This window comes from Stomoxys calcitrans, chromosome 5 (genome assembly GCF_963082655.1).
Source record: "Stomoxys calcitrans chromosome 5, idStoCalc2.1, whole genome shotgun sequence".
Lineage (NCBI taxonomy): Eukaryota > Metazoa > Arthropoda > Insecta > Diptera > Muscidae > Stomoxys > Stomoxys calcitrans.
The window spans coordinates 48,666,812-48,955,169 of record NC_081556.1 but is presented as its reverse complement, the minus strand read 5'-3'; the positions used below and the strand labels follow the sequence as shown (position 1 = coordinate 48,955,169).

Below are 288,358 nucleotides of genomic sequence, written 5' to 3'. Positions count from 1 at the left end.
CAGTAGGGTATCCAACTCTATTCCGAACATCGTCGGAATGAGGGTAGTGTTGTATTGCTCTATCGTTATTTTCATGGCGTGGATGTTCACCAGGAATACAAGACTTGCCAGGAACTCACACCTGTTTGTAAATGATTGGCCAGTCGACCGAACCATGCATTACCGAGAAAATTCATTTTTCGCCCGAACCATTCGTATGTGGAATCGACTTCCAACATTGACATTCAGAAATTAATAAACACTACTCCCTCATTCCCCCCTCCAACCCTTAACTTTCCTAATTGCCAACGCAATGCACTGCATATATAGGGGACATCCCCTGCGTGTTGGTTACGTGGAAAAAAAGAAAAAGCGACGATCGACTCAGAATCACTTTCTGATTCGATTTAGCTATGCCCGTTTTTCTGTCCGTCTGTCCATGTTAATTTGTGTACAAAGTACAAATCGCAGTTTTCATGCGATTGTCTTCAAATTTGGTACAGGCATGTTTTTCGGTCTTGAGACGAAGCCCATTGAAATTTGTAAAAATCGGTTCAGATTTAAATATAACTCCCATATATATATGTTCGTCCGATTTTCAGTAACAATGCAATAAAATTGTCATTTCTTAACCGATTCTCTCGAAGTTTGGAAACAAGGATTTTATCTTGACACTCCACATTACTCTTGAATTTCATGGAAACCTGTTCAGATATAGATATAGCTCTCATATATATATGGCCTGATTTTAACTTCTATAGTCACAGCAAGCGCATTTAATAACCAATCTTGCCAAAATGTTACACAATGCTTTCTTCGACGACTACCACAATATCTGAGATGTTTGCTCGAAATCGGTTTAGATTTAGAAAACAGGTTTAACAAATCGAATTTTTTGTGTCAAAAAGTTTTTCTGCCAAATGTCTATTGTTGCTTAAATTGTTTAACTTGGCTCCTAGTATTACAATCAATTAAAATTTTTTGGGTAAAGTCTTATTCTACTACGAAAAGGTGTGTAGACTTATCGGTACCACTGTATGTTCGTCCGATTTTGAGAAATATTGCAATAAAGTGCTTATTTGTTAATCGATTCTCTCGTAATTTGGCAGGAAAGATTGACTTTGGACATAACTGATGAATTTCATAGAAATCGGTTCAGATTTATATATAGCTGTCATTTTTGGATTTATTTCACAAAAATTATTTCCTGTTCCACGAATGAATGATCTTTTATCTATTAAACACTAAAATAAAACTTATTATATTAAAATATCTCTTCAAATACTCTTTCGAATTAAATTTTTGTGAAATTTTTTAAATCATTTTGTGCGCGAGGTTTTATCTGGGAATCATCTGATTTTATATAATCTTATAATCTGATTTTATAATTTATATAATCTTAAATAAAAATTCATCAAAATATGATACATGGATATGAGGTTGTAAAAAGTCATCACTTTGTCCTTTGGGCCTGATCCTGATGACTTAGCTTACGTGTCGCTAGAGGCATACCCATAGATCCCATTCCCATGGAATGTGTAAGGTAGTTCCTAGTTTGGCAAGCTGGCTTGTTTTACAATGCCCAGAACAGCTGAAACTTAAGCTGTTCAGCAATCTCGTTGAGAGATATGCGACAGTCGACGGCGGTTTTTGAATTCAGAAATACGTTCAGAATACGTTTTAATGGCTGTCTGAGAAGACATTTATGCCAATCGCCGATATGAAATTATATTTTAGCCATAGTGAGGGAGAATAACAATAATAACAATTTTTTAACATTGCCATTTCTTTAATTGCAAGGATCTCCGCTTGATACACCCTGCAGTGGTCAGACAACCTTCTCGATATGACCAGTTCTAGTTTTTCAGAGTACACCCCACAACCCACCTGGTCGTCTAGTTTGAAACCATCCGTGTTGATGTCTATGATACTTCTATTACCACGGATATTGTAGTTCTAAGCCGTTTTATTAGGAATAGTGGTACCAATACTACTAAAATTCCACCGAACATTCCATTCAGGACAGGGGATACTTCTTGTAGCGAAGTTTCAACATGGCAGAATACCTCACAAATGTAGCCAGCATTAATCAGGTGATAACCACCGCTGAACATTTTACTAATGTTCACACCGAGGTTTTAACCCAGGCGTTTGTCCTGCGGAGGTAGACAAAGTTGGCGTCATATGTGGACATGCCTACATCTGCGCCACGTAGCTTCCAGGACAGTCCTTTTTATCAAATAGAGGATCAGGCAATGAACTTTTGCCAATGGCTCTCTTGCAGGTGTATAGAGCATAGAAAGAAAATCTTTCGCCTTGCTGATGCATGCAGATTATATCTCTCCGCAAGGATATCAGAGTATACAGTTGACAGTCCATTGCCTATTCCACTCCAATTACTCCCAGGTATGCAGCCCTGTTCTTCTCCCTTATCCACAACTACCCCATGCCCAAAAGGTGAACGAAGACTTTTTGCTGACTGCAGCGCCGTTTCCAAATAAAGACGGACACCAACGTAGCGCAGAGGTTAGCTTGTCCGCCTATGACGCTGAACGCCTGGGTTCGAATCCTGGTTATCCCCTCCTAATGCTGGCGACATTTGTGAGGTACTATGCCGTGTTAAAACTTCTCACCAAAAAAGGTATTGCACTGTTTTACGATGTTCGGACTCGGCTATAAAAAGGAGGTCCTTATCATTGATCTTAAAATTTAAATCGGACAGCACTCAGTGTGTGAAGTTTACCCCAGTTCCTTAGTGGAATGTTCATTGGCAAATTTGCATTTGCAGACTTTGGGGTAACCAGTGCAGTGAATGTCCGAGCCCAATTAAAGGAGCCTTTCTCTTTATCGGTGAGAGTTGTATGATCATCCGCACCAAGCCTCTCAATAAACCTGAAAGCTATGCGCTTCTTATTATTCTAACCTCTTAAAGAGCATATTGGTTTGCCAGAGAAGAAATAGAATAGAAAATAGTTAAGCTCTATTCCTCTAGACTCGAATCCATGTGTCTTCGTTAAAAGCCCCTGCTAACCAGTTGTTTGTCGACTAGTGGAGACTAGTGCAGCCGCTGTTCTATGATAACCAGCTGTTTAGTTAAAATAAATAGCAAAAGAGAGTAAAGGCTATTCTTACTCTCCTGTAAATTTGTATTGTAAAAGTTCGCGAACAGACCTAATGTACAATTGATATTTAAGGCCAGTGTAATGTTAACGATCCACTGAGATACCATTTTTTCGATATTAAGCCTAGTACTGACTTCAAATTTTCGTCCGAACAACCGTCAAAACGCGTTAAAAAAGAAGTAAAAACATGTTAAGTTCGTATTAATCATCCCATTTTATTAAAACTCCACTCCAAATAACTCACTGTTTCAAATTTCAGCGAAATCGGATAACAAATGCAGCTTTTATGGGGCTCAGACCCTTTATCGGCAGATCGGTCCATATGGCAGCTATATCCAAATATAGTCCGATCTGAACCACATTTGAGTCAAATTCAAATTTCAGCGAAATCGGATAAAGAATCGGCTGTGCTAAGATCTCACTACTAAAATTCTGAAGAAGAAAAATAGCTCCCCGCTTTCAAGTACTCTGGGAAAACCAAGCCAGCCAACCTACAATGGAGACTCCAGACAGTGTCCTGCGGAAGTAGACAAAATCGGAACTGGAACGAAGGAAGCGCGCACAGCCCCTGAGTCAGCCTAACGATGGACCCGACGATGGAACCATTACCGACTTTATAAATATTCGGAAGACTAGGATAGGCAAAGAACCTTATACGATGACATCAGGCACTGAAGTGACAGAAAGTAGAGGAAGAAGACGATGAGATCATCACCTACTCCAAAGATGCCCATCTACTGGAGGACCAATGATTGAGGTAATCCAGGTAAACTCCACCGGAGCTAGACTGCTACACACTCCCTGATGGAGAAAATCAGCAAGGGCATGATGCATATTGCATTAATTCAGGAGCAATGGACGACTCGGAACAAAGTTTCTGGACCGAACCATATCAACTACCAATTATTCTATGCTAACACTGAAACTCGGCCGAAGACCTGCGTTATTTGTCATAAAAATTTGAAATACAAACAGCATGCCTATGTCAAGGGAAGGTCGGTGGAGACTGCCCTTCACGAGGTAGTGCATAAAATAAAAGAATCCTTCGATGCCAAAACGTACACACTGGCGATATGCATTGCCATCGAGGGGGCTTTTAACAATGTGCGGATCGAAACATTGATCCAATCCTTAGACTAGTACCCGGTCCTTAGAGATTGGATAAACCATATGCTAAGGAACAGGTGAATAAATTGTGTGTCCCATGATATAAATATAAGAAAGAAAGTAGCACAAGGCACGCCACAGGGGGCATTTTATCGACACTTCTATGGGTTTCCACCACAAATGACCTATTGCGGATACTGATTGAGGAGGGATTTGAGCCCTTCTGCTACGCAGACAATCTTATAATACTTCTAAGGGGTTAGGATCCGAACCAGCTATGCAGAAGGTCCGAAAGGGTCTTGCATATGGCATATAACTGGGCTAGACCCAGAGGTTTCAATGTTAACCCAGAGAAGACTGAAATATTCCTTTTCATGAGAAAGGCGAAGGTGGAACAATTAAAGGCACCACGTTTCCTTAATAAGATTTCGATATCTGACAATGTCAAATACTTAGGTGTGATCTTGGACAGGAAACTGAATTGAATGTATCACTTTCAGGAACGTACCGAGAAGGCTCACAGATTTTGGGCATTATGTAGGCGTGGGCTCGAAATGGGGCCTGAATCCTAGGATAGTCCACTGGCTCTATAGGAGCGTGATTAGACCAATACTTACTTACGCCTCAGTAGTTTGGTGGACTGCTGCTGTGGAGAAAAAGTGCAACATAGGGACCATACAACAGGTTCAGAGAACATATTGTCTTGGCATAGGAGTAGCGATGAGGACCACGCCCACTAGGGCACTGGAGACTATTCTAGATATCCGACCCATTCACATACAGATTAGGAGTGAGGCAGCCACTGCGGCTATGAGACATAAGGCAATGGGAGAATGGATTGAGAATGGGAGCAGCTCATACCATCGTGGTGTAATCGAGGAAGGGAAGAGGTTTCCGATCGGATACCTGAGATGAACCTGGAAGTCGAGTGCGATGCACTGCTGCCATCGGAACAGTCTTGGATTGACGGAACCCTAATATTGCTATCTGGAAGATCATATTACACGGATGGATCAAAGCTAAAGGACAGAGTGGGTCTACATTGAGAACCCAGGGACTAAGATCTGTTTTAGTCTGCCTGACCATAATACGGTCCTGCAGGCAGAAATCCGGGGGATCACGGAATGCGTGAAGTGGTGTGGTGCTAACGCAAGGACGCCGAGCGTCAACATCTTTACCGACAGTAAAATTGCCATAAGGGCAATAACAACCAGGGCGGTAAGGTCACGAACAGTCTTGCAATGTAAGAAGGAGATTAACGCCTTCTCTGAGGATCGCATCATTTGGGTGCCGGGCCATAACGCAGTAAGGGGGAATGAAAGGGCAGATGATTTGGCGGTGAAGGTCAGAGGACTGCAGTCAATAAACTTAGTTAACCCGAAGCCTTAAGGACGTGGGCCACGAATGCAACCCTGTGGAACAGCGAAACGGTCGGTAGGACGGCGAAAATCGTATGCGGTGATCCAGATCGTGAGAAGACGAGGCTATTACTGAAAGGTAGTAAGGAGGTCAGTATAGCTATTGGTATCATGACGGGACACATAGGGCTACGAGCTCACTTATGTAAAATCGGTGCAGCAAGTGATAGCATGTGTAGGGTATGCGGGGAAGATGATCAGACGTTGGAGCCTTACCGTTTAATAAAATCGCACTTTCACTATTGGCGGTTAAAAGAATAATTTGTATAAAAAATTGGGAAGAAATTTACCTTTATTTGGTTTTTGGCAGAAACATCCAATTCACACTCAAACGATTGGCAGGTAAATCAAAACTGCCGTATTATGTTTTCATTGAGAATTTTGTAGTGCTTCAATCGCAAAAAATACATGGATTTTCTACTGTAAATAAAGAACATAGGACCGGCCTAAACTCTTACACCGGCATTCAAAAAACTTAATGTAGATTTGAAATAGGCTTCTTTGAAAGATCACCTTTGTAGAACTGTCAAATAAACCTAATTTAAGGTTGCATTAAGTTTTTTGAATACAACCGTTAAACTTTCAATAACACTTGATTTTCCTAGAAATTTTCTACTCGGATCGAATTACATTGTTAATTTGGTGGAGGTGCAGAGCTTAAAAATTTACATTTACCTACACATACATACCTACAAACAATATGTACACATATCTCATATCAATTTCAAGATAAATAAAACGTCATCGCCTACTCTTCCAATCGTACTATGCAGAGCCCCAAGTATATTTTTAATTAAGTATGTACGACCATATGCTGGAGAGGGTATGTAAAACGTTACTCATATAATCTCCATAAAAATTAACCCTGACCTTGCCTAAATAAAGTCTCTGACCACAAAATCCCCTCCCTGCTTTAATGAAAATCTATGAAAATCCAAAACCAAAAGTCGAAAGAGCAGAACTCGCAGGCTGTCGTCTCACTGCCCCCACTCCTTTCTTTATTTCTTTCTCTCTCTTTCAATAAGAATAATCCGATAATCTTAAACAAGAATCCAAGAAGAATTTCAAAACAATTCTTAAATCTTCCAATCTTGACGAAGATCACTCGATAACTCAAAAGAAAAAAAAACGTGACAAAGCAACACAGAAACAAAATAAGAATTTTCATAATCAAAATAAACTAAAAACCCAAAGAAAATGTAAGAAAACTACAAAAAAAGACACATAGAAAAAGTAACAAAGATAAAATACCCCCCTCCTATTACTTTTGCAGTAACCATAAAACACAACTAACCCCCTGATAAACTGAACACACTACACCAACAAAACAAGAGAAGATACGATGAAAGCAGAGCCCGACAACGATGTGCACGAGTAAAAACTTACGACTCGAATCCATGAACACCACGTACGATGAGATCTAGAGGCTTGTTTGTGAACTCACCAAACTAACATCATGCATGAAAAGTACAGCAGGGACAAAACAAAAACTCAGACAAACATGAAGGGAGAAGCAATGTCAAATGTATGGCAATGATGATAGAAAATAAAATCGCGGCTAGGAAAATTCAATGAATGCCAGAGAAATAAGAATTTTAAACAAAATTTATTGAAATAAAAATAGAAAATGTGCGGCCATGCCTTTTTCTTAGTAGTAACATATACATACATAAGTGATATAAAGAGAAAATGAGATGTTATTTTAGTGAGGTCCTAACAACATTTTCATTAACAGTGGGACAAATCGAAAAATGTGAACATTATAAGTTTTTTTTTTATAAAATTATTCTCCTTTGCAGAAACTGCTATTAGTTTACAATATTTTAGAAAAAAGATGTTCCATATTTTATGCTAAGGAACCTAGAATTGGATTCTTCTATCCTCTATGCTCTAAACCTAATAACTTCTTATTGGATTAGCATCTCCTATTGAAAACTTCCATTTCCAATTGCACTCAGCCTTGAAAAAATATCAGCATCATGCTTAAATTTGTTTAGTCCTGTTATTTGAGCCCCTTATTACCGTAGTAGGCAAACATGGCTTGTTTGAAGGGAGTTGAGTGGGCGGACCTTGAAATAATATCACCATCGTACTAGAGCACGATTTTGTTTGAACCCCATAATGTCAATCATTTCCTTATATCAACATTAGATTCGAACTCTACTGTCATAGACCGTTCTTTTCCTATGTATATTTCCTATATATTGTGTGTACCAGATTCTTAGTCAACTCCCAAAAACCTTTAACCCATTTTGGACATTCATGCCCGTTTTGGGGCTGGGGAGGACTCGTAGACACCTTAGATCATATTCGTGTACAGATGTGTACTCATCGTCCAAACACCTATGATATTACACCCATATTATCCTAATCGGTAAATATGTCCCGTGGGGAATTTTGGGGGGGTGGGAAAGCCCTTTAGAAACCTAGGAATATTTTTTGTCAGATTTGTACTCTACTTTTAAATACCGTTCATTTGATACCCATAATGCCCAAAGTGGTAAATGTGTCCTGTTGGACGGTGTTTTTGGGGGTGTATATTAACAAAACACGTTTTAACTTTAATAATATTGTAGCTACCTTTTGTTAATTTAATTGTGGTTTGATGGTAGATTTCTAACCGTTGCACATAGAAGCCATTTTTTTTTTGGAGAGGAAAAGAACATCTATAGGAGTCTACTGTCTATGGTCTACATCTATTTTAAGAATGACATCTTGTTGAAAAATCATTTAAATATATGTCTATGGCATCTGTGCCAAATTCGTTGCGGATTGCTCTATTCGTGTGAAAGCTATAATGATTTCGACAGATATAGAGCGGACAAGATCAAACTTTAAAATGATCAACAAATTTGTTTTTTGATCATTAGTTCCTTTATTGTTCCACTGTTTGTCAAAACGACATTTAACTAACTCATTACTACCAAAAATAAACAACCATGCCTTACAAAGCCAACCGGCAAACCAAAAAAACCTACTCCATTCATACAAGCGTGAATTCAAATTGGTCTAATGTTGTACGGTGGTATTGCTATTGAATAACTATATTGAGCATATCTTGTTTGTTTACCTGGTATTTTTTTTTTTCTTATTCCTATTGTCTTAAAATCACTCAAACCCAAGGCTCCAACGCTGTGTGTATACTTTGCTATGTATTAAGAACCTCCCTTGTGTGTTGCGCTGCGAATACCGATTACTTTGATGAAATTTTTATTTACTCACCCATGTTTGTTGTTATTGTTTTCGAAGCACTCTCGCTCTTGCTTTTGTGCTGCTCTCTATTTGGGGATGAAAGAAGAGTGTTTTTGTATTTTTGATTTCTTTGCTGCTTCGTCCGAACTGAAGTCTTGCGTTCATGCATTTTGGTCATTTAGTAAAGAGAAACTATTCACAGAGTTAACATCGGTAAACTGGTAGACTCTTGCGCATTTTGGATTTTTGTTTAATAAATAAATAAATAACCAATAACGAAATGAATTGAATTTTATATAAATTACTTAATTAACGCTTTTGTGAGATACAATATAAGAATAAATTGAAGCAAAAGAAACACAAACAACAACAATTACAGTGTTGAGAAATTGTTTTTCCTGCAAGGTAAAAACAATTTCAGTGACAAGTGGGAGATAGAGAGAAGAAAGCTATTGAATATGAGAGAATATAAACAGAAAGCTAAAGCTTTTTGAAAGGTGCATATAAAAGAAAAAAATTAGAAAAACAAAGACAAAAGTTGATAAAGAAAAATAAAATATATTTTTGTATCAAAACGAAAACAATTTGTTTATAAAAATAAATCAGTGTTGCTGCTTAACTTTATACAAAAAAAAGGCTGCTGCACTTTATTTGTGTGTCAATTGCATGCAAAGCAGCCACACTTACCGAACTACTTTGGCACTTTGCCCGAAGTGCGTTTGTTTGGAGCAAAGACTGTACGCGTCGTAAGGTGGAGCAAAGCTCTTTTGCTCTTTCTCTCTCGTAGTGTTTGCTTCACTTGCCTAAGTGTTGGGGCAAAATTGTCAGTGATTTTGGCGCCAAAATTTGACAGTTCCAGCAAAACGCAAAGCAAAAACGTAAAAACATCATAAAAATAATAGAAACGATATACGAACCTAATAGATGAGCCACAACCAAACCCAACCAAGTGCAACAATTGAAAGTTAATTGAGGCAAAAGCCATATAATCATCTAGCCCCAAGGTTGAAACAATAAGAAATATACAAAAATGTCGGCCGCTCGTGTACTAAATCCTATGATTTGTAAAATCAGCAACAGTCCAGCAGCAGTTATACGCAGCAATATGACATGTGGACGCCAATTGAATCGCATCAAAAGGGACCTCTTTGGTCCAGCAAATCCCATTGAGACTAATAAGTAAGTACATGTACCTGCGGTGAAAGATGCACAAAAAGAAAACCAAGGGTGTAACCAATTTTTTGCTAACCCTTTGTCCTTTTTGTTTACTTTTTTCCTCCCCCCTACGTAGACTCTTCAATGAAGAATTGGAAAAGTGTCATGAACGTGCCTCCCGCAAATGGGGCTTTGATTTTCGTTCTGGCTCTCCTTTGTCCGCCAATAGCCAGTACATATGGGAACGTGTCTCCTCACAGGAGAGTCATATAGCACCCGAAATGTACACATTGACCCGCGCTGCCCATGTACGCCCTACCCCTGCACCCAAGACCAGCTTGGAAATGTTAATGGATGAGCGTGCTGAACGTGAAAATTTGAGTTTATCCCAAAACTCGGTGACCGACACAGATTCCTGCGATGACAGTCAGGATGAATCAATGGTCGAATTCAAAGTCCCCGCCGGTCCCAATAATGTTGAGGCCTGTGTGCTGGTACCCCGCAAGACACATTTGCGCAAGAGACAGCCCAAAATAACAGGTAAATATGAAAAATATTTAGAAAAATAGGAACACTTTGGGCTAGTTTGGTGTTAGAAGTTATGAAAGAAATAATTTTCAGGATTGATTGGCAGACAACTGGCCTAAAGCTACAATTTGAAGAAAATTTTAAAACTTTGAAGGGAAATAAACTTAGGATGTTTCATGGGGTCCCTTGTTTTGTATAGATGAAGGGGCCACGTTGATACATTGATCTATTTTACGGTATGTCTGGAGAATATAAAAAGGCAAAAAATATGTTTTTTCCCTTACTCATTTTGTTGTTGTTGTAGCAGTGTGTTGTACACTGAGGCGGCAGTACTTGCCGATGAAGGACTCAATCCGGTACGTACAACTGCCTGCCTTGGATTGTCCCTTACTAATCCTAGGAGACATTTGTTAATGTGTAAGCCTTGTATATTGTTTCTGCAAAAGGTTTATTTTGAAATTTTTAAACCTTTTCACCTTGTGTTCGCAATTTAATGTTTAAATTGATTTCCTTCAACATAGCCTTTAGACTAAACTCTCTAAAGACCTTTATTCCTTTTTAAGTTTTCCTCCGTTCTTTACTATTAAGAATTCCTTTTTTTTCTACTGCCGCAACTTCCTTCAAAACATTTCCCACACATTGTCCTTGTCAATCAGGCTTGAAATGTTCAGTATAAAAGCCAATTTCCTTTTTGTATTTCAAAGGTCCGAATAAACACCTTCAATTAAACAAGGATATTGAATAATGTTTCCCTTTTGTTATTCACAAAAGTGTGGGAAATAAAACGCACGTTACATTTCTCATTGATTGGTGGTCAATGGTGTATTTAGTTGAGGAGAGGGTGGTAGGTTAAAGTTTCCCATACAATGGCATACATTTTTCCGATAATGTTCAATACTTTAAGCAACCAATCTCCCTTCGGGTCATAGCCAAGTTTTGTTTTTAGTAACGGTCAAATTTAAACAAACCTGATATGCTTTAGAAAGCAGGGGTGTTTTGTTCTTAGGTTATGGTGTAGGCGTTAAGCCTGCTGTAAGGTTTCATTGTTTTTTTTTTTAAGAACGCCTTTATTTTTCCTTTCTGTCCTTTGTGGTTTTTGATTTAATAGCTTTTGAATTTGTTCCATTTCCGCCGACTACGGATAATTGAAGGGTTTGGCATTTTTGTGTCTACCAATTCCTGTTTGGTTTCAATCACATCATGATCACATATTCAACGCAGAGGGGGTTGTTTTACAGATTTTGTATGTCCAATATCTAAATCTAAAGCACAAGTGATTTTTTCTTTTTTTTAAATCAACCCAGCTGTGTGTGTTTTTTTTTGGAATAAAATGAACCCCCATAAATGTAAATTCCAGGTCTTCTCTTTACCTTTGCCTGTTATACATTTTATTCCTAGATATTTTACCCTCTTCCCCTCTTCGGTTTAAATCGCATGTCATGCCACATTAAAGTTTTGCGTGAGCCAGTCTTTAGTAAGGAAATCATCCCCATATTCAAAGGTTCAGGTTTTTATAGTTCATGTGCATTTTGTTTGCCTGGTTGTTTGTAAGGCTAGATAGATGTGGTGATGGATGGATATTTGAGGTAATGATCTTGTTGGAAGAACTTTTCCAAATATCAGAATTTTGAACAGATGTTTGTTGGATATGGTTTTCCTCCCTACACATGATGTTTTGAAAAGCTGGGAAACTGTCATCATGCTCACAGCCCTTATCATGTGCAAGTATAGGAAAATCTGTATACAATTTTTGTAACATATGCAAAGATCATTGAGATAGAACATGTCAAGAGGTGTAAAAGAAAATCTTTTGCAGACTTATTTTTTCTGTTTGTCAGTAAAGAACGATTCTAGATATTAAGCCTAAAATTCAGTTTGCGATTGAATATAAAAAGAAATATTTTTTCTTATTTTTTTATTAAACAAGAACGGTTTGAGATATTAATCCTCAGAAATAATTTTTTACTTTTAAAATTAGTATACAAATTCTTGTATAGAATTAAAAAAAAACTAGCCATCAAATCATACCAAGTAATTTTTATTCAACAAAATTCAAAAACAGAAGTCACTAACAAAAATATTTACATATCATGTAGTTATGTTACACAAAGTTGTAATTTTTTTCAAACTGTTTCTTACTGTTTCTCAAATCACATTTAAACACGTTTTTATATATTTTCCTCTCAGTGCACCTAGTTATTACTTCGGGCTACTAAATTGTCTTTTTCTTTATAATTTTAATTTATGGCTGCTAAATTGGCTTTTTCGTGTAGTTGAGTCTCCCCCCAAAAATAACTATTTGTTTCAAATTGACCCGTATCCATTAGGTTTTATTGTTATGATTCTCAAAATAAGATTTGTTTTATTATTGTCGTATAATTGCCCGCATTTTGTGAATGAAAGAAGGTTTTCCATATTTGCAAGTACTATTGTAAATGATGCCATGAGCAAAGACCGAACAGCAGATTTTTTTGCTTTTGTTATATAAAATGTGTACTTACCAGAGACTTTGACAGTATTGGAGATTCACTTTTATTAGATCAGTGAACATTTCTTTGTTTTGAAGGGGAAATATAATAACCACATCCCAGCTTATTATTAGCCAATAGTATAACCATTGAATATAAGGATAATCTTTAAAGTTTAAAAATATGTATATTAGGCAATAGTAAACTTTGGCCAACGTATCGCAGAGTTTAGCACGTCGACCTGTGACGCTGAACGCATGGGTCCAAAGCCTGGCGAGAAAAACAGACATTTGTGATGTACTATTCCAAAGAGGGGTCGCACTGCTACTACTAGTCATACTAAGCATACATATAACTTCCGTAAACGAACATAATGTTTACTATTTCAAGTGCATATTTCCCTATGAGCATTCCATTAAGCAACAGGGACAAACATCTCACTATTTTATTTTTCAATATTTTTATTTTTCTATATTTTTACTTTTCTTATATTTTTATTTTTTTATATTTTTATTTTTCTTTATTTTTATTTTTCTTATATTTTTATTTATTTATATTTTTATTTTCTTTTGTTTTTTTTTTTATTATTTATCTATTTAATTTTTTGCTTACTTTGTTTTTTGTATTTATTTATTTATATATTTTGTTTAATTTTTTTATTTTTATTATTTATTTACTTTTTTTATTTTTTGTTTAATTTTTTTTTTATTTATTAATTTTATTTTATCTATTTTTTTTTTTTTTTTTTTTTTTTTTTTTTTTTTTTATTATTATTCTTAAGTCTATAGATTATAATCCTTACAGACTAAATTATATGCTAAATATTTACGAATATATACATATTTTAGATTCAAAATAAATAAAACTATGTGTTTAAGTGAAGTATTAATTTTCTTTTAACAGAATCACGTTTTTCAGAGAGATCGATGAGGCTATAAAATTTATTAAATTCAACAAAGAGGCGGCGTAAAGGGTCGTTGTTTGCATAGTTTGATGTGAAATAATTTATTTGAAATAGCTGATAGTTTCGGGATGGCCTTAAGGGAACATTTATGTAAATTCTATTCAGAATAAAATCGGAGATTATTTTGCCTTGCATTATATTGATAAGGAAAGTAACATTCAGCATTATTCGTCGGCTTTTTAATGTTGGTAATTTTATTAAGTTTAATCTGTATTCGTACGATGGTAGAGCCCGAGGGTCCCAGCCACGCCCCTTAAGGCAAAATAAAAGAAATTGTTTCTGAACTGACTCAATCGCATTCGAATGAATGGAATAGGCTGGATCCCATATAATGGACCCATATTCCAAAGTAGAACGTACAAAAGAAATATATAATTGTTTCGTTACTAAGGGATCTGAAAATTCTTTACTCCAACGCTTGATAAATCCCAAACTTCTATAAGCTTTGTTCGTAATTAAGGAAATATGTTTTCTAAAATCCAACCTGTGGTCCAACAGAATCCCCAAATCATGAATAGAGTCCACATACTCCACCATACAATCATTCAAATAGTAACTCGTATCAATTCTTCTCAGCCGAAAGAAAGACATATGTTTACATTTTAAAGTGTTTAGTTCTAGCAAGTTAGCATTGCACCATTTATAAAACTCATTAAGATCGGATTGCAGTATACACTGGTTTGCTTCCTCATTAAAAGAGTAGAAAATTTTAACATCATCTGCATACATTAGAACCTTTGATCGATGTATCACGCTGGGCAGGTCATTTATAAACAATGTAAATAAGACCGGTCCAAGATGACTTCCTTGAGGAACACCGGATGTCACAATTATCTTGTCAGAAATAGCATTTCCTACTTTCACCATCTGAGCTCTGCCCATTAGATATGATCTTATCCACTTCAATAACGCATTGGAGAAACCCATAAGATGCAACTTCAACAACAGTAATTCGTGATTGACCTTATCAAAAGCCTTACTAAAGTCTGTATAAATACAGTCAGTTTGATATCGTCTTCTAAATCCTTCATTTACAATCGTAGTTAACTCTAAAAGATTCGTCACTGTAGACCGATGCTTCCGGAAGCCATGTTGAAATTTACAAAAAACAGATGAGACCTGAAAGGATAATATCTCAGTCACAATTTTTTCAAATAATTTAGGAATTGTATTCAGTTTAGCGATTCCTCTATAGTTCGATGCATCAATTCTACTACCCGATTTAAATAAAGGTACAATAAACGATTCTTTCCATATTGGTGGTAAATAGCCAGTATCCAGGGACTTATTGAACATTATAGAGAGAGGAAGAGCAAAATTCTCTGCACAGTATTTAAGAATGCATGAAGGGATTCCATCGGGACCTGGGACCGTTGTGTCCTTTAGACTCTTTAAATTGGCCAACACCGTTGTAATATCCAATAATGGAATAGTAACGGTTGAGAATTCCTCAATATAGTAGGGATATTGGAAAGTGGAATCATATACATTATCAGAGTAGGTAGTTTTAAAAAATGATGCAAATATATTGGAAGTTCCAGTATCATCATCTGCAACATCAGATCCAAAATGTAAGCTCTTTGGACAATCATTAGATCGACGCTTAGACTTTATGAATCCATAAAAAGATTTCGGGTTGGATACCAATTCATTCTTCATTCTCGATATATAGCCCTGATACAGTCTTCTATTTAAGATGGTGTATTCCGATCTTGTGACTGAATAATTTACAAAGTCCAAAGAAGAACCACTTTTTTTAAACTTTTTATAATGCTTATTCTTTCTATTCTTTAATCCTGATAAAGCAGCCGAATTCCACGGAGGACCAGTATTCCCACATTTAATCATCTTCGGAACAGCTATAGACAATCCATCTTTCAAAATAGAATAAAACATTTCAATCATCTCATCCAGTGAGTTTAGTGATTTAAGTACAGACCAATCAATCGATCTTAAAAATGAATTCATCTGATTATAGTTTGTTTTGGAGAAACAATATCTTGTCTCCTCTAAATAAGAATTAGCAGAGTCACTAGAGCATAACAATAAGGGAACTTGAATTTTTATGGTGGGATGATATCTATCCTCAGGGTGGACTAAAGGATCCCATGGACAAACAAAAATGTCGTGAGGTTGACTTACGAATACAAGGTCAAGAAGTTTACCAAAAACGTTGTGAATATTATTAATTTGTGACAAGCCGGAACCAAATAATGGACCAATACATTGGTTAGTACTCTCACTGATTGCAGTAGGCAAAAGATCATTACTATCTTGACTAAAAGTCCAATTAATACTTGGTAAATTAAAGTCTCCGAGAACAATTAAAATATCGTTTGGTTTTGCTGACTCAAATGCACTTAAAATAGACGACGTGTGGTTGGTATAAATATCAACGCTCGAACTAGGTGGTACATACGAACATGTTACAAAAAGTGTTAAGTTTTTCTTGTTTATTCTTATTTTTTTATTATTTTTTTTTATTTATTTCTTATATATTTTTTATCTTTACTTTTTTATTTTCTTAGTTTTTTCATTTTTCTTTATTTTTTATATTTATTGTTTTTTATTGGTTTTTTATTTATTTATTTTTTATTTCTTGTATATTATTAATTTTTTATTTATTTCATTATCTATTTTTTTTTTAATTTTTTAATTATTTGTTATGTTTGCTTTTTTTTATTTGTTGTTTGTTTTTTTTTTAATTGTGTTTTTGTTTTAGGTATTTATTTTGTTGCATTTTTTGGTATAATATATTTTGTTTAATTTTATTTTTGTTTTATTTCATTTTTGTTTTATTTCATTTTTGTTTTATTTCATTTTTGTTTTATTTTTTTTTTGTTTTATATTTATTTTTTTTGTTGTTTTATTTTTTTAATTTATTTTGCTTATTATTTTTATTTCATTTTTGTTTTATTTTTTTTTTTGTTTTATTTTAATTTATTTTGTTTATTTTGTCATAATTTTGTTTTTTGCAACAAATTCAAAACGTTTTGTTTTTATAAACATATTTATATATTTTTTATACAATCGTATGTAGTCCAGCTGTAGACCAAAGGGTGATCTGTTTCTATAACAGATAGAAAAGCAAAATCCTTTTATAGTTAGGCAGAAAATGTGTTTTTGCTTTTTAATAGCATTTGACTGGTTTTCTAGATCGCGATTTCCCAAACTCATCACTAGGAGTTGTCAAAAATTTCTATTATTTTTATCTAATTTTGTTTTATTTTTTATATTTCATGAAATTTCGAACAACAATATCGTGAAATTTAATTTTATATATTTTATTTATTATTATTTTTTATGAATATTACGAAGGTAGTTGTTTTTAACAAAAAACCAAAAAAGCAATTTGTTGCTTAGACTTAGAAGTCTACACAATTTATTTTAAAGCTGAGTCGGAAAAAGTCTTTTTCATCCAAACCGTCTTAATTTAAAAGATCGATCATCAAATAGCCAGAACTATGTGATCTGTTAGTTTTTATTTGTTTTTTCTTAGTTTCCCTTAAATTGTCACCCCATGATCTTGAGCTCTATCTGTCTTGTATGAAGTTTGCTCTCTACTCAAAATGTCCTTCCTCTCTCTCTCTCTCTTCTATTAATTTTCTGGTCCTTCTGCGTGCTAAACACGTGCCATCATCTAGCGCCACTAAACAGTGAATACCCTGTTAACTTAAGACCCAACATCACCTTTTTTCTTCATTGTAGGTTGGAAAATCATTTGCCAAAAATTTATGTTTTGGTCCCTTTTTCTAAAAAGGGGGATGCAGCAACGTAGAGGGTTGAAAACAGGATCGCAAATAAACGAAAAAAGTATACGAATTGATCGAAATGAATGGAAGGGCAAACACATGACATGGATAATTTATATGAAAAATGACAATGTTTTCATTTATTCATCCAAGGGATGGGAATAACAACGATACGGGGTGACAAACATATGTAGAGTGCAGGAACATTTGGGGGAGTAAGGATAGGAGTGGGGTGTATGTCATATTTTAATATTTTTAAGGTATACAAAACCCGTTTAAAAAAATTTTTGTGAGATCTTTTCAAAAACAAACTCCGGAGTTCAGAAAATAAATCTGAATAATAAATGACTTAAAAGGGGTAATACTTCTTTTATAGCACTTTTTTATCCTATAAGTACCACACCTCCTTATTCTTACTGCATTTTGCCTAATTCTTACTGCATGTACCATTATTCTTATTGCCATTTCTATAAACCACCTTCGAGGGTTATGTTTCTTGGTCTTTAGTAGCTGATTGGCTCTTTTTGCCTTTTCTTTCGCCCTTTCCTTTCCTTTCTTTGGTATGAGTCATGTCATGTGTTATTGATTTTTTAATGCTAAAGTGGTGAAGTGTGTTGTGTCCTGTTGTTGTTTTAGTGTAGCAGCTTGGCAGGAGGTCACTCACTTGTGATTGCTAATTGGATTTTAAAATTTTTTCCTTTGGGTTTTAGTTCATATTCGATTATAAAACGTGACATTGCAGGAGGTCCTTATTGGATTTGAATGTAGTATTATCATATCCCACCAACACATGTTAGCTTTCCTTTGTTTTGAGATATAAACATTAAACTAATGCCCTACTTTTTATTGTCTTTATTTCTTTTTAGAATACATGAAGGAACGCAAGCGTTTGGCTCAAACCCCCAAAAAAATCTCCCCCGCCAAGCGTATGCGCACCTCATCGGGCTCCTCATCATCTGTGCAGCATCATGTCAACAATCCCAATAGCATAACAGCGCATTTCTCACTAAGAACGCGTCAGCATTAATCACATCAAAAGGCCTTTTGAAAAAAAAGCCAAAGCTGCTGGCCTAGCATATTCTTAGTTTATTTAAGAAAATTACACAAACATGATTGCAATTTCCATAATTAATTTCTTCAGATATAGATGGCATAGTCTATATATAGTTTATAAGTTCTATATACACAAATGTATATATATACACAAAATTTAGTGCTAACAAAAGTTTCGTGATAATCCATACCTACCCTAACACAAAACTTTTCCCAATGTCGTTTTTCCTAAAGGCTTGTGTGGAAAAAAAGTTTTATTTTTTTCTGCGCCAAGCAAAATTCTAGAAGATCTTGCGGGAAAAACTTCAAAAGAATCCTATTTAAACTTTACTAAATGCCATAAACTAAGTTCTATATTTTGTAGTTATTAAATAATTTACTAGTCTTAAGTAAATTTCTTTAGAAGTAAGTCGATTACCCATCCTTTCCTTAGCCCCTGTGCTATTTTATGCTTGATAACTGATAAGGCATTTTTGAACAAAAACTCCTGCTTTTTTAAGTTTTTATCGCCTTAACTCTCATTGCCGAAAAATTTTGAAGTTGTAATGCAAACCATATGCTTGAAATGAATGAATTTTGATAAGAGACCAAATTTAAGTTGAGCATTGTTTACACAAAATTCCTTTCTTTTTTTCCGAAAGCAAAAGCTTTGGTCAAAATATTTCTCTTTTTTTATAAAATAAAGGAAAATTCTGTATCTTTTCCTTTTATTTTTTGGAGAAATATTAATCAGATCTTTTAACTACTTTCCCTTGCCTCTTTTTGGCCGTCCTTATTAGGAAAATTGCAAAATTTTTAGCTTGATTTTCCAGAGACTTTTTGTTTATTTTTTCTTTGCCTTTGCTATTTATCAACTATGATGAAATGTCCAATGCAAAGAAATTAACTTTGGAAAAGCAAAAGTCAAAAATTCTTCCAATTTTCCTTTAAATCAAATCAAAGATTAATTAGCTCGGCATTTTTCTTAAACCTTTTCATTTGCTTTTTTTTTATCAACAATCAGCTGTTTTATTTCTATAGAATCAGCTGATTTTGACAAGCCTTTGTTTGAGCTATTTTCAGTCCTAACCTCCTTTTAAGCTTTATTTCCATCTAAACAAGAAAAATATCATCTTTAAAAACTATCTAAAAAATTTTAAAATTTTTTTATTGACTAACATCCACACTCGCCAAATTTGTGTCATTCGAGCAAAAAGTTTCCTTCGTTTAATTCATTCGAACAGCTGTTTTTTAACTTTGAAAACCACCTGGAAATGTGGGTATACCCCAGCAAAAGAAAAAAAATATTTTTCATAAAGAAAATTTGAACTGTTTTCAGGAATTTTTTTTAATATTTAAAATATAAAAAAAAATATATAATAAAAACAATTCAAATACAAACATTGAATTTTTTTCATGTTTATATTTCTATTGTTTTTTTTTTGTGTAAAAACCAAATAATTTTTAATATTTTTCTAAAAATATTACTAATTTTAAAAAAGCAGACTTCCAACAATCATGTTAACTTACATGTATTTTTGTTTACATTTTTTTTTTACATTTAAATCAAGTTTTGCAAAAATTTAAATTTTTTGAGGTATTTTATTTTAAATTTCCAAACATTTTTTTCTGCTTTCCCTTCTTAACAAAATAAAACATCTTCGTTTACAAGTCTTTCAAAAGACTTGCAAATAGACAATGTTTTCTGTAAAATAAACTCCCCGCCCCACTATCTCCTTCTCTTACCTCCCTCAACACATATTTTGTAAATTGTATAATTTTTTTTTTGTAGGCAGAGCCTTTTATTTTCCTTAATTTATATGTTTATCTATTTTATAGTTTGATTACTTTTTTATTAATTCGAAAAAAAAAGAATATTACATTAAATATATACATATAAAAACAAAAAAATACAAATAATTCAATGCATTAAGGCTGCTATAAATGCCTTTGGAGATGAGATTCTTTGCATTAAGTCCGCACTAATTTTTTAATGCATTTGTTGTTAGAAATTTCAGTAAAACAAAAACCACCGGCAAACAGAACAAATTTTGTATTTAATAGGAATAGCTTTGGGTTATGGGCTGCCAATAACACATACTGCAAAATGAAGTTATTTTGATTTTTTTTTTTTTTTTTTTTGAAAAAATATAAAAGTTTAAAAAAAATTTTACAACTTTAAAAAAAAGTTGAAATTTTTGAAGTATTTTTTTCAAGGCTTTGTCAATTTTTGCACGAAAATAAAATACAAATAAATGCCAGCTGTCTAATTTATCGATGATTTAAAACAAAAATAAGTTCTTTTTCTTAGAATCCAGGAAATTACTCATTTTGGTTAATAATTGCCCTATTTATTTCAAACTAAATCAACAAATCCCAAAATCCCAATTCGAAAAAACCTTCAATATAGTTCCCAAAACGTCCTTATAAGTATAACCGCCAAACTAAATAAAATATTTTTACTAATTGTACACCATAATTAAACACCCCTTTTTGTATGTAAAGTTATAAATAAGTTAACAAGCGAAAAAAAAAAACAAAAAATCCAAATGAAAATAAGAAACAAAAACCTTCTTTAAAAAAAAAACTTATTTAGATTTTTTTATTCTATTGTCCATGCACAAAATGGAGGTAAGAAGGCATTCTTTGTTGTTGGGGGCAGGAGAGTCTTAACACTGTTTCCATATTTTCTACACTTTTTAGAAGGAAGTGGCTTTAAATTTTAATTAAGAGTAAATTTAAAAATTTTAAATAAAAATAACACCAATAAAATTTTTATAGTTTTAAAATATTTTTTTTTTGTTAAGGACAAGATGAAATCTCACAAAAATGTTTCTTTAACCGCTTATCGCAAAGAAGTTGGGGTTTACAATATTCCATGAAAATTCAAAAATCTGCTTTGCTATAAGTTTTGTTTCAGTACTATATGCGAAATGAAATATACCAAGCATATATGTGTGGCTTTGCCACCGCACCGGGATTGAAAAGAACAGTGGACTCTGGTTCTGTTCGGTTTGTCAGAACCGCCGTCAACAGCGATTAGATGTTGTTGTTGTAGCAGTTTGTTGTGTTCTATCTTTCGTCTGCTTGATTATGTTGTTGTCTAGATCCAGAAACTCTACGACTAAGATGGGGTGCGTCCCGAGAAATCTGGATCTGAGTTGAGTGGGTCTGGCTGGGCAGTTAAACAGGTGACGTGTATCATGTGGTCCCTGGTCGCAATCGGGACATACATCTTCCACGTCGGCATCCACCCTTGCTCTGCAGGAATTGAGGCGGCTTCATCTGTCAGAACTTTGGTAGGCCACCGTAGCGCAGAGGTTAACATGTCCGCCTAAGACGCTGAACGCGTTAAGGAGGACCCTTATCGTTGAGCTTAAACTTGAATCGGACTGCACTTATTGATATGTGAGAAGTTTGCCCCTGTTCCTTAGTGGAATGTTCATGGTCAAAATTTGCATTTGCAATTTGCTTCTCTTCAGGTGCAAATGGTAACGTGATTAACAAGGTTTCTTTGTCTGCACCCCAAGTGCTGCCAGCAAGTGACTTGAGGACCTTGTTTCTACTTTGGACTTTATCGCAAATTGCTGTGGCGTGTGAGGAAAATGTGTAAGAGCTGTCAAATGTGACGCCAAGTATTTTGAAACATCGCAGTCGGCTCGTCATTCACCTCACACGTATTCGTAGTGAACAATGTGGCGAAAGATTTGGTGGCAGATTTCTTGCAGCGAAATATGAGGCAAGTTCTGTGAGGTAGAAGTTTAACCTATCGCAGATGTCAACAATGGGTAGGGGCCTGAAGACATGATCGTACAATCGTCCGCATACGATGCGATCTCTATGCCGTCTGGAGGCCACCGTAGCGCAGAGGTTAGCATGTCCGCCTATGACGTTGCATGCCTGGTTCGAATCCAGGCGAGACCATCAGAAAACATTTTCAGCGGGGTGTTTCTCCCCTTCTAATGCTGGCAACATTTGTGAGGTACTATGCCATGTAAAAACTTCTCTCCAAAAAGGTCTGGCACTGCGGCACGCCGTTCGGACTCGGCTTAAAAAATGGGGTCCCTTATCATTGAACTTAAATCTTGAATCGGACTGCACTAATTCATATGTGGGAAGTTTGCCCCTGTTCCTTAGTGGAATGTTCATGGGTAAAATTTGTATTTTGTATGCCGTCTGGAGGTGAGGTGTTGCTGTTGAAGCAGTGTGTTGTACACTGAGGCGGCATCCCTTGCCAATGAAGGACCCCATCGGGTCAATCCGGTACGTACAATCGGCTGCCATGGGATTGCCAGGAAGTACATCGTTCTTGCAATTGAATTTCAACGGACTCCGAGGCAAAATCGACGAGATAGTAGCATTTATTTGTCGGAAAAACACATTGGTTGCAGCGGTCCAATAAACAAAGCTGATCAACACTTGCAGCCTGCATAGTTGTCACGGATACAATGTGCTAGATAAGGATCGCTTTAGGAGTGGAGGTGGGGGATTGGCATTCGTGATACACCATTCCGTGCAGTATAGGCCCATCTCGCCTGTACCTATCGCTAGTGATAGCAGTTAAGTCCGGTACTGCCGCGATGGAGCTATATAACGTGTACATACCGCCAGTTGGCAGTTGTGTCTAATTTATGGCCAAGTGTACAGGCGCGACATTAGTGGTCTATTGTTTGGCCATAATCGCTTGATTCTAGGGGACTTTAATGCGCATCACACTTCATGGCATACTCCCCTAAGCGACAACCAGCGGGGAATAGCTTAGGCAGAGTAAATTGAAGGCTCCACGTTCTGGACGGTGAATGAGGAAGTTCCTACTAGGAGGTGCAGTAGCTCGCAGACATTTCCATTGCTTCCCCGGATCTTCTGATCACGAAATTGCAGTGGAAAGAAGGCCGATTGGGGTGGCTTCAGGGAGTACTAGAGGTGGTAAACATCATCGATAGTTTAATTTTTGCGTCAATATCGATAGTTTGTAACACGATCGCTACTATCGGTACAATAAAATTTTTGTTGTAATGTACCCTTTTTTGATTAAAATTATTGGATTCACCAACACTTACACAACTATTTTCACAGCATGCCTAGGACTTGCATATACTTCGAAAGTCTGGCAGGACGCAAGGGTGGTGCTTAAACCCAAGCCCGGCAAGGCAAGTTATACGACAGCAAAGGCCTACAGCCTATAAGCCTTACGTCCTTTCTACCCAAAACCATGGAACGCATACAAACAGCATGCCTATGTCAAGGGAAGGTCGCTGGAGACTGCTCTGCACGAGGTTGTGCACAAAATAGAAGACACATTGATCCAAGCCTTAGACCAGTATCGGGTGGACCGGGTCCTTAGAGACTGGATAAACCATATGCTACGGAATAGGTGGATAATTGCGAGTACCATGACACAAATATAAGGAAAAAGTGTCACAGGTCACGCCACAGGGGGGCATATTATCGCCACTCCTTTGGATGACAACCATAAATAATTTATTACGGATGATGACTGAGGAGGGATTTGAACCCGTCTGCTCTGCAGACGATGTTATAATACTTCTTAGGGGTCGGAATCTGAACCAGTTATGCAGAAGGGCCGAAAGAGTCTTGCATATGGCATATGACTGGGCTAGACCCAGGGGTCTCAATGTTAACCCAGAGAAGACAGAAATATGCCTGTTCACGAGGAAGATGAAGGTGAGCTAATTTGACGCTCCACATTTCCTCAATAAAACGATTTCGAGATTTGACAAGGTCAAATACTTAAGAGTGATTGGAAGTGTCTCATTCAGGAGCGTACTGAGAAGGCTCATAGATTTTCGGAACTATGTAGTTTAGTTGACTGCTATGGAGAAAAAGTGCAATGTTAGGACCATACAACAAGTTCAGAGAACATGTTGTCTTGGCATAGGCGGAGCGATGAGGACCACGCCCACTAAGGGACTGGAGACTATTCTAAATATCCGACCCATTGACATGCAGATTTAATGTGAGGCAGCCACTGCGGCTATGAGACTAAAGGCGATGGGAAAATTGATTGAGGATGGGTTGCCGATCGGATACCTGAGACGACACTTGAGGTCGAGTGCAAGGCACTGCTGCCAGCAGCACAGTCTTGGACTGACGGAACCCTAGTATTGCCGTCTAGAAGATCATGTTACATGGATGGATCAAAGCTAGGGGAAAGAATAGGCGTGGGAGTCTACATTGAGAATTCAGGAACTGCCTGATGTTTTAGACTGCCTGACCATAATTCGGTCCTTCAGGCAAAGATCCGGGCTATCACGGAATGCGTGAGGTGGTGTGGTTACTGACAGTAAAATGGCCATAACAGCAATAACAACCGGGACGGTAAGGTCACGAACAGTTTTGGAGTGTAAGATGGAGATTACTGCCTTCTCTGAGGATGACACAATCCGCATTGTTTGGGTGCCGAGCCATAACGGAGTAAAGGGGAATGAAAGGGCAGACGATTTGGCTGTGAGGGCCGAAGCCTTTCTGGTCGACGCAGTCCGATTTAAGGGCATGGGCGACAAACAGGCATGTAACACTGTGGAACAGCGAAACAGTCGGAAAGACAGCGAAAATCCTACGAAGTGATCCGGATCATGGGAGGACCAGGCAATTACTAAAAGAAAGTAAGGAGGTCAGTATAGCTTTTGGTGTCATAACGGGACACAAGACTACGAGCTCACTTATGTAAAATCGGTGCTGCATGTGTAAGGCATGTGGGAATGATGATGAGACGTTGAAGCATTTCATATGCCATTGGCCGGCTTTCGCGTGTAACAGACACCGGTATTTAGGTGGGCACACGATACCAGACATGAGCCTATTTAGAGGAGTGAGATGGAAAACAATTAAAGATTTTGTATGTAGCACTTAAAATTTTCTTTTTCGAGCGAACAACAAGCCGATTACTGGCTTAGGTGTATTTCTATAGTGGCAGGGGCAGATTAGTATCTGCACCCTCTTTTCAACCTAACCTTACCTTCTCTCCATCAATGCAAACTGGTCCATAAATTTTACGAAGAATCTTTCTCTAGAACACTGCAAGCACTGTCTCGTCTGCTTTCATAAGTACTCATGCCTCGGAACCATATAACACACGGGTGTTAACAGTGTGATTTTGGTCTGTCGTGAGGTGCCCTTGTTTATAAACTGCTTACTTAATCCAATGTAAAATATGTTTGCCAGAATTATACTTCGATTTAATTTAAAACTGGTGTCATTCGTTTCGGTAACGGCGGTGCATAGGTAGATTAAGTTGCTGACTATCTCAAAGTTGTGGTTCCCAACTTTCTCCATTTTCTTTATCTGCTTGGTTGTACAAGGCGTTTTGGGAGTTGATACCATCCTTTTGGATTTATCTCCATTTACTGCTAGAACCATTTTTACTGACTGCCTTTCAATTCTTTCCTCAGTTACTACTTCCGGTGACCAACCCATGATATCGATGTCGGCAGCATAGGCGAGTAGCATGTGTTCTCTCGTGAGTAGTGTGCCATGTCTATTCACATATACACCTCGTATAAAGTTCTCCAGCAGGAGATTAGAGAGACCACATGATAAACTGCCTCCTTGTCTGAAACCTCGTTTGGTATTGAATCCCTTCGAAACAGATTCTTTCTATTCCTGCTAAGGAACGTGTTTCAGCAAATGTCGTCCTGCAGAGTCTTACTAATTTTGCGAGGATACCATACTTTGACATGGCTTAAAATAACTTTGAACGTATAGGGGTATTGAAAGCGGCTTTGTAGTCAATAAAGAGTTGTTAGGTGTTGATTTGTTCGGGTCATTTCCAAGATTTGGCGAAGTGTGAATATCTGGTCTATGGTGAATTTACCAGGTCTAAAGCCGCATTGATAGGGCCCAGTTATCTTATCTTTCACACAGTACAGTACTCTCGAGAGTATCTTGTATGCGATGGGGAGGAGACTTATCCGTCTGTAGTTGGCACATTCCGTCTTATCTCCTTTCTTGTGTACGGGACATAGTATGCTGAAGTTACAATCATCGGGTATGCGTTCTTCTAGACAGATTGCGCAGATAAGCTAATGCATACGCCTTATCAGCGTGTCGCCTCCGGTCTTAGATAGTTCAGTGTGTAACCCGTCGGCTCCTGCTGCTTTGTTGTTCTTCAGTCGGGTCACAGCTACTTGGACCGCATTCTGACTAGGAGGTAAACATTCTATATTATAATCAGGGATTAGTTCTGCGGTATCCACTTCGCCGCCAACGTTGGACACTCGCGGCGGGTTTAAATTTTCTTTCCATATCCTTTTCGATACTATTGATAGTCAAGAAGAAATATATCAAAACAATCGATAGTTTGTCAGATCTAGAGAGTGCACCAATCGCCGCTTCAGTGAGCTAACACCCGCCTCAAATTCGCTAGTTGCCGAGAGCAAATTCGCTAGCTTTATACCAGTCGGTCGAATACCCAAAGTGCGTTGCAATCTCCTGGCGCAGGGAGTGGTACTCACAGACGAGGGTGATTGGATTCGATTAAAACAATGTAACTTAGGTAACGGTTTAGTGGTCTACTGTTAAGTCAGTCTCGTACTCAGAAAAAGGGATGACACAACCTTAGCCACTTTTGGCGGTGTAACTGTGACTGACCCGAAGAGATGTGCTAGGTTGTTCAACCGTCAATTTATTGAACATCCCCAGACAAGGCTAGGAGGAGTGTCATTCGTCGTATCCGTGGACAGCCATTACGATTTGCCATAGACGAAGTTGCGAATGTCATTCATGGCGCCAAGTCTTCCAAGGCATTGGTCCCCAATGCAATATCTATATTGATGCTGAAGAATCTGAATTTACCTGGAGTCGAGTACCTTACAACTGTCCTCAACCTGTCTTTAAACACTCTTATAGTACACGATGTCTGTCTGATGGGCAGAGTGATCTCGGCATTAGAGCCTGGAAAGGACCCTTGCAATCAACCAAATTCCCTTCTCTCACTCTCCCTTCAATTTCCATTGGCCGAGCATCAGCATGGATATCGAAGACTACATACACGGTCCTCGTGGCACTGGATTTATCGAAAGCGTTCGACACGGTCAGCCATGTCAAACTATTTGACTACATTGTAACACGTCACGAATTATCTGTGTGACCGCCAGTAGTTTGTGGAATTTAGATATAAGAAGTCAAGTGAAACAAGGAGTTCCCGAAGGCGGAGTGACATTTTTACCCCTATTTAACCTGTACATAACCTAACCTCCACAAATATTCGATCCCCTCCAGACGGCGTTGCGACTGTTAAACGTCTACCTCAACGATCTTGCCGCTTATTTCGCTGCAAGTTTATAAGAATACATTATTTAACAATGTGTTTGAAATTAATTTTATATTGGATTGCCCAAAAAGTAATTGCGGATTTTTTAAAAGAAAGTAAATGCATTGTTAATAAAACTTAGAATGAACTTTAATCAAAAAAAAATTTTTTTTCACTTTTTTTCTAAAGCAAGCTAAAAGTAACAGCTGATAACTGACAGAAGAAAGAATCCAATTACAGAGTCACAAGCTGTGAAAAAATTTGTCAACGCCGACTATATGAAAAATCCGCAATTACTTTTTGGGCAACCCAATATATAGTATACATTAACACATTATTATTTTTGTCATTTCATAAAAAATCAAATTATACATTAAATAATTTATTCTGCAAAATGTAAAAATAGCAAAAATTATCTTTTAATATTATATACAATACAATTTTAAACACCATTATGACTTTGAAAAAAATCGCTTTTTTAGGAGGCAAGAAATTATTCGGGATGGCATTTATAATCTATGCCAATTATACCCAAATATGGTGCAAGTGTGTCTGGCATAGATATGAGGGCTTTAATAGAACTAGCAGCTAAACAATTTCAGCAATATCAGGCAATAGATGCGCCTTTTATTAGCCATGAAAAAAGCAGGATTTAATAATTGTTTTACAAAGAAACGTCATTCTACACAAGGCAAGGCCAACTTAATAATGTATTTTTGTTTTACTCGGCAAGATGTCACTTAAATCCCCAAAAACACAGTGTAAGCAGACAGGATTTGTTTTTGGATTTAGTTAATCATAGAAATTTTAATGTAAACTTGGTATTATATTATATATTCCAAATGTAATACATTCGCCATTTTCCCACTGGGTTATTATTTAACCTTATTATCGATTGATAAACTATATTATCAATTGGTATGTATACATCACATTTTAATGGATAATACAGGGCAGAAGGGCATGTGTGGTGCCAGACTGTTATAATCCAACTGTTAAGTGAACATGATTATAGTGTCATCTTAGATAATAGTGTTTTGAGATCGATAAACTCTATTATCAATAGTGTACGGGAAGTATCAGACTATTATGATCTCACAACTGTGTAAACAGTTTTATCAATTGTTTATGGATAACAGAGTCCTCCAGCAAATATTAAATTGCCAGAATTTTTGATCAAAGAGAATAAGAAGGAGAAAAGGTTTTGCTTTTGTAACAAAAAGCGATTAATATATAATTTTTTGTTTTTTTTTCAGCGAAAAATGTGGGATGGCCAGAGACCAAGATTAGTGTACAACAAGCGTATAATGCAATTTACAACCTCACAATATTTTTCGTTCGCTTTTGTTCATACTTTCTTACAACTCTTTGACAAGGAAAACCGCACTATCTATCGATATTGTAAATATACTACGATAATTTAAATGGAGCGGAGACTCCATTTAAATTAAATGCCTGAAATTATGCTTTGGAAAAAAGGCACAAAATATCGGCAATGCTGAGTTTGATGTTGGCATTTTTTTGATAAAGAGGGGAAAGTGATTGTTGCATGCATAAACGGATTGATATGAAGGGTATTTTTAGCTATTATCTTTTTGGCAACACTGGTTTAAACAGCTCACGCACGTTTCGTGTTTTGTTCCACTGTCAATTATCTTCATGATCTATAATTTATTTTAAACGAACTCTGTTTATCGCGCGCTTCTTCCATTTTACGACGAAGCTCATTTTTGGCTCAATGGGTACGAAAAAAAGCAGTTCTGTCGATTTTGGAGTGAAAATCAGCCAGAAGCATTGCAAAAGCTACCAAGCCATTCTGAAAAAGTAAAAGTTTGGTGCGGTTTATCAAAGAGCGTAAGAAAGAAGAAGAGTTGGCTTTAGACCCCAATTCGGGATGACGAGTGACAAAGTTTAAAGACACAACATGTTTGAATTGAAGGGGTGGAACGTACGATATTTCGTATTTCTTTTTATTCCAACATTCGGTCTCAAGTGGAATAAGAAGAAGATAACCCTTATTAATTCACACGAAATGACGTCAATCAAAGTTGACGTATGTAAAAATTATTTAAAACAAATTGTCATCCTCTTTGCTTTAGACAAAAAACCCGATGGAAAATTTAAATGGTGGGAGACACCTCGAAACTTGGTGTCAGAGATTATAAAATGAGGGCAGAAGATCGAGGTGCTTGGAACGCTATTCTACGTTCGGCTAGTGGAACATATGTTCTGTCATAGCCAATTAAAGTAAGTAAGAAGACATCTAAGTGCAAAAAACAAAAAGAAATTTTACATGGACTGATTTAAGTCAACACAACTGTGTTCCAATGTAGGCGAGACTAAGACTGTAAACAAACGCTTGGCCACATATGGATTATACCTTGGATAACCGATTTATAAAAGTCCAACAACGAGTTAGCCTTATTGACACACGAGTCAATGTGAATAGTGAACGTAATCTACTGTTCAAAATTATACCCAGATTAGTACCCACGTTTTCCAGCATATAAACACCCAGCTCTGAAAAAAGATAACTTCCGGCATTTATACGACCTAACCAAAAAACTTCAACAAATTTGTCTTTGCATTCTTCTAGGAAATAAAACTAGGTCAATGGGATCGTTTTTCACCAAATTAAAGGTCGTGATATGGGTTTCACGAAAGCAATCATGCACCTATTTACTATGAGGGATTAAGCCTTTTTTTGCAGAAAACGCTTTTTAATAGAAACAAAGTATATTAATTTAATTTAAACAATTCTTATAATAGAAAAACTCCTTCTGCATAAGTATTTGCTTTCGACGTCACAACAACAACTTAAAGTTATTTTGTTCATACGTCATGCGCTGCTAGCTTGGTTCGATAAAAACTTAATGTGATTTTAACATAGGGACGGAAACTTAAAATGTCATGGCAATCGAGAATTTATTAGGGTCTTGCGGTGTGCAAATGTTACAAATGCAAATGGAATGGGGTGTCCCAGGCTGAATCTTTTAATATCCAATTGTTTGAGGAAACGTTTAACATCTGGATTTATCGGTAGGAACTAGAAAGCATCTTCCTTCTCTTGTTCCTGTGGTATCACAATGGACGAAAACGTCGAAGTGAGTCTGATGGCATTCTGCCACTTAAACCTAACCTAAGGCAAGTACAACAAATTTGAGTCAAAATTTCCATTCCAAAACTTGCCTACATCGCCATGTATTATAAGTCATAAATTTTGCTCGCTCTTTTTAAAGAAAATAAATTTGCAGCAGTGGTTCACTCCTTCTTTACTTTACTTTACTTTAATTGGCTATGACAGAATATTTCTTCCACTAGCCGAACGTAGTATAGCGTTCCAAGCGCCTCGATCTTCTGCGCTCATTCTAAAATCTCTGACACCAAGTTTCGAGGTGTCTCCCACAACTTGATCTTTTCATCGGGCTTTTGGTCTTCCCGGTTTGCGTGTACCACCGTGTTTGCCTTCAAAATACTTCTTTGCTGGAGCTTCTTCATCCATTCTGACAACATGACCTAGCCAACGCAGCCGTTGTATTTTGATGCGTGTAACTATGCTATCGTCGTCATACAGCTCGTGGTTAATACGTCGCCTATATTCTCCGTTAACGCAAACTGGTCCATATATTTTACGAAGAATCTTTCTCTCAAATACTCCAAGCACTGCCTCATCTGCTTTCAGATGTACCCATGCTTCAGAATCATATAACAGCACGGGTAGTATCAGTGTCTTGTAAAGTGTAGTCTTCGTCTGTCGAGAGATGGCCTTGTTTCTAAACTGCTTACTAAGTCCAAAGTAGCATCTGTTTGCCAGTATTATTCTTCACCCCTTCTAATGCTGCCAACATTTGTGAGGTACTATGCAATCTCTCCAAAGAGGTGTCGTTTTGCGGCATGCCGGAGGCCTCTTAAAACGGAGCTTAAAATTTGAATTGGACAGAACTCATAGATATGTGAGAAGTTTGCCCCTGTGCCTTAGTGGAATGTTCATTGGCAAAATTTGTAATTTGCATTGCATATTAGCTAAATTTTTTCACTACTGTTTACTTTTAGAATCTAAATTTCATAGTGGAGTATAACTTATTTATTGTGTAGAAAAGCTAGACGAAAATAAGTGTTTATTAATTTAACAACATTTTATTTAGCAAATAGAGAAACGCACACATAAACTCCATTTTTTCCCTTTTGGTCTCAATAAGTGAAAATTGTAGCGTTTGTCTTTGGGCTTGAAAGGTGATATAGGCAAATTTTTGGGACGATTTAATAACAAATGCAATCTCCATTTTAGTTACAAAAAACAACAGACAGACTATCCGCACAGAAAGGATATGCGGACAGACGGACATTTCTAAGCCGAGGCAGCAGGAATACCTTCGTCGAAATACACATTTTATCACAGCCACAGTGGTGGTGCAGTGGTGTGCGGTCTTGTAATTAAGAAGCTATCCAATTCAAAAGAACTGATGAGACACTCATCATGTCAAGCTTAAACAATGATAAATAGTCTACCACTGTATCAAAAAACGTAAATTTTAAGAGCATAGGGAAGCTTTTTCAAACATAATCTATATGGGCATAAATCAATTAGTTAACCTTCAACCCATGGACTGCACAGCGCATGTGTTGCATTTAGTCCTTTGTTAAGTTTTTTTTTGAGAACCCGTGGCAGCCGGCACTCTTTGCAGGGTTCAGGTGAAGGAGTTTTACCTGCTTCATAATTTATCTAATAATACTGTACTCTCTAAAGAGTTGAGAATATAGCACTGAGGGGATTTTATTGTACCCTCAAAAAAATGTTTTAAAAACCCCAAAAAATACAAGTTCTTTTGAAAAAATAATAAGAAAATAAAATGAATTCATTTTCAAACTTTCGTATTCTTTTTTCGGTTTTAAATCCTATTTCTAATTGGGCAACTATAACCAACATATACTCTACCTAATTTAGTCACAAATGGCCAAATATTGCACTGATTATTAAACGTAATACGTTCGCGACCTACCTATAGAATACAAAATTAGAAAAAAAACGGAAAAGGAAATAAAAATTAGATTACTTAAATAAAAATCCCAAAGAAAAAATCCAAAAGGTAAAAAACTTTAAAAATTTATATATCAAATTATTGGATGAGAAAAAACTTATAATTTATATATATAAATATAAGAGTCAAGGCTGCAAAATAACTGATTAAGTTATTGATGCTGATCCTCCTATCCGCCATGATCAAAGTCTTTAAAAATTGAGTGAATTTTTTGACTTTGGCCAAATTTTCATTCCATCTAGTGATCGGCCGCTGATTTGGGTTCTTATGCCCAAAACCTCGGCCGTTGCTTAAGTCAAAGCCTTCATTAACAGCAGCTAAAAACTTAGCAGTTGCTACAGCATTGTTATTAACGCGAGGCAAATACCGAAAACTCTTAGCTTCATACATAAACAAAATCCCGCAACTGGAGGGTTTTCCGAACACTTCTCTCATTTTCTGAGAGGTGTTCGGAAAAATGTGTTCGTGAGACAGCTTGCGTGCGAGGCGTGCAGAAGATGACTTAGCATTCTGCTTGTAAAATTCTTGAATTACACGCCAGCTGAAATACCCATCTCTTGTTTTTATGTTCTGGGGGGTCGTGGAAGGTATAAATACGCCTTCCACGGTAGTCAAAGTACAAACAGACTTCATTATTCAATTTCTTGAACAATGTGCCGTTTGCTCCCCCGTGGTCTGCGATTACGATCAAGACGCGAAGGTTGCATTCAGTTTCCATCACCTGAATGTGTTCCATAATAAGGTCGATGAGCTTAACGGAGTTGTACCCGCTATTGGTGAAATAGAAACTAAAGGTAAATTTCCATGCTTTAAAAGCGCCTTTCACCGTGAACACCAGGACCTTATTGGCAATTTGTTTTGTCCGATTGCCTCGGCCATCGTCCCCCAACCCCTAGTACATGTCCAGCTGGATGTTGTACGACATTTCGCTCCTCAATGACATTTTATCGAACAGCAGCATTGCATAGCGGTCCCTATCTTCCATATTGGCCGCTAACTCCCTTAGGCCTCATACCATAATGGGCTGAATTCCGGGCTTCAAGTGTATTACGGGGATCCATCTATGCAATCTGCGCTGGCATGGGAGCTTGAAATCTCCTTCTTTTCTTAAATAATCCATCCAGAAAAACTTTTCCTTCTGGCTATATTTTGTGCGGGGTGTTTTGGAAATGGCATTTGCAAATATGCGCGCATAAACTCTGCAGCGCTTTTTTATAGAGCCGGTTTTCTTCCGTAAGCTGCAGGATGCTCTTTTGAAGTTTTACAACTTCCGCCAAGGCTTCTTAGGTCTTTTTTCGCTGAATCTCCTGCCCAAGTTTTGGTTTTTTCGCCATTTCCAAAAAATTATTGACCTGGTGTATCCTTTAGGGGGCCCCGGTATTCCTTGGATGTACCTGGACGTACATCAAGTTCCTTTACATGGATATCGTTGCTTGCAAAGCAGAAACCCACTCTACTTCTTTTGTACCCTCTTTGCTGTAGAAGGCCGTAGACGTGTTATTCCATTTATTAATTTACATTTCACTATTTTTTTAAATGAATATTACGGCAAAAGAAAAAGTAAAAAATTTTAAATTTTAAGTAAAAAAAAACTCTTTAAATAACTTCGTCTGACCAAAATGAAAAATTAACTTAAAAAAAACATACATTATGTGATTTTTTTTATAATGTCTTAAGAGTGAGTGGGTTTTTAAGATTATGACATTGTTTTTCTATTAAGACATCATTTTGTTTCAATTGATCTCCATTTTCCCCCAAACAAAATATTTTGCAACTAAAACCGTAATAGGTACTTTATCTGATTTTCGCTCACATTATTCATATCTTTGATTAAAAACTGACTCATGTTAAACGATTACACAATGCATCGTTAATCTAAACTGATTTAATAGTGACACTGGTAAAAGATAGAGGAAACCATTTTCTGAAGGATCTCTAAAAAATATGGTAGATACTGCGAGGTGATGAATCGTTGAGTTGTGGTCAGCATGAACAGTTTTCGAAGAATATTGCCACAACCTTTCAGCTGTAAAATTATACTCAACTCCTCGTGTACAATTTGGCGTCCTTTTCGCCAAATATACATATATACGACAATTTGTCACCCACAGAAATTATTTTCGCGCCACAGGTAAATTTTTGTCAAAATTATAAATATAAATAAGCCGAGATTGCTTTCAAATGAGAAATCGTTTAAATATCAATTCTCCTCTATAATATAAGGTAAATTTTTGTCAAAATTAAAAATATAAACAAGCCGATTTTGCTTTCAAATGAGAAATCGTTTAAATATCAATTCTCCTCAATAATATAAGGTCTTAACTAAACTTTAAAGTTTTTTTCAGCGGAGAAGCCATTATGAAATAATTTTAGATTTGCTATGCATTTTTTGTGTAATCGTTTAACATTAGTCAGTTTTTAATGAATATTGTGGAGCGAAAATCAGATAAAGTACCTATTATGGTTTTTATTGCACAATATTATATTTGGGCTTAAAATTGGCAAATGGAGATCAGTTTATACAAAATAATGTGTTAATAGAAAAACAAGTAAAAGCGTGCTAAGTTCGGCCGGGCCAAATCTTATATACCCTCCACCATGGATCGCATATGTCGAGTTGTTTTCCCGGCATCTCTTCTTAGACTAAAAAGGATATAAGAAAAGAGTTTCTCTGTTTTTAAAACGATATCAAGATATGGTCCGGTTCGGACCACAATTAAATTATATGTTGGAGACCTGTGTAAAATTTAAGCCAATTCGTATAAGAATTGCGCCCATTGGGGCTCACGAAGTAAAATAGAGAGAACGATTTATATGGGATCTGTATCGGGCTATAGACCGATTCAGAACATAATAAACACGTTTGTTGATGGTCATGAGAGGATCCGTCGTACAAAATTTCCGTCGTACAAAATTTCTTGGCCCTCTAGGGGTCAAGAAGTCAAATCTCCAGATCTGATTATATGACAGCTATATCAGGTTAATGACCATACTTGGCACAGTTGTTGGATATCATGACGAAATACTTCGTGCAAAAACTCATTCAAATCTGATAAGAATTGTGCCCTCTAGAGGCTCAAGAAGTCAAGACCCAAGATCTGGTTATATGGCAGCTATATCAGGTTATGAACCGATTTAAACCAAACTTGGCATAATTGTTGGGTACCATAACAAAACACGTCGTGCGAAATTCCATTTCAATCGGATAAGATTTGCGCACTCTAGAGGCTCAAGAAGTCAAGACCCAAGATCGGGTTATATGGCAGTTATATCAGTTTATAGACAGATTTGAACCATACTTGGCACAGTCGTTGGATATCATAACAAAACACGTCGTGCAAAATTTCATTCTGATCGGATAAGAATTGCGCACTCTAGAGGCTCAAGAAATCAAGACCCAAGATCGGTTTATATGGCAGCTGTATCAGGTTATGGACCGATTTGAACCATACTTGGCACAGTTGTTGCATATCATAACAAAACACGTCGTGCAATCCGATCATTCTGATCGGATAAGAATTGCGGACTCTAGAGGCTCAAGAAGTCAAGACCCAAGATCGGTTTATGTGGCAGCTATATCAAAACATGGACCGTTATGGCCCATTTACAATTAGCGTTCTTTCGACAGACAGACGGACGGACGGACGGACATGGCTAGATCGACATAAAATGTCGCGACGATCAAGAATATATATACTTTATGGGGTCTCAGACAAATATTTCTAGTAGTTACAAACAGAATGACGAAATTAGTATACCCCCCATCTTATGGTGGAGGGTATAATAATTTAATGATTTCCAGAACTTTGTGCTCACCCTTAAGGTATTTTAGAAAATAATTGACGTAATGTATGTATTTTAGACGTTTTTAGCAGCAAATCGTTTTTTCAGACAAAGATATTTAAAGCATTTTTGCTTACTTAGAATTTGAAAATGTTTGCCTCTTTTCCATTGCCGTAATATTTAAATAGAATGAAAAAAAGGGAAATGTAAATTGATAAAAGGAATAAAATGACTAATACGGCCTTCAACAGAATGCCAAATATGAAATTGTTTATTACCAATAATTAATTTAAATTTTTATGCAAGTGGAATCTTTTATTGATCGTGAATTGAAGTGAAACAATATGTTAAACAATTAAATTGGTTGAATTTTGAAAAATATTTAAAAAAAAATTAAAAAATGACCTATTACGCCAGTTATTACTCCGCTGCTACTATAAAAAAAAGTATTTTATTTCTGACAGCAAAACTGCATTATATATTTAAATTCCAATATACAAATAAAGTTATGGCTGAAAATAAGAAATTTGATGTCTTTTTAAGCACAGGTTTTCACTATGTTTGTTAAGACTTCTTTGCAGTAAAAATTTCATTCCAACAATTACTTTCAAAGTAGTCAAAAATTTCTTACGCGATTGTTTGCCGTATGCTGGAAATAGCGAATACTTCTTGTTATTTAGTTAAAATAGAATACCATATTTGCAAAATATTTGTACATTTTAATTTACTTATAGTAATTAGCTAAAATCCTTTCATGGGTTTTTCTTTGGAAAACGTGTTTTTTTCATTGGAATCGTGTCCACTTCATTGCTACCGAATTAGCTTCGTTTTTTACGCAAAAGGACCACGGTGAAATGGATGTTCCTTCATACTTTCATAGATGATTTTTTTTAATTCCCACCATTTCACGATTATCTTCGAGGATCCGAATAGTAGCCGAAACGTGAACAAGACTAACTTTACAGAAATCATCGCTTTGATTTGTAAGACGCAAATCCTCAGTGTAATTTTGCAAAACAAAGTTTTCTGACGCTTCGCTTATTTTACCGGCTTTTGTCGAAATCTTCGTGACAGGTGCAGTTGGGAACTCCCTTCTTCATAGTAGCCGGCAAAATACCTCAATGCTCCTTCTTCGTTAAGCGATAAATCTGCCAAGAAGTTACCAAATCCGTAGTTTTCATCTGTGTATATAGTTTCCAGACTGGCATTGCTAATTTCATTTGCAGAAAAAGTATCTGCAGAGATTATAATAGACCCTTCATCTGCAGACAAAGTATCATCAAAACTTCATCTGCAGATACCGTATCCATTGTTTCGTCCAACAAAAAAGCCTCATTCTCATCAAAATGAGCAGATTTACTCACCACATTTTGAAGAGTTTTTAGCTCAACTGCTAGTTTATTAGCAACGCAGTTATCACCCAAGTTCACCTCACAATCTAACTCATTTAAAACAGGCACTTTTGCAGTTCAGGTCTTCATCTCCATCTTCTTCCCAATTTGACAATTTGCAATGTTTTTTGACAAATGACATGGAGCTTAAATGCGCATGTGCAAATTCTCGAGCCGAAGGGTGGTATTGTTTCGGCCACGAGAACGTGCTCCTGCAAACAGGTTGGAACTCATCATGGTTAAACCGGCCTTGAGAAATAAATTCCACATCAGGCATCATAACGAAGATGTACTTGGCCATATGAGGCATGGCTTCGAAATAACTGATTAAGTTTTTGATGCTGATGCTCCAACCCACGATGATCAGTCTTTAAAAATTCAGTGAATTTGCGACTTTGGCCAAAATGTCGTTCCATCTAGTGATCGGCCGTTGATTTGGGTTCTTATGCCCAAAACTTCGGCCGTTGCTTTAGTCGAAGCCTTCATTAACAGCAGCTAAAAACTTAGCAAATGTGAGGGAAATGCTCAAAACCCTTCGTTTCATACATAAACAAAATTCCACAACTGGTGGGGTGGCTCATAACTTGAGCGCACACTCTCTGAGAAGTGTTCGGAAAAATGTGTTTGTGAGACAGCTTGGGTGCGAGGAGTGCAGAAGGTGACTTAGCATTCTACTTGTAAAATTCTTGAATAACACCCAGCTGAAGTACCCATATCTTGTTTTTATGTCCTCCTTCATAAGTGCATTCCGGAGTCCATTAAACAAGTGAGAGGGGTCGTGGAAGCTATAAATACTCCTTCCACGGTAGTCAAAGTGGTCTGCGATTGCGACCAAGACGCTAATGTTCCATTCAGTTTCCAGCACCTGAGTGTGTTCCATAATGAGGTCAATGCGCTTAGCGGAGTTGTACCCGCTCTTAGTGAAATAGAAACTAAAGGTAAATTTCCATGCTTTAAAGGCTCGTTTCACCACGAATAACAGGATGACACTTCGCTCCTCAATGACATTTCATCGAACAGCAGCATTGCATAGCGGTCCCTCTCTTCCATATTGGCCGCTGACTCCCTTAGGCCTCGTACCATAATGGCCGGAATTCCGGGCTTCAAGTGTTTCACGGGGATCCATCTCCGCAATGTTCGCTGGCAAGGGGGCTTGAAATCTTCTTCCTCTCTTAAATAACCCATGGCCTTTGGACATTTGAGGTGAAGATTCAAGAAAAACTCTTTTTCCTTCTGGCTATATTTTGTGCGGGGTGGTTTGGAAATGGCATTTGCAAATATGCGCGCGCCTTGTGATGCGTTCGAAACATCTACGCTATTCTCGTATAAACTCTGCAGCGCTTTTTTAAAGAGCCGGTTTTCTTCCGTAAGCTGCAGGACGCTCTTTTGAAATTTTGCAACTTCCGCCATGGCATCTTGGGTCTTTTTTCGCTCAATCCCCTGCCCAAGTTTAGGTTTTTTCGCCATTTCCAATAAATTATTGACGACTGGTGTATCCTATAGGGGGCCCGGTATTCCTTGGATGTCTCTGGACGTACATCAAGTTCATATACATGGATGTCATTGCTTGCTTCTGTCCTAACGTCCGTTCATATTGGCCCCTCGCTCATTTTTCGCTTCCGCTGCGCAGGATCAATGACAGCTTCGATGCTCATCTCGTCGCCAAGAAAATATGTGGGGAAAGCAGATTCTACCAACTGCTGGTGTCCAACCATTTCATCCCGGAAATGGCGTCCACAAATAAATATGACCTTAACGGTTGGCCATCATTGCCTCCTTCAGTTCGCACACTTCCAACCATCGTTTTCTCTTCTCGACATCTGTCGGGAATTTAAACATGGTGCACACTCGCGAATTCGCACTTTGGGGACCTTAACGCTGAACTCCGACAAATCTATGTCCTGATCACAGTGGCCTTTTAGGAGAGGAAAGAATTACGAAAACATATATCTCATGCATATAATAGTGAGAAATATTGCTCATGCATATTATAAGAAATATTGTTCATGCATATAATACAAAATATATTTCATGCGTATATATATATATCAATAATGATTAATAAGTGCATAAGTAATTGCTATCTTAAGTACGAAAAATCTTAAATTTTAAACATTAAACATTTTTTTAAATGCCAAGTTTTTGTTAGTTAAAGGAAAAAATTACCTTTATTTTTCAAGTGCTTAAATAAATTTAAACCAATTTCTTTATTAGAATTAAATTATTTAAATTAAATTATTTAAATTAAATTATTTAAATTAAATTACTTAACTTTAATTTCGTTTTGCTTTCGCAAAGATTCAACTCAATTCATGGCGTACTTACTTCTTTTAATTATATGCGACCCATGAAGGGCTGTTGGTTTTTTTCTTTTTATTTCTTTTCTCTAACCTTTGTTTAAGAAAATGGTTTCAATTGCATTAAAAATATTTTATTTTTAATTTTCAAAAATACAAAAATAAATACCTAAAATAAAAATACATAAAATAGGCAAACATACATAAAAATCCAATAGAAAGCAAGGGATAACATGTTGCATTGCACACAGGTGATTATTATAATGGTACAGCAAGGAACAAATGATGTTGTGGTAGGTATCTCATTTCATGAATGAGATGTTTACCAGAATTTAGCCGCAATGCAGCACAGTGCTGGAAAATACTATATTCAGACTAAAGCTGTTTTGAGCAAACGACTCGCTTTCCAATTTATAAGGGCAACACGACTCGTTTGCCACAAAAACGAGTCATTCAAAGCACGTAAGCCCAAACAAATCCCTAAATTTCTTTCAAAAAAATTATAAAACAAACAACATTTTGCAGCAGAAGCAAGAGACTAAAAATATTAACAATAGTGCTTCATAAAATTTGTGTTGTAGTGATGAAATATTCAATTTCCAAAACATCTCAAAAAGTTTGAACGGTTCAGATGTTTTTCAAAACCACATAAGCAAAACGATTCAATGTAGACATGGCATAACATAAATAGAACCATAAAATAAAACAAAAGCAAACATTTTTTTAAATTTCTTTGAGTGTAAATAATTTACCAGTCCCATTTGTGATGGCCAACCAGATACTTGGTCATAAAGTTAAATTTCATATTCGTATGATGCTCCCAAGTACATTTCATATGAAGCATATATTGCCATGATCGGCTTTATTACCATTTTTGAAGGGGAAGTTTTAGGGGTTGGCCGGCCTCCTTTCTTCTTCTACCAAATTTTCAGTAACATATTCTTACTTTACTTTCTAATACCTCTCATTTCATACCCACCATACCCAAAAGGCCATATCGGATGAAAGATATATATGGGAGCTATATGTAAATCTAGACTGATTTTTATGAAATCTTGCACAAATATAAATGTATCAAATAAAACAGCTCATGTATGTACGTTTTTATAACATTCGGGCAACGACCTCTCGATTGAAATCTTAAAATTTGAAAAAAATCGAAAGTTTGGTTTATGACTTCAAATTATAGATGAGAATTGATATTTAAACGATTTCCCATATAAAAACAAACTTGGCTCGTTTATATTTTGAATTTGGACAAAATTTTACCTTTGCCGCGAAAAAAATGTCAGTGGGTGACAATTTGTCGTATATATGTTTGGGGAAAAGGACGCTTCGTAGTGATACTGTTATTAGGAACATCTTGAACTTATATTGCACACGAGAAGATGAGTATCCTTTCATAGCTGAAAGGTTGTTTCAAAATTCTTCGAAAACTATTCATGCCAAGTACAACTCAATGAGTCATCGCCTCGAAGTATCTATTATTTTTTGAAGATCTTTCGGCAAATCTTCTACGCTGTCACTTTTAAATAATTGTAGTCTTACTATGCATTTGTTTTGTGTAATCGTTTAACATTAGTCAGTTTTTAATGAATAATGTGGAGCGAAAATCGGATAAAGTACCTATTACGGTTTTTATTGCACAATATTTGATTTGGCCTTAAAATTGACAAATGGAAATTTATACAAAATAATGTGTTAATAGAAAATTAATTTAATGATCTCCAGAACTTTGTGCTCACTCTTAAGGTATTTTAGAAAATAATTCACGTAATGTATGTTTTTTTCAGACAAAGATATTTAAAGAATTTTTGCTAACTTAGAATTTGAAAATGTTTGCCTCTGTTCCATTGCCGTAATATTTAAATAGAATTAAAAAAAAAGTGAAATGTAAATTGACAAAAGGAATAAAATGACTAATACGGCCTTCAACAGAATGCCAAACATAAAATTGTTAATTACTAATAATTAATTAAAATTTTTATGCAAGTGGAAACATTTATTAATAGTGAAATGAAATGAAACACTATGTTAAACAATTAATTTGGTTTAATTTCGAAATATTAAAAAAAATTTAAAAATGACCTATTACTCCAGTTATTACCCTGCAGCCATTCCAAAAAAATTTATTTTATTTCTGACCGCGAAACTGAACAGGCATCAATTTTTCCATTGTAATTACATATATAAAAAACGGGATATATAAAAAATAGGATATATAAAAAATTTTCGTTAAATTCCGGTAGTGATGACTTTCATCGTATTCAAATTATTTTTTCCTTTATCTAGAATTAGCAAAAGTGGATATAATGATTATCACATTTTCTCAGTTCAATGGCATATCCCGGTAAGCATTAAAACTTACAATACAAAGTATTTGCAACAATTTTATTTGTTTTTATTTAACTTTGTTTTCAGAAATTTTTAAAATAAAAGTTGGAAATGACATTTAATACACCGACAGATTCCTGATGCTTGCCCAAAAAATTTTTGTACTGGTAATAAAAGTCGAACATACACCTATTTTGTTCGTAAGTATGTATTAAACTGAAAATAAGTAGAAGTAAAAAATTGTAGCATCTTGAAAATAGTGTGGACCTGAAAAATCACATTGATACTGTGAAAAGTAGTGAATCCATGGGATCGAAATCAAATTCGCGGACTACCTATCCGAAATTATCGCGAACTACCTATTTGACACTTTCGGAACCGCAAACCATATTTTCGAGACCTCGAAGCGAAATTTTTGCGACTCCCAAACCGATAATTTCGCGAACTGAGTATGATGTATTATAAAAAACTATCCCAAAATACAAAGTATTACTATAGAAGGGAATAACATTTCCTTTGGATTTTTCTTTTCCCCATCTCCTTTGCAATTTGCAATGTTCTTCGCATTCAGACTTTCATTGATGTTTTTATCTTAATTCCCCCATTTCACGATTATCTTCGAGGATCCGAATAATAGTCGAAACGTGAACAAGACTAACTTTACAGAAGTCATCGCTAGGATTTGTAAGAAGCAAACCCTCAGTGTAATTTCGAAAAACAATAAAGTTTTCTGACGCTTTGCTTATTTTACCGGCTTTTGTCCAAATCTTCGTGACAGATGCAGTTGGGAACTCCCTTCTTAATATGCCGTCGTTCATAGTAGCTGGCAAAATACCTCAATGCACCTTCTTCATTGACCGATAAATCTGCCAAGAAGTTACCAAATCCGTAGTTTTCATCTGGGCATATAGTTTCCAGACTGGCGTTGCTATTTTCATCTTCAGATAAAGTATCTGCGGAGATTATAATAGACCCTTCAGGTTATTAGCAACGCAGTTATCACCCAAGTCTACACCTCACAATCTAACTCATTTAAAACTGGCACTTTGCAGTTCTGGTCTTCTTCTCCATCTTCTTCATAATTCGACAATTCGCAATGCTTTTTGACCAATGACATGGAGCTTAAATGCGACACTGTAAATGCAAATTCTCGAACCGAAGGGTGTATTGTTTCGGCCTTGACAAATAAATTCCACATCAGGCATCGTATCGAAGATGTACTTGGCCATATTTGTCAAGGCATCGAAATAACTGATTAAGTTATTGATGCTGATGCTCCTACCCACGATGATCAAAGTCTTTAAAAACTCAGTGAATTTGCGACTTTGGCCAAAATGTCGTTCCATCTAGTGATCGGCCACTGATTTGGGTTCTTATGACGTTGCTCAAGTCGAAGCCTTCATTAACAGCAGCTAAAAACTTAGCTGTTGCTACGGCGTTGTTATTAACGCGAGGCAAATGCTCAAAACTCTTGGCTTCATACATAAACAAAGTACCGCAACAGCTTGGGTGCGAGGCGTGCAGAAGATGTCTTAGCATGCTGTTTGTAAAATTCTTTAATTACACCCCAGCTACAATACCCATCTCTTGTTTTTATGTTCTCCTTCATAAGTGCATTTCGAAGTCCTTAAAACAAGTGAGGGGAGTCGTGGAAGGTATAAATATGCCTTCCACGGTAGTCAAAGTACAAACAGCCTTCATTATTCAATTTCTTGCACAATGTGCCGTTTGCTCCCCCTTGGTCTGCGATTACGACCAAGACGCAAATGTTCCATTCAGTTTCCAGCACCTGAATATGTTCCATAGTATGTCGATGAGCTTAGCGGAGTTGTACCCGCTCTTTGTGAAATAAAAACTAAAGATAAATTTCATGCTTTAAAAGCACCTTTCACCATGAACACCAGGAGCTTCTTGGCAATTTGTTCTGTCCGATTGCCTCGGCCATCGTCCTCCAACCCCTCGTACATGTCCAGCTGGATGACACGACACTTCGACACTTCGCTCCTCAATGACATTTCATCGAATAGCAGCATTGCATAGCGGTCCCTCTCTTCCATATTGGCCGCTAACTCCTTTAGGCCTCGTACCATAATGTGCTGAATTCCGGGCTTCAAGTGTTACACGGGGATCCATCTACGCAATGTGCGCTGACAAGGGAGCTTGAAATCTTCCTCCTCTCTTAAATAGTCCATGGCCTTTGGACATTTGAGGTGAAGATTCAAGAAAAACTCTTTTTTTCCTTCTGGCTATATTTTGTGCGGTGTGGTTTGGAAATGGCATTTACAAATATGCGCGCGCCTTGTGATGCGTTCGAAACATTTACGCTCTTCTCGCATAAACTCTGCAGCGCATTTTTATAGAGCCGGGTTTCTTCCGTAAGCTGCAGGAAGCTCTTTTGAAGTTTTGCAACTTCCGCCATGGCATCTTGGGTCTTTTTTCGCTCAATCTCCTGTTCAAGTTTTACTTTTTTCGCCATTTCCAATAAATTATTGATGACTGGTGTATCCTTTAGGGGCCCCGGTATTCCTTGGATGTACCTGAACGTACATCATGTTCCTCTATATGGATATCGTTGCTTGCTTCTGTGCTAAGGTCCATGTATATTGGCCCCTCGCTCATCTCGTCGCCAAGAAAATATGTGAGGAAAGCAGACTCTACCAACTGCTGGCGTCTAACCATTTCATCCGGGAAATGAAGTCCACTAATAAATATTACCCTGAGGCTGGCCATTGCCTCCTTCAGCTCGCACACTTCCAACCAACGTTTTCTCTTCTCGACATCTGTCGGAATTTAAACCTGGTGCGGGTGGAGCTTGTGGAGTCACAACCTCTCAGTACACATGCGCGACCTTGGGGAGCTTAACGCTGAACTCTGACAAATATGTCCTGATCACAGTGGCCTGTTAGGAGAGGAAAGAATTACGAAAACAAAAATAAAAAACATATCTCATGTATATAATAATGAGAAATATTGCCCATACAATGAAAAATATATTTCATGTGTATACATACATTTTTGCGAAGTTTAGCCTTTTCACTCGGTTTATTTTATTTATAAAGGGCTTCTTACGTGCAGTTCTTCCTCTGTAACTATGCCTTTTGAGTGTATTTCGAATTGTTTGTGTAGTAACTTCCTTCCCTAAATATTCCATAGTGTTTTTACGAAGAATGGTCGCATTTGTCTTCGGAGTTTTCTGAACTTGCCGCACTAGCCAACGCACATCTCCAACTGAAAGTGCTTTTGGTCGACCAGATCTTGGTTTATTGTCAACAGTTTTCGTTTCTGTCCACTTTCTGATGATGGATTGTATAGTAGATCGTGGTCTATTTAATATTTCACTGATAGTTTTTTGAGTTAAACCATTCCTGTGGTGTTTAATTATCAAAACTTTTACCTCATCAGAAACCTCGTTTTGCTTACGACCCATTTTGACAAAAACTATATTTTCAATGAAATTAAATATTTGCTGTCAAGGGCAAAGCCTCCTTTACTAAATAAAACAGAAAAGGGGGATTCCCAAATAATATTTGAACTTGACTTTGATGATAGCACATCAATGATGAATACTTTTTTTGTTCTGTTTTTGGTGTTATTATATAAAATTGCATTTTTTGCGCTAATTAAATTTATTTTTTGAATTTATTTTAAAACATATTACGAAAAATAAACTATTGCATAAAACTGCATTATTTGTTTACTTTAAATTTTCTTCAATTACCCAAAATAAGTGAATTTATTATCAATTTTGCTAATGATGAATACTTTTTTTGACCGCTGTATATGTTAATCTGAACCAATTTTGTTCAAAATCAAAAGCGTTAGTTCTTGGGCCAAAAAAGAGACATCTGCAAGATTTCATGACAATCGGACTATAAATGCGGCCTGTAACAAAATCAAAAAAATACATTCACGGGCAGACACACGGCCATATCTAAATCGAATCGGTGATTCTAACCCGATTGATATACTGAACAATTGGTCTAGCTCTTCTCATTCTAAGCGATGCAAATAAATGCAAAAAGTTATAATACCCTTTACCACAGTGGTGGTGGTAAGATTGGCAAGATTGGCCATTGCAATGTAAGGGCTTTGACGTCTTGGAGACACGTAATGGAGCTACGTTTGATTTGTAGGGATGAGGAGGAGTTGTAGACTGTTGTGCACCTATTGTGGCACTCCACGCCTTTTCACATGAAGAAATTGAATTCCCCGGCAAACCAAAGTAGTTCTGCCTCTATTACAAAAAAAAAAAACACATACAACGGACAGAACAAGAGTACTTTCCCTAATTCAGTGTTGGCCTGGATTCCTTGCGGAGCCGACGCTTTAAAAAACATTCCGGCTCGATGTGTCGACCACACAGCCGTGTGCCACTATTTATTTCCACTTTATTTCAGCGCAGATTAGCGCACCACTGATCCATATCGTTCTTTGGAAACGTGACGAAATCGATATCCGCTTCTCCAAGTTTCCTTTCCCACCGGCAGAATACGCACTTCATAATTGTTAATTAATTCTCAACCGCACTGAAAATTTTACTTAATTTTTTTATTCATTCTCAACCGCACTGAGAATTTTCATTTACATAATGATTGAAATTTTGCGCGATTTCCATTAACAGCGCGCCCAATAGGCAGCTCTCTCCTAGAAAGAGATTTATAGAAGAGAGCTAATACTTTCCCCAAATTTCCAACTCCAGAAAATTTATTCTAAATTTTTGGAGTTTATATTAGTTTCTCATCCAGTTAAGGACAAAATTTCATGCACTACCGAATATTTAAATCAATTACAGTAAACGGATGAAATTGGGTTTTTACCTGGATGTCCTGGTTTATTCACTTCTACAACACTTCACTAAACTTTTTATTCTAAATTTTTAAAATTTTTTAATTTTTTTTTATTTTAGCACTTAACAAATACGACACGAACGCTTTTTTACATTTCCTGTACATAAAGTGATTAAATTAAGAGGAAATTAGATTGTTAATCTAAGTTCCTTTAAATTAAGTAACTTTTATCAAATATTAAATTTTTTTAAACATTTTCTACGACCGAAGTTTGTCACCCGTAACAAACCGACACTTTTCACCATTAAAATGATTAAATCCAAAGGAACTTAGACTAAAAATCTAATTTGCTTTAAATTTAATAATTATTTTTAACATTAAACAAAAAAGAACATTAGAAATTAACAAATAACAAAAGCGACAACAAAAAATTACTTTACGAATTAAAAACCCGAAACCGACTAAAATTAATTCACGATTATTAACATTAATAACACAAAGTGAAATACAAAAAAATGTTCCAAGGATGGCAAATCAAAACAAAAAACGAAAAAATTTTGCAACCCTCAATGTAATTCCAGTTGGAATACATTGAAAGGTTATGTCTTTAACGCGGGTTATTTTAAAATACGGACAAGACAAAGCAGAAACCCTCATTTCTATTTCTTTCGCTCTTTGCTTGAAACAACTTTTCTGCTTTAAAATTATACTCAACTCTTCGTATACAATATAGGTTCAGGTAGTCTCAGATAACAGTATCGCTACGAAACGTCCTTTTCGCCAAACATATATGTATACGACAATTTGTCACCCTCTGAATTTTTTTCGCGGCACAGGTAAACTTTTGCCAAATTCCAAACATAAACAAGCAGAGCTTGTTTTTTCGTTTAAATGTTAATTCTCCTCTCTTCTATAATTTCTGCTGATTCTGGATAAAAAATATTTGGTAGAAAACATACGGAATTTAACGCAAATGTTTTATATATCCCGTTTGCTCTTATTAGATCGAATTAAAGAAAGTGATTCAATTTTTTTAACTTCTCGCTTTAATTACAATGCAAAAATTTACACCTTCCGTGGTCAGAACTAAAATATATTTTTTAATTGCAGCAGAATAAAAGCTGGCGTAATAGATGATTTTTTCGCGGCCGAGGTAAAAATTTGCTAATTCAAAATACATATAAACAAGCCGAGTTTGTTTTTTCGTTTAAATATCAATTCTCCTCTATACATAATTTAAAGTCATAACTAAACTTTATACAGCGGTCAAAAAAAGTATTCATCATTAGCAAAATTGATAATAAATTCACTTATTTTGGGTAATTGAAGAAAATTTAAAGTAAACAAATAATGCAGTTTTATGCAATAGTTTATTTTTCGTAATATGTTTTAAAATAAATTCAAAAAATAAATTTAATTAGCGCAAAAAATGCAATTTTATATAATAACACCAAAAACAGAACAAAAAAAGTATTCATCTTTGATGTGCTATCATCAAAGTCAAATTCAAATATTATTTGGGAATCCCCCTTTTCTGTTTTATTTAGTAAAGGAGGCTTTGCCCTTGACAGCAAATATTTAATTTCATTGAAAATATAGTTTTTGTCAAAATGGGTCGTAAGCAAAACGAGGTTTCTGATGAGGTAAAAGTTTTGATAATAAAACACCACAGGAATGGTTTAACTCAAAAAACTATCAGTGAAATATTAAATAGACCACGATCTACTATACAATCCATCATCAGAAAGTGGACAGAAACGAAAACTGTTGACAATAAACCAAGATCTGGTCGACCAAAAGCACTTTCAGTTGGAGATGTGCGTTGGCTAGTGCGGCAAGTTCAGAAAACTCCGAAGACAAATGCGACCATTCTTCGTAAAAACACTATGGAATATTTAGGGAAGGAAGTTACTACACAAACAATTCGAAATACACCCAAAAGGCATAGTTACAGAGGAAGAACTGCACGTAAGAAGCCCTTTATAAATAAAATAAACCGAGTGAAAAGGCTAAACTTCGCAAAAATGTATGTAAAACAGCCCGAATCATTTTGGAAAACAGTCATTTTTGCAGACGAGAGCAAGTTTAATCTTTTTGGGTGCGATGGAAAGGTCATAGTGTACAGAAAACCAAATACAGAGCTTGAAGAACGAAACACAGTTGCTACTGTAAAACATGGTGGAGGTGGTTTAATGGTTTGGGGGTGTATGGCGGCTTCAGGAGCGGGAAATCTTGAAATTATTAATGGAGTAATGGATCATAAGTATTACATTGACATTTTAAAGAGGAATTTAAAAGATAGTGCTGTAAAACTTGGGCTTGGTAATAACTTTCAATATTATCAAGATAATGACCCCAAACATTCTGCTTTAAATACCAAGATGTGGATGCTGTATAACTGCCCCAAAGTCATTAAAACTCCTCCTCAAAGTCCCGACTTGAACCCAATTGAACATCTTTGGGAACATCTCGAACGCAAATTGAGAACGCGCAATTTTTCGAGCAAGAGTCAAATGCAACAGGTGATAATGGAGGAATGGACTAATATAGACCAAAATATAACCGCTAAATTAGTCCAATCGATGTCAAACCGTTTAAAAGAAGTTATAAGACGCGGTGGTCGAATAACAAAGTATTAATTTTTTTAAATTATGTTATTTATTTTTTTGTTTTTTTGCAATGATGAATACTTTTTTTGTTTAATTTTTTGTGTTCAGCTGTAAAATGGCCCTTTTTGTTCCAATAAATACTATTTTTATACCCTCCACCATAAGATGGGGGGTATACTAATTTCGTCATTCTGATTGTAACTACTCGAAATATTCGTCTGAGACCCCATAAAGTATATATATTCTTGATCGTCGTGAAATTTTATGTCGAACTAGCCATGTCCGTCCGTCTGTCCGTCCGTCCGTCTGTCTGTCGAAAGCACGCTAACTTCCGAAGGAGTAAAGCTAGCCGCTTGAAATTTTGCAAAAATACTTCTTATTAGTGTAGGTCGGTTGGTATTGTAAATGGGCCATATCGGTCCATGTTTTGATATAGCTGCCATATAAACCGATCTTGGGTCTTGACTTCTTGAGCGTCTAGAGTGCGCAATTCTTATCCGATTGGGATGAAATTTTGCACGACGTGTTTTGTTACGATATCCAACAACTGTGCCAAATATGGTTCAAATCGGTTTATAACCTGATATAGCTGCCATATAAACCGATCTTGGGTCTTCACTTCTTGAGCCTCTAGAGTGCGCAATTCTTCTCCGATTGGAATGAAATTTTGCACGACGTGTTTCGTTATTATATCCAACAACTGTGTCAAGTATGGTTCAAATCGGTCCATAACCTGATATAGCTGTCATATAAACCGATCTGGGGTCTTGACTTCTTGAGCCTCTAGAGTGCACAATTCTTATCCGATTGGAATAAAATTTTGCACGACGTGTTTTGTTACAATATCCAACAACTGTGACAAGTATGGTTCAAATCGGTCCATAACCTTATATAGCTGTCATATAAACCGATCTTGGGTCTTGACTTCTTGAGCCTCTAGAGGGCCCAATTCTTATCCAATTTGGATGAATTTTGGCACGTAGTATTTTGTAATAATATCCAACAACTGTGCCAAATATGGTTTAAATCGGTCCATAACCTGATATAGCTGTCATATAAACAGATCTGGGGACTTGACTTCTTGAGCTTCTAGAGGGCGCAATTCCTATCCGATTTGGCTGAAATTTCGCAAGACGTTTTTTATTGTTACTTTCAACAACTGTGTCAAATAAAGTACAAGTCGGTTCATAATCTGATATAGCTGCCATATAAACCGATCTTGGGTCTTGACTTCTTGAGCCTCTAGAGGTCGCAATTATTATCCGATTTGCCTGAAATTTTGTACGACGGATCCTTTCATGACCATCAACATTCGTGTTTATTATGGTCTGAATCGGTCCATAGCCCGATACAGCTCCCATATAAATCGATCTGTCTATTTTACTTTTTGAGCTCACAAAGAGCGCAATTCTTATTTGAATTTGCTGACATTTTACACAGGTCTCGAGGTCTCGCTCTAATAGCAGAGCAAATCTTTTCGTATATCCTTTTTTTTTGCCTAAGAAGAGATGCCGGGAAAAGAACTCGACAAATGCGATCCCTGGTGGAGGGTATATAAGATTCGGCCCGGCCGAACTTAGCACGCTTTTACTTGTTTTCTTTAAAAACAATGAAATTGTGTACATATATATCACACAAGCACTACTGCATCATTAGTTTAATATGTTTTTATTCCAATTGTCTTTTGTAGACTTATTAAAAAAAAACATTGAATGATGAATACTTTTTTTGACCGCTGTAGTCTTATAATGTTGCAATTTGTAGATAAGTCGTAAAGGATTTTAACCTTTATTTTTTTCTATTTATTTTCAGTTTAATATTGTACATACTTACTAACAAAATAGGTGCATGTTCGACTTTTATTACCAGTAGAAAATTCATTGGGCAAGCATCAGTATTCTACCAGAGTATTACATTTTTCCCACTTTTATTTTAAAAATTTCTGAAAGCACAGTTAAATAAACACAAATAAAATTGCTGCAAATACTTCGTATTGTAAGTTTTTATGCTTATCGGGCTATGCCAATGAACTGAGATATAGTGATAATCATTATATCCAGTTTCTGCTGATTCTGGATAAAAGAAAAAAATTATTTGATATAAAACATACGGAATTTAACGCAAATGTCTTTTATATCCCGTTTGCTGTTATTAAATCAAATTGAAGAAAGTGATTAAATTTTTTTAAATTCTCGCTTTAATTACATTGCAAAAATTTACGCCTATTAAGTTCCGTAGTCAGAATTAAAATATTTTTTCCTTTGGAATTGCAGCAGAATAAAAACTGGCGTAATAGGTGATTTTTAATTTTTCTTTTTCAAATATTTCGAAATTAAACCAAATTGATTGTTAAACATATTGTTTCATTTCATTTCACGATAAATAAATGTTTCCATTTGCAAAATTTTTGAATTAATTATTGGTAAATAAACAATTTTATATTTGGCAGTCTGTAGAAGGCCGTATTAGACATTTTATCAATTTGCATTCACAATTTTTTTTTTTTAAATCTTTTTAAATATTTCGGCAATAGAAAAAGAGGTAAAAATTTCCATATTTTAAGTAAACAAAAACACTTTAAATAACTTCATCTGACCAAACGATCTACTGCTAAAATTGTCTTTAAAAAACATACATTACGTGGGTTAATTTCTAAAATATCTTAAGAGTGAACACAAAGTTTTGAAGATCATTAAATTTTTTTTTCTATTAAGACTTTATTTTTTTTTAATTGATCTCCATTTTCCCATTTTAAGCCCAAACAAAATATTTTGCAACAAAAACCGTAATAGGTACTGATTTTCGCTCCAAATTATTCATATGTATCTTTGATTAAAAACTGACTCATGTTAAACGATTACACAATATAAATGCATCGTTTTCAATATATTGAATAAAAAAATGCGCTTAACAAGTTTAAAAGAATTTTTCAAGTGCATACGACGATTTAATTAAGAAATTTGCAATTACATTAAGCAAATCTTGGTACTCTTAGATTCCACCCATCAAGTTTACAATATGGCTAATATTTTTTTACTAAATTTCAAGTTTCCACATTCCCGCTTTTTGTTCCTCTTTTTTTGTATATAAATTAAAGCTTGAAATGTTCTTTATATCCTAGGTGACTTTCAACTAGTATTTTTCTGAATATTAAAACCCACCTTATATAGACTCCCTAAATTCGGTATAGGAGCTATTATAAAATATTGGTCGTTCGTCGTCCATGGATTATATTCGCCAGTCAGTGAAAAAGTTGGACCAAAAATGTGGGGTTTTAGAGCAAAAATGCCGAAAAGTGGGGGTACGTTAATATGGGACCTACACCTAAAGTTGAACCAAAATATGGACTGGGATGAGTACATAATTTTACTTTACTTTAATTGGCCATTACAGGAAATTTACTACTCTAACCGAACATAAAATAGATGCCCAAGCCCATCGATCTTCTTCTTCTCCAATTTCTGACACCCATTTTCGAAATGTCGCTCTTCACTTATTCACTCTATAGGAGTTTTGATCTTCCCCTTTTGCATTTTCTTGTGTTGTCGCCTTCAAAAGACTTCTTTGCTGGAGCTTCTTCAACCATTCAAACAGCATGACCTAGCCAATGCAAATGCTGTATTTTGATGGGTTTAACTATTTTATAGTCGTCATACAGCTTGTGGTTCATACGACGCCAGTATATTATAACAAATATTTCCAAACTTAACCAAATCGGACATTAAATACGCCTTTTAGGTACTGAAGATTTCAAATCTGGAGCCCAGTCTATGCGCGGGCAATGAAAATATATAAACCTTTACAGCCCATCCTGGAATATAATGGATAAAGAATACATTTGTGCCAAAATTTAGCTTCCATAAACATAAAACTATTAAGATGAATCCTATGGCCCGTTTACATAGCACATCAAACGCTTATTCATCGACTGTACGTGTTGATTATAGGTTTTGTCAAAAACGATACATGATTTTTTCAACCTTCAGTCAATTTTGTTTGTCAAAGCGGCCGTAGCAAACGGAAAAATTGGAAATTGTAAAATAGAAATTTTGTGTTGTGAACTTTTGTGTGAAATGCCGTTGTCTGACGAAACTTATTGCTACTGCAATATTATTTCAAGAAGAGCATGCAAAAAAGCGACTTCAGCTTCGTATCAACTCATGTTCACCAGAGCACTCCATCTTCATGTTATTAAAAGCCCCTTCAATGTCCAGGAAGGCCGCCAATATACAAATTCACCCATATCCAAATTCGCTTCGATGTAGCCAACCACATCATGGAGGGCAATGTTAAACGACCAAGGCTTTAATATCCTAATCATAGTACTATTGTAATTATAATACACAGTACTATTATTGTTAATCTTTTTTAATGTTGCTGTAATCGCTGCTTTAACGTCCCACATTGCTGGGAGCGAGCGATAACATTCTATAAAGTCTAGGATGAATGCCTTATCTTCATTTTCCCTATTTTATTTACTTTTACCGCAGACATCTTTCACAAATTCCAAAAATTTTTGTTTAAACGGTACATCGATTGATGCCAGTCATCGAAGCTCAGCGAAAAAATCTAAATGATTTTGATTTATGGCCATGACTGATGGCCATGTGTATATGTGACGCATACACCTTTGTTTTCAAAAATACTATTACAATGATCACGCATCTTTACGGCCATGTAAACTCAACATTAAACTTATAATGACATAATCCCAAAATTTGGCTTGGATTTGGCACAGAATTTGGTACGAGTTATTTATGGCAACAAGAGTAAACCAAAGAGCAATGAATCCCAAAATTGGAAATAGTTCTTACCTAGCAACATTAGCAAAGCCAAACATGTAAATATATCTGTGCAGCTTTCTTTTCGACTATTCAACTTCAAAATCGGTTATTCGACTTTTTAATCATTGAAAATCGACTTCGAATTTTTTAAGCAAAAAGTCGACCAATGATAAGTCGAAAGTCGACTTTGGGATCCCTAATAGGGGGTGCCACACTGTTTCACTACTGATTAACAGTATTATCGATTGACCTAAGAATATGCCAACTGCCAGATCGTTACGATCAAAGAGGGATTAAATATAAGCGGGATTTTGAGTGAATAATACGGGATTACCAGTGACCAAGATTAGCTATATTTTTCATTCGCTTTTGTTTCATAAAATTCTTTGACAAGGAGAATTGCACTATCTATCGATATTAAAAATGAACTACGGTAATCTAGCTCAACGTTAAAGCAGTTAAATTAAATGCCTGAAATTATGTTTTGCATAAAAAATGCACTAAAACCGGCAATATTAAGTTTGATGTTGGCATTTTTTGATTAAGAGCGTGTGTCGGACGATAGAAATCTCCTATGGTGAGCTGTAAAAATGACGCAGGGGCGGTTCTTTACACTGGTGAGAAAAGAAATTAATTTTGGTTTGCCAATCGACCATTTTTTTTCTAACACTGACAAATTTTTACGTTTATCAAAAATCAAAAGTAAATAAGATGTGCGCGCTACATAATAATACAGGAAAAAGGCTAAAAATAATGATTATTTGCATAATGAATTTTCCATTACTGCTAGCAGTTATATTGCAAATGCGAACGTTACAATATGGAGATATTGTAGGTCTTGCTTTGGAAAAGAGGAAAACACAGCGAGTACGGCAAGTAATGTTATTTTAAAAACATCTGCATTAATTATTTCCCAATTTTAGGAAGTTTTGTACATGGAGCCTTCTTCACGAACCATTACTTCAATAAACTACACCATTTCAATAAACAACATACACAGAACTGTCCATTATTATAAAATAACAAAATTTTAAAATCCCGTTGTCATTGATAATAAACAATAATTTTACTTATTTTATGCCAAATAAGTCGTTTAAATTTAGTGACGTCTGCCCACAATGTAGGCGGCTAAGTTATGCCGCACGCAAAGTTCATTACCCAAATGCAAATGAATTTAGAATTACTGACATGGGACTTTGCTCTATGAAACGTCAACATTTGATGTGCTGTCAAAAAACTTACTAGCACCTGGGCTACTCAAAAATTATTCACCACACTTAACGTAATATTTTTACTATCCCTACAACTTTGCTACCATTCGACACATAGCCTAAGACGGGAAAATGCATTGCTGCATTCAAAGATGGATATTAAACGAAAAATACGGGATGACCAGTGATCAAGATTAGCGTGCACAATGCAATTCACAATGTGGATAATGCAGTTCACAACATTACGATCAGGGATTAATATCATTATAATTGATAACTCTTTGATTTTAATAACGAGCTAACTGCATTGCCAACTTTAATCAGATTAACTCGGAATCGGCATTGCCGATACTTAAAAAACACATATATCTAAAGCATAATTTCAGGCCTTATCTGTAAATTTTTTAACAAAGACCGACCAAGACATACGGTCTTCTTGGTTTTCCTAAAATCGTAAGTGGCACAGATAAGATTCATACTAGTTGGTATGTCCAAAGAGGGATTGATATATTAGAGGGTTTTTAAGCGAAAAATACGGGATGGCCAGTGAGCAGATTAGGGTACAACCTCACGACATATTTTGTTCATATTTTCAAACAACTCTTTGAGAAGGAAACCCGAATTATCTATCGATATTGAAAATGTACCGCGGTAATCTTACTCAACGTTAAATCAGTTAAATGAAATGCCTAAAATTATGCTTTGGATAAAATAATTCACAAAATAACGGCAATGTTGGCATTTTTTTTTTGGTAAAGATGGGAAAATCATAGCTGCATGCAAAGAGGGCCTAATATATATGAGGGATTTTAGGCGGACAATACAGGATGACAAGTGACCAAGATTAGTGTGAAACATGTGGATAATGGAGTTTACAACCTCACAATCAAAGAAGGATTAATATGATAATTGATAACTCTATGATTTCAACGAGCTAACTGTAATGCCAACTTTTATCAAGGGGAACCCGGAATCGGAAATGTTAATACTTAACAAACAAAGCATAATTTCAGGCACTTGATGTAAACTGTTCGATGTTTGACACCAAACATTGCGTCTGAACGAAGAACCAAAACAAAAAAACATATAAAAAGTTCGATATCGTAAACGACATGTTGCACGCTAATTTCAGCTTTTACTCTTAAATAATTGATAACTCCTTAATCAAAACAAGTGAAAAGGCATTAAGTTCGGTCAGGCCGAACTTTGGATACCCACAACCTCGGGTATATATGTAAATCCCCTTTCGTCACTATCCGGTGAAAATTGGATAACTTCAGCACCAAAATTCGGCACGGCCATTGAGTGGTCTAATAAAAATAAGTCACTGTTCAATATTTTAGAACAATATATTGGTCTTTTTGGCAGCTATATCCAAATATAAAGCGATCTGAACCATATAGGACACGGATGTCGGCAATTTTAACGAAATCGGATAATAACTGCGCTTTTTATAGGGCCAAGACTTTAAATCAAGAGATCGTTCTATATGGCACCTATAATCAAATGTGGATGATCTGAACCAAAGTGTTCTGTTTTGACTTCCAATAACTGAGACAAGTACGGTCCGAATCGGTCTATAACCTGATATAACTTCCATGTAAACCGATCTCCCGATTTGAGTTCTTGAGCCGCCGGAAGCCGCAATTTTTGTCCGATTAGGCTGAAATTTTGCATGCGATGTTCTGTTACGACTTCCAACAACTGAGACAAGTAGGGTCCGTATCGGACTATAACCTGATATGGCTCCCATATAAAACGATCTCCCGATTTGTTTTCTTGAGCCCCTGGAAACCGCAATTTTTGTCCGATTTGGCTGAAATTTTGCACAAAGTGTTCTGTTACGACTTCCAACAACTGAGACAAGTACGGTCCAAATCGGTCTATAACCTGATATAGCTGCCATATAAACCGATCTCCCGATTTGACTTCTCGAGCCCTTACAAGTCGCAATTTTTAACCGATTTGGCTGAAATTTTTCATGTGGTGTTCTGTTATGACCTCAAACAACTTTTTCAAGTAAGGTCAAAATCGGTCTATAACCTGATATAGCTCCCATATAAACCGATCTCCCGATTTGACTTCTCGAGCCTCTGGAAGTCGCAATTCTTGTCTGATTTGGCTGAAATTTTGCACATAGTATTCTGTTACGACTTCCAACAACTGAGACAAGTACGGTCCAAATCGGTCTATAAGTCGATCTTCCGATTTGACTTCTTGAGTCCTTACAAGCCGCAATTTCTGTCCGATTAGGCTGAAATTTTGCATGCGATTTTATGTTACGACTTTCACCAACTGAGACAAGTACGGTCCAAATCGGTCTATAACCTGATATAGCTCCCATATAAATCGATCTTCCGATTTAATTTCTCGAGCACATAGTGTTCTGTTATGACTTCTAAACACTGTGTCGAGTACGGTCCAAATCGGTCTATAACCTGACGTACCTCCCATATATAAACCGGTCTCTCGATTATCCTTGTTCGGTTCCTAGAACCTTGAATTTTTGCTGGTTTGACAGACCACCACTGTGAGTTCCCAAGATTCGGCTCGGCCGAACTAAGCACGCTTTTACTTTTTATACCCTCCACCATAGGATGGGGGTGTACTAATTTCGTCATTCTGTTTATAACACCTCGAAATATGCGTCTATATATTCTTGATCATCATGTCATTTTAAGTCGATCGAGCCATGTTCGTCTGTCCGTCTGTCGAAAGAGCGCTAACTTTCGAAGGAGTAAAGCTAACCGCTTGAAATTTTGCACAAATACTTTTTATTAGTGTAGTTCGGTTGATATTGTAAATGGACCAAATAGCTGACATATAAACCGATCTTGGGTCTTGACTTCTTGAGCTTCTAGAGTGCGCAATTCTTATTCGATTTGACTGAAATTTTGCACGTAGTGTTTTGGTATCACTTCCAACAACTGCGATAAGTACGATTTAAATCGGTTCATGTTTTGATATAACTGTCATATAAACCGATCTTGGGTCTTGACTTCTTGAGCATCTAGAGGGCGCAATTCTCGTTCGATTTGACTGAAATTTTGCACGTACAGTTTTGGTATCACTTCCAACAACTGTGCTAAGTACGATTCAAATCGGTCCATGTTTTGATATAGGTGCCGTATAAACCGATTTTAGGTCTTGACTTCTTGAGGTTCTAGAGAGCGCAATTCTTATCCGATTTGATTGAAATTTTGCAAGTGGTGTTTTGGTATTACTTATATATATTACGTATAAACCGATTTTGGGTCTTGACTTCTTGAGCTTCTAGAGAGCGCAATTCTTATCCGATTTGATTGAAAATTTGCACGTGGTGTTTTGTTATGACTTCCAATAACTATGCTAAGTATGGCGCAAATCGGTGTATAACCTGATATAGCTGCCATGTAACCGATCTTTGGTCTTGACTTCTTGAGCCTCTAGAGGGCGCAATTCTCATCCGATTTGGCTAAAGCTTCGCATGAGGTGTTTCGTTATGACTTCCAATAACTGTGCTAAGTATGGCGCAAATCGGTGTATAACCTGATATAGCTGCCATATAAACCGATCTTGGGACTTGACTTCTTGAGCCTCTAGAGGGCGCAATTCTCGTCCGATTTGGCTGAAATTTCGCATGAGGTGTTTCGTTATGACTTCCAATAACTGTGCTAAGTACGGCGCAAATCGGTACATAACCTGATATAGCTGCCATGTAACCGATCTTTGGTCTTGACTTCTTGAGCCTCTAGAGGGCGCAATTCTCATCCGATTTGGCTAAAGCTTCGCATGAGGTGTTTTGTTATGACTTCCAATAACTGTGCTAAGTATGGCGCAAATCGGTATATAACCTGATATAGCTGCCATATAAACCGATCTTGGATCTTGACTTCTTGAGCCTCTAGAGGGCGCAATTCTCATCCGATTTGGAAACAATTTTGTACAACGGCTTTTCTCATGACCCTCAACATACGTGTCTAATATGGTCTGAATCGATCAATAGCTTGATACAGCTTCCATATAAACCGATCTCCCAATTTTGCGCTTTGAGCTCCTACAAGGCGCCATTCTTTTCCGAATGAACTGAAATATTACACAATGACTTCTACAATGTTCAGTATTCATTTATGGTCCGAATCGGTCTATAACTTGATATAGCTCCAATAGCATAAAAGCTCTTATTCATTATTCTCTGTTTGCCTAAAAAGAGATACTGCGCATAGAACTCGACAAATGCGATCCATGGTGGAGGGTATATAAGATTCGACCAGGCCGAACTTGGCACGCTCTTACTTGTTTTCCATTAGTAAAGGCCTGATTTCAAAATATGAACATGAAATAGAACAGAAACAAACAACACTTTTCCACACATTTCAAAAAAGGTAATCGCTTTATTTACAAACCTAACTAAAAGTAGATAAAACAATAAATAAAATTTAAATATTTGTTTTTAAATAAATAGTAAGTCATTGAACAACATGAAATAGAGGAATAAGGAAATAAATAAATAATAAAAAAATACTTATAAATATATTTTAAAGTTTTTTTTTCGTTACATAATATATAAGTACAACGTCCCATAATCAAAGAATTTTAACTAAGTTTATAGCATAAACTAATGAAGAAAGTTTACTGCCTTAGATGGAGACAGGAAGATTACAAAAAAATATTTAAGAAACTGACAAATAGCTCCTCTGCCATCCATGGAAGCTTGTTTTTTATAAACTCTTTAAGGTTTCTTTTTTTTGAAAATGGTTTATGCGAGTATTAAGGGTGGGGCAATTAAAAAGAAAATTTAATTTTTTATTTTTCATACGAATAATAATATCAGAGTTCATACTTCTGCTATGACTTCTAAAATTTACATTTTCTACTCATCAACACCACCACCACCAGAACCACTCTTCTCCTTAAGTTGGGCCTGCAATTGCTTAACCATATTGCCATTGTTATTGTGCCGCTGGAAGAAGGCATTGATGGAGCTCATGGAACGATATTCCAAATTGTCACTGACATTCCAGTCAATGGCCCCAATACTCTGGTGGCGTCCCAAGGGATTGCGAGTCTTGGACTCATTGTATTTCTCCAGCAAATGGAGTAGACAATCTTTGGTATTGTTGGCTGCCTCTTCCAGATTGACGGGCTGATGCGTGTTGGGCAAACCCACAGGGACATCGCGGCTCATTTGATTGATGCGGAATTTGGCACGTTTTATGCTGGCCGCCTCCTGAAATCTTTCCGCTGAACTTTGGGCATTACCAGTTGTCATGGTGGTAACGGAAGATTTTCTGGGCATAGGGGTGGGCGCCGCTGCCGCTGTTGCACTCAATTTAGGTGTATCATCGATGGTTTTCTGCAAGCGCCACGACAAGTTGCTGGTTCGACTTTTGCCCGGATTGAGATTATTGAAGAAGCTATTGGTGGTGCAGGCTGTTGTGGTTGTTGTTGTTGTTGACGATTTGGCCTCTGATGTAACCTGGGACGATGTACTTGCTATAGTTTTGCTTGAGGTAGTAGTAGCTGTTGTAGCAGTCGAAGCTTTGGAAACTTTGGCCGATGTCTTGGCTGCTGTGTCTTTTACGACCTTGTTAGTGTCCGCCATCTTTGCTGTAGTTTTCTTTTCACCCACCCCTGCGGCTTCTTTGGGCTTCTTAGTCTTGGGCTTCTTCTCTTTATCCTTTTTCTCCGTCTCACTGTCCTTCTCCTTTTCGGCTTCTTTATTCAGTTTCGTATTGATTTGGGCCAACATTAGCAAATGATCTGACAGCTTTTTAATCTCATCGGCCAAGTTAACACGTTCTCCTGAAGATCTTCTGCCCAGCAGGTAGTTGGTATCCGAGTTGCGGCGATCGAATGTATGAAGATAGGATTTCAGAGAGCGCTGTTGCGAATTCATGGGACTGCCATTAAAATCATCAAAGCGTATACCAAAGGGATTGTTAATGTTTTGTGGTGTGGGCGTAGCGGCCCCACTGGGCGAGAAGGGGAATAAATGTTCGCGGGACTCATTAATGGGGGTCGGTGGCTCATCGTTGTCGTGTAAGTTGGGCAAACAGGATTCATCATCGGTAACGGTGTCCAAGGATTCGCAGGGTGAAGGTGAGCAGACTGAGGCCACGAAGAAGCATAAAAGAAATGGAGAGCAGAGAAAGAAGAAAATGCTTAGTATTTTTTCATTAAACGCAAGGAAAATATTAAAAAAAATTGAAATTAGAAATAAAATGTAGTGTGTTTTTTTTTGCAGCCAAGCTTTGTGTTCTATTGTAGCTTAAAGAAAAAAAAATCGAATCAATGAACAAACGTAGAAAAAGGACACTTTTACAAGGATTTGTAAGCGCTGTAATACCAAAAAGCCATTACCAAATAACACACTCACATTATCAACATACTAAAACATTATGAGTGATAGTGGATTTTTAAGTAATGACATAATGAGATGGGTGAGGATTATTTGTTTTGAAATTGAAGCAAAAGCTTCAGTGGTTTTTACAGAGCAATGCAAGTGCTTTGAAGCTAACCATCATTTCCTAAGGATCAGAGTAGACAAGATCTTGCATTGAATGTGTTTAGCTCAGTTATAAGAGGATCCATAGTATGAAATGCTCCCAAACTGCTGAAATTTGAACCCAGGCCTTGTAAATTCATACAGTGCAACTGACTCGAACTATTCGTATTGTAAATCTTTCATTTCTTATGAATTATTTTTCATATTTTGGCACTGTTCACACTCTTTCCAATGGTTTTTTTTATTGGTAAAACATTGTAAACGTACTTGGCACAGCTGTTGGAAGTCATAAGGAAACATTATCAGACAAAAATGTTGGCTTCTAAGAGCTCCAGAAGTCAAATCGGGAGATTGGTTTATATGGGAGTTATATCATTTTATAGACCGGTTTGGACCGTACTGGACACAGCTGTTGAAAGTCATGAGAGAACACTATGTGCAAAATTTCAGCGAAATCGGACAAAACTTGCGGCTTCCAGGGGCTTAAGAACTCAAATCGGGAGATCGGTTTATATGGGAGCTATATGAGGTTATATACTGATTCGGACCGTACTTGGCACAGCTGCTGGAAGCCGTAAGAAAGCACTATGTGCAAAATTTCAGGCAAATCGGACAAAAATTGTTGCTTGCAGGAGCTCAAGAACTCAAATCGGGAGATCGGTTTATATGGGAGCTATATTATGTTATAGACCGATTTAAACCGTACTAAACACAGCTATTGGAAGACATGAGAGAACACTATGTGCAAAATTTCAGCCAAATCGGACAAAAATTGCGCCTTCCAAGGGCTCAAGAACTCAAATCGGGAGATCAGTTTATATGGGAGCTATATCAGGTTATACACCGATCAGGTTATACACCGATCAGGTTATACACCGATTCAGCCAAATCGGACAAAACTTGCGGCTTCCATGGGCTCAAGAACTCAAATCGGGAGATCGGTTTATATGGGAGCTATATCATGTGATTGATTGATGTGACCGATTTGAACCGTACTAGACACAGCTATTGGAAGTCATGAAAGAACACTACGTGCAAAATTTCAGCCAAATCGGACAAAAATGCGGTTTCTAGGGGCTCAAGAAGTCAAATCGGGAGATCAGTTTATATGGGAGCTATATCAGGTTATACACCGATTTGGAACACACTTGACACAGTTATTGGAAGTGAAAACAAAAAACGCATGCTCAATTTCGGCTTCTAGGGGCACAAGAAGTCAGCGGACCCTCCCCCTTACCCTAATTTGCAGAAACACCAGATCTCGGAGATGGGTGGTGCGATTTAAGCGAAATTTTGTGTGCTGTCTTATAGTAACATATAAGCAAAAGTTTGATATCCAGATTTCGGATGGGGTATCTAAAGGGTCCGACCCACCCCCAAAACCTACAAAAAATATATCTATAGACCAATCAAGACAATATGCTATTCAAATAAAATGTATTTAACTGTAGAATACGTATCTGATATCCATTTGTCGGACACCTCTAAATAGGACATATTTTCGACCGAGGCAATATAGGCCTCAAATAAAAGTTATTTGAGAATAGATTGCGAGTCTGATATCCAAATGTAGGACCAAGAGTTTGAGGGCCTCCCATCAAAACACCCACCAAAGGGGGCAATTTTGCCGACCATAGCAATATGGGGCTCAAGTGAAAAGTCTTTGGGAGTAGAGCACGAATCTGAAATCAATATTTGGGAAAAGTGTCTATGGGGCCACCCCACTCCCATACATCCCCCAAATAGGACATATTTTCTTACCATAGCAATATGGGGCTTAAATAAAAAGTATTTAAGAGTATAACACGAAGCTGACATAATTTTCAGGGCCAAGTCACTCAATGGCCACCCCATCCCCCAAAACACCCCTCAAACCGGCCATGTTTGTCGAATATGGAAATATGAGACACAAATGAAAGATATTTGGGATATCTGATATCAACATTCGGGACTCACTGTCTAGGGGACGTCCCAGCCCCATATATAAGAGGTATTTGCTGACCATTGCAATATAGGGCTCAAAAAGAGTGGATCACGATGTTGATAATTTTTAAGACCCAACTATCCAAATCGGAAATATATACTAACTATTATAACAGTGGCCTCAAATAAAAGGTATTTGTGATTAAAAAAAGATTTTGATATCCAATTTTGGCACCAAGTGTTTGGCCCCCCTTAAACCAATGGCAATATGGGCTTCAAATGAATGATATTTGAAAGTAGAACGCGATGACGAAATTTTTTCTGGGCTTAGTGTTTGGAGGACGACCCCACTCCCCAAAACCCCTAAATCGGACATATTTACCGACCATGGCAATATGGGGTAAATGGTATTGGTGAGTAGAGCATGAAATTTATATCCACTTTCCCGACCAAATTTCTAAGGTTCCACCTCATTCGCAAAACACCCCCCAAACACGGTTTATTTACTGGCTATGGCAATATGGTTCGCAAATAAAAGGTATTTGGGAGTGGAATCTGATATCCAAATGTGGGACCTATATTTGGGGACCGCCGCTCCCCCAAAAACACCCCCCAAAGAAGATAAGTTTACCGATCATTGCAATATGGGGTTCAAGGGACAAGTGTTTGGGGGACGCCTCATCCTCCCCTGAAAAAATGGTAATATGGAGTTAAAATAAATGATATTTCTTCAGGGTAAAGTGTCTGGAGGACCACCCCAGCCCCCAAAACACCCCTAAACCGGACATTCATAGGGGGGCAATATGGGGCTCAAATGAAAGGTATTTGGGGTAGATTATTTTGGTATCAAACCCACATTCGGGGGTCCAGACCACCACCTTAACCCACCAACCTCCACCCTGGGGACCTTTCCTCTACCAAAATCCCCATGCGAATATCAGGCTCTAATAAAGTCTTTAAGAATGGAGTACATCTAACACCCAAACTCAAATGACCATAAACTCTCCGAATGAATTCATAGACCAATAAAGATCCTCTGGGATTCACGTCAAGGCTCTCTTTAATTATCGAAAATAAATACTCAAGGGATAATTTTTTCCATATATTGTAAAAGAAGGCGCAGCGGAGCGGGCCCGGTCCAGCTAGTGCCTCATAAAATACAAATTATATTGACAAACCTTTGCTAATTAGGGTAGGTGCCAACAAAAAATCGTCGAGCGTGTCTATACATTGTGCAATTCAATTAAAGATATTTGGGAGTAGAGTTTACGATCCAGGTCAATATAGGAAGTAATGTGTACCACGGTGCAACGCCTCTTTGGAGAGAAGTTTTTACGTGGCATAGTATCTCACAAATGTTGGCAGCATTAGGAGGGGAAAACCACCGCTGAAAATTTTTTTGGGGTTCAGACTTGCTAACCTCTGCGCTAAGGTGGTTGGAGAAGATATTGTGTAAAATGTCAGTTAAATTGGATTAAAAGTGCGCCCTCTAGAGGCTCAAGACGTATAATCCAGCGATCGGTTCATACTGGAGCTATATCAGGTTTTAGAATGTTGGCAGCATTAGGAGGGGAAAACCACCGCTGAAAATTTTTTTGGGGTTCAGACTTGCTAACCTCTGCTCTAAGGTGGTTGGAGAAGATATTGTGCAAAATGTCAGTTAAATTGGATTAAAAGTGCGCCCTCTAGAGGCTCAAGACGTATAGTCCAGCGATCGGTTCATACTGGAGCTATATCAGGTTTTAGACCGATACGGATCATACTTGTCACATCTGTTGATGTGAGTGCTCTCTGGAGACTCTTTTAGATTTCAGGCTCACGAGCTAAATAAAAACATGAACCGATATGGCCCATTTACAATCCCAACCGACCTACACTTATGGGAAGTTTTGTGCAAAATTTCAAGCGCCTAGCTTTACTCCTTCGAAAGCTAGCGCGCTTTTCATAGACAGACAGACGGACGGATATGTGTCAAGTGTCAATACGATTAAGAATATACGTAATACAAACCTTTGCTAATCAGGGCAGGTCCCAACCTAAAATATCGCCGAGCGTGTCATTACATTTTGAGATTCAATTTAAGGTTTATGGGAGAAGAGTTTGGATCTGACAACAAAAGTAAGGGGCAAATGTCTAAGGAGTATTTCACCTGCCGAAAGTACGGTCCAGGTCAATATAGGAAGCAATGTTATTGAGGACGAAAACATTGAAACTGAATCCTTAGATTGGTTTCTGCGGTGCAATTCCAGGTTTCTCTAATCTCAAACATCCCAAGTGGGCATATGGACCGAAGATGACAATTATTGAAAAACAAATTACAATTAAAAAGTAAAAGCGTGCTAAGTTCAGCTGGGTCGAATCTTATATACCCTCCACCTAGGGTCGCATCTGTCTAGTTCTTTTCCCGGTATCTCTTTTTAGGAAAACATATGAATAAAGAAAAAAATTGCTATGATATTGCAGCTATATTAACTTATGGTCCGGACCATAATTAAACTGAATCTACAATAGAAGTCGTTGTGTAAAATTTCTGCCAATTCGAATAAAAATTGCGCCCTTTAGGGGCTCAAGAAGTAAAATAGGGAAATGGGTTTATATGGGAGCTGTATCAGGCTATAGACCGATTCAGACCATATTTGACACGTATGTTGAAGGACATTTCAGCCAAATCGGATTATAATTGCGACCTCTAGCGGCTCCAGAAGTCAAGGTCGCAAATCGGTTTATATGGCAGCTATATCAGGTTATGAACCAATTAAAACCATATTTGGCACAACTGTTGAAAGTCATAACAGAACACTTCTTGCAAAATTTCAGTCAAATCGGATAGGAATTGTGCCCTCTAGAGGCTCAAGAAGTCAAGATTCAAGATCGGTTTATATGGCAGCTATATCAAGTTATGTACCGATTTGAACCATACTTAGCACAGTTATTGGAAATGATAACAAAACACCTATTGGTAAATTTCAGCCAGATCGGGTGAGAATTACAAGAATTGCAATGCTTGTAAAAGTTGCAAGGTTAGGGTGAAAAGTGGGTGGTGATATTAATGATCAGAGTTTAGTCGATCCAAGACTGTGCCACTGGCAGTAGTGCCTAGCACTCGATCTTAAGTGTTGTCTCAGAGATCTGATCCGAAGCCTCTTTTATTACTTTCAGATTTGCTAATGTCGCACAGTGGGAGAAAATCCAAAACAAACAAGTAAAAAGGCGTTAAGTTCGGTCGGGCCGAACTTTGGATACCCACCACCTCGGGTATATATGTAAACCACCTTTCATCAAAATTCGGTGAAACTTTCATACCTTATGCCCCATATCAGTTATTGGACCGATTTGGACCAAATACCAATAAGTACAGTAGCTATATCTAAAAATTAACCGATCTGAACCATATTCGATACGGATGTCGAAATCCTATCATAAGTCACTGTGTCAAATTTCAGTGAAATCGGACAATAAATGCCTCTTTTATGGGCCCAAAACCTAAAATTGAGAGATCGGTCTATATGGCAGCAATATTCAAATCTGGACCGATCTGAGCAAAATTGAAGAAGGGCATCGAAGAGCCTAACTTAACTCACTGTCTCAAATTTCAGCGACATCGGACAATAAATGCGTCTTTTATGGCCCGATAACCTAAAACCTAGATATCGGTCTATATGGCAGCTACATCCAAATCTGAACCGATCTGGGCCAAATTGGCGAAGGATGTCGAAGGACCTAACACAACTCACTGACACAAATTTCAGCGAAATCGGATAATAAATGTGGCTTTTATGGCCCTTAGACCTTAAATCGGAGGATCGGTCTATATGGCAGCTATATCCAAATCTGAACTGATCTGAGCCAAACTGACAAAGGATATCGAAGGGCCTAACACAACTCACTGCCCCAAATTTCAGCAAAATCGGATAATAAATGTGGCTTTTATGGGCTTTAGACCCTAAATCGGCGGATCGGTTTATATGGGGGCTATATCAAGATATAGTCCGATATAGCCCATCTTCGAACTTAACCTGCTTATGGAAAAAAAAAAATCTGTGCAAAATTTCAGCTTAATATCTCTATTTTTAAAGACTGTAGCGTGATTTCAACAGACAGACGGACAGACGGACGGACATGTCTAGATCGTCTTAGATTTTTACGCTGTTCAAGAATATATATACTTTATAGGGTCGGAAATGAATATTTCGATGTATTGCAAACGGAATGACAAAATGAATATACCCCCATCCTTCGATGGTGGGTATAAAAATAGTAAAAAGTGTTAGAATGGCTAGACATAGCTCTTTGAAATTTGGTCAGAGGTAAGGTGTTAGAGAGATCGTGTGCATGATTTCAAGGAGCTAGGTGACCCGGCCGCCTTTTGGCAGACCCCTAAAGTGGGACACATCGGCATTTTGAAAAATTGTTCGGTCTGACAAATCTTCATTGTGCTCGCGGTATAGTCGACGCGGCGAGCTCATTTTTATACCCACCATAAGATGGGGGTATACTAATTTCGTCATTCTGTTTGTAACTACTCGAAATATTCGTCTGAGACCCCATAAAGTATATATATTCTTGATCGTCGCGACATTTTATGTCGATCTAGCCATGGCCGTCCGTCCGTCCGTCCGTCTGTCTGTCGAAAGCACGCTAACTTCCGAAGGAGTAAAGCTAGCTGCTTGAAATTTTGCACAAATACTTCTTATTAGTGTAGGTCGGTTGGTATTGTAAACGGGCCATATCGGTCCATGTTTTGATATAGCTGCCATATAAACCGATCTTGGGTCTTGACTTCTTGATCCTCTAGAGTGCGCATTTCTTATCCGATTGGAATGAAATTTTGCACGACGTGTTTTGTTATCATATCCAACAACCGTGCCAAGTATGGTTCAAATCGGTTCATAACCTAAAATAGCTGCCATATAAACCGATCTTGGGTCTGGACTTCTTAAGCCTATATAGTGCGCAATTCTTATCCGATTGGAATGAAATTTTGCACGACATGTTTTGTCATGATATCCAACTGTGCCAAGTATGGTTTAAATCGGTTCATAACCTGATATTGCTGTCATATAAACAGATCTGGGGACTTGACTTCTTGAGCCTCTAGAGGGCGCAATTCCTATCCGATTTGGCTGACATTTTGCGTGACGTATTTTATTCTTACTTTCAACAACTGTGTCGAATAAGGTTCAAATCGGTTCATAACCTGATATAGCTGTTATATAAACCGATCTGGAATCTTGATTTCTTGATCATCTAGAGGTCGCAATGATTATCCGATTTGCCTGAAATTTTGTACGACGGATCCTCTCATGACCATTAACATACGTGTTTATTATGGTCTGAATCGGTGTATAGCCCGATACAGCTCCCATATAAATCGATCTCTCTATTTTACTTCTTGAGCCCCCAAAGGGCGCAATTCTTATTCGAATTGGCTGACATTTTACACAGGTCTCCAACATATAATATAATTTTGGTCCAAACCGGACCATATCTTGATGTCGCTCTAATAGCAGAGCAAATCTTTTCTTATATACTTTTTTGCCTAAGAAGAGATGCCAGGAAAAGAACTCGATAAATGCGATCCATGGTGGAGGGTATATAAGATTCGGCCCGGCCGAACTTAGCACGCTCTTACTTGTTTTATTTATAAGAGAGAGGAGAGAATGAATAAAGAATAGGAGCAGGTCACACCATTGCGGTATAGTCGACGCGACGAGCTCATTTTTTGTCACTTGAATCAATAAAAAAATATTTTCGCACAAAAAAATTTTTTTCGTAAGAATTGGTGTCAGCTGCCCTGTTGCTGTCCCTTTCCAATGCCTGAGTTTTTTGTTGTAGTGATGGGTGTTTTGTCCTTTTTTTTATAAGAGAAACGAGCAAAAAGTTTCAAAGCCTTTGAATTGATGCTCATTTGCGCAAAATGGTAGTGAATGCCAAAAAGCTTACAAAAAGCGAATAATAAATGAATAAGAACTCCAAATGATTTCATAGAAAACGTAAAAGCAGAAAAGCTTTATGTGAAAGCTCTTTCGATCCTCTAAGAAAACAGTTACATATCGTTTCCTTCATATTCTATTGAATTGAGCTAATCTGCATTTATATTTCCTATGTAGAATATCTTGAAAAAAAAAAAACAAAAGCTTTTAAGTTTTAGCCGAGACACATACTATTTTCCAAATCAATTTTGTTTCTGTCTCAAATTTTAATTTGGTGCATTTTTATGTGTGTGGGTGCGCGAGCGCAGCTTGCGATAGTCCAAAACTAAGAGACAATAACTATGGAACATGGGTGCTTGGGACAAACTTTACTCTGGACGTAGTATGTTTTTCGGTGGTTCTTGACTTGAGTGTGTTTGTGCTTTTGCAAAATTTTATATAGCAAAAATTTTGTGCCAAAAATTCTAAATGAAAAGTTTAATTCGTAAAAATGCTTACCTTTAAAATTTTATTTTTTTATTTTTATGTGAATTAAAAATTTTGTCTGTGATTTAGGTAGAATATAGTGTGTGTTTGTGTATTAATTAATTTTCTTTTTTTTATTTTTCCTCAAATATGAAAATTGCATAAGAATTTGTCATTTGGTACAAAAATGTCAGTGTGAGATTTCGTTTATTTCATCGCTTTGACTTTTCATTAAAGATTATTCTGTAGAATCTGAGTACCAATTTGTAAATGCTTTAAGTCTTCCCATGACAATTAACACACACGCACACACGAAATTTCGTTAGAGCCAACGGAATAAGAGCACGCACGCGAGAGTGTGAGATTATGGAAAAAGGAAGAGAGAAAAAGAATAAAGTATTTTTTCAAAGATTAAGATCGCACATACATGGAATGTTGGTGTGTGTGTGTGTGACAGTATTACACACCCACATACACAGGAAGCTTAAAAAAATGCCAGGATAGGGAAACCAAGAATGTAGGTGTTGCCATATCTTAATGGCCACTTATCTATGGCTGGGGTGTAAGTAATTTTGCAAAGGCCATGGAAAAATGAAAGGATGAGGATATATGGAATGGGTTGGTGTTCTAATGGCAACGTTTAGACAACAATAAAAACGAGATTTTTATTGGAGTTTTGTATTTAAATTTAATAAAAATTATACACAATTATTAATAATATGAAAATACAAAATTTTAGGCAGAAATTCAACTTTTTAGATATTTTAAAATTGATATAAATAAATATTATGGTTGTTTTTCTCACCCACAGAAGGTGAGATAAGAAAAATTTGTCATTTTATTTGCAACAACTTAAAATATAAACCTCAGACTATCATTATGTTTGCAACACCTTGTAATATAGGTCTTAGCAAGTCAATCTAGCTGTATTCGTCCGTTTCTCTGTCGAAAACTCATTATGACCAGCAGCAAAAGATTATATTGGGCAACATAATATGAAGAGTTGTGACCAATTGTTTCTCGTAGGCAAAACCCCAGAATGTGCAATCTTTAGGGTGGGTTTCTTGTAGAAAAATAAAGTTCGTGTTAGCTAACCGGAACATTAGTTTAAAGTGAGGATAAACCACCTGTTAACAAATTTGGTTTTCTCGTACCCTTATAAGGTAATTTAGAAGATATGGCACTATTGCTCAGAAATCAGCAATTCGATTGTTCGTTTACTCAAAAATTTACACAAATTTACGGAAAGTCGTTCGTTTTCCAGTAAGAGAGAGAGAAAGATTGTAAGAGAGAAATTTTAAATAATTTTTTTAATTTTTTTCTGGGTTGTGCTAAGCCCATCCCCCAGAGGCCTTTCTACGCTTAATGCCCCATATATATCGACTTCTTGAGCCCTAAAGCCTTGACTTGACTTCTTGAGCCCTAGTGCCCTCAATTTTCATGCGATTTGGCTGCAAAGTGGCACAAGGACTTCTGCTCTACCTTCGGACTTTCAGTGCCGAAAATGATCCGAATCTGTCAATAAACTGATATACCCCCCGTATAAACCCATTTCCGGGTATATAGGAGGGTATTGCTCCTTGAAGCCTCAATTTTCTTCTAACTTGGCAGAAAGTTGGCGCCTGACTTCTGATATGACTTCCAAAAACCATGCCAACTATTATTCGAATCGGTCTTTATAATGATATACCCCCATATTAATCGATCCCCGGATTTGAGTTCTTAAGCTCCAAGAGGCCTCAATTTTCAACTGACTTGATTACAATTTTGGCAATAAGACTTGTGCATTGACTTCCAGCATCCATGCTGATTATGATCCGAATCGGTATACACACTGATAGAGACCCCTAAAACACTGATACGCCGTATGACTTCTTGAGACCATAGAAGCCGCAACCATTTCCAGATTTCATTGCCTTACTTCTGATATGACTTCCAACAACCATGCCAAGTATTATTCGAATCGGTATTTATAATGATATACCCCCATATTAATCGGTCCCCGGATTTGAGTTCTTAAGCTCCTAGAGTCCTTAAATTTCAACTGACTTGATAACAATTTTGGCAATAAGACTTCTTCTTTGACTTCCAGCATCCGTGCTGATTAAGATCGGAATCGGTATACACACTGATAGAGACCCCTTAAATACTGATACGCCGTATGACTGCTTGAGACCATAGAAGTCGCAACCATTTCCAAATTTCATTGCAATAAAACAATTCATGAACTGAGTTAATAAAGGTAAATTTTTATCGGAATCCATAGTGAGTAACCAAGATTCGGTCCTGCCGATATTAGCACGTTTTTACTTGTAATCAAATAGCGGTACAGGTAAGCTGTAATCCACACTGCTGGAAATAACTGCCATTGTATCGAGGATAACACTCTGGCCTACTGTCGACCAATGGAGGGAGGAAGAACTGCTGGCCCTTGATAAGGGGTCACTGAGTACGATTACAGGAGTCATAACCGGGCACTGCACAACGACTGCAGGCACTGTCTAGAAGAGGATAAGACAATCGAACACCTGCTTTGATCATGCTCGGTTCTTCAGAAGGGTAGGTTTTGCATTCCAGGGTAATGGCTTTTCTCCGATCTAGGAGATCTTGCAGGAGTTTCTCTGGGGAGTCTTCTTAGATACATGGATAATACGGATTTGTTTGGAGAAAATCCTAGATGCTCCGGGTAGCAATTGCGTGATAGTTAGTTGCTTGCTCTCTATTCTATTCTTACATTTCTCACATTTCGTCATATCTCTGTCTTCCCTTATGGCAGGAGGGCGAAATGGCCTCCCAGTGAACTCACCTTTTTTTGGTGTAGGCTACACATTCAACTTAACCTAACTTATTTAGTATTACACAATGTCCGTAGCCATCAAAGAGAAAGCCCACTTTGCATCACTGCAGTGGTCAAAACAATTTGTCTACCCACAATGTCCGGAGGCATTGGGTGTAACACTCAATTCAGAGCATTAGTTGATGTCCTCCTCAGTGCGGCTGTGATGCATAAGCAAACCATCATTTGGATGCGGCTGAGTATTGAACTTTTTAAGCGCAATCCACCAGACCACAACACCATATAGTATTATAGGACTGACAGCTGCAGTATACAACCTGTGTAAGACACGCGGTTTGAACCCCAACTTTTGCCAATGGCTCTCTTGCAGGGATATAGGGCAAGAGTTGCCTTCCTTGCCCGCTCCAAAATGTTGGATTTGAAGTTTAGTTCTCTTATTTTCGTTTTCAGGAAATGAAATATTCTCCTCTCCCAAGTAGACAAGTGCCACCGTGGATAACTTGTATCTCTTACTGAAAAGAATAACTTCCGACTCAAGCGGACTCACGCCTTGACCATTCTTTTTAACCTACATCGTTGTTGTTGTAATAGCCCCATGCTTATATGTGGAGGTTGTGATCCTCGTGGATCGTTCTGAGCATCTTCGTTGCGGTTCATACGACCAATCGCCAAGGAAACGTTATGGCCATTAGTTATTTAAAGTGGTGCTCACAGCTATACCGTGCCGTGCCCACATTACTATTATTCGCCTTAGTTCTTTTGGGCGTGGGATGCCCTCCAGGTGACTGCAGCCTTTTGACTGACTGCGGTGCCATTTCCGAATCTATCTAGTGTATATACGTTAAACCTTTGGGGTAGCATGTGCAGCGAATTTCCGAGAGCAAATAAGGAAGCCTCTCTCCTTATCGGTGAGAGTTTTAGGATCATTGGCACCAAGCCTTTCAATGAACCTGAGAGCGATGCGCCTTTTATTATTCCAACCTCTTAAAGAGCGTATTGCTTTGCCAACGAAGGCCGATGGCTTAGGAAAATTATAGGCACTCGAAGATAGAATAGGTTCAGCCTTATCCTGAAGACTCGAACCGGATGTCTTCGTCAAAAACCCCTGCTGTCCAGTTGCCTGTCGGTTAGTGGAGCCTGGCGCAGCCGCTCCACAGTCGAGGTCTCAGTAGTATATAACATGCTACGGCCTTATACCAAAACTGCAGCTGTTTGGTCCTTGGAGTTTATTTTAAGCCTACTCCCGGGCTCTAGATCTGCCGCTTCACAGGAAACAGACACAGTTCATGAACCGCCTAATGGATAACACTATCGTAGCTATCCTTAAGTGGCTTAATTTTTTTTCCGAAAATAACTCCATATTGCGATTAATAGAATATTCTTGCGTAGGTTACGTTAGGTTGGGTTTATGTGCAGTCTGTCATCAGACTCGCCTAGACGATTTCGTCCTTTGTTATACCCAAAACAGAAGTATTTTGAACTGTTCAGCCATCTCGTTGAGAGATCTGCTACAGTCGAGGGCGGTTTTTGTGTTCAGAAATACGTTTTCCAGGGATTTAATGGCTGTCTGAGAAGATATTTATGCCAATCGTCGTAATGACATTATATCTTAGCCATCCCACCACTTCCTTATTTGCAAGGAACTCGTCTTGATACACACTCCAGAGGCATAAGATGCGGCACTAAATTCAGTGCATCAGATGGTGTCGTCCTCCTTTCGTCTGTAATTCACAAACAAGCGATCCTTTGGATCCGGTTAAGTATTGAGCAGTAGGAGGACTTTTTAATTTCCGTCCACCGGACCACAACAGCATATAGTATTATAGGTCTGACAACGGCAGTATGTACCCAATGCATGACACTCGGTCTAAACCCTCAACTTTTGCCAATGGCCCTCTTGCAGGTGTAAAGGGCAAGAGTTGCCTTTCTCACCCTTTCTAAAATGTTGGATTTGAAGTACAATTTCCTTTCCAGCAAAACACCCAGGTATTTTGCGCTTTCTGTAAATGGAACATTCTCTCCTCCCAAGGAGACAGGTTCCACTGTAGGCAACTTGTATCTCCTGCTGAAAAGAACTACTTCTGTCTTGCACGGATTTATACCTAGACCACTTTCGGTAGCCAACTTCGCTGTTGCACGTAGAGCTTCCTGAAGTATATCTCTTAGTGTGCTGGGAAACTTTCCCCTAACCGCAATTGCCACGTCATCAGCATACGCGACCACTGTTGCACCTTTTTCTTCCAGAGATAATAATATATTGACAATGGCTATATTCCATAGTAGAGGAAACGGTACACCTCCATGAGGTGGTCCTCTGCTGACCCATTTTTTTTAGATCCACAGATTCCAAGCCCGCCGTCTTGCATCTTGTAGTAAGTTAGTTATTAATAAACTTTCTTACGGTAGAGTTGATTCCTAGAAACTCCAACCCCTTCATGATTGACGTCGGTTTTACATTATTGAAATCACCTTCAATGTCAAGAAACGCTACCATTATGTGTTCCTTGATAGTCGTGAAGGGCTGTTTCAGTGGATTTTCCATTACGTTATGCATGCTGAATTCGCGACAGGCGATCTTCAGGGATCTTTGCCCTAAGGTATATTTCTACCAACCTCTCAAGAGTCTTCAGCTTAAAGACTAATAGGACGACAGACTAATAGGACGAAAATATTTCACTTTAGTGTGGTAGGGTTTTCCTGCTTCCGGAATAAAAATGACCTTTGTGTCCCTCCATCCCTCAGGTATATATGACATTCTTGACACAAGGAGGGTTTATCTTTCTAAGCCAGGGAACCAGTCTATCAGGCACAGCTTGTAAATCAACTGTTGATACATTATCAGGGCCTGGCGACTTTAAGGAGTCGAAACTTCTTATCGCCCAAAGAATTTTCGTTTCAGACACAATTTCCCCAGTAATATCCAACGAATGCGTACCAGCGACAACCTCTTCTGGCGCCCCGTTGCCCGTTGGAGAATTTCCCGGGAAATGTGTAGACATTGTCCATACATTTCCTTATTTCTGAATATACCCCACCGTAATAAGTCTCAAGAACAGAATCTTTCTTAGTCAAGAGGCCTCAGATGTATCCTCCACGGATCTGCAGAATTCTACTCAGGATTTGTTCTGACCCTTTCTCAGCCTTTTAGATGTCACAAACGTGCGGAGCTCTTGTGGCTTTTGCTCTGTTGAAGAATTATCTGCAGTCCTTCCTTCGATCAAGCAACTCTGGGGTCCACCATGGCGGTCGCTGTTTGCCCCTTGGATTGGCACTAGGACATGCTGACACAAGGGAGTCATTTAGGGCCTTCGTGATCCTGATAGACCACTATGTCTATATCCTCCGCAGTTTCCACTTCCTTTTCTGGTCTGGAAGGGATAGACGTGCAGAATTTGTGCCGAAAATTATCCCAATCCGCCAATCTTCTGTTTAGCCGAGGGACCAAATTTCGCAATAAACTTAAGAGGGGTCTTTTGCTATTATTCCCTCTGCTCGAGGGGCGTATGAGCCAAGTTTCAGTTTAATGTAGATACATTTTAAAGAATGTGGCGTGAATACAATTTACACACGTCTAGATTGGCTTTAAATTTTAAGATGATCATATATACTGTGTAGGGTTGCATATGGGTATTGGTGTTGCAAACAGAATGTCAAAAGGAAAATATGGATTGGTACAAAATAATTGAGTAAAAGAAATCCATAGACATGTCAATGAACCAAATTTTAATCTTTTAGTAATTTTACAGAAAAAAAAATTTTATATTTTTTATGAAATGTAAAATAAAATGCAAATTTTGTCAAATTGAAAACATCAACTTGATTATTGAATTGCAATAGTTTTGTGTTTTTTTTTCTTCTTGAATTTAATAAATAATTTATAACTCATTAGAACTTTTTTGTATGTCAATGCTTTCCACTACGTTCATATGTAGAAGTTGTTTGTGGTAGTAAAAGGATATGGATATGGGCTTGTTGGGTGGTTAGCATGAGGTATATCGTCATTTGATCAACCGACCGACTAATGGCATAGCTGAGAAATATAAAATTGTGGCCCGCAGGACATCACTGGCGGGGAAGCAAGAAAGTGGCACAAATCCTTGTTTGTAATCAGTGTCCCTTCTCATGTCCTCTTTGGTATGTTTCCCTTGCTCGTATCAAAATTAAATACTGAGTGTGTTGTTTTTTGTGTTTTTTTTTTGCACATTTATACGCATTTGTTTGCAGCCGGCAGTTGATGCGGCGTTCTCTTGGCCGTTTTTATATTTACTATATTTTTTAGTTTTTGTTTTTTTTTATACCCTCCACCATAAGATGGGGGGTATACTAATTTCGTCATTCTGTTTGTAACTACTCGAAATATTCGTCTGAGACCCCATAAAGTATATATATTCTTGATCGTCGTGAAATTTTATGTCGATCTAGCCATGTCCGTCCGTCTGTCCGTCCGTCCGTCCGTCCGTCCGTCCGTCCGTCCGTCCGTCCGTCCGTCCGTCCGTCCGTCCGTCCGTCCGTCCGTCCGTCCGTCCGTCCGTCCGTCCGTCCGTCCGTCCGTCCGTCTGTCTGTCGAAAGCACGCTAACTTCCGAAGGAGTAAAGCTAGCCGCTTGAAATTTTGCACAAATACTTCTTATTAGTGTAGGTCGGTTGGTATTGTAAATGGGTCATATCGGTCCATGTTTTGATATAGCTGCCATATAAACCGATCTTGGGTCTTGACTTCTTGAGCCTGTAGAGTGCGCAATTCTTATCCGATTGAAATGAAATTTTGCACCAAGTGTTTTGTTATGACATGCAACAACTGTGCCAAGTATGGTTCAAATCGGACCATAACCTGATATAGCTGCCATATAAACCGATCTTGGGTCTTGACTTCTTGAGCCTCTAGAGTGCGCAATTCTTATCCGATTGAAATGAAATTTTGCACCAAGTGTTTTGTTATGACATCCAACAACTGTGCCAAGTATGGTCCAAATCGGTCAATAACCTGATATAGCTGCCATATAAACCGATCTTGGGTCTTGACTTCTTGAGCCTCTAGAGTGCGCAATTCTTATCCGATCAGAATGAAATTTTGCACGACGTGTTTTGTTATTATATCCAACAACTGTGCCAAGTATGGTTCAAATCGGTCCATAACCTGATATAGCTGCCATATAAACCGATCTTGGGTCTTGACTTCTTGAGCCTCTAGAGGGCGCAATTCCTATCCGATTTGCCTGAAATTTTGTACGACGGATTCTTTCATGACCATCAACATACGTGTTTATTATGGTCTGAATCGGTCCATAGCCCGATACAGCTCCCATATAAATCGATCTCTCTATTTTACTTCTTGAGCCCACAAAGGGCGCAATTCTTATTCGAATTGGCTGACATTTTACACAGGTCTCCAACATATAATTTAATTGTGGTCCAAACCGGACCATACCTTGATATCGCTCTAATAGCAGAGCAAATCTTTTCTTATATCCTTTTTTTTGCCTAAGAAGAGATGCCGGGAAAAGAACTCGACATATGCGATCCATGGTGGAGGGTATATAAGATTCGGCCCGGCCGAACTTAGCACGCTTTTACTTGTTTTTGTTGAAACGTTGCATGATGAAAATATTTGCCTGTTGACGTTGTTTGTCTTCATCATGGTGGCAAATTGCGGTGGCAGTAGCTGGTATGTTGCCGCATTACAACAGGCGTTGTTGATGCGCTGCTATTGCTGTTGTTGGCGATGATACTGGTGATGGCAAACGCAACAACAACAAACGATAACAACTAAGTGAGAGAAAAATTTATGCTTAAGGCGCTTAAAGAACAGCTTACGAGGAGTAAAGTTTCTGGTACTCGTTGTACTATATCCAGTTAGTTACATATATAAACACACACACACAGACACACATACAACGACATCGACAACATTTAAGATTAAAGTTAAACAATAACAACAACTCAATGTACTTAATGATAAAGCATAGCATAACCCAACAAAACTATATATTATAGGTAAGGAAATCTCATATCGATGGATTCGGCTTATAGGAACCTTAAACTAGAGCTGGCAAAATATCAATGGCACTATCGATACTATCGATATTTAATTGTTTGACTGAATATCGATTGAAATTTCTCCGATGGGTACTATCGGAAAAGTAAATTTTTTTTGTAAAATTTAACAAAAATAGGCGATGGGACACTAAATGTAGCCTTTAATATACATTGCGCCTATAGAGGGCGCAATTTTCATCCGATTAGGCTAACAGTTTGTACAATGATTTCTCTCATGACTTCCATCTGACTTTATTAATGTTGGTTTTATTTGGTCTGTGCATGGATATTACTTCTATATAAATCGATCTCCTGATTTTTATACCCTCCACCATAGGATGGGGTTTGTTTGTTTGTTTGTTTATTGAGTGTAACACCAGCACAACAAGATTATATCTTATATGTTAATGTGCTGATTCGCAATAGAGTATATAAAATAATGATTATTCTTTTTAAAAGGATATTAACTAATCTTAACATTTTAAATTATAGTAGTAAATATTAAGGACATTTAAAGAAAAATAATTCGTAGTTCATTTAAAAAATTTAAATAGCTCATTTTTGAATGAAGTTGCATTGCTTATGCTCTGTATGTTGGGAGGTAGGTTGTTCCAGAGACGCGTACTATGTACAATGTACTGTCGTTCAGAGGTTTGTGTGGCAAATCGTGGTTGAATGAGTTTTAGGCCACGGTTGGATCTGGCAAATTTCAGATGTTTGTGTAGGTATTCAGGTTCTTTTGTGTAGATTACCTTGTGCAGAAGAAGTAGACATCTGACATTCAGTAAGTTTGAAAAAGTTAAGTTAAATATTTGGTATGTAAATTGTGATATACGAGCTTGTCGACTTTTGTTAAACACATATCTTGCAATATCATTGTAAGCAACATTAAGCTTTCTACTGGTGTCTGCATCACAATTCGCAAATATCTCGCATCCATATAACAGTGTGGGAATTAAATAACTTTTTGCAAGTAACATTCGGATGTGAAAAGGAGTTGACAAGCGAACAGTCCATAAATTTCGCAGCATCCCACGTACTTTGCCAACTGTTGCATTAATGTGATTTGTCCACGTTAGGGTTGAATTAAAAGTCAATCCTAAATTTGTGGCTACTTGTACAAGATTCACTACAGAGTTACCAATTTTCACAACGAGATCATCAGTTATAGTCACATTTCTTTTACTTATCAGAATCAGTTTGGTTTTGGATGGATTTAAACATAATGCATTATTAACAGCCCAACAATGTATTAAGTCTAAATCAATATTTATGTTAGACACACAGGTTTGGATATCTTTCAGTTTGCAGTATGTGTAAAGTTGGACATCGTCAGCATACATTTGGATTTTAGATGTTGCAGGCACATCAGGCAGATCATTTATATACATGGAAAATAAAAGAGGGCCAAGGATAGAACCTTGAGGTACTCCTTTAAGGACATTCAGAGGGTTAGACCAACTATTGTTATAAAAAACAGACTGCGATCTTTGCGTCAAATATGATGATATCAGCTTGCAAGACGTCTCGGAGAAATTAAATAATTTCATAAGTTTTAGGACAAGAATATTATGGTTTACAGTGTCAAAGGCCTTACTGTGATCCAAAAGAAGGAGAAAGGATATCATTCCGTTATCCATACTTTGACGAAGGTTTTCAATTACATCAATCAGAACAGTGGTACAACTTCTTTTCTTTCTAAATCCAGATTGCCAGTTAGATAACAAATTTTCAGATTTCAGAAAATGCTCAATTTGGTTAGCCATTATGCGTTCCAGTGCTTTAGACAGGTATGGTAAAATGGCGATGGGACGGTACTCATTTTTTGATTTGCGAATAGGTACAATTTTTGCATGTTTCCATTCAAGCGGAAAAGTGGATTTAGTTAGAACAGTGTTAAATATATATGTTAAATATGGCAGAATCTTTGGCACAATTATTTTAATAAATCGTGGATTTATTTCATCAGTTCCGATCGCATTAGATTTAATGGACAGAATGCTGTGTAGAACCTCAGTTTCATTTACACAGCGAAAGGAAAAAGGATTTTCAACAGCTACCATGCACATATTTTCATATATATTTTCAGTAGGATAGACAGTGTTTATTGAAACAAAATTCTCATTTAGTTCATTTATGTTCATGTTGGGTTCCAGCTGAGTATTGCGTTTTTCTCCAACGCCAATTTTTCGTATCTCATTCCATTTAGAGCGACTATTAACAGCATTCTGAAATTTATTATGAAAATACAATGTCTTTGCCTCAGTTATACACTTTCCAACAGCTCTTCTAGCATTTTTAAAATGTTCATGTAGTTGTGAGGTTCTAAAACGTTTCCAACGTCTATATGAAAAGTTTCTTTCATCAATCAAAGTTTTTATTCGCTGGTTAAACCAAGGTGGTTGTGAATATTTAATTGTTATTGTTTTCTCTGGAACACATCGATTGTATATTGAACAGATATGATTTTGAACAAATGATATTTGTTCATCCACAGAGTCAAAATGATAAATTGAGTCCCACGGTACTTCATCAGTAAGGTGATTCAGTAAATTGTAGTTTATTTTCTTAAAATCGCGGTAGGTAATTCTGTTGTCTTGATAGGTCATGACGTAGTTATATGTTAGAAACAGTAGGTCATGTTTAGAAAAACCAGGTGCAGCAAGTTGGTCATAAAACAAAACATTTGCAACATTGTTAACAAAAAATATATCCAGAAGGCTGGATGAATGACTCGTAAAATGGGTGGGCACAGAAGTGTTAGTTGGTACTAAGCCCAACAGCTCCATCGAACTGGAAAAATGAGATTCAGACAATATATTGCTATTAAAGTCACCAGCTATAGCTATATTGTTGTAAGAAAACGAGATTGTTTCGATACAAGATAGGAGCATGTCATATGGTATATTGTTGTGGGGCCTGTAAACACAGCCAATCAGCATCTTCTCATTTGAATAACAGTTTATTTCTAGAAATAGGTATTCAATGCTGTCACCTTGTGATGACATACATTTAACAGTCGCATGTAGTCCAGATTTCAAAAATATAGCAACACCGCCACCATGACTTTGCCTATCGGCTCTAAATATGTTATATCCTGGTAAGGTATATATATTATCGCATATATCCGGGCGAAACCAAGTTTCAGATACACATATGGCATCTATAGCAGAATTCACAAAAGTATCTCGAAATTCATCCATTTTATTGTTCAAACTTTGTGCATTTATATGAACAATTGTAAGCCCTGGCATTTGGTTCTTAAAAATCTTCAGCATCAATTTGAGATTATCTCTGGAACCGCAAGAAGTGTCACTTGACATATGTAATACGCATAAGCAATGCTAACAGTATGAATAGTTGACTTAAGTGCTGAGCTGTATTAAGGAAATTCGATTTAAATAGAGGCAAAACATATATATGATAACATAGAAAAAGGCATAGTAAAGCGAATATATAGTAACATACAATTAAAATTATTATATTAAATTTAATATGACACCAAAATATTTCAGGACTCAATATGAGCAACTGGTCTTTCAGGTGTTTCACGAAAGAGATTGGTAAGTTGCTCTATGTTTTCAACAAGCGTAGGGGAATCAGATCCAGGCCGTCTTACATAAACAAGGCCACGAAGCGAAAAAACAGACTCCAGATGTTTTTGTCGCTTAAGCTTCAGTGCATTTTGAAAAATTTTGTAATTATGGTTTGTCAGGTTCTCATTTATATAGAACGGTTTATTAGAGTCAAAACCTGCATGACTCAATACCAGGTTTGAATTAATTGATTTTCTAAACCTCGCAATATTTTTTAAGACAAAGTTTTTGTCAAATGGCGTTGCTAAATGAACCATAATTACAGAGTCTGAAGAGTTATTCTGGTTACGAACGTTGTCCAGACGGTACATAGCTCTAATCGTTGGGATCGCTATGTTAATTGTGTCACAAATATTTGCAAAAATTTGGTACAGGTTCTCCCCATTTTCGGAAGGTATGCCATTTATTCTCAGATCGCAAGCCACTTGGTTGTTTTCAAATTTTTGCTGATTTGCTTTCAGTAATTGAATTTGATTTTTCATTTCAGTCATTGTATTTTCCATACCATCAATTTTGTCCACGACTGTTGTTACTTTGTCAACCCTTTCATTGAGTTTCACATATTTTTCATTTAATTTAGATATCTCGCACTTGATGTCGGCCATACTCTTATCTATGACAGCTAAGAGACGCGACTCAGTTTCAGATAAAAGAGATTTTAAAAGCTCTGTTTGCTTCTCAAATCTCTTATCGATTAACATAAGCATTCGGTGTGGAGAGTCATAATTTGAAAGCCGCGGAGTTTTGTTGACACTTTCCTCACTTATGCTCATCCCCTCTCTCATTCGTTTTGGCGCCAACAACAGAGACTCTCCAGGAGAAATATTGTTGTTGGATGAAGATATTATTTTCACTGATGGCACTTCAGACATGATGAGTTAACTTTAATGTTTCTCAGGGTTAATTGTTGTTGTTGTTGTTTTAGTTCTTCACTTTTTTCTAGTTTAGCACTTTGATATGTGGTTTTGTTTTGTTTTGAATTTGTATTTGAAGCCTGTGTTGTATTCTTTTTTGTAAATAACACGACGGTGATTTGCCAAGCAAACAGTATGAACAAAAATTAAACTTTGTCAGTTAAAAAACACTTTTAAACATTTGAAATAATTTATTTTTGAGGAGCGTTTTAAAAACACGTCTGTACGCAAAGAGAGTTTGCAATAATCTTCCATTCTGTTTGTAACCCCATAAAATCCGTCTATCTGTCGAAAGCACGCTAACTTCCGAAGGAGTAAAGCTAGCCGCTTGAAATTTTGCACAAATACTTCTTATTAGTGTAGGTCGGTTGGTATTGTAAATGGGCCATATCGGTCCATGTTTTGATATAGCTGCCATATAATCCGATCTTGGGTCTTGACTTCTTGAGCCTCTAAAGGGCGCAGTTCTTATCCGATTGGGATGAAAGTTTGCACGACGTGTTTTGTTACGATATCCAAAAACTGTGCCAAGTATGGTTCAAATCGGTTCATAACCTGATATAGCTGCCATATAAACCGATCTTGGGTCTTGACTTCTTGAGCCTCTAGAGTGCGCAATTCTTATCCGATTGGAATGAAATTTTGCACGAAGTGTTTTGTTATGATATCCAACAACTGTGCCAAGTATGATTCCAATCGGTTCATAACCTGATATAGCGGTCATATAAACAGATCTGGGGACTTGACTTCTTGAGCATCTAGAGGGCGCAATTCCTATCCGATTTGGTTAAAATTTTGAATGACTTTCAACAATTGTGCTAAGTATGGTCTTAATCGGTTCTTAACCTGATATAGCTGTCATATAAACCGATCTGGGATCTTGACTTCTTGAGCCTCTAGAAGGCGTAATTATTATCCAATTTGGCTGAAATTTGGAACAACGGCTTTCCTAATAACCTTTAATTTACATATCAAATATGGTCTGAATCGGTCTATAGCCTGATACAGCTCCCATATAAACCGATCCCCCTACTTTACTTCTTGAGCCTCTAAAGGGCGTAATTCCCATCCGATTTTTAAAGTAATTTTTCACGACTTTGTTTAAAGTTTAAATTGGATCCATAACATTGAATTTTCCAGTCGAGGACTCAGTTTAAGATAAGCCAACATGTTTATTCAAAAAGGTTTTTCTAGTTGTTCTATAATGCTCGCTATGGAGGCCATCGTGGCGCAGAGGGTAGCATGTCCACCTATGACGCTGTACGCCGGGATTCAAATCCCAGCGTGTATATCAGAAAAATTTCCAAAGCTGGTAATCCCCTTACTAATGCTGGCTACATATGTGAGTTATCCTGTCGTGTTAAATCTTCTGTACCAAGTGGTTTCGCTATACGGTACGCCGTTCGAACCTTGCATAAAAATGGAGGCCCCTTATCATTGAGCTTAAATTTTGTTTGGACTGCACTTATTGTTATGAGAGAAGTATCCCTTGTTCCTTAATGGAATGTTTGTGGGAAATTTAGTTAGTTTAGTACTATAATGCTCGAAAATGACAACTCTAAGGAAAATTTGGAGTTATTTGGGAGGACATGCCCATTCAGTGTTGCCAGATTATTTAATTTTAAACTTTAAAGTTTATATTACGAGTGTAACTAAACAAGCAAAAACTCGTTAAGTTCGCCCAGATCGAATTTTATACACCCTCCATTGTGAATCGCATTTGACACGTTCTTTGAACGATTCTTTCAAGTATAGCCAAATAATTGTGCACCCTATAGGTTCAAGAAGTCAAATCGTGCGATCGGCTTGTATGAGAGCTATATGAGGATATAAATTTATTTGGGCCATACTTGGCACAGTTGTTAGAAGCCATAGCAAAACTTTGCGTACAAAATTCCAGCCAAATCGGGTGGTAATTGAGCCTTCTAGGGGCTCAAAATTTCAAATCTAACTATCGGTTTATATGGCAGCTATATGAGGTTATGAACCGATTTAAGCTATACTTGGCACAGTAATTGGAAGTCTAAACGAATCATTTTGTGCAAACCAAATCGGATAAGATGGCGCCCTCTAGAGGTTCAAGAAGTAAAGATCCCAGATCGGTTTATATGACAGCTATTACTTTACTTACTTTAATCGGCTATGACAGAACATTTGTTCCACTAGCCGATCTATTGGGTTGCCCAAAAAGTAATTGCGGATTTTTTAAAAGAAAGTAAATGCATTTTTAATAAAACTTGGAATGAACTTTAATCAAATATACTTTTTTACACTTTTTTTCTAAAGCAAGCTAAAGGTAACAGCTGATAACTGACAGAAGAAAGAATGCAATTACAGAGTCACAAGCTGTGAAAAAATTTGTCAACGCCGACTATATGAAAATCCGCAATTACTTTTTGTGCAACCCAATAGAATATCGTTCCTAACGCCTCGATCTTCTGCGCTCATTCTAAAATTCAGACAACAAGTTTTAAGGTGTCTCCCATCACTTGATCTTTCTATCGGGCTTTTGATCGTCCCGGTTTCCGTGCGTTTGCCTTCAAAAGACTTCTTTGCTAGAACCTTATCATCCATTCTAACAACATGACAACATCAATATTTCGTTGTGTAACAAACGAAAAGACGAAATTATTATACCCCTATAACCTATGGTGGAGGGTGTAAACAACAGGGAAGAAGCAGGGAATCAAAAGCAAAAAGTCCAATCAATTTGAGTCAAATCTTAGATACCAAGCCCCATTAATGACATTTACAAGATTCTTTATAGATTTTATTACACATCCTGCAGAAATCTGCCTTTGCTCCCAGGGTGAGGTCAAAGGACTTCTATGAGCATGCCTAGGTCATGATTTTTTCCCCAGGATGAGCGACGTCTTGTTTCGCGAAATACTTGGCAACAGGGCCCCATTTATGACATTTACAAAATTCTTTATATATTTTATTACACATCCTGCAGAAGTCTGGCTCTGCTCCCAGAGTGAGGTCAAAGGACTTCTATGAGCATGCCTAGGTAATGACTTTTTCCCCAGGATGACCGACGTTTTGTTTCGCGAAATACTCGCCCACAGGGCCTTTGACACCCTATAACCTACTGCACCTGCTCACGCCATAGATGCGCAGGCATTGTAGAAGCCGTCCACCAGCAATCTATTTCCTGTCACATCTCGATGACCTAGGACCCATCGGAACCTGAAAAGCTTTTCAGTGGTTCGAAGAAGCTCTTTGCTTCTCACAGCGACCGACGCCAGAGCCTTCAGCGCCTCCTAAGTGTCCACGAATATTGAGTTCGATTGAGCCGCCACTCCCGCATTAACACTGTCTCCAGTGCCTTCAGGGCCGCGAAGACCTCCGCCTGAAAGACGCTGCAATTGTCCAGAAGGCTATACGGTGCCCCCCTCAGTGTATACAGAGGGTCCCGGAATGGCTAATTTCCCCCAACCCAGAGATCCCTTTTCGGGAAAACGACTTCAGTCAATCCATGCGGCATCACCACCCCCCCGCAGAACAGAAGAATGACCTACGTTCGAGGAGCACGATGTACTTGACTCCTTGAGTCTCACGACTATCTTTGCCACCAAGCACCCAAAATTCAGATGCAAAGACATAAGATCGAGAATGGCATTCAGAGCCTCTCTCGGGGAACTTTTTCTTGCCGCAGAGAGTGGTACCCTGTACCTTCTCGATCATCATGAGAAGGCCATTGTTGTTCAGAGCTTTGCGACAACCATATGTAAGAATTTGCGGAACGACCGACTTAAACATCCGATGCACCGTCCCTATATATATATATATCCTTATATAAAAGAGAACATTCAGTCTATTTTTGACCATTTCTTCAACGTTTCTTCTCCAACTTAGTGGCGTCCACCCCATCCAGCACAGGTCACTTAAAAGCACCCAGTTTGGGAAATAGTTTTATATGGAAAGTATGATAAATAAATTGAAAGCATAACTGGAAGCACAACAGTCTTCAAGTGATTCTTTCGGGTTGTTTCCGTTCTTATTCGTAGTCATAGCAGGTCTGTTTAAGTTCCCTTTAAGTTCTCTCCATATTTCTATTAATTTCTTAGGCTGGTCTAATAGCAATTTTGTGGTGCTTCGCAGTTTTCCAAAGGGCTCCTTTTGGATTTGCTCATATTGAGGTTCTTAGAGCTGGTTCTTAAATGGGTCCTAGAGTAGTTTATTTCAATAGACCTATAGACTATTAAAATAAACCAACTGATCTAGTTCACATTAGTAACTAGTTCAAATTAGTTATGCAGGTCAGTCAGCACACAAATTACATATAGTCATGTCATTTATCCATCCGCAGGATTTTTTTCCATGAACCATCGGATGGGGGATATACTAATCTAGTTATTCCGTTTGTAACATTTTGAACTATTGTTCTGCCTTAATGGCATTTTAAGTCGATCTAGCTATGTTCGTCCGTTCGTCTATAGAAATCTCGATAGTATCTAAACGAATAAAGGTCGTTGGGGATTTCAAATGGGCCATATCAGTCTATGTTTGGACATAAATCCCATATAAACCGATCTTCTGATTTGACTTCTTGAGCACCTGAGGGTGCAATTATTATTCGATTTAGCTAAAATTTTGAACAACAACTACTGCTATGGCCTCCAACATCCATGTGTGGCCCAAATCAGTCCATACCCTGGCGGAATTTTTATCCGATTTTGCTGAAATTTTGCATAATGACTTTTTTATGACCTTCAACCACTACGCCGAGTATGGTCCATTATTACATCTACTTCTTATACCCATCACCATAGGATCTCGATCATCTCGAAACATTGATCTGTGACCCCATAAAGTATATCCATGGTGATGGGTACCCAAGATTCGGCCCGGCCGAACTTAGCACGATTTTACTTGGTTTAGGTTGAGATGCTAAGTTCAAAAAAAGGGTTTCCAAAAATAATAATTGGACAGTCATCTCTGAAGTAAAATAAGAATCAATCATCGATTAAATTTGAAACGAATGGTCACGGCATCTTTATTTAAAAATTATGGTTTTCTGGCTCGTTTTAATTGCTACGTATAAGGAACAATTTTATATTTTGAAAAAATTTTTTCATTGTGGTTAATCATTGATTCTCTATGAATTGTCTCATGGTTCACTAACGCTCCTATGTTGCTCCTGCCAGGCCTTTTTGGTGCTTTTCTATAATTTTCTGTTGGCTGTCCGTTGGTTTCCTCTTAAGGGAATGCGTTTTCAATGCGCGTGCATGAAAAACGCATAAAAATTAAACTCTGCAAACAAATCCCACAAAAGCAAAGCGCAAAAGTTAAACAATTTTTAACTTTGATGGCTAATACCACTACATCACTTATGGCAATAGAGAATGGCGTTCGAGTTCAATCGTTAAAGTTGAAAATTCTTTAATTGTAAGCGTCAGTGTTGTGGGATTTGTTTGTAGAGTTGCATTGTTAATGCGTGCGCAACCTTTCGTCTCCCACTCGATTTCTGTAGGTTTATTGTTGGCTTATTTTCGATTTTTTGTCGTTTCAATGCTGGATCGCTACCGAATTATTCTCCTTTAGCCTTTCTTTTTTTTTGTTCATTACTTGTGGATTCTAGTCCGGTTATTTTAGTTTCTTGCCAATTTCCTGTCTTCTGATTGTCAGTGCGGGACACACACAGCAGACGTTTTTTAGTCTCTTCTTCCTAGACGTCCTCACAGCTTACGCAGAAGTCGTTACTTGCAATCTTCAGTCTGTCAGCATGTTTTCCGATCAGATAGAAGTCTGTCATAAGGGACACAATGACTGAGAAATCTATTCTAACTAGCGGCAGCAAAGCGGTGGACGTCTTCTAGTCTAGATTGCGTCACATAATTTTGAAGTGTTTACAACTTGCAACCTTCAGTCTGTCAGCATGTTTTCCGATCAGACGGTAGTCTGTCATGAGGGACACAATGACTGAGACATCTATTCTAACTAGCGGCAGCAAGGCGGTGGACGTCATCTAGTCTAGATTGCGCCACATAATTTTGAAGTGTTTACAACCAGCACTTTGCTACCATCTGTCATCCGTTGACCTACGGCTCTGATCCTGACCCATACCCACAGATTCCAGTTCCTTTGGAATGTGTAAGGTTGTTCCTAGCCTCGCAAGCTCGTCCGATCTACAATTTCGTGCGATATCTGTTTTCAGCCATCACGCTGAGAGATCTGCGACTGTCGAGAGCGGTTTTGGAAAACTATTCTAGGAAATAAGTATGGGGGTATATTAATTTTGTCATTCCGTTTGCAACACATCGAAATATCATTTCCGACCCTAAAAAGTATATATATTCTTGATCAGCGTAAAAATCTAAGACGATCTGTCCAAGTCCGTCCGTCTGTCTGTTGAAATCAGGCTACAGTCTTCAACAAGTAAAAGCGTGCTAAGTTCGGCCGGACCGAATCTTATATACCGTCCACCATGGATCACATTTGTCGAGTTCTTTTCCCGGCATCTCTTCTTAGGCATAACAGGATATAAGAAAAGATTTGCTCTGCTATTAGAGCGATATCAAGATACGGTCCGGTTTGGACCACAATTAAATTATATGTTGGCGATCTGTGTAAAATGTCAGCCAATTCGAATAAGAATTGCGCCGTTTGGGGGCTCAAGATGTAAAATAGAGAGATCGATTTATATTCGAGCTATAGACCGATTCAGACCATAATAAACTCGTATGTTGATGGTCATGGAGAATCCGTCGTACAAAATTTCGCGCAAATCGGATAACAATTGCGACCTCTACAGGCTCAAGAAGTCAAGATCCCTGATCGGTTTATATGACAGCTATATCAGGTTATGAACCGATTTGAACCTCATTTGACACAGTTGTTGAAAGTAAGAATAAAATACGTCATGCAAAATTTCAGCCAAATCGGATAGGAATTGCGCCCTCCAGAAGCTCAAGAAGTCAAGTCCCCAGATCTGTTTATATGATAGCTATATCAGGTTATGATCCGATTAGAATCATACTTGGCACAGTTGTTGGATATCATAACAAAACACGTCGTGCCAAAATTCATTCTGATCGGATAAGAATTGCGGCCTCTAGAGGCTCAAGAAGTCAAGACCCAAGATCGGTTTATATGACAGATATATCAGGTTATGAACCGATTTGAACCATACTTGGCACAGTTGTTGGATATCATAACAAAATACGTCGTGCGAAATTTCATTCCAATCGGATAAGAATTACGCCCTCTAGAGGCTCAAGAAGTCAAGACCCAAGATCGGTTTATATGGCAGCTATATTAAGTTATGATCCGATTTCAACCATACTTGGCACAGTTGTTGGATATCATAACAAAACACGTCGCGCAAAATTTCATTCTGATCGGATAAGAATTGCGCACTCTAGAGGCTCAAGAAGTCAAGACCCAAGATCGGTTTATATGGCAGCTATATCAGGTTATGGACCCATTTGAACCATACTTAGCACAGTTGTTGGATATTATAACAAAACACGTCGTGCAAAATTTCATTCCAATCGGATAAGAATTGCGCACTCCAGAGGCTCAAGAAGTCAAGACCCAAGATCGGTTTATATGGCAGCTATATCAAAACATGGACCGATATGGCCCATTTGCAATACCAACCGACCTACACTAATAAGAAGTATTTGTGCGAAATTTCAAGCGGCTAGCTTTACTCCTTCGGAAGTTAGCGTGCTTTCGACAGACAGACGGACGGATAAACAGGTTAAGTTCGAAGATGAGCTAAATATATCGGACTACATCTTGATATAGCACCCATATAGACCGATTCACTGATTTAGGGTCTTAGGCTCATAAAAGCCACATTTATTATCTGATTTTGCCAAAATTTGGGAAAGTCAGTTGTGTTATGCCTTTCGACATCCTTCTTCAATTTGGCCCAGATCTGTTCAGATTTGGATATAGCCGCCATTTAGAGCGATCTCTCGATTTAAAATTTTGGTCCCATAAAAGGCGCATTTATTGTCCGATTTTGCCAAAACTTGGGACAGTGAGTTTAGTTTGACCTTTCGACATCCCTATTTAATTTGGCTCAGATCGGTTCAAATTTGGATATAGCTGCTATATAGACCGATCTCCCGATTTAAAGCCATAAAAGGCGCATTTAGTGTTTGATTGCCCCAAAATTGGGGACAGTGAGTTAAGTTAAGCTCCTTAACATCTTCCTGAAATATGGCTAAGATCGGTTCAGATTTGGATATAGCTGTCATATAGACCGATCTCTCGATTTAAGGTCTTGGGCCCATAAAAGGCGCATTTATTGTTCGATTTCGCTGAAATTTGGGACAGTAAGTTGTGTTAGGTACTTCGTCAGTTCTCTTCACTTTGGCACAGATCGGTTCAGATTTGGATATAGCTGCTATATAGACCGATCTCTCGATTTAAAGTTTTGGCCCCATAAAAGGCACATTTATACTAATTATGCGTATGCTAGGCTTTTCGACATCCGTGTGTTTTATAATTCAGATCGGCCTATATATGGATATGGCCACCAAAAAGTCCAATATTTTGATCTACAAAATTAAACAATGATTTGTACTTAGTAGACCTCTCAATATCCGTGTCGAATTTGGGCCAAATCAGATCATATTTCGATAAAGCTTCTAGAGGGATATAAATTATGCATCCAAAGTATCTAGAGTTCGGCCCGGCCGAACTTAGCGCCTTTTTACTTGTTTTTGTTAGCTTATTTATCTTATGGTTTATTGCGAATATCTGGAGTTTTACTGTCTCAAGCACTTTCTTTTGGAGTCAATTTTTTATATTGACCTACAAGAACTTAAGGGCGTTCTGCTTTCTTCCCAAATAATCTCTTTCATCAGTGTTTCTTCAGTTTTCTATCAGTTATCGGCCCCAAATCTATTCATCTTTTAAACATTATTTTGTAATTTTAGACTCATCTCCTAGATACGCTTAGCTTTCTGTTAGTAATCATGATGAGTAAATGTTTTGTTGGGTTATATTTTTTAGACGGACACAACATTACGCATACTGAGTAAAGGGGGTGATTAAAAGAAACCGAAAAAAGTAGAAAAAATAAGTGTTAAGAAAGAGGTTAAACTTGTCTATGATTTTGTTAATTTTTTTGTTCTTTTTATTTAGTTCACAATATTTCTTGTAGTTTCTTTTCATTCATTCTTTCATTCATTACTTAAACGAAAAAAATTACAAGTAAGAGTATGTATGGAGTATATTTTGTAGAATACACTTATCACAGAGAAAAAACATAATAAAAAAAAAGAATAATGAAACGAACGAAATATGTAAGAGTTAAGGTTAAAAGGGATGGGAAACAAATATAGAGGTTAGGATGGACAGAGAGAGAGAGAGTGAGTTAAGTTGCGAAAATGAGTATAGAGTAAAGTAAAATCTAAACTTAATCTTTGGCTTAAATTATAAATACACGTCAGACAACAAACGTCAAGCAAACCCTGGAAGCAAGGACACAAAAAGCTCAATGCCTGGCGCCATGCGAAGGGACCAAGACTTTATCCTCTCGCATTCCAGGGATGTAAGAGTTTGCCTTTGTTTATTTTTTTTTTTCATTTTGTTGTTTTAATTGCTTTGGCATGTTGGTTATGTGCTTCTTATTAAATGAGGCTGTTGTTGTTGTCTTTGTGATGAACATGTTGCTGCTGCTGTTGGCCCTGTTGCAAGTGTTGTGGGTGCCGTTGGTGTCGGTGCGGCAGCAGGCACTGACACCAGGGCATTTGTTGTCGTTGTCTTGGCTGAAGTTTGTATTTGGTGGAGGATGTTGGCTTCTCTTGAGGGAGCACAGGGTACGACGGTGGCACTGGTGACAGCGGCGGCAAGTGATGTTGCTGCTGACAGCGACAATGCCGCCCCGTCTGTCATTTGGTACTCACCTCTTGACGATGATATGCTGTCGGGAGCATGAGCCTTTTTGTATTCTGTCTCGCTGAGCGGTGCTATAACATTTCCCTCGACATCGAAAACATAAGGGCTGTTTGGATGTTCCTCCCAGCGTTCTATGAAATTTTTCAAATTATCCTTTGTTGTATCCAGTTCTTTTGTCTGGATAAAAGGAAAAGAAAAGAGACCAAGGAGAAGACGACGAAATGAAATAAAAAGAATGTTGCATACAAGTGAATAGAATTTTAAGATAAGTTACAGGTTTCCAACCAACAACTAACTAGAAGCCAACTAACTAAATTTAGAAGCTTTGCCTCTTTTTCAAACTGATTTCTTAAAAACTTACCCCTGTTATGTCTTCATTGTCTTCATTATCACCCGAAGTTTCTGAAGTGTGATCCCCATCGATACTGGGTGGTATAGGCGAAGGTGTGGTGGCTTTTAATGATACCGGTGGTACATTTAAAGGCTTGGGTAAAATTTTAGGCGGAGTTTTTGAACGTCTTTGCAGCCATTTGTGTTTTAGGCATTGTTCGGCGGTCATGCGGGTACTACAGGAGAGGGAGAAACGAAATTAATTATGTGAACAATACTTTGCTCTCTCACCACACTCACTTTAAGTCTTTTACCAATAACTTCGATATAAAGTCAATGCACTCGGGTGAAACACTGCTAAAGGATTCATCCTCAAAATCATATTTGGCTATGGTAACATTGGCCATGGTGTCGATGTCCGTTTCCCCCATAAATGGCGAAAGTCCAGAAATGCTGTAACCAATTTATCCCCCCGAAAAAAAAAACAGAGACGCAAAAGGGCAGATTCAGTCAACCAAAGTAACATTGGCATAAAATGATGCGTGAAAAATTGTAATGTTGTTGTTGGTGGTGGTGGTGAAGGGAAAACATTGTTGTCGTTGTTTGCCAATGACGGTGTTTAGTTGATGTTAGCAGCCGACATACATGTGTGTGGATTTTTGGAGGGCGTTTTGTTGACGTGTTTCCGGTATGTTCCATGCCATGAAGGAGTATAATTATGTTGTTGTACCATGTAGTTGTAGTCCAAAGTCAGTTATTTTTTGTTGTTATTGCCACCGATTGTTGTTAAGTCATTTTTGTTAATAGCCAAAAGTAATGAAAATTGGGTGATTTGTTGTTGTTGTAGTATGTTTGGGTTTAAGTGATAGAAATTTCCCAGTAATGGCAATTTGGTGAAAGAAAAAAAGAGAAGGAGAAGAAAAGAAGGAGAAAAATTAGAAATTTAATTGTAGTTTGCCATAGACTAAAAACTAGAAAGTTTAAGTGGCGATTGGCTTAGAAATATTTAAGCAACAAAAACGAGTTCTTTTCCCGTCATCTCTTCTTAGGCAAAAAAGGATATAAGAAAAGATTTGCTCTGCTATTAGAGGTATATCAAGATATGGTCCGATTTGGACCACAATTATAGTCAAGACCCAAGATCGGTTTATATGACAGCTATATCAGGTTATGGACCGATTTAAACCATACTTGGGACAGTTGTTGGATATAATAACAAAACACGTCGTGCAAAATTTCATTTCAATCGTATAAGAATTGCGCACTCTAGAGGCTCAAGAAGTCAAGACGCAAGATCGGTTTATATGGCAGCTATATCAAAACATGGACCGATATGGCCCATCTACAATACCAACCGATCTACACTAATAAGAAATATTTGTGTAAAATTTCAAGCGGCTAGCTTTACTCCTTCGAAAGTTAGCGTGCTTTCGACAGACAGACGGACGGACGGACAGACGGACGGACATGGCTAGATCGACATAAAATGTCGCGACGATCAAGAATATATATGCTTTATGGGTCTCAGACGAATATTTCGAGTAGTTACAAACAGAATGACGAAATTAGTATACCCCTCATCCTATGGTAGAGGGTATAAAAATCAATTGCTTGCAAAAAAATTTTGAGCAATTTTTATACCAACCACCATAGGATGGGATAGGATATTGATGTAGGTCGCTGGGGATTGCAAATGGGCCATATTGGTTCAGATTTGCATATAGGCCCCATATAAACCGATCCCCCGATTTGACTTCTTAAACCTGGAAGCCTCAATTGTCATCCGATTTGGCTGAAATTTTTGCACATAGGGTTCTGTTATGACTTCCGATAACTGTGCCAATTCGGTCTATAACTAGATACAGCTCCCATATTTTAACAGAATCCATGGTGGTGGGTTCCCAAGATTCTGCCCGGCCGAAATTAGCACGCTTTAACTTGTTTTTTCCTAAAAAAATTTGTTAAAATTTTATTTTGTAAGAAAATTTTAAATTAAAATGCTTCGAAATGCAACTAATTTTATACTCCCTACCATAGGATGTGGGTATACTTACTTCGTCACTCCGTTTGTAACAACTCGAAATATTGGTCTAAGCTCATATAATGTATACATATGCTTATATATCTTCTTGATCGTCATTAAATTTTATGTCGATCTAACCCCATGTCCGTCCGTCAATCTATTTGTCTGTCGTTATCACGCTAACTGTCGAACGAGCACAGCTACCCGCACGAAATTTTGGACAAACACTTTCTATTGATATAAGTTGGTTGAGATTGTAAATAGCAAATTTTGCCCATGAACATTCCATTAAGGAACAGGGCTAACTTCTCACTTATCAATGAGTGCAGTCCAATTCAAGTTTAAGCTCAATGATAAGGGGCCTCCTTTTTGTAGCCGAGTCCGAACGGGTTGACGCAGTGCGACACCTCTTTGGAGAGAAGTTTTACATGGCATAGTACCTCACAAATGTTGCCAGCATTAGGAGAGATTATTGCCAGCATTAGGAGAAATTGTTGAGATTGTAAATGAGCCAAATTGGTCCATGTTTAGGTGACATTCATATAAACCGGTCTTCCGATTATATCTCTTGAGCCCCTAATTCTTGTCCCATTTGGCATGATGATTTTCCGTATAGCCTCCAATATACAGTATCGGTCAAAACTTAATCACCCCTTAGTACATTTTATTTAAATTTTTAATTAATACGGCTTTAATGGGCTTAAGATCTTAAATCGGAAGGTAGGTTTATATGGCAGCTTTATCAAAATATGGTGCGACCATATACAGGTTAGATTACGGGAGGCTTAATAGAACTCAGTGTTCCGAATTTTAGTGAAATCGGTTAATAAATACAGCAGTTGTGAGCTTAAGATCCTATATTAGAGATGGGCCATTTCTAAATATGATCCGACCTGGACCATATTCAAGTCGAATAACGGGTGGCGTAAATCAACTTACTGTTTCTAACTTCAGCTAAATTGTATGAGGCTTTTATGGGCTTAAGGAGCTAAGTGGCAACTATAAGGGGAGGCGTAGACCAACTCACTATTCAAAATTTTACCAAAAACGGGTAAAGAATGCATCTTTTATAGGTTTAAGATCCTAAATCGGCAGATCGGTCTATGTGGCAGCTTTATCTATATATTGTCCGATCTGAACCATATTCAAGTCGGATGCCGGTTATGGGTTTTAGATGTGGGTAAACTTGGGTAATTCTTTTTTATACCCTCCACCGTAGGATGGGGGTATACTAATTTCGTTTGTAATACCTCGAAATATTCATCTAAGACCCCATAAAGTATATATATTCTTTATCGTCATGACATGATAAGTCGATCTAGTCATGTCCGTCTGACCGTTCGTCCCTCCGTTCGTCTGTCTGTCGAAAGCACGCTGACTGTTGAAGGAGTAGAGCTGCTCACTTGAACAAATACTTCTTATTAGTGTAGGTCGGTTGGGATTCTAAATTGCCTATATCGGTCAATGTTTTGATATAGCTGCCATACAAATCGATCTTTGATCTTGACATCTTGAGCCACTAGAGGGCGCAATTCTTATCCCATTTGGCTGAATTTTTGCATGAGGTGTTTTGTAATGGCTTCCAACATAACCTGATATAGCTGCCATATAAACCGATCTGGGACCTTGACTTCTTGAGCCTCTAGGGGGCGCAATTATTGTCCGATTTGGCTGAAATTTTGTACTAAGTGTTTTATTTTGTCTCGCAATATGGTCTAAATCTGTTCATAAACTGATGTAGCTCCCATGTAAACCGATGTCCCGATTATACTTCTTACAAATTATAATTTGTAAATTTTGTACAACGACTTCTCCCACTAACTTCAACATACGTGTCAAATATGGTCTGAATCGGTCTATAGCTTGATATAGCTCTCATATAAACGGATCTCTCGATTTGACTTCTTGAGCCTCTGAAGGGCGCAATACTTATTCGATTTGGCTGAAATTTTTCAAAATGACATCTAATATCCAACTTTCAATTCATATATGGTCTTAATCGGACCATAACTTCATATAACTCCAATAGCATTGCAATTGTTATCCATTATCATTTGTATGCCTTAAACGAGATACCATGCAAAGAACTCAACAAATGCGATCCATGGTGGAGGGTATATGAGATTCCGCCCGGCCAAACTTAGTATGCTTTTACATGCTTTTATATCTGGAGGACTTTCCCCTTTACCCTAATTTTCTAAAACGCCAGATTTCAGGGACGAATTTTGCGAACTTTTGTTTAAGGACTTATTGTGACCTAAAAACTAAAATTTGTATCCAAATTTGGTTGGGGTGCCTAGGGGGACCACCACACGCGAGGCCCACTAGGTGGATTTAAAGAGCAATCATGGCAATATGGGACTCAAATGAAAGGTAATTCAGAGTAGAAAACGAATCTGATATCCAATTTTGTGGGCAAGTGTATGGGGACGGGGGGTTGCCTTAACTCCAAAGCACTCTCCCCACCCAAACCGGACATTTATTATCCGACCATGGCTATATGGGGCTCAAGTGAAATGTATTTGGAAATAGATCACGAATTTGGTCCCACCCCCAGAATGCCTACTAAATGGGATTTTTCTTACAGTCGATGACAATATAGGGTTCAATTATGAGATATATGGGAGTAGTGTAGAAGGTGGCATATTTACCGACCTGGCCATTATGGAGCTCAAATGAAAGGAAGTCGGGAAGAGAGCAGGAATTTGATGGCCACGTTGGGAAAGAAATGTCTGAGGATCCCTCCCCGAAAACAACCCCAAACACTCTTATTAAAGATTATGACAACGGCTCAAACGGCTTTAGAGAGAGGTAAGGCGCAGCGCATTGGCTAGCTAGTAGCTTTTGGTTAGCTAGTAGCTTTTGTATAAACCGATCTCTTGATTTGACTTCTTGATCAAGCCGTGCAAGGCAAGATATGCGACACGAAAGTCCTATATACCTATAGGTTTTACGTTCTTTCTACTCAAAACTGTGGAGTGTTTTTGGATACCATGATAAAGAGTGGGATATCCATCGAATAGCTTGGATACAAGCAGCATGTCTATGTGAAGAGGACTTCGATGGGCACTGCCCTGTACTAGGTTGTGCATAAAATTGAAGAATCCTTCGATCCCAAAATGTACACCTTGGCCGTATGCATTGCCATAGAAGGGGCTTTTATGTGGACCGACACACCTATTCAATCCTTGGACCAGCACCGGTTGCAACGGGTCCTTGGAGACTGGATAAGCAATACGCTAACGATCAAGTGGATGAATTGTGGATAAGGGAGAAGTGGCACAGGGCGGCATTTTATCGCCACTGACTGAAACCGCCCTGTTCACGAGGAAGATAAGGGTGGGCCAATTTGATATACCACTTTTTCTGATTGATAACTGACAGGATGAAATATTTGGCAGTGATCTTGAACCGGAAACTGCATTGGAAGTGTCACATTGGGGCCTAAATCCGAGGAAATGGGGCCTAAATCCGAAGATAGTCCACTAGCTCTACAGGAGCGTGATAAGGCCAATACTTACTTACGCCTCAGTAGTTTGGTGGAATGCGATGGAGACATAGTGTTACGAAAGAACATGTTGTCTTGGAATATACGGGTGATGAGGATCACACCTAATAGGGCACTGGAGACTATTCTAGATATCCGACCCATTGACATTAAGGATGAGGCAGCCTTTGTGGCAAACGATGGGAGAATTTATAAAGGATAAGAACAAGTCATCCCATCGCGAGGCGACGATAAGAAACCTGGAAGGAATGGAAGAGGTTCCCGTTTGTATACCAGAGACAACACTTGAGGTCGAGTGCGAGGCACTGCTGCCAGCGGCACAGTGTTGGTGCAATCTGGAAGTTCAAGCGACGCATATAGATCAAAGCTAAAGGACAGCCCAAGGAATGAGATCTCATTTCGACTGCCAGGCCATAATACGGTCCTGCAAGTGATGCAGGAGTTGGTGTAGTATTAACTCAAGGACGTTGAGCGTGAACATATTTATGGACAGTAATCTGGCCATCACTGCAATAACAACCAAGACGGTAAGGTCACGTGCAGTCTTGGAAAGTAAGAAGGAGATCTGAGGATGGCGATTCTCATCGTTTGAGTGCTGTACCATAGTGATCCGGATCTGGAGAAGACGAGGCTATTTCTGAAAAATAGCATAAAGAGGACAGCATTTTCACATTGGAGTACGGGCGGGTCACAGAGGACCACGGGCGCACTAATGTTAATAAGAATTGGTGCGACAAGTGATGGCGTTCTTAACCAGACTAGAACCAACTTAGAAGCATAGAATGGAGAAGACAAGTCTTTTACTGAAAAGTAGTATGAAGAAGGACAGCATGTTCACATTGGAGTAAGGGCGGGTCACCGAGGACCTAGGGGCGCACTAATGTTAATCAGAGTTGGTGCGGCAAGTGATACCGTTTGTAACAGGACTGGAACCAACTTAGAAGCATAGAATGAATAACGATTTAGAATTTTGAAATTAACATGAATATGACAACTAATTAACTTTTTGGATTAAGAGCGTGAAAAAAGCCCATTACTTGATTAGGTGCATATCCATAGCGACATGGGGCAGATTAGAATTCGCACCACCTTTTCAACCTAACTTTACCTAACCTGTAGAAAATTAAGTAAAACATGTATTTATTCGATATTTTTTTTAGCAATTGTATTTTGTTGCCAAGAACATTTTATTCGGAGGTCACCGTGGCGCAGAAGTTAGCATGTCCGCTTATGACTCTGAACGGCGGGGATCGAATCCTACCGAGAACACCAGAAAACATTTTTCTGCGGTGGTTATCCCCCCTAATGCTGGCAACATTTGGGAGATGCTACGCCATGTAAAAGCTTTTCCCCAAAGAGGTGTTGCTCTGCGGCACGCGATTCGGATTCGGCTGAAAAAAGGACGTCCCTTATCATATCATATAGCATAAACTTGAATCGGACAGTACTCATTGATATGTAAGAAGTTTGCCCCTATTCCACAATGGAATGTTCATGGGCAAATTTGCATTTCTACTTCATTTGAGCCCCAAATTGTCTCGAACGGTTAACCGAGTATTGGTGACATAGATGTACTCTATTTTTGCAGATATAATTCGCCCATTGACATTAAAGAGCATCGGGAATACAACTTTCATATCAATGAGTGTCGCCCGATTTAAGACAGCGACACCTCTTAATAGAGTATTCTTACCCTGCCCAATATCTCAGATATATCGCTAGCGGTCAGCAAATTATAACTATTTCTCAAAGTTATTTCACAAGGATTCGAACCCAGGCGTTAAGCGGCATAGGCTTATATGCTCATACCTGCTCCACGTCAGCCTCCCCTTTTCTTTATATCCTTTGTTTTAGTTACTTACTGTCCCGACTGGTCAAATAGTCCTCTTGAGATATTTTGGGCGATTCGATCAGTCCATGCCTGCTAAAAGGGATTTTGCGAGGTGAAGGCGGACCTAGAAATTTGGACTTCATTATACCCATCACCATATAATGAAGTCATTCAATTTATTTGTGACTAATCATTCCATTTGTGACACCTGGAAATATTGATCTTGACATTCTAAGTCGATTTTTCCATTTCTGCCCGTCCTCTTGTCCGCTGCACAAAATTTTGCACAGATACTTCTTATTGATGTAGGTCGTTGGGGATTGCAAATGGGCTGTATCGATCCAGGTTTGGACATAGCTCCCATATACAGTGGTCCTTCGACTTGACTCCTTGAGTTTCTAGAAGCTGAAATTATTAACCGATTGGGCTGAAATTTTGCACATAATGTTCCGTTCCAACAATCGTGCCAAGTAAGGTCTGAATCGGTCAATAACCTGATATAACCCCCATATAAACCGATCTCCCTGTTATCTGATCGATCTGATACTTTGCACGTAGAGGTCTGTTATGACTTTCAACAACCGGGATAAGTATGGCCGAAATATAAATCGATTTTCTGATTTGACATCTCAAGCCTCTGGAACCCTAAATTTTTATACGATGGGGCTGTTTTATTTGGGGCAATTTCTATTGGGAATTTTTCAATGAAATTTTTCCCATCTATTGCAAAAATCCTTTTACAGTATGTCCTTCAAATATTATAGCTTAGAATCCTCAATATCCATTCATGGAAAACATTTACAAGAAGGTTCAACATTTAATACCTTAGGGAACAATTTGTTTTTTTTTTTTTATCCAATGAGAGAAATGGAAACTTCGTAATTAGCTTTTGTAGGCAGTTTCCAAATTTGCCTCGAAGATATTGTTATTAAGCCTAATTTCGCTACACTTTCAACAGTCAGCCATCCAATCAATAGAAAATTCGCTTCAAATATTTTAATCAAAATTCACAAATTGGTAATTTACCAAAAATGAGTTGGTTCTCATTAAAGGGAAACAATTGCCATGCAGCACTTAATTAACCACAGATTAAGATGGAATTTCCACCTCAATCACCTTCCTTCTTTAGCTTTAGAAAGTGCTTAAAGGTTTACAAGAAATTAAAGCAAAGCAGAGCAAAAAAACTGAATAAAGAAAAAAAAAAAAACGAAGCAATTTTATATCCTTTAGCAAAATATTTACTTACAGTACATATGTAATGACACCCACACTCCACATATCTGTGCCATAAGAGATGCAATCAAAGTTAACAACTTCGGGAGCCACAAATTCCGGGGTACCAAAAAGGATCTGCAAACAGGGGAAAAAACGAACATTACAAAGATTAAAGCAACAATGAATTGTTATTGTCAAAGCAAAGAGAGACACCAAGACCAAGTTGAGGAAGGGGCCAAAGAATGAACTACTTCACAGCATCTCATTTATATTTAACTGTCTTGATTTTATTTCACATGTCCCTGTCTTTCTCAGTTTTTCTTCTTTTAATTATGAAACACCCCATTTCAATTGTCATATGCGGTTGTGGTGTGTATGTGTGTGTATGTGTATGTGTGGCCGCACAATGATATGCAGGATTTTTATTCATGGAGTCAAGTGTATTAAAATTCTCAAAGGAAATGTAAAATTAAAGGGGAGAAAGTTTTAAGAATAAAGAATACAGTAAAGAGTATTTAAATAGGTTCAATACAAGGTAGTAAACTGAAACATTTTTAAAAATCATTCATGAGATATTATGACGGATTTAAAACGATTTTACAAATAAGAATTTTACTTTAAAAATGAATTATGCTGCAGAAAAAATGTGAAATATTTCATGATGATTGGGTAATAAATGCGATGAACGACAGATGGCCAACCACCATGGAAAGAAAATGCAGACAGACGGACATGGCTAAGCCGAATCAGCAGGAAATCCTGAATCAAACCATACATATTATCACTGCGATAGTATTGGTGCTGGGAACACTTTATGTTTTTGTATTTGTACTTTTATACCAATTTCACGCTAGGACATAAAGTCATCAACTTGATTCCTTAAAAAGCACTACATCCAACTTTGGACTTCATGTCAGAATGGGATGCTGTTAAACAATCGCTATAATATTTCATATTTTGCTTATTGGGATCACTAGGTAAAAAATGGAAGGTATGCGTTTCAAAAAAAAAAAAAAATACTTTTATTTTCTGGGAGATTCTAAAGGTGCAAATTAAGTGTTTTATAGGAAAAAAAACGCCGCATAAAAAAATCATATTTATAGGAGGCAATGAAGGGTACGAGTTTTATTATTTAACAAGTAAGAGTGTGCTAATTTCGGCAGGGCCGAATCTGATATACCCTCCACCATGGATCGCATTTGTCGAGTTCTTTGCGCGGTATCTCTTTTTAGGCAAACAAAGTAAATGAATAAGAACTGTTATGCTATTGGAGCTATATCAAGTTATAGTCCGATTCGGACCATAAATGTCCATTCGGATAAGAATTGCGCCTTGTAGGGGCTCAAGAAGCAGATATGTCTCTATGGGAAATGTATCAAGCTATAGATCGATTCAGACCATATTGTACACGTCTGTTGAAGGTCATGGGAGAAGCCGTTGTTCGAAATTTCAGACAAATCGGATGGTAATTACGCTCTCTATAGGCTCAAGAATCAAGACCCCAGATCGGTTTATATGACAGCTATAACAGGTTATGTACCGATTTGCGCCATACTAGCACAGTTGTTGGAAGTCATAATAAAACACCTCATGCGAAATGTCAGCCAAAACGGATGGGAATTGAGCCTCCAGTGGTTCAAGAAGTTAAGATCCAAGATCGGTTTATATGACAGCTATATCAGATTATTGACCGTTTTGCACCATACCTAGTACAGTTGTTGGAAGTCTAAACAAAACACTTTATGCCAAACTTCAGCTAAATCGGTTAGGAATTACGCCCTCTAGAGGCACAAGAAGTAAAAGAGGGAGATCGGTTTATATGGGAGCTGCATTAGGCAATAGACCGATTCGGACCGCATTATGCTGGAGGTTATGGGAGAAACCGTTGTTCAAAATTTCAGCCAAATTGGATAGTAATTACGCCTTCTAGAGGCTCAAGAAGTCAAGATCCCAGATCGGTTTATATGACAGCTATATCAGGTTATGAACCGATTTATACCATACTTAGCACAGTTGTTGGAAGTCATAACAAAAATAACCGTCTGTCTGTCGAAAGCACACTAACTTCCGAAGAAGTAAAGCTAGCCGCTTGAAATTTTGCACAAATAATTCTTATTAGTGTAGGTCAATAGGGTTTGTAAATGGGCCATATCGGTTCATGTTTTGATATAGCTGCAATATAAACCGACCTTAGGTCTTGACTTCTTGAGCCTCTAGAGGGCGCAATTCTCGTCCGATTTGAAATTTTGCACCTTGCGAGGTGTTACAAACGGAATAACTAGATTAGTTACACTTTTCTATGGTGGTGGGTATAAGAAGGTTCGAACGAGGAGCTAAGAGTTGTGCAAATTACTCTGCAACACTTCGTGGCAGCCTCGAGCGAACTTCTTCTAGCTCTCTCTAACTCCTCGGTGGACATTGCTTTGATGCTTTGAATCTTCCATCCTGAGAAATAGAGTCTATAGGTTGAGCAATGCAAAGTACACCATCTTTACTCCGCCTTATACTTCAATCTAATTACAGTTATGTTGATCTGACGCCGATGAGATTGGAGAAGATGAACTCCACCCCCTTGATCATTTCATCTGTATACCTGTACCCTATACCCTATAGGGACACGAAAGAGGCAGAGTGGAGGCTTAGGAGAGGAGGAATAGTCGAAGGTTTCCGCTGATCTTGAAATGTTGCACATATCGTTTTGTTATGACATCCAACAATTGTGCCAATCATGGCTCAAATCAGTCCATAACCATTTGCTGAAATTTTGCACATATCGTTTTGGTATGACTTTCAACAACTGTGCCAAGTATGGTACAAATCAGTCTATATCCTGATATAGCTGTCATATAAACCGATTCTTGAGCCTCTGGTGGACGCAATTGTTATCCAATTTGGTTGAAATTTTCCACGTGTCGTTTGAGTATGACTTCCAACAACTGTCTCAAGTATCGTACAAATCAGTCTATATCCTGATATAGCTGTCACATAAACCGATTCTTGAGCCTCTGGAGGACGCAATTGTTATCCAATTTGGTTGAAATTTTGCACATATCAAATCAGTCCATAGCCATTTGCTGAAATTTTGCACATATCGTTTTGGTATGACTTTCAACAACTGTGCCAAGTATGGTACAAATCAGTCTATATCCTGATATAGCTGTCATATAAACCGATTCTTGAGCCTCTGGTGGACGCAATTGTTATCCAATTTGGTTGAAATTTTCCACGTGTCGTTTGAGTATGACTTCCAACAACTGTCTCAAGTATCGTACAAATCAGTCTATATCCTGATATAGCTGTCACATAAACCGATTCTTGAGCCTCTGGAGGACGCAATTGTTATCCAATTTGGTTGAAATTTTGCACATATCGTTTGAGTATGACTTCCAACAACTGTCTCAAGTATGGTACAAATCAGTCTATAACCTGATATAGCCGCCATATAAACCCATCTCCCAATTTGACTCTTGAGGGCGCAATTTTACTCGATTTGCGTAAAATTTAAGTGGTGATATTTTTCTATGGCTTGTGAGGCATGGAAAGTACGGTCCATATCCGAATATAAATCGAGAGACCGGTTTATCAGGTTATAGACTGATTTCTACTGTATTTGGCACAATTGTTGGAAATCATAAAAGAACACCGCTTGCAAAATTTCAGCAAAATCGGATGAAAATAGCAGCTTGTATGAGCTCAATAAGTCAAATTGGGAGATCGGTTTATATGGGAGCTATATCATGATCATGAACGATTACGACTGTACTTAACACAGTTATTGGAAGTCATAACAAAGCACCATTTACAAAATTTCAGCCAAATCGGATGAAAATTGAGGCTCAAGGAATCAAATTGCGGCTTCTAGGGGCTCAAGAAGTCAAATCGGGAGATCGGTTTATATGGGAGCTATGTCAAAATCTGAATCAATATGGCCCGTTTGCAATCCCCACCGACCTACATCAATATAAAGTATGTGTGCAAAATTTCAAGAGGTTAGCTCTACGCGTTCGACCCCTATCGTGATTTCGACAGACGGACGGACATGGCTAGTTAGGCTCAGAATGTCGAGACTATCAACAATATATATATACTATATTGGATACTAGATCAATATTTCGAGGTGTTACAAACGGAATGACTAGATTAGTGTAGCCCCATCCTATGGTGGTGCTATAAAAAAGAAAAAGCTGCAATGTTCGGCCGGAACAGTATCTCTTTATAGGCAAACAAAAGATAATGGATTAAACTTGACATGCTATTGGAGCCATATCAATTTATGGACCGATTTGGACCATACTTGATTTGGATGTTGGAGACCATTGTAAAAGTCATTGTACACAAAATCAGTGAAATCGGATAATCAGTCTAAATGAGCTCAAGAAGTAGTATCGGGGGACCGGTTTATATTGCAGTTATTTCAAGTTATGATTCGATTTTGACCATATTTAAAAGAGTTGTTGGAAGTCATAACAAACCTCATGCAAAATTTCAGCCAAATCGGATAAGAATTGAGTCCTATAGAGGCCAAAGAAATCAAGATCCGAGATCGGAATATATGGCAGCTATAGCAAAACATGGACTGATATGGCCCATTTACAATCCTAACCAACCCACACAGATAGGAAGTATTTCTTCAAATGTTGAAGCGCCTAGCTTTACTCCTTTGACAGTTAGCGTGCTTTCCACAGACAAACGGTAAGACAGGCATGGCTAGATCGACTTAAAATGTCATGTCGATCAAGAATATATGTACTTTATGGGTTCTTAAACCAATATTTCGATGTGTCACAAACGGAATGGCGACGTTAGTATACCCCCATCCTATGGTGGAGGGTATATAGTGATGTTTTCAAAAAATAATAATTGGACAGTCAACAATGAAGTAAAATAAGAATCAATCAGCGATCAAAATTTGAAACGGATCGTCATGTACGTTATTAAATAGGAAATTAAATTTAAAGATGGCATCTTTAATTCAAAGTTTTGGTTCTTTGGCTCGATTTCAATGCTTAAATCCTACGAAAAAGTAAAAACGTGCTAAGTTGGGCCGGGCCGAGCTCTTGCCACGGTTTCTCTTTTTAGGCAAACAAAGGATAAGAGAAAAGAACTGCTTTGGAATTGCTATTGGAACAATATCAAGTTATGGTTTATTTCGGACCATAATTGAACTGAATATTGGAGACCATAGTAGAAGTCATTGTGTAAAATTTCAGCGAAATCTAGTTAGAATTGCGCACTTTAGGGGCTGAAGAAGTAAAATAGGGAGATCGGTTTATAGGGGAGATGTATTAGTCTATAAACCGATTCATGCCATATTCAACACGTATGTTAAAGGCCATGATAAAAGCCGTTGTACAAATTTCAGCCAAATCGGATAATAATTGCGCCCTCTAGTGGCTCAATAAGTCAAGACCGCAGATCGGTTTATATAACAGCTGTATCAGGTTATGGACCGATTTCAGCCATACTAATCATAGTTGTTGGAAGTCATAATAAAACATCTCACGTAAAATTTCAGCCAGATCTGATAAGAATTGTGCCCTCTAGACGCTTAAGAAATCAATATCCCAGATCGGTTTATATGGTAGCTATATCAAAACGTGGACCGATAAAAAGAAGTATTTGTTCAAAATTTCAAGCGGCTAGCTTTACTCCTTCGAAAGTTAGCGTGCTTTGGACAGATGGACGGACGGGCAGACGGACGGATGGACAGACGGACGGACGGACGGACGGATGGACAGACGGATGGACGAACAGAAGGACGGACGGACGGAGGACAGACAGACGGACATTGCTAGTTCGACTTAAAATGTCATGAAGATCAAGAATATATATACTTTATGGGTCTTAGACTAATACTTCGAGGAGTTACAAACATAATGACGAAATAAGTATATCCCAATCCTATGGTGGAGAGTGTAAAAATCTTAAATTTTGGCCCAACTTATTTTCAGTGAGGTTTATTTTGAAGTCCTCCCTTTTTTGGTTAACTGGCTGAGAGTTCGGTGAGGAAGATTTTGATCAGGGAAATGCCGCAGATGGGAGGGGTTTATCCCCCATCATGTGGCTCTTGGTTATCAATGAGATTCTCAGGTCCTTCGAGGAGGTACAAGTAAACGTGGTTGTCCCTGCTGATGATGTTGTCATTTTGAGTGGCGGTTGCTTTGTCATACGGTAAGGAAACTGGTTATGGACCGATTTGAACCATGCTTAGCACAGATATTGGAAGTGATATCAAAACATTTGGTGCAAAATTTCAGTCAAATCGGACTAGAGTTGCTCCCTCTAAAGGCTCAAGAAGTCAAGACCCAAGATCGGTTTATATGGCAGCTATATCAAAACATGGACCGATTTGGCCCATTTACAATCTCAACCGACCTACACCAATAAGAAGTATTTGTTCAAAATTTCAAGCGGCTAGCTTTACTCCTTCGAAAGTTAGCGTGCTTTGGACAGATGGACGGACGGGCAGACGGACGGATGGACAGACGGACGGACGGACGGACGGATGGACAGACGGATGGACGAACAGAAGGACGGACGGACGGAGGACAGACAGACGGACATTGCTAGTTCGACTTAAAATGTCATGAAGATCAAGAATATATATACTTTATGGGTCTTAGACTAATACTTCGAGGAGTTACAAACATAATGACGAAATAAGTATATCCCAATCCTATGGTGGAGAGTGTAAAAATCTTAAATTTTGGCCCAACTTATTTTCAGTGAGGTTTATTTTGAAGTCCTCCCTTTTTTGGTTAACTGGCTGAGAGTTCGGTGAGGAAGATTTTGATCAGGGAAATGCCGCAGATGGGAGGGGTTTATCCCCCATCATGTGGCTCTTGGTTATCAATGAGATTCTCAGGTCCTTCGAGGAGGTACAAGTAAACGTGGTTGTCCCTGCTGATGATGTTGTCATTTTGAGTGGCGGTTGCTTTGTCATACGGTAAGGAAACTGTCGAAATGGGCGAGAGCCAATGGGCTTGGCATAAACCCCAGGAAAACAGAGCTAATTTTGTTCACGAGAATGGCGAGTTCAGGGGAAATTGAACTGGAGAAGTAACTTTGAGGAGAGAGTTTGACGAGGGCTGAATGTGCACTACTCATGTCGCAACTCGGTGGTCAGGAGTTGGGGCTTAGCCCAAGTACAGTCCACTGAATATACACTGCTCTGGTTGGACCGATCCTCACCTATAAGTTCTATCACGATTTCAACGGTCATGACAAGTAAAGTCCATATCGATGTACCTTTCTTATAAACCGATTCAGACCGGCCTTTTTAATTTGCTTTATTAAATTCTGATTGCTTAAGCTAAAAAATATTCGTAAAGTTTTTGTCTTTAGAAATTTGACTTGCCCTATTCGCATTGCACACACTGTACTCCATTTGGATTCCTTGAATATGTACATATTGTGATTTTTGTTAACCAAAAATTTTAATTTAGTTTTTATTTCGTTCACAAATAATGTACATAAAGTTTGTCGTTAACACCCCTTAAGAACAAGATGCTCATACTGACTTTATGAAATGTAATTTGCACTGCAAAAGCATATGGAAAATTCACACTGTCAAGGTGTTACCCAGACAACAAAGAGATATCGAGAGAGTTTGAGAAATTAAAATTTGTAACCGAATATTTAAAAGTGAATGAAAATGTTAACCTTTAATAAATGTAAGGAATTTCAAAGTACTTTTAAAAAACCAGTAAAATTTATTTTTTTAAAACAAATATATTTTAATTAATATTTTCTCCTAAATTATATATTAAATTTTATGAAAATATATATTTTTTTGTTATTTTTCTAAGAAGTTATATTTTACAATTTGTGGAAATTTCACAGCAATGAAAATTTTATTTTCCATTTACATAATTACCTTTACTAAAAGGTTCGTGCTGGTAAATGTTTTGCAAGCGGGGAGATAAATTCTGTCAAATGTAAATATCATTTCAGTACAATATGAGAATAATATTTCATCAGGCATTATTTTCTTCAGTATATTTGTTTGGCTTCCATGGAATTTTTTTCTATGATTTTTTTCTGGGTTACAGATTTTCCCCTCTTTATTCTTCATGCTCGTAAAATTTATATCTCCCCCCCAAAAGCTTTTAATTAGCTTTTCAACCAGAATCATCTCGTGAAATAAAATCCTTGCATTTGCCCTTCTCCTCTTTCTCATTGTTTAAAATGCTACAAGACTGTTATGAATAGACATTAAAATAAAACATATGCTTTGCTTTCGACATTACCACAGCTACACAATTGTAACCTCTTTGGGGTTATTTAATTTGTGGCTTACATTAAAGACAAAAAGGGTGAGTGACATGAGAACGGAAGCTGACAGGGTTGTAGGTTTGGCAGGCTAAGACACTTAATTGTGGTGTTTATTACCTGTAATTTCTTGTCTGGATCAAATTTTCTTGCCAAACCAAAATCAATGATTTTGATGCGGTTGCCCTCTTGGGTTAGGCACAATATATTCTCAGGCTTCAAATCAAGATGCAGGATATTGTTGCGATGTATAAACTCCATGGCTTCACACACTTGGCGTATGAAAACCACACAAACACGTTCGGTAAGGACAAATTCATCTTCGACCACACGATCAAAAAGTTCACCGCCTTCTACTCTGTGAAAGGAAAGAGAGATAAGAAATAAGAAAAAGGAAAATGAGAAAATATAGAAATGATCAGAAAGACTACATTTTCACACCTCAAAAACAAAAAAATACAAGTAAAAAGGCTTTAAGTTCGGCCGAACTGAACTTGCATACCCACTAAAGCATACATTGGTATATATGGCAACTCATCAAAATAAAGCCCTATTTTGACCATACTAAAACAGAACTGATTGTACTAAATTTCATCGAAATCGGTTAACAAATTCACCTCTTATGGGCCTAAAACCTTAAATCGGAAGATAGATATATATGGCACTACAACCATTGAGCTTAAAATTGAATCGGACAGCACTCATTGATTTGTGAGAAGTTTGCTCTAGCTGTTTAATGGAATGTTCATGGATGAATTCGCAATTGGCACATCCAAATCTGGACCGATCTGGGCCGTATTGAACAGGGATGTCGAGGAGCCTATCACAACTCGCTATACCTAACTTCATCGAAATCGGACAATAAATGTTCCTATTACGGGCACAAGACCTTAAATTGAGAGGTCGGTCTATATGGCAGTAATATCAAACAAGTAAGAGCGTGCTAAGTTCGGCCGGGCCGAATCTTATATACCTTCCACCATGAATCGCATTTGTGAGTTCTTTGCGCAGTATCTCTTTTAGGCTAACAAAGATAAATGAATATGGACGGAGGAGGTGGTGGTTTGCTCAAGAAACAAAATCGGGAGTTCGGTTTATATGGGAGCTGTGTCGAGCTATAGATCGATTCAGACCATATTGCACACGTATGTTGAAGGCCATGGGAGAAGACGTTGTACAAAATCTTTGCCAAATTGGATGAAAATTGCGCTCTATAGAGGCTCAAGAAATCAACATCCCAGATCGGTTTATATGGCAGCTATATCAGGGTATGGAGCGATTTGGACCATACTTCGCATAAATGTTGTAAGTGATACCAAAACACTACGTGTAAAATTACAGCCAAATCTGAAAGCAATTGCGCCTTCTGAAAGCTCAAGAAGTCTAGACCTAAGATCGTTTTATATAGCAGTTATATCAGGTTATGGACCGATTCGAACCATACTTCGCACAGTTGTTGGAAGTGATATCAGAACACTATGTGCAAAATTTCAGTCAAATTGGATGATAATTGCGCTCTTTAGAGGCTCAAGAAGTCAAGACCCAAGATCGGTTTATAAGGCAGCTATATCAGGTTATAGATCGATTTAGACCATACTTCGCAATGTTGTTGGAAGTGATATAAGAACACTATGTTTAAAACTTCAGTCAAATCGGATAAGAATTCCGCCTTCTAAAAGTTCAAGAAGTCAAGACCCAAGATCGATTTATATGGCAGCTATACCAGGTTATGGACCGATTTGAACCATGCTTAGCACAGATATTGGAAGTGATATCAAAACATTTGGTGCAAAATTTCAGTCAAATCGGACTAGAGTTGCTCCCTCTAAAGGCTCAAGAAGTCAAGACCCAAGATCGGTTTATATGGCAGCTATATCAAAACATGGACCGATTTGGCCCATTTACAATCTCAACCGACCTACACCAATAAGAAGTATTTGTGCAAAATTTCAAGCGGCTAGCTCTACTCCTTTAAAAGTTAGCGCGCATTCGACAGACAGACGGACGGACGGACAGACCGACAGACGGACGGACATGGCTAGTTCGACTTAAAATGTCACGACGATCACGAATATATATACTTTATGGAGTCTTAGACGCATATTTCGAGGTGTTACAAACAGAATAACGAAATTAGTATACCCCCATCCTATGGTGGAGGTTATAAAAATAGACCGATCTTAACCGTACTCGATACGAATATCGACGGGACTAACAGAACTGATTGTACTAAATTTTAGCGAAAACGGTTAACAAATTTACCTTTTATGGATCTAAAAGTTTAATTTGAAAGATCGGAATATATTGCAGCAATTCGGACCGATCTGGGCTGAATTACATGAATGTCCCAATTGGACAGTAAATGCGTCTATTATAGGACCAAGACCCTAAATTGGGAGGTCAGCCTACATGGTAGCTATATCCAAATCTGCACAGATCTAGGCCAAACTAATCAAGGGACCTAAAATAACTTAGTGTCCTAAATTCCAACGAAATCGGACAGTAAATGCGCCGTTTATGGGCCCAATATCTTTAATCGAGGGATCGGTCTATATGGCAGCTATATCCAAATCTGGACCGATCTGGGCCGTATTGAACAGGGATTTCGAGGAGCCTTGGCACGAGTGTTGGAGGTCACATGAATACAATCCGTGAAAAATTTCAACCAAATCGGAGAAAAATTAAAGCTTCCAGGAGCTAAAGAAGTCAAATATTGGGATCAGTTATATCAAATTATGAACCAATATGACTCATGTGCGACCAACAATGACCTACATCTATAAGAAATCTCTGTATAAAATTTCATGCTGATATCTTTTTTCGTTTGATCGCTATCTTAATTTTCACAGACGGACGGACATGGCTAGATTGACTTAAAATGCGGAGACGATCCAGAATATATGTATAATTTATGGAGACGCAGATCTATACTTCGAGGTGTGACAAACGGAATGACTAGTTAAGTATACCCCCATCCTATGGTGTTAGGTATAAAAACTGGGTAAATAAAGTTTTCTTTAGAAAACTTCCATTCAGCCTGGCTGAATAAGGTTTTCTTTAGAAAAACTTCAATTCAGCCTGGCTGAATAAGGTTTTCTTTAGAAAAACTTCAATTCAGCCTGGCTGAATAAGGTTTTCTTTAGAAAAACTTCAATTCAGCCTGGCTGAATAAGGTTTTCTTTAGAAAAACTTCAATTCAGCCTGGCTGAATAAGGTTTTCTTTAGAAAAACTTCAATTCAGCCTGGCTGAATAAGGTTTTCTTTAGAAAAACTTCAATTCAGCCTGGCTGAATAAGGTTTTCTTTAGAAAAACTTCAATTCAGCCTGGCTGAATAAGGTTTTCTTTAGAAAAACTTCAATTCAGCCTGGCTGAATAAGGTTTTCTTTAGAAAAACTTCAATTCAGCCTGGCTGAATAAGGTTTTCTTTAGAAAAACTTCAATTCAGCCTGGCTGAATAAGGTTTTCTTTAGAAAAACTTCAATTCAGCCTGGCTGAATAAGGTTTTCTTTAGAAAAACTTCAATTCAGCCTGGCTGAATAAGGTTTTCTTTAGAAAAACTTCAATTCAGCCTGGCTGAATAAGGTTTTCTTTAGAAAAACTTCAATTCAGCCTGGCTGAATAAGGTTTTCTTTAGAAAACTTCAATTCAGCCTGGCTGAATAAGGTTTTCTTTAGAAAAACTTCAATTCAGCCTGGCTGAATAAGGTTTTCTTTAGAAAAACTTCAATTCAGCCTGGCTGAATAAGGTTTTCTTTAGAAAAACTTCAATTCAGCCTGGCTGAATAAGGTTTTCTTTAGAAAAACTTCAATTCAGCCTGGCTGAATAAGGTTTTCTTTAGAAAACTTCAATTCAGCCTGGCTGAATAAGGTTTTCTTTAGAAAAACTTCAATTCAGCCTGGCTGAATAAGGTTTTCTTTAGAAAATCTTCAATTCAGCCTGGCTGAATAAGGTTTTCTTTAGAAAAACTTCAATTCAGCCTGGCTGAATAAGGTTTTCTTTAGAAAAACTTCAATTCAGCCTGGCTGAATAAGGTTTTCTTTAGAAAAACTTCAATTCAGCCTGGCTGAATAAGGTTTTCTTTAGAAAAACTTCAATTCAGCCTGGCTGAATAAGGTTTTCTTTAGAAAAACTTCAATTCAGCCTGGCTGAATAAGGTTTTCTTTAGAAAAACTTCAATTCAGCCTGGCTGAATAAGGTTTTCTTTAGAAAAACTTCAATTCAGCCTGGCTGAATAAGGTTTTCTTTAGAAAAACTTCAATTCAGCCTGGCTGAATAAGGTTTTCTTTAGAAAAACTTCAATTCAGCCTGGCTGAATAAGGTTTTCTTTAGAAAAACTTCAATTCAGCCTGGCTGAATAAGGTTTTTTCAATACAGTTTTTTTGACAATTTTAATGTAGAGTGGCACACTTTTTTTTTAGTTCATTGCATTTTTTATATGCTTTCATCCCCCATATAAAGTTTTTGAAACTTTTTGTTTATGAATATTCATGAATGTTTAATGACTTTTTAATATATAGGGGAATTGCATTGAAATATTTTATCTTGACCCTAAAAAGTTTGAAATAGCAAAAAAATATTTTTTATTGGCAGTATATGTGTCATAACTTTTTACGATTGCCAATAGAGAAATGGAAAGCTTGATACCCCCTTAGAACATTGCCTTCGAAAGACGGTTATACATAAATGGGTTTGATACGAAGGCATTTCTTTCAATGCATGCAAAAAATATTTTAAATTGTTTTCTATTACTGCAAAACTTTTTTCCCATTCCTTTAGTAAACTGTTAAAGTGTTTTTAATAATTTTTTTTTTTTTTTGGCTTAAAGTAGGTACCGCAAAATACAGAGAAAATGCTTTGGAAATTTCTTTTTCTTGGTGAATTCAATAAAAGCTGTTTTTATGTTTATGCTTCAGTTTCTTGGCAAGTTTCAATTAAGGCAATGTTTACTGGAGTAGGCATTTTATAAACCGTGTCTTTACTTTTGCTATTTCATTTTCATTTCATTTAATTTTTTCAATGTTTAGTGGCGTTTTAAGAGTCGGAAATTCTTTGATGCTTATATCGAAATATTACTCATGCTACCTTTCCCATGGTAGCCCTGTTAATATGGTGTATTGCTGGTAGCTGTTTCGGCTTTGTGGTGAAACTTCCATCTAGACGTATGATTACTTTTAATGAATAGTTATTTTGGATACCATTTCCTTAAGCCAAATGTTTGTTTAATGTCATGAATTCCTTTGAAGAATTTTTGGGATTGAATGGTGTATGCCATTGGAATGAATGAAGATTCAAACTAGCCATTTCTAAGGGAATAAATTAACTTAGAATGAAAACGTATGACTATTATTATCTGTTAAATATCAGTTAAGCACTCCCAAACATCTCATACCAATATTTGGTTAAGGTAGCTGGGATTTTAGTTTTTATTGGTAAGTTTCCAATTTATAAGACTTTTATAAAAATTTTAATACACATAAGACTAAAATGTTATTCATTGATATAAAATCAATGAAGGGATTAGTGAGAGAATAGCTATATTAGCTGTTGACTTTAAGCCAAGCATTCAGCAGACAAAATAAGGCCACTGAAGTTGGAAAAAACACAGGGGTGAATTGTTTCAGCTTGACACAAATTCGTCGTAAACCAGGTATTCCGTCCTGATAAAGCAAAAATCGTTGCTTTAATCCAGCTTTGCTGGAAAGCCTTTTTTGATACGATTTTGCAAAAATTGCATCACGTTGTGTTTCGCACTTGTCTCGGACCTATGATTCTCTGACCACCATTGACTTCTGTAAAAAATTTGATCTATGTATAATTATTCCACATGTGTTTTAAACTCACTTTAAATCGCCTTTTGGCCTTTCTTTTCCTTAGGCCATGATTATGGACGTGTACCACATAAACTGGCCCATTTACTACATATGTATTAACCAAACAGCTAAAGGCCTTCTTTATGCATTTTGCCAAAGCATATATACACATATTCCACAGCAGTGAGCGTTGTCAATGAAAACGTTTATAACTAACGACAGATTTATAAAAACGAAATGAACATTCAAACTCAAGTGCTAAACTTCAATTGAAATATGGGTTTCTGTTTTCTGTTTAATGTGTGGAAAATCATGTCGAATAATTAGCAATTCAAATGATCTGAATGTGTTTGCTTTCGCACTCAGCTCATTATTTAATCTGTTTTGATTAGGAAATCGAACAAAGTTTCAATTGAAAGCTTAACATTCAATTGATTCTTTTTGAGTTGAATGTTTGCTTTGGCCTCTATTTAAAGGAAATTGCAAAAGTAATAGTGGGTAAAATTCGATTAGTCATGGAGCGCACTACATTTTATTTAATTCGGGCTGGCTGAAATAAGTTTTCGATGGGAACATTGAAATTCAACCCAGCTGAATAAGGTTTTACATAGGAAAACTTAAAATAAGTCTGGCTGAATAAGGTTTTCGATAGGAAAACTGAAATTCAGCCTGGCTGAATAAGGTTTTCCATAGGGATACTGAAATTCAGCCTGGCTGAATAAGGTTTTCCATAGGAATACTGAAATTCAGCCTGGCTGAATAACGTTTTCCATAGGAATACTGAAATTCAGCCTGGCTGAATAAGGTTTTCCTAGGGAAAACTGAAATTCAGCCTGGAAAATAAGTTTTTTTTTTTTTTTTTCGTCCGAACGGCGTGCCGCTTTGCGACACCTCTTTGGAGAGAAGTTTTACATGGAGTAGTACCTCACAAATTTTGCCAGCATTAGGAGGGGAAAACCAACGCTGACAATTTTTTTCTGATGATCTCGCTAGGATTTGAACACATGCGTTCAGCGTCATAGGCGGACATGGTAACCTCTGCGCTATGGTGGTCTCCTATAAATACATATAGCTTGTCTATTTATAGTCTTAAGTCCCCAAAAGGGCCATTTTTACTCGATTTTTCTGATATTCAGAATAGTGAGTTTCCCTAGGCCCATCGGTATTCGAACAAAGTAGTATCCAGATCGTAACATATTTTGATATAGTTGCCATATAGGCCAATCTGCGATTTTGGGTCTTAGGCTAATAACAGGCCATTTATTACACGATTTCGGAAAAATTTGGTATAGTGAGTTGTATCAAGACTGCTTCGAATATGGTCCAGATCGGACCATATTAAGATATAGCTCCCATTAGACCTATCTGCCGATTTAGAGCCCTAAGCCCATAAAAGCCGCATGTGTTATCCGATTTCGCTGAAATTTGGATAGGTTATTTGTATAAAGCTTCTCGGAAACTGAACCAAGTAAGATTAAGATCTTCTTCAATGTGGCCCAGATCGGTCCAGATTTGGATATAGCTGCCATATAGACCGATCTTTCGATTTAGGATTTTGGACCCACAAAAGGCGCATTTATTATCCGATCTCGCCGAAATTTGACACCGTTAGTTACGTAAGGCCCTTCGATTTTTTTTCAATTTTGCCCAGATTGGTCCAGATTTGGATATACCTGCCATATAGACCGATCTCTCGATTTGAGGTTTTGGGCCCATAAAAGACGCATTTATTGTCCGATGTTGCCGAAATTTGGGACAGTGAGTTATGTTAGCCAACTTGATGTCCGTCTTCAATTTGGCTTAGACTGCTCCAGATGTGGATATAGCTGCCATACAGACCGATCTCTCGATTCAAGGTCTTGGGCCCAGAAAAGGCGTATTTATTGTAATTTGGTCCAGATCGGTCCAGATTTGGACATGGCTGCCATATGGACCGATCTCTCGATTTAAGGTTTTGGTACCATAAAAGGCGCATTTATAATCCGATGTCGCCGCAATTTGGGACAGTGAGTTGTGTTAGGACCTTCGACATCCTTCCTCAATTTTGCCCAAGTCGGTCCAGCTTTGAATATAGCTGCATATAGACCGGTCTTGGGCCCATAAAAGGCTCATTAATAAACCGATTTCGCTGAAATTTGACACAGTGGCTTTTCGACATCTGCGTCGTATATGGTTCAGATCGGTCTTTATTTGGATATAGCTACCAAAGAGACCAATATTTTGTTTTACAAAATTGAACAATGACTTGTATTTATTAGACCACTCAAAGTCCGTGCCGGATTTGGTCAAAATCGGCCAATATTTCAACAAAGCTGCTAGGGGGGCATAAATTATGCATTTTTCACCGGATTGTGACGAAAGGTGGTTTACATATATACCCAAGGGGTGGGTATCCAAAGTTCGGCCCGACCGAACTTAATTCCTTTTTTACTTGTTTTAGTTTTGTTTTGATTCTACTTACAATTCTTGCACCACACACATCATTTTTTGATATTCATAGGCAGCATACAGCTGTGTGATCAAATGATGCTGCAGGGAATTCATAATCTCCACTTCTCTTTCAACATTGCGTCGATCCTCACGCTTGGGTATGGGAACGAATTTAGCAGCCAATTTGAGGCCATTGCTTTTGTCTTGACATTTGTAAACTACACCAAATTTGCCCCTATAGAAATACGAGTTATTTTAGTATAAAGTCAAATTTTTTTCTTCAGTAAAACTTACCGCCCAACTTCTCCTAATATATCGTATAATTTATGGGCATCCACATCCCTTTGTATGGTGACATCACGGTAGGGAAACGCAGGTTCCAATTCTACAAAGAAATATACCGAATATTTGATTAATATTTTTAAAATGATAGCTAAATGAATGTTAATCTAAAATGTTAAATTATTTATTGGTCTAGCAAATCCCAAAAAATATCTTTTTATGATTGCATGGTATTCGATGCAATAGCTCATGTCATCTCTGTATGCGCTTCAACGCCATTGGCCCCCTCTTTTGGTAAAATCTTTTAAAGCCCATTTGTATTTGTGACAGCTCCCCAGTGTATTATCTATTATCTTTTTGGCCAATTTCATAGGTAAAAGCTTTCGGGCATTGCCTTTTCAATTGAAGAATGAAATGATGAACACGAATCTAATTAAATCAATTAGAATGGTAAAGGTCCAACAGTGATTTGTGATAACGTCAATAGCGGCAACAAGTTTGGTGATGGTGATCTACACTCGTGCGGTTTATTTGATGTAAAAAAGGCAGGTGTTGCAGGTGGGTTGATACAAAATTGCTGGGCCTATTTGTTATTTTTGTTCAAAATGAGCATATGAAGCAAAAAGGAAATTTCTAAATAGCCAATTTGGCAATTGTGGCAGAATTTTCAATGGAAATAATTTTGAAGAATTCTTAATTTTTGGCTCGTTTTTGATTTTTATACTAAACTTTTGCCTGACATCAACTATCAAATTTTCCTCTGTAACCAATGAAACCAATGGTTAAACAAAATCTCAATTAAGAGTACATAGAAAACTCCAATGTCAATGATACCAAATTGCAATAAAATGTACCCATTGTTGTCAATATAAACAAAAAACTTCATGTTTGTGGCAAATTCAATCCGCCATCTTGCACAAACGTCACGTGCTTCTGCTTTGCTGAGATAGACAATTATGCAAATGGAGTATCTAGCCATGTCTCTTATTTAGCTATAATCACGATAACTTTTACACACACTTTTGCATCAGTGGTGAATATGAAAGCCGAATGGTATAGTCTGAAGACCATAGAAATTCCTAAGTTTCGAAATTAATGTGGACAATAAACAAGCAGAATTACAGTTTTACTGTAGAAAAGGTGCAACGTAAGGATAATACAACAGGTTCCTGTTGTCATGTTGAGAACATGTTTTCTTCGTCAGGCGGAGCGATGAGGACCACTGCCACTAGGGACTATTCCAAATATCCGACCCATTGACATACAGATTAAGTGTGAAGCAGCCACTGCGGCTATGAGACTTGAGGCGATGGGAGCAGCTCATTCCTTCGCGGTATAATCGAGGTGACCATAGGAAACCTGGAAAGAAGGGAAGAGGTTTCCGATCGGATATCTGAGATACCTTGAGGTCGAGTGCGGGGCACTGCTGCCAGCGGCACAGTCTTGGATTGACGGAACCATGGAACCATCTAGAAGATCATGCTATACAGATGGAAAAAAGCTAGAGGAGGCCACCGTAGCGCAGAGGTTAGCATGTCCGCCTATGACGCTGAACGCCTGGGTTCGAATCCTGGCGAGACCATCAGAAAAAATGTTCAGCGGTGGTTTTCCCCTCCTAATGCTGTCAACATTTGTGAGGTACTATGCCTTGTAAAAACTTCTCTCTAAAGAGGTGTCGCACTGCGGCACTCCGTTCGGACTCGGCTATAAAAAGAAGACCCCTTATCATTGAGCCTTAACTTGAATCGGACTGCACTCATTGATATGTGAGAAGTTTGCCTCTGTTCTTTAGTGGAATGTTCGTGGCAAAATTTTTAATTTGTTTGACCATAATACGGCCCTGCTGGCTGAGGTCTGGGCGATGACGGAATGCGTGAAGTGAAGTGTGGTGTTAACGCGAGGACGTCGAGTGTAAACATATTTACGGGCAGTAAACTGGCCATCAGGGCAATAAGAACCAGCACGGGTAGGTCACGAACAGTCTTGGTGTGTAAGAAGGAGATTAATGTCTTCTTTACGGATTGCATGATCCACATCGTTTGAGTGCTGGGCCATAGCGGAGAATGACAGAGAAGACGATTTGGCAATGAAGGCCAGAAGACTGCCGTCAACCAAATTGGCCAACCCGAAGCATTTCGGGTTGACACAGTCCGAGTTAAGGGCGTGGGCGACGAACTCGCATGTGGAATAGCGAAACGGTCGGTAGGACAACGATGGGGAGATCCGGATTGTGAGAAGACGAGGTTTTAACTGAAAATAATAAGAAGGAAGTCCGTAAACCTTTCGACAACACAACGGGACACATAGGACTTGGAGCTCACTTATGCGGAATCGGTGTGGATAGTGATAGCATATGTAGGGCATGTGAGGAAAATTCTGAGAAGTTGGAGCATTTCCTATGTCATTGCACGGTTTCGCGGTTAACAGACATTGGCACTTATGTAGGGACCTAATAACAGACATGAACCAACTAAGGCTCGTGGTATGGAAAATCCTAATGGATTTTGTATGTAGCACAGAAGTCCTGACTTACATTTTCTTTTTCGAGGTTACTTTTCAGTATCTAAAGTAGACAACAAGTTACTGACTTAGATGTATGTCCATAGTCGCATTGGGCGTATTACTATTCACTCCCTCTTTTCAACCTAACAGTGATAAAAGGTCATATCGGAGGAAAGAAATATCTGGAACTTATATCTTGCATTGCAACAAACGCACAAACATAATTATAAAACCCTGTTCCATAGCTGTGGTGTAAATAGGTCTGAAAAGCCCATGGGGATTTAACTGTGACGGTATTTTGAAAAAAAAGTTTAACTTTAAGTGGTTTTTTAGTTTATAGAAAAATTTTGCCGGGCATCATCTTACAAATTATCTTCTGTAAATGCAGAGCATTTATTTAACACCAATGTCAAGGAAACCCCTTACAATAAGTTGTGCCCATTGTTGTCTCCATAAAACAAAACCATTCAGCTAACTCTATCACACGAATTTCTAACAGCTTCATAGATTTTTCAATCTAGATAAGAACATTTCGCACAAACATCACGTGATTCCATTTCGGTGAGAAATAAATTTATGCAAAATGAAGAAGCATGTCTTTTATTAAGCCATAATCACAGCATCTTTTATACACAGTTTTGCACATGTGGTAAATATGTAAATCGAATCGTATAGGCTGGAGACTATGGAATTTCTAAAGTTTGGTAATGGATGGTGACAATATTGAAGTTGAAATTCAGTTTTGAATTTCAAGCTGAATTTCAGTTTTCCTGTCGAAAACCTTTCTGTGGAAAATCTTATTCAGCAAGGCTGAATTTCAGTTTTTCTACGGAAAACCTTATTTAACCTACGGAAAACCTTATGAAATAATGAGCCAAATCGGTCCATGTTTTGATATAGCTGCCATATAAACCGATCTTGGGTTTTGACTTCTTGAGCCTCAAGAGGGCGCAATTCTCGTTCGATTCAAGTGCAATTTTACATCAATTTCAAGAGCTGTGCTAAGTATGGTTCAAATCGGTTCATAAACAGATATAGCCATATAAACGCTCCAAGAGGGCACAATTATAGGGTGATTTTTTAGCTATTTTTTCGGCAACACTAGTTTAAAAAGCACACGCACGTTTCGTGTTTTGTTTTACTGCGAAACATATTTAGTTTGGTCTATAATTTAACCATAGATCGTTTTACAAACGAACAACGCTTGAAAATTATTGAAGTTTATTATCAAAATGCATACTCTTTTAAGAAAGTTCATCGCACTCATCTTCCATTTTGTGACGAAGCTCATTTTTGACTCAATGGGTACGAAAATAAGTGGAATTGTCGATTTGGGAGTGATGATCTGTCAGAAGTATTGCAGGAGCTATCAATGCAACCAGAAAAAGTCAGAGCTTGGTGCGGTTTATGGGCTGGTGGCATCTTTGGACCGTACTTCTTCAAAGATGATGCGATGATATCCAATTTTCTTTTGCCCATAATGCAAGAGCTTGACATGCATGACATGTGGTTTCAACAAGACGGTGCCACATGCCACACAACACGCGTAACAATGGACTTATTCAGAGGCGAGTTCGGTGAACATTTTATTTCACATTCGGAACCGGTAAATTGGCCTCTTCGAACGCGCGACTTAACGCCTTTATACTATTATTGAGGGGCTATGTTAAAGCTCATGCCTATACAGACAATCCCGCATCAATTGACGCATTGGTAGACAACAGTGAAGCATTTGTTCGTGAGATACCGGCTGAAATGTTGGATAGAGTATGCTAAAATTGGTCTAAGAGGATGGACCATTAGAGGCGCAATCACTGCCAACATTTGCATGAAATAATCTTCAAACATTAAATTTTACAAACCGTAATATCGATTCAAATAAAGATGTCATGCATTTTTCTGAATTTTATGTTTGTGCTTTTTTTTACTTTTCTACAGCTCTTAAAAATTCACCCCTTGTTACTTGATTTGCCTGAAATTTTGGAGGTGGTATTTTTTTATGACTTACGAGTATAACAGCCATGACAAGTATGGTCCACATCGGTCAATAACTTCATATAGCTTATGTTGATTTTAAAAAGTCATTTAAAGAACTTGGTCATTTAAAGAACTTGGTGGAGGATATACAAGATTCGGCCCGGCCGAACTTTGTACGCTTTTCTTGTTGAAATTTTAAAAATTATTTAAATAAAAATGTTTCCGTCTTAATTTTTTTTCTGCCTTTGTTGAATCTTTGCAATCCATCGAAATTTCTTTAAATGGCTTCTCCAACACCTTGACTACTTCCATTTGCAAATTTTCACCTTTGGGGTTTCGTTGCGTTTTTGTGCAAAGCATAAAAGTTTAAAGGAAATGAAGTTTTCCTTAATTAAATAAACCATTATGTGGTTGGGAGTTTTCCCACCATTTAAGACCGCATGTGGTGGTCTTTACTCCAAGTTAAGGTTCAGTATGTTTGCTCTTTTCATTAAGGGAACAACTGTGTCAGGCCTAAGTAAAGAATCCATTCGTCGAAAAGGTTAAGGAACAATTTGCTATGGTTGCAATACAGGCTGTGGTAGCTAGTCGTGCCAATACCCTTAAGACTAATTTTTCTTCAGACTTTGCCGTTGTTAAAGAGGTGGGGATGGTTTTCTCTGGGTTCTTACTTTTCTTTTGTTTAATTTTTGCATGTCTGCTAAAACATAAATGGAAATTAGTTTCCTTTTGTGTTCGGTGCTTAATGGTAAATGAAACTTTGTGTTAATGGCATATTTGCGGAGGCTCAGACATGTCATTTTGCTGTGCAGTCAAGGGTATTAAGAAATGGAGTCTTTCTCTGAGCATTGCTGGCAACTATAAGTTTCATGGAAACACCGGACCTGTGATTAATTTGAACTTATTGTTATTAGTCATGTGTGGCTCACTGCGAAAAGGGGTATGAGATGTGAGAGAAACATAATGAATTAAAGTTTGCTTATCAAATTGTAATACAGTCAGGTTGAAGTGTAGTTTTCGTATGGCGCAAGGTATTCCTTAAAGCCAGTTGGCATTATAAATGCATTTAAAAGTTTAAGCATTTCCTTTTGCATTTAGTAGCTGAATAAGAAAACTGCAGGAAAACTTTAATTCATTCATTCAACTTTAATTTTATTTGTTAACCACCAAAAGGCCTTCAAGCTTAAAAGATAATTTATTCCTTAAACGCAAAAAGGCCAAGGAAATAACAGAATGGCTTTTTAAGGTCAAAAGTCAAATTTTACCCATGAACATTCCATTAAGGAATAGGGCCAAATTTTTAAATATCAATGAGTGTTATCCAGTTTAAGTTAAAGCTCAGTTATATAGGACGCCCGCTTTGTAGCTGAGTCCAAACGGCGTGCCGCAATGCGACACCTCTTTGGGGAGAAGTTTTTGAATGGCATACTCGTAGTACATCACAAATGTCACCAGAATTAGGAGGGGATAACCATTGCTGAGAATTTCTTTGATGTTCTCGCCAGATTTCGAACCCAAGCGTTCAGCCTTATATGCGGACATGCTAACCTCTACGCTACGGTGACCTCCGGCTGTAAAAGGTCTTCTTTAGGACAAATTGCCATAAATGACAACGTGTATTAGTTCCCAACGAACTGCCTACCTAAGTTATCGGTATTAAGGAGTCTTCCTTTTGAGTACAATGATATCGCTAAGATACATTTGTTTTGCCTGGCCACAGAAGTTTGAGTGGGATTTTAATTTTCTTGAGGACTGGTGCCCACTTAAATCAATTTGTTAGGCAAAATATTGAAAGGGAGGGAGAATATCAAAGCAGTGCGTTGATGATGGGTTCTTAGGCCAAACAATTCTGTGGCTTTTTTTCTGTCAGCCAACACGCAGATGATGTCCCCTATGAATGCAGTGCATTGCGTTGAAGAGAGGAGATTAGGAGTTGGAGGGGGGGAAAATAATGTAGTGCTTATTGACATTTGTCTTTAATCTTTGGATGTCAAAGTGAGTGGGAAAAACATTAGCCGGAAGTCGATTTCACTTACGAACGGTTCGGGCGAAATAAGAATTCTCTCTATAATGCATTGTGCGGTCCGCTGGCCAATCAATTATAAACGGGTGTAAGTTCCTGGAATGTCTAGTATCCCTGACATACATCCTTACATCAGGAATAAGAAGACGAATATCAGACGAACACGAACATGAAAGTAGCGATAGAACAGCGCCAAACAACCCACATTGCGACGATGATGAAGGGAGTCAATAGAGTTGGATACCCCACAGTAGCTCCAGTGATGATTTTGAAGCTCTAGCTCATACATGTGAGTTGTACGCCATTTTCGGTCTTATGAAAGTGGTGTAGATGTTAAGAAGATCAGACGGAGTAAAGTAATTCTTACACCGTTTAAGGAAGCCTAAACACTTGAATGCTTCTTTCGACACTTCGAATACATGTTTAGCCCAGCGGTCATCACCTTGTATTTTTTTATGCCCAGAATATCAAGAGCTTCTGATTGCTCAACATTTATACCGTTGATAGACATAGAGGATCGTAATGGGTCAGCGAATTGTTTGTGTGACAACAAGCAGCACTGAGTCTTCGGTGCATTAAAATCTATTCAATTCGTTCGACCCCACTCAGAAATGGCCAGCAAATCCTGGCAGAGCGTATCGTCCATAACCCGCCTCTTGTCCTCAATCTCTCGAAGACTCGACCTATGGTCGAATGAGTACGAATGACAGAGATTATTGTCATCCGCAAATGAATAGATCGGATTCGATGTCTGACCCAACAGATCGTTGATGAAAATAAGAAAAAGAGAAGGAGAAAGAACAGAACACCTGCGGTCAATTTGTGCTCATTGCATGAGAACCCATATATAACGTCTCGAATAGTGTGATCTCTGAGAAAGCTCGAAATAAATCGAACGAAGCCATTACCGACACCAAATGCGACAAGCTTTGATAGTAGTCCAACGTGGCAGACCCTATCAAATGCCTTGGAGTTATCCAGAGCCACAACCTAACTCTCGCCAAACTGATGGATTGAGTGACTCCAACGTTCCGAAGATTTCTGCGGAACCCAATGTCGCTAAGAAGGCCATTAGACTCTACATACCTCACAAGATGGTGATTAACCATGCTCTCCATGACCTTGGAGAGAGCGGAGCATATCGCAATTGACCAATAATTCGCAGGGTTGTTTGCCTCACCCTTCTTGGTTATTGGCTGAACGTTCGCAACCTTCCCACGCGCCGGGAAGTCTCCCATACGGTAGGTTGAAAAGTTTGCGTAATGGACGAGCGAGCTTCGAAGAACACTTGCGTAAGACAAGTGTTGATATTCCATTCGGGACCGGGGATTTATTTACGTCTAGATTCTCAAGAACCTTTTTAATTCCACGAGTTCAAAAGAATCAAGTAAAAAGGAGCTAATTTCGGCAGGACCGAACTTTGGATACCCACCACCTCGGATATATATGTAAACCACCTTTCATCAAAATCCGGGAAAATTGCATACCTTATGTCCCATAGCAGTTATATCGAAATATGTTCCATTTTGGACCGAATGCTAATAGGTACACGTCATTGTTCAATTGTGTATAACAAAATATTGGTCTTTTTAGTAGCTATATCTAAAAAAAAAACATCTGAACCATATACAACATGGATGTCGAAAAGCCTAACTTAAGGCATTGTGTCAAATTTCAGTTAAATCGGATTATTAATGCGCTTTTTTTGGGGCAAGGCTTTAAATCGAGATATCGGTCTATATGGCAGCTATATGCAAATCTTGATCGATCTAGACCAAATTGCAGAAATATGTGGAGGGGCTTAACTTAACTCTCTGTCCCAAATTTCGGCAACATCGGACTATAAATGCGCCTTTAATTGGCCCAAAAGCCTTAAATCGAAAGATCGGTCTATATGGCAGCTATATCCAAATCTGCATCGATCTGAGTCAAATTGAAGAAGGATGTCAAAGGGCCTAACACAACTCACTGTCCCAAATTGCGGCGACATCGGATAATAAATGCGCTTTTTATGGGCCCAAAACCTAAAACCGAGAGATCGGTTTATATGGCAGCTATATCCAAATCTGGACCGCTCTGTGCCATAATGCAGAAGTATGTCTAGGGGCTTAACTTAACTCACTGTTCCGAATTTCGGCGACATCGGATAATAAATGCGCTTTTTATGGACCTAAGGCCCTAAATCGGAGGATCGGTTTATGTGGCAGCTATATTCAAATCTGGACCGATCTGGGCCAAATTGACGAAGGATGTCGAAGGGCCTAACGCAACTCACTGTCCCAAATTTCAGCAAAATTGGATAATAAATGTAGCTTTTATGGACCTAAGACCCTAAATCAGCGGATCGGTCTATATGGTAGCTATATCCAAATCAAGACCGATCTAGACCAAATTGACGAAGGATGTTGAAGGGCCTAACACAACTCACTGTCCTAAATTTCAGCAAAATCGGATAATAAATGTGGCTTTTATGGACCTAAAACCCAAAATCGGAGGAACGGTCTATATGACAGCTATATCCAAATCTGAACCGATCTGAGTCAAATTAACGAAGGATGTCGATCGGCCTAACACAACTTACTGTCCCAAATTACGGCAAAATCGGATCATAAATGTGACTTTTATGGGCCTAAGACCCTAAATCGGCGGGTCGGTCTATATGGGGGCTATAGCAAGATGTAGTCCGATATAGCCCATCTTCGAACTTGACCTGCTTATGGACAAAAAAAGAAGTGCAAAGTTTCAGCTCAATATCTCTATTTTTAAAGACTGTAGCGTGATTTTAACAGACAGACGGACGGACATGGCTAGATCGTCTTAGATTTTTACGCTGATCAAGAATGTATATACTTTATAGAGTTGGAAATGGATATTTCGATGTGTTGCAAACGGAATGACAAAATGAATATACCCCCATCTTTCGGTGTTGGGTATAAAAACCCTTTGGGGCATGACGCCAGATACATTTTCGATTGAGGGGAATGGTTGATTGCTATCCGGCAGTGAAAAATTCCCTGCAAATATATCAGCCAACAGGTTAGCCTTATCAACCGGGTCAATGAGCGTTTGATCGTCCTTTACTCTTTTCACGAACGACCAAAAGCTCTTACTTCCTCGTGTAGAAGCAAGAAACTTAAACTTCGTAAGGAAATTTTTCGCGCCTAAGCACATTGGCACATGAAGATCTTGCCGGTTTGCACAGCAGTTCAGTATTGGTATTTTTATCCAAGCGCCAGTTCCTGAATGCCACCTCTTTCGATCTGACAGCATCTCTGCATGTCTGGTTAACCAACTTTTGTCGTTTGATTAAGCCGTTATAGTCTTATAGTCTTAACTCATTCCATTCAAGATTATCTTCTCAATCATTTCAGCAGTAGCATTTATATCGTCATCTAGAAAACATAGTTTCCAATTAAGTTACACACAGTTATTAGTGCAAGGACATTTGTAAAATTAATTTAATTTTAGTTAATTTTCAAAACTCATATGCAACTCAAGTCAACCAAAAATGTAATACCTTTTTGTTAATCATGCCAATTTCCCCTTTTTAAATGCAATTTTCAAGGTTTAGTTTTAATTTCCCCTTGCAAATTCTTCGTTACGTTTGTGCAGTTTGTCGTTATGTCAATTTGATCTCACTTTGCCATCTTTTGTAATATTATATTTTTTAACGGAAACACGATTATTCTGCATTTTGTGCACCTCGTCTGGCAATGTACTTTTTCATATTCCATGCCAAAGATTTGTCACAATTTGGATGGCAAGCAAATAATAAATTGTCGAAAAAAAGAAACACCTTCCCCTCCGTTGAAGTCAAATAGATTGCCAACTTAATCCCTTGACTGCAGTACCCTAAACTGTAGGAGATCTGACAGATTTTATGCACATATGTAGCTTGCAATACCTGAACGTCTGCCCCATCATTTGACTAGTGTGTAATAATGTTTTAAAAATCATATTTTTATTAACCATTCGACAATATCAAAATTGAGTTAAGCTGCAGTTAAAAGTATGCATATTTCATAATTCGCTTCCCCTTCTGTCACTGCATGATGGTGTGTGATTTCGATGACTTGGTGAATTCCCTTGAGCTCTCATCTGGCACCTTTGCCGGTTGCCACTGCCATGGCTCCACAGTTGTGTCCGCATAATTCGCCCTTCGAAGTGCTCTTGTTTTCACAGTTCTTCCCCTCTCAATAAAATCGTCGCTAACTATTTCAGCTTCAATCCACATGCCACACATGCTGACGTGAGCAGTTTTTTTTTATTTTCGCAGAGAAAAACATTTTCCGCTGACACTTTAGTAGCACTGAAACTAAGGCAAATGGAAACTGCGTTGCGGTGTAATGGGAAAAATGTTCATAGGAGACGTGGTTTGGAAAATGTTTCGAACAGTGTAGCGTTGCCATTTTGTTCACTTGCATATGTTCATAATTCTTGGAATGTTGGATGCATGTGTAAGTGGGTTTATGAATTTAATGTCGGGAGTCGTTTTTTACAATTCATGCGACTAATTTGAAATAAGTTGCAAGTTGTCGTATCCAAACTCATTTTTAAGGTAATGAAAATAAATGGGTTGCGAAAAACAAGCTGCTATTTATTAAACTCATAAAATATTTAATTCAGCAGCATTTAGGGGAATAAATGGCATTTGGAAAATTTAAATTGAAAATTTGACGGATTTAAAGTTTTTCCAATTGAAAAAAATACTACAATTGGAGTCGGGTAGACTCAGAAAGCTTTAATACAGCCAGGCTGGGGTGTGCAAGGATGTGTACTGTCTCCTCTACCATGGAATATATTCAAAAACAATATATTATTGTCTCTGGAAGGAAACGGCGTAAAGTGGTCGAGTATGCTGATGAAGTGGCTATTGCGGTTAGGGAAAAGTTTCTCAGCACTCTTAGAGATGCAAATTCAAATAGCAAATTTTGCTCATGAACATTCCAATTAGGAACAGGGGCAAACTTCTGACATATCAATGAGTGCTGCCGATTCAAGTTTAAGCTTAATGATAAGGGGCCTCCTTTTTATAGCCGAATCCGAATGGCGTGCCGCAGTGCGACACCTCTTTGGAGAGAAGTTTTACATGGCATAGTACCTCATCAATGTTGCCAGCATCAGAAGGGGAAACCACCGATGAAAATTTTTTCTGATAGTCCGCCTATGACGCATGTCCGCGGACATGCTAACCTCTGCGCTACGGTGGCCTCCATTTGGTTTCATTTTAATTCCATACGAAGGAGGCTATTAAGAATTGCTGGCGCCACATTTGTATTCTTGTCATCGCGTAAGCATTGCTTTTCAGATTCATATATAAAATATTTAAGCAAGTATAAATTATTTGTTTTAATTTCATAAAATAATTTAACACGTTTTCTGTGCTTAAACATGTGTTCAAATGCTCAAAAGTGGTGAAAATTTCAATAGTAAAAATTCTTAGGAAGTTACTTTACTTTAATTGGCTATGACAAAATATTTGTCCTATTAGGCGAACATAGAGTAGCGTTCCAAGCACCTCAATCTTTTGCGCTCCCTCTAAAAACTTTGACACCAAGTTCCGAGATGTCTTTCATCACTTGATATTTCCATAGAGCTTTTGGTTGTCCCGGTTTGTGTGTACCACAGTGGTGGCCTTTAAAAGACTTCTTCGCTGGAGCTTTTTCATTCATTCTGATAACATGATCTAGCTAACGCAACCATTGTATTTTGAAACAATTAAGTATACTAACGTCGACATACAGCTATACAGTTAATTTTTTTTTCATATGACGCCGATATAGGGCTGACTATCGATATTTTTTATACCCTACACCACTATTGTGGTACAGGGTATTATAACTTAGTGAATTAGTTTGTAACAAACAAAAGGAAGAGAGACAGACCCATTGATAATTATACCGATCGATGTGATTCGATTTAGCTATGTCCGTCTGTCCATGGTAATTTGTGTACAAACTACAGGTCGCAATTTTCATCCGATCGTCTTCAAATTTGGTATGTTCATGTTTTTTGGCCTAGAGACAAAGCCTATTGAAATTGGAAAAAATCGGCCCAGATTTGGATATAGCTTCCATATATATGTTCGTCCGATTTAAAGCATTAATGCAAAAAAATGGTCATTTGCTAACCGATTCTCTCGAAATTTGTTGGGAAGGATTTTCTTCTGACTCTCAATATTACTGGTGAATTTCATAGAAATCTGTTCAGATATATGTATATATATATCGCCCGATTTTCACTCCTTAACCCACTGCAAACGCGTTTATTGACAAATCTTCCCAACATTTTATACCACGGTTTCCTCTACGAATTCTACAATATCCAATATTAGATATAGCTCTCATGTATTTGTTCGTCAGATTTTGGATAAATTGTTGTCATTTGTCATTTGTCAACCGTAGTTATTACATTTTGAACATATTTGCTTTGTTCGAAATTTGATACAGGAATTTAGTAATCTATATGGATACATCAAATTTGTTTCAGAATTAAATGAAACAAATTGGGTAGGTGTAGGGTATTATAAAGTCGGCACCGCCCGACTTTTGCATTTGATACTGGTTTTTTATTTGAATACTACTACGATACTACCAGCAAAGTATTCGGCAAAATGTTCATAAAAAATAAGCAATCCGACATTGATTGTTTGGTATACGATACATTGCGCCTATAGAGGGCGCAGTTTTCATCCGACTGAGCTTATATTTTGTACAATAACTTCTTTCATGACTTCCAACTGACTTCATAAAATTTAGTTTTTTTAGGTCTGTGAATTAATTGATTAATGCTTCTATATAAATCGATCTCTTGATTTTTACTTCTCATTTTCGCTTGACATATGATGGTGATGGGAAATGAATGACAGTGTCGATATTTATTATTAAAAATATCGAAAATTTCGAATGTTATGATTACCGATAGTTTGCCAGCTCTACGCCGATACTCTCTATCACTGCAAACTGGTTCATACATTTTACTAAGAATCGTTCACTCAAACACTCCAAGCACCGCCTTGACTGTTTTCGCAAGTATCCATCCCTCATAACCATATAACAACACGGGTAGTATCAATTTTTTGTATAGTGTAATCTTTGTCAGTCCATAGATGGTCTTGTTTTTAAACTGCTTTCTTTTTCCGGCTCGGATGTACAAGACATTGTGAGAGTTGATATTATACTCTTGCCTTACCTGCGTTTACTGCCAGAACCACTTTCGACGATTCTCCTCAATTTAGCTTGGCTGAATTGGGTTTTCTATAGGTTTTCTCTAGGAAAACTTTAATTCAGCCTGGCTGAATTGGGTATTCTATAGGAAAACTTCAATTCAGCATGGCTGAATTGGGTTTTCTATAGGAAAACTTAAATTCAGCCTGGCTGGATTGGGTTTTCTATAGGAAAACTTAAATTCAGCCTGGCTGGATTGGGTTTTCTAAAGCAAAACTTCAATTCAGAGTGGCTGAATTGGGTTTTCTAAAGCAAAACTTCAATTCAGCCTAGCTGAATTGGGTTTTCTATTGGAAAACTTCAATTTAGCCTGGCTGAATGGGGTTTTCTATTGGAAAACTTCAATTCAGCCTGGCTGAATGGCGTTTTCTATTAAAAAACTTTAGTTCAGCCCGGCTGAATTGAGTTTTCTATAGGAAAACTTTAATTCAGCCCGTCTGAATTGGGGTTTTCATAGGAAAACTTCAATTCAGTCTAGCTGAATGGAGTTTTCTATTGGAAAATTTCAATTCAGCCTGGCTGAATGGGGTTTTCTATAGAGAAATTCATTTCAGCCTTGCTGAATGGGGTTTTCTATAGGAAAACTTCATTTCAGCCTTGCTGAATGGGGTTTTCTATAGGAAAACTTCATTTCAGCTTGGCTGAATGGGGTTTTCAATAGGAAAACTTCATTTCAGCCTGGCTGAATGGGGTTTTCTATAGGAAAACTTCATTTCAGCCTGGCTGAATGGGGTTTTCTATAGGAAAACTTCATTTCAGCCTGGCTGAATGGGGTTTTCTATAGGAAAACTTCATTTCAGCCTGGCTGAATGGGGTTTTCTATAGGAAAACTTCATTTCAGCCCGGCTGAATGGGGTTTTCTATAGGAAAACTTCATTTCAGCCTGGCTGAATGGGGTTTTCTATAGGAAAACTTCATTTCAGCCTGGCTGAATGGGGTTTTCTATAGGAAAACTTCATTTCAGCCAGGCTGAATGGGGTTTTCTATAGGAAAACTTCATTTCAGCCTGGCTGAATGGGGTTTTCTATAGGAAAACTTCATTTCAGCCTGGCTGAATGGGGTTTTCTATAGGAAAACTTCATTTCAGCCTGGCTGAATGGGGTTTTCTATAAGAAAACTTCATTTCAGCCTGGCTGAATGGGGTTTTCTATAGGAAAACTTCATTTCAGCCTGGCTGAATGGCGTTTTCTATAGGAAAACTTCATTTCAGCCTGGCTGAATGGGGTTTTCTATAGGAAAACTTCATTTCAGCCTGGCTGAATGGGGTTTTCTATAGGAAAACTTCATTTCAGCCTGGCTGAATGGGGTTTTCTATAGGAAAACTTCATTTCAGCATGGCTGAATTGGGTTTTCTATAGGAAAACTTCATTTCAGCCTGGCTGAATGGGGTTTTCTATAGGAAAACTTCATTTCAGCCTGGCTGAATGGGGTTTTCTATAGGAAAACTTCATTTTAGCCTGGCTGAATGGGGTTTTCTATAGGAAAACTTCATTTCAGCCTGGCTGAATGGGGTTTTCTATAGGAAAACTTCATTTCAGCCTGGCTGAATGGGGTTTTCTATAGGAAAACTTCATTTCAGCCTGGCTGAATGGGGTTTTCTGTAGGAAAACTTCATTTCAGCCTGGCTGAATGGGGTTTTCTATAGGAAAACTTCATTTCAGCCTGGCTGAATGGGGTTTTCTATAGGAAAACTTCATTTCAGCCTGGCTGAATGGGGTTTTCTATAGGAAAACTTCATTTCAGCCTGGCTGAATGGGGTTTTCTATAGGAAAACTTCATTTCAGCCTGGCTGAATGGGGTTTTCTATAGGAAGACTTCATTTGTATAGGAAAACTTCAATTCAGCCTTGCTGAATTATGTTTTCTATAGGAAAACTTCAATTCAGCCTGGCTGAACTATGTTTTCTATAGGAAAACTTCAATTCAGCCTGGCTGAACTATGTTTTCTATAGGAAAACTTCAATTCAGCCGGGCTGAATTATGTTTTCTATAGGAAAACTTCAATTCAGCCTGGCTGAATTATGTTTTCTATAGGAAAACTTCAATTCAGCCTGGCTGAATAATGTTTTCTATAGGAAAACTTCAATTCAGCCTGGCTGAATTATGGTTTCTATAGGAAATCTTCATTTCAGCCTGGCTGAATTATGTTTTCTATAGGAAAACTTCAATTCAGCCTGGCTGAATTATGTTTTCTATAGGAAAACTTCAATTCAGCCTGGCTGAATTATGTTTTCTATAGGAAAACTTCAATTCAGCCTGGCTGAATTATGTTTTCTATAGGAAAACTTCAATTCAGCCTGGCTGAATTATGTTTTCTATAGGAAAACTTCAATTCAGCCTGGCTGAATTATGTTTTCTATAGGAAAACTTCAATTCAGCCTGGCTGAATTATGTTTTCTATAGGAAAACTTCAATTCAGCCTGGCTGAATTATGTTTTCTATAGGAAAACTTCAATTCAGCCTGGCTGAATTATGTTTTCTATAGGAAAACTTCAATTCAGCTTGGCTGAATTATGTTTTCTATAGGAAAACTTCAATTCAGCCTGGCTGAATTGGGTTTTCTATAGGAAAAATTCAATTCAGCCTGGCTAGTGTTATTAACTATAAGGTTAATCATACGCTCCTGGCTGAATTATGTTTTCTATAGAAAACTTCAATTCAGCCTGGCTAGTGTTATTAACTATAAGGTTAATCATACGCTCCATGGGCGCAATTAAAAGAATGAAACGTATACACACCATGGGTGCAATTAATAAAAGTGTTTATATGCTCCATTCCTCAATGTGGTTTCTAATGGCCAGTTTCGTTTGTAATTCTGCTTTATTTAAAGCAGCGATGGGCACACTAACACGGTTGAAAATAATGAATTGTGTTTGTATGGGGGCAGAAAATCCCGATCAATCAACCAAGTGCAAAATATCAACGATGCATAAATCGAACGAAGGCACTCCAGTTACTTACACTATCCGTGTACTTCTATTCGTTTTACCTATGCCCGCGGGCATAGGAATTTATGTGCGATAGTGGGTTCTTGCCCATCCATGATTTAAAGGAATTTGCTTTATATCATGCGGAGTACTCAATTTAATGGATTTTCTATCTGAGCGTAAAGTTTTGTTATCATTCGAATTTCAATCAAGTTGAATAGTTTATCAGTTGTGCCAAAAATAGTAAAATATTAAAAGTTGTTTCACGAAATTATCTTTAGTATCACCTGTATTGAAAACAGCGTTTTATGCTTACGACTCGTGATAATATATAAGTGTTTTTTTTTTTTCAATATAATATATAAGTGTTTTGTTTTTTTTTGAACATTCCCTCTCATAGAACATATTCTACAAAGTTCATTAGCTTTTTGCGTCGAAAGTAAAAAAATGATGTCACTCTTAAACTAATTGGGTCAAGTGATTTATGAAATGACCACCAGAATTCAGGTATCAGAATAAACATGTAGCCCATATATACAAAAATTGAGAAATTAAGGTTTTTTGTTGGAAATTTCTTGTTGTAATAATGGCCTGTTTGATGAATTTTCTTCAAGTAGCTTGAAGAGCATTTTTGGCCATGTCATATCTGTTTGTCAAGTTCAAAGTAATGTTCTATAATGCCAACGACCACTAGATTTCTATTTTCTTCGATTGGTATTCAATGGCTTTTCCTCCTTCGATCATTTCTTTGAGACTTATCTCTGTCAATATTTATTATCGTATTCTTTATCAACTACCACCAAGTAGCTATTTATTGCGGCATTATGCTTTTGTTGGCTTTTGTTTTGTGTTTTTTTGTTTCGTATATATTTTTTTTGGTTCTATGAATTTGCGTGTCTATTGGGATGCGAACAATGCGGGCTATTTTTGTCATCATTATTTGGGCTCTTATCCAAATGTTATCGATGGCTGGTTAACATTGATGCTGGTTGTTTGCTATTCTCTTGTTTTGTTTATTGTTCTCATTGATATTGACCGAAGTGTTTTAGCATCGTTCTAAAGGGAGACGAAACATTGAGTTCTGTTATCAAAGAAAACAAAAAAATCGAAGCCAAAAGAACAAGGCACAATAACCCAGCAATAGCTAAGTAGATGTTGGCCAAAACATCTAGGAAATATAGTGACATACAAACATTTAAATATTTTTCTATTGAGCTAAGTAAGATGATGTGAAGATTTTGTTGTTAAGTAAATGCGGATATACAAATTAATTTTTTTTCGATTAGAACATAGGGGGATGTAGATAAAATTTGTGCATTTTCATGATATTTTAGATTAATCTTTAGTTTTTTGACTTAGGGAGCAAAAGACTTCTAGGCGTATGAGTTACATAAATTTAAAACTTCAATTAATAATAAGTATGCGTTTCGGTTGACATAGAATATCCATAGGGGGTGAATATTCTAGTTCGGTCTGTTCAAACTTTAAAGGTTTGTTTTAAGTTTTTTTGCCTGTTAAGGCGATGATCATTTTAATTTTACAATTCTTTTGACTTAAGAAACAAAAGACCTGTTTATAGTAGGCATATGAGTTACATAAAATTAAAACTTTAATTAATAATAAGTATGCGTTTCGGTTGACATAGAATATCCATAGGGGGTGAATATTCTAGTTCGGTCTGGTCAAACTTTAAAGGTTTGTTTTAAGTTTTTTGCCTGTTAAGGCGATGATCATTTAAATTCTACAATTCGATACAAGAACAGCGTACCAAGGTACGGCCCTGGAAGCCTAACCAAATTATGGAACGCGCTCCATAGTGGTTGGTGTACGTTGCAATTTCTGCCTTTCTGTTTTCCATTAGCAAAGGAAATCTCCGATCATTGAGCTCTTCTCGAAAGAGAAACAAACAAATATTGGAAAATTTAATGATGTTCGCCCAAACAGGCCAAAAAGTTTAAAATGAAAAAAATTCGACAGAGCCCGGCCGGGATTCGAACCTGGGCACACGGGGCAACAGCGAGAGCCGTTGCCATTGTCTAGCGTTCGAAGCCATTTATACAAATTTCAACAGATGCACAGATGCACAACAGATGTGCAGATAGAAAATTTGTCATTGCACTAAAACACACGCATTGGGAAAAGTACAGCTAATAGACAGGGTTGTCGAGCGTGGTTAATATGGTATTGGTATTATAGAGGCGTTATATCAATGAATTCGGTACAAGTACAACATACCAACGTACGGCCCTTGAAGCCATCACACCTAATATGGCTGATGAGTAAGTGCAACCGAATTACGAAACGCGTCCCATAGTGGTTGGTGTGAGTTGCGATTTATGGCTTTCCTTTTCCATTTGCAAAGAAAATCTCCGATCATTGAGCTCGTCTCGAAAGAGAAAGAAGCAAATATTGTGAATTTCACCTAAAATTCTCATTATTTTATTTAATTGCAACCAAGCCACCCTAATATTTAATCTACTTCTATTCGACCATATAAACTTGACATTAGTTTGAGCGTTCTTTGGAGCGTATACATAATTGCAATTAGTTGACAATGATTATACGCCCTGAGAGCAATACCTTACATCCCAGCCATTACATTAGTCATTACATCCCAGCCACCCTAATATTTTATCTATTTCTATTCGACCATATAAACTTGACATTGACACTTAGCTAAAACACACAAAAGAAATAACCACAAATAAAATACAAAAGCAGAAAAAAAGTAAAAACGGAACAGATTTAAGTATCCGACAAATAAATGAAATTGTTTGTCTATTCGTTTGCGCATTTTTTGTCTTGTTTGCCATTTGTCGGCTAAGTAAATGTGATTTGACAATTCAATGACAATTTGGATGCGGGTATTTTGCGGCAACATTTTTCGTTGTTCTTGTTAGTTTTGGGGTAATTTCTATTACTGTCACACATTATTAGCAATACATGGATGCTATTTTATTTTATTTTGGCTGTTACAATTTCCAATTTCCATCATGGATATAAGTAATGGGCAATAAATACATCTTTTGGGAGTGTACGCAACATAAAGAAGTTAACAAGGAGGCGAAGAGAGATGTTTTTGATGAAATCCAATAAATAAGTGTTTAAATTGGTGGAAAATGTATGTTAGTGCGAAAGAGATTTAAAGGATTGAGTTTAAGTAAAAAGAGAGTCATATTAAAAAGTTATATTGAAAAGATTTGTATACCTACCACCGAAGGATGGGGGTATATTCATTTTGTCATTCCGTTTGCAAAACATCCATTTCCGACCCTATAAAGTATATATATTCTTGATCACCGTAAAAATCTAAGACGATCTAGCCATGTCTGTCCGTCTGTCTCTTGAAATCACGCTACAGTCTTTAAAAATAAAGATATTGAGCTGAAATTTTGCACAGATTCTCTTTTTGTTCATGAGCAGGTTAAGTTTGATAATGGGCTATATCTGACTATATCTTCATATAGCCCCCATATAGACCGATCCTCCGATTTAGGGTCTTAGGCCCATAAAAGCCACATTTATTATTCGATTTTGCTGAAATTTAGGACAGAGAGTTAAGTTAGGCTCCTCGACTGCCTTCTTCAATTTTGCTCAGATCGGTCCAGATTTGGTTATAGCTGCCATATAGACCGATCCTCCGATTGAGGGTCTTACTCTCATAAAAGCCACATTTATTATCCGATTTTGCTGAAATTTGGGACGGTCAGTTAGGTTAAGCCCCTCGACATACTTCTCTAATATGGCACAGATCGGTTCAGATTTGGATATAGCTGCCATATAGACCGATCTCTCGATTTAAGGTTTTGAGCTTATAAAAGGCGCATTTATTATCCGATGTGGTTGAAATTTGGGACAGTGAGTTAAGTTAAGCCCCTCGACATACTTCTGTAAGATCGGTCCAGAGTTGGATATAGCTGACATATAGACCGATCTCTCGATTTAAGGTTTTGAGCCCATAAAAGGTGTATTTTTTATCCGATTTTGCTGAAATTTGGAATAGTGAGTTGTGTTAGGCCCTTTGACGTCCTTCTTTAATTTGGCCCAGATCGGCCCAGATTTGGATATAGCTGCCATATAGACCGATCAACCGATTTAGGCTCTTAGGCCCATAAAAGGCGCATTTATTATCCGATGTCGACGAAATTTGGAACAGTGACAAGTGTTAGGCCCTTCGATATTTTCCTTCAATTAGGCTCAGATCGGTCCAGATATGGATATAGCTGCCATATAGACCGATCTCTCGATTTAAGGTTTTGGTCCCATTAAAGGAGCATTTATTGTCCGATGTTGCCGAAAAATGGGACAGAGAGTTAAGTTAAGCCCCTCCACATATTTCTGCAATTTGGTCTAGATCGATCAAGATTTGCATATAGCTGCGATATAGACCGAACTCTCGATTTCGGGGTTTGGGCCTATAAAGGGCGTATTGTTTTCCGATGTCGCCGAAATTTGGGACAGTGAATTGTGGTAGAGCCTTCGAAATCCTTCTTTAATTTGGCCCAGATCGGTCCAGATTGAATATAGCTGCCATATAGACCGATCTCTCGATTTGAGGTTTTGGGCCCATAAAAGGCGCATTTATTTTCCGCTGTCGCCGAAGTATGGAACAGTGAGTTGTGTTAGAGCCTTCGACATCCTTCTTTAATTTGGCCCAATTCGGTACAGATTTGAATATAGCTGCGATATAGACCGATCTCTCGATTTAAGATTTTTGGCCCATATAAGGTTTTGGGCCCAATATTTTGTTATACACAATTAAGCAATGACTTGCACCTAATAGTATTTGGTCCAAATCGGAACATATTTCGATATAGCTGCTATGGGGCTAATACGAGCTGTATGAGCTTATGACGACGATAGCATATTTACACGCATCATAATACAATGGCTGCGTTGGCTAGGTCTGGTTGTCAGAATGAATGAAGAAGCTCCAGCAAGGAAGTCTTTTGAAGGCAAACACGGTGGTACCAGCAAACCGGGAAGACCAAAAGCCCGATGGAAAGATCAAGTTGTGGGAGACACCTCGGAACTTGGTGTCAGAGATTTTGGAATGAGCGCAGAAGATCGAGGCGCTTGGAACGCTATTCTACATTTGGCTTGTTGAACAAATATTCTGTCATAGCCAATTAAAGTAAAGTTAGCTATGGGGCATAAGGTATGCATTTTTCACCAGATTTTAACGATAGTTGGTTTACATATATCCCCGAGGTGGTGGGTATCCAAAGTTCAGCCCGGCCGAACTTAACGCCTTTTTACCTGTTACTTGTTATCAATTCTTTTTGATGTGGTAAACATTGTAGTAAAACAAAAAAAAATCTGTATCATATTCGCATTTAAATAAAAACAAGTAAAAAGGCGTTAAGTTCGGCCGGACCGAACTTTGGATACCCATCACCTCGGGTATATATATAAACCACCTTTCATCAAAATTCGGTGAAAATTTTATACCTTATGTCCCATATGAGTTATATCCAAATATGTTCCGATTTGGACCAAATACTAATAAGTACATTAGCTATATCTAAAAATAAACCGATCTGAACTATATACGACACGGATGTCGAAAAGCCTAACATAAGTCACTGTGCCAAATTTCAGTGAAATCGGATTATAAACGCTCCTTTTATGGGGCAAGACATTAAATCGAGATATCGGTCTACATGGCAGCTATATCCAAATCGGGACCGATTTGGGTCAAGTTGCATAAAAATGTCGAAGAGCCTAACACAGAGCACTGTCCCAAATTTCAGCGAAATCGGACTATTAATGTCGCTTTTATGGGCCCAAAACCTTAAGTCGAGAGATCGGTCTATATGGCAGCTATATTCAAATCTGGACCGATCTGAGCCAAAATGAGGATGTCGAAGGGCCTAACACAACTCACTGCCCCAAATTTTAGCAAAATCGGATAATAAATGTGGCTTTTATGGGCCTAAGACCCTAAATCGGTGGATCGGTCTATATGGGGGCTATATCAAGATATAGTCCGATATAGCCCATCTTCGAACTTTACCTGCTTATGGACAAAAAAAGAATCTGTGCAAAATTTCAGCTCAATATCTCTTTTTTTAAAGACTGTAGCGTGATTTCAACAGACAGACGGACGGACATGTCTAGATCGTCTTAGATTTTTACGCTGATCAAGAATATATATACTTTATAGGGTCGGAAATGGATATTTCGATGTGTTGCAAACGGAATGACAAAATGAATATACCCCCATCCTTCGGTGGTGGGTATAATAAAATTGCATAAATGGAAGTCAGAATTTAACCTCTGTATAATCACACTTTACTCATGACAGAAATAATCCGACAATTTCTTGTTTTTTTGTTTGTGATACCCTCAACCCTACCCAGCATGCTAATTCATGGAGGAGTATTTTAACAACTTAATGGATTATAATCCAGCATATGTCCAGTCGCTGTGAATAAAAGTTTATTAGGGAGAAGTGTGAGACAGAAATTTAATATTGAACCAGTATAGAAAGCAAAAATCAGGCGTCGCCGACTATATAATACCCTAGACCCCCTTAAAAGGCCATATCGGATGAAAAATAAATATTAAAGTTATATCTAAATCCGAAACGATCAAAATCAATAGCATTTGTCTTTGGGGGAGTGACAATCGGACCTGCACCTTGATCACAAGCTTACAAGGACAGACAGACGGACATAGATAAATATAATTATGATATGATTCTAAATCGAACGGCCGTTTGTTAATGGCTCAAGGTCTTCTCCTTCTTAGCGTTGCAAACCAATGCTCAAAGTTATTATACCCAGTACCTCAGTGGTGGTGTAAGGTATAAATATGCTAAAGATATGCAAACATGTGTAAAATATGCAGCATGCATAAACTATGCACAAATATATTTTTTTAATGTTATATTGATGAAACTCATAACTCTCATGCATTTGCATATGTTTCTGATGTCTACTTATATACCATTACGGTTCGACTTGGCGTATGATTTACATATCATAAGCTCTTGAATTAATATTAGTCATTCGCAACGTGTTTGTAGAAATGTTTTATTTTTCATTTTGCATACTGTTGTAACTTTTTGACCAATACTTTAATTAAAAATTTTTTGATATGGCAAACATTGAAGTAAAATAGTTCTTTATCACATTCGCATTTAACTTAAAATGAAATTGCATAAATGGAAGTCAGAATTTAACCTCTGCGTAATCACACTTTACTCAGTTGGACTCACATCACAGACATAATGCGGCAGTTTCTTATTTTTTTGATGCACTCAACCCAACCCAGCATGCTAGTTCATGGAGGAGTATTTTAAAAACTTTATGGACTATAATCCAGCATATGTCCAGCCGCTGTTAATAAGTGTTGATAAGGGGGAAGTGTGAGATAGAGACATAATATTGTACCAGTAAGGAAAGGCAAAAGCCGGGTGGGGCCGTCTATATAATACCATACACCGCCGGGAATACGTACTACTCTCAATATATGGAACCTATGTTGAAATCAAGTCGGACTTTTATATTGCATACTTATTTAAATATTAAATAAAACCTTGTGAAATTTTCTTACGATAGGACCTAAATTGTGGCTACTCCAGCCTTAGAGGCCATATTTTATGATAGATATATGTCGGAGCTATATCTATAAATGTTGCTAAGCCTTGAAAGGTCATATCGAATGAAAAAACAAGTAAAAGGGTTCGGCTGGACCGAATCTTGGGAACCCACCGCCATGGATTCTGCTAAAATATGGGAGCTATATTTAGTTATAGAACGAATTGGACCGAATTTGGCGCAGATTTTAAGAGTCATAACAGAACACTTTTTGCAAAATTTCAGCCAAATCGGATAAAAATCGCGGTTTGTAAGGGCTCAAGAATTCAAATTGGGAGATCGGTTTATATGGGAGCTATATCATGTTCTTGACCGATTTGAACCGTACTTAGCACATTTTTTGAGAGTCATAACAGAATACCATTTACAAAATATCAGCCAAATCGGATGAAATTTCGGCTTCCAAGGGCTCAAAAAGTCAAATCGGGAGATCAATTTATATATCAAAAGTTGCGGCTTCCAAGGGCTCAGGAAGACAAATAGGGAGATCGGTTTATATGGGAGCTATATCAGCTTATAGACCGATTTGAACCGTACTTGTCTCCGTTGTAAGGAGTCATAACAGAATACTATGTGCAAAATTTCAGCCAAATCGGATGAAGATTGCGGCTTCCAGGGGCTCTGGAAGTCAAATCGGAAGGTTGTTTTATATGGGAGCTATATCGGGTTATGCACCGATTTAGACCGTACCAGACACAGGTGTTGAAAGTCATAGCAGAATACTACGTGCAAAATTTCAGCCAAATCGTACAAAAATTGAGGCTTCCATGGGCTCAAGAAGTCAAATTGGGAGATCGATTTATATGGGAGCTATCTCCAAATCTGAACCGATATGACCCATTTGCAATCCCCAACGACCTACGTATATAAAAAGTATCTGTGCAAAATTTCAAGCGACTAGCTCTATTTGTTCGACCGCTATCGTGATTTCGATAGACGGACGGACGGACGGACGTACATGGCTAGTTCGAATTAGACTTTTGAGACGATCAAGAATATATACTTTATGGGGTCCTAGATCAATATTTCGAGGTTTTACAAACGGAATGACGAGATTAGTATACCCCCATCCTATGGTGGTGGGCATAAAAAAATATGGGTGCTATATCTTAATCTGAACCGATTTTAATGATATTTTGCGCAGGTATAAGGACGTCAAATTAAACATCTCATGCGATATTTTGCGAAGACCAAAACTGTGGCTTCTACAGCTTTAAATTCCATATCGGATGAAAGATAAATACGGGAGCTATATCCAAATCTAAACCGATTTTAATAAAATTTTGCACCCATATGAGGACGTCAAATAAAACACCTCGTGCTAAACTTTGTAAAGATTGGACAAAATTGTGGCTTCTACAGCCTTAAAAGTCCAGATAGGAAGAAATTTATATATATGGGAGCTATATCTAAATCTGAACCGATTTTGTTCAAAATCAATAGAGTTCTTCCTTGGGCCAAAGAAGTGACATGTGCACCAATCGAACAATAAATGCGACCTTGATCACAAAAATACATGGACAGACAGACGGAAGACTAACATAGCTTAGTCGAATCAGGAAGTGATTCTTAGCCGATCGGTAAAGTTATTTCTGGGTCTAGCTCTTCTTCTTCTTAGCGTTGCAAACAAATGCACTAAGTTATGATATCCTGTACCACAGTGGTGGTGTAGGGTATACAAATATAAAAATATACCAAACAAATCAGGAAAGGCAAATGATGGACTGTGTCGACTATATAATACCCCTACTTTAATTGTAAATTGGGTCATTTTATTGTATGGACGCCATGTCTAAATCAGAACAGTGTTTTATGGAGCTCCACAAAAGTGTTTAGATGGTTAGTAAAACAGTATGTACCAAATTTCAATTGAGCATGTAGTGTTCGGTTACGACTTCCAACAACTGTGCCAATTATGGTCCAAATCAGTTTATAACCTGATATGGCTCCCATATCAACCGATTTCTCGATAATCTTTGTTCGGCTCCTAAAAGCTTTAATTTTTGCTGGTTTCACAGAAGTTTGGTATGCAGAATAAAATTAAGCCCTTCAACTAAATGTATTTTGTATAAATTTTTAGCACAATCCATGGTGGTGGGTTCCCAAGATTCGGCCCGGCCAAACTTAGCACGCTTTTACTTGTTTGTTTTTGTTGTGTATTACTTTCATACACTCCCCCCTAATAGTTTGTTCATTGCCTTTTAGCTAGTTCATGTTGATGTTTTGAATGCATAACCCAAATGTTTTCATTTCAGTTTTAATATTTTTTGCCCATTTCTTTTTTGTTTTGATTTTTTTTTTTTAGTTTTTTTTTTTTTTGTTTTCATGGCCATTTATGTGAGTTGAAACTTTTGCTCTTCGACTTTTTTCCTCCCCGGAATTCATCTTTTAATTCCTCAGCTTCTAAATGGAGGTTTCTTTCTTGTACCTTTTTTTAACACAGGTTCATACCCATCCCCTGCTTTCAAGTCCTAACACTGGGGGTTTTTATGAATGTGTGCTTTCTCTCTCATCTTTGTAGGCTCCTTTTTTCATCTCTCATAGACATTTCAACAGATGCATTCAATCACATACATGCAAACACATGTATGTAGGTCGTGTGGTCTATTTTGGGTTAGTTTTTGGGTTCAGTGCTTTTCCTACCCTCCTCTATTGGTGTGTGTATGTATGTGTGGTGTGTGTGTGGTTTTTTGGATTTGCCCCCATTTGTTTGGCTTTTCTTTATCAGCAATAGAAGCAAATATGATTTTTGATGTGATTGCTCTTAGACTGATTAGAAATGATTGGCTTTTTCTATTTTGCTTTTCCTATTAAGCCCTGAATTAATGATGAATTTCATAATGTTTCACAATGTAGGTGATTTATTAAGTGACAAATATTTTCGAAAACCATTCTCAGGGAAAATACAAAAAAAAAAAACACAAAATTGAAAAGAAAAAAATAAACTCAGAAATGGGCTGAAGACTTGATCATTGTTGCTCCTCATTTGCAATAAAAGACTGATTAATTGTAAATTCCACTAAGGAACAGGGGCAAACTTCTCACATTTCAATGAGTACCGTCCGATTCAATGATAATTGTAGTTTAACTAGAAATGTCTTTAATACTGTTCCAAGAAAAGTTTGCCATGTTATACCCTACACCCGCAGGAAGAGAGACAGACTAATGGATTAATATACTGATCGACTAAGAATCACTTTGCGATCTGATCTAGCCATGTCTGTCTTTCTGTTCGTCTGCCCGCCTGTCTCTTTGTCTGTGTATCCGTCTGTCCATGCTAATTAGTGTACATAGTACGGGTCGCAATTTCCATTCGATCGTCTTGAAGTCTTTCGCAGTCTCCCTTTTTGGGCTTAAAACGAAGCCTGTAGCAAAAATATAGAAGAACTCGATTCAGATGTAGATCTCATATCCGTCTATCTGATTTGGACGGCCGGGCCGAATTTTATTTACCCTCCACCATGGATCAAATTTGTCGAATTCTTTTCCCGGTTTCTCTGTTGTGCTGTTTCAGGCTACACCCCCGATGCTGTTTCAGGCCATAGACCGATTTAGACTATATTTGACACGTATGTTGAAGGTCATGGTCCACCATGGATCAAATTTGTCGAATTCTTTTCCCGGTATCTCTGTTGTGCTGTTTCAGGCTATACCCACGATGCTGTTTCGTTGTACAAAATTTCAGCCAAATTGGATAATAATTGCGCCCTCTAGAGGCTCAAGAAATCAAGATCGCAGATCGGTTTATATGACAGCTATATCAGATTAATGACCGTTTTGCACCATACTTGGAAGTCTCAACAGTTGTTGGAAGTCTCAACAAAACACTTCACGCCAAATTTCAGCAAATCGGATACGAATTACGCCCTCTAGAGGCACAAGAAGTAAAATAGGGAGATCGGTTTATATGGGAGCTGTATTAGGCTACAGACCGAATTCGGACCGCATTTGACACGTACGTTGAAGGTTATGGGAGAAGCCGTTGTTCAAAATGTCAGCCAAATTGGATAGTAATTACGCCTTCTAGAGGCTCAAGAAGTCAAGATCTGAGATCGGTTTATATGACAGCTATATCAGGTTATGAACCGATTTATACCATACTTAACACAATTGTTGGAAGTCATAACAAAATACGTCATGCTAAATTTAAGCCAAATCGGATAGTAATTACGCCCTCTAGAGGCTCTAGAGGCTCAAGAAGTCAAGACCCCAGATCGGTTTATATGACAGCTATATCAGGTTATGAACCGATTTCTCACATACTTATCGCAGTTATTGGAAGTCATACCAAAACACGTCATGCCAAATTTCAGCCAAATTGGATAAGAATTGCGCCCTCTAGAGGCTCAAAAAGTCAAGATCCAAGATCGGTTTATATGGCAGCTATATCAAAACATGGACCGATATGGCCCATTTACTATCCTAACTGACCGACACTAATGAGAAGTATTTGTGCAAAATTTTAAGCGGCTGGATTTACTCCTTCGAAAGTTAGCGTGCTTCTGATTTCTTAGACGTGCGGACGGACGGACAGACGGACGGACATGCCTAGATCGACTTAAAATGTCATGTCAATCAAGAATATATATACTTAATGGGGTCTTAGACGAATATTCCGAGGAGTTACAAACAGAATAACGAAATTAGTTTACCCCCATCCTATGGTGGAGGGTATAAAAATTGGATCCCCTTCTAGTGCTGGCGAGATTTTTGAGTTTCTGTTCCATTTGGTATGTCATCCATGTAAAAACTGTTGCCCAAAAAGGTGCGCACTGGGTCATGCCGTTCGGAATCGTCTATAAAAATAAGGCCCATTATCATTGACCTTAAACTTGAATCGGAGTGCACTCATTGATATGTGAGAAGATTGCCCCTGTCCCTTGATGGAATGTTCAGTGGGCAAATTTGAGTTTTGCAGTTCAGTTTTAAGGTAAGCTTGATTTTCCTATAAAATTTCCATATTGGAAAAATTAACAAAAAATTTCCATTCCATTTCATTCATTACTTTTAACAAAATTCATTTAATTTTAATTTAAAATTTATTCCTTTTAAATGCCTGGCGATCAATTCAAGCGAATAATGACAGTATTTCCCTTTGACACATATCTCCCACATGCAATAATATGCCAATTAAAATTGTCTTCGACATAAGCTTAGCCATGGTCATCTTCACCCACGACAACCTTCAAATGTCATTCCATTTCAACACTTTCCTAACTTCAGCAAACACCAATCATCATCAATGACAAACTTTTCCCCATTGAACTTTTGCGAACATATGCAGTCACGCATTAAGTCACGCCAATGCAATGCACATAATTTTTGCTCATTAATCGAAGTAATTTCGAAACTGATTTATTCAGCAAAACCACACAGCAACGCCTTCGACGCCTTCAACATTTGCCATGGCAGGATACCATGGACACACCATATTGTTGAGGACATAATGACAATAGTTTGTGACAGCCCTTCGGCAAATAGGGAACAATGTTTAAAATCACGTTTATGCCAAGGGTAGAGGGGACAATGGAGGGGCTCACCCATCCATGATGGGTGTGGTGGTGTTGGTGGGTTTTCGAGCATACCATGTTCACGAAGGTGATGTGTGTTTGTGTTGATGGTGAGGTAATTGTGGACAAATGTTGGCAAAGATAAATGAAATTGTATTAGGCCGAAATTCAAAATAACCTAAAAGCTATTTGGGGGGCACTAGAAAACAAATAAAAAAACATTATAATAAATAAAAAGGCATTAAGTTTGGTCGGGCCGATCTTTGGCTACCACCACTTCGGGTTTATATGTTAACCATATTTCGTCATAATCTGGTAAAAATGCATAGTTTTGTAGAACAAAATATAGGCTGGAACATTGAGGACCGAACTGTGTGGTATTCATTGCTGTCACGAGAAATTTAGCTGGGAGCACGTCCACAGGTTGCAGATAATGGTAGTCTGTGGTATCGAACGGAGAGTCTCAGTGAGAGGCCGGGCGGCTTCGGTCCTTGCACAAATACTGAGTGCCTATGATGCTCAAAATGACAAGGCGAGTTATTGGCGCCTTTAAATAACCAATGTCCACCTTGTTCCCACGACGAAAACAATTTGGACCGATCTGGGCCAAACTGAAGAAGGATGTCGAGTGGCCTTATACAACTCACTGTCTGAAATTTCAGCAAAATCGGATAAATAAATGTGGCTTTTATGGACCTTAAATCGGCGGATCGTTCTTTATGGGGGCTTTATCTAGATATAGTCCGATATAGCCCATCTTCAGTGGTAACCTGTCTATGGACAAAGAAAGAACCTCTGCAAAGTTTCAGCTCAATATTTTGGATCTTTGGATCATATTTGAATGAGGTCCCGAGAACAGTTTCAGCGAAATCAGGCAATAAATCCGATTTTTATTGGATTAAGAACATTAATTGGAAGATCGGTCTATACGGCAGCTATGTCCAAATATGGTCCCTTTGGACATAGCTGCCCTTAATAAGCAGAACGATCTACACGGCATCTATATCTAGATATAATCCGATATCGACCATTTTCCGTTCAAACAACGGGAGGCCAACTCACACTATATTTCAGTGAAATCGGATAATAGATAAGGCTTTTGTAGGCTTAGGAATTTATATCGACGGATCGGTCTTTATGCCAGTTATATCAAAATATAGTGAAATCTGAATAATTTTTAGTTTGGGCCTCAAGAGGCTTAATAACACTCACCGTTCTCAATTTCAGCTAAAAATATGGGCTCTGGACCATAAATCGGCAGATCGTTGTATATGGTAGCTATATATAAGTATGATCCGATCTGGACCATATTCTGGTCGGGTGACGAGAGAATTGAAAAAACTCACTGCTGCAAATTGCATTAAAATCGAGTAATAAATGTGCCTTTTATGGGCTTTAGACCCAAGATTGGGAAATCAGCCTATAAGACAGCTATATCCAAATATGGTCCGATTTGGCCCGTTCAAAATCTTAACCTGCATATTAAAGAAATACAGATCTGTGCATCTGGAAGGTTCAGGTCACTAAGGAGATTGTCGCGTTGGGCAACCAGAAATGGGTTAAGGACCAACCCAAGGAAACGAAGCTGGTGTCCTTCATTCGCAGATACAAAATACCGGAGTTTAGGCCCCCATTCCTAGGACGGGATCACTCTGAAGCTGTTGAATGAAGCGAATTACCTTGGCATAGTCCTTGTTTCGAAGCTGTCCAGTAAGAGAGATACGTAGGTAAGGAGCCGTAAGGCACTGTGTGCTTTTTACTTCTGCAGGAGGATGTTCGTTAGAAAGTAGGGGGTAACCCCCAAGATGATTTATTGTATGTATACGGCCATTGTGAGACTAATACAGATCTATGTGGCACTGGGTATTGAGGAGAAACGTAGATAAGAACACTTGTACGAGAGAGTTCGCGAAGGTCCAGAGACTGGCTTGCGTCGGAGAGAGCACTGAGATCCGCACCGCAGCAAGGTTTAAAAGCGATGCTGAATATGCATCCCATTGAGGCCTATATTCGGATCTTCACCGCCAAGGTCGCGCTTAGGTTGAGGAAGCTCGGCATGCTGAAGGAGGTTAGGTGCGACTACAGTTCCATTCTGGATGCTATGTTTGAGCGGGATGAGACCTCGACCTTCACTGATGGCTCCAAGATGCAGTCAGGGACAGGATTGTGAGTTTACTTCGACGCACTCAATATTGGTTTGTCTCTGAGACTACCGGACGGTCTGGCTGAAAGACCGCGCACTCGTCAATAGTACCAATACAGTAGTAGCAAGAAAAGGGATTTATCTCAAAACTCAGGATTTATGTGGACAGTACGGCGGCGCTCAAGGCCTTGGATGCGAGGACGGTAGGTTTGAGATGTGTGGCGGATTGCCTTTAGTCTCTGGATAGGCTCTGGGTGCACGATGTGATGCTGATAAGGGATCCTGGACATGAAAGGATTCAGGTAATTAAGTGGCGGACGATTGCGCCACGAGCAGGGTTGGTGGCGATATGGGACTCAGCGGGTGGTTGCCGCACTGCTATTGCGCTCTGGCCTGTCATTGGCCGGAGGAGGACGATCGGTTAGCACATTGACAGTGATGATAACCAGATACTGTGCCATAGGTCGCATGGCGGCGCCCATGGGTAGAGATGGGCGATGGGTACATGCCCAAAAGGTATTTACCCGGATAATTGGGTAAATTGGGTAAATAACAGGGTATTTTACATATATCTTGGGTATAGAAACATATTCCAAACATTTTTTGATGATTTCGTATTCTTTGTATACAAAACTGACCTTCTAATCTCTTAAAATCGGATTTTAGTTATATATAGCCGCTATATAGACCGATCTCCAGACTTAAAGTCTTGCGTCATTTTTCACCCGATTTCGATGAAATTCAGCACATTGAGTTCTGGTAGACCCCCATACATTTATAATTTTTTTTATAATTTTCCAGATATCTTTCTACCCAAGATACCTGCATCTTTATACCCAAACGTTGGGTATTTACCCGCTTGAAACTTGTCTTGATGAGGATCAGTCTATCGAGCACTTGTGAACTGGGTGATTTTGCGAACGTACTTCTGGAAAGTCTCCTGAGATTTGTGGATGGGACCGGATTGATCCAACGGAGGTGCGAAGGTACCTACGTGCTTGAGTGAGAGATAGGCGTTTCACCTTCCGCTCTGGTCTTCATTTTTCCTATTCGAGTCTCAAATTTTCTACATTTTGTCTTTCACTCCAGGGTATCACAATGGGCCAAACTGGCCTCCGAGTTAATTCAATTATTGTGGGCAAAGCATTCAACCTAACCTATGGAAATAACAAGAATCTGTATTTATGGTGTAATTACAAGACTGATGTATAGGAAAACACAGGTATCGGGAATAAATTCTGGATATGGTCCGGGGTTTCACATTTTCTTCCTTTGGTCTTTCATTCTAGGGTATCAAAACGAGCCAAACAGGCATCAGAGTGAATTCAGCTATAGTGGGCAACCCATTTAAGCTAACCTTACCTATGGAAATAACAAGAATCTGCATTTTTAGTGTAATTACAAGACAGATGGACAGACAAACACGAGTATCAAAAATGGATGTATGTATATTAGGGTGGGTTAATATTTTAATCGATAAAGTGGTTATCAAAATCGGAATCTACAACGAATGGTAAGAAAATTTACTTGTGAAACCTAGTTTCCAATTTACTTGTGAAACCTAGTTTCCAATTTTAAACGACATTGTTTCCTTTGATTGTTCACTTTGTATGGGAGCATATCCGAACCTAAACTGACTTAGACAAATATAGCAGAGGCTTTCAGATGGGTAATACAACATTCCTTATCAACTTTCGGAAAGAAAATACGGACAGACATATCCAAAGATCCTGTAGACTCTTCCTCCGTCTTCCGAAATGAGCCTTAAACATTATACAGCTCCCATATAAACCGATCTCCTGATTTAAGACCTTTGAGATCATTAGAAGCTGCAATTGGCTAAAATTTTTTAGGTTGTAGTCTCCAACAACAGTGAATTATGATTAAAAACGGTCTAAAACCTGATATAGCTTCCATATAAACCGATCTCACGATACATCTTCTGCGGCCCCAAGAAGCATTAATTTTCGTCTGATTTAGCAGAAATTTTGTACGTAAAGTATTTATGTGTCCTTCAACTAGCCATGCCCGTCCGTCTGTCTGTTGAAATCACGCTACACTGTTTAAAAATGAAAATATTGAGCTGCAACTTTCCATAGGTTCTTCTTTGTCCATAGGCAGGTTAAACTCGAAGATGGGCTATATCGGACAATATCTTAATATAGCCTCCATATAGACTGATCTGCCGATTTGAGGTTTTAGACCCATAAAAGACACATTTATTAACCGATTTCGCTGAAATTTAGGACAGTGTATCTTTCTTAAATTTGGCCCAGATCGGTCCAGATTTGGATATAGCTGCCATATGGACCTTGGGTCCATAAAAGGCGCATTAATTATCCGATTTCGCTCAGGTTTAGGACAGTGAGTTTTGTGAAGGCCCTCGATATCCTTCTTGAAGACGTCCCAGGTTGGTCCAGATTTGGATGTTGCTGCCATATAGACCGATCTCATGAGTTAAAGTCATGGACTCATAAAAAGCGTATTTATTATCCGATTTAACTGAAATTTGACACAGTGCTCTCCGTGCTCTATATGGTTCAAATCGGACCATATTTCGATATATCTGCCCGAGGTACCCAAAGTTTGTTAATGATATTTTACTTTTTTTCATTTTTAGCCATTTGCCCTAGTTGCGCCATTCTGTATCCTTATTAAGCTGATGGTTCTAGTTAGGCATTTGATTTTAATTGCTCATTTATGTCAATGGCCGTTGTGATTGAATTGCAAAATGTCAATGTTAACGGTCCATTAGAATGTCCAAACACAAATCGCTATGAAAATTTATGGCAATGAGGGTCAGTAGTAGGGCTGCAGTGCTGCTTGTACTTGCAAGCACACTCATTGAAGTGAAACATTCGCCGAAAGGTATTTGAAATTCTGCTCTTTGCGAATTTATGAAGTTGAAGACAAGTGACAACATCAACCGGTTCTCCATTGTAGGGGATTATAATACAAACTTATCCTTGTCCTTGTTTTTTTGTATTATTTTCCTTGTTTTTTCATGACTCACATATTTTTGTTGAATACCAGGCATGTTTATCTAGCAAATGGTCCTCTTCATGCCATTATGAAGAGTATAAATAAAGACTCACTTCACTACAACCCTTGCAGTAGATATGCTGTTTAAAAATCTGGGCTAGTAAGGTTTCTATTTTCTTTTACCTAAAGCCTAAAGGTATACTCTGAATTGTATACTTGCTGCAAGAACCTAAATGTATAGTATGCAAGTCAGTAAAGGGGTTAGCAAAAGATGGCAAGTATATAAAAGTTATAGAAGAAAAAATTTAAACTGATTTCAAGTGAATTATGAGGGACAGATTAAAAGCTTTTTAAAAATATTTGAAAACACGAATAGGCTTTTTAGAAGTGGTTTAAAATACAATAACTTGCTGTGGCTGCTAGAGATGTCAATTTCTAGTTTTGGCACAAAATTATAGTGTAAAATTTTAAGAGGATAAACACAAATTGGGTTATATTATGAAAGGAGTATACGCATTGTATTTCCAAGAGGAAGAGGGATAGTATGCGGGGTCGATTCTGTGCCAAATCGGGCCATATTTGGATATAGCTACTGCGGTCTATATAGCAGCTATATCCAAATATGGTCCGATTTGGCCCGTTCAAGAATTTAACCAGCATGTATCAAAAAAGACATATCTGTGCCACATTTCAGCTCAATATCTCAATGTTTGAAGGCAGACGGACGGACAGACGATAAAGGGTCTAATGCCCATATATCCTATAGTTTTAATCCGATTTCGCCGAAATTAAAAACAGTGAGTAGTTTAAGGCCTCCCGACATCTGATCTAAATATAGTTCAGATCGAACTATATTTAGATATAGCTGCCATATATACCCATCATCCGATAAAGGGTCTGAAGACCATAAAAGCTTTATTTATTTCCCGATTTCGTTGAAATTTGATACAGTGGATTAGTTTAAGCCTCCCGACATGTGACCTGAATACGGTACAGGTCGGACTATATATAGATATAGCTGCCATATAGACCGACCTCCCGACAGAGAGTCTGAAGCCCATAAAAGCTTTATTTTCCAACCGATTTCGCTGAAATTTGAAACGGTGAGTGGTTTTAGACCTCATAGCATAGGACCCAAATATGGTTTATATCGGACTATATTTAGATATAGCCGTCATATAGACCGATCTGCCGATAAAGGGTCTGTAGCTGAAAAAAGCTTTATTTTTCATCCAATTTCACTGAAGTTTGAAACAATGGGTAGTTTTAGGCCTCCCGATATCTGACTTTAATATGGACCAAATCGGACTATATTAATATGTAGCTGCCATATAGACCGATCTCCAAAAAAAAGAGTGTGAAGCCCATAAAAGCATTACTTTTCAACCGATTTCGCTGAAATTTGAAACAGTGAGTAGTTTTTCGCCTCCCAATATTAGACCCTAGTATGATTCAGATCAGACTATATTTAGATATAGCTGTCATATAGACCGGTCTGCCGATAATGGGTCTGAAGCCCATAAAAGCTTTATTTATTATCCGATTTCGCTAAAATTTGAGACAGTGAGTTGTTTTGAGCCTCCATATTTCCGAGCTTAATATGGTTGAGGTCGAGCTTTATTTACTTATAGCTGCCATATAGACCGATATGCCGATAAAGGGTCTGAAGGCTGAAATTTGGAATAGTGCGCAGTTTTAAGCCTCCTAATATCCGACCTAAATATGGTTCTGATCGGACTATTAGAATGCATATAGACCGATCTGCCGATAAAGGGTCTGAAGCCCTTAAAAGCTTTATTTTTTATCCAATTTTCACCGGATTGTGACGAAATGGAATATACATGTATTCCTGAGGTGTTGGGTATCCAAAGATCAGTTGACATAGACATTTTTATTTGGCCTAAAGGCTATTTGGACTCACATTGCAATAAGGTGACCATTTGCTGAGCGATTCTCATGAAATGGCACGAGGGATTCTATAATGGCTCTCGACATAAGTGGTGAATTTCAGGGAAATCGTTTCCGATTGGGATGAAGTTCTCATGTATGTAATTTCCAATTTGTATATCAGCCATTTTCCATTTATAGTGTAGTTGTAGGACATAATCTAGTCTGCACCGCTCGACTTTTGCCTTCTCTTAGTTGTTTAATTTAAATCAAAAAAAAAAAAAATGTTAAATTTACAAGTTAAAACTCCAAGAATACTATTGAACTTATTGCCATGGTTAAAATTGCATTATCTCACACTTTATGCCATTCAGGCATATGATTGTCATTAATTCAGTATGCACACACACACACACTCACAGCACACTCAGGAGGCGAGCGACATCATATGCTCGACCTCATATGCTCTTACACAGTATGATGTGGTAATAAAAACAAGCGTTTCACCATAAAAATGTGGTGGTAATTTTTAATCAATATTTATATGAATTTTCTGTCATTAAAAGACACTTTAAACACACTGAACAGGAGCATTGTCCTGACAAAAGTCTTTGAGAAGAAAACAGCCATACATGAGAAGAAAAATGTTTTTCTGAAACTCAGCAAAAAGTGCACGCATGAGTATTACCATTAAAATGCCATCAAATGAATACGAATTCAGCAGAAAGGAACATGGCAATTATTATTCGACAAAAAAAAAAACTGAAAAAGAGAAAGAGAGAGAGAGCGACTGGGGAAAAACACTAACAGGATATGGGCAAAACAAAAGCATCAGCCGCATTGGTTTCAGACACATTTTATGGGTACATTAACTCGGAAACTATTAAGTGAGCAGTATATAAAAAGCCAACAAAGGCCTTAAGAATATGACAGAGCACGCACATAACCCCAAAGCCCGCACAAACGGCTTCAATTGTCTTTGGAAACAAACATGATATGATAGTCTTGCCAATGAACCAACCTCTTACTCATGGACGAACTACAAACGCAAAATGTCGTTTAATAAAATCCATTAATGGGAATTATGTATTAAAAGTTTAGCTGCCTCCATTTTAATCGTTTGTTGTTTCAGTCAGAGAACATGAAAAGAAGAGCAACATGATTTCTTTGGCATTGAATAACTTTGAAGAGATCTTGAAGTAAGAAAGGTAGGATTTTTGTTATACAATAATAAAATCAGTAAGGAAAGGCAAAAGTCGGGCGGTGCCGACTGTATAATACCCTACACCTACCCAATAAGTACAAAGTGGGAGCTATATCTAATTCTGAACCAATTATGATAGGCCTCGGCGGACGTTTTCAGATGGGTTATAAAACAATCCATATCAAATTTTTAGCAAATATGCTCAAAATGTAACATCAACGGTTTACAGATGACAAAGTTATTGTAAATTATCAAAAATTAAGCGAAGATATATGTAAGAGCTACATCTGAATATGAATCGATTTCGATAAAACTCTTTAGGTATTGTAGTAGCCATCAAGGAACGCGTTTTAAAAATATTTTGGCAAGATTGGTAAATATATACGCTTTGCAGTGGCTCTACAACGATGTTCGTGTGTCTGTTGTAATCGCTCTACAGCCTTCGAAAATTGAAACAATGAGCTGAAATTTGGCACAGATATGTCTTTTTGATGCACGCTGGTGAAGTTCTTGAACGGTCCAAATCGGACCATATTTGTATATAGCTACTATATAGACCGATCTGCCGATAAAGGGTCTAATGCCCATAAATGTTTTATTTTTTATACGATTTCGTGGGTAGTTTTAGGTATCCTGACTTCCGTCCTAAATATGGTTCGGATTTGACTATATTTAGATATGGTTGCCATATAGACCGATCTCCCGATTAAGGGTCTGTAGCCCATAAAAGCTTCATTTTTTAACCGATTTCGCTGAAATTTGAAACAGTTGGTCATTTTTAGCCTCCTGACATCTGATTTAAATATGGTTGAGATCGGACTATATTTAGATATGGTTGCCATATAGACCGATCTCCCGATTAAGGGTCTGAAGCCCATAAAAGCTTTATTTTTTATCCGATTTCGTTGAAATTTGAAACTGTGCATAGATTTACACCTCCCAACATAGGACCCAAATATGGTTAAGATCGGACTATATTTAGATATAGCTGTCATATAGACCGATCTGCTGATAAAGGGTCTGAAAGCCATAAAAGCTCTATTTATTACCCGATTTCGCTGAAATGAGAAACATCTGACCTAAATATGGTTCAGATCGGCCTATATTTAGATATATTGTACAATAGCTGCCATATAGACCGATCTGCTATGAAGAGACTTAAGCCGATATGAGCTCTATTTATTACCCGATTACGCTGAAATTTGAAACAGTTGGTAGTTTAAGGTATCCCGATATCCGCCCCAAACATGGTTCGGATCTGACTATATTTAGATATAACTGCCATACAGACTGATCTCCCGATAAAGGGTCTGCCGCCCATAAAAGCTTTAGTTTGTAACCGATTTCGCTGAAATTTGAAAAGGTGAGTAGTTTTACTCCCCCAGTATCTGATTCAAATATGGTAGAGATCGGACTGTATTTAGATATAGCTTCATATAGACCGATATGCCGGTTAAGGGTCTGAAGCTCATAAAAACTTTATTTATTACACGAGTTTGTTGAAATTTGAAATACAAAATTCAACAGCGACTTTTACTTATTAGACCACTCAATGTCAGTGGGGGTATAACAAGTAATTATGGGCTAAGGTCGGCTTAATCCCACCTGTTGACACCTTTCACCACTTTGCGTATGCAGGCTACGTCGTCGAAAGTAAATGACGAATTTCGAACAAAATACGAAGATAAGAGGGCTGCAATATAAATTCTGGCCTAATGAACATGTAAAAGCGTGCTTACGTTGGCCGAGCCGAATCTTATTACAATGGGAGGCATCCTCTAGTTACTTCATTTGTAACATATCGAAATATTAATCCGCTATTGTCTTGTCTTGTCTGATTAGGCTGTTGTTATTGTTATTTTGATATTAGCAATGTCCGTCCATACTTCAATCAAAATCAAAAAAGCTGTCGAACGAACTAAGATATCCCCTTTTGCACAGATACTTCTTATTGATGTAGGTCTCTGCCCAATCGGTTCAGATATAGTAATAGCTTCCGTATAAAACTTGAAGGCCCTTGATTTGACTTTTGAAGGCCCTAAAAGCTTCAATTTTTGTTCGATGTCCGAAATACATGATAAGTCTAGCTTAAATCGATTTATTACCTTATAAGCAAATTTTGCTCATGAACATTCCACTAAGGAACAAGGGCAATCTTCTCACAAAGCAATGAGTGCATTCCGACTCAAGTTTAAACTCAATAATAAGGGGCCTCCTTTTTGCAGCCGAAACCGAACGACGTGCCGCAGTGAGACACTTTTTGACGAGAAGTTTTCACATGGACATTTTTTTTCTGATTGTCCTGGCAGGATTCGCACCCAGGCGTTTTAACATCATAGGTGGACATGCCAACATCTGCGCTACTATGGCCTCCAATATAGCTCCTCCGATATAGCTCCCATACATACCAATCTCCCATAAATATAAATCTATGGCCCCTAAGAAAATGTTTTTGATATCCAATTGTCGGACTAAGTGCTAGGGAGCCACACCAAGCCCCAAAACACCCCTAAATTGGACATATTTACCGACCATGGCAATATGGGGCTCAAATAAAGGTGTTTGGGAGTAGAATACGAATTTGATATCCAAATGTAGGACCATGTATTTAGGGCATCACCCATCCCCCAAAACACACCCCAAAATGTACAAATTTTTCGACCATGCCAATATGCGGCTGAAATGAAAAGTATTTTAAGAATGGAGTACACCTTACATCCAAACATAAATTCGTAGACCAATAAAGATTATATGGGATTCGGACAAAGGCACTTAGATTGTTAAATTGTTAGTCAAGCAATATACTATTTTCATGGTAGCATGGTATTTCACTAAAAGATCTTTAATTGTTGAAAATATATATTCCAAGGAAACTTTTGTTCCATATAAAGTAAAAGTAAGCGCGGCGGAGCGGGCCCGGGTCAGCTAGATTTTTATAAAACTAAGCTTATTTCTTTTAAGCAATAATAGTGAGATAAAATTGAGTAATAAAATTTAAACAAACTATTTCGAAACTGCTATTAACTAAAAACTTAATTATTCCTAACAGATGGATACAGACATATGTACAATAAAAACCCCACTAAAACTGTATGTCAAATAAAATTATAACTCATCCCGGGTTAAAGCAATAAAAAAGAGTTTACAATTTTTTGACCAGGCTGTATATGTAAATATCTCGAAGAATTCACGTTTCTGCATGCAAATTATATTAAAATAACGTATACGCAGTAAAACTTACATGAGGCCTACATGGCGTATGATTAATATGTATGAATTCAAATGTAAAGCAAACATACATCAAAGACACAAGTAGAACCATGTCTTCTAAAAGCTTATTTTTTTTGGAAATGGTCATAAAACAGTCTACCCGTTCTTTGCGGGTAATTGTATAATGAAATATCTTGAAATCCTTGGTGCTCATCATAAAGTGTACATAATTTCCATAATTGTAGCTAAACTCCTTGTTCAGCGCATCCATTAGGAGAATTGCTGCTGACAAAGTTTCTTTGTAGCCTGCCATTCCCATAAATTTGTGAATCCAGCATGCTTAGCATGTTTTGCATAGTTCTTTTTTTTCTATTTTTGTTTTGGCTTGTCTACTTATTTATGTGTCTCTGTTTATGCATTTGCCTTTCGGTTGAATTATTTATGCCCCGTCGTATTTATTTTCTTGAGCTTCAACATGTGCATTCGAGTGCATATAACAGAATTATATTCAAATAAAAATCATCGTCATTAACATAATCGTTGTTGTCAGCATAGGCAACATGAGAAAATCATGTTTTTGCCATACGAGGTGGAAACACAACATCATTCCCATCATCAACTGACACAACAAGCCCCCCCCCCTCTGAGATTTAAGAGGGTAAGCGCATACATGTGCATATTTGTAAGATTATTAGGGTGAAATGGTTAGAAATTAAAAAAATGAAGTAGAACAAGTAATAACGTGTTAAGTTCGGCTGTGCCGAAGTTTGAATACCCAACACCATGGATATATTAATCATCCTTATTTACTATAACTCCACTACCACATTCATAATTATATCCAAATATGATTTGGTCTGGATCATTTTTGAAACAGGTGCCGAGAACTCTAATACTTGACTTCTTGACCCTCTAAACGGCGCAATGCTTACTCGACTTGGCTCAAATTTTGTTATGACTTTCAACAACTGTGCTATGTATGGTCCAAATAGGTTTATAACCTGATATACCTGCCATATAAACCGCTCTCGGATCTTGACTTCTTGATCCTCTTGATGGCGCAATGCTTATCCGATTTGGCTAAAACTTTGTATGAGGTGTTTTTTTATGACTTTCAACAACTGGACTTACCGTTATGAATTTAATATGTATATCCGAGGTTGGGGGTATCCAAAGTTCGGCCGGGACGATCTTGGTGCGTTTTTATTGTTTTAATCCAAATTAATTCATATGCTGAAAGGTGAGTTGTATCAACCTCTTCTTGATCTCTTGTTGATATGGTACACATAGGTTAACTAATCGATATGATCCCCGTAGAGCTCGATCCCCCGATTTTACATTTAAAAAAAAATTCGGGTCTGCCAAACTATCAGCTTTTTATATCAACCAAGAGAGGATGGCTTGGCGTTTTATCATTCCGTTAAAAAATACATCGATTCAAGCTACACGGATGGATCAAAGAGTACAGAGTGGAACTGGGGATCTACATTGAGAACCCAGGGACTTAAATCTTTTTCCGACTGCCTGAGCATAATACGGTCTTGCAGGCGGAGATTCGGTCCATCACGGAATACGTGAGTTGTTATGGTGTTGATGCGAGAATGTCGAGTGTGAATATCGTTACGGACAGTAAACAAATCATTGGGGCTATAAAAACCAGAGCTGTAGGTTTACGAACAGACTTGGAGTATAAGAAGTAAACTAACGCCTTCTCTGGCGATGGGGAGGGGTTATGATGATGATGGAATGAAGGGGAATTAAAGGGCAGACGATTTGGTTATTCCGGGCATGGGCGACGCATGTGACACCATGGAGCAGCAAACCGGTCGATAGAACTACGACAAAAATCCTATGGGGAGATTCGGATCGTCAGAAGACGAGGTTATTATTGATGATGGAATGAGGGGGAATTAAAGGGCAGACGATTTGGTTATTCCGAAGCCCTTCAGTGCAACGCAGTCCTTGTTAAGGGCGTGGGCGACGCATGTAACACCATGGAGCAGCAAACCGGTCGATAGGACTACGACGAAAATCCTATGGGGAGATTCGGATCGTGAGAAGACTAGGTTATACTGAGAGGAAGTAAGAAGGAGGTCAAAAAAGCTTTCGGTGTCATAACGGGTCACATATGACAACTAGCTCATTTATGCAAAATAGGTGCGGCGAGTTATAGCATGTCTAAGGCATGTGGGGAAGATGATGAGACGTTGGAGCAATTCCTATGTCACTGCTTGACTTTTGAGGTGGGGACAAAAACCAGTCATGAACCAACTTAAGGGTGTGTTATGGAAAACAATTAGGGATTTTATTAGTGGCACAGAATTCCTAACTTAGATTTCTCTTTATACCCACCACCATAGGCTGGAGGGTATACTAACCTAGTCATTCTGTTTGTTACACCTCGAAGTATTGATCTGCAACCCCATAAAGTATAAATATTCTTGATCGTCTGGTCATTTAGAGTCGATATAACCTGGTAACAGAAGTTAGATCTAACCTGGTAGTAGAAGTTACATGGTAACAGAAGTTACGTATAGTTACTTCTATACGGACGGTTCCAAACTAAACGACCAGGTGGGCTTTGGAGTGTACTCTAAAGATCTAGAACTGGTAATATCGAAGAGGTAACCCGACCACTGCAGTGTGTATCAAGCAGAGATCCTTGCAACTAAGGAAGCGGGGGAATGGCTAAAATATAATGTCATTACGACGATTGGCATAAATATCTATATATAAATAAATACCAGGCAGCCATTAAATCCCTGGAGAACGTATTTCTGAAAACAAAAACCGCCCTCGACTGTCGCAGATCTCTCAACGCGATGGCTGAACAGTTCAAATTTCACCTGTTGTGGGTGCCGGGCCACAGAGATATCCGAGAGAATTCTAAAGCAGACAGGCTAGCGAGGCTAGGAACTACCTTACACACTCCAGGGACACTGGAATCTGTGGGTATGCCTCTAGCGACATGTAAGCTAAGTTTTCACGACCAGGTCCGAAGGGCAACGAATGATAGATGGTCACAAAGAGGGGGCTGTGAGCATTCCAAAACTATGTGGCCTCATCTAGACTTGAAGAGGTCTACTGCATTGCTGTCATTGGCTAGAACAGACGTCTCAGTCATTGACAACAACATGCTGACCGACTAAAGGTTGCCAGCAACGACTTTTGCAGAAGCTGTAGGGACATCGAGGAAGAAGAGACTATAGAACACCTTCTGTGTGTGTGTCCCGCACTAGCTGTTAGAAGGAGTTCCACTTTAGATTCTCATTTCTTTGAGAACCTGTCTGATTTAGCGAATGTGAACATACGCAAGTTATTGGGCTTTTTGAAGCGATCTGGATGGTTCAACGGTAAGAACTGGAAGGCATCTTCCTTCTTCTGTTCCTGTGGTATCACAATGGACGAAAATGTCTAAGTGAGTCTGATGGCAGACTGCCACTTAAACCTAACCATGTTCGTTCGTCGGTCGAAATCACGATAGCGGTAGAGCGCAGACAAGTCTTATTGATGTAGGTCATTGTGGATTGCAAATGGGCCATATAGGTTCAGATTTGGATATAGCTTCCATGTAAACCGATCTCCAGATTTGAATTATTCAGATCCCAGAAACCGCAATTGTTATCCGATTGGGCTGAAATTTCGCTTTTAGTGTTCACGTATGACGTTAAATGACCGCGCCAAATAGGGCTGAAATCGGTCTATAACCTGATGTTGCTCCCATATAAACCGATCTCCCGATTTGACATCTTGAATTCCTGGAAGCCGCAATTTTTGTCCGCTTTGGCATGTAGTGTTCTGTTACGGCTTCTAACAACTGTGCCAAGAACAATCCAAATCGGTATTTAATCTGATTTAGCTCCCATATAAACCGATCTCTCGATTAGCCTTGTTCGGTTCCTAGAAGCTTTCATTTTCGCCTGGTTTAGGAGAAATTTAGTACGTAGGGTAGAATTACGTCTTTAAACCATTGTAATTTTGTTTTGTGTCAATTTTAATTTGGGTTTAAAGATTCGGTCCGGCCGGGGTGGTTAAATGTCAGCACATTCTTTTCAACCTAACCTAACAACACATTGAAATGTCCCTCTGAAGATATTGAGCTGAAATTTTGCACAGCTTACGTTCGTAGCTATATTGGATTCAATAGTGATGATGATAGAGATGTTGACAAAATATGGTCCAGTGAGTTGTGTAGAACCCCTCGACACCCGTACGTAGTATGGTTTATATCGAATCATATAATGATGTATTTGACATATATAGCCATATGAGTCATTGGTACATAAAGGTATGAGTCATTGGTACATTTACTCGATTTCGTTGAATGTAGTCCAGATCCGATCATGTTAGGATATTGCTGCCGGTCCATATAGCATCTGGTTTTGGAATCTTGGCATTATATCATTACTTCTAAATCAGTTCAAATGTGTATATTGGGTTAGGCCTGACTGAATTTAATCCACTTTTACTTGTTCTCAATTCATGATGCTATCACACCGTAACAAAAAAAGTTTTCCTTCCCACAAGTGCCGTCACACTTAGCAACAATCATTACTCTGATGTACTCATTCAAGCATTTGCACACATGTCTGTTTATGTATCAATCACAGAATTGCACAAGTGATGTAAATGTATGACAAGGATGTGCATAGCCAGTGATATTGGCAATTTTGTGTTGTTGTCATTGTCTTATATGTGTACTACTCAAACATGTGGTTTGTGTTAATGCTAGTCTTAAATGACTGTCTCTGAAACATTGCAAACATTTCAACCGTTCCGCTCGATATATGAGTGATTGGCGTATGGGTAATATTGGAAGATGATTTTGTAGAAAATAGAGTATGTATCAAAAATTTAGGTTACGTTAGGTTTAAGTGGCAGTCTGCCATCAGACTCATTTTGAGGTTTTCTTCCATTGTGATACCACAGGATGTTTCAAGATTTGTACTCTACCAAATATTGCTAAGAGAAGGTAATACTATATTAGGTGGAAGAGAAGAAAGTCAATCGTGAATGTTTTTTGGAGAACAAAGGGATGTGATCTATTTTCAATTTTTAATAATATTTCTTTTTCCACATGTTAATAGTTTGAAATTTATACCAAAAAAAGCGTGCTAAGTTCGGCCGGGCCGAATCTTATACACCCTCCACCATGAATCGCATTTGTCGAGTTCTTTTCCCGGTGTCTCTTTTTAGGCAAACAAAGTAAGGGAAGGGATAAAAGAAAATCATTGCTATGCTATTGGAGCTATATAAAGTTATGCCAGATTCGGACCATAATGACATAAATGTTAGAGACCACAGTAGAAGTCATTGCGTAATATTTCAGCCAAATCGAATAAGAATTTCGCCCTTTAGGGGCTCAAAAAGTAAAATAGGGTGATCATTTTATAGGAGAGCTGTATTAGGCTATAGACCGATTCAGACCATATTTGACTCGTATGTTGAAGGTCATGTTGTACAAATTTCACCCAAATCAGCTAATAATTGAGCCCTATAGAGGCTCAAGAAGTCAAGATCCCAGATCGGTTTATATTGCAGCTATATCAGGTTATGAACCGATTTGAACCATAAATTGCACAGTTGTTGAAAGTCATAACGAAATACGTCATGCAAAGTTTCAGCAAAATCGGATTGGATTTACGCCCTCTAAAGGCCTAAGAAGACAAGACACCAGATCGGATTATGTGACAGCTATATCGGGTGATGGACCGATTTGAACCATACTTGGCATAATTGTTGGAAGTTGTGATGAAACACGTCATGCAAAATGGCAGCCAAATCGGATAAGAATTGCGTCCTCTAGAGGCTCAAGAAGTCAAGACCCAAGATCGGTTTATATGACTGCTATATCAGGTTATGGACCGATTTGAACCATACTTGGCATAGTTGTTGGAAGTTGTGGTGAAACACGTCATGCAAAATTTCAATAATTGCGTCCTCGAGAGGCTCAAGAAGTCAAGACCCCAAATCGGATTATACGACAGCTTTATCAGGTTATGTACCGATTTCACCCATACTGGGCACAGTCGTTGAAAATCATTACAAAACATCTCGTGCAAAATGTCAGCCAAATCGGACGAAAATTGCGCCCTCTATTGGCTCAAGAAGTCAAGACGCATGATCGGTTTATATGGCAGCTATATCAAAACATGGACCGATATAGCCCATTTGCAATCCCAACCGACCTAAATCTATAAGAAGTATTTGTGCAAAATTTCAAGCGGCTAGATTTATTCCTTCGAATGTTAGCGTGCTTTCGACAAACAGACGGACGGACAGACGGACGTACGGACAGACGAACGGACATGGCTAGATCGACATAAAATGTCATGTCGATCAAGAATATATATAGTTTATGGAGTCTTAGACGAATATTTCGAGGAGTAACAAACAGAATGACGAAATTAGTATACCCCCATCCTTTGGTGGAGGGTATAAAAATCTTTGCATTTTTTTATTATACCCTACACCACCACTGTGGTACAGGGTATTATAGATTTGTGAATTTGTTTGCAACTCTAAGAAGGAGAAGAGCCATCGATAAGTATACAGATCGGCTTTAAATCACTTCCTGATTCGATTTAGCTATGTCCGTCTGTCTGTCTGGCCATGTTTTCTTGTAATCAAGGTACAGGTCGCATTTGTTGTCCGATTTTCACAAAATTTTTGGATAAGTGTCTTTTTTGATCCAAGGACGAACGCTATTGATTTTGAAAAAAATCGGTCCAGATTTAGATATAGCTCCCATATATATCTTTCATTCGATGTGCCCTTTTAAAGCTGTAGAAGGCACAATTTTAGCCCGGTCCTTACAAAATTTGGCACGACGTGTTTTTTTTTAAACGACCCGAAATATTTGCAAAATTTTATTGAAATTGGTCCAGATTTAGATATAGCTCCCATATATATCTTTCATCCGATATGCCCTTTTAAAGCTGTATTTGATGCACAAAGTGCTTTTTGTGATGTCCCAATATGTGTGCAAAATTTCATCTAAATCGGTTCAGATTTAGATATATGGATTGCCCAAAAAGTGATTGCGGATTTTTCATATATTCGGCGTTGACAAATTTTTTCACAGCTTGTGACTCTGTAATTGCATTCTTTCTTCTGTCAGTTATCAGCTGTTACTTTTAGCTTTCTTTAGAAAAAAGTGTAAAAATAGTATATGTGATTAAAGTTCATTCTAAGTTTTATTATAAATGCATTTACTTTCTTTTAAAAAATCCGCAATTATTTTTTGGACAACCAATAGCTACCATATATAAATTTTGTCCGATTTGACCTATTAAGGCTGTAGAAGGCACAATTTTAATCCGATCTTTACAAAATTTGGCACGAAGTGCTTTTTGTAACGTCCTAATGTGTGTGCAAAATTTCATCATAATCGGATCAGATTTATATATAGCTCACATATATATCTTTCATTCGATATGGACTTTTATGGCTGTAGCAGGCACAATTTTGATCCGATCTTTACAAAATTTGGCATGTAGCGTTTTATTCAACGTCCTCATATGTGTGCAAAGTTTCATAAAAATCGGTCCAGATTTAGATATAGCTCCCATTTATTTTTCATCCGATGTGGCATTTTTAGGCTGTAGAAGCCACAATTTTGGTCGAATTTCTACAAAATTTGTCATGAGACGGTTTAATTGACATCCCAATACGTGTTCAAATTTCGTCAAAATCGATTTAGATAAAACGCCCATATATATCTATTCTGCGTTTCGACTTTTAAGGCTGTAGAAGCCACAATTTTCTTACCATCGTAAGAAAATCGTACAAGGTTCTATTTGATATTTCAATAGGTATGCAAAATAAAAGTCTGATTAAATTTGGATATAAGTGCTATCTATTAAAAGTATTACGTCTACTCGGTGGTGTAGGGTATTATATAGTCGGCTCCGCCCGACTTTTGCCTTTCGTCACTGTTTTTTTCTTTGTTGGCGGAAGTCAAATTCTATTGGCGACATTTTCTTTACGCCCAATAATGTTAACTGTTGCCAAAGAGCAGAAAATTTTGTTTTTGCTTTTGAAATTTCGTACATGAATGTTATCGCCCACTTTGATTTTCATTTTGGGGGGCTGGCAATGGCGGCAATTGGCCACGCTGTCCCATCGTCACGATGGATACCACAACTGCCGTTGAACTACTTAGGCCATTCATGTTGTAAATGACACCAAAAGCCAAATGCAACATTCGATTTTTACGATAAAAATTAATGCAGGTTTCATGTTTTAGTTTTGTCAAACTACAGCATACCTTAGGGTATGAGTAATTTCAATTAATAATTTTCGCTGATTAAGACAGCGCCAGACAGGTAGACAATTCAATGAGGATTTTCCAAACAGGTGTTTGATCTGGCGGCAAGACAACGAGTGGGTAATTGGCCGAATTTATAATGAATCAGCAAATTTTTTTTTGCATTCGATAATGGGGCTAGAAATTAATTATTGTATTCTTAATAGAGCACTTGTGTGCTAAGTCAGATTTGTGAATAAATCATGAACAATATGTTGCAACCCTTTTATAAGTGCTGATTGCAGGCAAATGTAAATTTGTGTGTGTTTGTTTTATAAATTATGCCATTTTGATGGGGCCAATAAAAGCCATTTTCATAAATTGATCAAAAATTATAGAAAGTAAAAACGTGTTCGGTTGGGGCGGGCCGGATTTTTTGGGAAATCACCACCATTGCTTTTGCTTATAAACTACAAAACTGAACTTAATTGAAGGTCATATGTGAACTTTTTGTACTAAAGTATCTGATAAATCAAGCAAAAACTAAAATTTCTAGAGGCCTTAGGAGATTGGTTTATATGGGCGGTTAGGTTAGAGATTCAGGCTAGAGATTGATTTAGACCATATTTACCACTAATATTGAAAGTCATAACAGAACATTTTGTCAGACAAAATTTGAGGCTTCCACGGGCTCTAGAAATGAATTGCAGCACTTCATATGGAAGCTATATCCAAGTCTGAACCTATATGACCCATTTGCAATCTCTAATGGCCGAGCTCAGGCTACTACCTAAAGGTCAGCTGTGAAAAATTAGCTGTCCCCAACTACGAATGGCGAAGATCGAGAACATGCTACAAAAATGCATTTATAGCCGACGACGTCTTCGCGATACACAGTGGGAGAAAATCGAAAAAAAAAACTAGTAAAAAACAAGTAAATGGCCATCTCGGTTATATATGAAAACCATCTCTCGTGGTAGATTTCATATATACCCTCCCCATATCAGCTATGTCGATGTTCCGATTTGGACCAAATACTTATAAGTACAAGTCATTGTTCAATTGTGTATAACAACAAATTGGTCTTTTATGTAGCTATATCTAAATATAAACCGATCTGAACCATTTAAATCGAGATATCGGTATATATGGCAGCTATATCCAAATCTGGACCGATTTGAGCCAAGTTGCAGAAAAATGTCGAAGAGCTTAACTTAACTCACTGTCCCAAATTTCGGCGACATCGGACAATAAATGCGCCTTTTATGGGCCCAAAATATTAATTCGAGAGATCGGTCTAATGGCAAATATATTCAAATCTGGACTGATCTGGTTGAAAGAGCCCAGATTTTGGCGACATGGGTCAATAAATGCGCTTTTTATGGGCCCAAGATCTTAAATCGAGAGATCAGTCTATATGGCAGCTATATTCAAATCTGGGCCGATCTGAGTTAAATTGACGAAGGATGTCAATTTGTATCGGGCGATACATGGGAGCTATATCTAAATCTCAACCGAATTTTTACTAATAGCATTCATTCTTGAGCATAAAAGTGGCATGCGACGATTGGATAACAAATCCGACCTGTACCTTGCCTACAAGAATACATGGACTCACAGACGGACAGATATGGCTAAATCGAATCAGAAAGTGATTTTGAGTCGATCGGTATACTCATCAAATGCACAAACTTATAATACTCTGCACCACAGTGGTGGTGTAGGGTAAAAATGCTAAAAAAATCCAAATGGGACAAATACGGGCATATATTTTTATACCCTCCACCATAGGATGGGGGTATACTAATTTCGTCATTCTGTTTGTAACTATTCGAAATATTTGTCTGAGACGCCATAAAGTATATATATTCTTGATCGTCGTGACATTTTATTTCGATCTAGTCCTGTCCGTCCGTCCGTCTGTCCGTCTGTCCGTCCGTCCGTCCGTCTGTCCGTCTGTCCGTCCGTCTGTCCGTCCGTCCGTCCGTCTGTCCGTCTGTCCATCCGTCCGTCCATCCTTCCGTCCGTCTGTCCGTCCGTCTGTCCGTTCGTCCGTCTGTCCGTCTGTCCGTCTGTCCGTCCGTCCGTCTGTCTGTCGAAAGCACGCAAACTTTCGAAGGAGTTGAAATTTTGCACAAATACTTCTAATTAGTGTAGCGCGGTTGGGATTGTAAATGGGCCATTTCGGTCCATGTTTTGAAATAGCTGCCATATAAACCGATCTTGGGTCTTGACTTCCTGAGCCCCAAGAGGGCGCAATTCTTATCGGATTGGAATACAATTTTGCACGACGTGTTTATGATATCCTAAAACTGTGCCAAGTATGGTTCAGATCGTCCATAACCTGATATAGCTGCCTAATAAACCGATCTGGAGACTTGACTTCTTGAGCTTCTAGAGGGCGCAATTCCTATCCGATTTGGCTGAAATTTTGCATGACGTGTTTCTCTATGACTTTTAACAGCTGTGCTAAGTTAAGTTCAAATAGGTTCATAATCTGATATAGCTGTCATATAAAGCGTTCTGTGATCTTGACTTCTTTAGCCTCTAGAGGGCGCAATTATTACCCGATTCGGCTGAAATTACAACGGTTTCTCCCATGACCTTCAACATACGTGCCAAATATGGTCTGAATCGGTCTGTAGCCTGAGACAGCACAACAGAGATACCGCGCAAAGAACTTGACAAATGCGATCCATGGTGGAGGGAATGTAAGATTCGGCCCGGCCGAACTAAGCACGCTTTTACTTGTTTTAATATAAGTCGAAGATCCCCTGAATTAGAGCGAGTAAAAGCGTGCTAAGTTCGGCCGGGCCGAATCTTAGGAAACCACGACCATGGATTCTGCTAACAATTTATAGAAAATATATTTTGTTATAGGGCTTCTAGGAATCGAACAAGGATGTTCGAGAGACCGGTTTACATGAGAGCTACAACAGGTTATTGACTGATTTGGACCATATTTGTTGTTGGAAGTCATATCAGAACACTTCATGAAAAATTTCAGCCAATTCGGACAAAAATTGGCGCTTGTAAGGGCTCAAGATGTCAAATCGGGAGATCGGTTTATATGGGAGCTATATAAGGTTATAGGCCGATTTGGACCGTACTTGACACCATTGTTGAAAGTAAAAACAGAATACTACGTGCAAAATTTCAGCCAAATCGGACAAAAATCGGGGCTTCCAGGGGCTTTGGAAGTCAAATCGGGATACCGGCTATTAGGGAGCTTTATCAGATTATAGACCGATTTAGAGCTTGACACGGTTTTTGGAAGTCATAACAGAACACCATATGCAAAGCCAAATCGGACAAAAATTAAGCCTTCCAGGCCCTCAAGAAGTCAAATCTGGAGATCGGTTTATATGGAAGCTATATCCAAATCTGAACCGATATGACCCATTTGCAATCCCCAATGACCTACATCAATATTAAGCATCTATGCAAAATTTCAAGCGGCTAGCTTTACGCGTTCGACCGCTATCGTAATTTTTTCTGATGTTTTCGCCTGGATTCGAACCCAGGTGGACATGTCAACCACTGTGCTACTGTGGTCTTCATAGCATATATTAAATCGATACTGTTTGAATCTGCAGTGCATTTTGCAAATTTTATCATACACAGATACATGAGCTAGAGCGTGAGGTTCAGCGCTACAAGGGAGAACCTCAAGATCAAGCGGCATTCTAGACAACATTCATGCAGACACGCTGACAGATGGGGTAAATAGCTACCGGATGAGTGTAGTCCTTGGAGAGTGACCGCTTCTCATTGCACCTGAAGAAATTGACCTCCCCTGTCAAACCAGAGTAGTTCTGGTTGAATTACGTTCCGGTAAATGCAGCCTCCTCAACTTCTACAGAGCAAGGATTGATGCTGACGTGCAAGTGTAGGTCCCGATTGTAACCAGGGACCATACGATACTCGTCACCTGTTTAACTGCCCAGCCAGACCCACTCGACTCAGACCCAGATGCCTGTGGACGCAGCCCATCTTAGTCGCAGAGTTCCTGGGTCTTGACACTCAACAGAATCAAGCAGGCGAAAGATAGAACACAACAAACTGCAACAACGACAACAACATCATAGACAGTTGTAAGCCATTATGATTCATTCTTAGAAATTGAAAATACACCTATCAATTTATGGTCCAAATACAATGTTTGATATTCATATATACATAACAAAAAAAGATATTAAAATCTGAAAATAATAGCTCAACAATGGCACAAAATTAAGTGTTACTATTCTCAAAATTTTCATATGATGCATCCTACTTCATATCTATGTACATGGGGGGTCAATTTTATATCCAATACTTGTACGTACGTCATAGACAGCAATCAGTTAAATATTCTACACACATAGGGGTATTGTTTTTTTTTTGTGTGCCTAAAAGCAATATAGAGAAACAGCAAACAAAAGAGAGAATATATGTGCAGATTTGTATACAAATTTAGGTCGTTCACTATATAAAATGCAAGGCTAGATGTTGAGTGAGTCTGTGAGTCTTTGCACACAAATTATTGAAAATTTTCAGATAAAAACACACACACACACTCACGCACACAATAACCTGGGGGCAAAGTTCTACTCAATACCAAATAATAAAAAAAAAGAAAGGAATTAGCCAACTGCATTGACAGCTACTGGCGGACGAACCATTTTATTTACGGCCATTGGTTGGATGGCTTATATTTTATGCGTTAAATAAAGTGTTGTCTGCCTTGGGTTTGGTAATGATTTATTTATTAATTGAATTCTCATTGAATGTAAGCCACAAATAAACAAAAACCGTAAACCAAGGAAATCAGGAAACGAGACCATTTGGTTAGGGTTAAATTGCATAAATTATTTATGTATTAATGAAAAAACAAGAGCCCGGGCAAATTAAATTTTTACATTTGATGAGATGACCACAGTAATCAATTAAAAATCAATCATAGCTGTAATCGAAATTTAAATGAAAAATTTACCTTCTGGGTTTTTAATCAAAAATCAATGACATTTGAGTTGTAATGTACTTCATTAGTAACAATTACAAAAAAAAAAAAACAAAAAACAATTTCATTTTAACAAAAATTATTGTCAAAGGGAAAAGTAAATGAAGTGTTTTAATGCATATTTAAAGTAGAGGAGGACAAGAGTGCGTATGATTATTTTTTAACCCACCACCTTAGGATGGGAAGTATACTAATCTAATTATTCGGTTTGTTACACCTCGAAATATTGATCTGCGATTGGCACTCTTAACATTTTAGATCTATCGAGCAATGTCCGTCCGTCTGTCGATATCAGTAAACCAGTCGAATGAATAAAAATATCCATTTGAACTTTTGCCAAATGGTTACCGTAGCGCAGAGTTTAGCATGTTCGCCTAAGACGCTGAACGCCTTGGTTTGAATCCTGGAAAGAACATCAGAAAAGAAATTTCAGCGGTGGTTATACCTTCCTAATGCTGGCGACATTGGGGAGGTACCATGCCATGTTGAAACTTCACCCCAAAGAGGTATCGCACTGCGGCGCGCCGTTCGGACTCGTCTTGAAAAAGGAGGCTCCTTATCATTGGATTCTGCTAAAAATTTGTACAAACCAAATTTAGTTGAAAGGCATAATTTTATTCTAGATACCAAATTAAAGCTTCTAGGAATCGAAAAAAGATAATTGAGAGACCGGTTTATATGGGAGCTATATCAGGTTATAGAGTGATTTTGTTACAGTTGTTGGAAGTCGTAACAGAACACCGCATGAAAAATTTCAGTCAAATCGGGCAAAAATTGCGACTTCTATGGGCTTAAGGGATCAAATCCGGAGATCGGTTTATGTGGGAGCTATACCAGCTTATAGAGCGATTTGGACTTTAGTTAGTACAGATGTAGTCATAACGGAACACTACTTGCAAAATTTCAACCAAATCGGACAAAAATTGCGGCTTGTAAGAGCTCAAGAATTCAAATCGGGAGATCGTATTTTGCACAGATGTTGGAATTCATACGAGAACACTATGTGCAAAATTTCAGCCATATTGGACAAAAATTGCGGCTTCCAGGGGCTCAAGATCTCAAATCGGATGATCGTTTTATTTGGGAGCTATATCAGGTTATATACCGATTTGAACCGTATTTGGCACAGGTGTTGAAAATCATAAGAGAACACTATGTCAAAACTTCACCCAAATCGGAAAAAATTACGGCTTACAGGGGTTCAAGAAGTCAAATTGGGACATAATTTATATGGCAGCTATATGTAAATCTGAACCGATATGACCCATTTGCAATCCCCAATGACCTACATCGATGCTAAGTATTTCTACAAAATTTCAAGCGGCTAGCTCTACGTGGTTGGCCGCTATCGTGATTTTGACAGACGGACGGACATGAACGTCGGGACGATCAAGAATATATATACTTTATGAGGTCTTAGACGAATATTTCGAGGTGTTACAAACGGAATGACCACATTAGTGTATCCCCATCCTATGGTAGTGGGTATAAAAATCAGCCATTTCGGTTTAAATTTTTATACACTAAATATTTAGCTTTCCCATGAACATTCCATTAAGCAACAGGGGATACTTCTCCCATATCAATGAGTGAAGTCCGATTAAAGTTTAAGCTGAATGCTAAGGAGCCTCTTTTTATTGCCAAGTTCGACTGGAGAACCGCATAGCGACACCATTATGGCAAGACACCTCATAAATATAGCCACCGCTGAAATTGTTTCTGATGTTTACTGTGGGATTTAAACCCAAGCGTTTGGAGTGGTAAAACCATTGCCCACTCCATGGAAAATGTGCTGGGAAATCTGTACTTGGGTCCGATACCTCTCAGGCTGACGGAGAGGTATCGGAAGAAAAGAGAGGAGAAACGTCTATTCCGTAGAAAAAAACAATTAAAAAGGCGTTAAGTTCGGCCGAACCGAACTTTGGATACCCACCACCTCAGCTATATATGTAAACCACCTTTCATCATAATCCGGTGAAAAGTGCATAATTTACGCCCCATAGCAGCTTTATCGAAATATGGTCCGATTTGGAGCAAATTCGTCACGGATATTGAGTGGTCTAATGAGTACAAGTCATTGTTTAATTTTGCAGAACAAAATATTGGTCTTTTTAGTAGCCATATCCAAATGTAGACCGATCTAAACCATATACTACACGGATGTCGACAAGCCTAACATAAGTCACTGTTTTAAATTTCAGTGATATTAGATTATAATTGCGCCTTTTATGGGGCCAAGGTTTAAATCGAGAGATCGGTCTATATGGCGGCTATATTCAAATCTGAACCGATCTGGGCTAAATTTATGAAGGGTGTCGAAGGGCCTAACGCAACTCACTGTCCTAAATTTCGGCGAAATCGAACAATAAATGCGCCTTTTATGGGCCCAAAACCTTAAATTGAGAGATCGGTCTATATGACAGCTATATCCAAATCTCTACCGATCTGAGCCAAAATACAGAAAGTCCTGAAACCTTACATCGATAGATTGGTCTATACGGCAGCTATTTCCAAATCTGAACCGATCTGAGCGAAATAGAAAAAGAATGTTGAAGAGCCTAACACAACTCACTGTCCCAAATTTCGCTGAAATCGGACAATAAATGCGTCTTTTATGAGCCCTAAATCTTATATAGAGAGATCGGTCTATATGACAGCTATATGCAAATCTTGATCGATCTTGGTCAAATTGCAGAAATATGTCGAGGGGTTTAACGTAACCTACTGTCCCAAATTTCGACGACATCGGAGAATAAATGCGCCTTTTTTGGGCTCAAAGCCTTAAATCGAGAGATCGGTCTCTCTCTATTTTTGTCCGATTTGAATGAAATTTGGTAAATGAAGTACATTTAAGCCTTCCAATATCCACGCCAATTCCCATCCATAACTAGATATTCTCCTCAATACCTATGGTCCAAAACGGTTTACAATATGCTAAAGCTGTATATACTCAATGACAATAATTGCTGTCATACATATGTATTGTAGATATTTTTTTTGCAGTTGGCTCACTTTGACTTCACTGCTCTTGTCAAACAAGTGCTTATAAATGTTTTAGCCTGGCTATATACCATTATTCAATTTTCTATGTTTTTTTTTTTTGCTCTTGTTTACCGCATTAGTGTTTGGCATTTGGTTGCCTGTCTGTTGGTCAAACCGGAAATAAGGTAATTGTTGGCACAATGTTAGCCCAACAAACAGCAGACACACATCCATGCAAACACTGAAGCATTGAACAAACGGAAGTTCCGTTTACAGCGGCGTCAAAGAGATTTATGTCGGTGTGTGTGTGTATGAGCATGTTTTTCAACAAGCTTTCATACTCGCACTCATATATGAGCGAGGTATTTCCTGCCAATGTTTATGAGTGATGGCTATCGTTTGTTGTTCGTTCTCATATATCCTGTCAAATCTCTAGGGTTTAAGGTACGTGTGGAGAGTTTGGCTGGATGTGGTTAAAAAAAACCGGCTGGATGGCTAGCATGCATGACATGTCTGGCCACAAGTCTTATCGTCGTTTGGCAGTTGTAAGCACTTGATTTACTTAGGGTGCTGGAGTTTAACTATCTCTTAATTCTTGCAGAGACCAACAACCACAACGTGCACTACACATGTCGTTGTCTTGTGCGGAAATGTGGGGCTAGCCAAGCTCAGCTCTTTGCGGTTAGAACAAAGTTCTGTTTGCATGAACTTTGAAAGTTAATACGGTAAATTGGAAAATTCCATTTGTGACATTTTCACACTTTTACGATTTTCCCTTCTGATGTGGCCAGCAATCGACATGGTGTCTTGGGAAGAGTTTACAACAATTAATTGATTATGTGATTTATCAAGATTTTTGCTTTCGACTGAGTTTTCACAGAAGCTTAGAGAAAATATTCCTAAAGTTTGGAAGCAATCCACTAAAATTTTATTTAGTTTATTGATGAGCTCAGAATTAGAAAAAGCACATTACTATAAGGCATATGCAGTCATAGAAAATACTGAATGCTGTGTTATATTATAAAATAAATATTTCATAGTTGAAGAAAAAACAATTAAAAACGAGCCAAGTTCGGCCGGGAAGAATCTTGGAAACCCATCACCATGGCTTCTTCTAAAAATGTACAAAAGTGAACTTAGCTGTAGGGTATATGTGCACTTTATGTACAAAATATCTTCCGAATAGCCCAAATATTTAAGATTCAGGGGGCTGTAGAAGACTAATCGGGAGATCTGTTTATAAGGCAGCCATATCAGGTAATAAACCCATTTGGACCATATGAACAACGGATGTTGGAGGTCAATATTACGTGCAAAATTTCAGCCAAATTGGTTGACAATGGAGGACTCCAGGCGCTCAAGAGTTCAAATCATGAGTTCGGTTTATATGAAAGCTATACCAGGTTAAACTCCGATTTGAACCATACTTATCACGGAAACTCTGTAATTGCATGAGATGGTTTAATTGACAACCCAATACGTGTGCAAAATTTCATCAAAATCGATTTAGATAAAACTCCCCTTTTATGCGTTTCTACTTTTAAGGCTTTAGAAGCCACAATTTTCGTACCATCGTAAGAAAATCGTATAAGGTTCTATTCGATATTTCAATAGTTATGCAACATTAAAGTCTGACTAAATTTGGATATAAGTGCTATCTATTAAAAGTATTACGTTTACTCGGTGTTGTAGGGTATTATATAGTCGGCTCTGCCCGACTTACTGGTTTTTGTTTAATTTCGCAAAAAATTAAACTTTTGCTATAGTATCAATCGGAAAAATATCAATCGACATTCAGTGAAAAAAATTAGTATCGATATTTTGCCAGCTTTCGTCATTGGTCCTTACTTTTTCGAAAATGAGGTTGGGTTAACATTTACGGTGGATTGCGCTATCGAAAGATGATTAATGATTTTTTATGGTCGGAATTGGGTGGCATTGATCTGAATAACGTTTACTTTCAACAAGACGGCCGCCTAGATACGTGTGACACAAGCAACGACCCAATTGATCTTTTACGGGAAATTTTTCCGGTCCCTGTTGACTCTGGAAGAGTTGATCATAATTGGGACCACGTGAAAGATAAGGTGTACAACAGCCCAGCGTCGAGTGAAGACCTCAAAGGCAGCCACTTCAAGATTTGGTTATTCATGAAAAGGATACTATCCTCTAATCGTGTTCGAAGGATGGGGGTATATTCATTTTATCATTCCGTTTGGAACACATCGAAATATCCATTTCAGATCCTATGAAGTATATATATTCTTGATCAGCTTAAAAATCTAAGACGATCTAGCCATGTAAGTCCGTCTGTCTGCTGAAATCACGCTATAGTCTTTAAAAATAGAGACCAACTGCCCAAAGCGTTATATACTAAAACGACGAAGCACTTTTTATACGTCTTTTGCCTTATTCACCAAAATGACTGGTTGGATGTTTTTGTGGAAAACATATAACAAATTAATTTTTATTATCAAAAAAATTTAAAAAATTTTAAATCCAGAGCTACTTTGGATTTTGACCAGTTTGGTATTTCTATTGTTAACGGCATACCTTCTGCTTTATTATGAAACAAATATCCGCTCATTTATCTCAAAAATGGTTTTATTTTTTAATACCATGAAAACACCTCTTTTCGGAAACCCCTGTGTAAACCAATTATCCGATTTGTCTTCTTAAGCATCTGGGTTTCCTTACTTCCTCTGTATTTCATATAACAAATTTTCGTTTTTTGGAATTTTATGGCACCCATGCAAAATAATTGTCAGGATATGGACCATTTAGTTTAACGCCCCTGTTCAAAGAATAACATAGCAAACAACTTTTAAAATTTGTTTTCTATTTTTGCTTTATTTGAAACATTATTAATATTACCAAATGTTCACAAGGCTATGCCATAACCTAAATTTCATGTGAAAACAAAACCACAAAAAACCCCACAAAAAAAGTTTCCGGAAGTAAGAAATCATATTAATTAGACCTCAGTTGCAGGCCTATTAGTAATACATCTCTAAGGTTCATGAATTTTAATTGCCGTTTACGACAAAAAAAAAACCGCCAACATTATATCCGCATTAAGCTCTCAAAGTCATTTGCCAAAATGTGTATCCTCCATAGAGCTTTCCCTGCTTTTCCCTCCTTCAATTCCCAGCTGAGTTGAGCTGTAAGTACTTTCATGTAATTGTATATTTTATTTGGGAAATTTCAATTGACATATCCACACCCTTCGCAGTTCTTCGCCTCTACAGCAGTAGTAGGAGCCACCAAAACAATTTGATTATCATTTTAAATTGTTTATAATAATTTTGTTCATCAACAATTTTTAGCGATTTAGGGCAGGTTTTTTTTCGTTTTGCTGTGAAAAACACTTCTCAATGCTAATGTGCTCGCTTTCATTGCCCTGAAATTTGAAATACGTAAGCGAACACGCACACACACAAACTCACACTCGCACACCACGAGCCTGTGTCAATTTTATGATTATTACTTAAATTGTTCATAGCTTGAGTTTATTGTCAATTAAATTTCAAAACGTATGACTGTGTTGGTAGTTAGAGGAAGGAAGTCACACCGGTGATGCGACCAGGCCCAGTAACGCAGCGCCATTGTAAATGGTACAGAGCATCAAACGGTGTCATTGCATAAATTTCTAATTTGCCTCATTCAAAAAATGAACCAAAATTGTTTACACTCAAACAAAAAAGTGTCTGCTGGTATTTAGTTAAAAAAATGTTGAAAGAAATAGAAGCACAATCCATTAATAGTGTAACTTTAGCTTAAAGTCCTTCTCTCAAAAAATTTTGGTTTCTAGCATAAACATTTCTGTTTTTATACCCTCCACCGTAGGATTGGGGGGTATACTAATATCGTCATTCTGTTTGTAAATCCTCGAAATATTCCTCTAAGACCCCATAAAGTATATATATTCTTGATCGACATGACATTTTATGTCGATCTAGCCATATCCGTCCGTCCGTCTGTCCATCCGTCTTCCGTCAGTCCGTCCGTCCATCTGTCTGTACGTCCGTCCGTCAGTCTGTCCGTCCGTCTGTCCGTCCGTCTGTCCGTCCGTCCGTCCGTCTGTCCGTCTGTCCGTCTGTCCGTCTGTCCGTCCGTCTGTCCGTCCGTCTGTCCGTCCGTCTGTCCGTCCGTCTGTCCATCTGTCCGTCTGTCCGTCCGTCCGTCCGTCCGTCCGTCTGTCGGTCTGTCCGTCCGTCCGTCCGCTGGAAGGCGCAATGCTCATCCGATTTGGCTAAAATTTTGCACGAGGTGTTTTGTTATGACTACCAACTACTGCGCTAAGTATGATTCAAATCGGATTATAACCTGGTATAGCTGCCATATAAACCGATCTTGGATCTTAGGGGGCGCAAGTCTTATCCGATTTGGCAGAAATTTTGTACAACGACTTCTACTCTGACCTTCAATATACGTGATTAATATGGTCTGAATCGATATATAGCTTGATACAGCTCCCATATAGACCGATCTTCCGATTTTGCTTTTTGAGCCCCTATAAGGCGCAATTCATATCCCAATGAACTGAAATATTACAATGACTTCTACAATGTTCAGCATCCAATTCATTGATGGTCTAAATCGGACTATGACTTGATATAGCTCCAATAGCATAACAGCTCTTATTCATTATTCTCTGTTTGCCTAGAAAGAGATACTGCGCAAAGAACTCGACAAATGCGATCCATGATGGAGGGTTTATAAGATTCGGCCCGGCCGAACTTAGGACGCTCTTACTTGTTCATTGTTAATCAGACATATTTCTTCCAGTGTTTTTTTTTTTGAAGAACTGTTTTGAATGGGGGGAAGAAGTTCATTACTTTGTGGCAGCAAGTGGTAGGTAGCATGTGAAAATTCATAAACCTAATGTCGACTTTATGATGGGCTATTACGGGGTAATATCAGTAAAAAAATGAGACGAGAAAAAATTCTAAAGGGAAAAAATGCTGATATTTGCAAAACTAAATTGTATTTTTCGCTATGCATTTTTTCCAGCCAGATGAGCATGAATAAAAATAAAAATTTCAGAGGGGGACAATTGAAAGGAAAATTGAATAAATTTGTAATTTTATGCAACAATTGTAAATTGTCAATATCATTTTAAATGAATTAATATATTTTTACCAGCACATGCAAGGTTTGGATTGAGTTTTTTTTTGATATAGAAAAACTAGGAAACTTCAAAATAATTCTGTTTAAATTTACCAGCATAGAAGTGAGGAAATGATACAAGTAAAAACTTGGCATGACATTCAAAATTAAACTAGTGATGTCCATACCTTTGTCCGTCCATCTGACGAAAGCGTTCTATCTTATAAACCAATTAAGTTTTTTACTACTAATTTGACACACATGTTTTCATAGAAAACTTAATAGAAGTAAGATTCCTAAGGGATGTTATATCAGATTATGTTGGATTGAAAACAGGGTGCGATATTGAACCCGTCCACTAGCCTTACCCGCAGAGGTTAGCATGTCCACCTATGACTCTAAATGCCTGGGTTCGAGTACATGCGAAAAGATCAAAAACAAGTAAAAGCGTGCTAAGGTCGGCCAGGCCGAATCTTGGAAACTCAACCCCATGGATTCTGCTAAAAATTTATACAAATTAATAAAGTTTGGAATATTCAAGCAAATGGGCCATATCGGTTCAGATTTGGATAAAGCCCCTGGAAGCCTCAATTTTTGTCCGAATTGGCTGAAATTTTGTATATGGTGTTTTGTTATGAATTCCATCAACTCTGCTAAGTACGGTCCAAAGCGGTTTATAACCTGATACAGCTCCCATATAAACCGATCTCCGGATTTGACTTCGTGCACAATTTTCGTCCGATTTCTGTTCTGTTATGACTGCCAACAACTATGATGAGTGCGGTTCAAATTGGTCTATAACCTGATAAAAATCCCATATCCACCGATCTCCCGATTTGACTTCTTAAGCCTTTACAAGCCGCAATTTTTATCTGATTTGGCTAAAATTTTCCATGTAGTGTTCTGTTGTGACTTCAACAACTGTACGATGTATGATGAAAATAGGTCTATAACCGAATATAGCTGCCATATAAACTGATATGCCGATTTGATTTCTTGCACCCCTTGCAAGGCGTAAGGGGTGAAATATTGCTTGTGGTGTTTTGTTACGACTTCCAACAACTGTGTAAAGTACGGTTCGAATCGGTCTGTAACCTGATATAGCTCCCATATAAACCGATCTCCCGATTTGATTTCTTAAGCCCCAGGAAGCCGGATTTTTTTTTTCCAAATTGGCTAAATTTTTTCACGTGGTGTTCCATTACGATTTGCAACAACTGTGCCATGCACGATTCAAATAGGACTTTAGCCTGATGTCGCTCCCATACAAGCCGATCTCTCGATTGTTCGGTTCCTAGAAGCTCTGTCAGGTTTGCCAGCAATTTGGAGCGTAGAGTAAACATATATTCATTTTGTCATTCCGTTTGCAACACATCGAAATATCCATTTCCGACCCTATAAAGTATATATATTCTTGATCAGCGTAAAAATCTAAGACGATCTAGACATGCCCGTCCGTTTGTCCGCCTGTCTGTTGAAATCACGCTACAGTCTTTAAAAATAGAGATATTGAGCTGAAATTTTGCACAGATTCTTTTTTTTGTCCATAAGCAGGTTAAGTTCGAAGATGGGCTATATCGGACTACATCTTGATATAGCCCCCATATAGACCGATCCGCCGATTTAGGATCTTAGGCCCATAAAAGCCACATTTATTATCCGATTTTCCTGAAATTTGGGACAGTGAAATGTGTTAGGCATATCGACTTCCCATATTAGTTTGGCCTAGATCGATTCAGATTTGGATATAGCTGCCATATAGACCGATATCTTGATTTATGGTTTTGATCCCAAGAAATTAGCATTTATTTTTCGATGTAGTCGAAATTCGGGAGAGTGAGTTAAGTTAAGCCCCTCGACATACTTCTGCAATATGCCACAGATCGGTCCAGATTTGGATATAACTGCCATATAGACCGATCTCTCGGCTTTAGGTTTTAGGGCCATAAAAGACGCATTTATTTCGATGTCGCTGAAATTTGAGACAGTGAGTTGTGGTAGGCTCTTCGTCGTTCTTCTTTAAACTGGCCCAGATCGGTCCAGATTTGGATATAGCTGCCATTTCGACCGATCTCTCGATTTAAGGTTTTGGGTCCTTAAAAGGCGCATTTATTGTCCGATTTCGCCGAAATTTGGAACAGTGCCTTGTGTTAGGTTCTTCGTCATTTTTCTGCAACTTGGGCCAAATCGGTCTATATTTGGATATAGCTGCCATATAGACCGATATCTTGATTTAAAGTCTTGGCCCTATAAAAGGCGCATTTATAATCCGATTTCACTGACATTTGACACAGTGGCTTATATTAGGCTTTGCGACTTCCGTATCGTATATGGTTTAGATCAAAATTTTGTTATACTCAATATAACAATGACTTGTACTTGTAAGTATTTGGTCCAAATCGGAGCATATTTCGATATAGCTGCTATGGGGCATAAGATATGTCTTTTTACCGGATTTTGATGAAAGGTGGTTTACATATATACCCGAGGTGGTGGGTATCGAAAGTTCTGCCCGGCCGAACATAACGCCCTTTTACTTATTTGGTGTCAAATATCTCTAATTGTTTTGGAGATATATATTCTTGATCGTCATGCCATTTTAAGTCCATCTAGCCATGCCCGTCCGTCTGTCCGTCCATCTATCCGTCCGTCTGTCCGTCCGTCTGTCCGTCCGTCTGTCCGTCCGTCTGTCCGTCCGTCTGTCCGTCCGTCTGTCTGTCTCTAACTGTTTTGAAAATATTTGACTTTCAAACTTTTTTTTTTTTTGTTTTTTACCGAGGCCGACCTCGTATTGCGAAGAAATTTTTGATCAGATTTTTAATCTGAACAATAAATTTGATAGCTGGATACAAAGTTTGCAATAATTTCGCTGCATGATTTTACAATATCCGTCTCTTCAGTCAAAAGTTATGTGGGTTAAAAATCGAAATACTTATATTGCGTGAGGATGCCTTAATCCTTTCATAAATGGCACAAATTCTCATCTCTCTGTCTGACGGTGGTTTAGAGGCTCCTGAGTCCGAGGCGTGATTTTCTTGGCACTATGAGATCGTGACATGTATCTGTACAGATACTAGTCGTAGTCGATGACTTTTGTATCGGATGGACTCTGTGTAGTGCTTACTATTGCTTCGAGTGTTGCGATTATGACACTATATGGCCGTATCTAAAATGTAAACATAGAGAAAGAATGTGCTGAAAATGGCGCAGTAGCTATTTACTCTCGAGCCTACGAAGTAGGAACTACGTTACCATGATGTAGATTCAAAGGAACAAGTAAGGGGAGCATTTATTTGAGTAGTAGCTCCTGTTTTAAGGCTGATCCCTAATACGCACAACACTTGTGTCTCTTTATTCTAAGGTTCAATTCCATCTCCCCTTGCTGGTCTGGAATAGTACTACTCGCATATTGTATCGTGCTTTTAGCAAAATTTCTTAATTTTTTCCATATTTAAATCTATTGAATATTATGTTTCAGTTTTAAGTATTTACAACAATTTAATCAACGGCATTGGCATCCGTCATAAAAATTTTCATTTACAATTTTCAATGTATGAAAATGTGCTGGGGTTGAAAAAAAAACTTTATCGTATGATTGATTGGAATTTGGAAAACAAACACATGCATCTAGTTATGATGGAATTTATAATTTGCTTTTTGCCTATACTTCATTTATGTTTTTGAAGTGTGCAGACGTACGTGTGCAAATCGATACAGCAATGAGAATTGCATCACATTTGATTAGAAATAACTGAAAGAGAAAAGGCAATGACATTTGAAAATGACAAGATAATAGGTGATAAAAACTATTTCACAGGATTGTTGACTGTTTTCATGGAAAAAAACATGTTATATCTAAGGATAAACTCACTTGCATGCATTGTCCTAGTACACTGGATAATTTTAAATTTTAATTTAAATTCAGTAATAATTTGTTTTTTTGCTTTGCTGATACTCTGTTGACGTTTACTAATTGAATTTATGTATTTTTAATATTATTTGTTTATTTTTATTAGAATAAATGTATTTTCTTCATTGCGTTGTTTGTACCATCTCAAATCTGCGAAAGCTCAAATACGTCATAAGAAAAACAAAAAGAATATCCGAATGAAATAAAATAAACAACTAAAAATCCACATTATTATGTTTTTCGTACCTCCTCCCCCGGCCATTTCCTTTGTTTTCATCTCTTGACGTCATAGTTGTAGACACCTTCGAAAATTTCCCTCATTGAAAATGGTATAAAGAAAAATGGTTAAAAATAAAATCAGGTGATAATACTATGGATATTCTCATCATAGAAATGTCATCATCCATCATTTTAATATGCACGATGCCTTCAACTGCTGTTGTGGTTGAACGCAATGTCATGGCATTCATTAAAATGTCGCTCCTATTGACCTTTTTGTACTTACTTTAGCCTAGGCGAAGGTTAAACGCACAACAATTCGGATTATGCTGTTGCCAGTTTAATTTTTTTCATTAAAACAATGAAAACTGTAATTCAGCAGTAAAATATTTAATATTACATTTTTGACTATGCTTAATAATAAGCTTGAATATTAGTAAACAAGAAATTGAATAATGACGACACAACAAAATATCCAAATATTTGGCCCAGGTTGCGTATGAGTTACACTGAATATTTGTATTGATTATGCGGCGTTAAAGAATATAACTTTCTATATTAATGATAAATTTTATACGCCCCGGCAGCTGAGGTGATGACGTGCTTGAATTATCGTAACGGGGGTCGTGAGTTCGATTCCCAACAGATGCTTTGGTCTGCCGCTACTGTGGTAACACAATGGGGGATGCCCCCCGAACTCACAAGAACTCGAGGGGACATTGTGATTAATCTTTATACGGTGGGCTTCGTATGATAGATATTTTCAATGTATGAATTTGAAATCCATATCAGATTCACCGGAACTGTGCCACTCCAAACCTCGGTCAAATAATTTCATCAACACAGCATGAAACTCCAAAGAATTTCACATTGAATAGTGATCTATGCCTATATCTTCGTATATATATGAGTCAATGTGTTGTTCTTTGCTTGTTTTTATAAAGGCGGCTTTAGTGATTTTCCTAAAGTGTAGGTTAGGTTGAACAAGTAAACAGACGTTTAGTTAGGCCGGACCAAACATTGGATACCCTCCACCGCGGGTATATATGTAAACCAGCTTTCGTCAAAATCCGGTGAAAAATGCATACCTTAGGCTCCATAGCAGCTATATGGAAATATGTTCCGATTTGGACCAAATACTAATTAGCACAAATCATTGATCAATTGTGTATAACAAAATATTGGTATTACTAGTAGCTATATCTAAAAAAAACGGATCTGACCCATATACCACACGGATGTCGAAAATCCTAACATAAGTCACTGTGTCAAATTTCAGTAAAATTGGATTATAAATTCGCTTTTACGGGAGTATTTTTGGCCCTGGCCAAGACTGCAAATCGAGATATCGGTTTATATGGTAGTTATATCCAAATCTGGACCGATTGAGCCAAATTGGAGAAGGATATCGGAGGGCCAAACACAACTCACTGTCCCAAATTTCGACGAAATCGGACAATAAAACCGATCTGGGCCAAATTGGAGAAGGATATCGGAGGGCTTAACACAACTCACTGTCCCAAATTTTGGAAAAATCTGATAATAAATGCGCCTTTTATGAGCGCAAGACCTTAAATCGGGAGATCGGTCTATATGACAGCTATATTAAAATCTGAACCGATCTGGGTCGAATTCAAGAAGGATGTCGAAGGGCCTATCACAACACACTGTCTAAAATTTTAGAAAAATCGGATAATATGTGTGGCTTTTATGGGCCTGAGACCTTAAAACGAGAGATCGGTCTATATGGCAGCTATATTAATATCTGAACCGATCTGGGTCGAATTGAAGAAGGATGTCGAAGGGCCTAACACAACACACTGTCTCCAATTTTGGAAATATCGCACAAAATGCACCTTTTATAAGCGCAAGACCATATATCGGCTGATCGGTCTATACAACAGCTATATGCAAATCTGGACCGATCTGCGCCGAATTGAAGAAGGATGTCGGAGGGCCTAACACAACTCACTGTCCCCAATTTCAGCAAAATCGGTTAATATATGTGGCTTTTATGGACCTGAGACCCTAAATGGGCTGATCGGTCTATATAACAGCTATATGCAAATCTGAACCGATCTTGGCCAAATTGAAGATGGATATATATATATTCTGATCAAGAATATATATATATATATATATATATATATATATATATATATATATATATATATATATATATATATATAGATATATATATATAGATATATATATATATATATATATATTTTATAGGGTCGGAAATGGATATTTCGTTGTGTTGCAAACAGAATGACAAAATGAATATTCCTACATCCTTCAGTGATGGGTATAAAAAAATAAATAAAAATGCATTAAGTTCGGTCGGGCCGAATTTTGGATACCCATCACCAAGGATATAATAATCATCCTATTTTATTATAACTTCACTTCTATATTCATAGTTATATCTAAATAGGAGCAGGTCTCGATCATATTTTATTCAGGTTCCGAGAAATCATATACAAGTAACAATTTCAGCGAAATCAGGCTTTTTATGGGATTAAGACCCAACATTAGAAAATCGGTCTATATGACAGCTATATCTGTATAGTCTGATCTGATTCACATTTGGGTCGGATGTCGGGAGGCTTAAAGTTCTGTTCAATATTTGAAATTTCAACGAAATCGGCTAATAAATAAAGTTTGTTATGGGCTTCAGACCCTTAATGGGCAGATCGGTCTATATGACAGTTATATCTATACATAATCCGATCTTTGCAATATCTGGGTCAGGTGGCGGGAGGCCTAAAATAACTTCCTGTTTTAAATTTCAGACCCTTAATCAGCAGATCGGTCTACAACGCAGCTATATCTAAATATAGTCTGATCTAAACCATATTAAAGTCGGATATCGCAAGGCTTAAAACTACACAATGTTTCAAATTTCAGCGGGAAATCGGGAAATCGGGAAATAATTGCTGCTTTTATGGGCTGAAGACCCTAAATCGTCAGATCGGTCAATATGGCAGCTATATCTAAATATAGTCCGATCTGAACCATATTTAGGTCAGCTATCGGGAAGCCTTAAGCTACTTATTGTTTTAAATTTCAGCAAAATCGGAATCGAAAAATATCGTTTTTGTGGTCATTAGACCCTTTATCGGAAAATCGGTCTATATAGCGGCTATATCCAAATATGGTCCGATTTGGCCCGTTCAAGAACTTAACCAGCGTGCATCAAAAACACGTATCTGTGCCAAATTCTGCTCAATATCTCAATTTTGGAAGGCTGTATAGTGATTACAACAGACGACGGGCAGACATACGGACATCGTTAAATCGTCTTAAAAATTTACGACGATCCGAAATTTATATACTTTCTGATATTTAGATGAGTTGCAAACGTAATGACTAAATGAATAAACCTCCTATCCTATGGTGGTGGGTATAAAAAATATAGCATTTTTCGAGCGACAGCCCTATGTTGATTTTAAAATTTAATGTAGCTTTGGAAGTAAAATTTAAAAAAAAATTTAGTTTGTTTCTATGTTGACACAAACTCAATGGAAATTTTTCTTTGCAAATAGAAAAGGAAAACCAGAGATCGCAACACACATCAACCACTAAGGGACGCGTTTCGTAATTTGGTTTAGAATTACACATCAGCCTTATTAGGTGTAAAGGCTTCAAGGACCGTACGTTGGTATGTTGTACTTGTAAAGAATTTATTGCGAAAACGAATCGCCGCTGCTCCGTGCGCTTAGCTTCGAATCTCAGCCAGACTCTGCCGAATTTTATCATTAGTGGGTGTTCCGATCTCTGGCTTTCCTTTTCCATTTGCAAAGAAAAATCTCCGATCATTGAGCACATCTCCAAAAAGAAACAAATAAGAGCGTGCTAAGCTCGGCCAGGCCGAATCTTATATACCCTCCACCATGGATCGCATCTGTCGAGTTCTTTGCGCAGAATCCCTTTTTAGGCAAACAAAGAATAATGAATATGTACGGAGAAGGAGGAGGAGGAGCTATACCAAGTTATAGTCCGAGTCGGGGCTCAAGAAGCAAAATCGGGAGATCGGTTTATATAGGAGCTGTCAAGCTATAGATCGATTCAGACCATATTGCACACGTATGTTGAATGCATTGGAAGAAGCCGTTGTACAAAATTTGTGCCAAGTTGGTGAGAATTGCGCTCTCTAGAAGCTCAAGAACTCAAGATCCCAGATCGGTTTATATGGCAGATAATCAGGGTATGGACCGATTTGAACGATACTTAGCACAGTTGTTGGAAGTGATACCAATACACCACGTGCAAAATTACAACCAAATCGGATATGAATTGCGCCTTCTAAAAGCTCAAGAAGTCAAGACCCAAGACCGGTTTATATAGCAGCTACATAAGGTTATGGACCGATTTGAACCACACTTCGCACAGTTGTTGGAAGTGACATCAAAACACTAGAGGCTCAAGATGTCAAGACCCAAGATCGGTTTATATGGCAGCTATATCACATCATGGACCGATTTGGCCCATTTACAATCCCAACCGACCTATACCTATAAGAAGTATTTGTGCAAAATTTCAAGCGGCTAGCTCTACTCCTTCGAAAGTTAGCGTGCTTTCGACAGACAGACGGACGGACAGATGGACGGACATGGTTAGATCGACTTAAAATGTCACGACGATCAAGAATATATATACTTTATGGGATCTAAGACGCATATTTCGAGGTGTTAAAAACAGCAAGACGCCCCATTCTATGGTGGAGGGTATAAAAATTTAGCTGTGTTTTAGTTAGCGTATTTCGGTTTGGATTTTAATGGACCATATTGGTCCATGTTTCGATATAGCTGCCATATAAACCGATCTCGCTATTATGTTTCTATTGAGCGCAATTCTTATCTGATTTGAAATTTTGTGCTATGACGTTTTCTACCACATTCAACACATGCGCCAAATATGGTTCGAATCGGTCCAAAACCATATATAGCTCCCATATAAATCTCCCGATTAAACTTCTAGAGCCTCTAGATTTGGCTAAAATTTTGCAGATTGATTTTAACTATATCCTCCTACATTGGAGCCAAATATAGTCAGTATCGTTCCATAACCTGACATAGCTCCCATATAACTTATTTCTCGATTTAACTTCTTCGTGTCCATCTACCTATAAAGAGAAGCCATGCAAAGTTTAACAAATGCCATCCATGGTGGAGGGTATATAACGCCTTTATTTGTTTTCTTATTACGAATAACCTCTAAGTAATTTTAATATAAATTTTTTGAATAATTTCCATAATTTTTTTTTCTCTGGGGTACCATATATGTGTTAAAGAATTGTATATGCTCTACTTTAGCGTGATGAAGACAGAATACCGTTAATGACCATGAAATTCCGTTTTCGGGGGCAATGATATGCGCCATCATTGTTAAGGTCGTTGAAAGGCATTTCATTTGCACATAATTTCTTGGGGGTGACTTTTACCGTGGAATGATGGTGGCGGCTCTTTTGGCCGTTCTCCTGATTAAAATGAAAAAAAAAAACATTTTAGAAAATATAAAGATTTTGTATTGAGAGCAGTAGGAGGCAAAAACGAAACATTTTATTTAAACTTTTTCAAGGTTTTGGTTTTCTGAATGAAATGTAAAGAGAAAAGGCTTAAAAATAATATTTCATCACAAAAAAACCAAAAATCAAAAACCAAAAGAAAAAGAAATTAAGCAGCCAAGCCACGCGTCTTTATTTATCAACTACTTGGGTAAATCTTTTAAAAATGTACAGTGAGCGTCAAAATAATGTATACAACAGAATATGATTGTATTTTTATTGATTTATGTTTTTCATTTTGTTCGTAAACGAGCTGTATGACGACAATAGCATAGTTACACGTATCAAAATATAACGGTTGCGTTGGCTAGGTCATGTTGTCAGAATGGAGGAAGAAGCTCCAGCAAATAAGTCTTTTGAAGGCAAACATGGTGGTACACGCAAACCGGGACGACCAAAAGCCCGATGGAAAGATCAAGAGATGGGACACCTCGAAACTTGGTGTCAGAGATTTTAGAATGAGCGCAGAAGATCGAGGCGTTTGGAACGCTAATCTAAGTTCGGCTGGTGGCACAAATATTCTGTCATAGCCAATTAAAGTAAATATATTTAACGGTTTAAATAAAGACTGTTCTAAAACAAAAGCTTTTGTATACTTTTTTTATAGCTCACTATGTAAAAAATAAAAAAAAAGTCTTTAAAATATGCTCACATCAACATTGAAAATATGTTGTAATCCATATTTTGCTATATTTTCTTAGGATTTTCTCAAAGAACAACAAATATTTAAAATTTTTTCATAAACTCTATGTAACATTCCAACATTGACTAAGACCTTCCGTTCTCTTTGATATTTTCATGCTGTTTATCATATGAAGCATTTTTTTATAATTTTTAATATAATTTTTCAATTTCTAAATTAATTTTGCGAATAATTTATAATCATGCTCATTGTTGGCGTCCATTTACTCGCCTCAAGTATTGGCCACCAAAAGTCATTGCGATTAAAATCTTAATTTTCGCATTATTTTCCTACATTAGTTTTGTATTTTATACCCACCACCGAAGGATGGGGGTATATTCCTTTTGTCATTCCGTCTGCAACACATCGAAATATCCATTTCCCACCCTTTACTTGTATATATATTCTTCACCGTCGTAAAAATCAAAGACGATCCAAAAATGTTCGTCCGTCAGTCCGTCTGCTAAAATCACGCTACAGTCTTAAAAAATAGAGATTTTGAGCTGAAACCTTCCACAGATTCTTTTTTTATCGATAGGCAGATTAAGTTCAAAGATGGGCTATACCGGACTATATATATACCGATCTGCCGATTTAAGGTCTTGGGACCATAAAAGCCACATTTATTATACGATTAAGCTGAAGTTTGGGACAGTGAGTTGTGTTAGGCCCTTCAACATCTTTTTTATACCCTCCATCATAGGATGGGGGTGTACTAATTTCGTCATTCTGTTTGTAACACCCCGAAATATGCGTCTAAGAACCCATAAAGTGTATATATTCTTGATCGTCATGTCATTTTATGTCGATCTAGCCATGTCCGTCTGTCTGTCGAAAGCACACTAATTTTCGAAGGAGGAAAGCTAGCCACTTGAAATTTTGCACAAATACTTTTTATTAGTGTAGGTCGGTAGGGATTGTAAACGGGCCAAAACAGTCTATATTTTGATATAGCTGCCATATAAACCGATCTGTGGTCTTGACTTCTTGAGCCTCTAGAGGGCGCAATTCTCGTCCGGTGTTTTGGAATTACTTTCAACAACTGTGCTAAGTATGATACAAATCGGTTCATAACTTGGTATAATTGCCATATAAACCGATCTAGGGTCTTGACTTCTTGAGTCTCTACAGGGCGCAATTATCGTCCGATTTGACTACAATTTTGCACATGGTGTTTTGGTATCACTTCCAACGACTGTGCTAAGTATGGTTCAAATCGCGCAAAAAACTTGATAAATGCGATCCATGGTGGAGGGTATATAAGATTCGGCCCAGCGGAACTTTGCACGCTCTTACTTGTTTGAATTTGGGCCAGATCGGTCCATATTTGGATATAGCTGCCATATAGACCGATCTCTCGATTTAAGGTCTTGCGCCCATGAAAGGCGCATTTATTGTCCAATTTCGCCAAAAATTGGGACAGTGAGTGGTGTTATCACCTTTGACATCCCTTTTTTGAATTTGGCCCAGATTGGTTCAGATTTGGATATAGCTCCCATATTAACCGATCTCGCGATTTAGGGTTTTGAGGCCATAAAAGGAGCATTAATTGTCCGATTTTGCTAAAATTTTGGACAGTGAGTTATGTCAGATCCTTCGACATCCTTCACCATTTTGGTTCAGATCGGTCCAGATTTGGATATAGTTGCCATATAGACCGATCTCTCGACATAAAGTCTTGGACCCATAAAAGGCGCATTTATTGTCTGATTTCGTCGAAGTTTACGGCAGTAGCTTGTGTTAGGCTCTTCGACATCCCTCTTCAATTTGGCCCAGATCGGTCCAGATTTTGATAAAACCGATCTCTCGATTTAAGGTTTTGGACCCTTAAAAGGCGCATTTATTTTCCAATTGCGGTTAAATTTAGGACAGTGAGTTGCGTTAGGCTTTTCGACAACTTTCCCCAATTTGGCCCACATTGGTCCAGATTTGGATATAGCTGCCTTATTGACCGGTCTCCCGATTTAAGGTTTTGGGCCCATTAAAGGCGTATTTATTGTCCGATGTCGCCGAAATTTGGGACAGTGAGTTGTGCTCGACATCATTCTTCAATTTGGCCCAGATCGTTTCAGATTTGGATATAGACGCCATATTGACCGACCTATCGGTTTAAGGTTTTGGGCCCATAAAAGGCGATGTCGCAGAAATTTGGGAAAGTGAGTTGTGTTAGATTTGGATATAGCTGTCATATAGACCGATCTATCGGTTAAGGCCTTGGGCCCATAAAAGAGACATTTATTATCAGATTTCGCTGAAATTTGGGATAGTGAGTTGTATTAGGCCCTTGGACGTCCTTCTTCAATAGCTGCCATATAGACCGATCGATTTAAGGCCTTGGCCCCATTAAAGGCGCATTTGTGATCCCATTTCGCTGGAATTTGACACAGTGACTTATGTCAGGCTTGTCGACATATGGTTCAGATCGGTTTATATTGGATGAAGCTACAAAAAATACTAATATTTTGTTCTACAAATTTGAACAATGTCTTGTACTTATTAGACCACTTAATGTATGTGCCGAATTTGGTCCAAATCGGTTTAGCTGCTATGGGGGTTTAAATTATGCAGGTTTCACCGGATTATGATGAAAGGTGGTTTACATATGTACCCTAAGTGGTGGGTATCCAAAGTTCGGCCCTGCCGAACTTAACGCCTTTTTACTTGTTCTTTTTTGCTTTGACCATTTTCTTCTTTTTGGCTAATTGTCTGTGCATATTATGTGCAAAATGTTGCCTTTCCTGTTGTGTCGATTTTTGGCGATTTTAGCATAGCTTCTGCAAAAAGCCTTCAGTGGGTGTAGTTTTTGATTTTATGCCAAAAGCACTTAAAATAGTTTCATACATTTCGTACATTCGTACGAAATTTCGTTTCGTACATTCACACATAGCATACTCGTGTCTTTAGATTTATGGTACTTTTTTTTTTGCTTTTGCCAGCATTCACTTAAATCGTTCATTTGTGGGGGCGATTTCTTCTTCTTCAAAAATAATTTAAGTCAAAAATTTTTTGAGAAGAGAATGGGCATAGATTGACATAAATAGAATTATTATAGAGACAGGTTTTATATACAAAATAAATATGTCGCAAAAAATAGTGCTTCAAAGAGGCATTGGACACTAAGAATTTTTGTTATTATAAACTTTGTTGAGAAATTTTCGTAAATAAATTGCACTAATTGGATTTGTTTTATATGAATGCTTCTTTAAATAAATGAAGAATAAACTTTAGGACAAGATTTGTTTTTTCATAATCAAATGAAATTTTGCTATTTTGGTTTGATTAGTTTTAATAATTTTACTTCAAATTGTTTTGATATGTTGTTTTGTTATGATATCCAACAACTGTGCCAAGTATTGTTCAAATCGGTCCATAACCTGATATAGCTGCCATATAAACCGATCTGAGGTCTTGACTTCTTGAGCCTCTAGAGAGCGCAATTCTTATACGATTGGAATGAAATTTTGCATGACGTGTTTTGTTATGACTTCCAACAATTGTGCTGAATTAGGTTCAAATCGGTCAATAACCTGACATAGCTGCCATATAAATCGATTTTGGGTCTTGACTTCTTGAGCCTCTAGAGTGCGCAATTCTTATCCGATTTGAATGAAATTCAACGCGAAGTATTTTGTTATGATATCAAATAACTGTGCCAAGTATGGTTGGAATCGGTCCATAACCTGATATAGCTGCCATATAAACTGATCTTGGGTCTTGATTTCTTGAGCCTTTAGAGGGCGCAATTCTTATCCGATTTGAATGAATTTTGGCACGACGTGTTTTGTTATGATATCCAACAACTGTGCCAAGTATTGTTCAAATCGGTCCATAACCTGATATAGCTGCCATATAAACCCATCTGAGGTCTTGACTTCTTGAGCCTCTAGAGGGCGCAATTCTTATACGATTGGAATGAAATTTTGCATGACGTGTTTTGTTATGATATTCAACAGCTGTGCCAAGTATGGTTCAAATCGGTTCATAACCTGATACAGCTGCCATATAAACTGATCTTGGGTCTTGACTTCTTGAGCCTCTAGAGTGCGCAATTCTTATGCGATTGGAATGAAATTTAGCACAACTTGTTTTGTTATGATATCCAACAAGTGTGCCAAGTATGGTTCAAATCGGTCCATAACCTGATATAGCTGTCATAAAAACCAATCTTGGATCTTGACTTCTGGAGGCTATAGAGGACGCTATTCTTATCCGATTTGAATGAAATATTGCACGGCGTGTTTTGCTATGACTTCCAACAACTGTGCTAAATTAGGTTTAAATCGGTCAATAACCTGAAATTTTGCACAAATCGATCTCTCTATTTTACTTCTTGAGCCCCCAAAGGGCGCAATTCTTATTTAAATTGGCTGACATTTTACACAGGTCTCCAACATTTAATTTAATTGTGGTCCAAACCGGACCATATCTTGATATCGCTCTAATAGCAGACCAAATTTTTTCATTCACTCTTTTTTGCTTAACAAGAGAGGCCGGGAAAAGAAATCGACAAATGCGATCAATGGTGGAGGGTTTATAAGATTCGGCCCGGCCGAACTTAGCACGCTTTTACTTGTTTTAAGCAGACAAATTACTATTTCGATAATTGTTCACAAAAAAAACTTTTTAAAAAGCATTTAAATTTTTTGTGATTTTTTAAAATAATTCATATATTGTATGGAATACTCACAGTTTACATTGCATATGTGTAGAACTTTGTGAACAGATGTATGCAATATTGTAAGAGCATTTAATAATTTCTTATTGCAATATGTAATGAAATCATTGTTAAAATTCATACGAATCATAAGGACAAGCAATTATATCAGAACAAACAAATTTATATGCAAATAGGATTTGTGGCCACAAAAATAAAAAAAAAAATTAATAAATACACTACGACATTGTTATTAAAAACACTGAACTTTTTATATGTCGAAGCAATTATTAAATTTAAGATTCTTTTTTTATGTTCGACACATAAGCATATAATATTTTAATGAAATGAACTAAGTGGAACCCTCTACCAATAAATTAGGGTGAGTCCTTTTCAAACGGCTCCATATATAGTTTAAAGCTAAGCTCAATAATATCAATCCCTGTCGAAGCTAAGGTTTCATTGGCAGTCTTAAACGCAGTCTACACTTAAACGCAGTCTACACTTAGATATTTTAGACCGTTGTTATGTCACAAAAAGCCTAATAACTTGCGCACATCCGCTAATTCAGGTCAAGTCCTTAAATGAATAACAATCTACAGTGGAATATCTTCTGCTGGACAGTACAGGACACGTACACAGCAGATGTTGATTAGTGTCTACAGAAATCTACCACAAATCATCATCAGGCGGTGACCATTCATATCGGATACGAGGAGTGAGACTTCTATTTAAGCTGAGACTTCGATTTTGATGAAATTTTGTATTGTATTGGGATGTTAATTAAACTATCTCATGAAAAAAAGAGCATATCGGATGAGAAATATACATGGGAGCTATATCTAAATCTGGATCGATTTTTATGAAACTTTGCCCACTATGAGGACGTTGAAAAAAACGGCCCATGCCAAATTTTGTAAAGATCGGACCAAAATTTTGGCTTCTACAGCCTTAAAAGGCCATATCGGATGAAAAATATATATGAGAGCTACATCTAAATCTGAACCGATCTTTATGGAACTTTATACACCTATGAAGACGATGAATGAAACACTTCATGCCAAATTTTGTAAAGATCGGACCAAAATTGTGCCTGCTGCAGCCTTAAAGGCCATATCGGATGAAAAATATATATCGCAGCTGTATCTAAATCTGGACTGATTTTTATGAAACATTGTACACATATTGGGACGTCACAAAAAGCACTTCGTGCCAAATTTAGTAGAGATTTCACCAAAATTGTAGCTCCTACAGCTTTAAAAGGGCATATCGGATGAAAGACATATATGGGTGCTATATCCAAATCTGGACCGATTTTTTCAAAATCAATAGCGTTCGTCCTTGGACCAAAAAAGACACTTGTGCAAAATTTTGTGAAAATCGGACAACAAATGCGAACTTTACCTTGACTACAAGAATACATGGACAGACAGACGGACATAGCTAAATCGAATCAGAAAGTGATTCTGAATCGATCGGTATGCCCATCAATGGGTCTAGCTCTTCTCTTTCCTAGCGTTGCAAACAAATGCACAAATCTATAATACCCTGTGCCACAGTGGTGGTGTAAGGTATAAATAAGAATTGCTATGCTATTCGAGCTATATCTAGTTATGTTCCGATTCGGACCATAATTGAATTGAATGTTGAAGATCATGGGAAAAGCTGTTGTACAAAATTTCATCCAAATCAGATAATAATTGCGCCTTCTTGTGGCGCCATATAAACCGATCCCAGATCGGTTTATATGACAGCTATATTCGGTTTTGGACAGATTTGCACCATATTGGGCACAATTGTTGAAAGTCATAACAAAATACCTCGTGCAAAATTTCAGCCAAATCGGGTAATAATTGCCCCCTCTAGAGGATCAAGAAGTCAAAATCCCAGATCGGTTTATATGGCAGCTATATTAGGTTATAGACCGATTTGAACCATATGTAACACTGTCATTGGATGTCACAACAAATTATGTCATGAAAAATTTCAGCTTAATGGAATAGGAATTGCGCCCTCTAGAGGCTAAAGAAGTCAAGACCCCAGATCGGTTTATATGACAGCTATTCCAGTTGATAGACCGATTTCAACCATTCCAGTTGTTGGAAATCATGAGAAAACACGTTATGGAAATTTTTTGTCAAATCGGATAAAAATTGCGCCCTCTAGGGGCTGAGGAAGTCAAGATCCAAGATCGGTTTATTTGGCAGCTATATCAAAACATGGACCATTTACTATCCCAACCGACCTATTTGTGCAAAATTTTAAGCGTCTATCTTTACTCCTTCGAATGTTAGAGTTCTTTCGACAGACGGACAGACATGGCTAGATCGACTTAAAATGTCATGACGATCAAGGATATAAATACGTTATGGGGTCTTCGACAAATATTTCGAGGAGTTAAAATAAAATGACGAATAAAATGACGAACTTAGTATACCCCCATCCTTTGGTGGAGAAAAATAAACCTTAAAAAGGCTCAGGATTGCAGGCTCATCTGTCTGTCGCCGTTTTCACTCAAACTACTTGAAAAACTGGTAGACCTGAAGGTGGGGGAGGGAATGACGCCGGAGTACTTCAGTGTGCCAAAAAAAGTCATACCTCTATGGTAGGTAGGTGGAGACAGCCCTCCACGAAGGGTGACGACAAATCGAGTCGTCTCCTTAGGATAAGGAGTACGCGATGGCTGCTTTACTGGTTAATAAAGTGGCATTAAAAAACATGGAGATAAGGTCGAGACTCGCCGTTCTGGAAAGCACAGGGCCACCCAGTATTTCCCGATGGACGGGTTGTGTGATAGGTGGCATGACTATTATCGCTGACTTAGGAAATAGTTTGGTCAGAAGGCGGTTGAGAGGGCGATCGCCTCAGAGATGGTTGTTCTCACCGATTGTCTGCAACATAGTTATAAACGATGCTTTTGGATTTCAATAGGAAGGTCATGGTAAGGTTATTAGGAAGACAATCGATATGGGCTACGAGAAAAGGATCGAGGATAAATAAGCCTGGTTCTCTTTACTAGAAGATATAACCCTGCAGTTGTTGAAGGCAGCTAAGTATCTGCGCCTAATACTCGATTCGAAACTGTCCTGGCAAAGGAATACGGAGGAAAGAAGCCGAAAAGTGCTGTGTTGCGTCTTCTACTCCTACAGGAGTCCTACAGGACGATGTATAGACATATGGGACACTGAAGGAAGTAAAATATCTGGGCCTAATCCATGATTCGAAACTGTTCTGGCAAAGGAATGCGAAGGCAAGAAGCCGAAAATTGCTGCGTGTCTTCTAGGTTGGCGGAAGAAAAGGAATCGCAACAGGGAGTCCTCAAACTGTGAGCAGACTGTGGATGGTCTCAGATTACCTTACTCATAGATTGATTTCTTTCCCAGGGAGGAAGAAATGGTAGCCTGCTGTATGTGAAGTCCATCGTATGACGCCGAAAGCCTGGGTTCGCATCCTGACGAGAACACTAAAAAAAATGTTTAGCGGTGGTTATCCTCTTCAATGCTGGCGCTATTTGTACGGTACTTACCATGTAAAAACTTCTCGGCAATGAGGTGCCGCATTGAAGCACGCCGTTTGGACTTAGCTATAAAAATGCTCTAAGTTATAATACCACAATAGTGGTGGAGGTTATAAAAAGGAGGTCCCTTATCGGGCAGCACTCATTGATATGTGAGAAGTTTGCCCATGTTCCTTAATGGAGTGATCATGGGCAAATATGCATTTGCAATGCTGTGTTTAAGGAGAACGATACCTTGGTCTTCACAGTTGGGTCTAAAATGGAGTCAGAAACTGGATTTGGGATATACTACTAGACACTCAAGACCCGTATGTCGGGGATACTGCCGGACATGCGAACAGTCTTTCAGACAGAGATCGCTACCATTACGATCACCACAAGAGAGATTCTTGGAATGTATTTACCGTCTTCGAAACTTAAGATCAATGTGCACAGTACGACTGTACGACCGAGTGTTTGGAGTGCTTGAACAGACTTTGGGCTCACAAAAAAAGATCTGACATCGGTTCCGGGAAACGAGAAGGCTGACGAATCTGTCAGGAATGGCTCCTCCACTTTCTAACAACTGAACATAGTAGAGAAGTGGCCAGTTCGTAGACGGTAGCGATGTGGAATTCTGTTCATGGATGCCGAATTGCCAGAACATTCGACAGAAGAAGGGCGAAGGAACTGCTGACCTATTACAGAAGTTATACGATTTTTAAAACTGTGCCAAGTAAGATCCAAATCTGTTTATAACCAGATATAGCTCCCATATTTTATCAGAATCCATGGTGGTGGGTTCCCAAGATTCGGGCCGGCGGAACTGAGCACGATTTTACCTGTTTCAGCTAAATAGGTTAAAAAATATACCATTTATAGGCGGCTTATCCATATATAGAGCTATATGAATCAAATAGAGCATAAATGTAGAAAAGCCTTACAAAGTTCACTCTGCCAAATTTCAGTGAAATCGGACAATGAATGCAACATTTATGGGTCCTAGACATTACAAATATAACCCGATGGTGACAGTATTGTATTGATCAGGGTCGTAATGACCGGGGATGTCAAGGGGCCCAGCACAACTCGCTGTCCTTAATTTCAGCAAAATCGGATAACAAATGCGGCTTTTATGGGCCAAAGATCTTAAGAGGAGAGATCGGTCTACATGGCAGCTAAATTCAAATATAAACCGATCTTCCGACCATACTCGGTAAGGTACATAGCCCATTTTCGAACTTAACCTGCTATGGTCAAAAAAAGAATCTGTGTAAAGTTTCGGCTGAATATCTCTATTTTTAAGGACTGATGTGTGATTTCAGGTGCGATTAAGGTTTTGGGCCCAATAAAGGCGTATTATTGTCCGATGTCGCCGTAATTTGTAAGGCTCTTCGACATCTTTCTGCAACTTGTCCCAGATCCGTCTAGATTTAGATATATAGGCGCCATAAAGACCGGTCTCCCGATTTAAGGTTTTGGGCCCATAAAAGACGCATTTATTGTCCGATGTCGCCAAAATTTGGGACAGTGAGTTCTATTACGCCCTTCGACAATTTTCTACAACTTGGTCTAGATCGGATTAGATTTGGATATAGCTGCCATTAATATCGATCCCTCGATTTAAGATTTTGGGCCCATAAAAGGCGCATTTATTGTCCGATTTTGCCGAAATTTGGGACAGTGAGTTGTGTTAGGATCTTTAACATTCTTCTTCAATTTGGCTCAGATCGGTCCAGATTTGGATATAGCTGCTATATAGACCGATCTCTTGATATAAGGTTTTGGGTCCATAAAAGGCGCACTTATTGTCCGATTGCGCCGAAATTTGCGATAGTGAGTTGTGTTTGGGCCTTCGATATCCTTCTTCAATTTGGCCCAAATCGGTTCAGATTTGGATATAGCTGCCATAAAGACCGATCCCTCGATTTAAGGTTTTGGGCCCATAAAAGGTGCATTTATTGTCCGATTTCACCGAAATTTGGGACAGTGAGTAATGTTACGCTCCTAGATATCCCCATTTAATTTTGCCCAGATTTGGATATAGCTGCTATATAGACTGATCTCTCAATTTAAGGTTTTGGGCTCATAAAAGGCGCATTTATTGTCCGATTTCGCGGAAATTTGGGATTGTGAGTAATGTTAGGCCCTTAGACATCCCTATTTAATTTGATCCACATCGTTTCAGGTTTGGGTATAGCTCTATATAGACCGATCTCTCGAATTAAGGTCTTGGACTCATAAAAGGCGCATTTATTGTACGATTTCGTCAAAAGTTAGACATCCCTATTTAATTTGGTTCAGATCGTTTCAGATTTGGGTATAGCTGCCATATAGACCGATCTCTCGATTTAAAGTTTTGGCCCCATAAAAGGCACATTTATTGTCCGATGTCGCTGAAATTTGGCACAGTGAGTTGTGTTGGGTTTATCGAAATCCTTGTAGTATATGGTTCAGATCGGTCTAAATTTGGATATAGCTGCCAAAAGACCAATATTTTGTTCTACAAATTTGGACAAATTTCGATATAGTTGCTATTGGGGCATAATTGATGCATTTTTCACCGGATTATGACAAAATGTGGTTTTTATATATACCCGAGGTTGTAGGTATCCAACACCTTTTTACTTGTTAAAGACTGTAGTGTGTTTCAACAGACAGAAGGATGGACGGACATGGCTAGTATAAATATACTTAGGAAGTAGGATCGAGAATGGATATTTCGATGTGTTGCAAACGGATTGACAAAACCTTTGGTGGTGGGTATAAAAAATGTCAATTGGAAAATACACTGGACTATCTCTATCTAAGATTTGCTGGATCAACAATTCATCCCAAATTTCCAGTTTACTCGACGGGCCATCCTTATATTTTTAAAAATATTTCATATTTATTGAAGTGTCTAGTAATTTGTAATCAAAATTCCTACAATCCTTTAACATAGCTTAGAATTCAAATACAAAATAAATTAAAATTACTTTAGTGCGAATGTTTGATGCTATTGCTAGTGTTTGCAATCAAAATATATATCTGATTGTAGATTTCCATAAAGTAATGGGAGCAAAAATATAAAAGTTGCTTACAAAAGATACAACATGTTGTTGGAGCAGGTCAATGGCAAAGGTTTTTGCTACTATGAAACTCCATGGAAGAGAACCTTTCAAAAATATCGTTTAAAGTTTTATGTGATTTAAATGTGTAAAGTATTTGTACATCAAAGATGAAACACCCCATAAAACAAATCCCATAAATAGTGAAGTGAAGCTTTTGTTGTCTGCAGATGTATCTGCGTAAAAGTTTGCAGCAATAAAATCCGGCAATCCCCTTTGTGTGTTATAAATTATATTCACAAATCACCTGAGTTTATCATTAGCACATAATTTATAACACCTTCCATATCCACAAGCCATTTATCCATCCTTCATTAGGCCACAACCGTAGCAGCATTTTAAAACAATAAAATCACCATTAACTGGCATAATAAACATTTAAATTGTGCCTAAGAGCGACAACGCCTACTTCGGGGAATACTAGAACGGAGAGATAGAGAGAGAGAGAGGGAGAAGGGATAGGGAAAAGAATCCTTAAATGGGCGACAGCTAGCAAAACAAAAGGCGTTGTCAAAGCCATAAAATTCAAAAATTAAGCAAATTCAAATCTTTCTTATATACCAAAAGAGATATATTTCCCAGTTTTCCACCCAGCCCCTTGCGTTTTTCAGGAGGAATTGCCGCAAATATATTTTAAAGGATTTAATTTATTTGGGCGCAAGCTAATGTTTTCTCGTCATACCACAAAATGATGCTGACATCCTTTGCAGCAAGGTTACAAAACAATTTTTACTTTTAAAAGTTCCGTTATATGTTTGGCGGTGTTAATGGCATAGCCCCAATCTTGGCTCCCAAATTTTGTTCACACAATAAAGAAAACAAAATCCAAAAATAAAACAACGGAAACGAGGCAAAGGAATAACGAACAACTTTTTTTCTGGGGCGTTGAAAGTCACACACCAAAGATTTAGTTTCCGGTTTGCGGTATTCCGGTTTTGTGGCATTAATGGATGCCAAATGAAATTACTTTCTTAAGCAAGTAACCGTTTTATTATACTCGTATTTCAGTTCTACTTTTTTCATAAGCTTAATGAAGGAATATGTATGCGAGAGGGAGGGGAATAATGTACGTCCGGAGTTGAAAACATCATTCGTTTTGAGCAAAAATATTTCAAGCAAATAAAAGTTATTTTTTAAATAGAAAGAAAACACCAAGAATAAAAACAAGTAAAAAGGCGTTAAGTTCGGCCGGGCCGAACCTTGGATACACACCATCTCGGGTATGTATGTAAACCACTATTCGTCATATTCTTGTGAAAAATGCATAAAGTTGCAGATGAGCCTAACGCAATTAACTGTCCCAAATTTCGGCGAAATCGGACAATAAAAGTGCCTTTTATGGGTCCAAAACCTTAAATCGAGAGATCGGTCTATATGGCAGCTATATCCAAATCTGAACCGATCTGGGCCAAATTGAAGAGCGCTATCGAAGGGCCTAACACAACTCACTGCCTCAAATTTCGGCGGAATCGGACAATAAGTGCGCCTTTTATGGGCCCAAAACTATAATTCAAGAGATCGGTCTATATGGCAGCTATATCCAAATCTGGACCGATCTGGACCAAATTAAAGAAAGATGTCGAAGAGCCTAACGCAACTCACTGTGTCAAATTGCAGCGAAATCGGGCAATAAATGCGCCTTTTATGGGTCCAAGACCTTAAATCGAGAGATCGGTTTATATGGCAGCTGTATCCAAATCTGAACCGATCTGAGCCAAATTAAAGAAAAATGTTGAAGGCCCTAATACAACTTACATTCCCAAATTTCATCAAAATCGGATCATAAATGTGGCTTTTATGGGCTCAAGACCTTAAATCGCAAATTTCGGCGGAATCGGACAATAAATGCGCCTTTTATGGGCCCAAAACCTTAAATCGAGAGATCGGTCTATAGGGCAGCTATATCCAAATCTGAACCGATCTGGGCCAAATTGAAGAGCGCTATCGAAGGGCCTTACACAACTCACTGCCTCAAATTTCGGCGGAATCGGACAATAAGTGCGCCTTTTATGGGCTCAAAACCATAATTCGAGAGATCGGTCTATATGGCAGCTATATCCAAATCTGAACCGATCTGGGCCAAATTAAAGAAAGATGTCGAAGACCCTAACGCAACTCACTGTCCCAAATTTCGGCGGAATCGGACAATAAATGCGCCTTTTATGGGCCCAAAACCTTAATTGGAGGGATCGGTCTATATGGCAGCTATATCCAAATCTGGACCGATCTGGGCCAAATTAAAGAAAGTTGTCGAGTGGCCTCACGCAACTCACTATCCCAAATTTCGGCGATATCGGACAATAAATGCGCCTTTTACGGGCCCAAGGCCTTTAATCGAGAGATCGGTCTATATGGCAGTTATATCCAGATCTGAACCGATCTGGGCAAAATTGAAGAGGGCTGTCGAAGGGCCTAACGCAACTCACTGTCCCAAAGTTTCGGCGGAATCCGACAATAAAAGCGCCTTTTATGGGCCCAAGACCTTACATCGAGAGACCGGTATATATGGCAGCGACATCCAAATCTGGACCGATCTGGGCCAAATTAAAGGAAGTTGTCGAAGAGCCTCACGCAACTCACTGTCCCAAATTTCAGCAAAATCGGACAATAAATGCGCCTTTTATGGGTCAAAGACCTTAAAACGAGAGATCGGTCTATATGGCAGCTATATACAAATCTGAACCGATCTGAGCCAAATTAAAGAAGAATGTTGAAGGGCATAACACAACTTTCTTTCCCAAATTTCAGCAAAATCGGATCATAAATGTAGCTTTTATGGGCCCAAGACCTTAAATCGTAAGATCGGTATATATGGCAGCTATATCCAAGTCTGGACCGATCTGAGCTAAATTGAAGAAGAATGATGAAGGGCTTATCACAATCCACTGTCCCAAATTTCAGCAAAATTGGATAATAAATGTGTCCTTTATTGGCCTAAGACCCCAAATCGGAGGATCGGTCTATATGGGGGCTATATCAAGATATAGTCCGATATAGCCCATATTCGAACTTAATATGGACAAAAAAAATCTGTGAAAAGTCTCAGCACATAGTGCTTTCCTATCACTATTTTTAAAGAGTGTAACGTGATATCAACAGACAAACGGACATGCCTAGATCGTCTTAGATTTTTTCGCTGATCAAGAATATATGTACTTTATTGGGTCGGAAATGGATATTTAGATGTATAGCAAACGGAATGACAGAATGAATATACGCCCATCATTCGGTGGTGGGTATATAACTTTCATTGTTATTTTTGATGTTTGTGGTTTTCATTTAATTTAATGAGCTATATTTTAGCCTTTTTATACCCACCACCATAGGATGGGGGTATACCAATCTATTCCGATTCTATTCTATACCAATAGTTATTCCGTTAGTAACACCTCGAAATATTGATCTGCGACCCCATAAAATATATATATTCTGAATCCTCTCGATATTCCGATTCGATCTAGCCATGTCCGTCCGTCCGTCTGTCGAAATCACGATAGCGGTCGAGCGCATAATTAGTACCCACTTGAAATTTTTGCACATGAATTGTACTTAGTATCGATGTAGGTCGATGGGGACTGTAAATGGGCCATATCTGTTCAGATTTGGGTATAGCTCCGATATAAACTGATCTCCTGATTTGGAAGCCACAATTTTCTTCAATTTGGCTGAAATTTTGCATATAGTGTTCTCTTATGACTTCTACCAACTGTACCAAGTACGGTCCAAATCGGTCTATAACCTGATATAGCTTCCATATAAACCGATCTCCCGATTTTACTTCTTGAGCCCCCTGGCAGCCACAATTTTTGTCTCTATTGGCTGAAATTTTACATGCAGTGTTCGGTTTTGACTAAACATCTGTGCCAATTACGGTCCGAATGGGTCTATAGCCTGGTATAGCTCCCATATAAACTGATCTCCCGATTTGGCATCTTGAGCCCTTGGAAGCCGCAATTTTTATCTGATTTTGCAGGTTTTTTTCTGTTATGACTTCCAACAATTGTGCTAAGCACGGTTCAAATCGCTCTATATCCGGATAAGGCCCCCAATAAACTGATCTCCAGATTTGACTTCTCGAGTCCTTACAAGCCTCAATTTTTGACCGATTTGGCTGAAATTTTGCATGCGGTGTTCTGTTAGGACTTCCAACAACAGTGCCAAATTCGGTCCAAATCAGTCTATAACCTGATATAGCTCCCCTGTAAACCGGTCTCTGCATCATCCATGTTCGGTACCTAGAAGCTTTAATTTTTGCTGGTTTTGAGAGAATTGTTTATTGTTTTTGTTTCCATTGTTTCCTTCAACCAAATGTTCTTTGTTACCATTTCTTTTTTTTTTTTTGAGTTTTCCACATGCATGTGGTACACAAAAAACCTTATCACAGCCATTGTTGGTGCTTGTTATCGTTATCAGTTTATGATTATATTGACTTTAACACAACATGTGGTTAGTTTGCCCTGGCCAATAATAACTATATTCTCACTTAAAGGCGAATTCATAATAATCTTATAATACTTTATAACAATTTTGATAAGTATTGTACGATACTTACCACCTTCCGGTTCTGAATCATCGATATAAATCATATTGGTTTTATTTTCACGATGTTCTCGCAAACGTGTACCTATTTTGGTGCAGTTAATTTGACACAGCTATGAAGTGGTATAATATTGGCTGGAAAACGGTATACCAATGAGCGAGTATTTGAAGATTGAGGATGTTTTGCTGGAGCGTTGTATAATGTGAGAAGTTGTACAATGTTGGGCGTTCTGGAGTATATTTAGTGTTGGATTTACTTGTTGGGTCAATTTTTCTAAGAAATATTTGTAGCACTTAATGCTTAAATTTATCACTCATTGCTATCGTTGTTATGTATTTTTTTGACACTTTAAGGAATTTTAAATTGCATTACACTGAAATTATGGAAATAATTATTTTCTTACTTTTTTCATTTTGTATTAAAACATTACAACGAATACATCTTATAGGTGTTAAGATGTTATATCACTTGTTAACTGAATTTAAAAATCACTTAAACACTCTTCGCATGTTTTTAGCCAAATTGTATGTTCCAACTTAAGGTTACTCAAAAGTTTCTTTCTTTTATAGATCAAAGATTTACAAATCTTTTTATAAAACATGGTAATCTGGCAGTTTTGATATAGGATCTTATTTTATTACAAAATCAGACAAAATTCGGTGGCGGTGGTTATCCTTGCATTCACGTTTTCTATTCTCAAATACCTTTCATTTGAGTCCCATATTGTCATAATGGGTCAATCAACCTATTTGACTTATTTTTGGAAAGAAAAGCGCCACCTAGACTTGAACTCCAATTTTATTGTCATATTCGTAATCTACTCCCAAATACCTTTCATTTAAGTCCTTGGGGGTGGGGCGACCTCCCATTATTTGGACCTAATTTTTTATGCCATATTTGTAATCTACTGTCAAATACTTTTCATTTGAGGCCCATATTGACATGAACTTCGAATATATCTGTTTAGAGGAGTTTTTAAACCGTACTTGGCACAGTTGCTTAAAGTCATAACAAAACAATTAATGCTCAATTTCACAGCCAAATCGGACAAAAATGCGGCTTGTAAGGGCTCAAGAAGACAAATGGCGAGATCGGTTTATATGGGAGCAATATCAGATTGTCGACCGATTTCGATCGTACTTGAAACAACTATTGGATGCTAAAGCAGAACACTACATGCAAAATTTCAGCCAAATCGGACAAAAATTGCGGCTTGTAAGGGCTCAAGAAGTCAAATCGAGAGATCGGTTTATATGGGAGCTACTTCAGGTTACACACCGATTTGAACCGTACATAACACAGTTGTTGGAAATCACAACAGTATTGTGTTATTTGACTTCTTGAGCCCTTACAAGCCGCAATTTTTTTGCGATTTGGCTACATTCAAAATTTCACCAAAATCGTACAAAAATTGTGGCTTCCATGGGCTCAAGAAGTCAAACCAGGAGATCGTTTTTTGAATGGGATCTATATCTAAATCTGATTCTTATATACCCTCCACCATGGATCGCATTTGTCGAGTTCTTTTCACGTTATCTCTTTTTAAGCATATATTTAGACCAATCACGACAATATGGGACTCAAATGAAAGGTATTTAGGATAAGAAAACGTATCTGATATCCATTTGTCGAACCAAGTGCTAGGGGGACCACCCCAACCCCCAAAACACCCCTAAATCGGACATATTTGCGAGTAGAATTCGAATCTGATATTCAAATATGAGACCAAGTGTTTGGGGGGCCGCCTCTCCCCAAAAACCTCCCAAAAAGGGACAAATTTACGACCATAGCCACATGAGGCTCAAATGAAAGGTCTTTGGGAGTAAAGCACAAATCTGATATCAATATTCGGGAAAAGTGTCTATGGGGCTATGGGTCGTATAGAGAGTGGAACTGAATATTTATAGTTTTTAGGGCCAATACCCCAAACCGGACTTATTTGCTGACTTTTGCAATAAGGAGTTTAAAAGAGATTTGAAAACGAATTTGATATTCAATTTTGAGGCCAATGACAATATGGGGTTAAAATAAATGATATATAGATATATTATGAGAATAGAACACGTTGCTGACATATTTTCCGGGCTTAGTGTTTGGGCGACCACCCCACCCCCCAAAATGCCCCTAAATCGGCCATATTTACCGACCATGTCAATGTGGAGATTAAATGAAAGGTATTGGGGGGTAGAGCAAGAATTGATACCCACTTTCGGGACCAATTTTCTGGGGGTCAACCCCTTTCCCAAAATACCCCACAAGCAGCAATTTTTTAGTGACCATCGCAAAATGGGGCTCAAATAAAGGTATTTGGGAGTAGAATACGAATTTGATATCCAAATTTAGGATCATGTATTTATGGAATCACCTCTTCCCCAAAACACCCCGCAAAGGGTAAAAAATGTTCGACCATGCCAATATTTGGTATTTACGATTAGAAAACGAATTTGATAACCTAAGGGGGCCATGTGTTTGGGGAACGCCTCATCGTGTAAACTCCCCTAAACCAATGGCAATATGGGGTTTAAATAAATGGTTTTTGAAAGAAGAGCACGATGCTGATATTTTTTCACGCCCAAGTGCCTGGGAGACCACCTCACCCCCGAAAACACCCCTAAATCAGATATCATGAGAGTAGCGGACTGAAATAAAGTATTTTAAGAATGGAGTACACCTTACATCCAAACTGAAATTCGTAGACCAATAAAGATATTTGGGCAAAGGCACTTATATTGTTAAATTGTTAGTCAAGCGATATACTATTTGCGTAGCATGGTATTTCACTAAAAGCTCTTTAATTGTCGAAAATAAATATTCCAAGGAAACTTTTGTTCCATATAAAGTAAAAGAAGGCGCAGCGGTGCGGGCCCGGGTCAGCTAGTAATTCTATAAAATGGAAAACGTTTGTAATTTGCATACGACAATGTTGTCCTGTTTTCTAAAATGCACATGCTGAGACTAGGTCTCAATAATAAAAGAACCATTTTTGAAAAATCAGTTAAACCTCTTAAAAATATTTGCCACTACTTCTCCTTGGAGAATCTAACAACGACATTCACACAACTTAATGTAGTAGGAAATTAGGTTTATTTTACAGTTCTATAAAGAAAATCTGTCAAATAAACCAATTTTAAAGCTGCATTAAGTTTTGTGAATACCGGCGTAAGCGTATATAGCCAATTTTTAAAAATTTTTTTCAGGGCCATATTTTTTAAGAAATTTCATAATTTGTTTTTTATTTGTGAGTTCGTGAGAGATTTTAGTTTTATAGCATTTGCGATAAAAAAAAACATAAAAATTAAAAATAAATGCATATATATTTTAACGATGTAGCGATTTTTTTCTTTCTTTAAAATTTTTAATATTTGGCGATTATGATAATTTTTTCATATTTCAATTTATATTTTCTTTTGTTTAGAACACTTTTAACACTCTCGAACACTTTTAACACTCTCTCTCTCTCTTTTTCTCTTTTTTTGTTTCATAAATTGCGTGCTGCTCGTTAAGAAGAATCTTTGAATTATTTTTTTTTGTACACAATTAACTGCGTGATGTTTTTTTTGTGATTTTTTTCTTGCTTTGCTGTTGATTTTCTTTTTGTTTATTTTAATTTCCGTTTATTTTATGATTTTTCAAATTTTTTTCCTTTTGGTACAAATTAATATTTTCTCTCATTCCCCTTTATTAGATTTTCTTCATTATTTTCTTTTGTTTTTTGTTGATTTCCTTAAACAAAACACAGTGGCAAAGACCACAACGAAGACAAAGACAATGAATCTGAATGCGGATGAGAAAGCGCCGCCGACGATTGCGACTGCGACTACGACAACGTGCCTTAGTGGACCTATGGACGGATGTTGCTGAGGGTGTTGGTGCTGCTTTTATTATTTTCTGTTAGATTCGCGGCACGGCGTAGTGGTTGTGGTGTGTTTAACTGTAGGTTTTACTTCGAACTAATTTGCTCGATGCCGTTCCACTTTTTTTTGCGATTTGTTGTTTGTTTCTACCAATGCTACGAATTCTTTGGGCTGAGCATTTCGTTGGCTAAATTCTCATTGCTTTTGGGTTGTTTCATGCAAGCAAATCAAAAGTAGTGTGCAGATAGCGTGTTGGTTTAAGGGTATGGGGTAAGGGGTTCAAGGCAAATGGAAGTTGACGGTGCCTAATAGTTCCCTGGTACCAATTGTGGTGCCAGATTTTATTTTACATTTCTGTTTAAGGGAACAGATTTTTTGTTTTTGCTTTTGTTCTTTGCTTTCGTTTTGTACTGTAACTAACACTTGCTGTTTCTATTGTATTGTAATTTTCCTATTGTTTTTCTATTTCCTTTAGAAAATTTCGATTTCGATTTCTAGCGTACAACATGCAAACGCCGCCGTTTTTGTAGTTTCTCGGGAGTATCAAAATTTTTGCCTTAGTACAATTGATTTCTTGGCTGCTTTGCTAGACATTGCTGTTATTATTTCTCTTTCCGACTGATTTGATGGCGTAAGGAAATTCTTTGTTGTTGCTTATGATGAGGTTTGTTTTTGTTTTCAGCAAAAAGTTCTAAAAATACAGAAAAGAAAGAGAAAAATATTAAGATAATAAAATAAACAACATATTTTCAATATTAGTACAAGTATATTGGCGTTTGTTTGTGTGTGCTTTGGTGGTGATGGTGGTTGTGGCGGATTTGGTGGGTGGGGGGCATTGGGGGTATGGGCCATTGCCAAAAGGGGTTATTCTATTATTTACTTAGTCTATATGGATTTATAATTTATATATTTCTTATAAGCTTCCTTGTACATATATCTTAGCCTCTTACATTAGTATTTATTTCATTTCATGTTTTCTTTAATTTGCTCGTTTTCCCAAATTCTAAATATTTTCACCAATAAATCTGTTATTGTAGATGAGTACCGAATAGTTTTAGTTCACATATATTTAGAAAATATTTCTTAATGATTTGCTTATAAATTTTGTAAAAACCCAACAAGTGCAGCAAACCAATCCGATCACTTGTTGATAGTACAATAAGTACAAACCATCATTAATGGTATGTTGGTGGTAAAGCAAATTTTGCCCATGGACATTCCACTAGGGAAAAGGGGTAAAATTCTCTCATATCCTTTTTATAGCCGAGTCCGAACGGCGTGCCGCAGTGCGACGCCTCTTTGGAGAGAAGTTTTACATGGCATAGTACCTTACAAATGTTGCCAGCATTAGGAGGGGAAAACCACCACCGACAATTTTTCTGATGGTCTCGCCAGGATTCGAACCCAGGCGTTCAGCTTCATAGGTGGATATGCTAACCTCTGCGCTATGGTGGCCTGGTGGTATTCCCTCATTATTATTTCAATTATGGGCCCAAAACTTTAAATCGAAAGATTGGTCTATATGACATCTATATTCTAATCTGGACCGATTTGGGCCACATTGCAGAAGAAAGTGGAAGGGCTTAACCTAACTCACTGTCTCGAATTTCAACCACATCGGTCAATAAATGCACCTTTTATGGGCCCAAAACCTCAAATCGAGAAATCGGTCTGTATGACAGCAATATCCAAATCTGGACCGATCTGGGCAAATTGAGGAAGGATGTCGAGCAACTCTTTGTCCCAAATCTTGGCAAAATCGGACGGAAGGATGTCGAAGGGCTTAACACAACTCACTGTTCCAAATTTCAGCGAAATCGGACAATAAATGCGGCTTTTATGGGCCCAAAACCTCAAATCGAGAGATCGGTTTATATGGCAGCTATATCCAAAACAGAACCGATCTGTGACAAATTCAAGAAAGATGTCGAACGGCCTAACACAACCCACTGTCCTAAATTTCGGCGAAATCGGACAATAAATGCGCCTTTTATGGGCCAAAAATTCAAATCGGGAGATCGGTCTGTGGGGCAGCTATATCCAAATCTGAACCGATCGGGGCCAAATTGAAGAAGGATGTCGAAGGGCTTAACACAACTCACTTTCCCAAATTTGAGCGAAATCGGATTATAAATGTGGCTTTTATGGGCCTAAGACCCTAAATCGGCGGATCGGTCTATATGGCAGCTATATCCAAATCTGAACCGATCTGAGCCAAATTGAAGAATGAAGTCGAAGGGCCTAAGAAAACTCACTGTTCCAAATTTCAGCGAAATCGGATTATAAATGTGGCTTTTAAGGGCCTAAGACCCTAAATCGGTGGATCGGTGTATATGGCAGCTATGTCCAAATCTAGACCGATCTGGGCCAAATTGAAGAAGGATATTGAAGGGCCTTACGCAATTTACTGTCCCAAATTTCAGCAAAATCTGATAACAAATGTGGCTTTTATGGGCCTAAGACCCTAAATCGGTGGATCCGTCTATATGGGGGCTATATCAAGATATAGTCCGATATAGACCATTTGCGAACTTAACCTGCTTATGAACAAAAAAAGAATCTGTGCAAAATTTCAGATCTATATCTCTATATCTGTTCACTACGTGAACAAGGGTGTCTTTTCCAAGATTAGGGTGACTAGGATAGACAGAAATCCTCATGTTGAGACAACAGGCCGTGCAGTGACTCTGGTGACTCAATACCGCTCAAGGAACAGGGGGTTGTCGACGAGACAATCACTGCCTCTTGTAATATTGGAAAGACCAGGATAAGCAAAGATCCTTATACTAAAACAACAGGCATTGCAGGGGCGAGAGACCTAACACACCCAAACAAACGACGACGAATCCATCACAGACTTCAAGATTCGGAAGACTAGGATAAGTAAAGATCCTAATATTGAAACAACAGACAGCGCAGCGATTCATCCTAACGAACAGGCAGTTGACGATGGTACCATTTGGAAGACTAAAATAGGCAAAGATCCTTGTGTTAAAACATCAGGCAATACAGGGACTGGAAACTCAATACAGCCTAACGAACAGGGACTCGACGGTGCTACCATTGCCGTCTTTATAAAGATTCGGAAGGCTAAGATAGGCAAAGACCCTTATACGATAACATGAGGCTGTGCGGTGACAGGAAAGTCAATACAGTTTAAAGAATAGGGGCAGACGATGAGATCATCACCAACTCCCAAGATGCCCATCTACTGGAGGACCAATCTAGATAAACTTTCACTGGAGCGAGACTGCTATACACTCTCTGTAGGAGAAAATCAGCAGTTACAAGATTCATATTGCCTTAATTCAGGAGCCATGGACGACCCGGAACAAAGTTTCTGGACTGAACCATATTAACCACCAATTATTCTTTGCTAACTCTGGTACTCGGCCGAGGACCTGCGTTATTTGTCATAAAAATTTTAATTTTATATTTTACCCTGAGTTGTCGGATGCAACAGTGGTGAAAAATGGAGACGGTGGAGCATACCTGGGATCATTTTATCTGCCTTTCGACATTGCCACCCACGTCGGAGCTGCAACGGCTGGTGAGGAAGGCAAAACAGTCAGGAAACAAGGTACTCATAGGGTGCGATGCGAACTCGAACCACATTTCGAATAAGCGGGGCCAAGCCCTGGAAAAGTTCTAGAATACTAACGACCTAATAACACATATTGGTAACACCGCTACCTTTGTCAATAGAATTAGGGAGGAGGTTTTAGGTGTGACAATATGTTTGGAAAATCTAATAGATGAGGTTCTGAATTGGAGGGTCTCCATGGAACACTCTTTCTCTGACCATCGCTACATTAGGTTTAGAATAGCACGGCCAACGCGGAATCCGATAAGCTTCCGGAATAAATTGAAAATCAGAAGAAGGCTTGACCAATATAATTAAGATTGTCCAAGCATAGAAGACATTGACGAAAATGTCAACAGGATAACGACTGCACTGGTTTTGGGGCGGCCGCCTTCGATAACCATATTCGTATTCTACTCTCGAATACCTTTCATCGAGAACCAAAATGTACCGATCGGTCCACTTTTGATTTTGGGCGGTTCTTTTGGTGCGGTGCCCTAGGTACTTATATATGATATCATATTCGTATTCTACTCCCGAATACCTTTTATTTTAGTCCCATATTGTACCCATCGGTCCACTTTTGACACACTGCTACAACAAAAACAACACTGTTACAACAACAAGAACCAGATTTGGGGAAGTTTGGATATCAACGAAAGGGGTAAGCTGCTTATCGAGTATGTTACAAGCTGCAATCTGGCGATTTGCAATAAAGGGAGTAAAACGATCTTCATTACCAGGAACAGGAGGTACTAAATATTACCTTTGTATCGGAAGATATAAGCGGAAGGATATGCGACTGAGAAGCGTTGGATGACCACAGCTTCTCTGATCATCGTTATATTAGTTTCAGCCTTGGCGAAAATTCTACAGAAGTGTATTCCTCCCCTTAACAGAACTTAGGCCGATTGTGCTAAAATTTCGCCACATATTCTGCACAACTATCCCTTCTAGAACTGAAAAGAAAGTGGAAAATGCAGAGGATATAGACATAATGGTCAAGCGGATCACGAAGGCCCTGAATGACTCGTTTGTATCAGCATGTTCTAGTGCCAATACAAGGGGCAAACATTGATCTCCGTGGTGGACCCCAGAACTGGTTGGTCTAAGGAAGGGCTGCAGAAAACTCTTCAACAGGGCGAAAGCCACAAGGGCACCACACCATTCGGGCGTCTATAAGGCTGAGCTAAGAAAATGCATGGGCGAGCTGGGAAAGGCTCAGGACAAATCCTGGAGGATACATCTAAGGCCTCTAGGTTAAGGAAGATCCTTTCCTCGGGATCTATTACGGTGGGATATATTCAGAAGTCAGAGAATGCATGACAATGTCTAGTGAGCAAACACTAGACCTACTCGATGAACATATTTCCCGGGAAACACTCCAGCGAGCAACGTGATTATATTGGGTTGCCCAAAAAGTAATTGCGGATTTTTTAAAAGAAAGTAAATGCATTTCAATAAAACTTAGAATGAACTTTAATCAAATATACTTTTTTACACTTTTTTTCTAAAGCAAGCTAAAAGTATCAGCTGATAACTGACAGAAGAAAGAATGCAATTACAGAGTCTCGAGCTGTGAAAAAATTTGTCAACGCCGACTATATGAAAATCCGCAATTACTTTTTGGGCAACCCAATAGAAGAGGTTGTCGCTGGTATGCATTTGTCGGAGCTTACTGGGGAAATTGTGTCTGATCCGAAAATCCTTTGAGCGATAAAAAGTTTAGACTCCTTTAAGTCGCCAGGCCCTGATGATGTATCACCGGTTGAATTACAAGCTGTGTTGGACACACTGGCTCCTTGGCTCTGCCTGTATCAGCATGTCACATATACCTGTGGGTTGGAGGGACAGAAAGATAATTTTCATTGCAAAAGCAGGAAACCCATACCACCTCGAAGAGGTGTACTGTCTCCTCTACTTTGGAACATAGCCATTAACAATATATTATTGTCGCTGGAAGAAAAAGGCGTAAAAGTGGTCGCGTATGCTGATGACGTGACAATTGCGGTTAGGGGAAATTTTCCTAGCACTCTTAGAGATATACTTCAGGATGCTCTACATACAACAGAAAAGTAGGCTACCGAAAGTGTAGAGTGATATCCCAGGGAATTTTAGAGCAGGCGTGCTTGTGAGACTGGGAACTTATTTTCACATTTCAGGAGAACTGGAATATGTGGGTATGCCTCTAGCAACATGTAAGCTAAGACTTTAGGATCAGCCCCGAAGGGCATTCCAAAGTTATGTGGCCTAATCTATACTTGAGGCCACCATAACGCAGAGGTTAGCATGTCCGCCTATGACGCTGAACGACTGGATTCGAATCCAGGTGAGACCATCAGAAAAAATTTTCAGCTGTCTCCTAATGCTGGCAACATTTGTGAGCTACTATGCCATGTAAAATTTCCCTCCAAATAGGTGTCGCACTGCGGCACGCCGTTCGGACTCGGATATAAAAAGGGAGGCCCCTTATCATTGAATCGGGCTGCATTCATTGATATGTGAGAAGTTTGCCCGGACTTGGCTATAAAAGGAGGCCCCTTATCATTGAGCTTAATCTCATTGATACGGGCTGCACTCATTGATATGTCAGAAGTTTGCCCCTGTTTCTTAGTGCAATGTTCATGAACAAAATTTGCAATTTGCAATCTATACTTGAATAGGTCTACCGCTTTGCTATCGCTGGCTAAAACAGACGTCGCAGTCATGGTGTCTATCACGACAGGTCAATGTCTAGTCGTACAACATGGTGACAGACTGGAGGCTGGAAAAAGGGCTTTTGCAGAAGCTGTTGTGTGTGTGTTCTGCACTGGCAAGCCGAAGGAGTTCCACGTTGGGCTCTTATTTTCTTGAGAACTTGTTTGATGGTTCAACGATAGACATCTTCCTTGTTCTGTTACTGTGGTATCAGAATGGATGAAAACGTTGAAGCGAGTCTGACGGCTGACTGCCATCAAACTCACGATTCATCATGGAGGGCATATAAGATTTGGTCCGGGCGGACTTAACGCTGTTTCACTCTTTCATAATATTCATATTGAATGTTTCGCTTGTCAAATACCACTGTACTCCCCTTGCAAAGGCATAAATTGCATTTTAATGCATATGTTTATCATATTCCTTAAGTTCTTTAAATAATATCACATTATTTCTCATAATCTCCCTCGTTATTATTATAAGCATGATTTTAAAAATTTTAATTAAAACATATCTTTTGAAGTATTTTTACAATTTCCTCCGTCTTTCAAAACACTCTCTTCATTATTCATGTTGATGATTGATTTTTCTATTATTTCAGGCATTTTTCTTCGACTCTTTTTCTAAGAAAGGTGTTAAAATACACGACAACGGTAAACACTGTTATCTTGTACTTTGTGATTTGTTTTTGTTTTTAGAAATGCAATTGGAAGAAAGCAAGTTAAACGTGCTAAGTTCGGTCGAGCCGAATCTTATATACCCTTCAGCATAGATCACATTTGTCAATTTCTTTGCCTGGTATCTCTCAATAGGCAAATAAAGGATTATGGATAAGAATTGTTTTGCTATTGGAGCTGTATCAGGTTGTAAACTGATTCGGGTCATACTTGGTTTAGATTGGAAACCGTCTTAGTCATGGTGCAAAACTTCAGTCAAATCAGATACGAACTGGGTCCTCTAGGGGCTCATGAAGTGCAATCGGAAGATCCGTATATATGGGATCTATTAAGGCCGTACTAGGCACTTGGTATACGGAAGGTCAGGGAGGAAGTCATCGTAAAAAAATTTCAGCCAAATCGAATAAGAATTGCGCCCTCCAGACGCTCATGAACTATAAGGCAGTACTTGGCACTTGGTATACTGAAGGTCATAAGAGAGTTCATCGTACAAAATTTCAATAAATCGAACAAAAATTGCACCCCCCGAGGTTTTTATGGGAGCTATATTAGGCTTGCAACCGATTCGGAACATACTTGACACATCTTTTTATTGTCATACAAAACTTCGTAGTAAAAAATATCAGATAAATTGCATAAGAATTGCGCATTCTAGAGGCTCAAGAGCATAACTCAGGGATGGATTTAAATGGGAGTTATAACAAAATATAGACCGATATGACCCATTTACAATACCACCCGACATATTTTAATAGTAATTATATGGGCTGTATAGTAACCGTATATACTTTATAGGGTCCTATACCAATATTTCGATGTGTTACAAACGTAACGACGAGTTTTATATTCTTCCATCCTATGGTGGAGGATATAAAAAAAAACAGGCAGAATTTGATAGCATTTGTCGAGCTCTTTCCCGGTATCTCTTTTTAGACGAACAAAGAATAAAACAAGTAAAAAGGCGTTAAGTTCGGCCGGGCCGAACTTTGGATACCCACCACCTCGGTTATATATGTAAAAGACCTTTCGTCAAAATTCGGTGAAAAATGCATATCTTATGCCCCATAGCAGCTATATCGATATATGTTCCGATTTGAACCAAATACTAGGAAGTACAAATCATTTTCAATAAACCGATCTGAACCATATACGACACGGATGTCAAAAAGCCTAACATAAGTCACAGAGTAAAATTTCAGTGAAATCGGATTATAAATGCGCCTTTTATGTGGCAAGACTATATGGCAGCTAAATCCTAATCTGCACCGCTTTGGGCCAAGTTGCAGAAAAAACTCGAAAAGCCTAACAAATCGGATTATTAATGCGCCTTTTTTGGCCTCCAAAACCTTAAATCGAGATATCGGTCTATATGACAGCTATATCCAAATCGGGACCGATCAAAGCCAAATTGAAAAAGAACGTCGAAGGGCCGAACACAACTCACTGTCCGAAATTTTGGCGACATCGGACAATCAATGCGCCTTTAATTGGACCAAAACCTTAAATTTAGAGATCGGTATATATGATAGCTATATTCAAATCTGGACCCATCTGGGCCAAATTGAAGAAGGATGTCGAAGGTCCTAACACTACTCACTGTCCCAAATTTCGGAGACATCAGATAATAAATGCGCCTTTTATGGCCCCAAAATTTAAAATCAAGAGATCGGTCTATATGGCAGCTATATCCAAATCTGGACCGATCTGTGTCATATTGCAGAAGTATGTCAAGGGCCTTAACTTAACTCACTGTCCCAAATTTCGACGACATCGGGCAATAAATGCGTCTTTTATGGGCGCAAGACTCTAAATCGGGGGATCGGTCTATATGGCAGCTATATCAAAATCTGGACCGATCTAAGCCAAATTGAGGAAGGATGTCGAGTGGCCCAATATAATGCTCTGTCTTAAATTTCAGCAAAATCGGATAATAAATATGGCTTTTATGGGCCTTAGACCCTAAATTGGCGGATCGGTCTATATGGGGGCTATATGAAGATATAGTCCGATATAGCCCATCTTCGAACTTAACCTGCTTATAGGCAAAAACAGGATCTGTGCAAAATTTCAGCTTTATATCGCTTTTTTAAAGACTGTAGCGTGATTTCAACAGACAGACGGACAGACGGATAGACGGACGGACATGGCTAGATCGTCTTAGATTTTTACGCTGATCAAGAATATATATACTTTATAGGGTCGGAAATGGATATTTCGAGGTGTTGCAAACGGAATGACAAAATGAATATACCCCCATCCTTCGGTGGTGGGTATAAAAAGAATTGCCATGCTAATTGAATTGAGTGTTGGAGACCACAGTAGAAGTCTATGGGTAAAATTTCAGCCAAATCGAATATGAATTGGGCCTTTTAGGGGCTCATGAAGTAAAATAGTGAGATCGGTTTATAGGGGAGCTGTATTAGGCTGAAGACCGATTCAGATCATACTTGACACGTATATTGAAGGTCATGAAAGAAGCTGTTGTACAAAATTTCAGCCAAATCGGATAGGAATTGCGCCCTCTAGAGGCTCTAGAGAAAGCAAGACCCCAGATCGGTTCATATGGTAGCTCTATCGAAACATGGACCGATATGGCCCATTAAAGTTAGCGTGCTTTCGACAGACAGACGAACATGGCTAGATCGTCTTCAGATATCATGACGATCAAGAATATATATACTTTATGGGGTCTTAGACGAATATTTCGAGTAGTTACAAATAGAATGACGAAATTAGTATACCCCCATCTTATGGTGGAGGGTATACTAAACGGAAAGAGAATTCAACATTTTTACGTTATCAAAGCAAAGAAAAGCAATGCTTCTAGAATTAACGATGGTGTTGGTGGGTTCTAAGGGAGGTGTCAACGGTAATGATATTATTGTTATCGCCTGTTTTCTGAAATGAAATCATTATCTTTTTTCGCTGCAGAAAGTCATAATTTACTTGAAATCAAGCCAATGTACACAAAGCAGGTGAGGGAAGGTTAGTTAGATAGGCCACCAACAAGCCAAAATTTCAAAGTTCAAGCATTAGCTGAGTTGACAGAGAAATGAAATATTTTTATACCCTCCAATTAGGGTATACTAATTTCGTCATTCCGTTTGTAACACCTCAAAATATGCATATAAGACCTCACTAAGTATTGTATATATATTCTTGATTTTAAGTCGATCTAGCCATGTCCATTCGTCTGTCCGTCCATCCGACCGTCTGTCGAAAGCACTCTAACTTTCGAAGGAGTCAAGCTAGACGCTTAAAATTTTGCACAAATACTTCCTATTAGTGTAGGGGTTGTAAATGGGCTAAATCGGTCCATGTTTTGATGTAGCTGCCATATAAACCGATCTTGGGTCTTGACTTCCAGAGCTTCTAGCGGGCGCAATTCTTATCTGATTTGGCCGAAATTTTGCATGAAGTGTTTTATTTTGATTTTCAACAACTGTGTCAAGTACGGTCTAAATGAGTTCATATCCTGATATAGCCGCCATATAAACTGATCTCCCGATTAGACTTCTAGAGGACGCAATTTTTATCCAATTTGGTTGAAATTTTGCATATGTCGTTTTGGTATGACTTCCAACAACTGTTCCAAGTATGGTCTAAATCTTTACATAACCTGATATAGCTACCGACTTCCCAGTTTGACTTTTTGAGCCTCCGGAGGGTGCAATTATTATTCGATTTGCCTGCAATGTTGGAGGTGGTGGTTTTCTATGATTGGTGTTTTTCTATTTGAAAAAGTCGTTCAAAGAACTTGACAAAAGCGATCCATGGTGGAGGGTATATAAGATTCGGCCCGGCTGAACTTAGTTCTATTTTGCTTGTTCAATACTTGTATTGGCCTCAAATGATTGGAAATTAAAGGTGGTGATGACAATGATGATATCATTTGTTGAAACATTGCCCATTATTATAGAAACGAATTGTTTTCGTTTTTAGGGGGATTGGGTGCATTTCTCCGAAAAAAAAAAATATTTCTATTCTTTTAGATTCCATTTGTTTTGTGTGCTCGCCGAAATTTCAAAAATTTAATGGACTAAAATCATTGAATGCGCCGAAAACGTACGAGTGCTGATGGGTACCAGAGGTCAGTTATAGACAACATGGTGAACACACAGTGTGCTTGGGGGAGGAACAATTAGAATTGACTCATTTTTGCCCACAGAGAATGAATGACGCCAATTGTTGAAAAGAAAAACAAACGTGATAATGGAAACCAGTACCAATGGTGTTGGGCAATAAATAATTATATTTACTTTAGCATAATTAAGACAACATTATACATGTTACCCATTCAATTTAATTGTTTTTTGTTTAATAGTAAAGTGATTTAAGGCCTTTTAAGCTACCATTATTCTGACGCATTTTTGGTCAGAATATAAAATTTATTTATATATTTGAAACTCATTTAAAATAAACATAACAAGTACAAACGCGTGAGCAGTGTGACGAATTTTGTTATGTTAACCACCAACATGAATGTATTTTAATTTAGGCAACACAGAACTTTGGATACCCACCATCCCGCAGGTATACATCGAAATTTGTCAAAATCAAAAAATCAATCATTTGTTTAGACTAGAAGTTTGTACGGAAAATCGTTTTGTATACGGGGTAGCTGACATTAAGTGCTCCAGTTCACAATGGTATATCTGTCAAACTGGGATTGTAAGTTATTGACAGCTCATTATATTGTTTACAAACCCCACACAAATTTAATGATCTTTGCCCTAAGAGGCAAAAAACTTAAAATGAAAAATTCGGCAGAGGCCGGTCGGGATACGAACCTGGGCACACAGAGCAACAGCGAGTATGTCGAGGGGTTAAGCCCCTTGACATACTTCTGCAATATGGCACAGATCGGCTCAGATTTGAATATAGCTGCCCTATAGACCGATCTCTCGATTAAAGGTTTTGGGCCCATAAATGGTGCATTTATTGTCCGATGTCGTCGAAATTTGGGACAGTGAGATTAATTTAGTCTCTCGACATACTTCTGCGATATGGAATAGATCGGTCAAGATTTGAATATAGCTGTCATATAGACCGATCTCCCGATTTAAGGTTTTGGGCCCATAAATGGTGCATTTATTGTCCGATGTCGTCGAAATTTGGGACAGTGAGATGAATTTAGTCTCTCGACATACTTCTGCGATATGGAATAGATCGGTCAAGATTTGAATATAGCTGTCATATAGACCGATCTCCCGATTTAAGGTTTTGGGCCCTTAAAAGGAGCATTAATTATCCGACTTTGCTGAAATTTAGGACAGTGAGTTGTGTTAGGACCTTCGACACTTTTCTTCAATTTGGCTCAGATCGGTCCATATTTGAATATAGCTGCTATATAGACCGATCTCTCGATTTAAGGCTTTGGGCCCATAAAGTGCGCATTTATTGTCCAATGTCGCCGAAATTTGGGACAGTTGGGTGTTAGATCTCTCGACATCCTTCGTCAATTTGGCTCAGATCGGTTAAGATTTGGATATAACTGCCATATAGACCCATCTCCCGATTTGAGGTTTTGGGGCCATAAAAGGCGCATTTGTTGTCCGATTTCGACGAAATTCGGGACAGTGAGTTGTGTTAGCCTCTTCGACTTTTTTCTTCACCTTGGTCCAAATCGGTCCAGATTTGGATAAAGATGGCATTTACACCGATATCTCCATTTATAATCTTGGCCCCATAAAAGGCACATTTATAATCTGATTTCACTGAAGTTTGACACAGTGACTTATGTTAGGCTTTTCGACATCTGCGTCGTATATGGTTCGGATCGGTTTATTTTTAGATATATGTACTTAAAAGGCCAATATTTTGTTATACACAATTGAACTATGACTTGTACTTATTAGTATTTGGTACAAATCGGATCTTATTTCGATATAACTGCTATGGGACATAAGGTATTAAATTTTTATCGGATTTTTATGAAAGGTGGTTTACATATATAACCGAGGTGGTGGATATCCAAAGTTCGGCCCGGCCGAACATAACGCCTTTTCACTTGTTTCTTTTTTTTTTTTGAAAAACTTTTCTATAGCTCTTAAAAGTTACCCTTTATATAGTTTATTGTGTCGGAAATGGATATTTCGATGTCTTGTAAACGGACTGACCAAACGAATATGCTCCCATCCTTTGGTGGGGGGTATGTAAAGACTTCTCCCCTAAGAGGTTTCACAACTGTACGCCGTTCGGACTCGGCTTTAAAAAGAAGGCCCTTTGCCATAAGTGTGCAAACAAAAATTCGCTTAAATCGATGCACCCATTTGCAAGCTTTAATGTATTTGAAAATTGTGATAGGGAATGAGGATGTTTTAGTCGAGTTTCCGAAGAAATTCATAAAATTTGTTATATGGTTCCCTTACGACAGTAAACTTAATCTTGTCCATATATTTTAAGGGCTATCATGGCCTATCATTTATGATGGCGTTACTCTAACGAAAGTCTTTTTAATATTTGCATATAATAATTTTCATTAGATTATACCTCAGCTTCGTGAGCTGCTTGCTGCATTCAATCTCAAACTGCATCCTGGTTGTCATTAGTGGTCATCGCGACCGCCTGCCATTTGCCAAGAAATAGCAAAAGTATTTAGTCATCGCTGTGTGCCATCATTTTCAATCAACGTGCACTGGTTGGCTATACAAGTTGGCTTTTCTCAGATGGTGTGGCCCCGGCAGTGGGGGCGGGGCAGGCAGTAGTGCAGATATCAAGGAAGACTACCACCGAAACGACTACCAACCCCATGGGTGGTGGCGACTAAATTTTTTGTGCTATGTGGTAATTTTTCCCCATTTTCTATTTGTTTGTATTAATTAAAATTAAATATTGTTGGCTTTAATTAATTTAAAGAGATTTGTCTGGCAACAAAATCGCAATGTTTGGCAAAGAATTTTATTAATTTCAACGAAAGCGGAGAAACGTCAACATCAACGCCAACACTTTTATATGGTTACTTCCTCTTTCGACCAAAGGATGTGAAAGAATTTTTGCTTTTGATTGAAATGAATGAAATTTTTTAATTTTTTTGTTTCTTGGCTCGAAAAATGATTTCTATGGAATTTTTATTTCGAAATTGCAACTAATTAACGTTCACCTTAAATCACTATCTTTGAGAGGCAATATTTGGAATTCCTTTCTTAGGCATTGGAAACTTTACATTTCTCGTGCAGTATGCTTAGCTAACTGACATTCATTCACTGTACTGTTAGTTATAAATAAAATTGACATCAAGGAAATTTCTTGAAATTTTAGCTTAAGGTTGGTTAACATTTGTGAGTTGATGTGGAATCCAAAGATACACTACAGTGTAGTTGACACGAAGTGTTACTAATTTGAAAATCACATTTTTCGTGTGAAAATATTTCTTATTGATTCAAATGACAAAAATGTGTGAAAGTAGTTAAAAATAATTTAACAAATATTTATGCAAAGTATGAAAATAGTCCTTTTATGTCAATACGTGATAAGCCTTTAAATGCTGCAGGGCCTCCATGGAAATTATACGCCTCAAATCTCATCTCACTAAGGCTTGTTGAGTAGTTAAATGTTTTTTTTAGGGCAAACAATTTCTATATGAGTAAACACCATCAACCTGCGGAAGTTAGATTTAAATCAAAACAATCGCATTGTTGTAAGATTTATTTCAACCTCCTCCATCACCAGGCAATGGTGGTAACATACTACCGAAACAGCCAACCATTCTAACTCCCATTTAAGTCCTTCACATACCATGATCCTTGTTAAACTTGTAGTGGTACTAAAACTTCAAATATGTGTGAAGTGATTTTTTTCTCCATTTGGGGAGTGGTTTATGGAAGGCGCCAGTTGTTATTTGGGCTGCTGTTGCCGTTGCAGCCAGTGGACTTCTCCTCCTTATGCTTGTGAAAAATCCTTCTTCATTTTTTATTGTTAAAGTTTTGCATAAAAATTCCATGAATTTCATGGCAGCACTTAACAAGTTTCAGGTGTACAATGCCGTTTTTTAAAGTTTCGTTTTGTTTAGTTTCCCTCAACGGCTGCAGCCAAACACCCGCAATCTGTGTGAATTCATCCAACAATTGCTCAAATCCTGCAGGCGAACTCCAACCCACAGCATCGTCAGCATTTGGCTACAAGACTCTTCATATATTTTGTGAGCAAATATAGTAGAAACCACTTCCACTTCCATTTCGACTTTCCACTTGCATGCTAAATTGTTTGTTATTTACATTTACAACACATCATAAAAACATTTATCCCAACTTAGTTTAACATGGCCACACACAAAATTCTGCATATCGTGCATTGAAGGCAAGAGTGACTTAACACTGGCTAAAACACAAACACAAGTAAAAATTTGTATAAATTTATAAGGAGCTGTCCCCATTTCCAGCCTAGAAGTAGGCTGCATTTTCGTCCGTTAATCTTTGTGACTAAGTGGAAAGGGTGACCATCATCTATGAGCCTTCTTCTTGAGTTCACCCTTAGACATTTAACCAAATCTGATATTGAAATCGTTTTATTGAAGAAGCAATGGAGCTCAAATTCATATATTTTCGTGCTTCATTCGAATATGGCTCGAACTGGATCATTTTTGCCCCAGATGACGCGGGCTGCAGGACATTCCAATTGCAAATTGGAAATTTTGCCCATAAACACTCCACTTAGGAACAGGGGCAAACTTCTCACATATCAGTGTGTGCAGTCCGATTCAAGTTTAAGCTCAATGATAAGGGGCCTCCTTTTTATAGCCGAGTCCGAGCAGCGTGCCGCAGTGTGACACCTCTTTTGGAGAGAAGTTTTACATGGCATAGTACCTCACAAATGTTGGCAACATTAGGAGGGGAAAACCACCGATGAAAATTTTTTCTGATTGTTTTGCCCGGATTCGAATCCAGGCGTTCAGTGCCATAGGCGGACATGCTAACTTCTGCGCTGCGGTGGCCTCCTTTGGTTATAGTTGCCATATAAATTGATTTCCTTGCATAGTGTTTTTAGGCAATTAATAGAAAATTTTTATACTCGTTTCTAACACCTCGAAAAATTGACCTGTGACCCAAAGAATATATATATATATATATATATTTCCGATCGGATACCTGAGATGAAACTTGAGGAGCGCGAGGCACTGATGGCAGCGACACAGTTTTGGATTGACGGGACCCTAGTATTGCCATCTGGAACACCATGTTACACGGATGGATCAAAGCTAGAGGACACAGTGAGCCTGGGGATTGAGATCTGTTTTAGACTGTCTGACCATAATATGGTCCTACAGCGGAGATCCGGGCGATCACGGAATGTGTGAGGTGGTGTGGTGCTAACGCGAGGACGTCGAGAGTGAACATCTTTACGGACAGTAAAATTGTCATAAGGGCAATAACAACCAGGACGGTAAGGTCACGAACAGTCTTGCAGTGTAAGAAGGAGATTAACGCCTTCTCTGAGGATGGCAAAATACACATCGTTTGGGTGCCGGGCCATAACGGAGTAAGGGGAAATGAAAGGGCAGACGATTTGGCGGTGAAGGCCAGAGAACTGCCGTCAATAAACTCGGTTAACCCGAAGCCTTTCGGGTCAACGCAGTCCGTGTTAAGGGAACGGCGAAAATCCAATGGGTGGATCCAGATCATGAGAAGACGAGGCTATTACCGAAAGAAAGTTAAAAGGAGGTCAGTATAGCTATTGGTATCCTAACGGGAAATATAGGACTACGAGCTTACTTATGTAAAATCGGTCCGGCAAGTGATAGCATGTGTAGGGCATGCGGGAAGGATGATGAGTTGTTGGAGCATTTCCTTTGTCATTGCTCGGCTATCGCGTCTAACAGATACCGGCACTAAGGTGGAGACACAATACCAGACATGAACCAACTTAGGGGAGTGATATTAAAAAGAATTAAGGATTTTGTAAGTAGCATGGAATTCCCAACTTAAAACTTCCTTTTTATACCCACCACCGAAGGATGGGGTATATTCACTTTGCCTTTCCGTTTGCAACACATATATCCATTTCCTACCCTATAAAGTATATATAGATTCTTGATCAGCGTAAAAATCTAAGACGATCTAGCCATGTCCGTCCGTCTTTCCGCCTGTCTGTTGAAATCACGCTACAATCTTAAAAAATTGAAATAATGAGCTGAAATTTTGCACAGATTCTTTTTTATGTCCATAAGCAGGTTAAGTTCGAACATGGGCTATATCGGACTATATCTTGATATAGCCTCTATATAGGCCGATCCGCCGATTTAGGGTCATAGGCTAATGAAAGCCACATTTATTATCCGATTTTGCAGAAATTTGGGACAGTGAGTTGTGTTAGGCCCTTCGACATCCTTCGTCAATTTGGCTCAGATCGGATCAGATGTGGATATAGCTGCCATATAGACCAATCTCTCGATTTACGGTTTTGGGCCCATAAAAGGCGCATTCATTGTCCGATATTGCCGAAATTTGGGACAGTGCGTTAATATGAGCCCCTCGACATACTTCTTCAATTTGGCTCAGATCGGTCCAGATTTGGATATAGCTGCTATATAGACCGATACGCCGATTAAGGGTCTTAGGCCCATAAAAGCCACATTTATTATCCGATTTTGCTGAAGTTTGGGACAGTGAGTTGTGTTAGGCTTTTCGACATCCTTCGTCAGTTTGGATCAGATCGGATCAGATATGGATATAGCTGCCATATAGAGCCATCTCTCGATTTACGGTTTTGGGCCCTTAAAAGGCGCATTCATTGTCCGATGTTGCCGAAATTTGGGACAGTGAGTAAATTTGAGCCCCTCGACATACTTCTTCAATTTGGCTTAGATCGGCCCAGATTTGGATATAGCTGCCATATAGACCGATTTTGGCGAGGCTGATCTAAACGCCTTTTTTCTTGTTTTTTTTTTTTATCCAGTTTTACTGAAATTTGAAACAGTGAGTAGTTTTAGGCCACCCGCCATCCGATCCAAATATGGTAAATATAGGACTGTATTTAGATATAGCTGTCATAAAGACCGATGTGCCGGTTAAGGGTCAGGAGCTCATAAAAGCTTTACTTATTACCCGATTTTGTTGAAATTTGAAATAGAAAATTCAACAGTGACTTATATTTATAACACTATTCAATATCCGTGCCGAATTTGGGTGCATAAGTTATCCAATTTTCATCGTATTGTGACGAAAGGGGTTTACATATGTACCCGAGGTGGTGGGTATCCAAAGTTTGGCCCGGCCGAACTTAACGCCTTTTTACTTGTTTTGGGTTATGTTGTTTTTCTTATGAATGTGGCAGGTGTATGTAAATATGAGTAAATTGAAATGTCTCAGTCTTTGAACAGACTGGCTTAAAATTTATCCAGTGGTGTATTTGAGGTCTGTTTACCTTAAAAATGTGAACACAAAAACTGTTTAAATTTCTTGAACTCCCAAAGAGACGGACTGACCTAATTTTAGGAATCTTATGTTTAAGTCTTTAACGAATCTTAAGCCTGAAATGAAACCCCTACTTTTGTTAGTGACCGTACAATAGATGTTCTAGTTTCCATTTACTTGGCGTCCCCACAGCAGGAATCGTTAATGGCAAACTTTAGTCTAACAGCATATTTTCCAACAAGACAGTGAATTGTCACGTTGACATCGATGAGTCAAACTTCAGTCCTAGCCGACGACAGTCAAGGGATCTCTGTTCAGATTGGTGATTTCAAATGCCAAAAAATTTTATAACGTGTTCTAAAACCCGGACTGGACTCCATTTCTTATCGTTGTGTTTGATAGTACTAACAAAATTGCTCCGTAATGCCATATCAATTCTTCAAAATGACTAAACCAAAGGAATCACCCTGAATGCTTTTTAAATGACATAAATATTTAGCCGTTTTCTTATGCATGTTAATGCTGACATAGTATATTGCATATCACTTTTGTCTGAATACCTTTTACAAACAGATATCAGATTTTATAAACATATTTCAAAGAGGTGGGAGAGAGAGAGAGAGAGAGAGAGAGCGAATGAATGTTTCTGCTTAAGATTGGATTTCTTTCGATTAAAGTATTTCTCAGGCAGGTAAGCTGCATTTCACTTTTGCGTGATACATGCAATTCAAGTCAAAAAAAAAAAAAAAAAAAAAAAACAATACAAAATATATGAAATGGCAAAAATGAATGATAAAAAATTCATAGCAATGCATCCATGGCCCATTATGACCCAGCAGGTTGTCTGGCATTTACAAAACCGAAAAAACAGAAGTAACGGCTGCATGTTGTTTACGGCAGCTGTTACAACGAATAAAATGGCTCGTTTCTTTTTCCTGGCTCTCTGTCTGTCTGTTTGTCCGTCTCTCCGTCCGGCTGGTCTGTTGATGAGACGGTTAGTCTGTTGGTTTGTTCTCTCTTTTTTTTGTTTTTGTTGATTTGCATGATTTTGTGTCGGTTTGTGTGTGTGTGCGTGTGTGTGTGTGTTGTGCTGATATTTATGACCTTTTCTGGCTCTGGTGTAAAGTCCTCTTTTGAACCCCATTGATCTCTGATGCTTTAGTGTGTTTCTGCAGCAAAAATGCCAGTATCAGAAATTGCAGACAAAACTATAAAAACGAATTTAAATGCCATTCATAGCCCTTTTAGCCATTCCTTGTCCCCCAACGACAGTGCAAAATGATTTTTTCTGGTCTGCAAATGGTTGATTGGGGTTTTATCCATCTCACCTTATTTAACTTTGGTTGGAAAATAAAAAATTCAATGAACTCACCATGGTTTTACTGGATTTTTCTGTAAAACCATTACCTATTGAAATATTTTTTGCCTTGTTTAAGCATAGTATCAGAGGGCTATTTAACCTTTTGTTGGTTTTGATTATTTTCAGATTCCAATAGATTTGTCTTTCGTTCATTATTATATTGATCTCTTTGTCAGCCAGCCCTTCTGTTCATAGTATTAACAATCATTCCGTTCTTCTATTTGGCATCTATGTCCCATAGCACTTATAACGAAATATGTTCCGATTTGGACGAAATACTAATAAGTACAAGTCATGGTTCAATTGTGTATAACAAAATATTGGTCTTTTTAGTAGCTATATCTAAAAATAAACCGATCTGAACCATATACAACATGGATGTCGAAAAGCCCAACATAAGGCACTGTTTCAAATTTCAGTGAAATCGGATTATAAATGCGCCTTTTATGGGACCAAGATTTTAAATCGAGAAATATGTGGAGGGGCTTAACATAACTATCTGTCCAAAATTTCGGCAACATCGGACAATAAATGCGCCTTTTATGGGCCGAAACCTTAAATCGAGAGATCGGCCTATATGGCAGCTATATTCAAATCTGGACCGATCGGAGCCATATTGCAGAAGTATTTCAAGGGGCCTTACTTAACTCACTGCCCTAAATTTCGGCGACATCGGATAATAAATGCGCCTTTTATGGGCCCAAAGCCTTAAATCGAGATATCGGTCTATATGGCAGCTATATCCAAATCTGATCCGATGAAGGTCAAATTAAACAAGGATATCGAAGGGCTTAATACAACTCACTGCCCCAAACTTCAGCAAAATCGGATAATAAATGTGGCTTTTATGGGGCTAAGACCCTTAATCGGAGGATCGGTCTATATGGCAGCTATATCCAAATGTAAACCGATCTGGGCCAAATTAACGAAGGATATAACGAAGAGCCTAACATCACTCACTGTCCCAAATTTCAGCATTTCGGATAATAAATGTGGCTTCTATGGGCCTAGGACCCTAAATCGGCGGATCGGTCTATATGGGGGCTATATCAAGATATAGTCCGATATAGCCCATCTTCGAACTTAACCTGCTTATGGACAAAAAAAGAATCTGTGCAAAATTTCAGCTCAATATCTCTATTTTTAAAGACTGTAGCGTTATTTCAACAGACAGACGGACAGACGGACGGACATGTCTAGATCGTCTTAGATTTTTACGCTGATCAAGAATATATATACTTTATAGGGTCGGAAATGGATATTTCGATGTGTTGCAAACGGAATGACAAAATGAATATACCCCCATCCTTTTGTGGTGGGTATAAAAAGAAAAAAAAAAGTTTGTGGTCTAGGTCAATCACATTTTAATATACAATATTTGTAAACATTTAATTGATAAAATGATTGAACTAATTAATTTTTTAATTGAAAATTTTAAAATTTTCTATCACGATCGTAATTGATTAAAGTAAGAATCAATATAAAAAAGGATTGAATCAATTAATTTTTTAATTGAAAATGACAAAAACGTCAATAAAGGTTGTAATTGAAAAAAATCCCGATTCACTTAAAAAGTGATTGATTCAACAAATTTTATAGTTGAAAACATTTTTGTTCTTTTTATTGGAAAAATTTTTCGTGATAGTTTTCGCTAGTGATAACTCTTTTTTCATCTGTCCTTCCATCTCTCGGTTCATGTCTTCGCAAACCAAACTGTCTACATATCCGTCTACTTCCTTTTTGATTTTCTGGTTACGTATCTGTTCTTCTGCCCATTCATCTCCCTGTTCATCTTCCCATCTTTATTCATCTCTATCTCAACTTTTCACCCCCAGTCACCATAATTCCTTTTATTTGTTTATCTATCCATTCGTCTGACTGTCTGTTTACATCTTCGTCTTGATGTCAGCTCCTCGCCCCTCCAAATGAGATACCAAATGCATTTATTGCTATTGCTGCTTTTTTTTCCTATTGGGTATACACAACGTGGCAGCATTCCTGCGGCTATTAGGGCTAGATTCGTTATTTCTTCATTCTTGGCTGCCGAATACAAATACTTCCCAACTACATTTGTTTACAAGCAATTCGTTTTGTTTGCCGTCTTCGGTATATATTTTTTTGCTTCCAAAAATAAAGGTGGAAACATACAAAAATCTTTGTGAGGTGAAAGCCCAAAAAAGAATCTGCATATGCAGACGAGTGAATTATGAAATTGCCCAATTCCCATAAAATTGAGTTATTTCGTTATCCTTTCACCAAAGGGCAATGTGTTTTATTGTTGATGTGCAGAAGAAATAATTTAGCACTAGGCGAAAGAAGAATGGAAAATAATTCAAGTTTACATACTAATGGTAATTTTCGTACCAAAAGCAGTAAAAAGTACTACACAAAATCAAAGGATTTTTATAAAGGCTGGTTATAGTTTGAGGGCTGATGTTGAAATTTTCCTGCATTTCATTAGATATTTCTCAATTTGAATCATGGAAAAATGCAAAATCGACGAGCAACGCATTCAAGTTATTTAAAATCAACATCGGCCGCTTAAATTTAACCACCCTTTACCATTGTGCTGTAATTTCTTAGGCGTTAAAAACTCTAGAAATGTTGATAGGTACTGTGGTGGGCCTTAACATGTTTCTTTTTTACAGAAACCTCGACTTTTGACAGGCTGTGCCAGGCTTTATAGACTAAGGCTTCTGACTAAGATACCTGGTTCAGATCTTGAGGACAAGATTGTGTAATCACATCTTCACATACCTGTTATATGCCTAGACCATCTGCTTTCTCTGGCAAAAACATAGACCCCTTGAAGAGGTGGAAGGTCAAAAAGCTCATTGCTCTCAAATATAATAATACTAGAACTACTCTCAACTTTATTACTATAACTAGGATAGGTTAGTTTCAAGTGGCAGTCTGCCATCAGAATCACTTAGACATTTTCGTCCATTGTAATACCAAAGGAACAGAAAAAGGAAGATACCTTCTAGTTCCTACCGTTGAACCATCCAGATCGCTTTAGAAAGCCCAGTAACTTTCGAATGTTCATATCCGCTAAATCAGATAGGTTCGCAAAGGAATAAGAACCTAAAGTGGAATTCCTTCTGACTACCAGTGCGGGATACACACACAGGGGGTGTTCTATAGTCTCTTCTTCCTCGATGTCCCTACAGCTTCTGCAAAAAGTCGTTGCTGGCAACCTTCAGTCTGTCAGCATGTTTTCCGATTAAACAGTGACCTGTGGTGACGGACAGAATAACTGAGACGTCTATTCTAGCCAATGATAGCAAAGTGGTAGACCTCTTCAAGTCTAGATGAGGTCAAATAAATAGTTTTGGAATGCTAACAGCGCCCTCTTTGTGATCATCTCTCATTCGTTGTCCTTCGGGACTGGTCCTGAAAACTTAGCTTACATGTCGCTAGAGTCATATCCACAGATTCCAGTATCCCTGGAATGTGTAAGGTAGTTCCTAGTCTCGCAAGCTCGTCTGCTTTAGAATTCTCTGGGATATCTCTGTGGCCCGGCACCCAAAACAGGGGAATTTTGAACTGTTCAGCCATCTCGTTGAGAGATCTGCGACAGTCAAGGGCGGTTTTTGTGTTCAGAAATACGTTCTCCGGGGATTTAATGGTTGCCTGGCTGTCTGAGAAGATATTTATGCCAATCGTCGTAATGACATTATATCTTAGCCATTCCACCACTTCCCTAATTGCAAGGATGTCTGGTTGATAAACACTGTAGTGGTCGGGTAACCTCTTCGATATGAGCAGTTCTAGATCTTTAGAGTACACCCCCAAGTCCACCTGGTCGTTTAGTTTGGAACTATCCATATAGAAGTCTATGTAACTTCTGTTACCAGGGATATCGTAGTTCGAATCGGTTCTATCAGGAATAGTGGTACAGTAATTTTTATCAAAAATTGGCTCAGGTAGGGTGCAATCCGCACTGCCTGGAACATCAAGGATAACACGGTGTCCGTAGCCGCCACATGACCAATGAGAAAGTCCGGTGAAAATGCATAATTTATGCCCCCATAGCGAATTTATCGAAATATGGTTCGATTTGGACCAAATTCGACAAGGATATTGAGTGGTCTAATAAGTACAAGTCATTGTCCAATTTTGTAGAACAAAATGTTGGTCTTTTTGGTAGCAATATCCAAATATAGACCGATCTGAACCATATGCGACACGGATGTCGAAAATCCTTACATAAGTCACTGTGTCAAATTTTAGACGAAATTAGAAAATAAATACGCCTTTTATAGGCCCGAAATTCTAAATCGAGAGATCGTCTATATGGCAGCTATATCCAAATCTGGACCGACCTGTACCATATTGCAGAAAGACGTCGGGGGGCCTAACGCAACTCACTGTTCCAAATTTCGGCGAAATTAGACTATAAATGCTTGGTCTAAATGGCAGATATATCCAAATCTGAAGCGGTCTGAACCAAATAGATGAAGAATATTGACTGGCCTAACACAACTCACTGTCTCAAATTTTGGCGACATCGGACAATAATTGCGCCTTGTATGGGCCCAAGACCTTCAATCGAGAGATCGGTCTATATGGCAGCTATAACCAAATCTGAACCGATCTTGGCCAAATTCAAGAAGGAAGTCGACTGGCCTAACGAAACTCACTGTAACAAATTTCAGCAGAATCGGATAATAAATGTTGATTTTATGGGCTAAAGACCCTAAATCGATGGATCGGTCTATATGAGGACTATATCAAGATATAGTCCGATATAACATCTCTATTTTTAGAGACTGTAATGTGATTTCAATAGACAGACGGACGGACATGGCTAGATCGTCTTAGATTTTTAAGAATATATATACTTTATAGGATCGGAAATGGATATTTCAATGTGTTGCAAACGGAATGACAAAATGAATATACTCACATCCTTTGGTAATGGGTATTAAAAATAAAAGTCCAATATCCCCGAAACCAGTGGAGATTATGTAGACCTCAACCGAACTTTTTTGTAGGGTTTTGTGAGCACTATTCAGCAAAAATCGGACCATATTCAAAGATTTGGCAGGTCCAACCAATTTTTGAAATACCGATGTCACCAGTCTTAGGGGTCTACCAAAAAGGCGCCCGGACAACCTAGAGCCTTGATTTTTGAATTTTGCACACGATCTCGCTAACACCTCAGCTCTAACTATTCTAAATTTCAAAGAGATATCAATTCCCGTTCTCACACGGCATATTTTTATACCAACCACCGAAGGATGGGGGTATATTAATTTTGTCATTCCGTTTGCAACACATCGAAATATCGATTTCCGATCCTATAAAGTATATATTTTCTTGATCAGCGTAAAAATCTAAGACGATCTTGACATGTCCGTCCGTCTGTCTGTTGAAATCACGCTACAGTCTTGAAAAATAGAGATATTGAGCTTAAACTTTGCACAGATTCTTTTTTTTTTTTGTCCATAAGCAGGTTAAGTTCGAAGATGGGCTATATCGGACTATATCTTGATATAGCCCCCATATAGACCGACCAACCGATTTAGAGTCTTAGGCCCATAAAAGCCACATTCAATATCGGATTTTGCTAAACATTGGGACAGTGAGTTGTGTTAGACCGCTCGACATCCTTTGTCAATTTGGCTCAGATCGGTCTAGATTTGGATATAGCTGCCATATAGACCGATACTCCGATATAAGGTTTTGGGGCAATAAAAGGCGCATTTATTATCCGATTTTGCTGAAATTTGGGACAGTGAGTTGTGTTAGGCCGCTCGACATCCTTTGTCAATTTGGCCTAGATCGGTCTAGATTTGGATATAGCTGCCATATAGACCGATCCTCCGATTTAAGGTTTTGGGGCCATAAAAGGCGCATTTAAAAAAGGCGAGTTGTGTTAGGTTCCTCGACATCCTTCGTTAGTTTGACCCAGATCGGTCTAGATTTGAATATAGCTACCATATAGACCGATACTCCGATTTAAGGTCTTACTCCCATAAAAGGAGCATTTATTGTCCGATGTTGCCGAAATTTGGGACAGTGAGTTAAGTCAAACCCCTTGACATACCTCTGCAATATGGCACAGATCGGTCCAGATTTGGATATAGCTGCCATAAAGACCGATCTCTCGGTTTAAGGTTTTGGGACCATAAAAGGCGCATTTATTGTCCGATGTCGCCGCAATTTGGGACAGTGAGTTGTGTTATACCCTTCGGTATCCTTCTCAGATCGGTCCAGATTTGAAAATTGCTGCCATATAGACCGATCTCTCGATTTAAGGTCTTGGCCCCAAAAAAGACGCATTTATAATCCGATTTAACTGAAATTTGACAAATTGACTTATTTTAGCCTTTTCGACATCCATCTTGTATATGGTTCAGATCGGTTTATTTTTAGATATAGCTACTAAAGAGACCAATATTTTGTTATAAACAATTGAACAATAACTTGTAATTATTAGTATTTGGTCCAAATCGGATCTTATTCCGATATAACTGCTATATAGCTGGTATGCAATTTTCAACGGATTTTGATGAAAGGTGGTTTAAATATATAGGTGGTGGGTATCCAAAGTTCGGCCCGGCCGAACTAAACGCCTTTTTACTTGTTTACAAGTTTTTTCGATTTTCTCCCACTGTGAGGTGTTAGGTAAAGTCAGTTATTTTTGATTCATTCACCCATTCACTTCACTATTTTTGTGGTAAGAATCTGATCTAAATACTGTTTTATATAATCGAATTTCCTAGCATTCGCAATTTTGATGTGTATGAGAAAACTAAACTCGCATGTTTTTCAAAATAATTTTAATTTTGTGGTGGTTTAAAATGTATGCAACATGTGTGCTAGCGTCATCTACAAATGCCAGTATTTTCCCTTCCTTCTCCACACATATATATGGGATGGGTATATATACAATTTCCACAGTTTTTGGTGGCCTAGAAGAAAATTCTGTTTTCCTTTTGTTTTTGCCTTTTTTTTGAGTTTATATTTTTTAATAGCCAAATTTTTTTATGTACCTCTTTATTATGCTTTCCGCTGGCCGCCCTGGATGAGTTATTGCTTTAAAGAACACGTTCAAATGAACATCTTAACACAGAAATGTGTACGGGCTTTTGATGTTTAAAAAAATTTTTTCTTTTCGATTTTTGTTTAATATTTGACAACACTTAGCACCGATACAGAAATATGTGGCTTTCGCTTTGAGACACTTGGAAGTTGGCACATTTTTTTTTTTTAAATTTGGTAAAAAAACTTTTTCCACATTCCAGACAATTCTTTGTATTCTTTGAATTGGCGCCAATAAGACCTTAATTGTAATTTCCCATGTGGTTTTGGGTAGATAACAAACGCACAAACATTCACAAATACAAACACCTTGTATACATACTCTAACACAAGAATGCAAAAACAAAGAACAACTCAAATATTTTTATTTTTTGGTTGAATTCTGAATTCTTTTTCTATTATCCAAAAATACACCATTCACAATTCACTTGATTTGGCGTTTTTTCTTTTTTTGTTTTTCTTTCGATTAATGAAAATACCGAAACGACGGCATATACCGTAGTCTATAAATCGGATGTGTCCGAGCGAGATCTCATTAGCGAGGCAACTAAACTAAACATGCTGGGAAAAACAAAGAAATTTTCGAAATTTTGAATTTTCGAATTTTTTCTCGTCACTTTGAATGAGACGGTGTGAGTGAGTGTGAGATTTTCACATTTGGCAAAAACATTCAATCGGATGAAAATTGGATTTCTGCGTCTTGTTTTTATTTGGGCATCATTTGAGAATGGCCAATAGCCCGAGAGAGTTGGCAAAGAGAGAGAATAAATTGAAATGTTTGTTGCAGGGAGGGATACTATGATTTTTTTGCAAAAAGATAGAGATTATTTTTGCTTAATTATCCCTTATTAAGAGTTTTTTAATATATTTATATATATGTAAACCCCATTTCGTCACAATCCGGTGAAAATTGGATAACTTAAGCATCTAAATTCGGCACGGACATTGAGTGGTCTAATATATATGTCAACATTTAATTTTGCAGAGCAAAATATTGGTCTTTTTGGCAGATACATCCAATTATAAACCGATCTGAACCTTATTAAGGTCGGATATAGCGAAGCTCACAGTTTAAAATTTCAGCGAAATCGGGTAATAAATAAAGCTTATGGGCTTCAGTCCCCTTATCGGCAGATCAGTTTATATGGCAGCTATATCTAAATAAAGTCCCATCAGAACCATATCTAGGTTGGATGTTGGGACGTCTTAATCTATTCACTGTTTAAAATTTCAGCGAAATCGGGTAATAAATAAAGGTTTTATTGGCTTCAGACCCCTTATCGGCTGATCGGTCTATATGGCAGCTATATCTAAATATAGTCCAATCTGAACCATATTCAGGTCGAATGTTAGCAGGCCTAAAACTACTCACATTTTCAAATATCAGAGAAATCGGATAAAAAATAAAGTTTTTATGGTCTTCAGACCCTTTATCGGGAGATCGGTCTATATGGTAGCTATATCAAAATATAGTCTGATCTAATATTGGGGTCAGTTATCGGGAAGCCTTAAACTACTCACTTCTTTAAACTTCAGCTAAATCGGACGAAAAATAAAGTTTTTATGGGCATTACCCCCTCTATTGGAAAATCGGTCTATATAACAGCTATATCCAAATATGGTGCGATTTGGTCCGTTCAAGAACTTAACCAGCGTGCATCAAAAAGACGTATCTGTGCCAAATTTCAGCTCAATATCTCAATTTTGGAAGGCTCTAGGGTTACAACAGACGGACGGACAGACAGACAGACAGACGGACAGACACAGGGACATCGTTAAATCGTCTTAGAGTTTGACGACGCTCCGAAATATATATACTTTGTGGGGTCGGAATTTGATATTTCGATGTGTTGCAAATAGAATGACTAAATGAATATACCCCCTATCCTACGGTGGAGGGTATAATAGCATATATACTTTATGGGGTCCTAGGTCAATATTTCGAGGTATTTCAAACGGAATAACTAGATCCCCTAGACCCCTATCCTATGGTGGTGGGTATAAAAATTAGGGTAAATCATGTTTTAGTGGCAGTCTCCAATCATACTCATATACACAGTTTCTGTAGAAATAATAAACTTTGCAACCTTTAACCTATCGAAAGAAACTTTAAGCTTTTTTAAGTTAGGAATACTGTGGAGCGTTCACAGCCCCAAATTTGTGACCATCTGTCATCGGTTGCCTTTTGAACCTCGTCTCGAAGAATTAAATTAAATTTCGCTAGGAGTATACCCGCAGTTTCTAGATCCCCTAGAAGGTAAGCTCGTCTGCTTTACAATTCCCTGGGTCATCTCTATGACCCTGTACCTAAAACAGGTGAATTTTAAACTGTTCAGTCCTCTCGTTGAGAGAACTGCGACAGTCGATGGCAACTTTTGAATTCAGAAATACGTTATCTAGATATCTAATGGCTGCCTGGCTGTTTGAGGAGATATTTTTGCCATTCCAGCACTTATTTTATTGCAGGAATCTCCTCTTGATATAAACTGCCGATAATGGCAGATTTAAACGATATACCCAGTTCTGGTCCTTCAGAGTATATGCTGAAGACCACATGGTCTTTAACTATCCCCAAGAAAGCCTACGAGAATATTGTAATTCCAATCGATAGGAAACCTGGAAGAAAGGGAAGAGGTTTCCGATAGGATACCTGAGAGGATACTTAAGTTCGAGCGGCACAGTCTTGAATTGATGAATCTATGCTATTGTCATCTAGAAGATCATGTTACGACGAAGGATCAGAGGTAAAGGATAGAGTGGGCCCGGGGGACCCAGGGGACTGAGATCTGTTTTAGACTGCCTGACCATAATACGGTCCAGCAGGCAAAAAGGAGGTAAGAAAGAGTTCTTTATAGCTTATGCTATTATAACGGGACATATAAAACTACGAACTCACTTATGCAAAATCGGTGCGGCAAGTGATAGCATGTGGGCAAGATGATGAGACGTTGGAGCATTTTCTATCTCATCGCCCGGCTTTCGTGGCTAAAATACACCGGTACTTAGGTGGGGACACAATACCAGACAAGAAATAACTTAGGGGAGTGGTATGGAAACCCATTAAGGATTTTGTAAGTAGCCCTGAATTGCTATCATAAAATATACCCCCATCGAAGGATGGGGGTATATTCCTTTTGTCATTCCGTTTGCAACACATCGAAATATCCATTTCCGACCCTATAAAGTATATACATTCTTGATCAGCCTAAAAATCTAAGACGATCTAGCCATGTCCGTCCGTCTGTCTGTTGAAATCACGCTACAGTCTTTAAAACCAGAGATATTGAGCTAAAACCTTGTACAGATTCTCTCTTTGTTCATAAACAGGTTAAGTTTGAAGATGGGCTATATCGGACTATATCTTGATATAGCCCCCATATAGACCGATCCGCCGATTTAGGGTCTTAGGCCAATAAAACCACATTTATTATCCGATTTCGCTGAAATTTAAGACAGTGAGTTGTGTTAGGCCCTTCGACATTCTTCTTTAATTTGGACCAGATCGGTCCAGATTTGGATGTAGCTGCCATATAGACCAATCCTCCGATTTAGGGTCTTAGGCCCATTAAAGCCACATTAATTATCCGATTTTGCTGAAATTTGGGACAGCGAGTTGTGTTAGGCCCTTTGACATCCTTCGTTAATTTGGTCCAGATCGGTCCAGATTTGGATATAGCTGCCATATAAACTGATCTCTCGATTTAAAGTTTTGGGCCCAAAAAAGGCGCATTTATTATCCGATTTTATATTTTAAATATGAATAAATAACTACTTCTACTATCATCAGATACTTCAGCGTAACTCATATTATTTCAACCCACTCTAATGTACATAGGAAAGATCTATTTATTTTTCTTCCTTTATATTTTCTGTGTAAACATTACCTCTCTCTCTTTTTTTTTCTGAATGCTCCACATTCTCTTACCTGCCTTAACAAAACTGAAATATATTCGCTTAATATGTCTTGTGGGGATTTGGCGAGCACACACATTGATAGGGTCCATTAACTGTAAATCAGAGATGTAATTCGCTTGATCTCCCCCACAGTTCGCAGACATCGATTGTTAAAGAAGGGAAATTTTCTCACCATAAATTTTACCCTTCATACAGAGAGCCGGAGAGTGAGAGATAGAACAAAAACAAAATAAGACATTTGTTGGATATTTAGCCAACACTACATGTGTGTGTGGCATTCTCCCCCCTTTGGGGATTTTGTTTACAAAGGTGAGTTTGTTTGGCAACGACACCAAACAGCCCGAGTATTTGCCTGTTTGTTTATCTTTCGGTGGGGGAAAAGGTGTTAGCTTAGGAGACAAGTGTCCGTGTGTCAAAGGCATGTGGTTGTTATTGAATTGAACCCAAAGCCAGATGATGGAAATACTGAAGCTAACTGTAGCCAATTTTTGAAGTTGCCTAAAATTTATTGACTCTAATGTTTATTTTATTGTGGTGTCATCATTGCTGCTTGCTCTTTGGCTCATTGGCATTAGAAATATTTCACTTTTACTGGGCCATGAAAATAATCTCAAAATATGCAGACATCGATAAATTTAAAGATTCCCGGACAAAAGCATGAGCGTAAGGCAAGTACGTCGCACACCAGCACCAACCACTTCCCCTTTCTCTTGCACCCCTGCCAGCTGTGGCAGACAAAGACAACAAAAATTGCGTTGTTTTTAAACAATTTCGTGGATTTAACAACAAATACCACAATGGTTGTGAGAATATTTAGATGGAATACATATAGAGAAAAAATTTTTTTTTCTTGAGAGCTACTATAAGGCTGCTTTTGCCAATACCAGCTGGGTCAGAGAGAGTTTGAATTTTTGTGGGAGTGAGAAGGCAACCAACATGAATTTGGCTGAGAATTTTTCAAAATTGCAATGGGACCCATAGGCTTTTGATGTTGGTTAAATGTTTTTTTATACCCTCCACCATAGGATGGGGGTATACTAATTTCGTCATTCTGTTTGTAACTCCTCCAAATATTCTTCTGAGACCCCATAAAGTTTATATATATTCTCGATCGTCAAGTTATTTTAAGTCAATCTAGCCATGTCCATCCGTCCGTCTGTCTGTCGAAAGTACGCTAACAACTTTCGAAGGAGTAAAGCTAGCCGCTTGAAATTTTGCACGAATACTTCTTATTGATGTAGGTCGGTTGGGATTGTAAATGGCCTGATATAGCTGTCATATAAACCGATCTGGGATCTTGACTTCTTGAGCCACTAGAGGGCGCAATTCTCACCCGATTTGGCTGAAATGTAGCATGAGGTTTTTTGTTATCATTTTCAATAACTGTGCTAGGTGTGGTTCAAATTGGCTCATAACCTGATATAGATGCCATATAAACCAATCTGGGATCTTGACTTCTTGAGCCTCTAGAGGGCGCAATTCCCATTCGATTTGGCTGAAATTTTGCAAAAACTGTTTTGTTATGACTTTCAACAGTTGTGTCATATATGGTTTTAATTGGTTCATAACCTGATATAGCTGCCATATAAACCAATCTGGGGTCTTGACTTCTTGAGCCTCTAGAGGGCGCAATGCTCACCCGATTTGACTGAAATTTTCCGAAAACTGATTTGTTATGACTTTCAACAGTTATGTAAAATATGGTTTTAATTGGTTCATAACCTGATATAGCTGCCGTATAAACCAATCTGGGTTCTTGACTTCTTGAGCCTCTAGAGGGCGCAATTCCCATCCGATTTGGCAGAAATTTTGAAAGAACTGTTTCGATATGACTTCTAACAGTTGTGTCAAATAAGGGCTTAATTGGTTCATAATCTGATAAAGCTGCCATATAAACCGATCTGGGATCTTGACTTCTTGAGCCTCTAGAGTGCGCAATTCCAATCCGATTTGGCTGAAATTTTACAAGAACTGTTTTGTTATGACTTCCGACTGTTGTGTCATATATGGTTTTAATTGATACATAACCTGATATAGCTGCCATACAAACCGATCTGGGATCTTGATTTCTGGAGCCTCTAGACCGCTCTTGACCTTCAACATACGTGCCAAGTATGGTCTGAATTGGTCTATAGCCTTATTCAGCTCCCATATATACCGATCTGCCTATTTTACTTTTTGAGCCCCTAAAGGGCGCAATTTTTATTCAAATTTGCTGAAATTTTACACAACGACTTCTAATACATTCAGTTTAATTATGGTCCGGACCAAGTTGATACAGCTCCAATATATAGCAATGTTTGCCTAAAAAGAGATCGCAATTTTGATTGTTGGGATTGTAAATCTGCCTAATCGTTCCATGTTTTGGTATAGCTGCCATATAAACTGATATTTGATCTTGACTTCTTGAGACTCTGCAGGGCGCTATTCTTATCCGATGAGGCTGAAATTTTGCACGTAGCGTTTTGTTATGACTTTCTACAAGTGTGTTAAGTATGGTTCAAATCGGTTCATAATCTGATATAGCTGCCATTTAACCGATCTCAGGCCTTGATTTCTTGAGCCTTTGCTGTGCGCAATTCGCATCCGATGTTGCTGAAATTTTGCGCCAGGTGTTTTGTTATGACTTCCAACAACTGTGTCAAGTATAATCTAAATCGGTTCATAACCTGTCATAGGTGTCAGATTCGCCGATCTGGGATCTTGAGAAATTGAGCCTCTAGAGTGCGCAATTATTATCGGATTTAGCTGCATGCCATGTATGGTCAAAATCAGTATACAATCTGATATAGCTCCCATATAAACCGATCTCCCGATTCTGAAATTTTGCTCAATGACTTCCACTATGGTCTCCAACATCTAAAGCTAGAATGGCCTGAATCGGTCCTGATATAGCTTTAAAAGCATGGCAAAATTTATCCGTTATCCTTTGTTTGCCTATAAAGAGATACCGGGCAAAAGCTTGACAAATGCGATCCATGGTGGAGGGTGTATAAGATCCGGCCCGGCCGAACATAGCACGCTTTTACTTGTTTTTAACAAATCTTTAATAACAATTTTGTTACTTTATTTTCAATAAATTTATTTAAAATATTTCATTAGTTGTTTGAATATATATTTATTTGGTTTTTAGTTAAACTTATTTCTTAATAAATTATTTCAATATTAAGTTTTATTCTATCAACATTTCTATTATAAACTTTAGATTTGTATGCACTGCCTTTTTAAATTCACAACATTTTCAATTTACACATCATTGTCTGCCCCTCAGATTGTGCCATCGCATCGGCCACACACAAAAACACACATTTTGTGGCCAATACTGTTGCTTATTTATTATGTTGCAGTAACAAATACTTTGTTGTTTTTGTTGCTATTGCCAATTTAGTTTGTATAAGTAATAAATTAGCGCAACACACTGTAAACTTCGTAATACGCATTCCATGCGGGACTGGGGTTGGCATTAGCGTTAGCGCCGCCATCAAATTGTGTTTCCTTGACTTGGCGGCATTTGTGACGTTAGTGGTATATAAGCAATATAAATTTTATTTCTGTTCACATAAATCTTAAAGCAATTTTCTTTGTGTCTGAATATGTGATTTTTCCATTTGTGGTTTTAAATTGAGTTTAACTATGACAAAAACAATGTAAGGGCAGTGAGCACGCAACCATAGCGGAAATGGAAACAAGTGCATTTTTAGTTTCTATTTCAGAGCCTCAAAGAATAATTTTAAATAAAATTTTATATTGAGGTTAATCATTGTAAGGCTTATATCTTTAAAGTTGCCGGGAGAGATTGGTCTATATAACAGCTATATCCAAATCTGAACCGATCTGGCCAAATTGCAAAAAGATGTCGAAGAGCGTAACACAAGTGCCTATCCCAAATTTTGGGCGAAATGGGACAATAAATGCGACTTTTGTTGGCGCCAAATTCTTAAATAGAGAGATCGGTCTATGTGCCAGCTATAGCCAAATCTGAACCGATTTGGGCGAAGTTGCAGATATACTTTGAAAAGCCTAGCACAACTCACTGTCCCAAATTTCGGCGAAATCGGACAATATATGCGCCTTTTATGTCCCCAAAACCTTAAATCGAAAGATTGGTCTATATGGCAGCTATATGGAAATCTTGATCGATCTAGGCCAAATTGCAGAAATGTATGAAGGGGCTTAACTTTACTCAGCGTCCCAAATTTCGGCGGCATCGGACAATAAATGCGCCTTTTTCGGGCCCAAAATCTTGAATCGAGAGATCGGTCTATATGGCAGCTATATCCAAATCTGGACCGATCTGGGCCAACTTAAAGAAGCATGTCCAGTGGCTTAACGCAACTCGTTGTACCAAATTTCAGTAAAATCGGATAAAAAATGTGGCTTTTATGGGCCTAAGACCCTAAATCGGCGGATCGGTCTATATGATGGCTATATCAAGATATAGTCCGATATCCATTGTCGAAGATATAAAAAAATAACCTCTGCAAAGTTTTAGCTCAATATCTCTATTTTTAAAGAATGCAGCGTAATTTCAACAGACAGTCGGACAGACGGACGGACATGGCTAGATGGTCTTAGATTTTTACATATTTCGATGTGTTGCAAGCGGAATGACAAAATGAATATACCCTCATCTTTTTATGCACAGACCGAATTAAACCAAATTGATTAAAGTCAATTGGAAGTCATGGACTACAAAATTTCAGCTCAATCGGATGAAAATTGCACCCTCTATAGGTGCAATGTATTTTATAGTATACGTTCAGTGTCGGTTCGCATATTTTTGTTCAATTTTGCAATAAATGTAACTTTGCCGATAGTATCGATAAGAAAAATATCAATAAAATATCGATAGTACCATAGATAATTCGCCAGTTCTACCAAGAAGTAAAATTGGGTTATCAGTTAATAACAAATGGAGGCTATATCCATTTATAAATCTATCTGGGCGACATTCTCAAATACAAAGGAAATTGTGGAATGTAGGGCAAAGGAAGTCACATAGTACGTTAGGAAGGAATCGACAACAAGTAGAAACGTAATATGTTTGGCCGGGCCGAATCCTGGGAAACCACCACCATTGATTCTACTAAAAATGTTAAACAATTACCTTAGTTGAATGGCAGTTGGGTGCATCTGTAATCGAGTCCGAACGGCGAGTCGCAGTACAACACCTCTTTTGGTAAAGGTTTCTGCATGGTATAGTATCTCCCAAATGTCGTCAGCATTAGGAGTGGATAACTATCGTTGAAATTTTTTTTCTAATATTCTTGCCTGGATTTGAACCCAGGCGTTCAGCATCATAGGCGGACAAACAAACCTCTGCGCAACGGTGGCCTCCATCAGTAAATTAGAAGTCTGTGTGCAAAATCAAGAGGGATTGGCTTTACGCGTCCGACCGCTTTCGATCACCATAGGCCATTGCGCCAGTTATCGTCCTGGGGATACAGACAGCGATTTCCTTTGCCCATTTTTGTGAAACTTGTATTTGAAAAGTTTAATTTAGATGAAATAAAGTCTATTTTCCCCATTCAGCAGGTATAATACCCATTTTGAGCCCTTCTTAGACATATTCATTAGTTGATTAGCTTGCTTACAACCGACGGACAAAGTTAGATTGTCTAAGACTTTTAAGAAGATCCTGCATATTTCTACTTTGTGGTGTCGATGATGGGTATTTCGGCATGTTGCGAACAATGGCATAATGAATTTACCTCCCAGCCTTCGATGGTGACTATAAAATGAAATCTTAAAAAGTCTTAGCAAGCTTTTTTGTCGTTCCTTTTTCCTTTGGAATTTTCGCTTTTATTAACTCTTAACACGAGATCAGTTTGTCGCCTTAAAAAGACATGGCCATAAATAGAAGCTTTCTCCACTCCATCATTGCTTGCCAAGGCAAATATTGACTTGTCCAATTTATGAGTTATCAACTTGTTGGTCGATATCACCACAAGACCACACACACACACAGTTACGAAATTGGCTCAGACTGACTTTTATGTCTTTCGACCGCAAACATCATTTCTCTTCACATCTCTACCTCTCCTTGTAGCAGTATGTGCGTGGCTTCAATGGCTGGCGAATGCCAATGGTTTGCTTGTCTTTTTGTCTTATTATACCCACCACCGAAGGATGGGGGTATTTTCACTTTGTCATTCCGTTTGCAACACATCGAAATATCCATTTCCGACACTATGAAGTATATATATTCTTGATCAACGTAAAAATCTAAGACGATCTAGCCATGCCGTCCGTCTGTCTGTTGAAATCACGCAACAGTCTTTAAAAATGGAGATATCGAGTTGAAACTTTTTTGTCCATATAGTTGTTGTCTATAAGCAGGTTAAGTTCGAAGATGGGCTATATCGGACTATATCTTGATAAAGGCCCCATGTAGACCGATCCGCCGATTTAGAGTCTAAGGGCCATAGATCGGTTCAAATTTGGATATAGCTGCCATATAGACCGATCTCTCGATTTAAGATCTTGAGCCCATAAAAGGCGCATTTATTGTCCGATTTTGCTAAAATTTGGGGCAGTGAGTTGTGTTAGGCCCTCCGACGTACTTCTTCAATTTGGCCCTAGTCTGTCCAGATTTGGGTATAGCTGCCATATAGACCGAGATCTCCATTTAAGGTTTTGGGCCCATAAAAGGCGCATTTATTGTCCGATGTCGCCGAAATTTGGGTCAGTGAGTTGTGTTAGGCCCTCCGATGTACTTCTTCAATTTGACCCAGATCTGAGCAGATTTGGATATAGCTGCCATATAGACCGATCTCTCCATTTAAGGTTTTGGGCCCATAAAATGCGTATTTATTGTCCGATGTCGTCGAAATTTGGGACAGTGAGTTATGTTCTGCAATATAGCACAGATCGGTTCAGATTTGGATATAGCTGCCATATAGACTGATCTCTCTCGCATTTATTGTCCGATGTTGCCGAAATTTGGAACAGTGAGTTGTGTTAAGACCTTCGACATTCTTATTCAATTTGGCCCAGATCGATTCAGTTTTGGATATAGCTGCCATATAAACCGATATTGACCAAAGGTGGTTTACATATATACCCGAGGTGGTGGTTAAATTCGAAGATTTATCATATCGGACTATATCGTGGTATATGATATCCCCGTTTAAACTCTAGTACCTATAAAAGGAGTATTTGTTACCTGAGATCAGTGAAATGTTGCATAGTGAGCTGTGTTATGTCCAAGTATGTGTGCCCAGTATAGTCAAGATTGGACCCTATGTGGATATAGCTGCTATATAGACACGAGATTTAAGGCCTTGGATCCCTAAATCCGCACTTTTTACCATATTTTAGCACATAGAGTTGTGTTAGACCCTCAATATCCGAGTCGTGTAGTCTCCATATTTGAATATAGCTTTCATATAGACCAGTCAACCGATTAAAGGTCTATCGGCCATTTAAGACTTATGCGCTGAAATGTGGTGCTGAAAGTTGTATTAGAACCCTACATATATTTCTCGAATATGGTGTAGATCGAACGATATGTAGATATAACTGAAACAGACCAATCTCCAGAATTATGGTCTTGGATCTATAAAGGGTTTCTCTTTGCCGAAATTTAAAATAGTCATTTGAATTAGACTTCTTCACGTCCATGTAGAAAATGGTCCAGTTCGAAGCATAGACCAATTAACTGAATTAAAGTTTTTAATTTCGATAGGATAATTTTTACCGGATTTTTATGTCATTTGTTTTATTTATATATAGCCAAAGTGGTGCGTAGCTAAAGTTCGGCCCGGTCGTACTTAATGCATTTTTGTACCCTCTACTATAGGATCCATCGGTCCAAGCTTTGATATAGCTGCCTTGTAGACCGATCTCGGATCTTAACTCTTGAGCCTTAAGAGGGCGCAATTATTACCCGATTTGGCTGAAATTTTATGTGAAGTGTAGTGTTATGATTTCCAACCACAGTGCCAAGTACGGTTTAAATCGGTTTATAACCCCATATAGCTGTCATATAAACCGATTCCGGATCTTGATTTCTTGAGCCTCTGGAGGACGCAATTCTTATTCGGTGCAACTGAAATTTTGCATAAAGTGTTTTGTTTTTTAATAGCTGTGCTAAATATGGTCTAAATCGGTTCATAAATTCATACGACTGCCATATAAACTTATCTTCAGATTTGACTTCTTGAGCCTTTAGAAGACAAAATTATCACCTGATATTGCTGAAATCATCCGTCTATAGTTTTGTTGTGACTTCCAAAAACCGTGTCAAGTATGGTTCAAATAGATCCATAACCTGATATAAGTAGCTCTCATTTTGCCCATAGAGGTTTGTATCGACTTCCAAAATAACGCTTAGTATGAGCTAAATCGGTTCATAACTTAATATAGCTTTCATATAAACCGATGGCCCGATTTACTTCTTGAGCCTCTAGAGGGCGCAATTAAAATCCGATTTGGTTGATATTTTGAACGTAGTACGGTCCATATCTGTCCAACGAACTTATCCCATGCGATCAATGGAGGAGCTAGTTTTCATATCTTATATAGCTTTCATATAAACCGATCGCCCGACTTACTTCTTGAGCCTCTAGAGGGCGCGATTAAAATCCGATTTGGTTGATATTTTGAACGTAGTACGGTCCATATCTGTCCAACGAACGATCTATGGAGGAGGGTATGTAAGATTCGGCCCGGCCGAACTTAACGGGGTTTTACCTGTTACTTATAAAATTTTACAGGAATTTTTTGAATGCTGCCAAAGTGAAAAGCATGTGGTATTGGGATTAAAGAGCAATTTTATTTTTTTATACCCATAACCGAAGGATGGGGTTATATTCATTTTATCATTCCGTTTGCAATACATGCAAATATCCATTAAGATAATTAGCTGAAATTTTCACTGTTTTTTTTTTGTCCATAGGCAGGTTAAGTTCGAAGATGGGCTATATCGGGCTATATCTTGATATGCAAATGCAAATTTGCCCAAGAAGTTGCAAGGGGCAAACTTCTCACATATCATAGTGACCTATGTTAGGCTTTTTGAAATCCGAGTTCTATATGGTTCCGATCGGTTTAATTTGGATATAGCTGCCATATAGACCAATCTCCCTATTTAACGTCATGGACCTATAAAAGGCGCATTTATTATCCGATTTCTCTGCAATTTGACACCTTGTGGTGCGTTAGGGTAGATTAGGTTAGGTTGAAAAAAGGGTGCGGATGTTAATTCGCCCCATGTCACTATGGACATACAACTGAGCCAGTAATCGGCTTGTTGTGCGCTCTAAATTCGGTGGTGCGTTAGGCTCCTCGACAATTGTTATATTTGGATATAGCTGCCAAATGGACCAATCTCTCCATTTAAGGTCTTGGACCCTTAAAAATCCCATGTGTTATCTGATTTTGTTGAAATTTAGCGCCTATTGACCTATGTTAGGCTTCTCAACATACGTGCTCAATATAGCTCCGATCGGCCCATATTTGGATATAGCTGCCATTTATATCGATATCCCCTTTTAAGTCCTTGGTTCCATAAAATCAGTGCTTTTTATCGGATTTCGCTAAAACTCTGCACAGTAAGCTGTGTTAGGCCATTCGACATCCGTGTTCAATTTGGCTCCATTGGCCTTTATTTGGATACATCTACCATAGGGACCGATCTCTTGATTTAAGGTTTTGAGCTAATAAAAAGCGCATTATTATCCGATTTCGTAAAAATTTTGCGTAGTGGCCTATGGATTTTTGACATCCGCAAACGTTTTGACCGGTTTATAATTGGGTACAGTGCAAAAAATACTAATCGGATCATATTCGGATAAAGCTGCTATGGATTCATAAGAAATGCATTTTTTCACCCGATTATGACGGAAGGTGGTTAACATCTTTAACCACGTGGTGGGTATCCAAGGTTCGTGACGGCCTAACTTAATGACGTTTTACTTGGTATGTTTTAAATTTGAAATATAACATGCGAAGGATGTATTTCTAGTACAGCTAAGCACTCTGGAATATCTGGGATATCTGGAAAGATGTAACCATTTTACAAAACGTAAAAAAAATTCAAATTTGTGCTCGAACATTTTGTATAGAAACACGTCTCTCATATAAATGAGTGCTGTCCAACTAAATTTTAGGCTCCTTGATAAGGGATCGCCTTTCTATAGCTAAGGCCGACCACTCTTCTTCGTAGAGAAGTTTTAACTGGCTGAAAACCTCACACAAATCTCAGCTAAATATTATTCCTGATATTCTCGTCGTGATTTGGAGATGATAGCAAAATGCAGATGGAACTTCAATAACAACGTTAGTTCACTCTCGGTTTTGTCAAAAGATGTAAGTCTTGACTTTTGATTTTTTTTTAATGGTTTCTACTTTTTTTCTTCCGTTTTTGTGTTTTTTAGTTTCTTTCCTTTCGCATATACAAATGTATGCACATACACATACATATAAGTAAGTGCACTTGCCACAATTCGTTTAACAGCATGACTGCAGTAGCATCAGTGTGGTGTATGTGCGCGGGTCGAAGTCGTGCTGAAGGCCCAGATGTCTATAATTTTTGTTGTAGTTATTGCATTAATATCACAGAAGAAGAGTGTGATGTTGTTTTCGCTGTAGTTTCTTGCTCTCATTGATGCTATTATTGTTTTTCTTATTACTCAGGCCATGACAATGAGATACCAACATGACGATACATGAATGGTATGGGTGAATGATGAGAGCAAGCAATTGTTCGTTGGAATGTTATTTTGAGCACACGCTGCTTGGTTGTTTTTCCAGTGGTTAGCTGCAAGCTGTCTTTTGGTTTTGTTTACTTCCATATCATGGGCAATGCTGAAAAACAATTTGACTTTTCTTTGTCATTATAACACAATCGCTTTGGAGGATGGTTTACACGGCCAAGGAATTTAGATAATGTGGCATACTTTTAGGCGATATTTTTTTAATAGAGAGAATATGGAAGGTGTTAGGAACATTTTTATAATCAATGGTATCAAAAATAAACAAAGTCAAGTAGATTAATTTAAGCCCATCTAGATTTATTCAATGCTAGTGTTAAGTTAGGTTAGGTTTAAGTGTCAGTCTGCCATCAGACTCACTTAGATGTTTTCGTTCATTGTGATACCACAGGAAAAGAAGAAGGAAGATGCCTTCTAGTTCCTACCGTTGAATCATCTGAATCGCTTTAAAAAGCCCGATAACTTGCAAAAGTTCACATCCGCTAAATCAGACAGGTTCTCAAAGAAATGAGAACCTTAAGTGGAAAATAGAACCTTCTGACTGCTGGTGCGGTACACACACAAAGAAGGTGTTCTATAGTCTCTTCTTCTTCGATGTCTTTACATCTTCTGTAAAAGTCTTTGCTGGCAACCTTCAGTCTGTCAGCATGTTTTCCGATTAGACAGTGACCTGTCATGACGGACAATGACTGAGACATCTGTTCTAGCCACTAACAGCAAAGCGGTAGACCTCTTCGAGTCTAGATTAGGCCACATAGTTTTGGAATGCTTACAGCCCCCTCTTTGTGACCATCTATCATTAGTTGTCCTTCGGTCTGGTTATGAAAACTTAACTTACGTGTCGCTTGAGGCATACCCACAAATTGCAGTATCCCTGGAATGTGTAGGGTAGTTCCTAGTCTCGCAAGCTCTTCCGGTTTAGAATTTTCTGGGACATCTCTGTGGCCCGGCACCCAGAACAGGTGAATTTTGAACTGTTCCGCCATCTCCGCGAGAGATTTGCGACAGTGGAGGGCGGTTTTTGTGTTAAGAAATACGTTCTACAGGGATTAAATGGCTGCCTGGCTGTCTGAAAAGATGTTTATGCCAATCGTCGTAATGACATTAGCCGTTCCACTACATCCTTAATTGCAAGAATCTCCGCTTGATACACACTGCAGTGGTCGGGTAACATTTTCGATATGAAAAGTTCTAGATCTTAAGAGTACACCCCAAAGCCTACCTGGTCGTCTAGTTTGGAACCAAATGTATAGAAGTCTAGGTAACTTCTATTACCAGGGATATCGTTGTTCCAATCGGTTCTATCAGGAATAGTGGTACAGTACTTTTTATCAAAAAAACAGCTCAGATAGGGTGTAATCCATACTGCCTGGAACATCGGAGTCTTTACAAGGCGCAATGTTTGTCCGAATCTTGTGAAATTTTGCATGCAGTATTCTATTACGACTTCAACACCTGTGCCCATTACGTACCAAGACTTTCTATAACCTGACTATAATCCGGCCTCTCAATAATCATTGTTCGTTTTCTAGAAGTTTTAATTTTTGTTGGTTTGATAGGAGATTGATTTGTAGAGTAATATTATGCCCATCAATTAATTTTATTTTGCATAATTTTCAGCAGAATCCATGGTGGTGGGTTCCCAAGATTAGTCCCGGGCGAACTTAGCCCGTTTTCACTTTTTTGATTGTTTCCAAACTTACAGAAAAAGATTTTCCAGTAGAGGTGCTAGTTGCGTTTGAGGGCAATCTTGAGGAGTTCATACTACAAACAGGGTATCGAAGTCATTGAAAATCTCTGAAAAATGTGTGTCTAGCCAAAAGACGATTATGTTGAGAAATAATGAAAAATTTTCGCAAGTGTGTTGTGTTTTGTTTATTCGATGGGATACTCGTAAGAAGACGTTAAAGCTGATTTTTATACCCTACACCAAAGGATGGGAAATATTCGTCTAAGACCCCATAATGCATATATATTCTTGATCGTCATGACATTTTAGGTTGAACTAGCCATGTCTGTCCGTCCGACCGTCTGTCCTTTCGTCCATCCGTCAGTCTGTCGAAAGCATGTTAACTTTCGAAGGAGTAAAGGTAGCCGCTTGAAATTTTGCTCAAAATTCTTCTTATTAGTGTAGGTCAGTTGGTATTGTAAATGGGCCATATCGGTCCATGTTTTTATATAGCTGCCATATTAACCCATTTTGGGTCCTGACTTCTTGAGCTTTTAGTATGGCCCAAATCGGTTCATAACCTGATATAGGTGCTATATAAACCGTTCTTGGATCTTAACTTATTGAGCCTCTAGACGGCGCATTTCTTGTCCGATTTGACTGAAAAATTTCACGTGTTGTTTTTGTATCACTTCCAACAACAATGCAAAGTATGGTTTAAATCGGTCCATAACCTGATATAGCTGCCATATAAACCTATCTTGGATCTTGACTTCTTGAGCCTCTAGAGGGCGTAATTCCAATCCGATTTGGCTGAAATTTTGCACGTAGTGTTTTGATATAACTTCCAAGAAATGTGCTAAGTATGGTTTTAATCGGTTCATAACCTGGTATAGGTGCCATATAAACCGATCTAGGGTCTTGACTTCTTGAGCTTTTAGAAGGCGCAATTCCTATCCGATTTGGCTGTAATTTTGCATGTGGCGTTTTGGTATCACTTTCAACATTTGTGCGAAGTATGGCCCAAATCGGTTCATAACCTGATATAGCTGCCATATAAACCGATCTTGGGTCTTGACTTCTTCAGCCTCTAGAGGGCGCAATTCTTGTCCGATTTGACTGATATTTTGCACAAAGTGTTTTGATATCACTTTCAACAACTGTGCGAAATATGGTTCTAATCGGTCCATAACCTGATATAGCTGCCATATAAAACGATCTTGGGTCTTGACTTCTTGAGTCTCTCGAGGGCGCAATTCTCATCCGATTTGGCACAAATTTTGTACAACGGCTCCTCCCATGGCCTTCAATATTACGTGTGTAATATGGTCAGAATCGATCTATAGCTTGATACAGCCCCCATATAAACCGGACTCCCGATTTTGCTTTTTGAGTCCCGCATCGGACTATAACTTGATATAGCTCCTCCTCCTTCCCCTTCTCCTTTTCCTTCTCCTTCTCCTTCTCCTCCGATCTTATTCATTATTGTTTGTTTGTCTAAAAAGAGTTACTGTGCAAAGAGCTCGATAGATTCGATTCATGGTGGAGGGTATATAAGATTCGGCCCGGCTGAACTTAGCACGCTTTTACATGTTATGGTTAGACACGATCTAGGCTCACTGTTATCATTGACGTTTGTTTTATTGTGATATAACATATGCTGTTATTGAAAATCGGTTCTGCCATTTTCGAAGCGGTTTATAATATTTTTAATAATCTTCGCCATAGGATGTGGGTATACTAATTTCGTTATTCCGTGTATAACACCCCGAAATATTCGTCTAAGTCCCAATTAGGGGAATATATTCTTGATCGTCGATCTAGCAATGTCCGTCCGTCTGTCGAAACCACACCAACTTTCGAAGTAGCAAAGCTAGGAGCCCGAAATTTTGCGTTTATTCGCATAAACGCAAAATTTCGCAAAATAGATACTTCTTACTAATGTAAGTCGGTTGGGATTGCGAATGGGCCAAAATAGTCCAGGATTTGATATAGCTCCCAAATAAGCCGTTCTTCCGAATATATTTCTTGAGTTTCTAGGGGACGTAATTCCTATCCGATTTGCGTAAAATTTTACAAGAGGACTTTTTCTATGAACTCCAATAGATGAGTCATGTATGCTTCTAATCGGTTCAAACCCTGATATAGTATCCACATAAACCCATCTTCTGAATATACTTCTTGAGCCTCTAGAGGGCGCAATTCTTATCGAAGCATATACAAAATTCATAGTCATTTCTTATTATGACCTCCCATTATCCTTTTTAGTTTCTACATATGAAGAGAAACCGTCCAAAGAACTTGTTTTGGCTATAAAGGTATACCGGGCAAAGAACTTGACAAATACGATCCAAGGGTTTATAAAATTCAACTCGGCCGAACTCTTTACGTTTTGTTTCGATTTGCAGTTTTCTCTCATAAATGGTTTTGAATATTTTAGGTATTTCCAGTTAGTTAAAAACATAAAAATTTTCTACAAGCCCCTCGTATCACCATGATGATAGCAAAATACCATACTCAATTTCGACGTTGTATAAGACCACAACACAATACAATTGCAGTGCTAAGAGATATTTCCCACCATTAAAAGAAACTGCACTGAACAAAGAAGGCCACATTGGAGAAAAAGCATTGAAAGTTGTTGATATATTTGATATTTTTATTAATGAAATAAAATTTGGGGGATTTTCGACCAACATCCTTTACCATGAACCATGGTTTTAAACCCCCAGGTCAGCAACATGGATACGCTGCAGCATCCTGAAAGCGGATTACCCAAGAGAACGCACATGACTCGCATGTTATTTTTTGGCCAAATGAAAGACAATGAATTAACACCAAAACAATGGCCAACAAGTAACAATACCGAGGACAAAATAATGTTTCCACATTTGTTTTGGTTGCTCAATGCCATGCATGGTCTGGGGTTTTTGCTTGCTCATGAAAGTAATTGCATTTATAGCATTGCATTTGAGTTTCCGTTCTTTGACTTAAATGGATGTTGGGGAATAATTATTCTTCTATGGAGGGAGAAATGCTATATGGGATTGCCAAATAATCTCGTTTTGATAGTTTGCCCTGCGAAAAAGAGCAATGAATGAAATGAAAACCAACAGGGACAGGAGAGCGGAAAAGAGATTTTAAATATATAATGGATTAGAATTTACAAAGCTTTGAAGAAAATATATTTCAAGGCCCTATTATGGCAGATTTTTATCTCTTAGAACTTTCTGTGTGACATCAAAATTTGTCTCTACTTTCCTGAAAACGTTTTTATGAATTGTGAAGTTCTTTAATTAGCATCGAATTTTGATTTTAGATCTAATAAAATCTTCAATGAACCAAAACACCTCATGTATGCACACATACACACACAAAGACATCAGCTATATTGTGCATATGTATGTATGGCTTAAGCTCAATTGGATAAAGTCATCACAGATTTTGTTAACACACTTGAAACAAGTTTTACGTTTCAACTTTATGATGACAATCTCTCCGCCTCTCTTGCTCTTCCCTTTCCTCAATGAACTATAAGACAAACTAAAAGAACAAAGGTTTGCAACGACATGCCTGTATATGTGGCTGTGTATGACAGTATGCTGTGATTGAGGTTGTAAATCTTTTTTTGGTGCTGGCTGCAGTTTTGAACACACATTCCATTTCATTTACACTTTCATGTCAAAGTTGCAAACAGGAATCTATGGAATTTCCACCATAGAACCTTTGAACAACACAATCTTTGCCATGTGCCGTGTAAATTGTGAATGTGTTTATTCGTTCGGCATCGTATAGATGTAGGAGGTAAAGCTAGTTCTGGATGTTCTATAGTATGCCCTTGTTGTAAGTAGTTGGCAAAAATGCCATCGTATGGCATGAACTTTATGATGTTATAAGCAGAAGTTATGTCATAAACTTCATGAACAATAAAAACTGTTGATTTCTAGTTTTCACAACTTTATGCTCTGGGAAATAACATTGTTGGCTTTGTTATCCTTGTGATGGATGTTGGCGTAAAGGAGAGTAAAAGTTGATGACATACTTGGTGAAAAAGGAGGGACAGAAACTTAAATCTTATGAGGTGTTGAGTTGAAATTTCAATAATTCCAAAACATTATTATTTATTGATTTATATTTTTAATATCAACCACCATAGGATGGTAGGGCAGAGGACAAAACATTTGCAGCTACCAAAGAAATTAAAAAAAAAAAAAAAGAAAAAAGGCATTAAGTTCGGCCGGGCTGAACTTTGGATACCCACCACCTCGGGTATATATGTAAACACAATTTCGTCACAATCCGATGAAAATTGGATAACTTATGCACCCAAATTCGGCACGGACATTGAGTGGCCTTATAAATTTTAGTCACTGTTGAATAAATATAGTCCGATCTAAACCATATTTAATCAGATGTTGGTAGGCCTAAAACTACTCACTGTTTCAAATTTAAGCGAAATCGGTTAAAAAAAAGCTTTTATGGGCTTTAGACCCCTTATCGGGAGATCGGTCTATATAGCAGCTATATCTAAATATATTCCTATCTGAACTATATTTAAGTCAGATATTGGTCGGCCTAAGAATACTCACTGTTTCAAATTTCAGCGAAATCGGATCCTTTATCGGCAGATCAGTCTATATGGCAGCTAAATCTAAATATAGTCCGATCTGAACCATATTTGGGTCAGATGTTAAGAGGCGTAAAACTACTCAATGTATGAAATTTCAGCGAAATCGGTTAAAAAATAAAGCTGTTATATGCTTTGGACCCTCTATCTGGGGATCAGTCTATATGGCAGCTATATCTAAATATAGTCCGATCTAAACCATATTTGGGTCCTACAGGGTGGCTGATGAAAGCCGCTACCAAAAAAAAATGTAATAACTTTTTTTCTATTTAATAATAATAATTTAATAATTAATTTAATTAATTAATTAATTAATTTAATTAATAATAATTTAATAATTAATTTAATAATTTAATTTAACATGAATAAAAGAAAAATGTATTCCATACACCGAAAAAAAAATGTAGCAATATTCATCATTGTAGCAATATTCATCAGCCACCCTGTATGTTAGGAGGCCTAAAAATACTCACTGTTTCAAATTTTAGCGAAATCAGTTTAAACAAGTAAAAGCGTGCTAAGTTCGGCCGGGCCGAATCTTATATACCCTTCACCATGGATCGCATTTGTCGTGTTCTTTTCCCGGCATCTCTTCTTAGGCAAAACAGGATATAAGAAAAGATTTGCTCTGCGATTAGAGCGATATTAAGATATGGTCCGGTTTGCACCACAATTAAATTATATTTATGTTGGAGACCTGTGTAAAATGTCAGCCAATTCGAATAAGAATTGCGCTTATTGTGGGCTCAAGAAGTAAAATAGAGAGATCGATTTATATGGGAGCTGTATCGGGCTATAGACTGATTCAGACCATAATAAACACGTATGGTAATGGTCATGAGAGAATCCGTCGTACAAAATTTCATTCAAATCGGATAAGAATTGCGCCTTCTAGAGTTTCAATAAGTCAAGACCCAAGATCGGTTTATATGGCAGCTATATCAGGTTAGGAACCGATTTGAACCATACTTGGCACAGTTGTTAGATATCATAACAAAATACTACGTGCCAAAATTCATTCCAATCGGATAAGAATTGCGCCCTCTAGAGGCTCAAGAAGTCAAGACCCAAGATCGGTTTATATGGCAGCTATATCAGGTTATGAACCGATTTGAACCATACTTGGCACAGTTATTGGATATCAAAAGAAAACACGTCGTGCAAAATTTCATTCCTATCGGATAAGAATTGCGCACTCTAGGGGCTCAAGAAGTCAAGACCCAAGATCGGTTTAAATGGCAGCTATATCAGGTTATGAACCGATTTGAACCATACTTGGCACAATTGTTGGATATCATAACAAAACACGTAGTGCAAAATTTCATCCCAATCGGATAAGAATTGCGCCCTCTAGAGCCTCAAGAAGTCAAGACCCAAGATCGGTTTATATGGCAGCTATATCAAAACATAGACCGATATGGCCCATTTACAATACCAACCGACCTACACTAATAAGAAGTATTTGTGCAAAATTTCAAGCGGCTAGCTTTACTCCTTCGGAAGTTAGCGTGCTTTCGACAGACAGACGGACGGACGGACAGACGGACGGACATGGCTAGATCGACATAAAATTTCACGACGATCAAGAATATATATACTTTATGGGGTCTAAGACGAATATTTCGAATAGTAACAATCAGAATGACGAAATTAGTATACCCCATATCTTATGGTGGAGGGTATAAAAATAAAGCTTTTATTGGCTTCATACCCTTTATCGAGAGATCGGTATATATAGCAACTATATATAAATATAGTCTGATATGGACCATAATTGGGTCAGATGTCGGCAGGCCTAAAACTACTCACTGTCGAGTTCTCTTCCCGGCATCTCTTCTTAGGCAAAACAGGATATAAGAAAAGATTTGCTCTGCTATTAGAGCGATATCAAGATATGGTCCTGTTTGGACCACAATTAAATTATATGTTGGAGACCTGTGTAAAATGTCAGCCAATTCGAATAAGAATTGCGCTCTTTGTGAGCTCAAAAAGTAAAATAGAGAGATCAATTTATATGGGAGCTGTATCGGGCTATGGTCCGATTCAGATCATAATAAACACGTATGTTGATGGTCATGAGAGAATCCGTCGTACAAAATTTCAGGCAAATCGGATAATAATTGCGACTTCTAGAGGCTCAAGAAGTCAAGATCCCAGATCGGTTTATATGGCAGCTATATCAGGTTATGAACCGACTTGTACTTTATTTGCCATAGTTGTTGAAAGTAACAATAAAAAACGTCTTGCGAAATTTCAGCCAAATCGGATAGGAATTGCGCCGTCTAGAAGCTCAAGAAGTCAAGTCCCCAGATCTGTTTATATGACAGCTATATCAGGTTATGAACCGATTTTTACCATATTTGGCACAGTTGTTGGATATCATAACAAAATACTACGTGCCAAAATTCATTCAAATCGGATAGGAATTGCGCCTTCTAGAGGCTCAAGAAGTCAAGACCCAAGATCGGTTTATATGGCAGCTATATCAGGTTATGAACCGATTTGAACCATACTTGGCACAATTGTTGGATATCATAACAAAACACGTAGTGCAAAATTTCATCCCAATCGGATAAGAATTGCGCCCTCTAGAGCCTCAAGAAGTCAAGACCCAAGATTGGTTTATATGGCAGCTATATTAAAACATAGACCGATATGGCCCATTTACAATACCAACCGACCTACACTAATAAGAAGTATTGGTCAAAATTTCAAGCGGCTAGCTTTACTCCTTCGGAAGTTAGCGTGCTTTCGACAGACAGACGGACGGACGGACGGACGGACGGACATGGCTAGATCGACATAAAATGTCGCGACGATCAAGAATATATATACTTTATGGGGTCTCAGACGAATATTTCGAGTAGTTACAAACAGAATGACGAAATTAGTATACCCCCCATCTTATGGTGGAGGGTATAAAAATGAAGCTATTATAGGCTTTGGACCCTTTATCTGGCGATCAGTCTATATGCCAGCTATACCTGAATTTAGTCCGATTTGATCCATATTAAGGTCAGATATCAGGAAGCTTGTATAAGAGTTCTACGGACCTGAATCATATATAATCCAGACCAGCCCTTTAGTGGAATTTGAAGAAAATAGGATGATTAGTACATCCACGGTGTAGTGTATCCAAAGTTTTTCATGTCATTTTACAACCTCCACCACAGGATGGGGGTTTACTAATTCAGTCATTCCGTTTGTAACACCTCGAAATATGCGTTTAAGACCCCATAAAATATATATATTCTTGATCTTCATGACATTTTAAGTCGATCAAGTCATGTCCGCCCGTCCGTCTGTCTATCGAAAGCACCATTTAAACTGGTCTGGGATCTTGACTTCTTGAGCCGCTAGATGGCACAAGTCATATCTGATTTGGCTGAAATTTTGCATGAGGTGTTAAGTTATAACTTCCAACAACTGTGTCACATATAGTTCAAATCGGTCTATAACCAGATTTAGCTGTCATATAAACCTATCTGGGGTCTTGACTTCATGAGTATCTAAAAGACGCAATTTCTATCCGATTTGGCTGAAATTTTGCATGAGGTGTTTTATTACGACTTCCAACGATTGTGCCACATATGGTTCAAATCGGTCCATAATCTGATATAGCTGCCAAATGAACCGATCTTGGGTCTTGACATCTTGAGCCACTATAGGATGCAATTCCAATCCGATTTGGCTGAAATTTTGCACGAGGTGTTTTATTACGTGGCAACAATTGTGCCACATATGGTTCATATCGGTCCATAATCTGATAAAGCTGTCATACAAACCGATTTTGAATCGGGACTTCTTGGGCCACTAGAGGGCGCTAATATTATCCGATTTATCTGAAATTTTGCATGAGGTGTTTTGTTATGACTTTCAACAACTGTGCTAAGAATAGTTGAAGTCGGTCCATAACCTGATGTAGCTGCCATATAAACCGACATGGGATCTTGACTTCTTCGGCCACTAATGGGCGCAAGTAATATCCAATTTGGCTGAAATTTTGTACAATGGCTTCTCCCATGACATTTAACACACGTGTCGAATATGACATGAATCGGTTTATATCCAAATACAGTTGCCCTACAAACCGGCCTCCCTATTTTACTTCTTCAGCACCTAAAGTGCGCAATTCTTACTAGATTTGGATGAAATTTTACACAATGACATCTACAATGGTCTCCAAAATTCAATTCAATTATGGTTCGAAATGAACCATAACTTGATATTGTTCCAATAACATGGCAATTCTTTTCTTTTATTCTTTGTTTGCCTAAAAAGAGATACCGTGGAAAGAGCTCGACAAATGCGATCCATGGTGGAGGGTATATTAGATTCGGCCCGGCCGTACTTTGCACGCTTTTACTTGTTTTCGTTTATCTTTGTTCACACAAGGGTAGAGGAAATGAAATCCACCGCAGCATAGTACCTGGTACAGCGGCAAAAACTTGGAAAAAACGCATCCTTTTTGCTTCGGCTACCAGGTATCACCGTTCGATTATAGACGGATACCCCTGACTACAAACCATAGAACGTCAACGTGGCTGCATAACACCCTGACGTTTGGGTACCCTTTACAGTGGAGCATCGATGCCATCTGTAGCAGGAGGGAGAGATGATAGTCCCATGCGTAAGAAGATTCCATTTAAATCCCTACTGTTCGAGAATGACATTTGGTTCCACTGTTTCTCTAGCGATCGCGTGTGGGGTAGAAGCTGGTGACCAATCGACAATCGCAATGTTCGATATTTTCGATATTTCTTTTAATGAATATCGATAGTATCGATACTGTCGTTAATTTTCCATCAAATATGTTTCATACAAAAATGAGAAGTAACCAGTAAGGAAAGGCAAAAGTCGGGCGGGGGCGACTATATAATACCCTACACCACCGATAATATGTACTTTGTTCAATACATGGAACCTATGTTGAAATCTATTCACACTTTAATTTTGCATACCTATTGAAATATTAAATAGAAATTTGTAAGATTTTCTTAAGCTACTAAAGGGCCATATCGGATGAAAGATATATGTCGGAACTATATCTAAATCTGGATCGACTTTGATGAAATTTTTCACACGTATTGGGACGTTAAATAAAATGTCTCGTGCGAAATTTTGTAAAGATCGGACAAAAATTGTGGCTTCTTCGGTCTTAAAACCCCATATCGGATGAAAGATATATATGGGAGTTATATCTGAATCTGGACCGATTTTGACAAATGTTATAATACCCCGTACCACAGTGGTGGTGTAGGGTATAAAAATCAGGAAATCAATTCATAGAAGTAAAGTCAAGGCTTATACAGAATGCAACCAAATTTGATTAGTCAGTTTGAAGTCATAAAGGAAATCATTGTACAAAATTTTAACCCAATCGTATGAAAATTGCGCCCTCTATAGGCGCATTTTATCTTATCGTATCCATTAAGGGTCGGATCGTTTATTTTTCTTCAATTTTGTAGAAAAGTTAACTGCCGATAGTATCAATAGCAAAAATTTCAATCGGTTTTCAGACATAAAATAAAATATCGATAGCATCGATAATATTGTACTACGGTATTTTGCCAGCTCTAGTGTGGGGACAGTACTATAGGTGAAGGAAAATCTCATTATTTCTCTGCTGTGAGGAGTTAGCTTTAGGTCACAGCAAAACAATTTTGCAAATCGGATCACATATGAAGATTTGGCAGCCCCAAAATTTTTACGAAATTCCGAGGTGCCCATCTTTAGGGACCTGCTAAGAGACGCCTCGACGTCTCGATAACACCTCAACTCTAACCATTTCGAATTCCAAAGAACTATCTCTATACGTAGGCGCCCGCCCCGGTAGCCGAGTTGGTAGCGTGCTTGGATTGCTAGTGTGGGGTCATGGGTTTGATTCCCACACGAGGCCTTGGTCTTTTGCTAATGTCTGTAAAGAACTACCACTTTAACCTAACCTATCTCCTCCCATACTTAAATTGCTGATTTTTTCCTATTTGTTCGATTCTATTCTAGAGTGCGTCGGAATTTTAAGTGGCTAAAAGAGGGTTTAGCCTCAACGTTGCGGCAAGATTGTAACCTCAGTAGTGGTTTTCGTTCTCTATCTTCAAAGCTTTGAGTACCATTATGTTCTGACCGACCGGCGTGTAAGTTATTGGGGTTTTTTTCCTGAGTCGATTGGCTCCTCAGGCTTCCTTCCAGTGACTTTCATTTGAGTCCCTTCATGTTTGTTTGGGGTGTTGTTTGGGAGTGGGGCGATCTCCACACACTTGGCCCAGAATCTGAATGCTAAATTTGTACCTAACTCATATTTGAGAAATCCGGTGTTGACGTTATTGCGGTCTCTGAGACATGGTTTCAACCAGATTATGGGAATAGACTGGTATCCATAGATGGTTATAGGTTTTTAAGATCCGATCGGAATGGCAGAGGTCACATCCATTTCACATCCATTGCTTCGTCTAGTTCAACAGACAAAGTTGAATATATTTTTGCCGAACTTCACTGTTTGCGTAGAAAAGTTCTGTAGTCGTAAATTTCAAGAAGCATTGAACACGAAAGGTACTTGGACACATATTAAGTCAATTGGAATAGGAAGTGATAATGCATCAATTGATAGACATGTTGATTTAGATGAGATTAATAGGAGTTTCTTAAACATATCTTTTCGTAAGCCAAACGTACATTTCTACGACAGTGAATTTAGTAACGTAAACCATAGTAGTAACAACACCTCACCAGACCTACGTTTTGATCTTGGGCGTTTTGAACAAAGCGATATGCCATTGGTTCTGATGGTATTGACCCAAGGTTTTTTAGGATAATTCTACTCTTTATTCTTCCGTATATGTGCCATCTTATTAACAATATTATTTTAAGGAGTTGCTATCCACAGTCTTGGAAACGGGCAAGGATAGTCCCAATACCCAAGAATAACCAGTAATTTAGGCCAATAGCAATACTTTCATACGTCTCTAAGATATTTGAGACTCTAGTCAACCGGAAAATATCAGAATATATTGCGAATAATTCGCTGCTAACAGATTTTCAATCTGGTTTCCGGCCAAAGCACAGTTGCACTACTGCAATTTGAAAGTAGTTGAAGATGTAAGGAGTGATATTGACAGCGATAAAGTAACCTTTCTTGTTCTTTTAGATCATTCGAAAGCATTTGATTCCGTTGATCCCAATATACTTTGCCTTAAACTGAAACATTTATTTAAATTTTCTGAAAGAAGAACGGATTTTATATATTCCTATCTTTCGAATAGAAGCCAATCGGTATGTGTTAATAGCCGGTGTTCTAGTTATCTTCCAGTCTCAAGAGGTGTTCCACAGAGGTCTGTATTGGGCCCACTCATTTTTTTCTTTATAAAGCAATGACCTTCCTGGACAGTTCCGCAACTGTGGTATTCATATGTATGCCGACGACGTACAGCTGTATATGAGCTCCGCCATCGAGAGGCTGATCGATGGCGTACTTCGACTAAATAATGACTTGGATAGGATAAACACATGGGCAAACGCTAACGGACTATTTTTGAATCCAACAAAGTCAAAGTGCCTTGTAATTGGTAGGAATCGGGTGACAATGCCGCCTAATCTTGATGTGGAAATTGCTGGAGCCCCAATTGAGATTGTTTCATCTGCAAGAAACCTTGGTTTGGAGTTTGATGATAGACTTTCATGGAAGAATCATGTCAGTATGACAGTGGGCAGGACCTACGGCGTTTTACTAAACTTATATATCAGTCGACAGTATACCCTTTTGTCAATAAGAATGCTTTTGGCTAGGACATTTATTCTGCCAAAACTATTATACTCTTGCGAGATTTTTACACGTGGCTTTTAACGATGTCGGGAGATACATTTTTGGTTTGCGGGTATCTGATTTTGCCAGACAAGTATATGGTGTCTCATTTAACTCGTTCCTTAAGATACGTTCGTTGCAAATGATTCACAAGATAATTTATACCAATGAACCGTCATATCTGGCTTCTGTACTGCGTTTTCCCAACTCTACAAGAGGTAAACAAGTAATACAAATACGTCATCAATATCGTGTATCTGAACAACAGTTCTTTCTTAATGCTATACGTCTCTGTAATAATCTTCCCAATAGTATTCAAATTATAAGTAATGAACGACAGTTTTAAATCTTTGATTTATAATCATTTTAATTAATTATTTGTTTTTGTTTTTTTATAGCTATTTATTAATTTATTTTATCAGTAACTTTGACTAAATTTTAAATATTTTGTACCAATTATTGTTCTATTTAAATGAAACTATTGAACTCATTGTATTTATCAATTTTTTTATCATAATAAAATACAAATACATGAAACTATTATTTGAGTTCCATATTACCCCTTTTGGATTTCTATTTAGTTTGGGTGGAGGTTTATCCCCCCAGAGACGTTGTGTCAATTGTTGATATCAAATTTGTGTTCATATCTTGAATTCCTTTGGTTTTCCTTAACCACAGTCAATGCCGATTTTAGTTAATTTCTTTGATCTTATCTTAATTTAAAATTTTTTTCATGCTTTATTTGAACACCCTCTCAATTTACTTTCAAATATCATCACTTGAAGTATTTCCACAGGTAAAAGGAGAAAGTTGGAGATTTTTAATTTTCTAAATTTGTTCAGATACACGTTTATTTAACTGATTAAATTTTCTGCAAACATTTCAGTTCCTCTTGATTAATTATTTTTAGTGGTTTGAAAAATTAAAAATAGGCAGAGTTGCAAACAATTTCAGAATTTTTAGTTTCATTTGACTACATTTCTGCTATTGAAAATTACATATTTTATAAAGGGGCATTAGACAAGCCAAATATGAAATATATGAGAAAATTTCTAAACTTTCAACGTTAAGACCAATGACTACAAACAAGCTAAGTTCGGGCGGGCCGAATCCTGGGAAGCCACCACCATAGATTCTTCTAAAAATTATAACATATGAATATAGTTGAAGGCTACTTGTGTACTTTAAGTAGCAAGAAGAAGTTAAATAGGAAGAACGGATAATATATTGTAGGAGCTGTATCATGCTATAGACCGATTCAGACCATATTTAGCTCGTATGTTGAAGTTCACGGGAGAATCCGTTGTACAAAATTTTAGACAAATCGGATAATAATTATTCCCTCTAGAGGCTCAAGAACTCAAAATCCAAGATCAGTTTATTATATGACGGCTATATCAAGTTATGGACCGATTAGAACCATACTAAGTGCAGTTGCTGGAAGTCATAACCAAATACGTGATGCCAAATTTCAGCCAAATCGGATAGGAATTGAGCCCTCTAGAGGCTCAGGAATTAAATAGGGAGAGAGGTTTATATGGGAGCTGTATCAGGCTATAGACTGAAGGTTGAAGGTTGTAGGAGAAGCCGTTGTACAAAATGTTAGCCAAATCGGATAATAATTACGCTCTCTAGAGGATTAAGAAGTCAAGATCCCAGATCGGTTTATATGACAGCTATATCAGACTATGGACTGATGTGAACGGTACTTAACACAGTTACAAATCGTAAAAAAACACGTAGTGCCAAATTTCAATCAAATCGGATAGGAATTGCGCTCTCTAGAGACTCAAGAAGTCAAGATCCCAGATCGGTTTGTATTGGGTTGCCCAAAAAGTAATTGCGGATTTTTCATATAGTCGGCGTTGACAAATTCTTTCACAGCTTGTAACTCTGTAATTGCATTCTTTCTTCTGTTAGTTATCAGCTGTTACTTTTAGCTTGCTTTAGAAAAAAGTGTAAAAAAAGTATATTTGATTAAAGTTTATTCTAAGTTTTATTAAAAATGTATTTACTTTCTTTTAAAAAATCCACAATTACTTTTTGGGCAACCCAATATTACAGCTATATAATATTAAGGACCGATTTCCACCATACTTAGCACAGTCATAACGAAACACTTCATGCCAAATTTCAGCCAAATCGGATAGGAATTGCGCTTTCTAGAGACTCAAGATATCAAAATCCAAGATCGGTTTATATGGCAGCTATATCAATACATGGACCCATATGGCCCATTTACAATCCCAAAGGACCTACACTCATAGGAGGCATTTGTGCAAAATTTCAAGCGGCTAGCTTTACTCCTTCGAAAGTTAGTGTGCTTTCGACAGACAGACGGTCGGACGGACGGACATGGCTAGATCGACTTAAAATCTCCCGTCGATTAAGAATATATGTACCTTTGGGGTCTTAGACGAATATTTCGAGAATTTACAAACAGAATGACGAAATTAGTATACCCCTATCCTATGGTAGAGGGTACTAACAACATCCGTGCTACTTACAACATCTTTAATCTTTACCGTGCTACTTACAACATCTTTAATTGTTTTCTAAGTCACGCCCCTTAGTTGCTTCATGTCTGGTATTGTGTCCCCATCCAAGTGCAGGTATTTGTGACATGGGAAATGCTCCAACGTTTCATCATATTCACGCATGCTCTACACATTCTATCGCTTGCCGCACCGATTTCACATAAGTGAGCTCGTAGTCCTGTGATACCGAAAGCTTTCTAAACCTCCTTCCCACTTCCTTTCAGTAATAGCCTTGTCTTCTCACGATCTGGATCTCCTCATAGGATTTCGCCGTTCTACCGACCGTTTTGCTGTTCCACAGGGTTACATGCGCATTCGTCGCCCGTGCCCTTAACTCGGACTACGTCGAGTCCGAGTTTATTAACGGCAGCCTGGATCTCCCCATAGTATTTTCGCAGTTCTACCGACCGTTTTGCTGTTCCACAGGGTTACATGCGCATTCGTCGCCCATGCCCTTAACTCGGACTACGTCGAGTCCCGGCCCGGCACCCAAACGATGCGGATTTTGCCACTCTCAGAGCGGGCGTTAGTGTCCTTCTTATACTACAAGACTGTTCGTAATCTTAACGTCCTGGTTGTTGTTGCCGTTATGACTTGTTTACTGTCCGTAAAAATGTTCATACTTGACGTTCTCGTGTTAACAACTCACCACCTCTCGTATTCCGTGATCGCCAGGATCTCCGCCTGCAGGACCGTATTATGGTCAGGCAGTCTAAAACAGATCTCAGTCCCTGGGTTCTCAATGTAGACCCCCAGGCCAACTCTGTCCTCTAGTTTTGATCCATCCGTGTAACATGATCTTCCAGATGGATATACTATGGTGGTGGTAGTAAATACGCCGGGACCTCTACTAAATTTCCCATGAACATTCCATTAAGGAACAGGGGATACTTCTGTCATATCAATAAGTGCTAGTCCAATTACTCTTTAAGCTCAATGATAATTGGCCTTCCTTTTTATTGTCGAGTCCGAACGGCGTACCGAATAGCTACAGCACTTTGTAGAGATGTTTTAACATGGCTGGATACATCACAAATGTAGCCAGCATTAGTAAGGGGAAGCCACTGCTGAAAAATTTTCCGATTTTCACGCCAGGATTTGAACTCAGGCGTTCGGCGTCATAGGCGGACATGCTAACCTATGAGCCACGGTGGCCTCCGGGACTAACATTTGTTTACCCACTTCAGTGGTCATACTTATTTCTTATCAAAATGTCGTCTATATAGGGTGAAAATGGAAATGCTTAAAATTTTGTTGCAATGGGATATAGGGCACCAAAATCTTTATATAGGCCAATCACGACCAACATGTCAAGGGATCCAAAACGAACACATTGTTTCAAGTTTCGCCCGAACGCCATAAGAAAACCGAATAATATAATCAAATCAAAGCGATCTTAGAAAATATACCCCAAATTTGGGATGCTTTTGCATTATGAAAAATGACCCCAAAACAAATGCACCACAAAACACGTAAGATCTTTTTAAGTTCGGCCGTGCTGAACTTTTGATTCCCATCACCATGGATAATCAACCATCCTCATATCATCTCCATAGTAATAAACAAATGGGGGCTTGTCTGGATCATATTTGATTCAGGTCCCAAGAACTCTTATACAAGTCACAGTTTTAGCGAAATCGAAATAAATTGGAAGATCGGTCTATATGGCAGCCATACCTAAATATAGTTTGATCTGCACTGCATGTTGGTCGGATGAAGGGAGGATTTATTCGAGTCAATGAGTCAAATTCCAGTGAAATCGGTAATGAATGCAGCTATTATGGGCTTAAAACCCTTAATAGGCAGACCAGTCTATATGACAGCTTTATCTGAATAAAGACCGATTTGAACCATACTTGAGTCGGATATCGGGAGGCTTTATTCAACAAACTATTTCAAATTTCAGTGAAATCTGATAATAATTGCGGCTTTTATGGGCTTAGACCCTCAATCGTCAGATCGGTCTATATGGCGGCTATTACTAAATATTGTCCGATCTGCACCATATTAAAGTGAGATGAAGAAGGGCTTAAGACTACTCACTGCTTAAAATTTTAGTGACATCGCATAATTACGGCTTTTAAAGGCTAAAGACTCTAAATCGGCAGATCGATCCATAAGGTTGCTATATGTAAATATTGTCGGATCTGAATCATATTTGAAGCGGATGTCTTGAAGCCTTAAACAACTCACAACTTAAAATTTTAGCGAAATCGAATAATGATAGCGGTTTTTATTGGCTTCAGACCATCAATCGGAAGATCGGTCTATTTGGCAGCTATATCTAAATATTGTCCGATCTGGAATTAATTTCCTTCTTACACGCCAAGACTATTTGTGACCTTACCGTCCTCATTGTTATTGCCCTGATGACCAGTTAACTGTTCGTAAAGATTTTCAAACTCAACGTCCTCGCGTTAACACTACGCCACCTCACACATTCCGCGATCGCTTGGATCTCCGTCTGTAGGAAAGTGTAATGGTCAGGCGGTCCAAAGCAGATCTCAGTCCCTGGGTTCTCAATATAGACTCTTTGATCCATCTGTATAACATGATCTTCCAAGTTCCTTCTAGAGTTCCATCAATCCAAGACAATGCCGCTGGCAACAGTGCTTCGCAAACCTTTGCCATTCCCTACATTTTTCCTATCGTCACCTTCGGTTATACCGTTATGGTATGACCTGCTCCTTTCCCTTATACTTTTTCCCTTCGCCTTAAGTCTCATAGGGCGTGGTTCTCATCGATCCGCCTATAACAAGACAACATGTTCTCTGAACCTGTTGTTTTATCCTTACGATGCACTTTTTCTCCATTGCAGTCCACCAAACTACTGAGGCATAAGTAAGTATTGGTCTAATAACGCTCTTGTAGTACCAGTAACTATCTTCGGATTCATGTCCTATTTCAAGGCCACGGCTCGTTTACATAGTGCCCAACGCTGCTGAATGTGATACTTCCGATTTAGTTTACTATCCAAGATTACTCCTGAGTATTGAAACTTGCCAGGCCACCGTAGCGCAGAAATTAGCTTGTCCGCTTATGACGCTGAACGCCTGGTTTCGAATCCTGGCGAGACCATCAGAGAAAGAAAAATTTTTTTTCAGCGGTTGTTCTCCCCTCTTAATGCTGGCAACATTTGTGAGGTACTATGAAATGTAAAACTTGTCTCCATAGAGGTGTCGCACTGCGGCACTCCGTTCGGAATCGGCTATGAAAAGGAGGCCCCTTATCATTGACCTTAAACTTGAATCGGACTGCACGAATTGATGTGTGAGAAGTTAGACCCTGTTTCTTAGTGGAATGTTCAAGTATGATTGGAATCGGTATAGCCATTAAATAACCCAACCTTTCGGTTATGACTTCTTGACCTAGATGCAACAATTTACATCCAATTTGGTACAAGGACTAACGTTCTGACTGCTTTATATGATTCGAAGTATGATCCGAATCGTATGAAGCCAAGTATAAGCCAAATCGGCCTATATCATTTTATAGCCCCCATAAAAACCCTTCCCCGGATTAGACTTCGTAGCCCTCTAGAAACCTTAACTTTCACCTGATTTGGCAAAAATGTGGCACAACGACTTCTGTTGCGAATTCTATCACCCGTGCTAAATATGATTTGAATCAGTTTATAAACTGATGTAGCCCCTTTATAAACTGATCCCCGAATTTAGCTTGTTGAGCCACTAGAAGTCTAAGTTTTCATCCGACTTGGCAGAAAATTGGTACATAAAATACACTTATGTCCTCCAACTCACCCCAAATCCCAATCAGATAGGTTCATAAATATATATAAACCGATCTGAGGATTTGACCCTTAGAAACCTCAAAAGTCTTAGTTTTTGCCCGATTTGGATAAAATTTGGTACACTAGTGTTCTCCAATACCTCTCATAAATAAATGCATAAATAATTCATATGGCAGATTCCATTTTTAAAAGAAACGGTAGTAATGGGTGCCCATATTCGGCCCGGCCGAATTTAGCACTCTTTTACTTGTTTGAAACACCTCGAAATATCCATTTCCGATCCTATAAAGAATATATATTCTTGATCAGCTTAAAAATCTAAGACGACCTAGCCATGCCCGTCCGTCTGTCCGACGGTCTGTTGAAATCACGCTACAGTCTTTAAGAAATGAGATATTGAGCTGAAACTTTGCACAGAGACTTGTTTTTGTCTCTAAGCAGTTTAAGTTCGAAGATGGGCAATATCGGACTATATCTTGATATAGCCCCCATATAGACCGATCTGCCGATTTAGGGTCTTAGGCCCATAAAAGCCACATTTAGTATCCGATTTTGCTGAAATGTGGGACAGTGATTTGTATTAGGCCCTTCGATATTCTTTGTTAATTTTTGGCCTGGATCGGTCCAGATTTGGATATAGCTGCCGTATAGACCTATCTCTAGATTTAAGGTCATGGGCTTATAAAAGACGCATTTATTGTCCGATGTCGCTGAAATTTGGGACAGTGCGTTGTGTTAGGCCAATCGACATTGTTCTTCAATGTGGCCCAGATTGGTTCAGAATTGGATATAGCTGCCATATAGACCGATCTTTCGATGTAAGGTTTTTGGGCCATAAAAGGCGCATTAATTGTCCGATTTTGCCCAAATTTGGGATAGGAAGTTGTGTTAGGCCAGTCGACATTCTTCTTTAATGTGGTCCAGATCGGTTCAGATTTGGATATAGCTGCCGTATAGACCGGTCTCTCGATTTAAGGTCTTGTGCCCATAAAAGGCACATTTATTGTCCGATGTCGCAGAAATTTGAGACAAATTTGTTAGGCCAGTCGACATTGTTCTTCAATGTGGCCCAGATTGGTTCAAATTTGGATATAGCTGCCATATAGACCGATCTGTCGATTTAAGGTCTTGGGCCCATAAAAGGCGCATTTATTTTCCGATGTCGACGAAATTTGGGACAGTAAGTGATGTTAAGCCCTTCGAAATTCTTCTTCATTTTAGTCCAGATCGGTTCAGGTTTGAATAAAGCTGTCATATAGACCGATCTCTCGATTTAAGGCTTTGTGACCGTAAAAGGCGCATTTATTCTGCGATATCGCCAAAATTTGGAACAGTGAGTTGTGTTAGGCCTTTCGGCAATCTTCTTCAATTTGGCTCAAATCGGTTCAAATTTAGATATAGCTGCCATATAGACCGATCTCTCGATTTAAGGTTTTGGGGTCATGGTAATTTGTGTACAAAGTACAGATCGTAGTTTTCATTCGATCGTCTTAAAATTTGTAACAGGCAAGTTTTTTGGCCTAGAGACAAAGCCTATTGAAATTGGAAAAAATCGGTTCAGATTTGGATATAGCTTCCATATATATGTTCGTCCGATTTGCAGTAGTAATGCAATAAAATTGTCATTTGTTAGTCGATTCTTTCGAAATATGGCACGAAGGATTTTTTCTGGACTGTCGACATTATTGGTGAATTTCATTGAAATCGGTTCAGATTTAAATATAGCTGCCATATATGTTTATTGTCCGATTTTAACTTCTAGAGCCACTGCAAGCCCATTTATTAACCAATCTTGTCAACATATTGTACAGCGTTTTTCTCGATTAATGCCATCATATCTGAGAAATTTGTTCGAAATCGGCTCAAATTTCGATATAGCTCTTATATATGTGTTCGACCGATTTTGAGAAATATTGTAATAAAGTGCTAATTTGTTAACCGATTCTCTCAAAATTTGGCAAAAAGGAATTTCTTATGACTCTCGACACTACTGGTGAATTTTATAGCAATCGGCCCAGATTTAAATATAGCTCTGATATATGTATATCGCCCGATTTTCATTTTTAGAGCCATTGCAAGCGCATTTATTGACCAATCTTGCCAAATTTTGCACAACGCTTTCCTCTGGGAAGTTCGTTTGAAATCGGTTCAGATTTAGACGTAGCTCCCTTATGTATGTACATCAGTTTTTGGGTAATTTGCAATAATGTTCGAATTTGTCAACCGTAGTTATTACAGTTTGAATATATGTGCTCGAAATTTGACACGGGTCATTTAATAACCCATTTGAAAACATGCGCCGAGGTACATCAAAATTGGTTCAGTATTGGATATAGCTCCCACGTTGTACTTAAAAAGTAGGTGTAGGGTATTATACAGTCGGCACCGACCGACTTTTGCCCTTCCTTACCGGTTTGATGTTATTAACATTGTAAACCGTGAACCATTTGAATATTCAGTTGTTGTTTGCATTCAAAGCAAACAATTCCACAAACTTAAAGTGTAAAGAAAAAACCAATGCAGCTGATATTAAGCACGCACATCTAGGCTTTAAGGAAGACCATAAAATGTGCAAAAGCAAATCCTAAAAAAATTAAAAATCGAAAAGAAAATTGAAATTGGAATTTGAATAGATGACGCCAGTTGTTGTACACGTCCGTTAAATACAATATAACCGTACGACCATTCAACAGACATGTCGCATGACCGTTGTTGGGATTTAATGTCATTATGGGGGGCATTAACGGCAACAACCGTAAAGAATTTAATAAAGACAGTGACAGCGACAAAGAACAATAACAAAGCGTATTGTATGGAAAGGCAAAAACAAATCCTAAGGCCACCCAAAACAAAGAAGAATACTCAAATAGAATCCCCACAAAATGGCAGACATGGACAGGCTGACAAATAAACGGAAATAGCTATTGTAAATAGTCATGGGGCTCTAACACTTATTCCAAACGTTAAAGGCCAGTCGCAAAAGGAGACACAGACAAAAAAGCCCCAAAGCAAGTTCGATGCTAAGGTCTCACCTTGAGAAGGTGCAAAATCAATAGCAATTGAAAACGGAAATTATAGCACCCCATGGAAGGGTGAAAGAGCGAGCACACGCATGTTCGTTTAAATTACAAAAACACCTTAGGGAAATGTTAATCACTTTTAAATCCTTACACAATGACTCTATAACTCAAGGATATGTTAGCACATTCAATTCAAGCACCCGTACATACGCAGTCACATTGTGAGTAATGGGACGTTACAGACATGTTGAGAATCGTCATAGGTATTTGCATGCCAGAGCAGCCAGAGCATATGGACAGCAACTGAAAATGCAATGGTTTCTAAAGTTGAGATTCTTAAATTGAAAGCAATTGATATGGAAAAATTTTGATAAATTTTTGTAGGAAAAATGGGATGTTTAACACTAAAACTATAACAGATTTGTTCACTCGATCATTGAATTATTTGCCAATAACTGCAGCTTTTTGTTTGCTGGTGAAAGGCTTTTTCTTCTGTATCGAGAATTGGGAAACCCTGAAACCCTTTTTGCTTAGAAAAGACAATGCTCGATTTGTCCCTTTCATGGGAGTTAGTATTTTTACAACCCTTTCGGGAGTGCAAGGCAAAACAAAAAAAGAAACAAACACTGGAAACCGTCAGCTTTTAGAGCTTCAAATTAGCCTTGGCCATTGGCATCTTCATCACGTCCACTGCCTCTCGGAAAAATATTGCTTTGACTTCTCTTGCCTGTAACGGAAGCATGCAGCGGACATCGTTTTGCTTTTCAAATCGTCAGCACAACAATCAAAGCAAATGGGCCGCACGCGAGGACACTAAAAACAAATTTCATGTTTGATAAAAAAAAGCCAAATAGATAAAATACAAAACGACTTAAATGGAAAATGTAGGAAGTTACTATTATTTTAGATTAGAAAAACAAAATGGCGAAGATTTTCCTTACGCGGCTGCGATTCCATATTTATTACCAATTTCCATTCATAGGTTAGTTTTATAAACTAGCCGTTGAGTGAAGTGGGCCTATTTTTATTTCGGTTTATTTTGGTAAGGTTAGGTTGAAAAGACAGTGCAGATATTAATCCGCCCCATGCCACTAAGGACATACACCTTAGCCTGTAATCGGCTTGTTAGCCTGTAATCGGCTCTAAAAACTATAAAGTAACCCCGAAAAAGAAAATGTTAAGTTAGGAATTCCGTGCTACCTACAAAATCCTTAATTGTTTTCAATACCACTCCCCTAAGTTGGTTCACGTCTGATATTGTGTCTCCGCGAAAGCCGGGCAATGACAAAGAAAATGCTCCAACGTCTCATCATCTTCCCCGCATGCCCTACACATGCAATCACTTGCCGCACCGATTTTACCTAAGTGAGCTCGTAGTCCTATGTGTCCCGTTATGATACCAATAGCTGATAATACTGACCTCCTTCTTGCTTCCTTTCAGTAATATCCTCGCCTTCTCACGATCTGGATCCCCCCATAGGATTTTCGCCGTCTTATCGACCGTTCCGCTGTTCCACAATGTTGCATGCGCATTCGTCACCCACTCCCTTAACTCGGACTGCGTCGATCCGAAAGGCTTCGGGTTAACCAAGTTTATTGACGACAGTCATCTGGCCTTCACCGCCAAATCGTCTGACCTTTTATTTCTCCTTACTTCGTTATTGCCCGGCACCCAAACGATGCGGATTTTGCCATCCTCAGAGAAGGTGTTAATCTCCTTCTTACACGGCAAGACTGTTCGTGACCTTAGCGTCCTGGTTGTCATTGCCTTTATGACAATTTTACTGTCGGTAAAGATGTTCACACTCGACGTCCTCGCATTAGCACCACACCACTTCACGCATTCCGCGATTGTCCGGATCTCCACCTGCAGGACCGTATTATGGTCAGGCAGTCTAAAACAGATCTCAGTCCCTGGATTCTCAATGTAAACCCCCAGGCCCAGTCTGTCCTCAAGCTTTGATCCATCCGTGTAGCATGATCTTCCAGATGGCAATACTAAGGTTCCGTCAATCCAAGACTGTGCCGATGGCAGCAGTGCCTTGCACTCGACTTCAAGATTCATCTCAGGTATCCGATCCGAAACCTCTCCACTTCCTTCCAGGTTTCCTATTGTCGCCTCGATTATACCACGAGGGTATGAGCTGCTCCCATCCTCAATCCATTCTCCCATCGCCTTAAGTCTCATAGCCGCAGTAGCTGTCTCACACTTAATCCGAAAGTCAATGGGTCGGATATCTAGAATAGTCTCCAGTGCCCTAGTGGGCGTGGTCCTCGTCGCTCCGCCTATGCCAATACAACATGTTCTCTGAACCTTTTGTATGGTCCTTATGTTGCACTTTTTCTCCATAGCAGTCCACCAAACTACTGAGGGGTAAGTAAGTATTGGTCTAATCTCACTTCTGTAGAGCCAGAGGACTATCCTAGGATTCAGGCCCCATTTCGAGCCTACGGCCCGTCTACATAGTGTCCAACATCTGTGAGCCTTCTCAGTACGTACCTGAATGTGACACTTTCAATTAAGTTTCCTGTCCTGTCCTATCGAAAACGTCTTATTTAGGAAACGTGGTGCGTTAAATTGGCCCACCTTCGTCTTCCTGGTGAACAGGCATATTTCAGTCGTCTCTGGGTTAACTTTGAGACCTCTGGGTCTAGCCCAGTCATATGCCATATGCTGACTGAGGAGAGATTTGAACCTGTCTGCTACACGGCGGTGTTATAATACTTCTAAGGGGTAAGGATCCGAACAAACTATGCAGAAGGGCCGAAAGGGTCTTGCCCTTCTGCATAGTTCGTTCGGATCCTTACCCCTTAGAAGTATTATAACACCGTCGCGTAGCAGACGGGTTCAAATCTCTCCTCAGTCAGCATATGGCATATGACTGGGCTAAACTCAGACGTCTCAATGGTAACCCAGAGAGGAGTGAAATATAACACCGTCGCGTAGCAGACGGGTTCAAATCTCTCCTCAGTCAGCATCCGTAATATCTCATTTATGGTGGCCACCCATAGGAGTGGCGATAAAATGCCACCCTGTGGCTTGGATTATCTATTCCTTTTTCATTTCTCAGACCATAATCTCAACCCCTCTTGGTTTTTTACAGATTCTTCCATGCCTACGTTTTTCCATCCACATATTCATATTACTTTTAACCAAACACTTATGTTCTTTTGCATTTTAACTGTCTATAGTGGCCTATTAAATTCTTCGAACATTATTGTTAACAAGCCAGCCATCAAAGTTGCTTCTCTGACTGGCTGTGTGGCTTGTAGGCAAAGTGTGGCGAAACGAACTCACACTACAAATCTCACACATTGCCTTCGCTTGCAGAGCGCTTCCTTCGATGCACCATTGGTCTAGGAATGTGCGAATATGCACCTGCAGGCAATCCAACATCAATGTGAAGAAACAATCGTTTCGCAAAATGTTGGGCGAATTGGTTACCGTTTTTATCATCCCTTTGACTTGAATTTAAAAATTTTTATTTTGAAAATATGTTCACTTGAATTGCATTGAACTTTCAATTTATGATACATCAGAATGCAGTTGTTCTGCATACTTTTACAGCAAAAATTTTACGAAATGAATAGCGTGGATCTATTTGTAGAAGATATAAATCTGAAATATCTTTAAATGACACTGGCATAGAGAGGGGGTTGACCATTTCTTTGGCGACAAGGGCAAAAGACTATATGGATAAAGCAGAAATAAAGCGTGGGTGGTGAGCTTATTGCATATAGAAGTGGAAATATGTATATAGGGATGAGTCAAAAATTCATCATTTTAAATGATTGATTTTTAATTTTATACTTTGAATTCTTTTTTCTCCGTTTTAATCTTAAGCGTTTTTCTTTTCCCGACCGCATGAGACTTAAATTTATTCTGTCACAATTTCAGATCAGGTATGATTAAAAAGAGCGTGCGAAATCTTACGCCTCCCATGCCACTATGGACATACACATGGGCCAGTAATCGGCTTGTTGTGCGCTCTTAATTCCAAAAGTATCTTGGCCAGGAGTGCTACTCACATAATCCTTAACGGTTTCCATTGAATGCATCTAAGTTGGTTCAAGTCTGGTATCGTATGGTAGCAGCGAAGACCAGACATGATAAAGGGAGTTTTTCAACGCATAGCGCGACAGAAACAAAACAAGTAAAAGCATGCTTAGTTCGGCCGGGCCGAATCTTTTGTACCCTCCACCATAGATTGAATTGTCAAATTCTTTGCGCGGTATCTCTTTTAAGGCAAACAAAGAATAATGAATAAGAAATGTTATGTTAGTGGAGCTATATCAAGTTATAGTCTGATTCGGACCATAAATGAATGCTGAATATTGTACAAGTCGTTGTGTAATATTTCAGTTAATTCGGATAAGAATTGCGCCTTGTAGGGGCTCAAGAAGCAAAATCGGGAGATCGGGTTATATGGGAGCTGTATAAAGCTATTAATTGATTCAGACCATATTAGACACGTATGTTGAAGGTCATGACAGAAGCCGTTGTACAAAATTTGTGCCACATCGGATGAGAATTGCTCCCTATAGAGGCTCAAGAAGTCAAGATCCCAGATCGGTTTATATGACACCTATAGCAGGTTATGTACCGATTTGCGCCATACTGTGCAATTGTTGGAAATCATAACAAAACACCTCATGCAAAATTTCAGCCAAATCGGACGAGAATTGCGCCCTCTAGAGGCTAAAGAATTCAAGACCCAAGATCGGTTTATATGACAGCTGTACCAGATTATGTATCGATTTTCGCCATACTAAGCACAGTTGTTGGCAGTCATAACAAAGCACTTCATGCTAACTTATAGCCAAATCCGATGAGAATTGCGCGCTCTATTGGTTTAAGAATTCAAGATCCAAGATCGATTTATATGACAGCTATACCAGATTATGAATTGATTTGAATTATACTTAACACAGTTGTTGGAAGTGGTACCGAAACACCACCTGTAAAATATCAGTCAACTCGGAAGAGAAATGCGCCCTCTAGAGGCTCAAGAATTCAAAACCCAAGATCGGTTTATATGTCAGATTTAACCATACTTAGCGCAGTTGTTGGAAGTGATACCAAAACACCACTTGCAAAATTTCATTACAATCGGATAAGAATTGCGCCCTCTAGACGCTCAAGAAGTCAAGACTCAAGATCGGTTTATATGGCAGCTATATCAGGTTATTGACGGATTTGAACCATACTTGCACACAGTTGTTGAAAGGCATAGCGAAACACGTCGTGCAAAATGTCATTCCAATTGGATAAGAATGGCGCCTTGTAGAGGTAGAAAACATGAACCGATATGGTCCATTTACAATACCAACCGGCCTACACTAATAAGAAATATTTGTGCAAAGTTTCAAGCGACTAGCTTTACTCCTTCGGAAGTTAGCGTGCTTTCGACAGACGGACGGACATGGCTAGATTGACTTAAAATGTCATGACGATCGAGAATATATATACTTTATGGGTCTCAGACGCATATTTCGAAGTGTTACAAACATAATGACGAAATTAGTATACCCCCATCCTATGGTGAAAATATAACAAGTAAAAGCGTGCTATGTTCAGCCGGGCCGAATCTTATATACCCTCCACCATGGATCGCATTTGTCGAGTTCTTTTCCCGGCATCTCTTCTTAGGCAAAAAAGGATATAAGAAAAGAGTTGCTCTGCTATTAAAACGATATCAAGATATGGTCCGGTTCGGACCACAATTAAATTATATGTTGGAGACCTGTGTAAAATTTCAGCCAATTCGTATAAGAATTGCGCCCATTGGGGCTCACGAAGTAAAATAGAGAGAACGATTTATATGGGATCTGTATCGGGCTATAGACCGATTCAAACCATAATAAACACGTTTGTTGATGGTCATGAGAGGATCCGTCGTACAAAATTTCAGGCATATCGGATAAAAATTGCGACCTCTAGGGGTCAAGATCCCAGATCGGTTTATATGGCAGCTATATCAGGTTATGAACCGATTTGAACCTTATTTGACACAGTTGTTGAAAGTAAAAATAAAATACGTCATGCAAAATTTCAGCCAAATCGGATAAGAATTGCGCCCTCTAGAAGCTCAAGAAGTCAAATCCCCAGATCTGTTTATATGACAGCTATATCAGGTTATGGACCGATTTCAACCATACTTGGCACAGTTGTTGGATATCATAACGAAATACATGGTGCCAAAAATTCATTCCAATCGGATAAGAATTGCGCACTCTAGAGGCTCAAGAAATCAAGACCCAAGATCGGTTTATATGGCAGCTATATCAGGTTATGGACCGATTTAAACCATACTTGGCACAGTTGTTGGGTATCATAACAAAACACGTCGTGCGAAATTCAATTTCAATCGGATAAGAATTGCGCCCTCTAGAGGCTCAAGAAATCAAGACCCAAGATCGCTTTATATGGCAGCTATATCAGGTTATGAACCGATTTGAACCATACTTGGCACAGTTGTTGGATATAATAACAAAATACGTCGTGCAAAATTTAATCCCAATCGGATAAGAATTGCGCACTCTAGAGGCTCAAGAAGTCAAGACCCAAGATCGGTTTATTTGGCAGCTATATCAGGTTATTGACCGATTTGAACCATACTTGGCACAGTTGTTGGATATCATAAAAAACACGCCGTACAAAATTTCATTCGAATCGGATAAGAATTGCGCACTCTAGAGGCTCAAGAAGTCAAGACCCAAGATCGGTTTATATGGCAGCTATATCAAAATATGGACCGATATGGCCCATTTACAATACCAACCGACCTACACTAATAAGATTTATTTGTGCAAAATTTCAAGCGGCTAGCTTTACTCCTTCGGAAGTTAGCGTGCTTTCGACAGACAGACGGACGGACGGACGGACAGACGGACGGACATGTCTAGATCGACATAAAATGTCACGACGATCAAGAATATATATACTTTATGGGGTCTCAGACGAATATTTCGAGTAGTTACAAACAGAATGACGAAATTAGTATACCCCCCATCTTATGGTGGGGGGTATAAAAATGATATAAGAAAAGATTTGCTCTGCTATTAGAGCGATATCAAGATTATCCGGTTTGGACCACAATTAAATTTATAGGTTGGAGACCTGTGTAAAATGTCAGCCAATTCGAATAAGAATTGCGCCCTTTGTGGGCTCAAGAAGTAAAATAGAGAGATCGATTTATATGGGAGCTGTATCGGGCTAAAGACCGATTCAGACCATAATAAAAACGTATGTTAATGGTCATGAGAGAATCCGTCGTACAAAATTTCAGGCAAATCGGATAATAATTGCGACCTCTAGAGGCTCAAGAAGTCAAGATCCTAGATCGGTTTATATGACAGCTATATCAGGTTATGAACCGACTTGTACCTTATTTGACACAGTTGTTGAAGTTACAATAAAAAACGTCTTGCAAAATTTCAGCCAAATCGGATAGGAATTGCGCCCTCTAAAAGCTCAAGAAGTCAAGTCCCCAGATCTGTTTATGTGTCAGCTATATCAGGTTATGAACCGATTTGTACCATACTTGGCACAGTTGTTGGATATCATAACAAAATACTACGTGCCAAAATTCATTCAAATTGGATAAGAATTGCGCCCTCTAGAGGCTCAGGAAGTCAAGACCCAAGATCGGTTTATATGGCAGCTATATCAGGTTATGGACCGATTTGAACCATACTTGGCATAGTTGTTGGATATCATAAGAAAACACGTCGTGCAAAATTTCATTCCAATCGGATAAGAATTGCGCACTCTAGAGGCTCAAGAAGTCAAGACCCAAGATCTGTTTATATGGCAGCTATATCAAAACATGGACCGATATGGCCCAATTACAATACCAACCGACCTACACTAATAAGAAGTATTTGTGAAAATTTTCAAGCTGCTAGCTTTACTCCTTCGGAAGTTAGCGTGCTTTCGACAGACAGACGGACGGACGGACGGACTGACGGACATGGCTAGATCGACATAAAATGTCAAGACGATCAAGAATATATATACTTTATGGGGTCTCAGACGAATATTTCGAGTTGTTACAATCTGAATGACGAAATTAGTATACCCCCATCCTATGGTGGAGGGTATATAAAACTAACCGAACTTTGGATACCCACCATCCTCTTTTATAACAACTCCACTGCCATATCCATAGTAATATGCAAATGGTTGATCTGGATCATATTTGATTCAGGTCCCGAGAACTCGTGCAACAAATCCACTTTTTATGGGGCTAACACCCCAAATTGAAAGATCGGTCTGTATAGCACCTACATGTTAATATAGACGTCAGGCTTAATACAAGTCACTCTGTCAAATTCCAGCGAAATAGGATAATAAATGCATCTTTTACGAGATTTAGACCCTATGTCGGCAGATCGGCTGCAAATGGCTGGTCTAGATCATATTTGATTCAGGTCCCGATAACTCGAGCAACAAATCCACTTTTTATGGGACTAAGACCCCAAATTGAAAGATCGGTCTGTATGGCACATACATCTTAATATAGTCTGATCTGGGCCATATGCTGGTCGGATGACGGCAAGCTTAATACACGTCACTGTGTCAAATTCCAGTGAAATCGGATAATATATGCGTCTTTTACATGATTTAGATCCTATGTCGGCATATCTGTCTAAATGGCAGCTGTATCTATATATCTTCCATTTGAACCCTATTTAAAGTCGGATGTTGTGTGTCTTAAAATAACTCACTGTTTCAAATTTCAGCGATATCGGGTAATAAATGTAGCAATAAGCTTCGACCCTTAGTCGGCAGCTACATCTAAGTATAGTCCGATCTGAACCATATTTGGATCGAATGTCAGGAGGCTTAAAACAACTCACTATTTCAAAGATGAAGGAAATCGGTAATAAATAAAACTTATATGGTCATCATACCCTAAATCGGCAGATCGGTCTATATGGCTGCTTTATCCAAATATGGTCCGATTTGGCCCGTTCAAGAACTTAAACTGCGTGGAGAAAAAAGATGTATCGGTGACGAATTTTAGCTCAATATCTTAATTTTTGAAGGCTGTAGCGTGATTACAATAGACATGTGTCGGTCCATGTACATCGTTAAACAAGTAATAAGCCGTTAAGTTCGGCCGGGCCGAACTTTGGACACCCACCAATTCGGGTATATATGTGAAGCACCTTTCGGTGAAAATTGCGTACCTTATGTCCCATAGCAGTTATATCGAAATATGTTCCGATTTGGACCAAATACTAATAAGTACAAGTCACTGTTCAATTGTGCATAACAAAATATTGACCTTTTTATTATTGTAGCTATATCCAACAAGTAAAAGCGTGCAAAGTTCGGCTGGGTCGAAACCTATATCCCCTCCACCAATTTGAACCATACTTTGCGCAGTTGTTGGATATAATAACAAAACACGTTGTGAAAAATTTCATTCCAATAGGATTAGAATTGCGCGCTCTAGAGGTTCATGAAGTCAACTCCCAAGATCGGTTTATATGGCAGCTATATCAGGTTATGGACCGTTTAAAACAATAATTGGCACAGTTGTTGGATATCAGAACAAAGGGCGTTGTGCAAAATTTCATTCCACTCGGCTACGAATTGCGCCCTCTAGAGGCTCAAAGAGTCAAGACCCAAGATCGGTTTATATGGCAGCTTTATATGGCAGCTATATCAGGTTATGCACCGTTTAAAACAATAATTGACACAGTTGTTGGATATCAGAACAAAGGGCGTTGTGCAAAATTTCATTCCACTCGGCTGCGAAGTGCGCCCTCTAGAGGCTCAAAGAGTCAAGACCCAAGATCGGTTTATATGGCAGCTATATCAAAACATGAACCGATATTTACATTTACAATCCGAACCGACCTATACTAATAAGAAGTATTTGTACAAAATTTCAAGCGGTTAGCTTTACTCTTTCGAAATTAAGCGTGTTTCCGACAAACAGACGGATGGACCATCACATGATATAGCTGCCATATAAACCAATCTTGGGTCTTGACTTCTTGAGCCTCTAGAGCGCGCAATTCTTATCCGATTGGAATGGAATTTTGCACTACGTGTTTTGCTATGACTTCCAACAACCGGACCATATCTTGATAGCAGAGCAAATCTTTTCTTATATCCTTTTTATACCCACCACCGAAGGATGGTGGGTATTCCGTTTTCCGTTTTCAACACATCGAAATATCTATACTATAGATATTATTATTTATATACTATAAAGTATGGGTTGCCCAAAAAGTAATTGCGGATTTTTTAAAATAAAGTAAATGCATTTTTAATAAAACTTAGAGTGAACTTTAATCACATATACTTTTTTACACTTTTTTTCTAAAGCAAGCTAAAAGTAAAAGCTGATAACTGACAGAAGAAAGAATGCAATTACAGAGTCACAAGCTGTGAAAAAATTTGTCAACGCCGACTATATGAAAAATCCGCAATTACTTTTTGGGCAACCCAATATTTATATTCCTGATCAGCGTAAAAATCTAAGATGATCTAGACATGTCCGTCCGTCTGTCTATTGAAATCACGCTACAGTCTTTAAAAATAAAGATATTGAGCTGAACTTTTGCACATATTCTTTTTTGTCCATAAGCAGGTTAAATTCGAAGATGGGCTATATCTGACTTTATCTTCATATAGCCCCCATATAGACCGATCCGCCGATTTAGTGTCTTAGGCCCATAAAAGCCACATTTATTATCCGATTTTGCTGAAATTTGGAACAGTGAATTGTGTTAGGCCTTTTTAATTTGGCTCAGATCGGTCCAGATTTGGATATAGCTGCCGTAAAGACCGATCCTCCGATTTAGGGTCTTAGGCCCATAAAAGCCACATTTATTATCCGATTTTGCTGAAATTTGGGACATTGAGGTGCGTTAGGCCTTTTGACATCCTTCTTCAATTTGGCCCAGATCGGTTTAGATTTGGATATAGCTGCCATATAGACCGATCCGCCGATTTAGGGTCTTAGACCCATAAAAACCACATTTGTTATCCGATTTTGCTGAAAATTGGGACAGTAGGGCCTTTTGACATCTTTCTTCAATTTGGCTCAGATCGGTCCAGATTTGGATATAGCTGCCATATAGG

The 288,358-nt window shown here is 38.1% G+C and overlaps 2 protein-coding genes and 2 long non-coding RNA genes across 5 annotated transcripts; 2 read left to right on the top strand and 2 right to left on the bottom strand.

Moving 5' to 3' along the window:
- The first annotated feature begins 9,003 nt into the window (after positions 1–9,003).
- Positions 9,004–18,823, top strand: LOC106085870 (cyclin-dependent kinase inhibitor 1B). The gene is made up of 3 exons (XM_013250314.2): positions 9,004–9,997; positions 10,110–10,513; positions 18,552–18,823. The coding sequence occupies exons 1-3, from the start codon at positions 9,849–9,851 to the stop codon at positions 18,710–18,712; spliced, it is 714 nt and encodes a 237-aa protein (XP_013105768.2). The 5' UTR covers positions 9,004–9,848; the 3' UTR covers positions 18,713–18,823.
- Positions 18,824–55,343: 36,520 nt separating this feature from the next.
- Positions 55,344–56,020, top strand: LOC106085864 (uncharacterized). The gene is made up of 3 exons (XR_001221040.2): positions 55,344–55,629; positions 55,716–55,879; positions 55,936–56,020. It is a non-coding gene; the product is annotated as an uncharacterized LOC106085864 (long non-coding RNA).
- A 4,714-nt stretch (positions 56,021–60,734) lies between these two features.
- On the bottom strand, positions 60,735–239,746 carry LOC106085866 (probable serine/threonine-protein kinase fhkD). 2 transcript variants are annotated; one of them, XM_059368727.1, is made up of 11 exons: positions 239,174–239,746; positions 213,069–213,195; positions 208,663–209,023; positions 119,948–120,038; positions 119,685–119,888; positions 111,533–111,770; positions 103,173–103,276; positions 94,865–95,017; positions 94,596–94,800; positions 94,243–94,411; positions 60,735–62,313 (listed from the first exon to the last, which is right to left on the bottom strand). In XM_059368727.1, exons 3-11 carry the CDS (start codon positions 208,694–208,696, stop codon positions 61,076–61,078), a joined length of 2,436 nt encoding a protein of 811 aa, XP_059224710.1. In that variant the 5' UTR covers positions 208,697–209,023; positions 213,069–213,195; positions 239,174–239,746; the 3' UTR covers positions 60,735–61,075. The 2 variants fall into 2 exon arrangements, with proteins under 2 accessions (XP_059224710.1, XP_059224711.1); XM_059368728.1 differs by lacking the exon at positions 213,069–213,195 and having other exon boundaries at positions 239,545–239,746.
- On the bottom strand, positions 116,757–118,625 carry LOC106085867 (uncharacterized). The gene is made up of 2 exons (XR_001221041.2): positions 117,255–118,625; positions 116,757–117,202 (listed from the first exon to the last, which is right to left on the bottom strand). It is a non-coding gene; the product is annotated as an uncharacterized LOC106085867 (long non-coding RNA).
- Positions 239,747–288,358: the final 48,612 nt, after the last annotated feature.

Bases quoted from the DNA above. Each gene is read 5' to 3' on its own strand.
- LOC106085870 (XM_013250314.2), top strand. From the start codon at position 9,849: ATGTCGGCCGCTCGTGTACTAAATCCTATGATTTGTAAAATCAGCAAC. The intron at 9,998-10,109 runs GTAAGTACATGT...CCCCCTACGTAG, and splicing joins AATCCCATTGAGACTAATAA to ACTCTTCAATGAAGAATTGG. The intron at 10,514-18,551 runs GTAAATATGAAA...ATTTCTTTTTAG, and splicing joins GAGACAGCCCAAAATAACAG to AATACATGAAGGAACGCAAG.
- LOC106085866 (XM_059368727.1), bottom strand. From the start codon at position 208,696: ATGATTTATATCGATGATTCAGAACCGGAAGGTG. The intron at 103,277-111,532 runs GTAATAAACACC...CCCTGTTTGCAG, and splicing joins ATCCAGACAAGAAATTACAG to ATCCTTTTTGGTACCCCGGA. The intron at 62,314-94,242 runs GTGAGTACCAAA...TCGTGGCCTCAG, and splicing joins CAGCATATCATCGTCAAGAG to TCTGCTCACCTTCACCCTGC.